The 230,863-nt window shown below is 44.5% G+C and overlaps 2 protein-coding genes across 4 annotated transcripts; one reads left to right on the top strand and one right to left on the bottom strand.

Annotated features, from left to right (window-relative positions):
• Positions 1-31,258: 31,258 nt before the first annotated feature.
• PAAF1 (proteasomal ATPase associated factor 1) lies at positions 31,259-184,586 on the bottom strand. Its single transcript, XM_085623322.1, has 12 exons — positions 184,259-184,586; positions 184,124-184,164; positions 172,130-172,233; positions 151,972-152,061; positions 142,162-142,260; positions 134,584-134,734; positions 118,319-118,513; positions 93,008-93,099; positions 84,546-84,661; positions 42,870-42,952; positions 39,158-39,240; positions 31,259-31,657 (listed from the first exon to the last, which is right to left on the bottom strand). Exons 1-12 carry the CDS (start codon positions 184,303-184,305, stop codon positions 31,580-31,582), a joined length of 1,179 nt encoding a protein of 392 aa, XP_085479448.1. The 5' UTR covers positions 184,306-184,586; the 3' UTR covers positions 31,259-31,579.
• COA4 (cytochrome c oxidase assembly factor 4 homolog) lies at positions 184,316-228,633 on the top strand. Of its 3 annotated transcripts, XM_085623324.1 has the most exons (3): positions 184,392-184,434; positions 189,713-189,804; positions 227,929-228,633. In XM_085623324.1, exon 3 carries the CDS (start codon positions 227,939-227,941, stop codon positions 228,194-228,196), a length of 258 nt encoding a protein of 85 aa, XP_085479450.1. In that variant the 5' UTR covers positions 184,392-184,434; positions 189,713-189,804; positions 227,929-227,938; the 3' UTR covers positions 228,197-228,633. The 3 variants fall into 3 exon arrangements, with proteins under 3 accessions (XP_085479449.1, XP_085479450.1, XP_085479451.1); XM_085623323.1 differs by lacking the exon at positions 189,713-189,804 and having other exon boundaries at positions 184,316-184,434; XM_085623325.1 differs by lacking the exons at positions 184,392-184,434; positions 189,713-189,804 and adding an exon at positions 184,458-184,578.
• Positions 228,634-230,863: the final 2,230 nt, after the last annotated feature.

Genomic DNA, 230,863 nt, shown 5'->3' with positions numbered 1-230,863 from the left:
AAGGAGGGCAGGACCATCTGGTCCAAAGTAATCCCATGCCAGCCGCGCAGGGAAAAACACATTTTGCACCCAACTTTTGACAGTCCCAGAGGAACGGTGGAGAGCAATGAAGAAAAGGAACACTGATGCGTCTTCCAGTGGCCACACCTTCTGCCCCTACCTTGGCTTTGGAGCCAAGAAAAGGACGAACTGGTTACTGGGCAGACTGCGAGAGCTGCTTCCGACAGCAGGAAACTCTCACCGGAACCAACTGCCTCCGACTGAAGAGGCCCCAAAAAGACGCAACTGGTCTTGTTTGGTATTTTATTTTTTTTTGCTTGTGTTTTGGTTTAAGAGAGAATCTGGCTCAGCATTTCGGGCTGGACTGCGTCTATTGGAGCAGGACCAAGGCAAATTTGCATATAGCTGGGGATACTCTGAAGTAGCATGGTGGGCAAAAAAATGATGGACTGGAATGCGGCCTAGAGCAAATACAAGTGGCTTGAATGGATTCAAGCATTCCATCCATCAGTTTCTTTGTATTGTGGCAGTAGGAAAGGCCCCCGAGTAATCTCAAACTTCCAGTACAGCTTATATAAAAGGGGGGGGGGAAGAGGTTGGGGGAGGGGGAGACATCACCAATCTCAGGCACGGTTCTAAAAATGAATGCGAGACACGGAACAAGCTCTTGCCAAAGTCGGCTCCAGATCTACCGGAATCAACACAGATTCTGGAATCAGTGCCTCGTGAGCTGAGGCAGGTGCTGAACCAGGAGCAACCTGTGGGGCCGGTGGCAAATATGTCAAGGCATGGTCGGAATGGGTCAAGTCGTCAAGGAAGGAGTAGTTTCTTACCTGTAACTCCAGTTCTGTAGTAGGGGTATCTCTGTTATAGTCATAATCTATGAATAGTCCCGCCCATGTGCGGGGACCCCGGAGCAATCAAAAATATCTCTTAAGCTGTCCCGCATTTGCAAACCTGCAAAGACACTTAAGAGACAGACAAAATAATACAGCCTAATTACAACAAGGCTGCACTGGCCAGCACTTCCTCTGAAGTGAACACAAAAAGCCAAAATAAAGTTTAAATGTCATTTTTTATTCACATCTGACATCCTCCTTTATTATCACACACTCCCTTCACCAAAATCCCTTTAAACAATAGAGAGGAAGGGGTGGACAGACAAGCCCTATAGGCTGTCATTATGTGTCTGCTAAAGGGATACCGTGCCTTTAAGAAACTCTCCAGAGACCCCCGGTATCCCAGGATGCACAGCCAACACAAGTTACTTTCAGTTCTTTTTGAAGGTGTATAACAACAGGCCTGATACTATCAGTTTACTCCACCGGGGAGGAGGGAGGGTCGCTTATGACTATAACAGAGATACCCCTACTACAGAACTGGAGTTACAGGTAAGAAACTACTCCTTCTGTAGTAGGGGATCTCTGTGTATAGTCATAATCTATGAATAGAATGGCAAGCCCATCCCAACCAACAAGCAGCGGTGGAGTAAGCCCAAACACCAACAAATCACTGTGCAAACAAATTCCTCAGCGAAGCCTGTCCAACCTGCGCATCTGCCCTAGCATCAGACTCCAGGCAGTAATGCTTCGTAAACGTATGGACCGACTTCCAGGTGGCAGCCTTACAAATGTCAGCAATGGGAACATTCCTAAGCAAAGCTGTAGTAGCAGCCTTGCCTCTAGTCGAATGTGCCGTAGGCTTACCCCCCAATGTTTTATTAGCTTTTTGGTAACAAAGCTGAATACAGGAAACAATCCACCTGGAAATGGACTGTTTTGAGGTAGCTAAACCAGTTCTTACCGAACCATAATTCACAAACAGTTGATCCGACCTGCGGATATCTTTTGTCTTATCCAGATAGAATTTCAGTACCCTACGCACATCAAGTGAATGCAGAGACCTCTCCGCCGGAGAGGAGGGATATTGAAAAAACGTAGGCAAAGTTATCATTTGATTTACATGGAAATCTGATATCACCTTAGGCAAAAATTTAGGATGGGTACGCATCACTACTTTAGAAGCATGGAAAACAGTATACGGCTCTTGACAACACAGAGCCTGAATCTCACTCACCCTCCTGGCCGATGTAATGGCCACAAGGAAGGCAGCCTTCCAAGACAGATGCTGTAACGAAGCCTTATGGATAGGCTCAAAAGGCTCCCTCATCAATCTAGATAACACCACATTCAATTCCCATGGTGGAGAAGGTCTTCTAACAGGGGGAAACACCTTACGCAACCCCTCCAAAAAATCCTTAATGACAGGGATTTGAAAAAATGAGGTTTGAGAAGGGCCTTTCCTATAACTAGTCAAAGCTGCGAGATGAACCTTAAGAGATTGAAAATTAAGCCCAGACTGAGCCAACTGCAGCAGATAAGGCAAAATAACATCTTCTTTACAGGATGTAGGGTCAATGTCCTTTGCCTTGCACCATAAGCAGAATCTCTTCCACTTATAGGCATAAGAAGTCCTTGTAGACGGTCTCTTCGCCTCTCTCAAAATCTCCATACAGTCCTGAGGCAGGTTCAAATGTCCATATTGCACTAGCTCAGGAGCCATGCTGCCAAACTCAAGGACGAGAGATTGGGGTGAACCATCTGCCCTCCGAACTTCGTGAGAAGGTCCGGCCGACACGGCAGGCGCTTGTGTGGGAGAACAGACCGATGAAGAAGGTCGGTGAACCACCATTGCCTCGGCCACTCCGGAGCAATCAAGATCATCCTGGACCTGGATTGCGACAGCTTGATCAGTACCGCCGGGATAAGGGAAATGGGTGGAAAGGCATAGAGAAAGCTGTTGGACCAGCTGATCCATAGGGCATTCCCCAGCGTCCCTGGTTGGTAGTACCTGGACGCGAAGTCGCGGCATTTGTTGTTTTCTGCCGTAGCGAACAGATCTATATCCGGAGTGCCCCACTCTGCGAAGACGTCTTTTAGCACGTCGTCGTTTAGCACCCACTCGTGGTTCTCTTGGACGAGCCTGCTGAGCGCGTCTGCTTGGGCATTCTGCACCCCCGGCAGATGGGTCGCCGTGATCGTCAGGTTCCTGGCCACCAGCCAGTTCCAGATCGCCTGCGCCTCCCGAGACAGGGTGCGGGAACGTGAGCCCCCCTGCTTGTTGAGGTAATACATGGTCGTAGTATTGTCCGTCTGAACCAGCAGGGAGTTCGTCCTGAAGGAGGGATGGAACGCCTTCAAGGCCAAGTGTACTGCTCTGAGTTCCAAAAAGTTGATATGGTAAGTCGTCTCCATCTGCGACCATATCCCCTGAATCTGAAGAGGGCCCGAATGCGCTCCCCAGCCCTGGAGAGACGCATCGGTCACTATGGTCTGGACCGGAATACCCTTGTGAAAAGGAGTCCCCCTGCAGACATTCTCCGGGGCACACCACCATTTCAGAGACTGCCGAGCGTGGTGAGACAGCTGGATCCTGTCCTCCCAACGCCCCCGCCTCTGGTCCCATTGATCCTCCAGACATTCCTGTAGGGGCCTCATATGCAGACGTGCATTGGGGGTGAGAAAGATGCAAGAAGCCATCGACCCCAGTAAGGAAGACACCGTCCTCACTGTAGGAGAGCGGGCTGAGATGAGATGCCGAGCCTTCCCACGGATCGATAAGCGTCTCTCCTCCGAAGGACACACGCTTGCGGTCAAAGTATTGACTGAAGCCCCCAAGTACTGGAGACACTGCACAGGGACCGGCACTGACTTCGTCATGTTGATGTGCAGCCCCAGACGATGAAGCAAGGCCGCCGTCCTGTTGAAATGGCACTGGGCTTCCTGGTACGTGGACGCTTTGATCAACCAATCGTCCAGGTATTGATACACAAACACCTTGTTCTTCCGCAGGTGTGCCGCGACCACTGCCATGCACTTGGAGAACGTCCGTGGTGCAGACTTCAGGCCAAACGGGAGTACTGAATACTGGTAATGGTTGTTGTCTACCAGAAACCTCAGGAACTTGCGATGCTTTGGTGCGATCGGCACATGAAAGTAAGCGTCCTGCAGATCTATGGCGCACAGCCAGTCTCCTCGATGCAACTGAGGGTAAATCTGATGCAGGGACAACATACGGATCTTTTCTCTGCGGATCCACCTGTTTGCCTGGCGCAGATCCAGAATAGGCCTGAACTCGTTCTTGTCCTTTTTTCTTACGAGAAAGAACCGTGAGTAGAGACCTTTTCCTTTTTGCTTCAAAGGAACCGCTTCTATCGCCCTCTTTTTTACAGAACGTCCGCCTCCCGCTGGAGCTCCCGCACCATGTAGGGGGAGCGCACTGGTGGAATCTGTGGAGGCGGACTGGTGAAACGAAGACAGTAACCATTGCAAACAATATTCAGCACCCACTTGTCCTGAGTTATTGTCCTCCACTCTGCCAGGTAGTGTTGAATACTTCCCCCCACCGGAGCGGGTAACGGATGAGGGGGAAGTAACTTTTCAGGGCTTCGACCCGGCCGGGCCTTTGTTCCCCGACGAGGACTGATGCTGTCCTCTGCCCCTCTGAAAGGACTGCCTCGGGAACTGTTGTTGTTGCTGGGGCTGTTGTTGGTGACCCGACTGACGCCCTTGACCCCTTTGCTTGGCATAGCGCCTGCCAGAGGATCGGAAGGACCTCCTCTGCTCCCTGGGCCTCTCCAGCCCCACTGCCTTCAGGGTTTCCGCCTCGGCCTTCATGCGGGCCATCTCGTCATCCGCATGAGACCCGAACAGCGTCGTGCCGGAGAACGGCAAATTGGCGATCTTCTGCTGCGCTTCAGGCTTAAGCGGTGTCAGCCGCAGCCAGGAATGCCTCCTCATGTGGATGCCGTGGCAGTACCCATGGGCCGCCAGCAACAATATATCCCCCGCCGCACTGATGATCTGGTTAGAGACCATCATGCCCTCGTTCAGCACCTCCTGAAAGTCCTCCCTCTTATCTCTAGGCAGGGAGGCAGCGAACTGTTGCAGGGAGTCCCAAAGAGACCTGTCATAGCGACCCAACAGAGCGGAGGCGCTAGCGGCCTTCATCGTAGTAGCCGACGTGGAGCACATCCTCCTCCCCAAGGAGTCCATCTTGCGACTCTCCTTATCCGGAGGAGCCGTGGACGAAGGTGTCGTAGAGTGTTGTTTACGAGCCGCCGACACAATGACAGAGACCGGGGGAGGATCCACCCTGAGGAACGCCGGGTCCGAGTCCGGGGCCCTGTACTTTTTCAGCAGTCTCGAGGGCGCCGGTTTCACCACGGCCGGCGTCAAGAACACCTCCATTGCAGGTTCTTCCAACCCCGGAACCAATGGGAGGAGGGGGCGCGACAGATGAGCCTTATGCAAAGTCTCAAATATCACAGAGGTGGTGGGAATAGGGGTTCTTACTGATATTCCCAACTTTGCCGCCCCCCTCATCAGCACCTCCTGGAAAGCGGCAATGTCATCCACTGGCGAGACGCGGGTAGGAGGCGTCTCCGACAGTGAGGGAAAACCGTCCAGCCCCAGAAGAGTCCGTGCCCCTCGAGCCTCTGGAACGAGACCGATATCTCCGTCGTCCATGTCCAGAGCGAGTGGACGATCGGCGCCTACTCCGTGATCGCCTGCGAGGACGAGAGCGAGATCTCTGCCTGTGGGGAGCCCTCGGGGGCGGAGGCAGTGGCTGCGGTGGAGATGCAGGCCGCTGAGGCGCGGGCAGAGGCAGCGGAGGAGGGGGAGGAGGAGGAGGAAGAACAGGCGCCGGTAGAGGAGCCGGCGGAAGAGCAGGCGCAGGAGGCAGCGGCGGCTGCTGAGGACGCAGCGGGGACAGATGTTCCGAAGCCCCATCACTCCTTGCAGGAGAGCCCGCACCAGCCCTGTCCGGGCTCTCGGCCACTCTTCTCTTCTTGGCGGGCCTGTCCCGTGTTGAAGCAAACGACGGGGAACGTCCTCGTCTCCCCGATCCCCGACTGGAGATCGTAATCACTGAGGACGTGTTCCCCGATGTCCTTGACGTCGAACTGTACGTCGACCTCGTCCGGCGTCTCTTTGCCGGTCGTCGCCCCCTCGACGTCGAACGCCGTCTCGTAGTCGAGCGCCCTCTCGACGTCGAACCATGCCTCCTTGACGTCGAACCATGCCTCCTCGACGTCGAACCATGCCTCGACCTCCGTCGCCGCGGCGTCGACCTCTGCCTCGACGTCGACTTCTGGTGCTTCGACGTCGACCGCTGGTGCCTCGACGTCGACTTCCGGTGCCTCGACGGTGACCTGTGGTGCCTCGACGTCGACCTCCGGTGCCTCGACGGCGACCTGTGCCTCGACGGCGACCTGTGCCTCGACGGCGACCTGTGCCTCGACGGCGATCTTCTCCGCCTGGACGGCGGGCGCCGGGGTCTCAGCGTCGACTCCGTCAGCGTCGAGCCATGGGTCGATGGCGAAGGCGGCGAGTGAAGTCTGTCATGGGGCTCTGTACGACGTCGATGGGGTGTCGACGTCGACCGCGACACCTGCGATGGCGACCCGGTCCCGGGTCTCGCCGGCCCCTCTCTCGACGTCGAACGCCGAGGCTGCCGCGACCCAGAGCCCTGGATCGACGGCGAACATAGAACATAGGGAGGTGCCTTCTCCCTCGCCGTTGACGTCGTCGCCTTCGACGCTGAACACGACCTACCAGCCGGTAGGCGCCGTTTCTGCTCCCTGCTCTTCCCGGAGGTCCCTCCAGAGGCTGAAGCATGGGCGGAGGAGGGGGAATGAGACCCTCCATGCCCCGAAGTCCCACCGGTCCTCTGCTGCTCCTGTCCCTGAAGGCGAATCTTCTCCCTGTCCCTCAGGGTCCTTTTTGAAAAGGTTTTACAGATGGCACATGTAGCTGGGACATGTGAGGACGACAAGCAGAGGATACAAACATCATGAGGGTCCGTCTTGGCCTTTTTCCTCCCACACTCAGGGCATTTATCGAACAAAGCCATGCTAAGAGTGGGCCAAAACTGCTCCAGATTGCAGGCAGTAGTAGACAAAGGCTCTAGACGTCGAATGAAAACACTATTTAACCAAAAAATCCAATTTTAATCCAATAAACCACCCAAAAGGGTAGAGCTCAAGCTCCAGGGTCCTGCTAGCAGGAGCCGGAAAAAAGAACTGAAAGTAACTTGTGTTGGCTGTGCATCCTGGGATACCGGGGGTCTCTGGAGAGTTTCTTAAAGGCACGGTATCCCTTTAGCAGACACATAATGACAGCCTATAGGGCTTGTCTGTCCACCCCTTCCTCTCTATTGTTTAAAGGGATTTTGGTGAAGGGAGTGTGTGATAATAAAGGAGGATGTCAGATGTGAATAAAAAATGACATTTAAACTTTATTTTGGCTTTTTGTGTTCACTTCAGAGGAAGTGCTGGCCAGTGCAGCCTTGTTGTAATTAGGCTGTATTATTTTGTCTGTCTCTTAAGTGACTTTGCAGGTTTGCAAATGCGGGACAGCTTAAGAGATATTTTTGATTGCTCCGGGGTCCCCGCACATGGGCGGGACTATTCATAGATTATGACTATACACAGAGATCCCCTACTACAGAATCTGAGGTTCAAAATATATATCGAGAACTAGATTTAATGCTTTCAACACCATCCTGTCCCTTAAGCATGAGGGGTTGGTGGTGAGATATACTTGTGCCCCAAAATGAGCTGTCTTACATTGGTAGGCCCTTTATATTTGCCAGCATCTCGCTCCTGATTGGCTCTGTTCAATTCCATTGACCAATTTCCCCCTTTCAACTTTCGTACAATGTATACACACTCTTGTGAGCTTTGTCCTGTACTGCCTTCCTGCTTCTCACTCTCCCAAGCGCCCTCTTCCCTTCATACTTCAGCAATGGACAAAGCAAGACAACTGGGAGTTTAAACATCTGGGATCCGAGTGCCCACTATTGAGGACAGGGCCTTTATTCTTGTGTTTACCATTTTATATACTAAGCAATATGTTTCCCATTTCGCTATATCCCCTCTCTCTCTCTATATCAAATCAAAGATTTCCCATTGGTAAAAATTGTTCTAATTTTTTTGGGATCTTAAAATATCTACCCTTTTATGGCTATAGCACATATAGTAGAAGGCCATGGCTGATTATTTATTATCTGTTTTGTAAAGCAATGTTTCCAGTCCAGCACTGTAACCTTTTTACATATTGAAATTCCTCTAGAAGGTGTTTTGCAAAGACACAATGTGAGGTGGTCTTGCAGTGGCAGCCGCCACAAACAAAGATTGGTGGGCGGGGGAAGAAACGCGGGAGAGGAGCCCGCGTGGAGGGGGGAGGGGTGTTAGTAATAATATATATTTTTAAAAGAACTTACCTGAAGCCGCCGGCCACCTCCCGCTTCGTGTCCTCTTCCTGGTCCCAGCAGCCCCTGGGACAGACTCCCATCCAGTCCCGGTGCTACGAGAGCAGCACAGGCATTGGGCTGAGCGGGCTGAAAAGACGCTTCGCTCAGGACAGGGAGTCTGTGGGGGCTTCTCCAGGTGAGCAGGGGTAAGATAGTGTCTCCTTGGAGAGCTTTGAAGAAGGACAAGGTTAAGACATCATCTGCATATGTAAGTGGCTTTGGGGGAGTTGACTATGGTGGTAAGTTTTGTGAGAAATAGAGCTTTGCAGGCTGATCATTGTGGGATTCTACGGGAATGGAAGGGTATAAAAACAGTGTTATTAATGTGCTTTTAGATCATTTATATTTTTTCACTGAAGAAGAGTTTGATGAAATTGCACATTTCGGTGCAGTGAGGAATAGATGGTTCTGGCAGGTGGTTGAGGCAGTGCTTGAAAGTCTTTGGCTGACGTGATGATTGGAAAGGACTTCAGTATCATGGGGTCAGCAGGATATTTATTTTCTTCCTCCATTTTGTTCCTGTCTGCAGATGGATTCTTTATTTTTTGCAAGCCATTTAGAGTACCAGGATTCTGAAGTATTTGGCTTGCACATGCAAGTTTTAAATGGGGCGTGGATAGTCAGAGGTTTCTAAAAAGGTGCTGAAGTTGTTTCAAAGGGGATTGGCGTCAGACGTAGATTGATAGAGAGGGAGATGAGTTCATGCATTAGGTTTTCTGTGGAGAAGCCCACAAAGGAGCTGGAGGTGTGGACTTATTTTACTTTTGAACTGACCTTGATTTGTTGTAGGATGCTGAGGAAAGAGTCGGGGATGGCAAAGTAGTCAGTCCAGTTCAGGTGTATGAGTGTTTGGCATTGGACTGTTGGTGATGTTGATAAGACAGGGTCAAGGATGTCTACCTTGGAGTGTGTTGGTTGTGTGACATGCTGTACCACATTGAGTGAGTCACTGAGGTTGAAGAGGGTGTCTCTTGTTTTTCTCAAGCTTCTGTCTTCTGGGAGGTAGAAATCACCCAAGAGAGTTGTGTGGGCATGCCAGATGGATGAAGTGGTAAGGAAATCTGGGAATTCCTCAATGCACTCCTTGTTCTGCCCTGTAGATCCGTAGATCAGATGAAAGGTGGTGATCTGAGCTGTAGAGCGGAAAATGGATGGGTAGAAGCTCCATGAAGTTGTGTGTTGCTTGCCTAGTGTGCAGGATCAGTACTAGGAGAACTTATGGAAGACAGCAAGGTCTTCTCCCTTCTTATGTGCACAGTACGCATGATGGCTGCTGTAAGCTGCGGGAAGGACAATGTCTACGATGTGGGGTCAATAATGTTTCTGTGCTGAAGAGTGTCAAGCTTGTGGTAGGTGATGAGGTCTATGAGCATTAATGAGCATGAGTTGAAATGTGCATTCTGTAGTTTGAGAGTGTGGTGGTTATTGGAATGTGTACTAGGTTCGGTTTATGTGTTGTGCAAATGTTATGTTAGTGTCTGGGTGTGATTGTAGGGATTGGCAGTACGGGGTGCTGGGTGAGGCACATCATTTTATCTTACAATGTAAGTTTCAGGACCAACACCCGATACCTTTATCTGTGTACTCCCTTAAGCCGGGTCTGGTAGCTCAGTGGACTAATGTGTCTGCTGCAGGGGCCTGTGTTTAACCTCATGGTCACAGGTTCAAATTCCGGTGGGTCCACTCAGCCTTTCATCCACCTTAGGTCAATAAAATGAGTACCATTGGGTAACAACAAACATCTGTTATTCAGCAGCAAGATGCCTACAGGTGAACGTGTGCTTTACAAATACACATGTAATGAAGTCCGGGCAATTGGGCGCCCTGATTTGATTGGAGTAGACTAGTAGACAGAAGGTAGGACATTTTATTACTTCCTGTGCAAATGAATTCTGAGAAATGAAGTCCTCGTGCCTGGCTTCTTCTTTCAAAGGTGATTTAGGTGGTAAACCAGTGATGTTACTTCCTGTGTAGATGGATGTAAAGAAATGCAGTGATGTCACTTTCTGTGCAGATAGATAACAGCAAATCCAATGTTATTTCTTCTTGAGCAGATGATGATGGGATTAAAAGAAATGTTGCTTGTGTTTCTTCAGTGACTGATTTCTACCACATCTTCCTGCTTTGCTGTCCAATAAGAGCTTCCTATGATAGGGCCTAAGCAGTGGTCGTAGCCTTCAATTAGAGATGAATGCCTGTAACGGTGTATGCACGGTCTGTATGCCTGTGTCTGTAGACCCACATTTAAGCTCAACATGTTTTCAGTGATGCTTCTGTTCAAATGTGCATAATCAACCATATCCGCTTATTTTCTCAAACAATTGCCTGGAAGGCAAACTGTACCCCCCACACTCTAAAGTTGTATTTCAGTAATATTTGAACAATGTCAATTACCAAATATACTGTAAAACATAAGTCAGACAGCCTTCAGCACATGCAGGAACTTCAAATGATAGTACAATATAGAATCATCAACATCAGTCTTTCTTTGGTGTTTTTATTTTCAGCCTTCAGGCCACTCTCTTTAATCCTTTAGCCAACATGTGTTTCATCGTATTTGGGTGTGCAACCCTACAACTTTATCAGGGCTAAAAAAAAAACAGAAAACATCACCAGAGTAAAAACAAATACACTAAATGGCTGTTGTCACACTACCCATATTTTGTTGACACGTGAACATTCACTTCACATTAGAACTCATATTGTGGCATATAAGTGGAAATACATGCATATTGGTCTCTAAATAATTAAACCACATTCAATCGTACAATGCCAAGACCACAGATTGGTTAATTTTGTATCGTCCCATATCAAGCAATACTATACAACATACAAATGAGACTTTCATACAAAGCATAAACATTCATGAATAAAGTCACACTATCACACACAATTCAGCTACACATCACAGCTACAGGGCCAGTGAAAACATACCCAATTACCAAACAATCAACTCATTGTCAAGTGTGGCAATTTAAAAGCCAATCAGAGCATTCCCAATAAAACACATGCAACTCACACCACCAGTGTGATTCACGATTATAGCATAGCACCAAATTATCAGTACCTGTCAATGTTCAAGTGTGTATCATACACCTCTCCTGAAAAGGAAAATACAATCACTCCACATGCCCATCCGATAGTGTCCAAACTAGTTACATCAGTGCTGTAATTCAACTAGCCTACCTCAACTCCAGGTTGCAATTCTGACCCGGAGTAACCGTATCCTGTGTTAAAACCAATCCATCCAAATCTCAATAAATAAATGCGTACACAAATTAGGTCCCATACAGTGTACCCCTTCTTGTTGTACCCCACTCTACACCATCATTAATCCATGTACTACTCACCAATCAATCATATAATTTCAATGATGCAGATTCGATCAACTTTCTTGTTCACCTTATTTGTGTGGTGCCAATGCAATATTCATTTGCATGGGTTTCCACGTATATGTCACAATATGAGTTCTAATGTGATTTTAATACACGTGCCACCAAAATATGGGTTGTGTGACAACAGTCACGTACTGTATTTGTTATTACAATGGTGATGTTTTCTGTTTTCTTAGCCTTGATGAAGTTGTAGAGTTGCACACACAAATACAATGAAACACGTGTTGGCTAAAGGCTAAAAGAGAGTGGCAAGAAGGCCGAAAATAAAAACTGATGTACATGATCATATATTGTACTATCATTTGAATTTCTTGCGTGTGCTGAAGGCTATGTGACTTCTGTTCCAATCCTGAGATTGAATTTGGGGAAGTTGAAAGAAACCTTCCCCCTTTGAGAGCAATGCGGTTTATATATCAAATGTGATTAGATATTGTGTGCCCATCCAGTGAGCGCCAAGGTCCTATCAAGTCACCCATTCTTGATATACTTTAAAACATTCCACTTCACATTCCTTTTGATAAATATTCTCTTGGGGTGTATCCCGATCCGCTTTGAAAAATGTATATCCATTCTCTTCAGTTTACTCCAATGTTACTTGCCTAATGGGTGCTAAAACATAAGATTTGCTGCTAATTTGTCACATATAAATTCCTTATTGGAGATCCTTTTCCTCCCTGGCTCACCTCCTCCCCTGAAACCGCCTCAAAAGTAAAAATACATAAATTGTGATGGGGTGACCCAGTATGCCTCAGAACCAGAGCGTCTTGAAAATAAACTACAACTGGTTCTGTCGGGTGAACCATTTCTTAGCATTCCATCATTAGTGTACAGAAATAAAAAGAAGACTAAAAAGAAACACTCAAAGATTAGATTAATCAAAATTATTATATTGTACTGTATTACTTTTCTTGTTTTTTTGTTTTTTGTATATGCGAGACCGTCACCAAAACAAGTTCATAATTGAAAAGACGAAAGAGTGACTTTTAAGTGAATAAGTGAACTTAAAGTGACGAGGTGTTTCAGTGAAGGCAACATATACAGTGCAATTGTTTAAAAACAACATATAGAATGTTTGAATCAATCGACATCCATCCCTAAGAACGCGAATCTCCAGCAACACTCCTCTTAGTTCTGTTATTTTTGGGGGGTAGAGAAGGTAGGATATGGATTGTCAGGATACGTTGACAGAGTCACAGCGGGTCTTCTTCAGGACAAAGGTATGGACAGCCAGAATTGGTGGTGTTGAATACCACTTGTAGTCCTTAGGAGGATTGATGATAAGAAAGCCACAGTGTGGTTGGATTCTTTGGGTCAGCATGCGCTGGAGTAAATGAGGTACCAGTCTGCTGAGGGCGAAATCTGATTCCGTTGGTCAGAACTTCAGCCAAGCCTTCCATTCATTAATCACATGATTAATGAACGGAAGGCTTGGCTGAAGTTCTGACCAACGGAATCAGATTCCACCCTCATCATCAATTCTTCTAAGGACTACAAGTGGTATTCAACACCACCAATGCTGGCTGTCCATACCTTTGTCGTGAAGAAGACCCGCGGTGACTGTCGCATTCACAGATATTCTTCAGAAGTAGTTCTACAAGTTTTTTTTTTTTTAATCGTCTTTATTGGTTTTTCAAAATGTGTTCATAATACAACTTGCCAGCATTATCATACTAGTAGTTCTACAAGTTAAAGAAAAAAAAGGATAACATTTTCTTCATAGTGCTGTATTATTTTTGAGAAAAAGCTTGGCAGCCTGTTTCTGGATTCAGACTAGCCGATTTACTTAGTTCATGTAAAAACATTTCCGTTCATTGTAAGTAATATGCAGTGTCAGTTCTCCTTCACTCTTTTTACCAATTCCTGGAACCCCAAGTGTGGGTTTGAGACAGTGGTTTAGAAGTTTTGAAATGTATCTTATTGCAATTGGTTGATAGAAGCTTTCCATACTGTACAGTTGTCTTGAAGCAGAGGGACAACATATTTTGACCATCTTCTTGATATTGAAACTGCTGGTTCTCCTTTTGGTACTTTGGATGACTATTCTCAAGTAATTTAAAGAATTGGCAATCCATTTAATTCAAGTGTCCAGTATTGTTGTTTAAAGGCATAGGTTTTTCCACAAGCAAATAACATACTAAGCAATTCATCAATAGCTATGTTGTAGAGTTACACATTTTGTCATCTTTGCATGAATTTGAAGGGTCTGCAGTTGATCCTAAGGAACGGAACAAGAGTGAAGGAGACAATGCATCAAGTTTTGTAGGACTAGTTATAAATTCTTCAAAGTTACATCAAAACAGTAATAATAGTGTTTGGCGTGAAAATCAATTGTCTGAACATAATCTTTGTTTCAGGTGTGGTTCTCACAGTTATCCTACCATTCACATGTTTGTCCTGCTAAGAGTAAGGGTTGTAACAAATGCAAAGAAATATGACTATTTGCAAGAATAAATAAGGGGGGGTAATGAGAATGTTCAAAGAATAGCTTGCAAGCATGTATACCAGAAGACAGGGATAATTGAGCAGTGTCTTGACAGTGCAGAATGGAAGTATTAAGAAGAGTGATCCTGTTAGTGATATTGTTGTTGGAGAAGCATCGATTAGATCACAGCTGATTCTAGTTCCCCTCTCACTATTATTGAAAACATTTTATTTTTGGAAAAATGGCCAGATGTATTGTTAATTGAATCCGGTACTAAAATTTACATTGTTGGATATTTTGATAACATTTTGCATACAAGAATAGATGCATCTACACATAGGTTTATGTTGCCAAAGGATACAACATTTTGGGATGGAAATACCAAAACTGTTTTGGAATGATGTGAAGGCCTGACCCTTCATGCTCTATATCATTGGTGTCTTTGGAAAACAGAGTTGCAGGATATTTTAGACACTCATTAGTACGTATTTGAAGCGAGGCTTGGGTGAGTAAAAGGTTTTTTGCACAAGATTATTTTAAAGCATACCGCCATCCCTGTTAAACAAAGTTTGAAACATACAATGGAGTATTATGTCACAGGTATTTCGGCATTAGAAACAACTAGAAACTGGTGTGATTGAATCTGTTGTTTCATTGGAGTGGATTTCTCCAATCATTGTTGCTAAAAAAAAAAAAGAAATCTAGTGAGATCTGTCTGTGTACAGATCTTAGCTCATTGAATAAGAACCTTCTTATTGATGGTTATCCTCTTCCTAAGATTTAGGAAATTTTTCCCAGATGAGGAATGCAACAATTTTTTTCTACAATTGATTTAAGTTTGGCCATATAATCAAATCAAGTTGATGGAAGACTGCAGATCTCTTACCATGTTTATTACACCGTTTGGTGCCTATAGGATTATAAGAATATTTTTTGGCTTAGCATCAGCAACCTCAGTTTTCCAAAAGCCAATGTTTCATGGAATGCAGGATGCTCATGCATTCTAAAACAATATTCTAATTCAAGCAAGCACAAAAGAACATCATAATAGAATTAGTGATCACGTTTTGAGTTTTAAATCAGCATGGTATGACTAAAATTGCATGCAGAAGTGCAAGTTTCTTAATGAGCAAGTGAAATATTTAGGACTTTATCTTATTTCCAATGGTTTTAGAAGCAAGGGTAATCTTACATTAGCTATTAGTGAGGTGCATGTAGCAGAGATTGTTGAACATATGAAGTCTTTCTTAGGACTATGCAAATATTATTCACGATTTGTGGAAGGGTTAGCAGTAGTAACTTAGCCTCTTAGGAAATTACTTCAAAAATGGGTCAAGTTTGATTGGGGTGAGAAACAGAACGTTTCTTTAGAGAAAACTAAAAGAATGATTATAGATGCATTAGCACATAAAGTTTTCCAAGAAGTTCAGCCATGCATTATTGATGTGGATGCCAGTTCAGTTAGCATAGGTGCTGTTTTAAGTCAATTTGTTGGTGCAATGGCAAACATCATTGCTTTCGGTTCTGGGTATTTGAGAGGTGCTGAATTAAAGTACAGTACAATTGAGCGTGAGGCTTTAGCCCAAGTGTGGGTTAGTGAACAGTTTCTCACTTGTTTGGGATTGTAAGTTTGTTCTTTGTACAGACTACAAACCTCTACAGGACTTGCTTGATGAGAAAGTAATGGCTGGTGCCTCTCTTAGACTTGTACGCCTTTTTTCAAGATTGCAGGAATTGAATCTTTAGATAATCCACATTTCTGACAAGGAGAATGCCCAGGCAGATGTCTTATCTAGATTTCCACGAAACTATGATGATTCTGAGTTAGTTAAAGATGTTGTGGAATGTGTTGTAGGGATAATTGATGCTGTATTTGTGGTAAATGGGGTAGTACCCAAGGAGGATTGGTTACAGCATTCTGAATAGGTTAAGGAATTAATTGATGTAAGAAGGTACGCTGTGAATAGGTGGCCAAAGGAAAGGGTTTTATATAGGGAACTACAACTTTTTTTGCAAGATTCAAGATGAGTTAACCACTGAAGGTGTTTTATTAATGAAAGGTGATAAAATTGAACATCCTAGTGCTTTACACACAAAGCGAATAGCTTTGGCTCATGAGGGTCATAAAATCTACTAAAAAAGATTGAGAACATTATTTGGGGCCATCCATGGACTCCTCAGTTTAAATATGTGTTGGTTTTTGTTGTTTATACAGACAAAAATGTTTAATTCCTGATTGACAGCTCATTTTCACAGAAAATCCATTGAAAGCATGGGATAAATTATCGATCGATTTTGTCGGCCCGATCACTGGTATACCAGAAGGTAAGAATTACATAATTGTTTTGGCGGATTACCAGTCAAAATTGATGCATCACTCCTGGATCAGGATACCTAATATCAAGTCTGTTATTGATTGTTTATAAAATGTGTTTTCTATTGAGGGACACCTCGAATTTCTGGTCTCAGACAATGGGGTCCAGTTTATTTCTAATCAAAAGGAATAGTACCGTACCGTTCCATGCATCCAACATCTGACAGCGACTTTGTATAGTATACAAAGTAATAGAATGGTAGAGAGGGTGAACAGATTTTTTTTAAGTAGGCCACTACTGCAAAGTTGGATGTGGAAACTGCTTAGAACAATTGTTTTTGGAATTATCATATTACACCTCATTCCACTATTGGTGTAACTACCTACGAACTTCTTTGACTTAAGGATCCTATCTCTAAGCTTTCTACATTATATAGTTGAGATTCGTTTACCAAGGAGAGCGACATTAGGATTCGTGTTGTATGTAATAATGTCAAAAACAAAATCAAGAAAAAAGTGAGTATAGCTATAATCTCACACATCACGTTAAAGTTCAAGTCTTCCAAATTGGCGATTTTTTTTTTTAAACAGATTTTATTTGTCAAAATGGCACATATGATGCAGACCTCTGAATCCCAGAGACAGCTGCCGCATGTAAGATACAAAATTTGACTGACTATTTTGCATATTTAATGACAGGAGAATATGAAAAGCAACAAATAAAATCAATCCCTGCAAACCAAATTGGAGATTTGGTCAAAGTGCGTACACCTGGTATTATTAGAAAAACTCAAGCCACATTCTTTCAGGGCACTTGTAGTAAAAAAGGAGCTGTTCAAGTTAAAAATGGTACATAGTGGAGTAAGAGATGAACTGCAAAGTCAAAAGGAAATGCTGTAAAATACATGAGTGATACTGGATATAATGATTCTGTTATGGGATGCTGGGGGAAAACATATTTGTCTGTAGACTCCAACTTGAGCACGAATCTAGCCCATAGTTCAGAAAGCAAGTTTTAATCAAACTCATGGCGTGATTGGCAATGATGATAGAGAATTCTCCAATGCGAATATTTTTTAAATGAGAATTCTGGTTTCGATGCATTTACACCTCAGAAAACCCCCAATCCCTGCAATGTTTGCTAATGCAAATGTAAGAACTTTGTATTTGTTGTGACCTTTCCCAATATTAAATCTCACAAAAAGTCTGTGCTGGAATGTGAAAGTAAGCCCTGAAGATCAATGGCAAACACCCAGTCTCATTGGGAGAGACATGGACACCTGAATAAGAGCTAGTATTCTCAGCTAAACTTTTTTGATCTATATTTTACTTCTTTGTGATCCAATATTGAAAGCAAATCTTACTCTGATTTTTTCCGCACTAAGAAATAGCAAGTGCAGATGCTGTTTTTCGTGTCGTGTGCGTCTTCTTTTTAGTCCTTGTTTGAACGTTGGGTGTTGAGCAGCGGAACCTTATCATGTAGCTGTTGCGCAACATATTAAGTACTAAACTATATTTTATTATCCATTGCCATGCTGAGACTTAGTTGGAAATCCTTCCTTCCACCGAGGTGCTGGTGTAAGATTATGGAGTTGTAACTTTGGAAGAGAAATCATTGCTAAAGCCAGACTGCTGGTTTTCTCTGTACCGTAAAGGTCTCTGGCAATGTAAAATAGTTTTCAAGTGAAATCTTAGCACGGTAGCTGTAGTGTATTCCACTAAAGCATGGCTCTCTCTATCGGCCAGGTCTACACCCTTTGATCTGAACTTTTGAGAATTCCTTCCTATAAACCGTACAATCAGCAGGGATAACCTTTTTCGTATAGCCATCTTCTAGTCAGCCCCTTGTAATACCTTGTAAAATCATGAAATTTCGGTTTCTACTGCAAACTTCATCCTTTATATTTCCTCATCAACTTGGGACCCACAGACAGAAGACCCAGTAATTGAGAGAGCCAAGATGTTTAAATGTACTTGCAGACTAAAAGATGTCAAACAAAAACAAAATGACCTTCCCATAGCAGAAACCATGAACTGAAACTTCAGCAGTATTCTCTGCCATAACCCTCCCCCTTCCTGTATTTGTTGGATATCCTCTCATTGCTTTGCACTTCTCCATTTTCCTCTCCAGGTCACGCTACAAATGGAGTGAGAAACATATACTTAATCAATTCCAGTACATAACCACTGGTCTTGCTTGACATTTTGGTAAAGGAGGTTCAAAAACCTCCCATTTTCAGGTAATTGCCTCAATGTCGAGAGGCCTAGATGCACGGTTGGTAACATTAAGGTAAGCAATACAGTCATACATTAGAGAAATACATGAAGATGGCATATCCAGTGTCTGTGGGGAGAGCTCTCTCCTATTAGAAGATGAAGAATCTGTATGATGTAATTGAGGAGAGGAAGTATATTCATTTTCTGTCTATCCTGGGACAACAATGTGCATCCTTTGTTAAGCCGTGGCCTGTTCTATCTGCATCCACAAAACAAAAGGTTTAGCTGACCTCCAGTCAGTGCACAGCAGTGATGTCTTTCCTCAGGGTGATACTTCCTGCACCACTTTTTTACCTTTACCTGTTTCACTGCAGATCCTACTTAGATCTTTTACACCTGTGACTGGACCGATCATTCCTTGGAGTGGTAAGTGGAGAAGTTCTATGGTGACAGACACAAGAAGTTTAAGCACTCCTCGAGGAAGATAAGACACTTTGTTATACTTAGGAATGTTCTTGGGTGGTGTACAGGCACTGCTTCTTGCTCTGCAGCAGAAATGGGAGGAAGTTTTTTTCTGCCAGATGGTGTTAGATCTGATTGATGTGAGAGGATTTTTCTACTTTTCTAGGGAAAGCATCCTCACTAAAGTTGGGGCCCTCGCTGTGTGGGGTACTGATGGTGAGACCCCGATTGACCTCAAAGACTTCCTTGTAGCAAAAGTCTGTGACAGAGAGAGGTGCCTCGATGTTGGACAAAATGCCAGAGTCTGCAGAAGCATCTAATCTCATCTGCGGCACCGGTGATGGTGCTGACCAGGTCACAACATTGATTAAAGAGTGGAATTCGTGTTCCCTCTTAGAAAGACGCAAACTCAGAAATAGTTTTTCTCATCTCACCCAGTTCCGCTCAGTGGTAAACACACTATGACTTAGTCGCTCACATAGCAGCTCACAAATATTTTGCACTTTTTAATGGAGAAGAATCTGAAAGAAGACAAATGTTACGCTCATCCTTCCATCACTTTTTCTCCACATAAAAAGGGTAATTAATAAAAAGCCTGTAGAGTTCACCGGCGAATCATAGCAAAAGTGAAATAGCTCAACCAATGCAGGAGGGGAAAAAAAAGACTCCCAACTTCAAGAAAAGTATTGAAAAATCCTGAAAAAAAGACGTTAGTTCTCACTCTTGGACAGCCTTAGTATAGAAGCATCATTTTCTCATTTTTCTCATTTTGAAATGCTATTTTAGGCTGGTGCTTTCACTCAAATGTACCTTGCCATAAGAAGTTGGAACTAGAACAGACTTAAAATAGGCTTCCTATAAGCATGGTTTCATCAAGACTTTATTTTGCCAGCAAAAAGTTTGCTTACGCATCTAACATCAGGTGGTTAACACCCCAGACAAATTCGCCCATCTGCGGGCAGTGTGGTCATCAGGGCTGGGCACACTCGATGATGACTGGAGAGAGGCTCTGGCCTCACCTGAGGAGGCAGCAATAGCCTTTCAATTCCGGGCTGTACAATTAAGGTATCTACATCGATCTTACTATATCCAAAAGAGGGTGTGGCAGATGAAGACAATCCATCATAGGCATTCTTGTGATGCTCTGCACCATTTGGGGTCTTTTAACATACTGTATGGGACTGCACTGTCCTGGAGCCCACCTGGGAGGGGTGCTGTCGACCTTGGAGAGGCTACAAAGGAACACCAAAATGGCCCCACTCCACGTCTCAGACTTAATCGATGGGATTAGATACAAACGGGTCCTGCAGTGGTTCATTCTGGTGCCAAACACTGAGCAGAACCGATGGCACTGCCCCCTGGAGCTGTGAGAGAAAGAGTTGGACCACTGTCTTGAAATTGAGCTGCCAATCTTCCAGGCTAAGGGCTTCTCCCAAAAACATTGGAAAGTTTGGGATGACTGGGCCAGGTATAGAGGGATACGCCTTGAGACCTGTGAATGGAGACTGTGGTCCTCAGAGTGGAATACAAGAGTAATCGAGCCTCGGGAGGTTGGGGTAGGACACATCTAGCAAGCAGAGACCTGGGTGGGAGGGGGAATTGGATACTCCTGTCCATAAGGCACCGACAGGCATCACAATTGTGAAGACATGTGACTACAGGCTAATGTTGTTGTGTACAAAAAACTCACAAAAAAAGTACATATATTTTCAAAAGTTGGGTTCTGCAGTCCCACACTTGCACAGAGGTATTCTACAGTTCACGAGTACCAAAGAGAATACCATGATGGAGAACACCACCTTTCAGCCTATGTACTGTTCTTGGTTGTATCAGCCTCCACAAGGATAACATGGATGCTAAAAGGTTGATTTTCTGATCACTGTGCTCTTCGGGGTTTGATTGCAAAGATAAGATGATCCTGCATTCACAACTGGACGTTATGCCTTATGTGTTATGTTTTTGTGTTGGACAGGAAGCTTTTTATTTTTTTACTGACTTTCAATTTACAGCCCTTTATTGTTAGACAATGTGTTGTGGCATTAGGCCAAAGAAATGAAAACAAGTTTGAAAAATCAATTGTTTGAAGGCAGAAATTTGCAAATGTTATTTGAAAAGTAGAGTAGGGATCAGGATTAGGGATAAAGGCAGTGCTTTAAAGGGGCCATATTCTGCGCGCATGTCATGGAAGGAAAATGCTACTTACCAGTATGCATCTGTTCTTGGCATGTAGAGCTGCAGATCCACACACTGTGCATAGATCACCATCTGGTGTTGGGCCCGGATGTTTGCACTTTGTTATTGTCTTGGAAGAAGTCTTTGGAAGTCACAAGATAGGTAACCCCCCTTTGGACAATAGTGCGCATGGGCATCAACTCCATCGTCAGATAGTTTATTCGCCAAGAAGGGAAATGATGGAGTTTTGTGAGAAACAGAAATAGATGTCCATGTATGTTGTATCTAATTAAGAAAATACTGGAACAGGTAAAGGTAGCCGGGGAGGTGGGTGGGCGTGTGTTGATCTGCAGCTCTACATGCCAAGAACAGATGCATACTGGTAAGTAGCATTTTCCGTTCGAGGCATATGAGCTGCAGATCACACACTTTGCATAGATTGCATAGCAGTACTCCTCCTTAGCAGGGACGACCAGTATCTGTTGCAGTAGTTTATAATAGAGTTTTGAGTACAGCGTGGCCCACACTAGCTTGTTGTTTTGCCAGCACATCTACACAATAGTGTTTTGTGAATGTGTGCGGTGTAGACCATGTAGCTGCTTTGCAGATGTCATCTAAGGGAATGTTTCCTAAAAATGCCATTGAAGCCCCTACTTTTCGTGTAGAGTGGGCTTTAGGGGGAATAGACAGTGTACATTTTGCTTTGTGATAGCAAATTTGTATGCATTTGAAAATCCACCTTGCAATCCCAGACTTTGAAATGGGATTGCCCTTATGTGGTGGTGAGAAGGATACAAAAAGTTGCTTTGTTTTACAAAAAGGTTTTGTTCTGTCAATATAGTAAAGGAGTGCTCTTTTTACGTCTAGAGTATGAAGAGCTCTTTATGCTACTGTTTGTGGTTGCGAGAACACTGGCAACTCAACAGATTGGTTAAGATGGAAGGGAGAGATAACTTTAGGAAGGAATTTGGGATTTGTCCTGAGAACCACCTTGTTATGATGGAGTTGTAAAAATAATCTTGAATAGTTAGTGCCTGTAGCTTACTGACTCTTCTAAGAGAGGGAATGGCCACAAGGAAAGCGACTTTCCATGTAAGGAATTGTAGCTCGCATTTATGCAGAGGTTCGAATGGAGGACCCATTAATCTTGTGAGAACGATGTTTAGATTCCACACTAGGGAGGGTGGTACCCTGGGAGGAATTATTCTTTTGAGGCCTTCCATAAATGCTTTAATGGCAGGCACCTTGAACAATGACAGATGTTGTCTATTTTGTAGGTAAGCTGCTATGGCAGCGAGATGTAATCGAATTGATGTGTACGCTAGATTACATCTTTGAAGATGCAGCAGGTAACATATGAGGTGCTGAGTGGAGGCATCTAGAGGATTGATGTTGTTATTGTTACAGTATATAACAAATCTTTTCCACTTGGCTGCATAGCAGGCTCTAGTGGTGGGGCGCCTAGCTTCTTTGATAACGTTCATACAATCAGGTGGAAGATTGAGATAACCAAACTCTAGGACTTCAGGAGCAGGATCGCCAGGTTGAGCTGTGCTGGATCTGGGTGTCTGATCTCTCCATGGTTCTGTGTTAAGAGCTGTGGGGAGAGGTGTAGTTTTTGGTGCGGGACTACTGATAGTTCCAGCAATGTTGTGTACCACGATTGTCTGGCCCATGTTGTGGCAACCAGGATCAGTGTTAGTGACTGTTGTTGCAGCTTGCGCATCACTAATGGAATGAGTGGGAGAGGTGGAAAAACGTACGCAAATCTGCCTGACCAATTCATCCATATTGCATTGCCTTTGGACAATGGGTATGGATATCTGGCGGCGAAGCTTGGGCATTTTGCGTTGTGATGTGTGGCGAAGAGAGCTATCTCTGGCTGCCCCCACATTTGGAAAAACGGTTGAAGAACTTGTGGATGAAGTTCCCACTCGTGAATCTGTTGTGTCTGCCGATTTAACAGATCTGCCATGTGATTTTGAATTCCTGGGAGATGTTGGGCTAAAAGAAATATCATTTGAGGAATAGCCCACCTCCATATGCTATGTGCTAGTTAAGAGAGCTGCAGAGAGTGCGTCGCCCCCTGTTTTTGTAAATAGTACATTGCTGGCATATTGTCCGTGCGGACTAAGACAGCTTTGCCGGATATCTGTTTTTGGAATGATTTTAACGCCAGAAAGATTGCTAGTAACTCCAAATGGTTGACGTGGCGTAGCCTTTGCTGAGGTGTCCATGTGCCCTGTATGGTGTGATGAAGTAGATGAGCTCCCCAGCCGGTGAGCGATGAGTCTGCTGTTAGTACAATCTGTGGAACCGGCTCCAGGAACGGTCGCCCTTTGGAAAGGTTTTGGGTGTTCCACCACTGCGGAGAGCGATGCGTGCGGCCGACCACCAACACCAGATCTGTTAGCTGACCTTGAGCTTGGTTCCACTGACGTGCTAAGCATTTCTGCAAGGGGCACATTTGGAGTCTTGCATGAGGTACTATGAATATGCAAGAGGCCATCATCCCTATGAGTTGCATGAACACTCGAGCTGGAAGTGAGTGTTGTGGTTGGAATTTTGTTATAAGGGCTTGCATGCTTGCTATCCTGGCCGGACTGGGATATGCAAGGCTTTTTGAGGTGTTTATTGTGGCACCCAGATATAGTTGGATGTGGGAGGGCTGGAAGTGAGACTTTGTGAGGTTTATGGTAAACCCCAAGTCGTGAAGTAGCTGGATTGAGGTGTGTGTGTGATTTACACACTGGGTATGTGACTTGGCTTTTATGAGCCAGTCGTTCAGATATGGGAAGACGTGAATTTGTTGTCTTCTTAAGTGGGCTGCTACCACTGCCAGACATTTTGTGAAGACTCTGGGTGCTGTGGTGACTCCGAATGGGAGAACCTTGAACTGGTAATGCTGACCGTCCACCACAAACCGAAGATATTTCCTGTGAGCAAGGTGAATGGGAATGTGGAAGTAGGCGTCCTTTTTTTTTTTTATTTATAACAATTTTTATTAAGTGAAAGAAGCGCAGAGTCATCAATACAATATCACAGTGACACTCAAGGAGTACATAATACAAAACAATTGGTGCTAGCATGTAATAGGCGTTAACCAGTCAAGGGGTCAGCGAGCCGGGTTCTTTCCATCGCCATTTCCTCTATTGGAGAACTACAAAGTTCGCCTAAGGAAGTAGGCGTCCTTGAGATCTAAGGTGGCAAGGAAGTATCCCTGTTTGAGTAGAGGGAGGACCTGTTGAAGAGTGATCATATGAAAATGGTCTGATTGTATGTAGAGGTTTAATGGTCTGAGGTCCAAGATGGGTCTCAGGGTTCCGTCCTTCTTTGGAATGAGAAAGTACAGGGAGTAAACCCCTGTATTTTGGTGATGAGGGGGAACTGGTTCTATTGCATGTTTTTCCCGGAGGGAAAGGACCTCTTGTTTTAGAAGCGTTAAGTGCTCTGCTGACATTGGACGCTGTTTGGGTGGTATGTTTGGGGGAGTCAAAGTGAGCTCCAGGCAATAACTTGATTGGATGATTTGTCTTACCCACCTGTCCGTGGTAATGCTGTTCCAGACAGGTAGGAACTGCAGCAATCTTCCCCCGACCGGAGTAGAGTGGTCCAGGGGGAGTGGAGGGAAGTCATTGTTTAGGGGTGGAGTCGGTGCGAGTATTGGTAGTTTTGCCTCTATCTTTGTTGTTATTGCCCCTATAGCCTCCTCTGTAATAGCCTCTGTTAGAGGAGGTCTGGGTGGGACTCTTGTAGGAAGTGGAGGGGTTATCAGTGGTAAAACCTCTAGAGGCGCCCCTATAAGAGAAGCGACGAAAGGAACTTCTGGGAGCTTGCGATTGCAAAGCTCCCATTGATTTGGCAATGTCAGTATCCTTTATCATCTTCTCCAGAGATGAATCTACAGTGGGCCCAAATAAGTGTTCCTGGTCAAACGGTTGATTTAATATGGTAGTTTGAACTTCGGGTTTCAAGCCCGAAATGCGTAGCCAGGCAGGTCTGCGAAAAAGGACACTGGTATTAATAGCCCGGGATGCTGTGTCTGCAGCGTCCAGGGTGCAACAAATGGAGGTATTAGTTATCAGCGTGCCTTCCTGGATGAGGTCATTGGCTCGTGTTTTATATTTGTCTGGAAGGTGTTGTAGTAGGGTCTCTAGCTCGTCGTAGTGCGCCCTATCATATCTAGCGAGCAAAGCCTGTGTGTTGGCAATCCTCCATATGTTGGCTGCTTGGGACGCCGTTCTTTTACCAGATGCGTCCAGCAGTTTTGACTCCTTATCAGGCGGTGGAGTATCTCCTGTGGTTTGGGAGTTAGCCCATTTCTTGGCGTTGGAGACCACTAAGGAATCAAAGGGTACCTGCCCTTTAATATAAACAGGGTCAGCTGGGGCAGACTTTTATTTCTTTTCTACCCTGGGGTTAATGACTGGCCCTTACAGGATCCTTAAACACTTCAGGAGCGTGTCTGATTAGCCCTTTTAACATTGGGAGAATTGAAGTGGACCTTTGGGTTGGTGCAAAAGTGTCCATGAGGAAATCCTCCTCTACAGGGTCTGTGTGTAAGTTCACCCCGTGGTATTGTGCTGCTCTGTGTATGAGCTGAGTGAATCCTATAGTGTCCTCCGGAGGGGATGGTCTAGAGGGGTAGATGTCATCCTGTGGTGTGTCTGGGACATCTGGTGTGTCATAATCCTCCCATGGGTCTTTTGGGGTACCAGGAGGACTAGGTTCCCCTAAAGGTTGATTATCCCCTTCATCTTCAGAGGTGTCATCATCATCCTGAGGTGGAGGAGATGGTGAGTATGGGATAGGAGAGTGGTGTGGAGGAGGAGCTGGAGAAGGAATCCTTAAAGGAGAAGTTGCAATGTCTCTCTTTTTTTAAAGGAAGTGGAGCTGGTACAGGTTTGTCCATTTTCCTTTTCTTTGAAGGACTGGGTATGGGTTGACCTGTTTTGGGGTCTTTTTGAAGAGTTTTTTGGGTTGGATCAGGTCAAAAAAGCTCCTCCTCTGGCGTGTGTTTCGGTGCAGATTTTTTCAGGTCCGATTGTTTGTGTGGCACAAGTTTTGGAGTCGTTTTGTGTGCACCTTAGGCCTAGAATCGTGAGTTTTCCAGGGTTCCGGTGGAGTTTTTGGCACCAGTTGTTTCTTCGGTTCGATGTTTTTTTCGGATCCGTAGGTAGTCACAGGTGAAGGGAAAGAGGACAACCCCTTTTTGATAGCGACTCCGTCCCAGACCCTAAGCAATGAGTGCGTGATGCGGGAGCCCCTGAGATTGGGCGGGGGGGGGGGGGTCGATCTTCTCTTTTAAGGAATGGGACCTTCCAAAGCGATAGTTTGGCCAGCGCTCTATCTTGGAACAGCCATCTCTTTTCTGATTCAGATCTTCTCCACTCCACTAGATATCGGAGCTGTGCTGCTCTGAAATATTCGAGGACGTTCGGGATCCCCAATCCCCCCTCATTGGGTCGTGAGTAGCTTAGTTCTTTCCGCAGCTGAGGCCGAACTCCCGCCCATACAAAGTGTTGGATTACTTGCTGCAGTTTGTGGATAGTACCGGGTGGTGGCCAAATCGGAATTGTCTGGAAAAGATATAGTGCTTTAGGAAAGATGGACATCTTGATTACTGCCACCCTTCCCAGGAGGGATAGCTGGTGATGCTTCCACTGGTTTAGGTTCTGAGCAATTTGAGAGGATAGCTTGGTATAGTTGAGCATGACCGTTTGGGACACCGACGGGGCCAATTCAATGCCTAAGTAGGGGATAGATTTCATTACCTGTATACCCGCATATTTTTTCCCACCCGAGGCGAGCAAATGTTCTGCTTGGTTCAGCCATAGGATCATTGACTTCCCGATGTTAACTCGGAAACCCGAGACCTGGCCAAAGGTCTCTAGTTCCCGTAAAAATGCTGGGACAGAGCGTGTTGATGTTTCAAAGGGGGGGGGGGGGGGGAGATAATGTTGTCCGCATAAAGACTCATTGTGTGCCTTTTCCCCCCCGACCAGGATGCCCAATATGTCTGGATTCTCTCTAATCCTCCGGGCAAGCGGCTCAACATAAAGGGCAAAAAGAATGGGTGACAGCGGGCACCCCTGACTGGTTTCTCTTTGTATCTCGAATGGTCTGGATCTTACCCCATTTACCCTAATAGTCGCCGCGGGCTTGCTATAGCAACTCGCCACCTATGCCCGGAACCTCTCCCCTAGGCCAAAATGGAACACGGTTGTGTCTAAAAAATCCCAGTCTACACAGTCGAATGCCTTCTCGGTATCCACTGATAATAGGAGGGCATCCATATCCACGCGGTGAGCCTTGTCTCAGGTGGATTAGGCGTTTGGTATTGTCGCTGCTTTGCCGATTTTGAATAAAGCTGGACTGGTCGGGTTCTATAATGCCCGGTGTGAGCAGACCCAATCTGGCTGTCAGTATGCCCGTAAACAGCTTCAGATCCACATTAAGCAGCGACACCGGTTGGTACGATCCGCAAAGGGATTCATCTTTTCCCGGTATCGGCAGTACGACTATAGAAGCCGCTAGCATGTCTGAGGGAATTGTCCCCGGCCCCGTGAAGGAGTTAAAAAGTTTTGTAAGTAACAGGGCAAGCACCGCGCAAAATGTTTTACAAAACCCGGCCGAAAAACCATCTGGTCCCGGTGACTTCAGAGGTTTGAGACACGAGATAGCTCCTATTACCTCCTCTATGCATATGGGCGCATCTAACGTATAACCGTGGGTTGGACCTAGGGCGGTTGTGTAGGTACCCTTGAGGTAGGTATCAATATGGGAAGGTGAAGGGTTCTCCCTGCGGCAAAGCTGGGCATAAAATGTTTGAAAGACCCTTGCCATCTCCTCATCGCTTTCGGCCATGGTCCCCGAAGTCGACTTGAGAGATTGTACTTTGGAGTGTAAGGTGCGGGCCCACAGCTTGCTTGCGAGCATACGCCCTGTCCGGTCGCCTCCTATGTAGTAGGAGTGCTTAAGTCTGAGCGCTGCATACTTGGCCCTGTCGAGGTAGAGTCCCACTAGCTGGGCTCGCGCCGCTTTCAATTGGCGCCAAACCCTGGGCGCCCCAGTCCTGCTGTGTACCCTCTCCAGTTCCAGAACTTGGGCTGTGAGCTGTTCGCATTTAGACCTACGCTCTCTGTTCTAGGCTGAGGAAATTGCAATCAGTTCCACCCTCACCACCGCTTTAAGAGCCCCCCATAAGGTGGACATGGAGACATCGGGGGGAGTCGTTTGTGGCGAGGTAGTCTGTGATGCATTTGAGGATCTGTTCCTGCACGGCTGGTTTGTGTAACATGCCCTCTCTCAGTCTCCAACCCCCAAAAGTCCTACGTGGTTGCGGCACCCACAGGGTCGCTTGTACCGCATTGTGATCAGATAAGGCCGCCGGCGTTGTGGCAACATCCCTCACCAATGTTTTCACTTCTGCCGTACCCAGCAAATGATCTAGATGGGTATATGTGTGATGCGCGTGGGAGTAGTAGGAGAATTTCGAGGCGTGGGGGTGAGCTGCTCACCATATATCTATGAGCCCTTGGATCTGCAGCCACTGTCGTCCCTCCACGGAGATTGCTACTGACTGGGCATACCTGTGGCTAGACCTGTACGCTGACGTATCCATAACTAAGTTCAGGTTGCCTCCTACAATTCACCATCGCTTCTGTGCCCCTAGTACATCGTACAGGGCCGCTTTGAGGTACTTCTCTTGTCCAGTGTTGGGCGCATAAATAGACCCCACTACCAGGGGCAAGCCCCTCACCCACAGCTTGTAGGCTAAAAGCCGTCCTTCAACTTCCACTACCTTGTCGCCCACCTTCCCAGAAAAGCATTTAGCCACCAATATGGCACCCCTGCCTTTTTGTCCTGTGTGGAAGAGAAAAACTGTTGGGGTAATGCTCTGGACCTCAGCCGAGGCCAGTCCTTGGACAAGAGGCGAGTCTCCTGTATGAGAGACACATCTGCCCCAGAGTGTTCGAGATATGACAATAGGAATTTCCGTTTGTTAGGGGTATTCAGGCTGCGCACATTAAGAGTGAGAATGTGTAGCTCTGAGTGTGTCATGGAATATAGGTGGAAGCAATCAGCTGTTTCCACTAGTGGGCCTTCACTTGCTGCAAAACTGTGCCACCATCCATTTGGCCCTGAGCCAGCCCTCTATGCCGCCTACACTTGTGTGGTCCCCCGGTTAGCACACAAGTTCCCCTCCTCCCCAACCCCGACTGAAATTCCCCAGCCCCCACTCCCCCCCAAGTGTCCAGAGCCCGCAGGGCTTGATCGCGTGCATCTGGAAGAAAAGGTAAACGGGGAAATTTCGTGGCTTGAAAGATGAAACAACCCCCCCTGCCCCTTACTGCACTCTGATTGGCATTTGTCCCCGCTTCGATCAGGAGCTATCATGAGACGCTGTATCTTTGAGCACTGAATCCAGCGCTGCCTGTCGTTCCTGCATCATAGCTGCGGGGTCAGGCGCTGGGAAGTTCCCAAGAGATGTCTCGCTCCAGCTCTCTGCTAACGCTCTTGGGGCGGCCGCTGACTGGGGTTGAGCTTTTCCTCGGGGCTGTGGAATGGCAGGCCCAGTAGCTTACGGGCCTCTTGCAGTGATCTAATATGGTGTAACCTGCTTTCAAATTTAAATATTATTCGGAATGGGTGACCTCAGGAAAATGCCACTCCTTTGTCATGCAGGTGGGAGGTCACTTTGCGAAAGTCTCGCCTTTTCTGGAGGGCGATTGCTGCCAAGTACTGATATGGCGCTATGGAGTGGCCCTGGTATTGGATTGGCTGTTTCGCTCTGGCCTCCCGGAGAATGCATCCCTTCAGGGGGTAGTCTGGCAAGAAGGCGAGGATATCTGGTGGTGGCGCCGGGGCCCTCCGTCGCAGACCAACTCTGTGGGCCCTATCAATGCGGATCTCCAGGTCTGCGGAGTCCCCGAGTATCTCTCGAAACAGGGCCTGCATGTATTGGACCATATCTGTCCCTTCTGCATCCGATGGGACCCCCCGCACCCTGATGTTGTTCCTCCGAGAGCGGTTTTCAAGGGTTCTCTGTATGGGCCTTGAGGTCGATTTGTTGTTCCCTCAAGCGGATCACCTCCTGTTGGAGGTGCGTTATCTCCTCCTCCCTGGCTTGATCTTGATCTTTGATCGCGGCCACTCAGTCTCCTAAAGTATCCACGACCCGTCGGATCTCTCTCACTTCCCCCGCAACTTCGCTTTTCAGGGTATGAAAGTCGTCCCGGAGGGTATTGAACAATGTCTCTAGAAAAGCACGAGTAATCGGGGCCTCTGCCCCCTCTGCATCGGGGCTCGTCGGCGTGGGTTTAGTGAGCATGTCTTTTAATGATCGGTCCTTCTTAGCTCGCTACGTGGTCATGTCAGCAACGGTCAAGGCGGGTCTCTGTGTGAGGGCCCACTCCAACCGCGACGAACGCCTGCTTATGTCTTCTTGTACTCCTGTGCCTGGCACGCAGCAGTAGTGTCTTCGGTCTCCTAGGTTTCGCTGCGCCATTCCTGAAGGTTTCTCAAGTGGGGGCCCGCCGCACCTTTCCACGTCTTCGGAGGGTCAGCGTTGGGTGGTTGTACCTCTGATTAGACCCGTGCCATGTCGTCGGTGTCGCTACTCTAGACTGTTCGCCCCATAGAGCGGTTCTTCTAGTTTGGGTAGAGTCTCTTAATTTTCCCAGGCTTGTGAACGACTGAGGGGGCTGCTCCCCTATGTTTAGATTTAAAGTAAGAGTTTATGGTAAGCTTCGGGTTATGACCGAATGAGAGTCAGCATATTTTCTGAGTTACGGTTCAGATATAGAACCAGGAAGAGGGCCAGAGGTATTGTTAGGGTGAAGGCCAGGGTCAGTTGCTATTAGTGTAAGGGTAAGGATTATTGTTAACATAATTGATAAGGTAACGTTTATAAAATCAAATCTACATTATCAAAAGTTTACAAGAAGGCAATGTGAATTATTGTTGTCAACTGAATCAATTTATTTTGATACAAAAAAAACTGTATTGTTTAATTTTCATTTACAAAATGCAGCTAACTCATATAAGAAACAAATACTTTTAATATGGAAAGATTAACATCGGATCTTCTAGTTTGAAGGTGGTTAATACCTATTATAGGTACATTGCACACACTGTTCAGGCTTTTCTGATGAAGCTTAGACACATTTGCGAGTGCATAGGGCAAAGACTACACACACGCATTTGAGTAATTCCCACCCTAACTTTTACATCTGGTGCTATTCCTTCCATTTCATTTGGGTTGTTGAAGGAGGCTGGTTACAAGTCTAAAAGGTGATATTTTCTGATGATTCCATCTCTGCAGCAAGTATAGACCAGCTTCTCAGACACTGCCACCTAGTAAAAAAAAACAAAGAAATACAATCACATATTTAGCAACCTGCATTGTATTTCTTTAACAGGTATACTCCTTTTCATCAAACTTTTAATGCAAATCATGCACATAAACAATGAAAACGGTAAAGAAAAGACATTCAAAATAGTTTTCGTGGTTTACGTCCACTACTAAGTGTTAAAAAACATCATTTGGCCTTGCCACACTGGCTTTACAGCTTGGCGTGTCATAGAGATGTACATGTTCTAGGATAACTGTTTGGAATCTCAATAGTGTTAAAGGTACAATCAGCAAACTTTGCTAGTCACATTATATCTATAAATCTGACTAAGCCGCACAAGACCCTCATTTATAGGTAACGGCTTGATTCTGCACACATAGGAACAAGCAGTCTAGAAATTTGAGTGGGGCTAATAAAAGTGTCAATGTAAATGTTACTCAAATGCAGAGCCATTTCTCCATCATGGGTATCTTCAGAAAGAAAATGTAACATAGCCTGTAAATATTAGTTTGCGGCTTCTGGTGCTGTAGGTTCACATGCTGTACACTCCTGCCATTTGCAAGCTGTTTTTCTTCAAAAAGTATACGTTTCGATTTAATTCAAGATGCCTTCCTGAAACCCAAAATGCATCAGGCCAAGACTCCACCTCAGATTTTGCTCCTCCCCAGGCAGGTGAGTAAGATATGTAGAGAAATCCAATGCTAGTAGAAATGTAAAGTGTATTGTGAATGAAATTATATCATATGCAGTGCATAATTTGAGCCAGTGAGTGTCAGCAGCACTCATTTTTTGGGAATGGCACTTATTTTTAACTCATAGCAAGAGAGGGAAACATACAAACTGGAAAGAAGGAGGAAGAGAAAGACAAAACAAATGGCCACAATGGATAAAACATGGACTGGTAAGAGTGAGATAAAGGGGCAGCAGCGTCTGGTGGTGGATTAAAGAGGCCTACAGTCAATTCAACACTACGCAACCTTGGTATTTGGGCGCCAATTTTTAATAGCACCTCCAGAGCAGAGATTTTGGGCAGCGACAAACACTCTTTTGCAAATTAAGCACTGAATTCATGTGATGTAAACATCTGAAGCACAAGCTCTCATTTAGGAAAATGAGAAAGTACATGTGGATTCACAGCACGACAAAATTCAAATTGAAATTCAAAATACCTTATTTCCAAGAAAATAATTCTTACAGAAATATTGCACATTACCCAATTAATTAATAACTATCACAAGTGTCACATAATCAGTAGTGCACAGCACACATTTGAATCAATTTAACCAACACATACCTTCGGTTAGTAACAGTATGACATTTAACATTTCCCAACTCTAAATCTCAATAAAAGGTCAACAGCCCAAAATCCCACATATATTAAAAGCACATTGAAAAGAAAGAAAGTGCCAAATTCACCAGCAGAATGCAACTCGTTTTGCTGAAGTTAAACATTTTAAGTGCAGCATGCACAGCTGCTTAACACAGACACATGGGGCTCTCTTATTCAACCTTATTAGCAGGGTGAATTTGCCTTCTCCTGCACAACCATATCAGTGCACCCTCTTAATGCATCTGTTTACCAATTGAAAACACCATATTACCAACCTTAGGGGAGTGCCAACCTAACTCCTAAAACATTAAGAGGGGGGGGGGTGTCTAACATGGGATATTGTGATTTTACACAGGTATTGATCAGTGGCAAAGGCTATATCGGAGAACAAATATCAAGTTTAAACCCGATTCTCTCGACATTATCCCATACTTTTTAAAAACGGGCTGAAGAATCTTCTTCCTTTCCTCCAGGAAGAATTCACAATCCAACAATAAGTGGCTTACTGAGGTACATAATCCAACAATAAGTGGCTCACTGAGCACTACAAGCTACAAACCAATAGTTCCAGGATAAGTAATATTTTCCATTTGTAGCATGCCCTGCATAGACAGAACAGCAGTGCGCTCTTCCTAAGGCAGTGCCTAGTGAACAAATGAGGCAGATTTTTGGAATAAAGTTCTAAGTACAGTTTCCCTATCTTGTGCTTATTGCCAGGCTAGAGTCTCAGCACAGTAATGCCTAGTGAAAGTGAAACGTGTTAACCATGTAGCAGATTCACAAAGGTTTCCTAGTGGTATGTTGCGCCCTGGGCACAGAATGCAGAGTTAGTTTTGCTTTGACATAACAAGGCCAGGTTTTCAAATTGGATTTCCCAAGTGGGGTTTTTTAAACGCAACAAAAAGTTGCTTCGTTTTGTGAATGGATTTAGTCTGATCAATGTAATACATTAGTGCCCTCTAGGCATCTAATGTGTGTAAGGCTCTGTTGGCCCCTGCCTCAGGGTGTGGAAAGAACACCTATAAATAAGTGGTTTCACTGGCATTAAAAAGGGAGACTACCTTTTGCAGGAAGTGAGGATTTGTCATTAGAAGAACTCAATCATTGTGAACTTGGATGAAACTACTATTAAAGCTTACACCACACTCACTCTGCACACGGAAGAGATTGTCACTAAGAATGCTACCACCCAAGAAAGATATTGTATTTCAGAAGAATATAATGGCAGAATAGGTGGTCTCAAGAGTCTAACACAGACTAGAATGAGTTCCTATTTAGGGAACAGTGTTGTCCTCGGAGGAATGACTCCCCCCCCCAAAACCTTCCACAAAAGCTTTAATGACTGGTAGTTTGAAAAAGGATGTATATTGTCAGTTCTGCATTTAAGCGCTGCTGCCAAATTAAGGCAATGGATGTGCATGCCAATCCCAGCCTTTGAAGGTGCAACAAATAGCATATTATGTCCTAACCCGATTGCTTTAATGGGGGTCTACTTGTTTGTTATGCAAACATGGACAAAACACTTCCATTTTGCTGCGCAACTTGCTTGGGTGGTTAGTTTTTTTGGGAACCTCACACAGAACATGCATAACCTCTTCCGGTAACTGTAAGTAGTCAAACTCTAAGACCTCTGATGCCAAATAGCAAGGTACATTTATTTCCCCAGATTTTTTTGCTGCAGTCGGCCCTTTAGCCCTGTTGTGCCGTTAGGCAAAGTCTTGTGTGGATGGACAGATCTTTCCAATAGCACTGAGTACCAAGGTTGCCTTTCCCACATTAGAGCAACAACAATGAGCCTTAAAGAAGTCTAGCTCAGCTTCCTTACTATATACGGGATCCAAGGTAGTGGAGGAAAAGTGTAAGCAAATATCCCTGCTCATGTGCAAACATCAATTCTGACCACTCCCCATTTTTTAAAGTACTGTTGAAGTACTAGGGGATTCATCTCCCACCACAGTACTCGTTGATGCATTCTGCTAAACAGCTGTGGGAAGTCATTGGCCACCCCAAGTAGGAGCTCCACCAGGAGCAGGACGGTGTCAGAAGGCCCAACGCCAAATCGACTGTGCTAATGCGGATCACTGTGGCGAGTGGGGCCCCTTTGATTTTGGATGTTATACTTGGTAGTCATGTAGTCTATCCTCACATGTCACGATTATCATGACTTTTTACTTCTAGCTATCCCCTTTCTGAGTTACATGTGCTAATCAGACAAAAGTGAATGTATGTGATTAACACAGAATGCGCATTCAATTTATGTAATTTCTCTATATAAAGTGATAAAAAGTCCTTGCATGCATTTGCAGCATTTTATCTAAAAGCCGAATTTTCTGTTTTACATCAATTGGTCTTGATTTTTGAAGAGTTTATAGAAGGCTGATAATCACATGTCTTGTTTATTGCTTTTGTTCTGAACAGTCCAAAAGAATGAAAATAACTGAAAGGGCATCAGGCTACTTTCTGATAATTGTTTACTGTGGGAGTTTTAACAATAACAAAATAAGGTTATAAAAGCTGAGCACAAGAAGTGAGGGGTTGGAGAGGAACTTTCATGCCAGGCAACAACAGGATAGGCCGTGCAGAATCATATTACCCATTTTAACTGAAGTCGACTGGGGAGGGAGGCATTCAGCCATCGCTTGCTAAGCCTATCAGCGCTGCTGGTCTCTCACAATGAGAACAGAGGCTCAGCTATTATACTGAACACAAGTCTTATTGTTTAGACAGTTATGCGGGTTTGAACCATCTTTGAAACTCAAGTTAGGCTTACTACTCTCAGCTATGCTAGAGTTAGCTCAGTGCCTAGAAGCAGATGAATGGGGGTAGGATTTCTGTAAAAAGTACACAGCAAACATGGGTTTTTCTCGTTATTAACACTTTTAGCAAACCATGCTGCTGCCTCTCTATTTGTTTTCATTGTAGTTCCAATTCATATTGTGTTCACTAAAATAGAGGTCGGACTTAAAAAAAAAAAATCTTTAAAAAGTATCCTTCATTTCCTGGTATTTTTTAGTGTATTCTTCCTGAACGAAAGAGGGTTTGGGGTTCCCTAATTATAGCTGCAATGTCTCATGGGATTATTTATTACCTGAAATATATCACACTCAACTATTATTAAGTGGATTGTGAGGTGGTTGCAGTCCAACTGATTTTCAATCACAGGTTGGCACATTGACCAAGTCTTTAGTACCAGAGGGTCTAGAAAACTGAACTCTGCGTTATAGGGCAATCTAGAGAACGTACCACACTAGGACCATCTTGTTTCAAACGAGCACTTAAAATGCTTTCAGTGCCAATTCATCTCTATAAGCTCTAGAAAGTTGATATGACCCTTGTTGATGTTGCTGCGTTTAAATGCTCTGAACAGTCATGTTGTTCAGATATGCTTCCCACCTGTAAGTGATGCATCTGTGGTAATGGTCACCTCAAGCTAGGGGTCTAGAAATGGTCTGCCCAGTAACATGATTTTGTTCTTCCACCATTTAAGACTGCTGAATTCCGGGCTCTACCAGCACTAGATCTTTTCATTTGCCTGTCGCTTGTCACCATTACCTGGACAGACACTCCTGTAGAGGATGAATGTGTAGCCACATATGTAGAACTATGGCAGATGCAGAAAGCTATCAAACCCCAACAGTTTCTTGATCATACTCACTGTGAGGATGTGATATCTGAAAAAGATGAAGAAACATTTGAAATGCCATTATCATCTTTTGGTTTAGGATAGGCTATGCTGTCTCACAGTTTAGAACATCTCCTAAAAAGGGCTGTATTTGCTATGGCAGAGATGGGACTTTTTGGTGTTGATCGTAAATCTCAGCCTCTGGAGAAGCAACAAGGCTGCCTAAGTGTGTACTAGGCATTGATGACGGCTGCTGCTCTGAACCAGCAAATCACCCAGATAAGGAAAGACCTGAATGGAGCTGCAGCACAGATGTGCTGTGACCACTGCTAAGCAAAACCAAAGGGGATGATGGACAGAGGGTTGAACATTGCAAGCACTCACCCCCAGTCAACTGATCTGGGTTTAATCCATCATCATTCTTTAGCTCACTCCGCCACCCCAGTTCAGACATGGCCATATGCAAATCAGCCTGACCCTGTGCCTCATGGGAACAGTCCAGCCCGAACTGCCAAGCCATGCCTTTCCTGGACCGGAAACAAGCTTCCTGGGACTGGTTTTTGGCTAATCAGCCGTCATCAGCCAGGCTAGCTTGAATCCAGTGGCAAAGTGAGCAAGGGACCCACGTCTGGGCATACCCTGCCAACTTAGGGCAAACAAAGCAAAACCACTGCTAGGCACCTGATAGAGTCTTGGACTGTTATGAACCTCAAGTGTAGAATTTGAACTTTTAGTGCTGTACATTCCACAAACCTGAAGTAGCAATGGTATGCCGGATAAATGAAGATAGTAAGCGTCCTTGAGACGGAGGGTTGCCATTCGTTCTTCTGTGCAGAGCACAGGAATAACGTTATGCAGGTTGCCATCCTGAATGCTCCAAGAGGATGTAGCAGTTTAGTGGCCTGAGATAAAGGACCATCCACAGGATACCATAATTTCTGCCCTCTGGGGAAGAAACAACTTGATTTACTCCCCCTACCCCCAAAACAAGTGCTGATTAGGGGGATGGCATGGGTCACTGCTTAGCAGAGGAGGCTTTTCTACCCCTTCCTTGGCCATTCTCCTGAATCCTCCTTCAAACTTCTGGGCCAATTCTTCCTGAAATGTGTTCTTGCCTGTGTTTTGTGAATATGGTTTAACTTTGGAGCTCCTCTGAAATAGCCTCCACAAAGATAAATCTTCACTTTTTGAGGGGCGTGCTGTCTGTCTTCTGATGTGGAGGTTGAGGCAGAATCTTCACATGGGTCTAGCAGACGTAAAATTTCCGCTGGCTGACATCCGCCACCTCGATGTGAAGGCTGGAGTTGAGAGCGGTCTAGGAGCGAACTTCGAAGCGACGTTGGAGCCAAAGATGCTGGGTCTGTGCTTTGAAGTCTAGGCTCTGAGACCTTGGTTCGAGGTAACTCCAGATTCAAGGTAGGCTCTAGGCACAATGCTGTCACTGGGGCAGAGGCTGAAGCCAACTGTCAAGGACTCTTGCTCCCAGTCACGGGGCTTAATGCATGGCTCCACAAGAGTGATGCCGAGCATCCTTTTTAGACTCTTTTCGATGTTGAACCCCAGGGTTTGATCCTCGGATGTTTGGCGAGATCTAAAAGTCTTTGGTGTAGTCTTTGTTTAGAGTTCAGGTTTCCCTGGTGCCCCTGAAGCAATATGGAAACACTCGGAGGAGAGGGTTTTGGGAGTCCTTTCAGGCTGACCCACTGGGAATCTGGACTCGGAATGTACCTTCCCTTTCAGAGTGATTCCCTTTTAGGTCTTAGGGACAGAAGACTAGGGTGTACTCTGTAGGGCTGTAGCACTGCATTTTATAACGCACCAACTGACGCTCTCTCTTACAGTGCACTGATATTGTTTTTTTTTTTAATAGGACTCACAGGCCAAAAAAGTTTGATTCTTCATGACCCGAGGTAAACAGAGATTGCAAACTTGGTGATGGTCCAGCCATGGGAATTTTTAGCACACCTTCCCCTTCCCACTAATCATTGTTATACAACTTGGCGCCCAGAGAAACCCTCCGATCCCAGCCAAATTTTAAGTGTCTTTGTTAAAAAAGGGTCTTTTGATACCGTTACTGGTGATTAGGGTCAGTGGATTCAAACAGATGCTGATTGTAGCTCAACAGTCTGGAACTCAAGAAATACGCCTGAAGCCGATCGTGGGAAAAAGCAATCTAAAGGTGGAGTCTTTGTTCTGTTGCATTGGGGGTTTCAGGGAAGGATCAAGAGTCATCTCAAAACCAAAACCTATACTTTCAAGAAAAATAACTTGAAAACGCCTGTGGAAGGGGTGTGCACAGCATGTGAACTAGAGCAGCATATGCTACAAACAGAAACACATACGGATTATCTCTGCCAAAATCTCACACATGGACAAAGGCATTCACAGTTTCTGAATATTAATGAAGCTCCCATGGCAGAAGAAATTCTCTTACATTCAATGGCTGGCACATACATGAAATGGCTCCATAGACCTGTGATACATTAGGGTGCCTCAGGGCACCAACATTCACAGGGCAAAGATGGAGTGAATGAGAGTTAACACATTACCTTGTATACTGGATCACAGTCCGCTCCCACAAGCTCAATTATATGATCCATGTCTTGCTGGATAATGGAACAGCTCCCATCACCTGGAACCCATGAAAAACTTTCATCAAAACATTGTCAACACAAATGATCTAAATGTGAAGCAAAACATTTTACCCCATTATGTAGTATTCAGGGAGGGTTTACAGAACCTTCCCATAATGGGTAAAGCCCCAGAAAGGTTCAATAACTTGGGTAAATATACAACAGACAAACTGTATGGGAATTGCCAGCTTCCAGCTATGCAGTCCCTAAGACCTGCTGTCTCTAAAATGAATGCTTTTGCTAATCTAGTCATTTGAGAGACATGAAAGACCTTTCTTCTCTGCTAACAAGTTAGGCCTAAAAGATTTTTTCCCTGATAAATTGTCATGGACATTCTTTTTTGGCTGGGTGTTGTTTTTATTGTTTGCGCCATGTGACCATGTAGCAAAAGGGTTGTGTTGTACTTTATAAATAAAAAATGTAATCAAATCCCTCTTTCACCACTGCTAAGGTGAGCTAGTATGTCCCAGATCTCCTTTTCATGCTCTTTCAACCATTCTCTCAATGAAAGAATAGGGGTTTTATAAAGCACACTATTTGCCTTCAGTTTTCTTTGTGCTATGGGTGGGATAACTATCTAGATTTGTGAAATTTTACATTGTTCTTTTCCAAGTGCAACAGGAGTGCATTCCACAAATTCAGTAGAAGTACACAAAAGAATCTTCCTCCCATTCCATGCTGGCAAAAACAAGGTATTGAAAATAGTCTGTTTCCCAGACACTCAATCTACTGGTTCACTGACAACGTTATAACTCATTCATTAGAAGCAAGGAACAAGTGCCAACCACCAAACGATGAATTTCACAAAAGATCTTGTACTGGATCCTTCTAACAATCGGGAACTAACACAGAACCCGCAAATGGTGAATGATATGGTCATATTTATGCACTTTTACTATCAGCTGGGTTGCTGCATTATAAACCAACTACAACACAGTCAAAATGTCACCCAGGAGGCCAATGTTTCCATAAACAAGACTAGATTTCACAAGAGCCCTGCTGTCTGCCATATTAGCATCCTTGGGGAGTGCAGGTAAAAGGACTCTCAGTATACACAGGTGATAACAACAACCTGTAGAAGAAGCTTTCAAAAGTAGGAAAAAATAATGTAAATATCAGGTCCCCTAATTGGTGCTCATCAAAAAGAAAACTCCCAACTCTTCTGACCAATAAGTCAAAGATTATTGTCACACCTCAACTGCAACAATCATAGCTTCAGGTCTGCAGTGAACATCAGCCTATGGGTCTCCATCAATTCATGAATGACTAACAACAAGCCATAAAACAAGTAGAATCCAACTTCAGACTGTTTGGAAACTCAGAGATTACTTGTACACCATCCGCATACACATAAAACAAACACTGGCAAAGCCAATAGGTCTCGCCTATGAAAGAGCTACTGGCTTTGACTATGTGTTTTAGCCATGTTGTACACCACAGTGGCTAAAAGGAAGAGGGTTGGGGTGGATTGAGGTAGACTAGAGTGGGGTAGGTTGGGGTACAGTGGAGTGGGTTAGAGTGTGGTAGATTGGGATAGAGTGTGGTAGATTGTACTGGAGTGAATGTGATTTGAGTGGGGTGGATTGTAGTGGAATGGGGTAGATTAGGGAAAAGTGGAGGGAGTAAATTGGGGTAAGGTGGAGTAGGGGATAGTACACAGTTCACGGCTTGAATATTTGTGTTTCAAAAAAACGCTATGGAGGGAGCAGCAGTGAAGGCGAGTGGGAAGAAATAATACCATCAAATAGGGAGCAGAGGGCGAGCACGGATTACTTTCGATTAATCTGCGTTTGGTCCCTGCTCCACAGAAAGGATCGGAAATAATGTTTGGCCAGCACTGGCCAATGAAGAGGGGCACTGCAGCCAACAAATGGTAAGCAATGAGAGGGTTCTAAGCCCCTTTTGTAAACAATTGTGTATCGCAAGAGAGAAAAATTGCGCTGGTGAATGGTCAGTTAGGCTCAACCCATACCAGGTCAGCCAGAGACCAGAGAAATGTTAAACAACACCAGGTTTATTCTCAGAGGCACTCAATGCGTTACAGGCCTCTGAATTAGAGTAGAAGAGGCCTTTTATCAAACATGAGACCATTGAGTTCAAGCCTATGTCTATCACTACAAACTCCCTGGATGCCCCTGGAGGAAGGGAAGGTCGATAGTGGTAAACATGGCTGACAGAGCCATGACACTTCTGCCATTTTCCTCCAACTGAGGTTGTTCAGGACCAATCAAGGTATGGTCTTCATACCACAGTGGGCCGGGAAGCCTATCTGTACATCACCCAGTTTATTTTCATCAAGGAGTATTTGAAGTTCACCAGTAACTATATCCTCTGCTACGGAGGGTATAGTTACACACAGAAAGCGCAAAAATGCTGGATCTATTGAATCTTATCAAGAGTGGTTAAGCAAGTGTTAACATTGCTTATTTATCATTATTGTTAACTAATCTGGATTTTAAAGATATGTTAATACTATATTTTGCAACAAGAGAGGTCTGAAGTACAAGGTGAGCCTGATTTAATTGGTTCAATTATAGTCTTCAACTGGTCTAGAGAGTTGGATGAGAAGGTTGACAGCTCACTGTCAGTCAAGACAACATGTTTCATGCATAGACTAAAATGGAAAATCAATGTTTCAAGTCTACTCTACCGCTATACCATTTATCGTATTTGCCCTCCTAATGGAATAATATTCAGGCATAGTCAAGAAGAGGGTAGGGCCCAAGACTTCATTAAAAAATGCAGATTCAACTCTGTCTTAACAACCAAACCATATATTCCTGAACTATGAACATCAATAGACATGGTGTGGATAGGAGCTATTACAATAACTTTGTTTTTTACAAGTTGGCTGGCTTCTAGGCCATTTTCTCCATTGCATCTTTGTGGCCCACTGACAAGTCTCTCCTGAGCTGAATGACCAATACACCAGTCAGGGTTACAGAGCACCAGGTCATCTCCACAATTTGATCACCTCACTTGCATCCGAGTACTCTTCTAGTGTACCTACTATATTACTGCTCCTCCATTAAAAAGGGGACAATATCTCATTTATTAAAGATCGGGCTAGAACATTACTACATGGTGTCTCACATTCAATCAGATCGGTATCATACAATGGTAGATATTTGCCTAGGACTTGAGATACTATGGCATGAGTTATGATTATAAACAACCTGGGGCTACCTGTGGAGGTTGATGCCAATCCTATAGCGTTCCACAAGTGTGAACACCACCCAGCTGAAACATGTGTATTTCAAGGAAAAAGCACAGATCCAAAGCACCAAAAGTGATGGTCTAATGTAGTATTTGCATCAGAAGAGTCATTCTGCCAGCCATGTGCCACATACATTAAAGAGACCCGTGCACTAAAAGGCTGAAAAACACACTTCAAGTGCTTGGGCAGCACCAACGTTATGAAAAATAGAGGCGGGCTTGTCGACTGACTAGACAGTAACATCCAGTGAGGTTTTCAAGACTCCACAATTAACATGTGTGAGGCTAAGTTACATGTAAAGAACAGTTTGATCACTCTGAAAACATGAATAGATGTTATTGTTTGGTAGTTCAACTAGCTCAGTCCTAAAAATAATAAAACATTTCCCAACGAAGAAAGAACGAATGATACCTTGGCTGACTATGTAGCCTTCTTTGAAAGGCATCAAAGAGAGAACTGGTGCTCCTGAACGCTGAATCCTCTGGACTGGAGTGCTGAAAGAAAGAAGTAAAAATAAAGACACCCGTTATCTTCAACAACTATTTTGGAAAACGGCATGGCTCTCTGGTCCCTCTATTGGCCCCATGAGACTAAGGCTGAAACAGTTTTTTGTTAAGAGTTTGGTGGGAACTGAAAATCCTTCCATTTCTAGAGCATTTTCCTCCACTTTCTACCACAATAATATCCCTTGGGGGAAGGAAATTCAGCCGGTGTATTGTACTTCCTATTTTGAGTTCTCTCCAGGAATTTCAGTTTCCTCCAAGCTCTAAATGGTGCAGTGGTCTCTAAAGACAACTCCAAAGCATGATGCCACATCCAAGTAAGCCCATTTGTGTTTGGTGATTACTGACTGAATGTGTCATGTTAGATTACCTAGTAAACAGTTTTGCTGTGCCTATGACTCAAATCTGGTGTCCAGTGATATGAATGTACATTATATCAAATGTAGTACCTCTGAAATTGTGTAGAGTTAGCAAGCATAGATCTTGATATTTATGGATTTCTGGAGATTTAGCAATAGAGTAAAGGAATTGTTAGGCATATAGCAAGATTGGATATGTCGGGACATAGAAGGCACGAGTTCTGGCTACCTATGCTCAGGTGGTGTGAGCAACAAGATAGGGAAGCGAATCAGGGGTCCAATGATTAAGCCTACTCCGCCGGCACTTTTCTAAAGAAGCAGGATTGCTTCTAGAGAAAGTGAGAATTTGAAGAAAGGGGCGTTTATAACCGAGGGTGGCAGAGTGTGAAACCCCCTACCTTCTGTTTTTTCTTTCCCAGCAAAAAGGGTAGGACACCCCAGTTAAGGTGCAAGTGGAATGGTGTTAAGAGGCAAATGAGGACTAAAAACAAAAAAAAAAATAGAGTAAAGGAAAGAGTTGACCAGTTGTTGTGAAATTAATGGACAGCCTGACCAGGTTTAAAAAAATAATAATAATATGCAATATGACTTTTAGAGAATGCAAACCCGCTAAGGGCATCTACGTGTTATAAAATCACTAAATCGGACAGAAAACTGTTTTAATTGTTCCCTTGTAAGAAATTGGTTTGTTGGCTGACTGGGGTGTGAGTCTTTATCAAGCAACAGCCACAATCCCTGGCAAGGTGAACCAAATTTTTTTTAACATGTACTTAACTCTGGGTAGCTTGGCACAAAAAGCAGTCAGGCTTATCTAAGAGCCAAGGTGTAAAGTATTTATGCAGCAAACAAACGGTAATTAAGTGAAAACAACAGTACATTTTAATACAAATTTGACACCAAAATGATCAAAATCCAATCAGTAGGACTGGAATTATGAATTTGTAAAGTTTCAGGAAAAAATGAGCACCTAAAAGATCAAAGCGTCTACTGCGGACATCTAGTCAAGCGAGACAGGGTAAAATTTAAAAAACGTGGCCAACCACAATGGAGTGCGAGTAGAATACAAAAAGTGAATTGGGCCCAGTCAGATCTTACCTTTGGACTGAGAAAGCTTTTCAATAAAATGTGCTGAGAAGTGAAGTTCAACAGATAATAGTTAAAGACAGTTTTTAAAAAAAATAAGCACAACAGTTGCAAGAAGTACGAGACAGGGAGGCATGAAACGCTTTTGCAATATATGCAAAGAGCAGTTTTTATTCAAACACAGTGGGGAAGAGGCACTATATTACACTGAATGTCCGTGTAAGCTATACAAACTTGTGCACGTGTGCTCGTGACAAAGCTAAGAGGGCGCAAAGTGACAAGTGAAACAGCGAAAAAACGGCATAAAAGGAAACAATAGTGTCAATATATACAGAAAAACTTGTTGTCGTTCAGATTCGTTAACAAAGATTTGGAGAAGGTAAATAATTTGATGAACCACAGAGCGTGCACCAAGGAATTGCGCTGGGAGGTCCTGGACAGACCATCAGCATTGGAGTGGTCTGATGCAGAATGGAATTCCACTGCAAACTACATTCCCTGTAGGAAGATGGTCCACTTCAACAATTTTGGATTCTCACCCCAATTGCATGAGCAACCTGAGGGGTCTGAACCTGGAAGTAAGTCCCAAACAAGTATGGTCTCAGATTCTTCAGTGCCCAGTCCAGAGCAAAGACTTCCCTCTCAAAGCACCCTACCACTGTTCCCTGGGAAGTAACCTTCTAGAGATAAGGTTGCCATCTTGCCAATTTTCTACCAGCACCCCTGGTTTTTGAATGTCCTGGTCGGCACAAAAATAAGCAAAATCACCTAAATCTGGTATTTCTTTCCCATATCTATGCATACTTAAAACAAAAAATCTAAATAGAAAGCACTTTTAAATGTGTTCTATAGCTTGGTTAACGATCCTTGGCTAATAATTAAAGTAAACAAAGGGTGGAAATTCAAGCTACAAATGAATACATACAACTTTCCTTAAAGTCATATTTAGTATCATATCTTGACCATTGCAGAATCTTGAAACAACAAATGGCCGGTATTTTTCCATAGGAAAGGTGGCTGGAGATGGAAGATACAGGTGGGTAAGCAGTGGTAAAGTGGTAGCAGTGGTACAGTGCAGAGTCCTAATGTCAACAAGAACAAACTTCAGCAAAAAATGGAGGGAAAAAGGCAAAAACGTTGGAGGAAAGACCACACTAAGGCTGGCAGTTCTAAAAACTCTGAAGTTCACTTTTGCCTTTTCTGTTAGTTCTTTGAGCATTATATTTGTCTGATTACAGTTTTCCCACTACATCCACGGTAGTCTGATATCTGATTTCTGCATGCTACGGAGCATGCAGTATGCAGACTGCCTGTTTGTCCAACGGAGCAAAGATTTTGAATAAATCATACATAGTTATGAGGTTGTAGTCATCAGATTATGGGTCAACAGGGCACTCAACCTTAAACTACCAATATAAAACACATTGCAGGTGATATCTCTGCAAAGATTAGTGGCCGGAAGTTGGGTCCAATGCCCATCAATCAAGAAATATAGCCCAAGACCATGGTAACACACATTGTCTTAACGAAAAGTCCCAGGGTGGACTTCAAGGCCAGAGTGCTTGGATGAACAAAGCGAGCAAAATGCTTGTCTATCCATGAGGAAATGAGAGCTGTTGTGCCACCAAAACTAAGACACTAGCCATGCTAGTACGTTCCTAACCAAAGTAATATGTTTTTAAAGTTCTTCCTCGAAAGGGATGGACAAGACCTTCAACCTTAAAATGCAGAATTATGTGCATTGAAAAACAACCATATTAGTCTGGCAGAGTTATTGAAGTCTAAAAAAAGGTCTGCTTTACCAGGAAGGAGTAAGCTGCAGTTTCAGGAGGAATCAAACGCAGGCTGAAGGCTGCATTCAGAAAGGGTGATCCAAGAGTTTCTGGAACAAGAAATTACACCCGAGCCACCAGTAAATGGCAACTATTGCCAAAATCAAAGGCCTTTTGTAATGGAGAGTTGGTTGAGGTTGTGGGGGGGAATCAAGGGACTAGAGGAATGAGCAAGTTCGTGAGAGGGGAAACCGGATCGAAAGTGCACTGATAATCCTGAAAACATAAAAGTGGTTTCTTGCAAGATTTACAGATTACACGTTTCACAGATGAGCTGAACTAACAGTGAAAAAGTACCCCTGCCAAATGTATGCGTCCTAGCAGAACTAACTGAAGGTGAACTTTCTTTCACAACAGTTCAGGTTTTTGTCCGTCATGCTTTTTTTTATTACACTGAAATATTATTTCCTATTTCATATGAACAAAAAAAATGCCTTGCAGGAAATTTTATGAGAGTGCCTCCTCATGTAAACTGGAAACATCAAGAATCTCTGAGGTCTAACAGAAAGCAATGAGCTAGCATGGAGGAATGAGGACAGGAAGGCAATATGGACCTAATTTGAGCAGTCTCGTTATGTAGGGACAACAACCTATTAAACGGAGAGTCATGTCTTACATTAGCTAGTGCTAAGTGACAGCATGACTAGGATGTGAGAGATCCAACCTGGGTTCATGTGAATTGAGATTGTACACCTTTGAAACCTTCTGGGACATATGTTTCTTGGGTTTTAGTCCCTGCTCAGAATTTCCATGGCACATGGTGACATTTCATTGATAAGAAGGGTGGACTCAATTCTTTTGGTAGTGGGTCCATTGGCATGGACATCTTTGAGTTTTGTAGCTAGTGCACAGGGCACATTCCAGAGCACATTCGTCAGTAGCATCAAAACTAAATGGGTGCATACTGAAACACAAAGAAAAACAAATTAAATCTTCGAAGGAACTCAAGTTGAGACTTAAATTTTACAGACCTTAGTTTTGGCCCAAAACGTAATGCAAGGTCCTTGGGAAACTCCAACAATTCCACCCAGGTTACCATGGGCCACAGGGCACCATGTTAAACAAAAATATAGTGTCTAGTGCTTAGGGACTGTAAAGGTTTTGGGCTCGCAGCAATGACTACTAAGGTGCTAGGCACGCCTAGTTTTGCTACATGGCTTTAACTGTCGAACAACTTGCCTATGTGTAATTAAAGTCATTTTCTTTATAAAGATACAAACTCTGGCCATTTGTATATGCTGAGCCAACTGTTTCTGAGAATGTCGATTCTCCAATTGATATACAGAGAGAATCTTGATTTCATTAAAGACAACGGAGGCTAACAGTATGCAATAATGCTTTTATTGCCGCTTCCAGCAGCAGACCTTATTAATACATCATAAAGATAAGAATGTTTGTGAGAGAGTACAAGTATCTGGTGCAAAATGTCATCATCCTCTTTTAGCTGCTAACACAAGAAGACGGTCAATCTGGAAGAGTCTTGTATGATCCTACAAGGTTATTATCTAAAAGAAAAAGAAAAAAAAAAAGAGTCCCAAAGTAAATGTAGTCAACATGACTTGAATTTCTACACGTTTCATTAAGACATTTTATTCACATTTTGGAATACGTGCTTTAAGGTAAATCTTGTTAGACATAGGAATAAATACTCTCTTTAGAAAACAACATATATATGTATACCACTCCTCAAGGGAGAGGAGGGTGGGATAATGTTAGCCTCCATTGTCTTTAATGAAATCAAGATTCTCGCTGCATACCAACTGGAGAATCAACATTTCATTACAAGACCGGAGGCTACAATTATGCATGTTTACAGCCCCTTAAGGCTACATTACTAACATGTTCTATTGGTTTTAAATCAAATTTAACAAACGTGTTAGCGTTTGACCAATCAGCTTTTTAACGAATTTTTGGTAAAGATCCACCTGACCAAAAGACCTTACTAGACATGGCTCCTCTTGAAGAAGGAGCTCCAAACCTTGAAAGGTCAACAACCACCCCACTGATAATCATACTTATTCATCTGGCCAGTGTTGCTGTGATAAAGGGTTTATCAGGTTTCACATAAGACCAAAGAAGTTGATCAACTCCATGCGCTCTGAATTCTAAAATCGTACTTTCGTATTCTTTCATGCATCTTACTACGCATAATTTCTCGCAATCATTAAAGAAAGGGTAAAAACAGAATCAGACATAATCTTGGTTCTTTTCCAGACATCAAAGTGTACACCCTCACTCTAATAGAATCTGTTTGATATCTCTAGAGCTTTGATATCAGATACTCTTTTAAAAGAGATCAAACAAGGGAAGGTAGTACGTTTCATAGAAATTTGTTTAAGTGAGAAAGAGGTATTGTTTGGCGAAGAACTAAATAGTTTAAAAATCAAGTTGACATCCCACATGGTTTCGTAGTGTGTCTTTGGTGGTCTTTTTAATCTCACACCTTTCATTACCTTTTTAAATAATGCATTACTACGAACCGCCAAATATTAACTAAAGCATGTCCAGAGGAAATAGCAAATTTATAGCAGTTGATCGTTGTATAGGAAACTCCGGATCCAATAAGAGTCGCTAAGTAGTTGGCTATGTATTCTACAGGGGCATCCACGGGATCCATATTCCTTTCCATGCACAAACTGCATCACTTACTCCACACCCCTTTATATCTTTTTCTTGTTCCTAGGGCCCACAATTCATCAAAAGGCTTTTAGATTCTGATGAAAGATTTGAATAGCTATATGATCTCCTGAAATCTTCCAAACAAGAAGGTTCATTTTCCCCTCGAATACCAAAGGGTGTTCCTCTCCATCTGGGCCTTGTAAAAGGCCCAAGGATACCAGGACTAGGCGTGGGATATCTATGGCCAGTTCCATCACCCTGGGAAACCAGACTTGAGACTTCCAGAAGGGGGTCACTAGAATAATACTGCTGCACTGTAGTCTCACTTTCCACAGAACCCTTTGAATCATGGATAAAGGGTGAAAGGCATAACCTTTGTTCGCGCACCATGATTGAAGAAAGGCATCTACAGCTGTTGCTTTTCGGTCTGGTCTCCAACTAAAGGATGTTGGAAGTTGGAAGGTTAGTCTGCTCCCAAATAAATCTATTAGGATTGGTCCCCAAAGATCTTGTATCCAGGCGAAAACATCCGGATGTTACATCCAATCGCTTGAATCTTTGAGGAATATGGAGTTCCAGTCTGCACTTATGTTCTGAAGCCCTGGAATTAATTCTGCTCTTAGCACTATCTTGTGTTCCCAGCAGAAATACCAAATTTGTTTAGCTAAAGTCGAAAGCATTTGTGATTTTGTACCCACCAGTCGACTTATATATGATACAGCTCAGAAACTGTCTACCAGAATCAGTGTGTTGGAATTTTGCAGTAAATTTTTGAAACTCATATGGGCATTCAGACCAGCCAACATTTCCAAACGGTTTATGTGGAGGGAATGTTCCTCTAGGGACCACCTTCCCCCTGTTTCCTGATTGCCTATCCAGGCTCCCCAACCCCGGTTGCTCACGTCTGACTCTAGGACAAAATCGGTGTCTTTCCGGAAAATGGCCTTGCCATTCCATGCCTCGAGACTCTTTAGCCACCAGTTTAAGTTTTCCTGAGCATCTTGAGATAGGGTAATAGAATTTCCGTACCACAGGCCTTTCCTTAGTCCTAATGCTTTCAGTCACTGTAGCCCTTGAATGGAAGGTGATAGGAGCCCCAAGACTCTTGAGAGGTCTCTCAGTAGTACTGAATCTTTGGTTAAGACTGTTCTCACCTCTTTTTCAATCTTTAACACTTTCTTGTGTGGTAAGACTAACTGGAATAGAATGGAATTCAATTAAAAGCCCAAAAACTCTATCTTTTATGTTTGAACCATGACGGACTTCTCCGTATTTAGTATAAAACCTAGGTTCTCCAAGAGTTCTGTTGCCCATGACAGATGTTTTAAAAGTTCTAATCTGTCCTGTGACATAATGAGAATGTCGTCTAGCTATGTAACTAGGCGACCCCCCCTTTCTCTGAGATAACTGACTACTGGGCGATGTACTTTGGTGAAGAACCATGGAGCCGAGGAAAGTCCGAAGGGTAGGCAGAGAAATTGGTTAAGTACGCCCCTCCATGCAAACCGTAAGTACTTCTGGCTGCCCTCGTCCATGGGAATTGTGAAATAGGCATCTTTGAGGTCGAGTTTTACCAACCAGTCTTTGGCTTGTAAAATGTCTCTCGAGAGGTGGATCCCCTCCATTTTGAAATGTCTGTAGACTAAGAACTTGTTTAGGTCGCCATTCCTTTTCTTTCTTTTTCACCAAGAAAACAGTACTTACAAATCCCCTTATTTTTTCCTGTCCTATTTTCACTTTAATGAAAGCATCTTTTTATCATTTGGGTTACCTCCTCAACTATTAGACTCATCTTTTCTTCGTCTAAAGTCAATTACCTGGAATTTGTCGATTGTACAGGGTATTTCGAAAGTCTATTTTGAAACCTGCAACTGTTTGCAACACCCAGGGATCTTTTGTTATTCTTTTCCAATTCTGAATAAATGACCTCAGTCTTCCCCCTACTTTTCTGGTAGAAGAAGTAATATTGCTCACCTTGATTTAAGGATCTCGGTCTTCCAGCCCGGATTCTCTGGCTCCTCTTTGGGGGTAATCATTCGAGGTTTGTCGGTTGACCCTTCCATAACTGGCGAGGCCTCAGTGTTCCTGAGGGTAAAACTGGTACCGGTCTTAGGATGATAAGTCTGCAAGTCTAGGATTTATCCTCATTAAGATGGTCTTCCGTCTTTCTATAATTAGGTTTGCAATAGCATTACCTAGGATGCATACGGCCCGTAGAATCCAGATTCTTAGGAGTTCGGCATTAATAGGGGTCTTGTTACCTCTGGCGTCCTCAGCCATGCCAAGGATACGAGTAAGAGGATCAAATATGTCCTGGAGTTTGTCCTGGTATTGTTTTAGACATTTCTCTATTCCTTTCCTTGGATCCTTCCTAATTTAAACAAAAAGGTTATTAATTTCAGATCAAAATTAGGTGTGTTGCACACCTTGTCTCCCGTAGAGGGTCTTGGACATTCGTTCCTAAGGAGGTTGCGAATTTCCCTGTCCAGGGGTTTTCTTACCCAGTGAGATAGATGTGAGAAGTTGACCTGGTATATGCTGTCCACTAGTTATAGTGGGCACCTTGCACCAGTCCAAACAACCCTTATTGATGATTAGGTTAAAGACAACCTTTATTGAAAGCTATCCCAGTGGTAGCTATGGAGAGCAGCCTTCAGGGTAAGTCTTGAATGAATGTAAAGCAGCTTGTTTTACCAGATTATAACCTCCTGAATGACCAAATGAAAGGAGAACCACACAAGGTATATAAAATATATGTATTTATTTCTAAACACTCTCTACTAACCTCTTTATGAGATTAGAGTACAAGATACACAATATTAAAGCACAAGAACGACAGTAAATAGCACAATATACAATGGGCCCCAGGTGGAGACCAAACCATATATTGAGAAAGTGGTATAAGAACCACGACTTGACTAGACACAGTGCCTAGAACAAGTAGAATCGCTGGGACCCCAAGGAACCACCCAAGGTAGTGACACAGGGTACCCACGGGGGACGCGTGCAGTGTGAGAACACAGCCGCAAGCTCAGTACAATCCTATGGGAAAGTCGCGGTTGGAATTTTAAAGATTAAGGACACTTAGGAGAGGACTTGGAGCAAACCCTTGGAGACTTAGAAGGTTCCAAGGCCAGCACCCATGTGAGCACTGTAGTACTTGTGTTACCTAACCCAGGGAAGCCAGGTGCATAGGTGTCAAATGGTGTTGGGAATCTTCGTCGTTTTCAATGGACAGTTGCTGCAAAGTGCTGCTGCCGTGAAGAGGAAAAGTGTCCGGTGTGATCCACGCCTGGATCGGAGATGTGAAGAACGTGAAAGCAGAGGGGACAGAGTCTGGGTCACTTCAGGGTGACCAGGGGCACGGTAGACCAATGCCCACCAATGTCGGGTGTTTCAGGTGCAAAGAGGTGAAGCTTGACTCCACTGCTGCAGGGACCAGGAGACGGCGACCACAGTCGGCAGGTGAGCTGTCCCACGAAGGATGTCGAGTGCTGGGGGGTCGGTGTCCGGAGTGGAGCCCAACACGCCTTGGCAACGTCAACCCACGGGGTGAGAGTAAAACTGCTTCGGTGTGGACCAGCAAGGTCCTGTGGACTCCCCAAGGGATGGAGAGTCCGGGCACGTCTGGAGCAAGCAGGTAAGCCAGTTGAAAGTTAAAGTACCCTTTTCAGGGACCCACAAGTCGACGGAGAAGGGATCGCGAAGGGACCGCAAGAGGAATCACTAAATACCAGCCCACGGGACACTCGAGGAGTGTAGGCCAGTAATCTTCGGTGGAATCACTGCTCCGGGTCTGTACTACAAGTAGCCCAAAACACAGCCTCGGGGATTGCCAAAAAGCATATGCTGCTGCAAATGTGCACGGTGTCCAGGGGTTCGGGTTGCACGGCCCCCACAAGGGCTTTGGATCTCAGGATTGCTGAGAGCACAGATCGGCCTCGGGGAAGCTTGGAAACCCACCTCCTGTGTTGCAAAGTCTTCGGAGTCCTTCAGGAGCTGCGTAGTTGCAAACCGTACAGATGCGTCTTTGGTGCCTGCCTTGAAGGGGAGTAACTCCTTCACTCGAAGGGAGATTCTTCGGTCATCCAACGTCGTGTAGATAGTTGAAGTTCTGGGATTCTGTAGACGAGTTTCGTCCAGGTAAATCTAAAGTCCTGTAGCCAGGGGTTCCTACTTTATACCCAAGGAAGGGGTGGGACAAACTCTGGGGACCCACCTATGGGAGGGTCAGGACAGAGGGGCGGCTACACCCATGTCCTTTGTCCAGTTTCGCGCCAGAGCACGGGCTGGTAGCCCCTGCAACCGGTTTGAGCTGGACTATGCACAGGGACACCAAATGTGCCCCCAGTGCAGACATCAAAGCACTCTTGGAGTGCACCCACCCAGCCCCAATACACTAAAGCCTGTCTGGGAGGTGGTAACACCTCCCTGTGACAGGAAACCTATTGTCCTGCCTCTCCTGCCGGAGTTACGTCCAGCAGCAGGAGGGCCGACTCGTGTCTGTGGCTGGTAACATCCATTTTGTGATGCCAGGGTCTGTGAAGCTGGTACTGGGTGTACCGGTGCTGTCATGTTTCTCCCTCTAGTAGGGTGGAATATTATCTCCCACACCAGTTACTGGTGTGGAGGTATAATTCCAAGGTGTTTGACACCAAACACGACATGTTTCCATGCAGCCATTCCAAAATTAGCATTTACAGCGAGGTTAAAATGCACTTAAGAGTAGATGGTTTGGCTTCATCACAAACAACCCCGGAATAGAGGTTCCAAAGGCTGCAGAGGGGCTCTGCTCAGGCATGGGCACCCTCCCTTCAGGATTGATAAGGCCTGCCATAGGGGTGACTGATAGGTTAATATGTGCAGTGATATGGATAGATATAGGGAACCTATATCTAAGTAAGGGGTGCATACACCACCTTACACAGGCTGCTGTAGCAGACCTGTTGTGTCATTTTAAATGGTCTCCCAGGGGTGGCATAATACATGCTGCAGCCCCTGAGAGGCCTCTGGGGTACCTATGCCCTAGGTACATAGTATAACATATACTAGGGACTTATAAGGGTACCCCAGAATCCAATCTGTGGTGCACCTAAAGTACATGCAATCAATTTAAAGAGGAAGCAGCTAGGCTGGGGTCCTGGATAGCAGGATCCCAGCCAGACTAAAGTCGAAAAACAGTGAAGCATCAGCAAAAAGTGGTGGTAACTATAAGAAGCAGATCCTACTCTACTACACAACCCCCCCCCCCATCCCCCCGGAACGTAAGGACTTTAAACTAACCTTGACCAGTTGAGTCTTCATGTTCTAAGTGGAAATATCTGGAGAGTCCATCTACATTGGCATGGTTACTCGAAGGTCTATGTTCCACTGTATAGTCCATCCCCTGTAGGGAAATGGACCACCTCAAAAGTTTGGGGTTTTCACCCTTCATCTGTTTAGCCATAAGGGGCTTATGGTCTGTCTGAACTATGAAGTGAGTGCCAAACAAGTATGGCCTCAGCTTCTTAAGAGCCAAAACCACAGCAAAGGCCTCCCTCTCAATAGCTGACCATTGTTTCTCTCTGGGGGTCAGCCTTCTGCTAATAAAAGCTACTGGCTGATCCTGAACCTTATCATTCAATTGCGATAACACAGCCCCTATCCCCAACTCGGACGCATCTGTTTGAACAATTAATTCTTTGGTGTAGTTAGGGCTTTGCAGAATGGGAGTAGTGCCTGTTTCAGGTCATCAAATGCCTTTTAAAAGCGGACTGTCCACTGAACATTCTTTGGCATTTTCTTAGAAGTTAAGTCATTCAAAGGGGTCACTATGGATCCATAAACTTTGACAAATCTTCTATAGTACCCAGTCAGGCCCAAGAAAGCTCTGACCTGAGTCTGGGTGGTTGGAGCAACCCAGTCCATGATGGGTCTGGATTTTGCTCTGCAATGGTTGAACCTGGCCTCCACCCACAAGGTGGCCCAGGTACACAACCTGACTCTGCCCTATCTGGCACTTAGTGGCCTTGATAGTTAGGCCTGCTTTTTGCAGGGCCTCCAAAACATTTCTTAGGTGGACCAGGTGATCCTCCCAGGTGAAGCTAAAGACAGCAAAATCATCTAGATATGCTGCACTATAGGCTTTCAGGCCTGTAAGGACTTTGTTCACCAACCTTTGAAAAGTGGCAGGTTCATTTTTTAAACCAAAGGGCATCACCACAAATTGGTAGTGCCCACTAGGGGTAGAAAATGCTGTCTTTGGCTTTGCATCATCAGCTAGTCTGATCTGCCAGTAGCTAGGTCAAATGTGCTCAGAAACTTGGCTGAGGCCAAAGTGTCTATAGGCTCATCTGCCCTAGGGATTGGATGGGCATCAGTCCTAGTAACTGCATTGAGACCTCTGTAGTCTACACAAAACCTCATCTCTCTCTTGCCATCTTTGGTGTGAGGTTTAGGCACTAAAACTACTGCTCTAGCCCAAGGGCTATCTGAGGGTTCAATAACTCCCAATTCCAACATTTTTGGGACTTGCCCAATACAGCCCCTGACATGGTCAAGTTGCCTGTAAATCTTATTTTTTAACAGGCAGACTATCCCCAGTGTTCACTTCATGAGTGCACCAGGTAGTCTGACTTGGAGTCAGTGAAAACATATGTCTAAACTGATTGAGAACTTTTCTACAAACAGTTTGTTTCTGGAAAGTGAGGCTGCCTGCCAAGCATACACCATCTACTGAACCATCATCAGGGTTCTGTGAGAGCAGGTCAGGGAGTGGATCACTCTCATCCTCCTGTCCTTCATCAGTAGCCATGAGCAAGCCCATGTCAGCGCTGTCAACATATGGTTTGAGCCTATTGACATGGAGCACCCTGTGGGGGCTCCTGGGAGTTCCAAGGTCCACTAGGTAGGTAACCTCTCCCTTTTGCTCAATTATGGTATGGGGGCCACTCCACTTATCTTGGAGGGCTGCTGGGGCCACAGGCTCCAACACCCATACTTTCTGCCCTGGCTGATAAACAGTCAGCACAGCCTTTTGGTCATGCCAAGCCTTTTGGTCATGCCAGGGCTTTTGTAATTCCTGGCTAGCCTCAAGGTTTTTATTTGCCTTCTTCATGTATTCAGCCATCCTGGAGCGGAGACCAAGTACATAGTCCACAATATCCTGTTTAGGGGGTTTGAGAGGTAACTTCCATCCCTCCTTCACTAGACACAATGGACCCCTAACTGGATGTCCAAACAGAAGCTCAAATGGGCTGTAACCAACCCCCTTCTGTGAAACCTCTATGTAGGCAAAGAGAATGCAGGGCAAAAGTATGTCCCATCTGCACCTGAGCTTTTCTGGGAGACCTTTGATCATGCCCTTGAGGGTTTTGTTGAACCTCTCAACTAACCCATTGCATTGTGGGTGATAAGGGGTGGTGAGTTTGTAATTCACTCCACACTCCTTCCACATAGCAGTCAAGTAGCTAGACATGAAGTTTTCACCTCTGTCTGATACTACCTCCTTAGGGAAACCCACTCTGGAAAAGATTCCTAGTAGGGCCCTTGCCACCACAGGTGCTGTGATGGTCCTAAGGGGAATAGCTTCTGGATACCTAGTGGCATGGTCCACCACCACCAGTATAAATCTGTGCCCAGATGCTGTTTGAGGATTCATGGGACCAACTACGTCAATCCCAACCCTCTCAAAGGGAACCCCCACCACAGGTAGTGGTATCAGGGGGGACCTTTGTGGTACCACCTGCCTTACCACTGGCTTGACAGGTGACACAGGGGCGACAAAACTCCTTGGTGTCTAAAGACATGTGAGGCCAATGAAAGTGAGGGACAATTCTGTCCCAAGTCTTGTATTGGCCTTGGTGACCTGCTAAGGGAATATCATGGGCTAGTGTTAATAGGAAGCCCCTAGACTTCAGAGGTATAACCAACCTCCTGGTAGCTCCAGGTTTGGGGTCTCTACACTGAGTAAAGGAGTCCATCGTCCCAATAGATCCTATGGATTCCACTAGCATTCCCAGCAGCCTCATTAGCCGCTTGCTTTCTGAGGGGTTCAAGAGAAGGGCAGCTCAGCTGCTCCTGGCTCAGATCTGCCCTGGAAGGACCCCCTAACCCCAAGAACTCAACCTGATCAGGTTCAAGCTCATCTGGGACAGTTCCTTCTTCAGGACCGAGCTCATCTCCCTCAAGAGACTGATTTGCTTTCTGAGTCATGGGGGAAGACACTGCCTTACCCCTACTGCTCCTTTTCTTGGAAGGCGCCTGGTACATTTTTCCAGGATCCAGGGCTTGTTCAGTGTTAGACATTTTTGCCTGTGACCTGGTCATAGCAAACACATCTGTAGGGATTCCCAACATTTCTGCATGAGTCCTGAGCTCCACTTCAGCCCAAGCTGAAGTTTCTAAATCATCAGTTCTAAGCTGGTTTACTTCATTCCTCCAAGATAGATCACAACGATTCAAGGTCAATCACTCCCTGTCCAAACCCGTCCCAGTCACTTTAGGAGTCCCACAAGGATCGGCATTATCTCCGACACTGTTCAATCTTTTCATGGAACCCCTCACTGAAATTCTCTACTCGTCTAACGTGCAATATCACATGTACGCTGACGACACACAACTATATCTCAAGATCCACACCCTTGAAGACATCAAATCGCTCAACACCACTCTCAGGAATACTCAAACATGGATGGCAGAAAATCATCTAGAACTGAATGCCCTTAAAACCGAATTCCTCCTCATCGCTCCCCCCACCCAAGTACCCATATTGCAAGACTGGATCAAACACCTTACTGCACTCAATTGTCAACCTCTTGTCGTTGATTCAGCAAAATCGTTGGGAATATCACTGGGCAGACACCTCAATATGCAAAAAAACACATCAGCAACACAACAAAGGGAGAAAACTTTCAGATAAATACTTTGAGAAAATTGAAACCTTTCCTGCCGGAAAAGAACTTCAAGCTGGCAGTACAAGCTCTAGTCATCCCAAGAGTGGATTACGGAAGTGTTGCTCTCTGTGGCCTACCCAGACCTGCAACTGCCCTGCTGAGAGCCTCAATCAACACCGCAGCGAGACTTATCAATGGCTCCAAAAGAAACTCCCATATATCCCCTGACCTAAAATCCCTTAATTGGCTACCATTTGAAGCCAGAATTCATCTGAAAATAGCTTGTATGGCAAATAAAGCCATTCATCACAATACACCCAGCTATCTGGCACAGAAACTGGTGCCCTCTTGTGGTGTCAGATCCTCAAGAAGTTCTATCAACCTTCTACTGAAACCGCAAAGATTCAACAAGAAGAAAACATACAACCGAACCTTTTCAGGGATGGCGCCCAGAATTTGGAATGCTCTACCCCCAGAAACCAGACTTAATCCCTCTACTGCATCTTTCAAAAAAGAAGTGAGGGCGCTTCTCATAGCTAAACTCACTTGAACAGGGACTACTATTATTCTGCGACCCAATGTATCCTCTACTCGGAACTTTACAATGTCCTCTGCCCAGCCAGAGACCCTAGATATTTATCTATATTATGCTTGAATCTCATTGAATATTTTTGTTATGTATCATATACCGTGTGCCAACGATAGAATGATTATACTAGCACTGTTTATCAGTGATCTCTATGCTATTTACCTTGTGTCTATGTAACCGAGAGTCTACCCTGTAAAGCGCTCCGATACCCACAAGGGTCTGGTTCGCGCTGTATAAAAATCTCAAAATAAAAGAAATAAATTGCCAAGCAAGCATTCAACAGGGAGGTCTGCACTTACCACAACCTTCTTAGGGCCAGTTACCCCTCCCCAGATAAAATTAACAACTGCCATGGAATGGTCTGTCCTGACGTTGCTAGCATTGGTCACTTGGTACATCTCACCAAGTATGATTTGCTCAGGAGCCACAAGATCTTTTGTCACCATTGTGACACTTGCTCCTGTGTCCCTGAATGCCAAGGCCTCTTTTCCATTTATCAAAGGCTGCTGTCTGTATTTGCCCAGATTACTGGGACTGACAAATAAGGAGGCCATATACATGCCTCCATCACAGATCAGTACAGCCTGAATAGGAACTCTGACTAGGCCAGAGTCCATCTCAGATCCCAGGGTTAACCCTACTACACCCTTATTCTGAGTACCACCACTTGGAGCAGAACTAGGGGGAACAGTTGCCTTAGGGGCAATGGTGGCTGGAGTGGAGTCCTTGGACTTGGTACAATCACTTGTCCAATGGGTTTTCTGTTTACAGATTTTACACCATGGTTTATTTCGGCCTTTTCCTTTGTTGGATTGGGACTTCCCACCAGATGCAGATTTTTGGGGCCCTTGAGAAGTCTCAAGAGTTCTTAGAATCCTGCTTCTTGGAATCACCACCTTGGTTCTGAACCTTCTGCCTCACCCTGGTTCTGACCTACTTGTCTGCCTTCTGGCCCAATTCTTGGGGAGAGATCAGAGTCCACCAGGTACTGATGCAACAACTGATTTTGACAATTATTAAGGATCTGCTCCCTCATAATTAAATTGTACAATCCTTTAAAATCACACACTTTACTGCCAAGTAACCAGACTTCCAGAGCCTTAGTAGCACAATCTACAAAGTCAACCCAGTCTAGAGTCTGTGCCGTTTGGGTGTTTCTGAACTTAATCCTGTATTGTTCAGAGGTTAAGCCAAACCCAGAGCACTCTTCAAGACTTTGTAAATATCAGCATCCTCTTCTCTAACAGTGAGGAGCTTGTCTCTACCTATGTCTGCAAAGGAGAGCCACAAGATTGCTGCCCACTGCTCCTGAGGGCCCCTCTGTACTTTACATGCCCTCTCCAGTGCAGTTATCCATTTGTGGAAGTCATCCCCACTCTGGAAGGGAGGGACAATCTTGTTCAGGTTCCTATGGTCATGAGTATTTCTCAACCTCTAGGAACACTGTTGCTGCCACCATGGGGCTCTAGCCCCAATCTTTGAGAAGCTTTCTGAAGCTCCAGGGATTCCCTACCTAGGGCCACTTGCTCTCTTTTGAGTCTGAGCTTAGCTCTCTAAAAGTCAAGCAGTTGGCACTTCCTCTCATAAGAGGACTCCCTTTTAGGAGAGGTATTAGTTCGATGAGAAACAGAGGTCCCTACAGAAGTACCAGAATGATTAGATTCCTGAGAAGGAGATCTGGACCTTCTTAGTACACTGTTAACCCTTCCAGGTAGGGTAAAGACAGGGCCACTGAGGCCTTCTCCCTCACCTTCAGGAAGAATTGGATTGTCCAGGTTAGAATCATCTTGATCCTCCTGGTCAGCATCAGAGTCTAGGTCCTGGATGTTTTCACTTCCTGGCCTTTCCTTTTCTGCTGCCCCTCCCCCCGCCCCCCAACTGCCTGCCTCATCAGACCCTGGGGTCTTTCTGAGGTCATCTAAAAGCAGGGCCTCTATGAGGCGTTGAGTTATAGGGTTTTTCCCTGTCTTCAATTTTCTTGATATATACATTTATCAATTCCTGAAATGAGAGGTGGTCATATTTATTCAGCAAGGAACGACTGGCTTCTGCTCTTGAAGAGATACGAGTGTTGTGAGGTGTTGCACCTACCTAACCTAGTGGGAACTACTAAGCTCTCTTGAGTTGGAGAAAGGGTGTGCTAAACCCTTGGCTTACCCAACTCTAAGTTCAGTAGAACTTACTTTATTCTAGTCTTGGTTATATGTACCTATGAACGTATAGTGGTTTTCAGTTAGTCACTCAATGAGATTACCTGGTAAGCAATAGCAAACTTGAATCCCAACCGCTGCACACCAATGTGAGAAGTTGGCCTGGTACATGCTGTCCACTAGTTATAGTGGCCACCTTGCACCAGTCCAAACAACCCTTATTGATGATTAGGTTAAAGACAACCGCTATCCTAGTGGTAGCTATGGAGAGCAGCCTTCAGGCTAAGTCTCGAAGGAATGGAAAGCAGCTTGATTTACCAGATTACAACCTCCTGAATGACCAAATGAAAGGAGAACCACACAAGGTATATATAAAATATATGTATTTATTTCTAAACACTCTCTACTAACCTCCTTATGAGATTAGAGAAAAAGATACGCAATATTAAAGCACTAGAATGACAGTAAATAGCACAATATACAATGGTCCCTAGGGGGAGACCAAACTACATATTAAGAAAGTGGTATAAGAACCAAGACTTGAAATAGTACCTAGAGCACGTAGAATCGCTGGGACCCCAAGGAACCACCAAAGGAACCACCCAAGGTAGTGACACAGGGGACCCACGGGGGACGCGTGCAGTGGGAAAACACAGCCGCGTGCAGTGGGAAAACACAGCCGCAAGCTCCGTACAATCCTATGGGAAAGTCGTGGTTGGCATTTTAAAGATTAAGGACACTTAGGAGAGGACTTAGAGCAAACCCTTGGAGACTTAGAAGGTTCTAAGGCCAGCACGCATGTGAGCACCGGAGTACTCGTGTTACCTAACCCAGGGAAGCCGTGTGCATAGGTGTCAAATGGTGTCGGGAATCGTCGTTTTCAAATGGAGAGTTGCTACAAAGAGCTGCTGCCGTGAAGAGGAAAAGTATCCGGTGTGATCCAAGCCTGGATCGGAGATGTGAAGAACCTGAAAGAAGAGGGGACAGAGTCTGGGTCTCTTCAGGGTGACGAGGGGCACGGTAGACCAATGCCCACCAATGTCGGGTGTTTCAGGTGCAAAGAGGTAAAGCTTGACTCCACTGCCACGGGGACCAGGAGATGTCGACAATGACCACAGTCTGCAGGTGAGCTGTCCCATGAAGGATGTCGAGTGCTGGGGGTGGTCGGTGCCCGGATTGGAGACCAACAAACCTTGGCAACGCAACCCATGCGGTGAGAGTAAAACGGCTTCGGTGTGGACCAGCAAGGTCCTGTGACTCCCCAAGCGATGGAGAGTCGGGGCACGGCTGGAGCAACCAGGTAGGCCCGTTGGAAGTTAAAGTACCCTTCTCAGGGACCCACAAGTCGACAGACAAGGGATCGCGAAGGGACCTCGAGAGGAATCACTAAATACCAGTCCACGGGACACTCGAGGAGTGTAGGCCAGTAATCTTCTGTGGAATCACTGCTCTGGGTCTGGACTACAAGTAGCCCAAAGCACAGCCTCAGGGATCGCCAAAAAGCATATGCTGCTGCAAATGTGCACGGTATTCAGGGATTCGGGTTGCACGATCCCCACGAGGGCTTTGGATCTCAGGATTGCCGAGAGCATGGATCGGCCTCAGGGAAGCTTGGAAACCCGCCTCCTGTGTTGCAAAGTCTTCGGAGTCCTTCAGGAGCTGCGTAGTTGCAAACCGGACAAATGCGTCTTTGGTGCCTGCCTTGCAGGGGAGTAACTCCTTTACTCCAAGGGAGATTTTTCGGTCATCCGTCATGTAGATAGTTGAAGTTCTGGGATTCTGTAGCAGAGTTTCGTCCAGGTAAATCTAAAGTCCTGTAGCCAGGGGTTCCTACTTTATACCCAAGTAAGGGGTGGGACAAACTCTGGGGACCCACCTACGAGAGGGTCAGGACAGAGGGGCAGCTACACCCATGTACTTTGTCCAGTTTTGCACCAGAGCATGGGCTGGTAACCCCTGCAACCGGTTTGAGCTGGACTATGCACAGGGACACCAAATGTACCCCCAGTACAGACATCAAAGCACTCTTGGAGTGCACCCACCCAGCCCCAAAACAATAAAGCCTGTCTGGGAGGTGGTAACACCTCCCTGTGACAGGAAACCTATTGTCCAGCCTCCCCTGCCGGAGTTTCGTCCAGAAGCAAGAGGACAGACTCGAGTCTGTGGCTGGCAGCATCCATTTTGTGATGCCATGGTCTGTGAAGCTGGTACCGGGTGTACCAGTGCTGTCATGTTTCTCCCTCTAGTAGGGTGGAATCATACCTCCCACACCAGTTACTGGTGTGGAGGTATGATTCCAAGGTGTTTGACACCAAACACAACATGTTTCCATGCAGCCATTCCAAAGTTAGCATTTACCGCGATGTTATAAATGCAATTAAGAGTATATGGTTTGGCTTCATCACAAACAACCCGGGAATAGAGGTTCCGAAGGCTGCAGAGGGGCTCTGCTCATGCATGGGCACCCTTTCACATAAGACCCAGCACCTTGCCTTCTGGATTGATAAGGCCTGCCATAGGGGTGACTGATAGGTTTATTTGTGCAGTGATATGGATAGATATAGGGAACCTATATTTAAGTAAGGGGTGCATACACCACCTTACACAGGCTGCTGTAGAAGACCTGTTGTGTCATTTTGAATGGTCTCCCAGGGGTGGCATAATACATGCTGCATCCCCTGAGAGGCCTCTGGGGTACCTATGCCCTAGGTACATAGTATACCATATACTAGGGACTTATAAGGGTACCCCAGAATCCAATCTGTGGTGTATCTAAAGTACATGCAATCAATTTAGAGAGGAAGCAGCTAGGCTGGGGTCCTGGATACCAGGATCCCAGCCAGACTAAAGGCAAAAAACAGTGAAGCATCAGCAAAAAGTGGGGGTAACTATAAGAAGCAGATCCTACTCTCCTACAATAGATACCTGGAATCGTGGGCCATTGGCCACCATTCCGCACTTTGCGGATGTCTTATAGTAGTAGGGTGAAACATTTTGCCCCTGAATAAGTCTTTGATCTCCTGAGACGTAGAGGGTTGTTCTATATCCTCAAGACTTTCTAGGGTATCATATTTATCCTGGGGGTCGAAAATTAATTCATCCATTTCATCATAGAATATATTGTCTGCCGATGTGAGGCGGTCTCGAGATTCTTTTGTGCCAAGAAGGTCACTCTTTCTTGTAACGGCGCTGTGAGCAACTCTTCCATGTGCCTCGTCCAGGTGGCTAATTTCTTTTGTGCTGCTACGAGCACAAATTACTATTGTAGTGCAAGGGACACCATTGCCGTAGGCGTCGTTGGATGCCTTTTCAATGTGTTTTCCTCTTTTGATAAACCTTTCCCCCTCTCTGGGGCTCAGAGGTAGTAGGGGACTCTCCATCTGAAAGGGAGAAATAGTTCTCCTCTACAGGGGATTCCCTCTTCCTCATAGGGGACTCTCCATCTGAAAGGGAGAAATAGTTCTCCTCTGCAGGGGATTCCCTCTTCCTCATAAGATAGAGCACAGTTCACTGCCTCTCTAAGAGGACCCAAGTTCCTCTTCAAACTATTATATATATATATATATATATATATATATATATATATATATATATATATATATATATATATATATATACACACATATATATATATATATATATATATATACACACATACATACATACATATATTACCTACTGGCGGTCGCCAGTAGGTAGTTATAGTTAGGACCCTGTTTCCATAGAAAACCGCAACATTCTATTTTGAATAACTTTGGCGCCGGTCGACGAATCCTCGCCAAATTTTCAAAATAGGTGGGGCGCTGTGCTCCGCTCCTACCCTGAAAGTCTCGGGGGGGATTCGTCAAGCGGGGGCTGAGATAAAAGGGGGGTCCCAAAACACGTTTTTCCCATGCATTTTTCCATAGGACCTTTAGACACAGCTACAGCCCAAACGGCTGAACAGAGTTAAATGAAATTTGGCAGAGAGGTAGTCCTCAGGTCAAGGAAGTGCCTTTTGTAGGTTTGGTGTAAATCTGTTCAGTAGATTCTGAGAAAATAGCCTTTAAATCAATATATATATCTGAGCCAGCTTACGGTGCGCTTACGGTGCGCTTACCGTACGCGTACGGTGACGTGCGCGAGCGCAATTCTGATTGGCCGTTAGATCTTAGTAAACATTCGAATCGGTCGAAACCAGGAAGCGGCGGCCGCCATTTTCTCTCTCGCACTCTGACAGGGGGTTGAAAAACAAAGGGCAAAAACATGTAAAGGGGCTGTTAAGACAGCTCCCAAGCACCTAGCCATGTTGAGGGAGTCCCCAACGATCCCCCAAGTGAAAAAAGGCAATTTTAATTTTTTCGAAAATTTCGCCGATTACGCTTACCGTACGCGTACGGCAATAAATAATAAAAAAAATAAAAAAATATCCACACTCTCCCCACCCCATGTGCAAATGGAGCCCGAAGGACACCATTTGTGCATGGCATATCAACGCAAAGCAAAACATATACTTTACCTGTCACAACGATGCTCATCATATGTCCTCCATGTGCGCACGGTGCGCGAAGCGCATCGTGCGTTCATGGCCCATCTAGCGTAACGTGGGCACGCGGTGCGCGAAGCGCACCGCGTGCTCACTGTGCGTGCACGGTGCGCGAAGCGCACCGTGCGCGCACGAAACGAACTGCGTTAAGTGGGCGCGCACGCCACGAATAGCGTAAAGTAACTTAGCATTTAAAAAACTGTACAAATTCACTGAAAAAACCATAGGTTTCACACACGTTATAGTTAGGAATTAGCATTTAAAAAACCTTGCAAATTCACTGAAAAAACCATAGGTTTCACACATGTTATAGTTAGCTGGACATTTTACTGATAAAAAACCAATGAAATTCCCCCGTTATAGTTACTGTAGGCAACTATAACTCACGCGACCGTAATCCTCTGCTGATGACATATGTGTCTTTATGAAAAAAAAATATTTGTAATATATGTATAGCTAAAATTTAATGGAAGAAGACATGGGCAAATAAGTGTCTAAATACAGTATTAGCATCAGCAGAGGATTGCGGTCGCGTGAGTTATAGTTGCCTACAGTAACTATAACGGGGGAATTTCATTGGTTTTTTATCAGTAAAATGTCCAGCTAACTATAACATGTGTGAAACCTATGGTTTTTTCAGTGAATCTATATATATATATATATATATATATATATATATATATATATATATATATATATATACACACACACACACATATATCACGCTCTGTGGGGTGACCAAAAAGTAAGCAGCACTCGAGTCACAGACTGCTTTCCCCCCAGTAAAAGCCTTTAATGGTGAGAGAGTACAATCCAGTATTATACAAGCAGCTGACCGCCGCCTGACGCGTTTCGAGAATAACTCTTTATCAAAGGCAGCTGCGGTCAAAGGCGGGCATTGCGGGCTGCAGAGTCCTTTTCTGCGATATCGTGGGTCCTGATTGGACCGCTCTGAATGAGCCATCACGTTGCATGCTTACTTTTTGGACACCCCACAGAGCGTGATTTATAGACGGTCGTCCTGCCGTCGAGCTAGCACCACCCCAGAAGCAGGGGGCCACGAAGCCCCGATGACACGGGACTCGCTGTGGAGCGCGGACTTTGGATCGATGCAGCAGTACAGTCCGGGGCTAAACCTGAGCTTGAAATGTTGCAGTGAGCATACGGGGGACATCCATCTGTGGACATATCTTGGACTGCAGATTCCAGCATTCCGTGTAATTTAAAGGTCTCACTGGTTCCTTTGTCAGGCACACTGTGATGCCTCCTCTCTCCCCAATACAGTCCATGAGGCCAAATGGCGGTGTAACTGTTCAGGGGGGCGCCTTGTTTTGCCAAAAAACAAAAATACCAAAATGCTGGTTTCTCCAAGGTGCTCCAAATCGAGAGGGTGTGCCGTTTGTCCGCCTCCAGCCTGCGGACTAAACACAAAAACCAACGCTTGTTCCTTTAAAGAAAAGCACGGCACACTCCGGAATCTTGTGAGGCTTTATTAAGATCAAAATTCGCATTGCTGGCAGTCCATGAGATACAGACATGTAGATGTGCTGGCAGTTCATGAAACGATGGCATACGCGTTTCAGCGATGAGTCGCCTTCGTCAGTGCCGGTTCCATAGAGTCGTCAGCAAACAGTACAGCTGTTGTTGCTCCTGTTCCTGTTTAAAAATTACACATGCCCCTCCTCCGCATCATGTGCTAATGCAAAGCGATGACACTCCCACAGGCAGAGGGATGCTGGGACTTGAAGTCCGAGTGAGCGGGTGAAAAGTTCCCAAACCGCTGCAAACATCAAGTGGTGCTCACATATCAATGAGCATGGACCGCAAACCAGCTCGAGTGCCCGCGGGGGTGTAATTTAAAGGTCTCACTGGTTCCTTTGTCAGGCACACTGTGATGCCTCCTCTCTCCCCAATACAGTCCATGAGGCCAAATGGCGGTGTAACTGTTCGGGGGGGGCGCCTTGTTTTGCCAAAAAACAAAAATACCAAAATGCTGGTTTCTCCAAGGTGCTCCAAATCGAGAGGGTGTGCCGTTTCTCCGCCTCCAGCCTGCTGACTAAACACAAAAACCAACGCTTGTTCCTTTAAAGAAAAGCACGGCACACTCCGGAATCTTGTGAGGCTTTATTAAGATCAAAATTCGCATTGCTGGCAGTCCATGAGATACAGACATGTAGAGGTGCTGGCAGTTCATGAAACGATGGCATACGCGTTTCAGCGATGAGTCGCCTTCGTCAGTGCCGGTTCCATAGAGTCGTCAGCAAACAGTACAGCTGTTGTTGCTCCTGTTCCTGTTTAAAAATTACACAGCCCCTCCTCCGCATCATGTGCTAATGCAAAGCGATGACACTCCCACAGGCAGGTATATATATATATATATATACACACACACACACACACACACCAACCCCACCGCCCCCACCCACCCACCTTAGTTTACACAAGGTTTGTTTGTGTTTTTTGGGAAGGTGAAAGAGTTAAACTGGCCTTGTTTAGTTGTTATAAGTTAATTTTTTTAAACGAATCTCTGATGGCTTTTAACGTTTCTGACCACATGAGGGCAACAGCGTATTGTTAATTGGGTTTTTCTTATTTAAATATAGACAACTCATGTCTCCGTACGCTTTTCTCCGCTCAAGTCAGCTGTTGCAGCACGAAGAAAGGAGCGGTTTCTATGGTTAAAGGATGGGCGTCAACAAGAAGGAAGGATTGTCACCGTCCTTCCCTTGTTGACGATCAAAGCAGAACCGGAGTCCAGCAGCGTGTGAGGGTGACGCGCTGCTGTTCACCTCGTCTCGCTTGTAAGGCAGTGAGGCTCTTTATCTTTATTTAGCGGGGCGTTTCGAAGCACGCAAAAGGGAAGTTGGTCGTCCTCACTCTTTCATGCCCCTAAGCCTAATGAAATGCAATATCGGCAGTATAAGCTCGAAGTAGACCCAGCGCTATGCTGGCGCTCGTTCTCTCTTTTTTTTTATAATAGAAATTCAAGGACAAGGCGGACCTAGGATACCGCAAGAACTTACCTAAACCAGCCGTAAATTGGCTGGAGAGTGAGGTTACAAAGGTTATAAGCAGTATATAAACACAGCAGAAATAAAGATAAACGTTACTAAGATATCAGCTAGGCATTCACAAAATTCAATATCACATAAAAACCACGCAGCTCCTTCCCAAGAGACAAAGGTTAAGTAAATAAGAGAGAGTATACTTATCTTGTTAAAAGCATTAATAAAAGATGATGACATCGTGCACCAGATACTTGTACTCTCTCACGAACATTCTTATCTTTATGATGTATTATTATTCTTTAAAGGGCTGCAGTTGGAAGTGGCAATAAAAGAATTATTGCATAATGGTAGCCTCCGGTCTTGTAATGAAATCTAACTTCGCAGCACTCCATGGAGTAAGTCTTACAATTATAATGGGTAATTTTAAACTGTTAATGGTTCACAATATATCTCACATTCATAAAAAACTTTCTAATATAGTTAAGAAAAATGTAATGGAAAAATGGATAAACTTGATAAGGAAAATGTTACTTACCAGTATGCATCTGTTCTGTTCTTGGCAAGTAGAGCTGTAGATTTGTATACTTGTGCATAGATCGGCATCTGGTGTTGGGCTCGGATGTTTGCACTTTGTTTTTCTCTTGGGAGAAGTCTTTGTAATCACGAGGTAGGTGACTCCTCCTTAGGACGATAGTGTGCATGGGCATCTACTCCTTCTCCAGATTGTTTTGCCATGGAGGGTTATGATGGAGTTAGTAAGAAATATAAAAGATGTCCATGTGTAATGTATCTAAGTAAGATAGTACTGGAACGGATAGAGGTATCCAGGGAGGCGGGTGAGCGTATACGAATCTACAGCTCTACATGCCAAGTAAGTAGCATTTTCCATTTGAGGCATATGAGCTGTAGATCGTATACTTGTGCATAGACTATACAGCAGTTACCTCCTTAGCGGTGGCTAACTGTATCTGCTGCAGTGGTTTGAAAAAGTGTTCTTAATACAGCCTGGCCCACGCTAGCTTGTTTTGTTCGCACATCTACACAATAGTGTTTTGTGAAAGTGTGTGGTGTAGACCAAGTTGCTGCTTTGCAGATATAATCTACGGGAATGTTCCCTAAGAATGCCATAGAAGCCCCTAGTTTGTGTGTGGAATGAGCTCTAGGGGGAATGGTTAGTGTGCGTTTGACTTTAAGATAGCATATTTGGATGCATTTAACAATCCACCTTGCAATACCCGCTTTGGAAATGGGATTGCCCTTATGAGGTGGGGAGAAAGCAACAAAGAGTTGTTTAGTTTTCCTAAAGGATTTTGTCCTTTCAATGTAGAAAAGTATTGCTCTTTTAACGTCTAATGTGTGAAGAGCCCGTTCTCCCACAGAGTCTGGTTGTGGGAAAAAACTGGGAGTTCAAAAGACTGGTTAAGATGGAAGGAAAAAACAACTTTAGGTAAAAAATTTAGGTTAGGCCTAAGAACCACTTTGTTATGATGGATTTGTAAAAACGGTTCTTGTATGGTTAATGCCTGGAGGTCACTAACTCTTCTGAGAGATGTGATAGCGACTAGGAAGGCTACTTTCCAAGTGAGGTACCGTAGTTCGCATGTGTGCAGAGGTTCAAAAGGGGGACCCATTAGTCTAGTAAGAACAATATTTAAATTCCATACTGGAGAGGGTGGAGCTCTAGGCGGAATTCTTCTTTTAAGTCCTTCCATAAATGCTTTAATAGCGGGTACTCTAAACATAGACAAGTGTTGTCTGTTTTGGAGATAACCTGATATTGCAGCAAGATGTAGTCTTATGGATGTATAAGCTAAGTTACATTGTTGTAGGTGTAGGAGATAACATATGATGTTTTGAATAGAAGCATCTAGTGGATTGATTTTGTTATTTGTACAGTAAATTACAAATCGTTTCCACTTTGCGGCGTAACATGCTCTGGTGGTAGGACGTCTAGCTTCTTTAATGATGTTCATGCAGTCTGGTGGGAGATTGAGGTAACCGAACTCTAAGACTTCAAGAGCCAGATCGTAAGATTGAGTTGATTGGGATCTGGATGCCTTATCTTTCCATGGTTCTGAGTGAGAAGCTTGGGTGAGAGGCGCAGTTTTTGATGAGGAACTACTGATAGTTCCAAGAGTGTTGTGAACCATGGTTGTCGGGCCCATGTTGGAGCAACCAGGATCATTGTGAGGGAATGCTGTTTGAGCTTTCGAACCACTAACGGAATTAGTGGGAGAGGCGGAAAAGTGTAAGCAAATTTGTTTGACCAGTTCATCCATAGCGCATTGCCTTTGGACAATGGGTGTGGATACCTGGACACGAACCTTGGGCATTTTGTGTTTTGATGTGTGGCGAACAGATCTATTTCTGGGTGGTCCTACATGTAAGAAAACGGAAGAAGAACTTGAGGATGAAGTTCCCATTTGTGGATCTGCTGTGTTTGAAGACTGAGCAGGTCTGCAACCCGATTGTGTACCCCTGGGAGGTGTTCTGCAAGAAGATATATGTTTTGCACAATGGCCCATCTCCATATGCTTTGAGCTAGGTGTGAAAGCTGTAGAGAGTGTGTTCCCCCTGGTTTCTGCATGAAGTACATTGCTGTCATGTTGTCTGTACAGACTAGGACAGCTTTGCCTACGAGATGGAGTTGAAGGAGTTTTAGTGCTAGGAAAATTTCCAGGAGTTCCAGGTCATTTATGTGGTGCTGTTTTTGCCGAGGGTTCCATATACCCTGGATGGTGTGGTTTTGAAGAGGAGATCCCCAGCCGGTGAGCGATGAGCCTGCTGTTAGCACTATCTATGGAACCTGGTCGAGGAACGGTCGCCCTTTGGAAAGGTTCTGTGTGTTCCACCACTGCAGAGAGCGATGTGTGCGGCTGTCTACCAACACCAGATCTGTTAGCTGACCTTGAGCCTGGTTCCACTGAAGTGCCAAACACTCTTGTAAGGGACGCATTTGGAGTCTTGCATAAGGGACAATGAGATTGCAAGAGGCCATCATCCCGATCAACTGCATGAACACTCGAGATGGTAATGAGTGTTGAGGCTGAAATTTGGATATTAGAGCTTGCATACGGTTTATCCTGAGAGGGTTGGGGTATGCTAAAGCTTTTGAAGTGTCTATTGTAGCACCTAGGTATTATTGTGTGTTGGATGGTTGGAGGTGGGATTTGGTGAGATTCACAGAGAATCCCAAGTTGTGAAGCAGCTGGATTGTTTTGCGTGTGTGTGTTGTACACAGCTGCTGTGTGACTTGGCCTTTATGAGCCAGTCGTCCAGATAAGGGAACACGTGAATGTGTTGTCTTCGTAAGTGAGCTGCTACTATTGCAAGGCACTTGGTGAAGACTCTGGGTGCTATAGTCACTCCGAACAAAAGGACTTTGATTTGATAGTGTTGACCGTCTACCATGAACTTGAGATATTTCCTGTGAGCGGGGTGAATGGAAATATGAAAGTAGGCGTCCTTTAGATCTAGAGTGGAGAGAAAGTCGCCTTGTTGAAGCAGTGGGAGCACCTGTTGGCGAGTGCATAAGTGGAAGTGGTCTGACTGAATGTTGAGGTTTAACGGTCTGAGGTCCAGTATTGGCCTGAGAGAGCTGTCATTTTTTGGGATTAGAAAGTAGAGGGGGTAAACCCCTGTGCCTCGATGAGGCAATGGGACTGGTTCTATTGCATGTTTTTGTAATAGAGAGAGAGAACCTGTTGCTTTAGAACAGTCAGATGCTCTGAAAACATTTGATGTTGTCTGGGAGGGATATTTGGGGGTGTAGGGGTGAGTTCCAGGCAATAACCATACTGGATAATTTGTCTTACCCACTTGTCTGTTGTGAAAGAATTCCAGACAGGTAGGAACTGTGATAGACGTCCCCCGACAGGAGTGGAATGATCGGGGGGAAGTGGAGGAAAGTCACGGTTTGGAGGTAGGGGAAGTGCGGGTGGAGTTTCCCCTGCCTCTTCCTCTATTGTTATTCCCTCTGTAGCCTCCCAAAAAATATCCTTTGGATGAGGAGGATTGATTGGGGCTTTTATAAGACGAGGAGGTGTTTTCTGATGCAGCCGTCTTTGAGCCACGCCTATAAAAGGAGCAACGAAAACAGCCTCTATTAGAGGGTAGATGTAAAGCCCCCATGGATTTAGCAGTCTTGGTGTCTTTCTTAATTTTTTCCAATGAAGAATCGACTGTGGGGCCAAAAAGGTGTTCTTGATCAAATGGTTGATTAAGAAGTGCTGATTGTACTTCTTGTTTGAATCCTGAGATTTGAAGCCAAGCATGTCGGCGTAGCAAAACGCTGGTGTTAATGGCACCAAAGTCTGTATCAGCTACATCAAGGGCACATTTGATGGAAGTGTTTGTGATAAGTTTACCCTCTTGAATGAGGTTGTGAGCTTTAGCCTTGTATTGGTCTGGTAAGTGTTGCATTAGTTTTTCTAGGTCGTCATAGTGAGCTCTATCATACCGCGCTAGGAGAGCTTGTGCATTGGCAATGCGCCAATGATTGATAGCTTGAGATGCGATTCTCTTGCCTGATGCATCTATAAGTTTTGACTCCTTGTCAGGAGGTGGGGTCCGTGCTTTGTTCGCCCTAAGTTGACAGGGTATGCCCAGACGTGGGTCCCTTGCTCACTTTGCCCCTGGATTCAAGCTAGCCTAATGCAGGATGCTTTTTTCCGGTTCAGGGAAGACCTTGCTTGGCAGTTCGGGCTGGACTGTTCCCATGAGGCACAGGGTCAAGAATGATTTGCATATGGCCATGTCTGAACTGAGGTGGCGAAGTGAGCTAAAGAATGATGATGGATTCAACCCAGATCTGTGACTGGGGGCGAGTGTTTGAAAAGTTTCAGCGCTCCGTCCATTATCTCCTTGTGTTTGCATAGGAACAACAGAGTCATTGCTTTGATCACTTAAGAAGGCAAGATTTTTGCTGAACTGCTCTAGAAGAGGCTTGAAAGTTGGGTAATGGAGATTAAACCGTTAATGGGAACTACTCTGATAAGTTGCAAAGGCATACCACACATTTGCAGGAATACAATTAAACAAATTGTTTGCTGGTCAATTTATCAAAAACTATATAAGGCACTCTATACATAGGATTGGTTTATTAATAATCTCAAAACAAATTAGGTTGATAAATCCCATTATTCATGCATGGTTATCCATTAAACATTTTTTATTACATCTTAAATCATTAACCACTTGGTCTTTGGGAATGATAATAGAAAGTATACACTATATGAATGACTAGAGAGCAATAGTCATTGGAGAAGCACTTGGGTAAACAACTAAAATTGATCCACGGGCTATATGCAGTGTTTGCTTTTTGCAGCTGTCTAAAAGATCAATCAGGGAGGTTGGCAATTAAAGTTGTGCTCATAAATTATTAAATTTACGTCAATCTACTGAAACAAAATCTGCTAAAAACACAGTCTGATTGCCTTTTCACCTCAGACTGAGAAGAGTTGTCTTGCTTACATTATGTCCTGTGCTAACGCTGGACAAAATGGGTATCATCTGACACCACTGTAAATTACATAGATATTGTGCATCATATTGAAATCTATTACTAAAGAAGCATCGATTTGAAAACTGAGAGGCTTTATGTGGGAAGACACAAACTGAGTGGCCTGCATATTGAATGAAAGTATCAGAGAGGGCTTTTGATGCAGATTTACAAGCATGTGTAAGGCATCATCAATTGCATTATTTGATTGACAGAGAAGGCAAAGGTAGGCGCCTGAAACTATTTAACCTTGAAGTTAAAGTAAAACTCACCTTTTTTCATTTATTATTTATCCCAACACCTCAATATGAGGGTTCTTGGCATGTAACTCAAAAACACAACTGTACTTGCCCTTTTGTGGCCAATAACTGGAAAGTACTCATCACATTACAAATATTTGCTCAGCATTGGATTGTTTTAAGGAAAAGATACCTATATTTAATTTTTGAAGAGGTGAACTGCTGAACATTGGAATCTATTCTTGCCCTCTGCAACGAACACACCAATAAAATGATTAGTTGTGCCAAAGGTTTGGCCGCTGATAGCTAATCATTGATGCATTCAAAAGTAATAATATTAAAACTTGGATCACATGAACCACTCCATAGTCTGAATACAATGGAGTGGTTATGTTGTTATATACTATGAATGTGTATTAAGGAAGCTGTGATTAACTTATTTTTCAGTTCTTGTATTTAGGTACACTATCTGATTTTTTTAGAATATTGATTTTAATTTTGCCTATTAAATAAAATCTCAACAGTAACGTTATGTATGTTAATGTTAAATTAGATTAAATCATACACACAATGTTCATACTACTGCAATCAATGGTTAGTCCACTAAACCAAACCTGTCAATGACCCTTAACATGTATACAAACACATTAATGTTGATAGGTTAACCTTTTGATTATTCAAAGTCCGAAGGAAGTGATAATGAAGGTTATGGTGACAGTAAATAAATGTCCATATTGGTTCAGAGTGCAGGAAACCTGAGAAGTGCCGTACAATAGAGGTTTTGGAACTATCAAGTAAAAAAAAGACTTCTCATAAGCAATGGCCAAGCTACACTCACCTTTTGCTCACCCCTCAATGTCATACGACTTTGGTTCCTTCATTCGTCCGGTGCACAGCAAACGTCATACCTTGTTGCTGTCCCTACTGGACTAAGAAAACAAAGTTCCCCATATTTTTTCGCAGTAGGCAGCATTAACATTTTTGGATCTGTATTTGGAATCCGAATATATTCCATCCAGATTGTTTTACTCTAAAAGATATTCTACATTTCAAAGAATCAAAAACTCTGTGTTCCTTCTCAGGAATCTGCACACAAAAGGTAAATGTCAGTGTATTAGTAGAGGCGGGGCGAAAGATCCTTTGGAGGGGAGATGCTGTTGTGTTTAGTAACTCCAAGGGTAGGTTAATGGTTTCTTCTTCAAATCAGATTCCTAACAATGGATTGAAGCTACACTTTGGTTCTGAAATGCTCAAGGACTTCTAGAATTTTCATCCAGTCTACAGCTCTGTTTTATAACTGTTACTAATTTGTTTATTTACAAAGTGTGCTAATATCCGAGTTCCCTGGCACTAGGTCAGCAGAAAAAAATTACAATATGAACTAATAAATACAACAGAACTCGAAATTGAGCTATCACGCAAACCTCTTGGTTTTATGTTCCTTTTCTTTTAACATAATATGGTATTATGTGTCTTGCCTAGGCTTACAATAAAAAAAGGGGTTGGGTCCTTAAAGAATAAGAAAAGTACCTCCATAGTATCACTTTTTACATTTTAAATAAGGGAACAAGAGAACATTTTCAATTGCTACATTATTGTGATAGTAGTGGTTCTAGATGCTCACTATTTTTGCATGGCTTATGTTTGGTTACAGATATCCAAGTTCTGAATTGGTCACGAAGGTCACATACTAGCAAAGAGCACACTCAAGAAGTAAAGCAGTAGGAGTAGATAAGTTCATTGGAGAGAAGATGGCATGAGAAGGAGACTGAAGAGAGCTTCAAAGAGCAGTATGAATTGCAGAGCTACTTCTCAGCACAGCATTACTGAGGTTCTTTGTAGTGGACCAGACTCTAAGGTGTAGAGGTTCGGAGACAGAGGCTCCCTCTTCCTGCTTCATTGTTCCTTAGAATTACTACTTCCCAACAGGTTAGATGGTAGTTAAGTGTGACAACCTCTTCTTCTTCTGTGGCTTAGTTTGGAGTATACACTGACAGGAGATTCCAACCTCCACCTCGCGATCCTGCTAACACTGAGACAAGGATGACAGCGGCACCAGACTGAGAAATACGCAAAAAGCAAGAACAACATGAAACAGGTCCAGTGCAAGACTGCAAACAAAAAAAACAACTTGTTTTGCAAAGTCAGTGCAATTATGGGCAGAAACTAGCAGCCACATCTCTCTACCCAAATCTAGTGTCCCACTGCAGCTAAGACCGAGAAATCCTTTTGTGTGCCAAGGTTAGGGTAACTGAATGCCAGCTCCCTCCCCTTCATTAGGTTCGTGATGACAAACCCGGAAAAAGTTCTGCAATCTGCCAGGAGAAGCTCCACCCTAATACTGCATAGAGGGAAGGAGCTGAATGACTGCTGAAGAGAGTGCTGAAGGGACCCTTGCATGAGTAAGATGTTGCCAACAAAAAGAGGACAAAAGAGGATCTGAGTACTACGAAGAGAAAGCTGCCTACTGGAGCCCAAGAAAGGATCGGCGACGCCAGCCAGGAGACAAGGCCATGACCCTTATAAGACAGAGTGCCTGTGATCGCGGAGCGCTCTCGAAACCCACAAATGCATCTTGCGGTCTTCTCTACAAAACACCTAGATCCTGTGATGGTTTGGAACTAAAAAATTCAATACCAATGGTGGCAGTCAGAGAACCTAACGAAAGAACCTCCAAATGTTTGGCACTAGAACCAAGTTCATCCACCTTGATCAGCAAAGACATCAGCCTTTGTGAGGAAGAAGACTGAACCGGGGTAGACTCTTCACTATTTAGGTAGAAGGTTGCTGTATGGGCAGAGGAAAATTCCCCATCAAGGATTTGCCTAACCACAACCAGATCCACCGAGGTGCAGTCCCTCTCTCCTGCTCACCCTTGAGTTGTGTTAAGTTAACACAGGATTTATAGAGCACACGTACATCAGGTATGTTTCTTAGCACTAGAGTAATAGGTAGGCGGCACGTAGTCAGGGGGATTAGCCATAAACTTGTTAAAAAAGCAATATTTTTTGGAGATTCCTGAACCTCACATAGTTGGGTGGAGATATGATGTCAGGCATAAGAGAGTTCCATGTCCAGGGGGCTATCACCGAGAATATTGCACCATCCAACTACTTCATTTTGAATCTTGGTATAGTTCAGGTTAGGCCAACATTGGGTTGATAGAGGTGTAGCTCTGAGTTCTGGAAAATACAAACGCCGGGCTTTTGTCACAAAGGAGTTTAAAAGTAATGCAGTTTTGAAGATGGTCCTCTGGGCTACTGGGAGCCAATGTAGCTTTTCCATCAATGGCTTGATGTGGCAGTGTCTGGGTTGTCGAAAGCCAGCCTAGCTGCATTTTTTGAGCTATTTGTAAATGTAAATGTATGTAAATGTATGTATGTAAATGTAGAGGTACTTGTATAGCGCAGGACTACCCGGAGGCATCTCGGCCTTGTACGAATACCGCTGAGGAACCCTTCCTGGCCTTTCCCTGTGAAGTGTCCACTCCTGGGCACCCCCAAGGTGAGGCCAGGCATCCTAGTGTTGTTGGGGCCGTTGTGGAGATTAAGCAAGCTATTGCCCAGAGTTGCAGAGTGGGACCCATGATTAGGATAGGCACAGAGGCGAGAATTATCAGGTCCGAGGAAATTGAGCCCAAGACCCGCCGAGGCGGGAATTGAACCCTGGTCCCGGGCCAGACTTCCGCATCAGGAGATAGAGAGAACTCCTGAGGCGGAAAGCCGGGAGCAACGAGCATTTTTTTAAAAATTTGTTTTTGTGTCTTTTAACTTACCTTTTGGCAATACCCTCGCTACCACCATCCCCGCACAGCCGATCGAAACGCTGTCGCGGGCCGCTACACTTCGCCACGTCATTCTGGGGGAAGCCTGGTCAGGCCACGCCCCCTTTACAACAGGCCACGCCCCTTCCTGTTTTTCTTCTATTTAAACCATGTGCCTTCCACGTCCGCGCAGCGGACGGGCACAGCGGGCGCGCCAGCGGTGCGCCAAAGGCAAGCCCGTCTGCGCCCGTCCGCGCCAGGACGGGCTTGAGGGCACGCCACGCTGTCCATTCCATCAGTTACTCACCTCAGGCACTCAGAGATCTCGAGAACACTGCCATTGTACCATCTCCTTCAGCTCTGTACTGCATCTCCTCTGCTGGCCTCATGCGCCCTGACCTATCCCCCATTGACGGCCGTTTACCCCCAGTTATGCCGACTAGAAACACCACGTCCATCCGGGTATCATATTTGAATACCCGCTCGCTAGTAAAACATTCTGAGGACATTTTTATCTTGCTATCTACTTCTAGTCCCGATATGCTTCTCCTCACAGAGACGTGGCTCACCTCAGAATCCCTGCCAGATATTCTGGCGGCACTTCCCCCCGATTACTACATCCTCCACGCCGACCGCCCTGGCGACTGGCCTGGAGGTGGGGTAGCGGCCATCATCTCCAAACGTCTTAAATCCATCTCCTCCTACTCTCTCCCCATTTCTGAGGTGGAGAATCTACTCATTAATGTACAAACGGACACCGGTCCCCTCACTCTTTTTCTGCTATATCGTCCCCCACACCCCATGCCGTTTTTCTCTACCATCATGAGTGAACAACTGTCCTCCCTTCTTACACTGCACTCCCACCTCGCTATTTTTGGGGACCTAAACTACTGGTTCGGCGATATCAACGCCGGCCCCCATGCTACTGAGTTCTTCGAGACCCTTAAAAATCTGAATCTCGTCCAACACGTCTCTCAACCCACTCATATTGGGGGACATGTTCTGGACCAGATCTGGTCCTGCAACCTGAAGTTATCTCTACCAGACATATTCCCGTGTGCCTGGTCTGACCACCATCTGGTGGATACCACCATCACGGTCGCCGGTCAGACCCCTCTCCCCCTGATGGCCGGCGGCCTCTCCCATAAATGGAGCTCTTACGATCCCCAGGGCTTCATCAATACCCTGGCCGACTCCCGCCCAGTCATTCTCGACCCCACCAACATCGATGGGTTAGAACGAGATATGACCTCTTGGCTTGAGTCGGCTAGCGATCGGTTTGCTCCCCTAGCTAAATTTCCCTGTACCAAACACCGGAACTCTCACAGGTGGTTCTCCAACGACCTTAAAGCCCGGAAACTAAAAACACGTCAGCTAGAACGCACCTGGAGACAGGACTACTCTGACTCAGCCAAACAATCCTATTTGGCCGCTCGCAAAGAGTTCAAAATAGCCATCCGTTCAGCCAAAATTGAACACTTTTCCAATAGGATCTCCTCGGCAGTTGATAAATCTAAGGAGGTGTTCAGAGTTCTGAACGAACTAACTATCGACGAGAGAACCCTCCCAGCCCAGACCCCCACCCAGGAAGCCTGCGATACCCTGAACACTTTCTTCTTAGAAAAAATTTCTACAATCAAAAAATCTATCCCTCCACTCCCCCAATCGCCATCCCCGGACATTTCCCCTAACAATCTCTCGACCTTCACCTCTTTTCCTATTCTAGATCCCATCTCCTTGGCGGAACTAGCCACTCGTGTAAAATCTGGCTCCCCGAACGACTGCTGCCCGCCGTTCATCCTGCGGAGCTTATGTCTTAAATTACCCGATAGCATCTTGTATCTACTCAATAGCTCTCTCAGCAGCGGCATCTGCCCCACCTCCTTTAAGGAGGCCATCCTGGTACCCCTTTTAAAAAAACCTGGTGCTGATGTGGCGGAGCCATCGAACTATCGCCCCATTTCCCTCCTTCCCTATTTCTCTAAACTTATGGAGGCCCATGTCACCCGCTGCCTGTCAAGCTTCATTGAATCTTCCTGCTATCTTGAGCCGACCCAGGCTGGCTTCAGACCTGCCCACTCCACTGAAGCCGTCATCTTGGCAGTCCTTGACACACTCAGGAGTAACGCAGACGTGGGTATTCCCCAAGCCCTCGTCTTACTGGATTTGTCTGCCGCGTTCGACACGGTGGATCATAACATCCTTGTCCACCGTGTCGAGCAGGCGGGCATCCAGGGCGTTGCCCTTGAGTGGGTCAAATCCTTTCTCACGGGAAGAACACAGGCAGTCCGCCTAGGTCCTTACACTGCAAATAAGATCTACACTTCTTGTGGTGTCCCCCAAGGCTATTCTCTTTCCCTGCTCCTCTTTAATCTTTATCTCCGGCCCCTTATCAACTCTCTTCTGAAATGGGATATCGTCACCTATAACTATGCGGACGACTTACAAATCATCTTCTCTCTCAACTCACCACACGCTATTACAACCTTTCACGGAGCCATGACTCACATCCAACTCTGGATGAACCAGAACCAATTGAAGTTGAATCCCGGCAAAACCGAGCTCCTTCTCCCCGGACTCAGTCACATCTACTGGGGTCCTCAGTTCTGGCCTCCAGAGTTTGGCTCCCCCCCTACCCCAGCAAAAACAGTAAAGAGTCTGGGTGTCATCATTGACACCGAGCTCTCACTCAGGGCTCAAGTTGGAGCGGTGGTCTCCTCCTGCATGTATCAACTCTGAAGGATCCGCAAAGTCCGTCACTTTTTGCCCCCAGCAGCACTCACTCAAACTATCACCTCGCTGGTACTCTCCCGTCTGGATTTTTCCAACGCCATTTACCACGGTTTGTCACAATTTTTGATTCAACGCCTTCAGGTTGTCCAGAATCAGGCTGCCCGCCTGATTCATGGAACTCCCAGATGGCAATCAGCTAAGCCTCTGCTCACGAGCCTCCATTGGCTCCCAATCGATCGAAGGGCCGCCTTTAAGGTGGCATGCCTCACTTTCAAAGCACTTCATTGTCTTAGCCCTATCTTTTTAAAATCCCTCATTCGCCCTCACTGTCCCACACGCAATCTCCGTTCTGCTCACCGCGATTTACTGACTACCCCAAGGAGTAAAACCAAGAGATTCGGCGCTCGTCGTTTCTCTCATCTAGCTCCTGTGCTCTGGAACCTCCTCCCTCTCCCAATCAAATCCTGTTCTTCCCTTCTGAATTTCAGGAAAATGCTAAAAACCCATCTCTTCCCCATTCCTACTTAGAATCTGTCATTTACGTTCTCCCCTCATCTGTTCTGTTTATCAGCGCCAGGAAGCTTCGGTGTCAGTGAGCTTTATAAATCACATTTAACATAACATAACAGGCTCTGCCGCTCTAACCATTGAGCCACACTTCTCCACTTTGTAGCCTGTGGTTGAGGCCTATTGGAAGTCCAAAATAGAGGTTGTTTCACATAATCAATCCAGGAAATAACTAAGGCAATGATGATTTGAATGACGTGCAAATGTAAAGTATTTCCTAATTTTTTTGATTCTCTTAAGTTGGCGAAAACATGAGGAAATCACTGCTCCTATCTATTGTTTCATAGAGATATCCTAGTCACAGAGGATCCAGATGCTTTTTACAACTTTTTTGGGCATGGTCCCATCTTAGGGGGCTACAAGGAGTGATTCAGTTGGGGGGGGGGGGGGGGGGTTTGATTTTTGTGATAATGATTTCAGTTTTGCCAGACTTAGTTGTTTTAACTGGTGGCTGTTCATCCAGTCACAAATGTATAAAGCAGCTGCATATCGTCATTAGAGTTAGGTTTTTTTACCTTCCACTTCTGTAGGAAATCTACTAGCGGGTGAAAGTGAAGATTAAAAAGATGGGTGGGCGGTGGGGTGGGGGGAAGGGAGGATTCCTGTGGTCCTCCACAGTATAGTCGAACAAATAGCTGAACTGAAGGGGAAGAGATGGACCGACTGAGAGCTGTTTTTGAAGAAGGATTTCTTCTAGTCCAGGGAAAGGCCTTGCAAACCCAGGGCCTCAACACGGTCAATCAAAACAGCATGGTCGACCCTGTCAAAGGTCGCTGATAGATCTAAAAGAACAAGAGCCTGGGTAAAGCCTTTATCTGCTTCTGCTGTCATATCATCTACAACAGAAAGAATTACTGTTTCAGTTGAGTGGGAAGGTCGAAAGCCTGCCTGGTGAGGGTTGAGGAATTTAGAATCCTTTAAGAAGGTGCAGAGGTGCTCAGCAACATGGGTCTCCAAAAGCTTTGCTACATAATGTAGTAAGGAAATAGGTCGATAGTTTTTCAAGATCGTGGGGTCCTCTCTAGTTTTGTTTTTTGGAGTGGGATTACCACAGCCTCCTTAAATAAATGTAGGACACTACCCTGACTTAGGGGTAGGTTAAGGAGGGAGCTGGCTGGGTCAGGAAGGATAGAGAATATGGCTTTTAGGATCCAAGGGGGGCACATGTCTTTCGGGTATCCTGATTTAGCTATGGCTAGTAAATCCATGAGGCGATCGTCACTTACGATGGGAACAGCCAAACATTTGGTAGAATTCCTATCTAGAGATGGAATCACATTGGCTAGTGAGCTGGAGGGGATGCTATCATTTATCACCTTTATTTTGTCAATAAAAAATTAGACCAGAGCATCACATACATTTTGGGTGGGGACGGTGGTTCAAGTTTTAGCTAGTTCTGTGACAATTTCAAAGATGTCCTTTGTTTTAGTTTCAGAATTAAACATTTTGTTTAAAAAGGTTGATTTACCTTGCAAGATCGATTTTTTTGTAAGCTTTTAGGCGTCGGACGAAGATTTCCTTGTTTTCAGGCAAGTAGGAGTTTCGCCATTTCCGTTCTGCCTGGCGGATTTTGAGTTTGGCTGTCTTTAGCTCATCTGAAAATCATTTGGACGCTTGTTTGTGTTGAGTATGGTTGGTTTTATGAAGGGGAGCAAATGTATCGCTGACTACTGTCAACCAGTAAGATACTGCCTCCTTGAATTCATCCAGGCTCTCTATAGGGGTGGGTAAGGAGAGTGCCAGCGAGTTACAGAAGGGCGTCAAGATTTAAGAGATTCCAGTTCCTGTGTAAAATACCCAGACATGTGGAGGGTTTCAGAAAGGTCAGATCAGTTAGAGTGAATTTGATTAGATGGGGGTTTGACCATACACAAAGAGAAACCGTAAGATTGAATATAGTTAGGTTAGTGGACCAGACCTGATCTAGGGTATGACCTTTGGTATGTGAGGGTTCAAACACATGTTGGTTGAAGTTAAGACTGCTTGGTATGTCAGTCAGATCTGTAGAGGTTTGCCTGCCGGTATCCTCATTTGCCCAATAATTGAAGTGTCCAATGAGTAAGCTTTTTCCATGGTAGATGGCTAATGAGGAGATGAAGTGGAGATAAAGTCAGCTAAAAGTTAGGGAAATTGTTGCAAATTGCTCAGAAGTCTGTACATGAGGGCATATATCAAAAGGGAAGTCAAATTTAATCAAAATGTCATCAACCGTAGGAATCAGTATAGAAATACGTTTTCGTGAAAATAAGATATTTTTTGACCGCTGCTGCAACCCCTCTGCCTTTTTTACCTATCTGTCTATTAATGTTGAGTAGATAACAGTTTTCAGGAGAGCTGCTAAGATAGCTGGCATGGGTCATCCGTTAACTAAGTTTCAGTCATGAATACAATATCTGGGGATTCTGCATTAAGTAGATGAAATATCTCAAGGTAGTGCTTGGCCAATGAATGAGTGTTAAGTAATTGTGAGGAGGTTCGTATTTTTTTCTATGGGGGAGGTGGTGGAATAGCTGTCAGCTGGGTATTTGTCACCCAAGTTCGTTTCTGCAGTACAGAGACAGCCAAATTCGGATTTAAAGTGCCTAATTTACTACGCTTTGGAAAGAGAGATGGGTCTAGTTGGTGACTTCCTGAGAAAAGGTGCCCGAGGAGTAGACCCGTTTCCGGGCGTAATGGCTGGCCCCTGGCCCCGGAAGGGCTTGTCGGTGGCGCAACGGCGCTGCAGCCAGAATTTCAAGGGTTTGGAGCTCTAACCGACTTCACCCCCTGCCTCCCAATTGGTTCCCCCAAACCAATGGGAGTCTAGTATAGCGGGTCCAAAGCTGAAGTGACAAACAGATGGCGAAATCTTAAAGAAGGTGAATCTAAAACAGCAAGTATTTCAATTTGAGCAGTTTTAAAATAATGCGCTGGTCTTAAGTTAAAATGGCGAATGCTGTCCTATTGCGATCACGTCCGTGCTGCAGCCAGCATTTTAAGGGCTTAGAACTCTAATTGACTCCACCCCCTGCCTCCCAATTGGCTACCCCCAACCAATGGGAGTCGAGTATGTGTGCACCAGAGGCCACCAAAGACCATGGAGGAGTCAAAACAAGGCGCGAACAGCAGTGGCACCGCCCCTGCAGCTTGCAACGTCTGCAGACAGAAAAGTCAAACATAAGAAAGATACAATGGAAAAGAGAAAAACACTGCAGGGAGAACTATCATGAGAGTCAAGGCTAACAGAGTGTATTTGGTGCTCAGTTTTGGGCTCAATAGTAAAGTTGCAGGACACAAGCGGTAAAAGGCTCTGATAGTTACAATACAGTAACACAGAGCCTGCCCTCGGACTCAAAAACACTTCAACAATAGCACAAGCTTTTGTGGCTGGAGTTAAATCAGATCAGTTGTAAATTGGCATTCAATTAGTAAAATACCAGATCTACTGATGCTCGTCTGATATCTTTAGTGATTCTATAATATCAGACCTTCTTTTATATACTGCGTTCACTAAACTGGCACTAAAAGAGTAAGTCCCAAAAGAAAGAACATAAGTCAATTTCCCAGCATGACAAGGATGGAACTAAGATATAGCTGATATTTGCAGCTCAAATGAAGCAGTTACACAGGACAATTGCTTTCCTCACATGGGCAGGTTCAACATTTCAGACGATCTGTGCACCCAAAGCAGCCTCCACAATAAAGAATGGAAGCAGCATCCAAAAACACGGAGTTCATGCACCACACAAACAGAATTTTACTCACCTTGGATTTCTCACATCCAGCTGATATACATTTCCATCCTGGGATCCTGCTAAAACGTACGCACTAGAGAGGAACATGCAGCAGTTGAAGGCATCAGACCCACTGTACAGAAATACCTGGGGAAAAAGCATGTAAACAAAAATGTTCAGCATCCAATTAATTCACTAATTTATAGAAGGTTTTGGGAGTAAAGGATGCCTTAGAAATAATTGATGCAACCTGAGAATTACAGTACAAAAATAGCATTACAGGACTACTAGATATGAAACAATGCCCCTTGCTGACCCCATGTTACCCAATAAGAAACACCTTGTAGTGTAATTACCCACTTTTGGGACCAATTGTGAGAATGTCCTTAGCCCTACTGCTGCAGCTGCCCATCACCTCTATCCTGGCCTGGTGCAACCCCTTACATTTGCACACTCTGATCTTCCGCTGTCATTCATGCAGCACCCTAATCCCTGTGAGCCACACTCGTATGCTGATCTCCTGCCTCCGGTGTTGGCTCCACCACTACATCCTCTGTGGATGCTGTGTATCCCCCGTAAGTGTTGTACAGCAGTCTTCTGCTTTTATCTACGGTTGAGCTACTTATGTTCAGCAGTACACATGGCTGCTATTATTGTTAACTGGCACCCCTGACATAGCGGATGATTTATATTTTGGTGTACGGAGGTTTGGCGGTCAGGGCAACAGAGTCACCTTGACTGCACCACTGCCAGTCAAATTTAGAAATGACCGCCAAGCTGGCGGTCATTTCTTAAAGCTTTGCTAGGAACTGCCGTCATGGCAGTTCCCGTCAATACTTTTTGCAGTTTGGTGCAGGGCTTTGTTAACATGACGGAACCTTGCACCAAACTGTTTATTTTTTATTTTCAAACAGAAAATCCTGCTTTCAGGATTTTCTTTTTGAAAATAAAAAAAGATAATGCCCTCTCACCATGGGAGTCATGGCCCATGGGGGCATTTTGTTATTTTACTGCATCTTACTGCCAGGGTCTGCCTGGTGGCGACGGACAAAAACAGCTATATGTTTGCGTATCCTAATGGCTGGAAATATAGTCAAATCTCCGACAGCCCTTAGTACGTTGGAGACGTTTGGCCACAGCGGAGATGAAGTAGTCTCCGTCACAGACAAACAATGGTCTGTCCGCCCAACTGAAAGTCCGGCAGACTGACCACTATGTTGGTGGGGAGGGAACATCATTGCCCTTGTCCTCTCCACTGACATCTAAATCAGGCCCATAGTCTTTAATCTCACCAAGGGGGAATACACCATTGAGAACACAGTTTATAAATATTTTCCTAAATTTGCATACAAATGAAGGATCAGATCCAATATCAAAAACATAATGTCATTCAACTTATTTCTTCTGAGAGTGTGGGTTAGGTGCTAGAAAACAGAATCTACAGATATAGTCAATCTTGATCAGACATAACATGATAATTGAATCTGTTTTTGGTTGTAAGCAATACAATGCGATTTCCACCAAAAGCATACTTAAGCAAAGCAGTCTTTTGAAACCTAAAAATCCCTACTCTGTTTTTCTAATCAGTTGTTGGCAAGCTGCCATCCATACATCGATTTTGCCATATGCAAATACTATGTGCAAGCACAATGACAGCTTTATGCATGCCACTGGTTGAGCCCGTAACACCACCAGCATTACTATTGACCCAGAAAACAATGACTGGCAAAGCCAATGGTGCTGACTTTTAGACTTTGCCAATGCAGACCTACAGGCTTTGCCAATGTTTTTTGAAGATGGTGTGCAGAATTTACAAAAAAAATATGACGATGCATAAGCAAACAACAACAGCAGCCCAGTGTTACCACACAGGCATCATGACATGTTTCAATTTACTGTTCCTAGAAGGTAGATGCCAATTTTGGAGGAGTAAGTTAAAAAATATAAAAAGTCTGCTATTGCAGCCAGAAATTGCAACCAATGGGCCCTTGAAAGAAGAATTTGAAAACAAAGAAAGTTCTGCAATACAAAGTTAACTACAGCTTTTTCACTGCTCAGCTGAACATGTTTTATTGCTAAAACCTTGCTTGATAAATTTGCCTGATGGCTCTGCCTGGATGAGGTAGAAACATAAAATCTTAGACAGAACACACCAAGGGAGAGTGCAGGGTCCATTTGGACTAGCAGAGAGGCTTCCAGTCGTAGTGACAGAGTTCTAACTGATGTGCACAGGGCAACACCTTTCACAAGTTATTATGGGCACCACAACTTGGCCTCCTCCTCCGTGAAGCATGTAGCTACTTCTGAAGGTACATCTCCAAACCTCCATGTCCCAGTATCCAAGTCAGCACCATGGCCAAATGATTACCATAGAAAAGAAAGGGACCCCTAGGCCTGCACTGTGTCCTCTTGCTTAGTTGGAGGCTGGAACTTTTATAAAGCACATACTGTTCTCTGGGTTGACTTCACCCCTTAACTGTTGAGGTTTTTCCACCCTAGTGCTGATCCCTTTTTTGGCAGTTTCGGGTACTTTGCACTTTAGCCTCCATACATTGTCTTCCACATAAGGTATCCTTGCCAAATTAGCATCTTTTTCCCCCACATCATGGGGCTTCTAAGGGTTTGCGGTTTATCCTGAAGGGGACAGAAAAAATAGCCAAAATATAGCTACTTTTTTGGAGGAAAAATTCTCAACAAAAAGGTGTCTGTTTTTTCCCCTAAAAATTATATCAATGAAATGCTTGCTCTGCCAAAATCATCATCTTTCCAGGTTTCACGAAAATGCACAGCTGTATCAACAATACATTTCTTTAACACAGTTTTGTACTTTTTCTAAGAGATTGCCTAATTTTCAACTTCCAGTTTGTGGTGGGAACATGTGTGAAGCCCATGGGCGATGCGGGACAGCTATAAGTTTCCGAAGGGTAGATAAAATTCGGAATTGAGCAAGGGGTCATTTGCGTAGACCGCTTTGAAGTTTTCCCAAAGAAAAGAACTGTTGAAATAACTTCTTGTCACAATGGCTGATTTACAAAAGCAACATACTATTACGTCCACCAGACTCTTCTGCTCGTGGAAATATATAGGGCTTGTAAGTTCTCCAAGAACTCGAGTTACACAGAGCCAACAACTGAGCTGCACTTTGCAACGGTTTTCCATTATGTACTAAGTATAGAACAATTTATATAGTAAAATATAGAGAGTGAAAAATTGATATGAAGGAAACCTATGTATTTCTGTAATATACATCAGATACCGAGTTTAGGAGCAGTGGTTATCTGTACACCTCTGAATTTATGGGAAGCCATACTAGCATGTGATTCAGAGGGCATTTTGCTAAAAATGTTCTTTCTAGCATAGTGGCTTACATTGGGAAGGCACACATTCAGAGAAATGTAATTGGTAATAACAAATGTTTTACTATTCTGTGTTCCCACATGCCTCCTGATAATTTTCAATGCAATAGGTCTTACAATTACGAGATTTTAAGATACTGGCATTGTAAATGATAATGCCTTTTATTTATGTGTTTCTCAAAGCAATACATATCTAAAAGGCATTGTCATTTCTAATGCTAATAGCTCAAACTCCTGCAAATGCGAGACCACTTTAATGGTGGCCGCACCCCTGCTCGCCGTATTCAGGTTACAGTGAGCAGCGTCTGAATAAAGGGGCGTGACCTACATTAAAGTGAAAGAGCGTTTGGGGCGCTTTACACAAAGTGTAAACATAAAGAAAAAGAAAGCTTTTGCAGTGCAGCTGCTAAAGCGAAAGCGGTCACGCTGTAAATTAAATAAATAAATAAGCTTGGCAGCTATAGTTAAAGCAGACCACGCTAGAAATGAAAACAATACATGACTAATAACAATATAAAAGGTGGCGGCGGCGTGCTGTGACATCGTGGGTGGAATAGGGAAGATCATTAAAAAAAAATAATGCTCACCGACTAGATAAAGCAAACCGTGTAACACCACAAGTAAAAAGTCCAGTCGTTATGGGAGGTTACAGATACAGACAAGGCGGTACCAAGGAGGGGCTACTAATCCTATTCACGAATGAAAAGCAATGATTTCTAAAGGACAGTGACAGGAGACAATTGAAAGGATGGGCGGGAAATGGGTGGAGCTCCTATGCCATACCTCAATACAGCATGCCTCGCAGAGCAGCGCATGCGCTTCCCAGGGTCGACCTAAAAATGATACCTCATTTGTGTGACTGGGCCAAGAACCTGCAAGAAATTAGACTCCAAAAGTCAAACTGGAGACATCAGTGCGTTGTTTACACTGAGTAGCTACAGATTTTGAGCCCTAGATCAGCTGCCACCCAGCTAAACCTACGATACCAAAACATTTCTGAAAACTAGATACTGGAGGGTGTCCAGGGTGGTGCCATGTGTGGGACTAATTAGGGTGTTTTTTACCCAGAAGCCCAAGCAATCCTGAAACTGTGCCTAAAAACACATTTTCCTCACATTTCTGTGATATCAAGTTCTGGAATCTGTGGGAGCCATAAATTCCCTATGAGCCAGCGTTGCCTTAAGTCTTCAGATAAAAATGGTCCTTGACTTGTGTGTGGGGGCCTAGTGCCCGAGACAGGAAAAAGCACAAAACCCAGCAGGAACAGAATACATTTTTCCACCCAAAAACCGACCTTTTTTTGTTGTTGCAATAATCGTGCCTGCAGAATTTTGGCCCTAGCTCAGCTGAGAGCTAGACACCCGGAGGAATCTAAGGTGGTGAGACTTGTGTAGCTCTCACCAGGCTTTTTTTTTTTTACTCAGAAGCCCTTGCAAAGCTCGAACTTTGTATAAAAAAGCAGGTTTCCTCACATTTCTGTGTTGAAAAGCTCTGGAATCTGTAGAAAACCACACAGGCCTCATGCCTGCAACAGGAATAGGTCCAAAACTCAAATGCAAAAACGTCCGGCGGAATGTATTGGGCCTTCTACTTGCTGGCTGAGTCAGAGGTTGGTCAAGTCCTCGAGGAGGTTAGTTCATGTTGGGTTGTGTGTCGCAGAGTAGGGTGAAGGTGTTGAAGTCAGGGATTTTCTTTTGAGGGGAGAGATGAAGTCCGCTATGGTGCTGCTGAAGTTGACTCATGGTCCAAGAGCGCTGTAGATGAGGGTGTCCCTCAGGGTGTAGTTGGTGGCGATGAGGAGTTTGGAGATCATGTGTTCCATGTTGCTGGTGGTGTTTTCTAAGGTTCCAGTATTAAGTATATCGTTTGGACAACCACAAGGGGAACAGCTCACAGTAACCCACTTCCAGCAACAAAACATCTACTCTGCTGCAGTTCTCCTCCTAATGCTGGGGACAAGCCTGGACTCCTGGATGAACTCCTGAAGCTTTCACATGTGGAGACATTATCAGCTGAGCAGTTGGGTTGCTATTGCAAGAAGAGAAGTAGTCCAGAGCCTCGACTGCCTACACAATGCATAGTTTTTTTAAACCTTTATTTTTGCATTTTTTATATATATATTGCTACACAACATAGAGTGCATGATGATTGGTGCTATTGCCACAACCAAAGAATGCAGGCACACAACTATCCAACCAGCATATCAAAATAATCTTTCTTGCTGTCAGGTCATAATGTAAATCATAACAATATGGATCCAAACAGATGCACATAACAGGAGCAGTTCACACACACAGGGTGAGGTTCAATGTCCCTCAATGGTTAGTTTAGTACAGAAACATTGTTTAAGATGTCTCAAAGAACTGTGATTGCCCAGAAAGCATGAAGTCTGTAGCCCAGCTGGCCTACAGAGTAAAGACTAGGGTCAATTAACTATAAAGAGGACTTTTCTTCAAGGGAATTTAGTCACAACCTTCTCAATACCTTTAGAGACTCACTTATCATCCTTATGTCCAGCCCCATAGAGAAGTGAATGTCCACGTCCACACTCTGGGTTCCATTGCAGCGGATCCCTACCGTAAGGTTTAGTGCAACCTACCCGTAGAATAGTACTTGCTTTCTCTGCCAGCCTGCTTCACATTCCAAATCTCTTGCACGGTCTACAATGAAGTCACCTCAAGGACCCCATTTTACATGGCTTCCAAGATTACGATCTCCAATGGGTCATGCAACTCCATCACCCAGCTTGAAACCAGTGCAGGCAGTAGAAGACTAGCGACATGGCCTTCTCCTGCAATGTACGAGGGTTTGAAACTCCATCCTGGTCCATATCCTGTAGGCTCTATCCCTACTCTACTTCTGAAAAGTGAAGATCCATCTCTTTAAACAACACTGCATCATTTTATGACAGCACTTCCCCTGGGGAAATCTGCCCTCCACCCGTGTCCTCCTCTAAGCTGTTGTTGTTGCTCCTCACTTTCATCTTTTCATGTGTCGAAAAATGTATTCATGCAAGACTTGTACTTTCCATCTCTGCCTTGTGCCCACCCTTTTTCTTTTGAACTCCCTCTTTCCTGTGCTGCAATTATCTGATGTAAACACCTCCTCTTGTACAAAGCATTGTGACTTTCTAGCTATTACTGTACAATGCAAATCCACCTATACAGCCTTTTCTGATGAGAGCTGTAATATTTTAGATGTTTTCTGCAAAAAATCAATACAATTCCCTTTTTAACCCAACCAGAGAACTCCCAAATACAGGCTGCCCTCCTTCATACATTCTCTGACATGTTTTGATTTGGCTTTCCAACCTGAGCCAACCAAACTTCTGCCTTTTAAGTTTGTCTCCAATCCTGGAATATATCTTTCCTTTGTCCCTCACCTTTGGTGGGCTTAAAGAGGAGAAAGTTCAGATCAGATCAGTTTGGATTTTTGTTTACCTCTATACAAGGTCCTACTACACAAATCATGAAGCACCAATAATGTTTCTTTTTATCAGCAGAAGTTCTAGATTGGGACTTCTAGCAACACACACTTGTCTGCACTCTGTGTCCTTTGAGACCGGCTCCTATTCTAGGCCTTGGAAGTGTTGCTGGTTCATACTCCCAATCGGGGCGTCGTCCTTTTCCCTTAGAAAGGTTGTTTATTATCAGCTCGCTTTATTGGACCAATCCTTGCCCAGAATTACACTGAGGTTTTTAACTTTGATGTATATGTAATATGGGTTCATGCAAACTATTAGTTGCCCTGATGATGATCCCACATTGACAGAGGATCGAAATGTAGTCGACTGAATCATTCTGTCCCGCTTGTCTAGGTTTAATTGGTTCCTTAGCTGCAGAAGTGATGTTGGAATATTAAGTATGACACTGTTATGTTATGTAATTTCTTTTGGCACAAATTTGTTGCACGTCTTAAAAAAGCCCGCTGATGCCATACCCACACAAATAAGGGGAGTTGTTACCCTTCAAACTTGTTTTTATCTTCTGTTTGAATATATTACTGATTGAGTACTACTTTTACTGGACATTAATTGTATACCCAGAGTATGACTTATTTTGTATAGCACTTAGGGACCGCTGTTCTGTATAACCTCTGACTACCCTTGGTCCTTAGGCATCTGAGGGTTTCCCTTGTTGTGTTTGAACTACTCCGTCATTGAAGCAACACAAATGTAACAAGATAAACACGGATTTTTAAGGCCTCTATTGATTGCTCAGGCTTTTCCAACCCAGCAAAAATCAGATTGCGACCCAACAGCTGCTCGCGTCCCACAGTTTGGGAAACAGTAGCCTAGAGGAACAGTATCTTTTGCTCCTATGTGCACAGTGTCACAGGTGGACACTGACAATCACCATGTTACTATGAAATTTACACACCACACATCTTTAAAACAGAGGTTCCACTGTTCCAAAGATGAGAATATGCAAGTGACTCCAGAAATGGAAGACCGTGGGAGGCTTTTCCCCCTCACGGGTACAGGAACAGGCTGTGCTCTTGGAGTGCATTTGCACTGCCACCTCCACCAATTATGTCTTTGCTTGAGAGGAAGAGGATGCACCCCTCTTGCTACGATTGGGCTTTGCTGATGAACAGAACAAAGAAAGGTGGAGCACAACTTAAGAACTCACAGAGGTTCTCTGGTGTGATAAACTCCACCTCGCAATAGCATGGTTCATTTAATTAGTTTAAAGAGTTCCAACCTGCTAGAAATCTTTCTGCGGTATTACAATGTTGTGCCCCCTGCTGTCACCCGATAACCTGGCAAGCATCAAACACAATATGGCAACAGTGGAACAAGCAGATACATAATGGCTAAAGCTCAAACTAAAGTTTGGAACGAGACAGAAAAGCACATGCAACAGCAGAGAGCCGGTAACTGCATGTATGGACCTACATGTATAGATTATACAAGAGATTAGTACAGAGTTGCAATGCATTGACAAGTCACTTTTAGGTGCTCAGTAAGATGCATTAAACGGAACAACAGTGAAAAGGGAGTGTATCACAGACAGAGTATGTACATTTCCCAGATCTAGTGATAAGAAACTATGTTAAATTTGAAAAACAAAAATTTCAGAACCCAAAGTAAATTTATTAAAGGATAAGTAAGACCAGAGAATAGTAGACTACTTACTGGTTGTCTGCTCTGAAGACTCACACCTTGGAGTTTCCCATCTTCCCGGGCCAACAGCAGTAACTTTCCTTCTGTTCCTATCTCTCGTTCACCTGTGGAAATAGGTGTTACACATCTTATTTTGTTTAATTCAAGAGGCCTTAACCACACACTGTTTTTCTGCCATCTTTAATACCTTATGGTAAATGTGAGGAGTGTTTTGATGAAATCACAAACCTCTCTGAATGACCTTTTAAAAGTTAGCAATGTACTTATCCTTGGATGGGGTGAGAGAAGTTTGCAAACTGACACCCCCGTCCCCCATCTCTAAAGCCACATCGCAATTTCTCAAATTCCAGTTGAAGGCCACTTTATCACGCTACCCATTTGTAAAGAGCAGCACTGTGACTGCCAGCTGCTGCCTCCAGTAGGCTTGGGCCTTGTGCAGTGTATAAATACATACCAGGAATTAGACAAGAAATAATCAATGCTACCCGTTACATGTAGGTCTTGCTTTTTTTTAAATCAAGTATATAACATTTCTGTAAACCTTTCAGGGCTTAATTATTTATTTATTTGAGGGTTTTATATAACACAGACAAGCTCTATACTGTAAAACTTAACAATTTACTAGTGACAAGTGTGTGAGCCCATGGTAGATATTGCTCTCCAGGACTCACAGCGCTCAATCACTTCAAGATCACCAACTATGACACCCTGTCTGAATAAATAATAATAAGCAAGTTTGTAAAGCGCCTGGTTACACTAACTAGTGTGTCCCCGCACTGTGGCACAGCCTCGTCACAAGAGCAATTGTTGGAATCAGTGTCCTGAAGTGCCTATACGCGGACGAGCCAAGTTTTCAGCCTCTTCCGAAAGAGTAGCTCCGATGGTTCATTTTGCAGAAAAAGAGGGAGTGGGTTCCAATGTTTAGAGGCCAAATAGCTAAAAGAGCTAGCTCCCATTCTCGCTCTTTTGGCCCTAGGAATTGTCACCCGACCCCTTCCAGATGATCTCAGATGTCGGGTCGGAATATAAGGCGTAAGAAGATTGTGTAGGTATTTAGGCCCCTTCCCCTGCAGGATATGGTGACTAATACATAGGGCTTTGAAAAGAATTCTCTCCCTGAGTGGTAGCCAATGAAGAGTGGAGAGGGCATTCCTCGAGGAGGATCTCCTGGGCAGCATCAGAACAAGGTGAGCCGCTGCGTTCTGAATGCACTGAAGTCTGTGTAGACATATGTTGCTAAACTCCCAGGTATAAAGCATTACCATAGTCTAGGTGTGAAGTTACCAACGCGTGGACTATGGTTTTCCTAGCTGCTACAGGAAGCACGACTAAGGTCTTCCGCAGCCCTTTCAAGATTCAGAAGCATTTCCCAGCCACCATTCTAGCATGACCCTCAAAGGAGAGCTTCGAGTCAAGCCACATCCCCAAGTTCTTGACCTGTTTGCTAGGGGCGGGCGTAGGGCCCAGTGTCTGTGGCCACCATGCCGAGGACCAGATGGATGGAGCTTTTCCCACCACTAGGTCCTCGGTTTTACTGCCGTTTAATTTTAGACAGTTACTTATCATCCAAGTTAGACAAGTAGAGAAATTGGTGGCTGCATCGTCCGAGGATTGTGACAGTGAGACAACCAGTTGCGTGTCATCAGCGTATGACACGACACTGATACCATACTTTTTGATAACCTCCGCCAATGAGGCGATATTAAGATTAAAGAGAGTGTGACTTAGTATAGAGCCCTGTGGGACCCCTTGGGCCAGTGCAATGCTTTTGGAATAGTGCGGACGTTGAGACACCTGAAAGCTCCGGTCTTGTAAAAAAGACCCCACCCATTCTAGGGCCAATTTATCCAACCCACCTTCCCTAAGACATGGTAGGAGCAGTGGATGGGACACAGTGTCAAAGGCGGCACTGAGGTCTAGGAGGACCAGAGCTGTCTGGCCCTCATCTACCTGTCTACGAATAGTTTCCGTTGACAGGAGCAGTGCCGACTCTGTAGAATACATGGCCCTAAAGAACAAGTTACTTACCTTCGGTAACGATGTATCTGTAAGAAACATTAGTTAGTTAGATTCCTCACCTTAGAAAATCCCCAGGCGTCAGACTGGATTCGGAAGATTTTTCGTCAGTAATACCCCTTGCGCGTCGCTAGGCGTCGTCTGCGGCTCCGCGTCCGTCGTTGGCGTCGTGCGCCGGAATGACGTCGGAGTACTTAGACGCCGCCCTCGCGCGCGGACGTCAGTTCTTGTACATAGCTTTCCGCGCCAGGAACGCAGAGCCATGCAAGAGACCGACACTGGTGCCAAAAAGAAATCTAGGGGCCTGAAAAGGACAACCTTAACCCTAGATGTCAGTTCGCAGAACGGGGAGGATGGGTGGGTCGGTGAGGAATCTAACTAACTAATGTTTCTTACAGATACATCGTTACCGAAGGTAAGTAACTTGTTCATCTGAAAGAAACACGTTAGTTAGATTCCTCACCTTAGAATAGATACCCAAGCAATACCATACCCGGTGGTGGGTCTGCGAACCAAGATCACACCAGAAAGTCCTGGAGGACAGAACGGCCAAAGAAGCCATCCCTCCGGACTTGGCTGTCAAGACAATAATGTCTGGCAAACGTGTGTAGCGAAGCCCACGTCGCCGCCTGACAGATGTCCTGCAAAGGGACACCCCGTCCCAAAGCAGTAGTAGCCGCTGTGGCCCGAGTAGAATGGGCGCGCAGCCCAACAGGAGGGTCCTTTTTTGCCAAGGAGTAACAAATTTTGATGCACAAAACGACCCACCGAGAGATGGTCCGTTTGTGCACAGCTTTCCCCTTCTTAGCACCCACGTATCCAACGAAAAGTTGGTCGTCCACCCGGAACTGCTTTGTGCGGTCCAAATAAAAGGAGAGCGCACGTTTTGGGTCCAGACGGTGGAGCCTCTCTTCCTCTTTGGAAGGATGCGGAGGCGGAAAGAAGGTGGGCAAGGTGACAGACTGCCCAAGATGAAATGGAGTCACCACTTTCGGAAGAAAGGAGGGACGAGGCCGAAGGACAACCTTGTCCGGATGAACAGAGAGAAAAGGAGGCTTCGAAGATAAAGCCTGGAGCTCACTCACCCGTCTAGGCGAGGTGATGGCTACCAGAAAAGCAGTCTTAAGCGTCAGCAGACGAAGAGGACAATGATGAAGAGGCTCAAAGGGAGCACACATTAGAAATGTGAGAACAAGATTCAAGTCCCACTGAGGCATTACAAAAGGGACAGGAGGGAACGTGTGAGTAATGCCTTTTAGAAAGCGCGTAACTACAGGGGACTTGAAAAGAGAAGGCTGATCAGGAAGCCGCAAGAAGGCAGAGATGGCAGCAAGATAACCTTTCAGGGTGCCCAGGGCAGAGCCCTGCCGGGCCAAAGAAAGAAGAAACAGTGGAACCTCAGAAAGAGGGGCGGAAACGGGATCCACAGCCTTTGCTGTGCACCATGCCACAAATTTGTTCCACCGGCAGGCGTATACCGTCTTTGTGGAGGGACGCCTGGCTGCCAGAATGATATCACAGACTTCAGGAGGCAAGTCAAATGGCATCAACTGCCGCCGCTCAATCTCCACGCATGGAGGTGGAGGCTGGACAAGTTCGGGTGGAGGACCGTCCCCTGCTGCTGCGACAGAAGATCCTCCCGAAGGGGCAGACGTATCGGAGGATCGGTCAACATACTGAGTAGCTCGGGATACCAGTACCTTCGTGCCCAATCCGGAGCCACCAAGATGACTTGGGCCCGGTCGTGCCTGATCTTCTTCAGCACTCTGTGCAGAAGTGGTATAGGCGGAAAGGCGTACAACAGACCGCAACTCCACTCGTGACGAAAAGCGTCGCCGAGCGAGTGCCGCCTTGGCAATTCCAACGCGCAGAACTGCTGACATTGCGCGTTCTCTTCAGTGGCGAATAGATCTAACCAAGGCTCTCCCCACTGCTGAAAGAGACCTTGCGCCACTTCGGAGTTCAGACGCCATTCGTGATCCATCATGCACCGGCGGCTGAGTTCGTCTGCTCTGGCGTTCAGAGAGCCCGCCAGATGTTGAACCACTAGGGTGACGCCCTGGTGTTCCAGCCACGTCCAGAGGCGCAGAGCCTCCTGACAAAGGGTCCACGACCCCACCCGCCCTGTTTGTTGCAATACCACATGGCGGTGGTGTTGTCCGTGAACACCTGCACGACACTTCCCCTGACAGAGGGAAGGAAGGCTTTCAGTGCAAGTCGGATCGCTCTCAACTCCAACAGGTTGATGTGGAGACTAGACTCCGCCGGAGACCAGAGGCCTCTGATCTCCGCCTCTCCCATATGGCCACCCCATCCCAGGAGGGACGCATCCGTCACTACGACATGCTCCGGTTGGGGAAGGGAGAGGCTCTTGCCCTTGACCCAATCGCGGTCCGTGAGCCACCACTGCAACTGCTGTGCAGTGCCCTCCGAGATCAAGACATGGTCGGACAGGTTGCCATGATGCTGGGCCCACTGAAACTTCAGGTCCCACTGCAGAGCCCACATGCGCCGCCTGGCGTGATGCACTAGTAGGATGCAGGAGGCCATCAGCCCCAGAAGCCGCAACACTAGCCTGACCGAAACCCAGGATAGAGGCCGAAAGATGGGAATCCGGGCCTGTATATCCCGGACCCGCTGTTCCGGCGGATAGACCCGGAACTGCGCCGAATCGAGAACCGCTCCGATGAAGAGGAGCTTCTGAGAGGGACTCAAGTGTGACTTCGGCACGTTGATGGAAAATCCCAGCAAATGCAGGAGATCTGCCGTAGTCTGGAGGTGGGAGACGACTGTCTGGGGCGAGCCCGCCTTCAACAACCAGTCGTCGAGATAGGGGAAGACTGGAACCCCTGATCTGCGACCACCGCCATCACTTTCGTGAACACCCGAGGGGCACTGGTGAGGCCGAAGGGGAGCACAGTAAACTGAAAGTGCTCTTGGTCCACCGTGAACCGCAGGTAACGCCGGTGGGCCGGCAGGACGGGGATGTGGAAATATGCGTCCTGCAAGTCCAACGCTACCATCCAGTCTCCAGGGTCTAGGGCAGCTAGAACCTGAGCCAAAGTTAACATCTTGAACCTTTCCTTCCGGAGGAAGGCATTGACGTTCCGGACGTCCAAGATAGGGCGTAGGCCTCCTTTGCCCTTCTTGGGAACCAGAAAGTAGTGGGAATAACAACCACGACCTACTTCTGGGCTCGGAACGCGCTCGACGGCCCCCTTGGCCAAGAGGGCCGAAACTTCCTCGTGGAGAAGATTCAAATGATCCCCCCGAGATACGGTGGTGCTGCGGTGGCATGGCTGGAGGGGTCGTCTCGAAGGGGAGGGAGTAGCCCCTTCGGACGATTTGCAGCACCCACCTGTCCGATGTGATGGACCGCCAGTGGAGCAGGTGATGGCGAACTCTGCCGCCCACTGGCGTGGAATGGGCCTGAAAGCTCGGACTAGGAAGGCTTTGAGGCGGATGCTGCCGGGGTGGATGTGGGCTGACCTCGTCGTCCTCCAGAACCGCCTCGGCGGAAACCACGTCCGCGAGCAAGTTGGTTCTGCGGCTGGTGGCTAGGCGTACGTGAGGAGGCACCCCTTCCTTGGCCACGAAAGGGGCGGAAGTTTGCGATCGCGGGGCCGAGAGGCCCAAGGACTTGGCCGTAGCCCGGGAGTCCTTAAAGCGATTCAGCGCACTGTCCGCTTTCTCGCCAAAAAGGCGAGTGCCATCGAAGGGCATGTCCATGAGAGTGCTCTGGACATCGCCCGAAAATGACGTGGACCGCAGCCAGGCGTGACGTCTAAGCGCCACTGTGGTAGAAATTGCCCTACCCAGCGAGTCCGTAGTGTCAAGCCCACATCGGATAGCATGTCGCGCTGCATCCCTCCCATCGAGCCTGGGTAAGTCGTGTCCGGACCTCCTCCGGACACAGGGGCAGCACGTCCTCCACCGCATCCCACTGAGAGTGGGAATAACGGTCCAAGAGACAGGCGGTGTTCAAAGACCGCAGGCCCAAACTAAGGGAGGAGAACAGCTTCTTGCCAAACTGTTCCAGTCTCTTGGAATCCCGGTCCGGCGGAGCGGTCGGGAAGGAGGATTGGGAGGTAGAGGTCTGGAAAACCAGGCTCTCGGGGGTAGGGTGTTGGGACAGAAAACTGGGGTCGCCCGGAGCAGGGCGGTGGCGCCTGGCGATGTTCCTGTCCACAGGAGGAACTGTGGAGGGCTTGGACCAGGTGCCCTGCAGAACGTAAATGAGGGCCTCATTGAATTGCAGCAGAGGCTCAGTGGAGCTTGCTGCAGACTGAAGCACCTCAGGGAGGACGTTAGTCCTCACAGCCACGGCAGGTAGCTCGAGCCCAAGGGCTGCGGCCGCCTTGCGCAGCACCACAGAGAAAGCAGCACCCTCCTCCGATGCCACAGTCGGAGGAGAGATGAATCCAGTGTCCGGAGAGGTATCCAGACCACTGGCCTCCCCCAGTTCATCTGCCCAGTCCTGTGACATTTGAGCCTGAGCGGCCATAGGATCCTCGGATCCCTCCCAGTTGTCCCCATCATCCGATTCCTGGTATACAGGAGGAAGGATCGGAGCCGGGCGATAGACAAAATGCGTCTCCAGCGGCGCCGAACGCGGCGTCCATCGACGCCGTATCGGCGCCGGGCCCGGAGCGGGGCTGAACTGGGGCTCGACGTCGAGCGGAGTCGGCGTCGGAGGTGGTACCGGTGTCGACGCCGGCAGAGGAGGCGTGACGAGGTCGACCGGCGTCGGCGGGGACTCGGGAACGGGTCCCTCGGGCGCTTGCGGCGTCGAGGCCGGAGCAGTCAACGGCGCCGGAGCCGCCGGCAGGCAAGGTAGCCCAGTCGGGTCCGCGGGGCGCGAAGGCGCGCCAGCGGGCGTCGACGGCGGAGCCAGGTTCCTCATGGCCGAGAGGAAGGCACTGACCTCCGCCGGCGTCGCGTCAGTCCCAGGGACCGGAGGGTATGGGGACTTGCGCGGCGCCTGCGGCTCCGACCGGCGAGGGGAGTCCGAAGAGCGATGCCGTCTCTTGGACTTCTTAGAGTGTTTGGACTTACCCGACGACTCGGAGCCCGACGACCGATGATGGCGTCGGCTGCGGCTCCGAGACCGATCCTTGGACCTCCTCCTGGACCGGGTTCGCGCAGGGCGCGGAGCAGAGTGGCGAAGCTCAAGAAGCTCCCGCCTAGCCTTCGAAGTCAACGCCTGGCAATCGGGACACGACTCCGCGTCGTGGTCGGGGCCTAGGCAGTAGAGGCACCGGCGGTGGTGATCGGTCACCGACATCAGTCGATGGCAATCATCGCAAGCCTTGAATCCAGGCATCCTACTGGCACCAGATGTCGATTGACAAGGATCAAAAAGGTTTAGTCAAAAAAGACTAACAGGAGTAGCTCTCCCGGATCGGCGCTTACTGGCGCGGAAAAAAGAAGAACTGACGTCAGCGCGCGAGGGCGGCGTCTAAGTACTCCGACGACGTCATTCCGGCGCATGACGCCAACGACGGACGCGGAGCCGCAGACGACGCCTAGCGACGCGCAAGGGGTATTGCTGACGAAAAATCTTCCGGATCCAGTCTGACGCCTGGGGATATTCGAAGGTGAGGAATCTAACTAACGTGTTTCTTTCAGATACCAGATTGCGTAGGGTGCAGCCAGCTGTGTCGGTTTATGTGGGCAGTTAGTTGCATAATGACCACTTTTTCCGCTATTTGAGGAAAATAGGGCAGGATTGAGACCGGTCTGAAATTCTCCAACTGACTCGAACTCACCCCCGGTTTCTACTTTTAAAACCCCCAAACTCCCACTCCAAAGTCTTCCTATGTCCTAAATTCCAGCTGCGGCCCCGTGCATGTAAGAGCGGTGGGGCTGGATCAGGGGGATTTCCACAGAAGACAGCAAGGTAAAATTAATTATTTAATTTTCACTTGTAAAATCCCCCTCCCTCCCCAAACTCCCCCCCGCTCTTGCCTGCACGGGCCGCAGCTGCTAAATTTATGACAATGCATTTAATGACAGTTGTGGTCTTTGAGCCCATGCTACCAGCTAATTTAAAGGCACACATGAGCTTATGTTATGCTCTTCTGAAGTGGAAATGGAAGAGTACAGGCCCTCAATCTCAAGGTTAATTGAGAACAAACTGTCTCTTCTGTTCTACTCAATCTTCCCACCCATAACGGGTGTAAATTAAGAATGTGAGTTATGGGTTTGGGAGTGCACTCCTGTGTAAACAATTTTATCCTGCTTGTCAAATGACTTCTTTTATAATGCTGGTGCAGCAGCGAGACACACGCTGTCAGTTTGTGTGTAAGCGTCATTATGGATAAATGGTACTCCATTCTAAACACATGTTCTCTGGACCTCATATTACTGATTATTGAGGAGTTATCAAAAACTATAAATGACATTGAGGAAGAAATCAACAGCCTTAAGAGTGAAATTGAAACAAGAATGGACACTCAACAGTGGCAAAACATTTTGGAAGATCTAAATCAAAAATTGGATAAGTATGGCAAAGAACTTCAGGAGGGAAAACTACGAACATATAAAAAAAACAACAGACTATAAACTAAACGAAGTATACACATGGGCAGAGATATACTCCCGTAGAAGTTTTGACCACAAAAAGACCACAACATCGTCAGAAGAAAGTGTTGCTTCAGATAAGGATACATCAGCAAACAGAGTACTGGTTCAGCCCAATGCTATGCAACTATCAAAGACAGGACCTTCCACGGAGCCTGGCACATCTGAATCGATTTCAACAGCGGTATCCTTTTTGTCACAGGTCCCAGACCAGGGACAACCACCTGCCACACTGAGTCAAGGAGTAACGGACCACTCAGGAAAACCCGGCGAGGACAAGGAAAGAGGCGGCAAAGCACTCCGCAGTGGGAGGAACGTCAAGTCAGGTCAAGTCAAAGAAGGTTTTATTCGATTGATTGGACAAACAATCATAAAAGCACAAAATTACAATATACATACAAACAATTCTTACATTAAGAAAGAAATTCACATGAGTGATACATTAATAATTTCATTGATTATGTTAAAAACTGTATTAAACTTACAAAAAGCCCTCATCTCATTAAAAACAATTAAGTGTGCATGTATTTTCAAGAAAATTGTTATCCTAAAAACACTATGCTCATTATCTAAACATTGTAAAGCCAAAAGGGCAGGACGACATTGGCGTAGCCTAACTGTTTCAAGATAGGTACTAAGAGCAGGCTCTTTGCAGCAGAATAAAACCTACAAAAAAAGAATGACATGAAAATGGATTGTGGGGAGGTATTATCACAGGGGCATCGCTGGAGGTCTTGAGACCAATCATTCATTATGGGAAAAGTAACTAGTCTATGGAAGACCCCCAGTCTGAAACGAGTTAATACAAATGTATCATAGACACCAGGTACAAAAATTAAATAGGTTTGAATATTAAAAGTAGTTAAGACCAACTGATTACGCAGGACTGTGGGTTTTAAAATCTTAGATGACATTCTAATGGTATCCAGGAACAGGATTTCTTAATTCCTTCCTTGTTGTTGCCCTAATGGTAGTAGGATTTGTAAAATACTCTAAATGGCCAAGATCTTTTAAAAAGTTATAAACCTATCTTAGCCATAGTATCCTCATGAAACCTTCCAGATTCAAAATATCTGAAAGGATATCTCTGTTCAGTTTGGCCTCTTCTTTAGTCCAGAGCCTGTGCCATAATAGCACAGGCTCAAGCTTAATTACATCAGAGATAAAGGAGAGTCCTAACTCTGCGTGACAAATGCATGCTGAGATACCACTCGGGACAGAAAGAATGCATCTTAGGAAGGAGTTCTCTACTCTCTGAATTGGAAGCAGATCAGCAAACCCCCAGACCCCACTCCCGTAAACTGCCGCTGAAATGCACTTAGCCTTGTAAATTTTGATGAGCTCCTCTGGGGTTTTTTTGCCTAGTTTTCTGGCAAAAACGGTAAGAGCAGATGTAGGGTGTAGGAGTACCAGTTTCTTTGCTGAAACTGCTTGTATCCAAGTATCGTTGTGGGCAAAAAGAATGCCCAAGTATGAGAATTTCTTTGTAACCCTAGTCTTTTGTCTAGCCACATACATATCCTTTTGTTTCTTTATGCCATTACCAAAACGCATGATAAAAGTTTTGGATGAGTTTACCCTTAAACTTAGGTCTTTCATAAAAAGGGAAAAACTGTCCAAAACTCTCTGTAGGCCTACTTGTGTGCGAGAAATCAACACCGCGTTGTCTGCATACAAGTATGCAGGGACAGGGCGACCAGCTACTAGGGGGAAGTCTTGGTTGTCTTTAAGGAGAACCTCCCCCAGTCCATTTATATACAAGCTAAAAAGGAACGGGGCCAGGACACAACCCTGCCCAACTCCGCTCCTAATCGGAAAAGCAGCTGAGCGCTCACCCTTCAGACCACGGCGCACGTGTGCCTTGGCATCACTATAAAAAACATTTAAGAAAATAAATAATATTTACATCAACCCCCATATCTTCTAATATTGACCATAGTTTAATGTGGATCACACAGTCAAATGCATCTGTGAGGTCCACAAATGCTAAAAACAGGTTCCCTTTCTTAGCCCTAGTGTACTTCCCCACCAAGAGTGACAAATTTAGGCCCTGCTCTACGATCCCCACGCTTGTCCGGAAGCCATATTGTAGATCGGACAGGACAGAGTTCTCATCAGCCCAATCCTGAAGGCGGTCCAATACAATTCTACCCACTACCTTCGTTATGGCGTCCAGCAGGAAAATTGGCCTATAGCATCCTGGGTCTCGTCTGTCCCCCTTCTTAAAAATGGGCACGATAGTAGACTTTACCCAAGTGGGTAAAAAAATCAGTGCTACAACTGGCGTTAAGCATCTGTACCAGTAGGAGCCCCCATAAAGGAATATTTGATTTGAACAGGTCTACAGGGACCCCGTCCGGTCCAGGCGCCTTGCCACCTTGACTTGCATGTAGGGCCCGCTCCACTTCCTCTAAGGTGAACACTAGTTCTTTATAGTTTAAAAGATAATTTAAGCCATGAGCCCCCTGAACTTGGATATCCATTGTATCGGAATTTCCCTCGCCCTTGTATACTTGAGCAAAGTATTTGATCCACTGTTCCTCAGTTATGGCTATCTTGATAGACGGGCCAACCTCCTTAGTTAAAAATGGTGCCCTAATTGCCTTCCAGAATGCCACACTGTCTCTAGCTACTGAGGCCGAATGTAATGCCTCCCATGCCTCCTTCTTCAATGTGACTTTTCTATACCTTATTGCTTGTTTATATGCCCCTCTAGCCAAACTTACTTCCAGCATATTCCTCTGGATTTTATGCAGCTCTTTTTTTAACTGAGAATATGCTTGGGTACACCTCGAGTCAAAACACCCATTCTGGGATCCGTTGTTCTTTTTATGCCTAATAAGAGACTCTCTTATTACGGTGGTTATTACCATAAAGGAAGCTAAAATGTTATCAGGGGCAGCTGTTTCATTTAGGCATATCTCTATGTGTGTTTTACATCTATCCACCACGATTTTAATCAGCGCAGCCTGATCTACCATAGCCCAACGGAGGGAGTACCCGTTAATACTCCCTTTTTTTAAAAAAAAGATTTTTTTTTATTTCAGCTTGGAAACAAAAACATAACACATAACTTTTTTTTTTTGTTTGACATTAACTTTGACATCTGTTACATCTATTACAGCCATCATTTCCTATATGTCATCTAGACATACCTAACCACACTCAGAATAAAACGAGCCCATGGATCTCACTGCCACACGAAAAAACCATACAATTACTACAAATAATACAGATAATAACAGTAGTAGACATAAGAACTGGCTTACCACAGCCCAATTGTTATAGCATTTAGCTTTCCATCCATTGTGTAAATGGGGCCCATATTTGTGTGCCCCTTTCCCGTCTTCTCCTGCCCCCCCTCATAAACACAGCTAACTCCAAATTATGGAGGGCTAAGATCCTTGCTCTCCAGTTCGCGAAAGTTGGGGCGGCAGGGCTTATCCATTCCGATGTAATACATAGTCTTATTTGCGACATTGCGATGAATATTAAAGCAGTAATGTGACTCGCTCTATCCATTGATTTATCAGTCTCACACCCCAATATCACCAATTCTGCTGACAAAACCAAGGGAATTTTAAGACTTGTATTAATTAATGTTTGTACATCTTGGAGAAACCGGGCCAGTTTGGGGCAAGTGAAGAACATGTGGACATCATTAGCTGCTATTAAACCACATCTAGGGCAGATGTGGCCCGCCCTGCCTCCCCATTTACATATTTTGGCTGGGGTATAATAAAGATCGTATAGGGCCATATAACTTTGTGAGCGAAAGCTCCCCGAAATTAAAACTTTGCTAGAAAGTTCTAAAGCTTGGACAATATCAATATCAGGCTTACAGAGCTTGGCTTCCCATTTAGTTTTGTATATCAATATATCGTCAGGTAGAGCTGACATTAGATTTCTATAAATTGGCCCAATTCGTGAATTTTTCAAAATTAAATCCATAAGTGTAATCCTACAAAATAAAGTTGGGGTGTTGTGCAGAAGTTTACCAAGATAGCTTCGAACCTGTAGATATTTAAAGAATTCGTGAGATCTAATGTAAACTTGTCTTTTAAAAAAGAAAAGGTAGCCATACTTCCCTCATAAGCCAGATCCCCTACTGTCTTGATACCTTGTGCCCGCCACCGTATTGTAACGTTGTCTTGGAAAATACAGGGAAGCAATCTGGCTGCTGACAAGGAGGTATAGAAATTAATACTAGAAATTAACCATCTGCGCCGAACCTTCCTCCATACTGAATACATAGAGATAATAACTTTGAATTTGTTTTTTTTGTAGTAACTAGGTTCAAGGACTGACATTAATATCCCCTTGGCAGCCTGTCCACGACTTATCTCAAAGATAGATGGTGCACGGCATGGTGGAAGATTTGCTCTGTCCCCAAACAGTGGAACAGCAAAGTGTTGAATCAGCGCTGTCCAACTATATAGCAGCAGGTTGGGAACCGACCGCCCGCCCCTTTCCAATGGTAGCTGCATCCATTTTGCTGCCCTGCGCGGCTAACGATAGCCCCATAAAAACCTACTGCAGCATCTCTCTGCACGGGCAAGGCTTGACTGGGCAAATTCCAATGGGATAGTCCTAAATACATATAAAAATGTTGGGAGTATCATCATCTTTAAGACATTACGTCTTCCAAACAAAGATAAATGTAAGTTATCTAATCTGCGTAATGTAAAACTGGCTTTATCTATAATGGGCAGAATGTTCATATCGGGCAGTCTATCAATCGCAGCTGTTATTTCTATCCCTAAGTAGCGTGCACTTTGAACCACCGGCGCATTAGAAGGGCCCATCGCAGCTGTTTGGACCACCTGGGTTTTCTGAGCATTAAGTTTATAGCCAGAGTACTGGCCATAGTGTTTAGCAACCTATTTAATTGCTCAAAATGAAGCGGAGACATCCCTAGTTAACACTATAATATCATCCGCATATGCTAGGACTTTGAATTCGAATGTATTAATCCTAACAGGGGCTATATTCGGGCAAAGTTCAAGTTTGCTCAAAAATGGATCTATATACAGGGCAAACAGCAGGGGCGAGCAGGGGCAACCTTGTCTAGTACCCCTGCTGATTGCAAAAGAGCTTGAAACCTTTCCAGATATAGATAGGGTTGCCCGAGGTGTTATATATAGTGATTGCAAAGCATGAAAAAAGTTAGCACAAACCCCCTTCCAATGCAGAACCCGCCAGAGAAACCGCCAGGCAACCCTGTCAAACGCCTTTTCGGCGTCCAGCAGGATTGCACCGAGGGGGGATCCCGTGGCCTGGGCCCAGTCTAATAGTGCTATAACACGACGGACATGGTCTGCCGTGTCCCTACCTGGGATGAATCCATGTTGGCGAATGGAAACTAATGGTGATATCACTAACGCTAACCTTGTTGCCAAGATTTTTGCAAATACTTTATTGTCAGTGTTAATTAGTGATATCGGGCGAAATGATGCAGGATCAAGCTCTGGCTTATCCTTCTTCTTAAAAAGAATGATGGTTGTGTACCGCCAGGATTCTGGAATCTGGACTAATTGTGCCTCTCTGAGTATCTTCAAAAAATCCAGATGGATCTCGGACCGGAATACTTTATAAAATTCCAAAGGAATTCCGTCCGGGCCTGCAGCCTTACCATTAGCCAATGAATTCAGTGCAATTTCCACCTCATCCCATTCTATGGGTGCCGCCAAAATCATATTCTGTTGGTCTGTTACTCTGAGAGTGTTAAGTTCTGTTAAAAAGGTACTGATATCATAGTCTGCATTTGGGTCCTCATTTTCTTCCGTATAAAGGGATGTGTAGAACTCAGAAAAAACAGATAGGACAGATTCTGGAGTATCTTGGATATTACCATGAGTATCCTGAATCTTGGTAATGCGGTTAGCCATAGCTCGTTGCTGGAGTCGTTTAGCCAGCACCTTGCCCGATTGTTCACCAAACTCGAACACTAATACTCCCAATGGCTATATTTTCTAGCAACTGATCATTATTAGTATTACGTCTAAGAGTTTTGCTAGAGGGTAGTGTAATAACCAGACAAAGGGGAAATGGTCACTAAGTGAGTTCTCTGAGACATGGAAGGAGTGTAAACTATTTGCGCGGTTACTTGATATTAAGACATAATTAATGGTGGAACAAAGTCCCCTACCGTTGAATGTCCAAGGCAAAGGGGCTGGAATTGGGCATAATTCATTTACAAATCCAAAATCAAAACTAAAAATAAGTTAATTTAGATGCTCTCCCAAGGCAGTATGCCTAAAGTGAGATGAGCATGCTCCTTCTCTTAAAGCTCCGCATAAATTGTCCCCAGCATTCTCACATAACATGCAGTTGAAATTCCCTGCCAGTATTAACATTATGTCTTTTGTTTTGCTTTTACCCATTAATCTCAGCGATTGTGACATGTTTTTAAACAACAGTTCCCACTTTTCCAGGGGGAATATTGTTGTAAAAGTTAACCAAAACTATGGAACATGTTGTATCTAGATCCAATCTAACTAGTTGGGAATAATCATCACTGGCAAGCATCATTATATCCTTTATGCTCATGCTACTCGATATATACGTGCATAGACCACCCTTAGCCCTTCCTCTCCGACCATCAACTGCTGGGGTATGGTAGGTCCTATACCCATTCAGATGGATCGCTTCCTTGGACCAAGTCTCCTGGAAACACAGGACCTCAAATTGAAGAATAAAATCCCACCACAGGAGCGTAGTTTGGTGAATAACATATTGTTGTAATAAAGCTCACACGCCAGATGAAGTAAAGAGTCTTTATTCGTGACCATCCGCTCTCAAACTGCCTGGAGCTCACCTGAACATTCTAAGGTGAGCTCCCTCGGATCATACCACTTACTGGTTGGGGAAGGGGTGTTGGGACATACCAACTATACAATGACAATGAGATTATAACACATCTCCCCTTGCAGGGATTACAAACATTGGGAAACACGTGGGTTCACTCAGTGTTTACAACTCTGTCTTTGCTCCATGTCTGTCCGTTGTCCAGACGAACCACACTCTTGCTTGTGCTTTCCACTCTTTGAGGTGCTCCGAATTTGCTCGTTCCCGGTTGCACCCTACCCGGTTTCTTAACACACACTTGGGAGTTGGGTTTTATCTCCACCTCTTTAGCTCCATGTTTCCCATCGTACCAAGCTTTGTACTTCTGTTGATGAGACTCTAGACGTCTCTCCACTCGACCTAGGTCTGGTACAACTCTTTTTCCTCCCCCCAACCACTTTGGGTTCATCTTGGTGCTGGGTTCCCTTCCTCAGAAAAACACAAACGGGGATATTCCTGTTACCCCATTGGGCGTGGTGTGATATGCCCATAAGGCTTCTCTCAACTCTTCCTCCACATTCAACCCATTGGTGGTGGCCAGTTGTATCTGCTCCTTGATCATCCGATTCACCCTCTCCACCAATCCATTGGCTTTTGGACAATAGAGAGCAGTCCTCTCATGTTTTATATTATGTTCTTCCAAAAACTCTCTCATGTTATCAGAGACGAACTGCACTCCATTGTCCGTTACCAAGGTAGCCGGGATGCCTTCATACACAAAGATGTTTTTAGAAACGCAATGAGATTTGAAGTTGTGGTGGACGCTGTGAATTTAAAATTAACCCAATGGGAAGTGTAATCCACAATACAAACATAAACCTTTTCTGTGTCCCCAGTATGTCCATGGGAACCACTATGTCCATAGCAAGTTTAGTCCACGGAGACATGGGTACATTGATAGGGGCCAAGGGAGCACAGTGGATAACTTTGCTCTTGTCACTTCTCGCACAACTGATACACTCCTTTACTGCTCTCTCCACCTCTGAATCCATTCTGGGGAACCAAAATCAACTCCTCACTTTGTTCTTTGTGAGGCTCCTGCCAAATGCCCTTCATGGGCCAGATCTATAACCCTTTTTCTCAGTCCTTCCGGTGGGACAATTTTTTCCCCCCTTTGCAAGCGACCAGCTATGATAGACAGTTCGAATCTGACTTCCCAGAAATCTTTAATTATGTCAGGGACCTCCGATAATTTGTCCGGCCAACCCTTGACAATGAGTTCTTTTAACATACCCATGGCCTTGTCTTCCTCCATGGCCTTGTTCCATTCTGCATCAGTCAGTGAAGGGAGATGCACCACACAGATGGGTACGTCTAACACTTCCTCACTGTGATTGCCTTTGATTGGTAACCTTGACAAGCAATCTGCAATCACATTTTCTGGCCCCGGTAAGTACTCCATTTTGAAACTAAAGTTTTCCAGCCCTAGCACCCACTTGCTTATCCTAGGGGACATACTTTGTGCTTGTTTGGGCGAAAACATGAATGTAAGTGGTTTGTGGTCTGTGTGAATGGTAAATTTGTTACCCCACAAAAAGAATTTGAAGTGATGTACCGCCCAAAAACATGCTAATGCCTCCCTCTCGATGACCGAGTAATTGCGTTCTGCCTCACACAAGGTACGGGAGGCAAACGCTATCACTCTTTCTTCCCCGTCACCTTTTTGGGACAACATGGCACCCAACCCTTTGTTAGAGGCATCGGTGGTCAAAATGGTTCTCTTTTTGGGCTCAAAAGATCCCAATGCTGGAGATTCCAATATGCACCTTTTTATCACTTCAACCATCCTTCTGTGTTCTTCTTCCCACACAAATGCTGTATTCTTCTTCAGCAGCTCACGTAGGCCCACACATAAATCAGCAAAGTTCCTGACAAATTTGGACATGTACTCCACTAAGCCCAAAAAGGATTTGAGCTCCTCCTTGTTGGTTGGGTGTGGGGCCTCACTGACAGCTTGGATTAAACTATGCTTGGGCCTGAACCCCTCTTTGGTGATGGTGTGCCCCAGGCAGTCAACAGATGTTACCTTTATTCTGCACTTGTCCAGTTGTACTGTTAATCCTGCCTCAGTTAATCTGTGACACACTGCATGAAGGGTGGCATCATGTGCTTCCTCTGTGTCCCCATACATCAGGATGTCATCTTGGAAACCGAGTGTGTTCTTTACCCCACTCAGTACCTGCTGCATTATTTTCTGAAACACTGAGGCTGCTGAGGCGAGACCGAAAGGCATTCTCACAAACATAAACGCCCCAAACGGTGACGTGAATGCCGTCAATGGTCTCGACTCGGGATGCAGCTCTACTTGGTGATAAGCCCTAGACAGATCGATAACTGAAAAATAAGATGCCTTGCCCATGGTGCTTATCATCTCATTTATATTGGGGAGAGGGAATCTCTCCACCCAAATATTTTCATTTAAGGAGCGTAGATCCACACATAGGCGAATACCTTTCCCATTACCCTTGGATGCTAAAACTAAGGGCGCAAGCCATTCAGTGGCCTCAACGGGTTGTATGACCCCTATTTCACAGAGTTTATCTAACTCTTCCTTGAGTGTCTCTCTCAAATGAAAAGGTACTGAACGTGTCTTGTGTACCACGGGTTTGGCTCCAAGTCTGATTTTTATTTTGTGCTGAAACTCAGGTAGTTTACCCAATTTCTCATTGAAAAGTTTGGGAAACCTCATCTGTAGACTCCTTTCATTGCTACCTCTGTCAACCATAATCACTTGATTCTCACCATTTGGATCTAACCTGATCCCTAATTCTCTTTGGTGCTGCCACCCCCGAAGATTGGCACCATGCTCAACAATGTACACACTCCCCTTTGTGGTCCTCCCATTGAAGTCAATGTTGCTGTACAGCATGCCCACCAGGGGTATGGGATCTCTCGTGTACCCTTCAGGTTTGATATCAGGAGTCTCTAACATCTCTCTGGACCCCTCCCAATGACTCTTCAAAATCATGTACATTCACTAACGTGAAGGGGGAACATGAATCCGCATACACTTCTAGAGGTTTGTTATTGAACATCACAATACATTTAGGGTAATTGTGTCTTTCCCCCACCGCCTTGCTCCTCACTTGGAAAACATATTTTGCATGAGATTCCTCACCACCACTAACCACGCTCACCGTGTTATTAAACCCTTCTCTGCACACTCTAGCTAGGTGTCCTCTCCTGTTGCATTTCTTACACAAGACACTTCTGGCAGTGCACATAGGGTTATTGGCAAGATGGTTACTGCTACCACATCTATAACATTTTGCAATATGCCCATCTCTACTAGCTTTTGTGGCTTGAACTTCCTTCGTGTTCCACTTATCAGACATTTTAAAAACTCCTTCACTCTGCTCTTCTACCTGTACTTGTGCCACTACATCTTCTTTAACTTTCATTTTTTTACGCATTTCGCCGTGTGTTCCACAGATTGCGCAATGGCCACAGCATCTTTCAAAGTGGGATTTTTTGCTAACAGTTTTTCCTGAATCCTGCTATTGTTTGTGCACCTAACCAGTTGGTCGCGTATGAGAGAATCATTCAAATCCCCAAACTCACACAACTGCGTTAGTCCCCTTAGCGCTGCAATGTAGTTACTGATCGACTCGCACTTCCCTTGAACTCTGGTGAAAAACTTGTGTCTTTCCAACACAACATTGACCTTATCCCCAAAGTGTGACTCAAGCTTCATCAGTGTCACATCAAAAACATCAATGCCCTCATCATCCTCCAGCTCAGGTTCCGGAAGAGTTTCGTAAACTTTGCGACCATGAACACCCAAATTGTGCAGTAAAATATGCTGTTTCCTCAGGGCTGAAAACCTTTCACCTCCCATGGCAATAAGATATGACTCGAACAGTTTGGCCCAGTCCTTCCAGTGAATATCTGGGTCCCCACAGTCGTTCAAAAAGGATGGGGGTTGACTCATGCCCGGTGTTCCCATGGTGGCTGAGATGACAGAGCCCCAAATACAGATAACGATTGAGCCGGAGGAAATGCGGGGTAAGTGTCCTCCTTCTCACAGGATGCCTGAGGGACCCACACCTGCGCCTGACAGACACTCTCCTACAACTCTGGGTACCAGATCACCTTTACACATTTGCAGGATACAAAGCGTTTTGCCACAGATACTTTGCGCACTCACCCCAGTCTCAATGAAGAACAGGTCGATACTTGGCCTTGGCACTGTCTTCCGCCTGCCTCTAGCACCATTAATCAAAGAAACCGCTGGAAAACGGAATGAACAGCTGACGCGGCTGAAACACCGGCAGCGCTGACAGGAACTGAAGAGGACCGGCCCTCAGCGGCTGGCGCGCCGGCTCCTGAGGGAGGATATTGCTTCACAGGACGTCCGCCCGCTGAGAGACTGAGGACGAGGCTGTCTGCATAGCGCGCTGCTCCTCACGTCGTCACACGAAGAGCTGACTGACGCCCGTCCCTCCACGACCTTTGCCAACGAAGCGATGAAACACAGGTGTCCACCTCAGCACCGCCACCCGCAGCTGCTCTGCAGCGCGCCGCTCCAACCGCCGTCACCTCCAGATCCGTCAGAATAGGGAATCTCCTCAGCGACCCACAGCCTCATACGATTACCAATCCGCTGTAGCCGCTGGACCCGCAGCAAGCCTATCTGACGAAGTGCTCCAGAACAAAAGTGTCTGCCTCCTCACTGACACCAGGAACTGACTGGATCTGCGTAGATCAGGTAAGTGCACTCACTGTAACTAGTCCGTTGTACACCGGGGATTCACAGGACACTGAGAACAGTAACATACACGCCACGTAATCCACAGAGCGGCAAGCACCAGACTTCCTTCACAAAAGTCACACCACAGGGCAGCTGTAACTCCAACTCCACCAAACTTGCCCATGTACTGCACGTTGAAAGATGGCACGATGTCCTTCACAGTGCTTGCCCTCCTAGCGCCGTGCTTCCTGCTAGTGCACTCTTCATTAAATTATTAGTCCTTCTTGAAAGAATGAAACAGAGGGGAGATGGCCACCTGCCCCCTTCGCAGTTCGTCGCCAGTGTTGTAATAAAGCTCACACGCCAGATGAAGTAAAGAGTCTTTATTCGTGACCATCCGCTCTCAAACTGCCTGGAGCTCACCTGAACATTCTAAGGTGAGCTCCCTCGGATCATACCACTTACTGGTTGGGGAAGGGGTGTTGGGACATACCAACTATACAATGACAATGAGATTATAACACATATCCTCAACAGTACTAACCCAACAGCAATTGATGGTTCTCAACAAAGGTATGCATGTCCTTCGTACCCTCAAATCACACTAATACTATGGAAATGGAAGCATCTTTGTTCAGATTCATAAGAACGTTGAGACTCAGGCATTTTTTCACCAATATTGTCAAAGGGGGCAACGAGGTTGACAATCCCACACCAGTACCATTCAAACCTAAGAGCACCTTTATAAGCTGTACATGATTCCAAAAATACACAAGGATCTCACAAACCCACCGTTCTGCCCGATAGCATCCGACAGTGATTCACTATTTGACCCTGTGGGTAACTTTCTGGATTTTTACCTACAAAAGTTTGTTCAAGGTTGGAGATCCTATTTAAGACACCACACAGTTTTTGCTTAAACTACAGCAGTCGGAATTTGAGGAAGGCAACAGTTACATTTTATGTACCATCGACGTAACTTCTCTGTATACGTCCATAGCACATCAAGCCGGTTTGGAAGCAGTTGAGTGGGCGCTATTGCAAATGGAGGATATTGGTATGAACAAGATATTCTTACTACAATTCAGCCTCCACCACAGTTACTTCTTATGGCAAGACACGTTCTACGCCCAACTGACAGGGACTTCAATGGGATTTTCAGGAGCCCCAGCATACGCCAATACCTTTAAGGCACAATTTGAACACCAACATATCATGTCAAATCCATCATGGTGGAACCACATTAAAATGTACTGCAAATACATTGATGATATTTTCATCATTTGTAATGACTCCAAACAAACTCTAGAAGACATGATCCACGAGTTGAACACATTCAACCCATGAATTCAATTCACTCATACGATTGGGATAAATAGCATTCACTTTCTGGATGTATTAGTTACTAAATCACCTGGAAGAACTGGATTGGAAACTCATAAATATTTCAAGCCTACGGATTGCAACAATGTTCTGGCGTTCTCTAGCTTTCATCCCAGAAGCTTAATTAACAATCTACCATACTCTCAATTCACTCGTATTAAATGCATGTGTTCAAATTCCCAAACACGCACAGCAAATATTGAAACATACAAACAGTAATATATTGACAGAGGATATCCAGAGGCTATCTTGAATGACTGTATAGACAGGATAAATCAAAAAGACAGAAGAGATGTACTTCTTCCACAAAGCACACTGATTCAAGACAGAATGGTCTTTGTGTCCAAGTATACGACAAGCTCACAGGCCATCAAGAAGATCATTAACAAGAGGTGGGGACTATTGACTAGCGAACCTGACTTCCACGGGTTATTTCAGCAGGTACCTTTACATGCCTATACCAGCTGAAGAAATCTATGCTTGTTACTGTCGCCTACTAAAATGGACGTTGATCATGTGCATCAGGGTACTAAACCCTGTCATAATTGCATTCACTGTCATAATGTGATTAAAGGGAGTGTGTTAACACACCCCTCTACAGGTTGCAAAATACCACTGAAACACACTAGTGATTGCAATAACTGCAACGTAATTTATTTGATAAAATGTCCGAGTGGAAAGGCCTATGTTGGCAAAACGCAGCATAAAATCAAGACCAGGATAACAGAGCATAAAAGCAAAATACGGACCAACTACACTACCTCGAGCTTGGTGACACATTGGAATGAAACTAGACATACCATGTCTCAATTGAGATTTTTGATAATTGAAAGGGTGCCTATCAGACATGGATGCGACAACAATAAATCATTGCTACAGCAAGAGATTTATTGGATAAAGAAATTAAATACCACGATTCCCAAAGGGCTTAATGATCGTCTGGACATAAGCGGCTTCCTATTATCTATTTTTATCTTACTCAATAGAAGCAAATTAGATAGCATGTGCAATGTTTAAACACAGTTTGATTTATTAGTTTTTTAATTACTTTTTCATCACTTTTCTACTCTTTAAGTTGAAGCACAGTGGTTCGGGTGTACATCACTATAAGCTGCATGTGTTTTATCATCACAGCGACTCTTGTCCATGTTGTTTGTGTTCGTTATTTGGTGCCAGGTAGGATATGTGACAACCTTCTGTACGATTGATTTATACTTGTGGCATGGTACGGAAGATTATCTACCCTTTGAGGTGCATATATCGGATCCCTAAGCGTTTTATTCACGGAGGAGTTTTATCCATGAATAGGAGGGCGTGTAAGAGCTGCAGGTATGCGGCATGGTGCAGCTTACGCATAGTATTGTGGGTATTTAGGTGACGTACGACTTAGTGCGGTTTTTGTACCACTATTTCAGTGGTCTAATCTGTTTGATTCCGCTGGGTTGAAGGTCACAGTTGATCATGCAGCAGTTCGACATGGTGGGGGCAGCAGCCTCCTTTTAGAGTGTGGTCTAGTATTAACCGACATTTGTGATAAGTCCGTCTTTTACCTTCACGTTAGATTGGAATTTAAATCTTCTAATAGGCTGTGAAAGGAATGAGCAGCCGTACAGCCTTGGTGCACCTGTTGATTAGAGGCAGAACAGGAGCCACATATGGAATTGGTTACGCCTTCAAGGGGTTTTTGAACAGTTTGTCACCGAGGGGTTGGATTGTCTTGCATTAACTTTATTGTTGGAAGAATGTTTAATCCTCCAAGATGGCGGCCTTGTTTCTACCAATTTTTCGATTCGTTCAGCAGCAGCCCGTCTTTCATTTTCAGGACTGATTGGTATTTAGAATCCTCGAGGGGACGGAGAAGTACTGTGGCGTTTAAGCAGAATGGAGCAGTTGAGTGATTACGGTGAAGTTATCTGGTAAGAGGCAGGATAGGAGGCATGGATTCGCGAGCGAGTTGTTAAAGTGTGAGTAGGATCAGTTTTTCTTACAGCCTGCGTGGTTATTTTACAGAAAGGTGGATCTACGATTGTGAGAGACCACATCAATAGATTACGGAGAAACACGGCAGTGTGAAGCCTTGCGGCACAGTTCAGGTGAGCATGGCTATATTAGAACAGATCGGTTTGACTCTGTCACACATCTTTCAGTGGGATTATATAGGTTCTTGTATGTTTCTCATTAGGTTTCCAGAGTTTTGCATCATCCTAGGACTCAATACAAGGTACTGTTGAGTTGACTACGCATTTGCATTGACGTGTGGGCCACATGTTAAACACAAGACATTTGGTTCGAGTAGTTGTTTTCTAAACTTGGGTGAGGTGGTGGTTTTTTGTTTTTATCTTTGGAACTATCAAATTGAGTGCACAGCCCAATATCCTGGGAGTAAAGGTACTCACATGGTATTATAGACAGACATTGAACTTTCGGAGAAGTATCCGCACACTGAAATGCATATTTCTTTTATTGTTTTAGATTGGCCCCTGACGAATGGACTGGCAAGTCCCGAAATGCATTGGGCACCATCACAAACAAGCTGTTGATATCTTGAATATTTGTAAACCTTATACGTTCAATGCCATGATGAATTGCTTTATATGATTGCAAAAATGTATTTGCCTCTTGTATAATTTAGATAACTATAACAATGTATAGAACATGTTCATCTTTGTGTTCTCGATTGTGAAGTACATTGAAAACTAAAATTTATGTTTCTATAAAAGATTGTTTCAAACAAGGAAGGTTGCCTTCAGTGAATTGTGTGCAGCGCACCCGGGTACTAGTAATTGGTCTAACACATTGTAAATTAACAACACCAGGATCAAAGAGTTAGTGGCATCGTTCACACATGCATAGCATGGAAGACAGTTTAGGAATTTGGTGGTCATTTGCAATGCTATGGGTACATAAAGTAATGGTTGACCCAGGAATAGTGGTAGATTAAGCAGCCTAGGGGTTTCATGCAGCGGTAGTAGTAGAGTAAGGACCAGGGGGAATGGAGGCGAAGGAAGGTCACAGAGGCACATACACATAGATGTCACAAACAGAGGCAGCGACAGACTAAGGAGTTAGTGGGAACAAAAGGATAGTGACAGACAAAGAAACCTGGATTGGTCATGCAGTTAGTATTACAAAGGGAGCCTGTGTTATACACAGAATTAGCAGTGGATTAAACAGCCTAATGTTTTTTATACACACATATAAAAAACAGATTTAGTTGTACTGTACAGAGACTTTGGGGGAGGGGGGGAGTCCAACACTCAGTGGAAGGCAAAAGGGACTGGGCAGTAATGCATACAGTTAGTGGTAGACCAAAGAGCATGAGGGTTCAAACAGGAGCTAGTAGCAGAGCAAGGAGCCTGCACACATTTAGGCCTAAAGTCAACGGTAATATATCAATCGCAGAAACGCATGTAACTAAGGGCATCAGAGCTCAGAGTGACACATGCACACACAGATAAAGATTCCATAGCCAAGAATAACAAGTAACCAGCTATAAACTTTGCAAAGTGCAAATGGGTCACACTACGTTGTTTCATTCCGAGAGGGGGGAGGGGCAGGTGGGCAAAGACATAAGGATTGAGTGACAGACAGAGACCGAGAGAGAAAGGGAGTGTGTTGAGTGTTCTTGCAAGAGTATAAATAACACAAATTTTAGAGTATGTCTGGGAGTTCAACATAGCACAGAATATTCTGAGAAAACCTAGTATCAATTCTGATTCACCATCAACTTTAACCGCGGATCCTTCAATTATTACAATATCAGTATTTCAACTGAAATTATTTCCCCAAAACTGATGATAACTCACTGGGGACTTCTGATGGGGTTCCCAGGTTAATTGCATTATCTGCAGCACCCACGGCAATACCATTGACTGGAGAACCACAATTGACTATCTCTGCCAAACACTGTGCCTTTCCACAGTCCCAGAGCCGAGCAGTGCCATCTCTAGAGCTTGAAACCACATTTCTTCCTCGATCCACAATGGCAACATCCAGGATTCCTATGAATGGAAGAACAATAGACATCATTTTGTTTTCTTCAAATTGGTTTTATTAGCATGTTATGTAAGATACACATAACTAAAACACATCTTACACATTATTAAAGAACAGGTCACAGTGTCAGACACCAAATATTATTTCATATAAAGGACCATAAACAAGTAATTGACAGTAAAGAATTTCTTCCATGACGGCCCATAAATCAGTCATCTACCCGCTCATCCCGGACTATGTTTGTAGGGTCTGCCGGCATTTTCATTAGTTTATATTTGCGAAATCCCTAGAAATCGGATGAATTCCACCCATATGTTCCCATGTTACTGAAGACAATCTCTGAATTCCTATACAGATCTTCGAGCATTGGGTATTTAGCCATGCTATTATCCCAACCCTGGCTCAGCGGGGCCTCCAGCGCTCTCCAGTGTTGCTCTATGTCTCTTTTACAAATAGTTAGACCAATGTGAAGCAGTGTCTTATGGGCATCATCTTTTGCCTTAAGGGAGTTAGGTTTATGGAGAGGAGTAGCACAAAAATACGTTAACCATACATTTTGGCCAACCCCATTCGCTAAGGACATACTTTTTATTTCATTCTTACATAGCACTGGACATTGTTTTCAGTATGTGGTTTCAGCTGCTAGAGTTAAACATTTCACTAAATATTAAAAGAATCACAGTCTACACAAGAAGTTATTGAACACCTGCCATTCACTTGCTCTGTAGCTCAGGATTGCACTATGTAAGTCACATACATACACAGGTTATTCAAAGAACAGTTTGATGTAGGAGATTTAGTAAAAAATAAATCAGGGACATGTAGTCATTTAAACCAAGAGCCAATATTGAGTTCAGGGCAAATAACTCCTTGTTGCCTAGGTTTCGCTCTCATTTTACCACCAACTTCCAAAAAGCTGTGTAACAGCAATTCAAACATGTAAAAATGTGCACAACATGAGGACAAAAAACATTTGCTCTTATTATTATATGAAAAACTAATAGTGCACGATGAACCTAAGCACAAACTGCATATCTATCATGGGGCTTTATGTTACATTTAGCCTCTAACCTTATATGATGATCATATACAAAATTAAAGATTCCAATTTACATCACATTTTGAGTACAGCCGCTCGCGGGTTACATACCTCGAACTTTAGATTCCTGAACTTTGTGGTTTAGCTACCATTCTAAACCAACTACCTGTTTAGGTGGCCTACAGTGAAATACAGTACTACCTGGAAAAATGTATTTATTTCAAAGTGTTTGTAAAGGTTGGTAAACAGCGTCACAGTTGTATCAACGGCCTCTTGTGCTAGATTTTGGCGGTTGGAGCACAACACTGAAGGTTGCAAAGCTGAACCGCTAGTTCTCAAATGATATCTGTCAGTATTCAATTTAGGTGTTCTACTCAGAGGTGAAATCTTCATTTGTTTAAAGGGAGTTGAGTGGCAACTAAGGTAAGAAGTGTGGGAAAGGGCCTTGTCACTTTTACTGGTGGGTGATGATACATCACTGTCAAGAGCTGGGCCTTTTGGAAATGCGTGTAGGGTCATCTTAGTGAGTAGGAACAGCCTACCATCTCCAGAAACAAAAACAAACACCACAAGCCAACTAGAGCAAATAATTTTCAGCAGGCAGAAAAACACACTGGAGACCAGAAAAGCCTCTCAATTGTCTAAGCCAAGTAGCAAGAAGAGAAAGAACAAGGAGAAAAGAAGCAGGAACTGGAAAAGGTGGAGATTCTACAAATCCGGGCGAATGAGCAATCAAGCAAGAACAACTGAGACGAATCTGGACTCTTCCTTACATAGTGAAAAACAGTAAGTGATAATTCTACGAAGTAGTTCAGCCATCTTGGTTTGGGAAATAAGATTCTAGAAGAAATATTCAAAATACAAAATATATTCCAGCTTTCAGATTATGAGGACACATAAGCAAAATATCTCCAATTGACTGGATACTGTGTTAAACAAGCATTTGCAATGCAATAGGTCTCGCATTTACGCAAGTTTAAGCTATTGGCATTGTAACTGACAATGCCTTTTATTTACGTTATAATAATTTGGATATTCATCCTCTGCTCAGGGGCTGCCCCCATTTTTACTGGGTTCAGGTGACACGCAGGAGTAAACAATGGCCAGCGAGACATACCATACATGTGTAGTTAGTTACACTACAGAGGTTTACGGGGCAGACTATTTTTCACATATTTAAAATTCATTTATGCTGCTAGGGCATTACCAGCGCTTTTCAAGTTTTGCTGACAACTTTTAAAAGGCGGCCTTAGGACAGCCCCATCAGACAGCACTCTGCCCAGTGAGCTTGCAGCCCCAGAACCGCTCACTGAGTCCTTAGGGCCTTGAGTGCAGAAGTCATTACCAGAGCTACCGTTGCTCGGTGAACCCTCCTAGGTGGACAGAAGAGAACTGGCATGTGTGCATGCTACACGGAAAACTCAAGACATGTCTCCAATGGATGCCTCTGCAGGGCCAGGAAACACCTGCTAATGTAATCACGTTTACGGAAGCGAAGATTTATTTTTTATTGTTGCAATGTCAAAGTAAGAAAACTGCTTCTTTCTCCGTTATTGTCATCTCTCTTTAGCCTATAGAAAGACTGACCCTATTATTTACATTTTTAGAAATCTGCCCTTCATTCATAATTCTAGAGGAAGTTGAATGTTGAGCGTAACTCGCTCTTGTCAAGTACCTAAAATGGCTGAATAATTAAGGGGTCGTGCACTCGCTGATCTGTTAAACACATTAAGTCCCTCCTCGTTGGATTTTTTCCTAACAAGGAAGCTGCCCCCACAAGGCTGGAATCCTTGGAGTAGGTGGTATCGTCACAAAACACTAACATTTCCTTGTCAGGATTTACACTGGAACGGCAGTTTATACACAGAAGCCACAAGTCTGCGATGGAAACATCCATCTTCCTAAAAGAATAAACAGTACACGAGGCGAACGTGTTTTTGGCCGAACTAGAGGCCATCATAGGAGACTGGAAGCGGATGGCGTGAAGGGAGAAAAAAAAAGAAATCACATTTGCCTTCTTCCTTGCCATCCCACCCACTGCAGAAGAAAACTTAGTCAAGGAAATGCACCATTTTCACAGCAATTAGGACTAAATGCCGTTATTAGGCAGGAGGTCTTGCGGCAGAGAGGATGGTGAAGAGGGACTAAGGAAGTGGTGGAGGTGGTGAGGAAGGGGACGAGTGAAAACCTGTTTCCCCCTGCAAAAATAAAATCACACTGAGATATTCTAAGTTGTTAGTGTACATTTCATTTACAGAAGCGGTAATTTAATTGCATGCGTTGGTATTGTAAACTACAATAAATATATTGGACTTTTTATCCTGAAAACAATGTGCACTACCTAATGGTTTGCCAATTTTCTTTCTACTCTCCTATGGTTATCTAAGTCAGGTCTCACAGCTCAGATAACTAACTCAGTGTCAGTTTGATTACCACTCAGTGTCTAATTCCAGTTTATCCAAAGCAGGACCAAACAGTGGAACCAGGGAATTACAGATAGACCCTAATCTACCCGTAGATTTCTCCCAGAAAAGTGCTTCGATGATGCCTATAGTAGATCTATGGAGCCTGTTACTAGCGGATAGCTACGACACAAAACAAAAACAGATTGCTCTTGAAGATACAACTATAGGCGAATGTCGGCCCTGGCATCGAACAAGGAAGACTACAGAAAACATAGGATATTGCTCCAAATGATAGTTTACCAGGAAAGGCAGCACGGAGTCAGAAAAGGCCACCATCCCTGTAGCTCTGATCAGAGAGAGCAGGCACCCTAGCACGGCTGCCAGTTCACCATAAAGGTATCTTAATGCAACATTTATATTCCTAGATTAGTATATGCTTTGTTGTTTTTATTGTTTATGGTAAATAAATATACCATTCCGTTATTTTATTACCATTTGTTGAATGTGACTTCATGAATGTATTAAGCACACAAATCAAGTAGTCAAGATTTAGGGCGTGCCCCTAATTGTGTTGCCCACGCCACTTTCACAGGTTTTCCACGCCCCTTTTAGAGACCCTCCAGTTTTTTCATCCCACTTAAAGCCCTGACTCTCACATTGAAGGTATAGCAGCTATTCTGAGAAGTGCTGGTACTATCTAATTGAAAGCGTGGTCTGCTCGCTGCATGCTAAGTGTTTGCCTTGCCACTTTAAAAGTGCAGCCTCTACTCAAAGAATTGCTCGCGCTGCCTCATATCAATAACGTAAAAGAAAAGTGAAATGGCCTAATAAATGGGTTTTAAAAATTTGGAGGTGGTCCAGCTGGACTGTTAGTAAGAAAAACAGAAAAGTTTCACTTGAGACCACCGGAAGAACTGTTGCTTTAACTCCTGATGTGAAGGGGCTCACAGCAGGACAGGGGGTAAAATGGGTGCACTAAGGGTTACCGCCATAACGTTCACCCTCCACACAAGACACAGTCAAAGAGACTAGATGAGTTTGTGGTATTTCAAAAATAATCGACCTGATATCATTCTTCATCGTAAACTTCAAGTAATGAATAATGTAACATCAGATCTCTCTGAGAACAATTAACCCCGCCCCCCCACCAAACTGCAGAAATCATCTAAAAGCGAAAGTCAACTAACTGCCCTTGAACTTGAAATTGCAACATTACTACACTTGTCCCTCAATTGCCGTGCTGCACTACATATGTTCTGGAAGCCAACATAAATATTGAATAAAACAGAAAAACAGTTCGGCCTGGGATGAATGATGTAGTAACTTTCCCTCAAACTAGGAGTCTCTACCTGCCTGTCCATTCTGGGCGCTACACCCTGTCCCCAGAGTCCTCCCAGATGACGAAATTTTGTACCTTGGCGAGAGAGACCATAGGACGACGCTCTTCGGTCCGGAGTCTATACTGAGCGGGATTACTCAGAGAAGGAGAGGTTGGATTATAATCCCGTCCCACCAGGTCTCAGTCATCGGGAGATCCTACCCCCCCCCCGCCCCCCCCCCCACCCCTTCCGGTTCACCGCTTATCTGCGGCTTGCCCCGTGACGTGCGCGGCCTCCCTCAGGAGAGCATGGCCGGACAATGAAAAGAAACTCGTTGGGACAGCAGGTTACGTGCCGGAAACTGGGGCCATGTAAAGATGCCAGCAAACAGCCACTGGATCAAATAATAAAGGTTTATAGACACCCATAACCTATTTACAGGAGGAAGGAGAACACGGACAACGGGAGGGGGGTGAGAACAAAGAGGAAGGTGCACCAGATAAAAAGAGTCCAGATCCAAACAGGTATCCTTAGTGTTTCCTTTTATTTTCTTCTAGTATAAAGAGATAAAACTCAGCCAACGTGTTTCGTTCCACACAAGAACTTCTTCAAGGCACAATTCGGTTCTTTATGTCACTCAAAGATGAAATGCAATGGGACACAATCCCACATGTATGAAAGATTCCCAAAGTCGATGATCCACTATTTGAGTGACAAATACATTAAAATATAAACTCGTAGACTTTGATGCTTGATGCATATTCTTCTTAAAGACGATTGTCACTCAAATAGTGGATCATCGACTTTGGGATTCTTTCATACATGTGGGATTGTGTCACATTGCATTTCATCTTTGAGTGACATAAAGAACCGAATTGTGCCTTGAAGAAGTTCTTGTGTGGAACGAAACGCGTTGGCTGAGTTTTATCTCTTTATACTAGAAGAAAATAAAAGGAAACACTAAGGATACAGGTTTGGATATGGACTCTTTATCTGGTGCACCTTCCTCTTTGTTCTCTCCTTCTTCAACTGACCATCAGTGGAGTTGTTCTACGGCGCACTCCGGAAGATTTGTGCACAGGAATGGAACATTAATCTTGAGACTTTGGGATTTTAAGTGCTAAACCAGTAGTCAGTCGTAGTTCTTTTGTCTTAATAATGGGAGAGGGGTGGTAACAAAGTAAAACACAACACGGAACCCGCGCGAACAATGGGAGGGGGCGGGAGGAAGGAGAACACGAGCGGGAAAGTGAAATTGAGCCATGCGCGCGTTGTGCTCCGCATGCCGAACACGTGTACATCTCCTGTCCCCCTTCGCAAGTTAAATCGCACGCGGGTGCACATCTCCTGTCCTTGTGCCAACGCTGCCAGCCGTGCACGTGCCATGTCCTGTCCCCCTTCGCCCATTAAACCGACAACAATAGGTTTCGCAAAGTTGAGTAGCGCATGCGCTGCGTCGCTAGGCGAGACCTAAAAAGGATGCCATGTTTTTTAAACTGTCCTGCATGTGGAGTTATTGAGATGCCAGCATGCAGGAGAGAAATCGCCCCAGAATGCCTTTTGTGTCAACCAAGCCAATGCATGTACAGAACAAAGGTGGCCCCCACAGATGCTGTAGCATCCCAAGACTAAGATGCGCTGGCAAGCGAGCAGCTGCTCTCATGGGAGCAGAGCCGCAGCCGAGCCGGCACCCGTTGGCAGAAAAGGTAGGGGGAAACCCTTACAATCACACAAATATTACTGAGAAACAAACAAGCCTGTAAGTACTTCCTGAGCAGCTGGAATGAAGGCTGAAACCTTTGGAATAACCAAGACCTACCACAGAGACCATACTGAGGGATATTCTTCAATTCTTTTTTTTTTTAAACCTTAAAGGGCAGATTAAGTAGGCTTGGCTAGGAAAGGGATTCTGGGCTGAGGTGACCAAATTTGGAAGCTCTTTAGGACCCTCATCTCACAGTGTTCTGTACAGAGTAAAGCACGAGTGTCATTTTCGGAATAAGATCTTTCTGCCTGCCTTCCTTACAGTCTTTTCTTCATCTAACTTTTGAGATTTTACAAGTCTGAAATGCAAACCGTTGAATTAAATCCCCAGGTAGCCGTTTACAATTCAATCAATCAAAATAATCTTTATTTCGGTCGTAGACCATAAAAGATAAGCAATCCATAACAACATACAATTATACAGAAAAAAGAAATGAGAATTGCAATTCATAAATAGTAAGTACAATAAAGATTAGATTAATTGACAGTAATTCATTAAAACAGTAAAAAAGAGATTAAAAGATTAAAATGTCATAAAAACAGTAAGAAAATAGCATCAATGAGTGTTAATTTGTTCCAGGGGATTAGACAATAAAAGGGAACTTCTCCTGCGCCACACAGCATACCAGAAACGTGATACCGAAAAAACTATAGGTAATGCAGTGTTTGTCTTCAGGATTCTGTAGGCAACTTTACAATGTGTAGTCCCCAAATTCCTACAGAGTTGAAGAAGCCAACGTTTTCTGATAAGTTTATAAGTGGGGCAAAAAAAGAGGACATGTAGGTCACTTTCACTAGAAGCTCCACAGGTTGGGCAGTCAGAAGGATTATTTATCAACCATTTTCCTGTGAATGCTCTCAGGGGCAATGTTCCATACCTGAATTGCATATATAATTTCCTAGAGGCGTTAGGCTCCATCAGATCTAAAACTGACTCTATTTTGAAGTCTTCTTTAATATTAAAGAAGTCCATGGTCAGTGAGCCTAGCTTGTTATTGGTTAGCATCATGTTTTTGTTATTTAACCAAAAGGCGTTTGCCAATTCAGCTCTAGAGAGTATAGGGGCGTTTGCTTCAGGATGGTGCCATAGAGCAGGAAAGCCTAATCTAAAAAGCTCTCTCTTTATATAAAGTAACCACGGTATATTATCTATACCACGGGGGGTCAATAGCGATTTTAAGTCATTTTGATAGTCCTCTAACTCTGGAGTTGCCCACAGCCTGCGCCAATACAATAGTGGCCTTAAAGCAATTTCGTCTTCAATATACCTCACTCCCAAGTCCATTCTGAGTGGTATAAGGGGAGTGCTGGATGGTAAGGACAATAGCGACCTTAAGAACTGGTTCTCAGATCTGCCAATGTCTCTGGTTAGACAGTGCCCCCATAGTTCAACCCCATACAGAGATGCAGCCCGTGCTTGTACTTTATATATCTCAATGATGGGGGCTATCGGTTTTGAGATGGAAGCTCTGTATAGTTTAAGGATCCCACCGCAAGTCTGCGTGAGTCGTAATTTAGCTTTTGATAGCTGGGGACCCCATTCCATCCTATCCGAAAGGGTGACACCGAGATATTCAAAGACTGAAACCCTATCCAGAGTAACACCATTTAGAGTAGGGTTAGGACCATTTTTTTTGGGCGGGTTGCATATCATGAATTTTGTTTTTGAGGAGTTAACCTCAAGGCCTCTCTGGGAACAAAATTCAGAGAAACTATCGAGGGCACGTTGAATCCCCATAGGGGATTTAGACACCAGAAGGGTATCATCAGCAAACATTAGTGCGACCACCTGCTCGTTGTTAAGTTTGGGGGCATCGATGTCCTTGACTCCCCTCAGGTGGGACACTAATGCATTGGTGTAAAGAGAAAATAGGGTTGGGGCCAGGACACATCCCTGTCTAACTCCACGGTTAACAGGGAACTTTGGGGTCAGATTGCCCCACTTACCGCACCTAACTTGGGCAATTTAATTACCTTATTTAGCATGCATAACAGGTGCAGTGATTTGAAGTATAATGGAAAGACCAGGGTTTCTGGCCTTTGCCAGCAGTTAGGGTCAAGCATATGAGACTTGCATTCATTATCAGAATGTCAGTTTTAGTTCCGCTAAGATAAAAGAGCAGATAACAACAATAACTGCAAAAGCAATTCATCTCACAAAATGAACTTTAAACTGGAGTTGCTCACATTCAAAACACTGTTAGTGATCAAGATTTGTGTGTTTGATTTATGGACCAAAACACCTGGTACAGATTCATACTTGTTTAAACTAGAAGATCTGAACTTTTCTCTAAGAAGAATAAGGTATTGGACAAGAGAATGGCAGGCCCACATTCTTAAGAGTGTTCAAAATAAGTGAATGGTCTCTCCAGAGTAGTGCCTTACTTTGGTTAAAAAAACATGTAAACAAATTAACAAAACATTGAAGATCATTGACTGGGCAAATGCTTAAGTTGAATGAAGACAGGTTTCCAGGAGAATGCCACAAAGTCACAAAAAGTCATGGGTTTGAAAGGTACACATCTAGAATGAAACAAAACAGTTACGTCAGAAATCTAGCCCTCATTGTAAAGAATACCCGGGTGGACCAGGGGGGAAGATTTGCTGTCTTAGAGGCCCAGTGGGAGGGGAGAGCGCTTAATATAATTTCAGTGTACTTGCCTCCTGCGTTGGGCAAAGAAGCCTTGATAGCTCTTGGGAGAATATTGACTGACCTCCCGGTGGGCACATTGATAATGGGAGGGGACTACAACATGGTCATGGAGGAAGAAAAAGACAGATATCCCCGACGGGCGGGTGCACGTCCCAATGTACAAATGAAAGACTTCACCACAGCCATGGGTCTGGTGGATGTGGGGAGGGCCCTGAAGCCCGACAATATCCACTTTACGTACTACTCCAATGCGCACGGAAGCTCATCTCGAATAGACTATTTTCTGACGTATGCAGCCTCCATTGGGGATTTTCGAAAACCTGTGGTTCTGCCAAGAGGCATATCAGATCATTCGCCAGTTACAGTTGAGCTTACACACTGGGAGAGACAGCCGCGATCCACAATAGATCTCAATCCGTGGTTGTTGAAGATACCTGATATCAGAGCAGAACTCTGTCAGCAAACCTGTAATTACTTTAATGAAAATGTAGGCTCAGTGAGGTCAGCGCAAACCTTGTGGGAGGCAAGTAAAGTGGTGCTAAAGGGACATGCTCTGTCCCTGAAGGTGGGATACATAAAGAAAAAGCATAGCCAGTTAGCCAAATTGGAAGATGAGCTTCGTGAACTGGAAGGCGATAGCGTAGATGAACCCTCAGAGGAAGCAATGCACCACCTAGAGATAAAACAGGAAGAGTATAGGATCAAAGCTAGGGAACACATGGTGGCCAAACATCGTAACATACAACACCGTATATACGAATTCGGAGACAGGACTGGGAGGACGCTGGCCTGGCTGGAAAAAAGAGAGCAAGGGGAGAGGTGGGTGTCGAGCCTGACTATGTCGGATGGCAGCACAGTAACGCATCCTAAAGATATAGCACAAGCCTTTGCGGATCACTTTGAACAGATCTACTCTCCATCCACTGTATACGGGGCGGAGGAATCTCGCCAACTTCTTTCTGATAGCAATATATCAACTCTTTCGGACTCAGCTAGAGCCGCACTGGAGGGTGACCTGACGGATGAGGAAATCCGCAAGGCGATAAGCCAAATCCATCGAATTCTTGAAGGCAACTGCCTCATACGTTACCCCTCACTTGCGTGCCATGTATAACGAATGCTATGAGCAAGGGAGGCTGCCCAAAGACCAGCGGGTTGCCTCTATAGTTGTAATCCGTAAACCAGGGAAGCCTGGGGATCAATGTGGCTCTTACCGGCCGATTTCACTGATTAATGCTGAAGCTAAGATCCTAGCTAAAGTTCTGGCCATCAGACTGATCCCAGTCATTTCATCGCTGGTGCATCCCGATCAGTCAGGGTTTATGCCGGGGCGCAACACAGCACTGAACATCCGCCGACTTCACAACGTGCTGGCACGGGGGGGAAGTTCTGGAGGAGGATGCTGTGCTGTTGTCGTTGGATGCCTCTATGGCGTTTGATTCCAATGAGTGGCCTTATTTATTTGAAGTCTTGGCCAGGATGGGATTTGGCCCGAAATTCCTAGGTTGGATTAAATTACTCTACGCAGATATAAAGGGCCAAGTGAGAGTAAATAATTATACCTCACGAGTATTCACGTTGCAGAGAGGAACCCGACAGGGCTGTCCTCTGTCCCCATTGATATTTTCCTTAATGTTGGAACCATTGGGAGCCTGGATCCGGCGGGACGTGATGGTGCGGGGCTTGATGTGGGCAGAGGGCCAGGAAGATCGAATATCCCTTTACGCAGATGATATCCTGCTGTATTTGGCCTCCCCGTATCAATCCATTCGTGGGGTGTTGGACATCTTCACAAATTTTGGAAACTACTCTGGTTATCGAATAAACTGGAGTAAATCTGTGCTGTTTATGCTCCGGGGGCGGGTTCCCAGACTTCCCCCAAATTGCGAAATTAAGGTGGCAGAGGCTGGCTTTCGGTACTTGGGAATTTATGCAACATCCGACCCTTCCCTTTTTTATGTTCGTAACCTGATCTCCCAACTGGCCCGGCTCAAAACAGATGTCCAACACTGGAGATCCCTGCCCTTGTCACTACTTGGCCGTGCGGCCCTGTTTAAGATGTTGGCACTCCCCCGGTTTTTATATATCCTCCAAAATTGCCCATATCAAGTTCCAGACACATATTTCACAGAGGTGGAGAGTGCAATTCGTACCTTGCTCTGGGATGGAAGGGCCCCCCGCATTGCCACCAATAAATTGACGAAAGGTTGGTACGACGGAGGTATAGCCCTCCCGGACCTTAGACTCTACTACTGGGCCTCGCAATTAGTGGTGATAAACCACTGGATTTACCGATCTCCTAACGATCCAGCATATATGCTAGACAGATATCAAACTGGACGGTCAGGTTACCTGGGAGCGCTGTACTCCAAAGCAAAACGAGGGCGATACCTCGGGCCTCTTTCTCATACATTGGCTATCTGGCATCGGGCTAACTCCCGATTGGGTTGGGCAAACGTCCTCACAAAGGCAACGCCACTATGGTATGCCCAACGGTTGGGTTCTCTCTGCCATCAACCCGGCTTCGATAGGTGGGATACTATCGGGATCTCCGTCGTCGGTGACTTGGTCAAAAAGGGGTCGATCCTCAGTTTCAAGGAGCTTTAGGATCAGTATGAAATGGCACAGGGGGAGCAGTTTCGATATATGCAGATTCGACACGTCCTCACCACAGCGCTGCCGAACCCCGCAGAGCTACCAGAGTCGTCACCAATTGAAGATCGGCTGCTTGATGGACCACTATATTCCAAAGCCATCTTGCTGACTTATAAGAAACTGTGCAACAACATACCTGACACATTGCATAAGCTCAGAGAAAAATGGGAGGGGGACCTTGGATCACTTGAAGATGACGATTGGCAAGCTGCTCTGATGTCCCCTAAAGAGGCAGCCATCACCCTCCGCTTCAGATTAATACAATTCAAGATTCTACATAGATCATATTTAGCGGGAGTGACACTAGCAAAGATAGGTGCCAGGACTGACTCACTCTGTCTCAGGGGGTGTAACTCTACGGCTACCTTTTTCCACACGATATGGGAATGCCCTCAGCTTCTCCAGCTATGGGAGGGGGCCACGACGCATATCCAAGCGGCCTCAGGGAAAGAAATGACTCTCACGCCGGGGTTGGGGCTACTCAATATCTGGGCGGAAACGGATCTTACAGAGGTGGAACAACAGCTAGCCACGCTTGGATACACCCTGGTCAAAAGAGAAATAGCTAAGGGGTGGCGAGTTCTCCAGCCATACGAGCATGGCTACGGGAAGTGGATAAATGCATGATTGCAGAAAAGGAAGTTTTTATAATTAGGGGATGCCCTAAGAAGTGGGACAAGAAATGGGGCAAATGTTATGTGTACCGTGGGAATCTTTGTATCTCCCCAACGAGAGAACTGGAAATGAGGCGGAATGGGGATCGAGCAATGGATGATATCTAAATGTGACCATTTTTTCTTGTTAATGTACGAATGTATCTTTTGATTGTAATGTAATGTATGCATAACTGCAACCGAAACTAATAAAATTTATAAACAAAAAAAAAAAACGGTTACGTCAGACTGTGGAGGATGACCTCTTATGGAGGTGTAGGAAGCTGGCTCTGTATATGGTATACCACTAGGTGGTTATACCGTGCACAGAGTCTAGAGATTTCCCCAGAAGTGTACAGGGCTCAATGTAAACCCAAGTGCTCTACTAGTGGTAGTGTGGGCGAGAAGCCTTTGACCTAACACAGAGGAGTTTAAGACATTTATTGCACACACATAGACCGATAACTGACACACGACTCAAATAGGAGATCCACACCAATCTTATAAAAATAAGTTTGTTTTGAGGTTGTTTTTTTTAAAGACCAAGATCTTCGCAATAAGGTAAGTACGTTTTTAAGGAAAAATATTTTTCACTTTCAAAAGTCACCAGTGCAATTTTCACACAGTTCAATGTTATCCTATGAAGGAAAACAACAATGCGGTTTTAAGGGTAAGTACTCCACTTACAGTTCCAGTCTTCGGGGTTAAAGATCTACAGAGGGCAAGGTTCAGGTAAGCACCAAGTCTGTACCATCAATAGCACATGGGTGGCCGGTTGCAGAGGTCAAATTCAGTGTTAGGCCCAATGTGTTTCAATGAAGCCTTGGGGTGCTTGGTGCCACACTGCGTGCAGGTAGTTAAATCAGTTGCAGGGGCCAAGCTTTGGGGGTTAGAGAAAGCAGAGGGGGCAGGAGGGAGGCACAAAGCAGCACCTAACATACACCACCAGCGGCAAAGTTGCAAGGTGCAAATACAGCATCGGGCACCCAATGCTTTTCAATGAGGAATCTTGGTTTGACAAACAGGCTGCAGGCGTTCAACCGGAGGCTGCAAAGAGGACACCAGTGACAGAAGAGGTAAGTTGAGGTGTAGAGGGTCATAGGGACACAGCTGGTTCAGCTCACCAAAGCCCAGAGGCTTCAGGTGCCGGGTTCTTCTTACAGGAGCCGTTAGCGTTCGGGGGGGAGCCTCTGGATTCAGTCTGCATGTGTCGTCGTGGAGGCCAGGAGGGGGTCAGCCAACGCTGGACTGGAGGTCAGGATCGCTGGGGAATCTGTTCTGGTTTGGTGTGCCATCTAGAAACGGGCCGGAGGCGTCGTGTGTAGAGTGGGCACCAGAGTCTTGTGTGTTGGTTTCTTTGTGAACAGAGCGGATGTCCTCGGGAGTTCTGGTCTTCTTCAGAGGTAGGCAGACATCCCAGGATTTGTGGAGGTCACCGACTGCTGGACAGGCATTGTTTCTTTGCAGGATGTTCCACTGCTGCAGACAGGCCGGTAGGGCTGGGGGCATTTTTAGTCTTCTTCTGCATGACGCCTTCTCAGTCCTTTTTCTTCTTTAGTCAGCAGGAACTAGTTTCCAGGTCTGGAGGAGCTACCTAAATACTACATTTAGGGGAGTATCAGGTAGGGCCAATGGGCATGTTACCTTGGGTGACTTCACCCTCAATCATGCCACCCTCCTGTGGGAGGGGTCATAGTCCTAGACCAGATTGGAGGGGTCTCCCTAGCTTCAAGATGACGGGGACTTAAAGATGTTCTTCACCTTGCCTCTCCCACCTAAGGGGTGGAGTTGGCAGACGTGGGCACACCTCCGATTCTTCCTAGGTTTTCCCGCCGGTTTTCCGGCAGTGTGGGGCTGCCATCTGCTGCTAGCAGTAGAGTTTGGGGGTCGCATTACAAAGGCGGCAGGCCTTTGAAATTTCCCTCTCGAGCACTGCGCCCATCCAGGGGGAGGAGGTGCGTCACCTCCGCCCAGGGTATGCATTGTTTCTGGTCCCAGAGAGCAGAGGCTCTCAACCCAGGGGTCCAGAAACATGTCTGGTGATGGCAGGCTGCCTACAGCCGGTCTATGATCACACCAAGGTTAGTAGGGTTTCAGGGGACAACTCTGAGGTGCCCTCTGAGTACATGGTTCAATGAATCCCACACTGGCACCAGTGTGGGTTAATTGAGAAGGGTATTAGCCATCATGGTGCTGGGGAAATCGAGTTCTGGGTTTTCCAGCCCATGTACTCTTTTTGGCTTCTCTGGCACTTACAATATCTAAGAATGGACTTAAATATTGTAGGGGCATTTCTGTTCATGCAGATATGCCCCCACTAATGGTATATTGCACCCTGCCTTAGGGCTGAAAGGCCTGCTAGAGGGTTCACTTACCTATAACTTAGGCTTTGTTGTTTTGTCTGCACCAAGCCGTGCATGTTGCAGTGGCAGTCTGCAGGACCTAGGTGAGAAGTCCCTAGGGGACCCTTTTCAGTCCCCATGCCCTAGGTACTCAGATACCATTTACTAGGGATTTACAGGGGTCCTGAAGGGCCAATTGTGGAATAGTTTATGGGAAGAAGCACTGGCACAGTGGACCTGGTTTACAGGTACCCTGTGCACTACAACTGAAACCACATCAAATACCAGGCAAAAAGTGGGGGTTAATCATGTCAAAGAAGCAATTTCTCACAGGAGGTCTCAGATGGTGCAGGCCATCATGACTCAATTTGAAAGGAAAACGGTTTAGCCAAGTCAGTCTAGAGTGCAAAATGATAATGATGACTGAGAATCTGAGACACCACGTATCAGCATTTGGCGATGTTTGATATAATCTCTTGCACAGGAGTCTTGTAGACTACCCACATAGGCCAGAGATGATGTATGCCTTCATCTTGATAGATTCATGAGGTAAAAGCCAGCTTGGTAGGAAGTAGGCAATCAAGTTGAGAGAAGCACTGAACAGTAAAAAAACCTGATCATGTTCTTAGACAAAAGACAAGCAAAAGATTCAGAATGTTTGGAAGAGTCAAACAAAAATCCCCACAGAGCAAAACAAACTATGAGAACACAAAATGGAGAGGCCACAAATTAGCTATAAGGAAGAGGGAGAGATCTGGTCTGCTAAACATTCTCTAAAGGACTTTCAGAGCAGCACACAGGGAATGAAATTTCTAAGGGTTGAAATAACTGGGAACCAATCAGATATCAGTCCAGAGTCAAATGCTTGTGAGCGGTCTAAAGTGTAATGTCTTAATGAAATGTGGGTCATACGATATGAACAGAATTTTTTTTTTTTTAAAGAAAATAAGCGAGACGGTCTAGAATTTCTACCCTTTATAATCCGAAATCATACTTCACGCCATGAAATTTCAAGAGCATTTCAAAGATAACACCCAAAGTCGCAAGACCCTCCATATCTTTGAAAATGTTTAAACCATTTATAGGAATGTCTGGATTTTTTTTAAGTTTCAAAATAAAGGTGATATTAAGAGTGTATTATTTCTTGAAGAATTAGTTTGGAGTACAACAGGTAATAATAGCTCATTAAAACATACAAAGAAGTATGAACTAAACTATCACATTGCAGTTGCTTCATCACATTACCTCCTTTGTGACCTTTCAATGTTACAGGGCAACTGGCATCTTCTGCTGACCAGATCTTTAACTGAGCATCCATCCCTCCGCTCAGAACGACGAGGCCAGACGGGAAAAACCTGCAGCAGTTCACGTCAAACACATGCCCTTCCAACATCCTCTAAAGCAAAGAGAAGAGTATGAAAACACAACAGGATTTGCAAAGCAAAACTTCAACACGTTATACCTCAAATGAAGCTAATCACTTCAGAACAATCTGTGGCAACGGGATTACATCATAAAGGATCATCACAGTAAAATATGAATCTGTATTCTTCAAATTATTGGTCTAGGGTACCCTTCAGGATCGCTAAGTCAAATTAACATGCTACCAAATGTTAGTGTCAGGCTCATTACACCCAGAAACATGGCGTTCTTTCCCGCAAATGAGAAATGAAATATGATGGGAAATCGTGTATATTGCCCTTGTGAAAAAGCCCCATTATACAGGTCTCTATGGAAAGGCATGGATAACTTAGGCAAGATTATTTTCATTGGCATGTGATGTCCTCAGTTCTGGGGGTAGGTAGTTAATTCCTGGGAGCCTTCCTTAATTCTATCCAGAGAGATTCATTAGTAAAGAATAACCTCTTGGTTTACTAAACAAGATGAATGATATAGGTTTTGTACTGCTCCCAAGTTTACAATCAGTACCTATAACAAGCCCAGCTAACAATTTTCAGTCTTTACGGGCCCCAAGTGAGAAAATGTGAAGATCGGGAGAATATATAACAAAAGTCACATTTCGAGGCAGAATGAACCATAATGCTACTGCTGTGAAGTTCTAGCAAAAGGCAGATATGCAAAGGCACAAACTGCTCCTAAACCATGGAACGGCCTCCTACGCCATATCAGTCTCCTTCTCGTACTCTTTTTTTAATTCCACAAGAAGCTGAAGACCTGGCTTTTCAATGAACCAACCTACACTAGGCAGGGCTAGGCACCCATACCTGTTCGGAGCTAGGATACCCTCACGAGTGATCGATTGCTTTACAAATACACATTACATAAAATGAATATATGTTTTCATAGGCAGTGATAGCACCTGTGCAGTTAAGGTTAGGTCAGAATTTCCATTGAAAAGTCATTTTTTGTTTTCTTTATAACTCTGCAATTCACAAAAAATCTGTTCAAAACTTTCCAATAAAAAGTGGATCCAATTTGGGTTTGGCATGGCAAGTTTCATGCATAAAGCAAAACCAAAGGGGATGATGGACGGAGTGTTGAACATTGCAAGCCCTCACCCCCAGTCAACTGATATGGGTTTAATCCATCATCACTCTTTAGCTCACTCCGCCACACAGTTCAGACATGGCCATATGCAAATCTGTCTGACCCTGTGCCTCATGGGAATAGTCCAGCCCGAACGCCAAGCCATGTCTTCCCTGGACCGGAAACAAGCATCCTGGGACCGGTTTCTGGCTAATCAGCCGTCATCAGCCAGGCTAGCTTGGATCCAGTGGCAAAGTGAGCAAGGGACCCAAGTCTGGGCATACCCTGCCAATTTAGGGCAAACAAAGCAAAACCAAAGGGGATGATGGACGGAGTGTAAGTTTCATGCATATCCTTCAAGCTGAGAGGCTCAATAAAGGGAGGGGTTGGTAAAAAAAACAACAAAAAAGTGACATTCCGCATCCCCCATTTTAATTTCCATAGGATCCTTTGCTCTCCAATACAGAAATAAATGGCTTACTCAATTTACACCAAACTTGGCATGAAGAAATGCCTTTGCTTGGTCTGCCCGAAAATCTGATCACAAATTCCTGATAAATTAGGGTTTACATTTTTTCTGGTGTGTTTGAAAAGGTTCAATTATAGAGATGTCTGGACCGTTAATGTAAAATTGTTAGGCCATAAGCATTGGATTTCGTGTGCGGGTTATGATTTGCATGTCTGTTGTGTGAGAGTTATGGATTGCAATCCTATCTATAATGTGTGAATTTCTGTATTTTTTTTGCTTTAATTTGCAATCCTAACTGCACTTTAACTGCATTTTTTCAATAAAAATATTAACACACACACACATATATACACACACACAGACATATATATATATATTCTATAAATAAATAAATATAGATGTGTATGCGCACTGACAACACACAAGTATGATCTGCAGCATACACCACATGCCATAGCTTAAGTCACTCACCATGTTTTGCTCTTGGCAGACCTTTGATTTCTGGTCCATTGGCAAAGTGGTGTACTGATGATGGCGTGCGGCATTGTTTGCGTTATGCATTACATTGCATATGTGAATTTCAGAGATTTTTGTGTTCGGTGAACCACAGATAACCTTCAACGATGTCGTTTTCAGCTAATATCTTGTTTTTTGTGTAGGATCTACTGCATCTACCAGCTACGTAACCATTCGGCGCTACGTACATTGTGATGTCCAGAAGAGGCTGAACCTAACCCACCCTAACAAAGGGTCTGCACTGCAGCTAGACCCTGCAGCCACTCTTCCATGCAATCTACCAGGGCTTTCACCTGGCCACAGCATCAATTGTTTTCTTTTTTTATTAAAAAACACGATTTTTATATGAATGGAGATTTTTGGTGCCTGTATTCTGAATACAAAATGCAGGGACGGAAGGATTGTGATTTTACTTTGTCAAAAATGTTGTTTAATCTTGTGTCTTTTAACTGGTAAAGCCTCTGGTGTTGGGGACCTCCTACATTGCTTCTCCTCAGCTGTAGAATTATTTTTGTCCACAGAGCTAGAATCACAATTCTGATCAAAATTCCAATATTCAAGAAGGTGGAAAAAATATTTTGATCCCCTTCATAAGTCAATCACATTCTTTGACACATTTAAACTTGATTGACAGGAATCACAAGTTTAAGAAAACAATTTTACATGGTTAAGATGTACATAATTGTTACCCTTTTACAAGCTCACCCTGAAACGTTTTTAAAATATATATATATTTTTTATACTAAAATCTTAACTACTTAGGGAACTAAAAACACATTTTCTGAACTTTTATGCCAAGTTTGGAGTAAACCCATTCTGAGTTTTATCTGTAGCTGCGGGCACATTTACATATGGGAACTTCATTGGGAAAACACATCTTTTTTTTTAGACCCCTCTACTCAATATTTTTTTTTCTTCACAGATCTGCACGAACACTGGAATGCACACTCTAGTGAGTGCCAAATTTGGTGCACATCCTCCAATTGAGTCAAAACGTCTTTGAAAAATAAAAATAAAATAATTTCAATGCAGTGGCATTGAATGGGTGGTCATGGGGCCTAGCGCAAGCAATAAAACTAAGCCCCCATCCTGTATTAAAATTGATCTATATATTAGGTGTACTGCGCCCATCACAGCCTAGGACCCCAGGTGTCACAGCACCAGCTTCACTCATGTAATTTGTAAGTCTCCAAGCTCCTCATTCTACTGGTCTTTCCTTCTCGCCTCTCTATCTCCATCCCTCTCTCCTCTCATCTACTTTGTCCATTTAATGCTCTCCTCTCTAACCCAATCGTCAGTCTCTCTCTTCCGCCTTGTCTCTCACGCATCCTCATCACCTTCCTCCCTTGTATCCTAATTGTGGCTCTTTTTTGTTCCTTTTCCCTTGCCCACTTTGCTCAATGTTATCTTTCTCACTCAAACCTTATTTCCTTGTCCATTATGTCACCTTTTCCTGCCTTCCTCCTAGTTTTTACCCTTCTTTTTTCCATCCCTTTCCTCTCTTCTTTATTGTTCCCTCCATTCTCTACTCCCTCTGGATCCCTCCTCTGAGAAGTAAAAAAGAGCCAGGCCCCTGGTATGCACGGTCTCTAAATAAATACACAAATAAATAAAATAAATTAGAACAGTCAGCTTTTAAAATAACTTCAGCTGGTGCAGGGTGGACTGTGCCCCCCTCAGACCTCTGGCCCTGGTCATTGCACCAGCTTCACCACTGGTAGCTACGCTCCTCTTTCAATTGGAAGATGTGCTTGACCCATAACTACACAGTGGCAAATGCCACTATAATATAGTTTCACTGAAAACACTACAGTTACTTGTTAAGCATTTACTTTTTACTTCTGCATACAGAATAGCACGTAAGGGGATGATGGCTTCAACTCTTACCAAAGAGATGTGGTCTGCGATCAGTTAGAGAAGAAGCCATTCCAGTACTTGAAACTTCCAAACCCAACTGCCATTCAGGCAATGTCTCAATTTAAATCTACAGCTTGGGCCCTGACAGAACGCTATACAAATTGTGTGCAGGGCAATGATCTCTTTTGCCTCCTATTTACACAGGACGAACAGAGACTGTAAATTCAGATTTTTATTTTTTTAATATAAAGAATTATCATTGATTGTACCTATACAAAGCAATGTAAATATTTTCTTTTGCATACATATAATCTTGTGACATTTGTTTTTATCGAATCCAAATAATTTAATAAACAAATTTCCTACTCCTCTTCTTGATATTACAGTGGTACTTCGTATGATTTCTCAAAATGTTTCTCTCCTAAAATGCATGCATTGTTTGAGAATACAAAGTGTTCACTGATTGCTCCTCAGGAAGCTCAAGTAACACGAAATCTCATTTTCTGAGAATATATAAAGTTTGAAAAATAATTTCATGCTTTCCATCATGCAGAGGCACAGATAGCAGTGCATCCCAAACAATGAGTTCAAGTACCTCTGCACAACTTTTTGTAATCATTGTAGAGGGACACATTTCATAAACAGAAGACCCTCCTCCCAGGACGTAAGTAACAAGCAAGGAAAAGTTAGAGTAGACACAATCAGCACTGGTCGAAATCTAGGGTAAGGGAATGACCACCATCTAGATTCAACATAAAATTGTAGATGATAGGAATGCATAAAACTACAGCACACAACAGCATTGTAAATACTGGCACAACAGCACAATATGGTTGTGCATTTGTTGATGCTATACTTCTCCTCTTCTAGCTCTACCTACCTTGAGATACAGCTCTTATTCAGACGGGGTTCTCCTGGATGTAAGCAAATGAAGAATTCAAGCCACCTTTTCTCAAGTCAGCAGCCAGAAACAAAGTCCAAACATCACAGCAGAAGGCAATAATAGGAATAAAACAATTACATGGTAAACCAAATTAATTATCTGCGGCTTGCACCAACAACAATTCTCCCAAAAAGACGTTTAGTTTGGCTCCTACAATCGCAAGCACATACACAGTCCAGATTCCTTATTTGAAACTTCAAGAAGACCAAGAACGACCACTTTTTTAATGCTGACGTGTTTTTAAATGTCACTTCAAAGGGGTAGCTTCGCCTACTTTCTGCTCTTTTCTTTGGGGGAATATTCATTGATTTGTTGTGATGTCAATGGACGTATATTGTTTATGTGCTACAACTGATATAGGGACAGTGGTCCTGGTCAAACTGTGCATCATAAAGAAGGGACTACAAATAAACATCAGACGTCGTCTGTCCTACCATAAAACACTCTTATTTTGCAAAAAGCTTTTAATGGAGCACTTCCAAATCAGTTTCCGTGACATAATCCATTCCAAAGTTACTTTTAGACGAGAGTTTGCATCAGAGTATAATCAACACCGCTACGGAACAGCCACTACAAGTAACAGCCTTGCCATGCTCCAGTTGATCTTAATGGCAAACTTACAAGGGAAAACCACTGTACATCAGTGTTCCTCAGCACTATCTGGCATTACATACAACACCTTAGATTTCCAACTTCCTTAATCCACAGTACTCATATTCGAACTTCGATGCCGAATTGTGCAGACCCAACAATTATTACTATAAACCCATTGAAAAGACCTGGAACCACCACTCCAATGTATATACATTCTTCCTCCCACCAAGGCCCAAGTCCCACTCTGCCCTACATTAGGACTACATTAAAATCCCCAGACTACCTACAGGTCCTCGATACGAGTATTCCTCAAAACATTTAATTCAGTCCATGTCTCCACACTTCCACACAACTCTTGCATTCAAGCATTTTTAAATCACTGAAAGGTCTGGCGGTCTCTGTGTGAAAGGTGCTATTGGAACTCCAGGCCACCAAAAAAGGCTTGACAATGGCCAATCAGGGAAGGAAAAAACACCTAACTAGCTGGTCCAAGCTCAGCAACAATATCAAGGTAAATACTAAGGAACAGTGAGACAGTGATAGCACTGTACCACACAGAAAGATGACAAAGCAATTAAAGAACATTAAAGGCTTTCACAAAATCACTGAGGAGAGATTTCCATGCATTATCAATGGAGTGTGAAGCCTCATTTAACATCTCTGAATGATGAACAATATATTCTCTAACAATCCTGACCATTGCCCCTTTCCCTTACTATTTGCACTTCTTTCATATGTATTTGGCATACTGAACTTTTCAACCATTCTGCAAGGGACAAGCACTGAAGTTTAGAGAAACCCCAAAGCCTCAAACCACTAATACCACACACTACTCAGCCACTTAGCTAACAAGCATTTGAAAACCATTGAACTGAGCGTCACCAACCTACTCTTTGGGCATGGATAGGTACAGAATCCATCTAAATATCCCGCAGTCCCCATTCTTGAAGAAATAAAATTTAGATTCCAATAGTCCAGCCAACTCCCACTCCATTTCTAAAATGTCATCTTCTTAAAAGTCTAGAAAGCAAGGTTACCAAATTGTCTGAGGGAGTCTGGAACATTCCTCTCCAACCAAAGCTAAGAATGAATTCAACTGATTCTACATAAAGGATCTCTTGCACGTGCTCTAGATTCTCTTGGTCCCAGTCGTTCTTCTGAAGGACTACATGTAGATCTTTGGACAAGTACTAGCAATGAACTTCCTGTAGTTGTAGGTGCATACAGAGACATTATCCAAATCCTGGACTTCTGGGTAACATACTAGTCCCAAAATGAATAAAGAGGTAATATTGCCTGAAGGCCAAAAATCAAAGTTCTGGTGGTAGGCAGTAATATCACTTCAGACGAGCCGATCACCTCAACTCCAATCATAAAAAGCTAAAAACGTGCATCCTGTTTCTACTCTCCACCCAAGCTCGCTCTGTGGCTAGGAAAGCAGACCACCAACTTGAGTTGTGATGGTCCAACTTCGTCTTCTCAGTCTGAGTTAACCAGCAAAGACCTGCAGGCATAACTCTCAAATTTCTGGGTTGACAACTCAGAAACCCCATGCTTCATCACTGCTGGCCCAAGTAAAACACCGGTGTTTCTGTAAAGAGCTGGTAACATTTATCTTCACACAAGCTTTCAGAAACGGAAACAGCTTTGCATCACCACCAACCTCCAGCTCCTATCTTCACACACACAGTCAAAGACTCATGTTCTGCAACAAATGGTGCTCCAGAGCACACATGATCCAAAGTGCCTCAATTAAAAAGATAAATGATTAGTACATGTTCTGCTGCACATCATCCCAGCCCTTCCAAATGAGGTTAAAAGATCAGATGGCTAAAAGACTGCACTTCCACATCTTTTACCCTACCCTGAAAAGCCCTTCCTATATAGTTTCTGATGCACATATAGAATTTATAGGTTTGTCAATGTGTATTTACAAAGTTTCTGCGAGTATGCATACCCTAGGATCTCCATTGTTAGTCTGCCAGATTTTCATGGTCCCATCAGTGCTTGTGGACACCCCAAGACCTCCTCCACTGGAAATATCCAGACATGTGATCTGCATGTATAAAAATAAATTGTAGATGTTTAAAAAACACCTCAAAGTACAACCATTAATTGAAATAAATATTTTAACAAATATGATAAAGCTATAATTTCCTTCGAAGGAAGTGAAGAGACCAGACGTCTTACATCCATGTAAACAGCAACACACATACTCTGTGCTACATTTATGTAACCGTCTTGCCATTAAACAACCAACCTACCATGCAACAAAGTGGAATGACAGCAAGACCCCTTGCTTGTTGGGGATGTAGTTAGCTTTCTGTAAGAGCAGAGGAGATCTTGTAGATACCAAAAGACAAGCAAACAAAACAAGCATGCTCAATCACAAAACACAACCCACCTGAAAACAAACTGCTACAAACAGATTAAGAACAGTTCTTTAACCAGGATCCCACTGACACAAATGTATCATAGGCGATCTGCTTTGTTGCACTTACGAAACCAATAGGTATTAAACTGCAAAAGGTTTTATGATCTGTTACAATGGCTGTCACTTAGACGGAGGGACTAGTAGAGATCCTAGTTAATACCTATGGGCTTAATCATGATGATCCGCAGTTCTACTCCAAGATGGGTACTCGCTTACTGCAATGGGAGAATATGCCACAAATTTGAGGTGGGGATTTTAATTGCGTGTTGAACCCCAAGCTGGACCGCTCCAGGGGACCCACACGTCGCACTTCTGCAGCTGTGGGGATATGATTGGTATAGCTGATCAGCTGGATCTGCTCGATGTCTGGAGGTACCGCTCCTCAGGCGATATGGGCTTCACGCATTATTCTGTGGCTAACAATATCTATACCCGGATAGACTGATTGATATCTAAAAGTTTAGCCACACAAGTCCTCATTGTGACCCACTACCCAGGACTTACTCAGGCCACTCCCCAGTCCTACTAGACATTGAGTTACCGCCCCAGAAATTCGCACCATTTCTCTGGACATTACCCCCATACTCCTTATTGGATCCGGTCTTTAAGGGTGAATTAGTTGCCTCAATAGAGGGCTTCTTCTCAGATAACATTGGTACGGTAAGGAATATGCTACTTACCAGTAGGCATCTGTTCTTGGCATGTAGAGCTGCAGATCTACACACTTTTGCATAGATCGCCATCTGGTGTTGGGCCCGGATGTTTGCAGTTTGTTTTTCCTCTTGGAAAGTCTTTGGAAGTCACGAGGTCGGTGACTCCTCCTTTGGATCGTATTGCGCATGGGCTTCGGCTCCATCCTCAGATTGTTTTTCGCCAGCAGGGAAAGATGGAGCGTAGTAACAACAGTGAAGAAACCCATGTGTGTTGTATCTAAATAAGATAGACTGGAACAGATACAGGTAGCCGGGGAGGCAGGTGGGCGTGTGTAGATCTGCAGCTCTACATTCCAAGAACAGATGCATACTGGTAAGTAGCATATTCCATTCGAGGCATATGAGCTGCAGATTACACACTTTTGCATAGACTATATAGTAGTTCCCCACCTTAGCGGCGACCACCGGTATCTGTTGCAGTGGTTTGAAATAATGTTTTTAGTACAGCCTGGCCCACACTAGCTTGTTGCTCGGTTTGCACATCTACACAATAGTGTTTAGTGAAAGTGTGCGGTATGGACCATGTAGCTGCTTTGCAGATATCATCTAATGGGATGTTCCCTAGAAAAGCCATGGAAGCCCCTATCTTCCGTGTAGAATGGGCTTTAGGGGGGAACGGATAGCGTTCGTTTTGCCTTGTGGTAGCAAATCTGGATGCATTTTACAATCCACCTAGCTATCCCTGATTTTGAGATGGGGTTGCCCTTGTGTGGTGGAGAGAAAGAGACAAACAGTTGTTTGGTCTTTCTGAAAGGTTGTGTTCTTTGGATATAGTAAAGTAAGGCTCGTTTAACATCTAGCTTGTGTAGATCTCTTTCTGCAACAGTCGGAGGTTGCGAGAAAAATACTGGTAATTCTACAGATTGGTTTAGGTGAAAAGGGGAAATGACTTTAGGTAGGAATTTTGGGTTGGTACGGAGAACAACCTTGTTCTGGTGCATTTGAAGAAAAGGTTCTTGTATGGTAAGTGCTTGTATCTCACTGACCCTTCTAAGGGAAGTGATGGCTACAAGGAAAGCTGTTTTCCATGTGAGGAATTGCAGTTCGCATTTATGCAAAGGTTCGAAGGGAGGCACCATCAGCCTTGTGAGAACGATATTTAAGTTCCACACAGGTGAGGGTGGTACTCTGGGGGGGAATTATTCTTTTGAGGCCTTCCATGAAGGCTTTAATGGCAGGTACTCTGAAAAGTGATAGGTGCTGCCTGTTTTGTAGGTAAGCTGCAATTGCTGCGAGGTGTAGCCGAATGGCGGTATAGGCTAGATTACACCTTTGTAGGTGGAGTAAGTAGCATATGATGTGTTGTAAAGACACGTCTAGAGGATTGATTGTGTTATGGCAATAAACAACAAATCTTTTCCACTTGGCAGCGTAGCAGGCTCTAGTGGTAGGGCGTCTAGCTTCTCTGATGACGTTCATACAGTCAGGGGGAAGGTTTAGGTATCCGAATTCTAGGATTTCAGGAGCCAGATCGCAAGGTTGAGCTGAGCTGGGTCCGGGTGTCTGATCTCCCCATGGTTCTGGGTTAGGAGGCATGGTGAGAGGTGTAGCTTTTGGTGTGGTACTACCGAGAGTTCCAGCAGCGTGGTGTACCACGGTTGTCTGGCCCATGTTGGAGCTACTAGGATTAGTGTGAGGGAATGCTGTTGTAGCTTTCGCACCACTAATGGAATTAGTGGGAGAGGTGGAAAAGCGTACGCAAATTTGCCTGACCAGTTCATCCATATCGCATTTCCTTTGGACAATGGGTGTGGGTATCTGGCGGCGAAGCTTGGGCATTTTTTGTTTTCGTGGGTGGCGAAGAGGTCTATCTGTGGATGCCCCCACATTTGAAAGAACGGGTGAAGAACCTGTGGGTGACGTTCCCACTCGTGGATCTGTTGCGTCTGTCTGCTGAGCAGATCTGCCATGATGTTTTGGACTCCTGGGACATGTTGGGCTAGGAGAAAGATTTTGTGTGGAATTGCCCATCTCCATATGCTCTGTGCTAATTGAGAGAGCTGTGGAGAGTGTGTGCCGCCTTGTTTTTGAATATAATACATGGCCGTCATGTTGTATGTGCGAAGGAGGACTGCCTTGCCTGAAATCCGTGGTTGAAAGGATTTTAGGGCTAGAAAGATTGCTAGTAACTCCAGATGGTTGATATGGAGTAACTTTTGTTGAGGTGTCCATGTGCCCTGCACTGTGAGGTGTAATAGGTGAGCTCCCCAGCCGGAGAGCGATTCGTCCGTTGTTAGTATTATCTGGGGAACCGGGTCCAGGAACGGTCGACCTTTGGAAAGGTTTGTGGTGTTCCACCACTGCAGAGAGCGATGGGTACGACCGTCTACCAACACCAGATCTGTCAGTTGCCCCTGGGCCTGGTTCCATTGGCGCGCTAAGCACTCTTGGAGTGGACGCATCTGGAGTCTTGCGTGAGGCACTATGAAAATGCAAGAGGCCATCATCCCTATCAGTTGCATAAACACTCTTGCTGGAAGGGAGTGTTGAAGTACGAATTTTTGTCGCAAAGCCTGAATGCTAGCAATCCTGGCCGGATTGGGGTAGGCTATTGCTTTTGAGGTGTCTATGGTGGCACCGAGGTATTGTTTTATGTGGGATGGTGTTAGCTGGGACTTTTGGTGGTTCACCGTGAAGCCTAGTTGGTGAAGTAGTTGGATTGTAGTGGCGGTGTGGTGTACACATTGGTTGTATGAAGTGGCTTTTATCAGCCAGTCGTCCAAGTATGGGAAGACGTGAATGTGCTGTCTTCTGAGGTGTGACGCCACTACCGCTAGGCACGTGCTGTTGTGACTCCGAATGGTAGCACCTTGAACTGGTAGTGTTGTCCGTCCACTACAAATCTGAGGTACTTTCTGTGAGCATGGTGTACTGGAATGTGGAAGTATGCATCTTTTAAGTCCAGTGTGGTGAGAAAGTCGTTCTGGGAGAGGAGCGGAAGCACCTGCTGAAGCGTTACCATGTGAAAATGGTCTGAGTGTATGTATGTGTTTAGGGGCCGGAGATCTAGAATAGGTCGTAGAGTCTCGTCCCTTTTTGGTATTAGAAAATATAGGGAGTAGACCCCTAAATTTTGCTGACATTGGGCGTTGCCTGGGTGGAATGTTTGGGGGTGTAGATGTTAATTCCAGGCAGTATCCTGACCGAATAAATTGGGTCACCCATTTGTCTGAGGTGATGGTCTCCCAGACATGAAGGAAATTTTGAAGTCTGCCCCCGACCAGAGTGGGATGGTCTGGAGGGAGCGGAGGGGAAGTCATTGGGTAGGCGGTGTGGCAGAGCGGGCGGTATTTGTTTTGCCTCTGCCTTTATTATTGTTGCCCCTATAGCCGCCTCTTTGATAAGCCCTTGTGAAGGTGGACTGAGTGGGGGATTTGTAGGAAGTGGACGCGTTATCTGAGGAGTAGCCTCTAGATGTACTCCGAAAGGAAGAGCGGCAAAAACAGTGCCTAGGAGGGTGTGACTGTAGGGCTCCCATGGACTTCGCCGTATCCGTGCCCTTCATTTTTTCGAGGGCCTCATCTACCTTTGGGCCGAATAGGTGTTCCTGGTCAAAGGGATGATTAAGGATGGAGGCTTGTACCTCTGGTTTAAATCCTGATATTCTTAGCCATGCATGGTGACGGAGGAGGGCACTAGTATTAATGGCCCTGGAGGCTGTGTCTGCTGCATCTAAGGCACAGCGTATAGAGGTGTTAGTAATTGTCTTACCCTCTTGAATTAATTAATTGGCCCTAGTTTTATATTTTTCAGGGAGGTGGTGCATTATGTTTTCCAATTCATCATAATGTGCCCTATCATATCTGGCCAATAGTGCTTGGGTGTTGGCGATACGCCATATATTGGCTGCCTGTGACGCAGTGCGCTTTCCTGATGCATCCAGTAGCTTTGACTCTTTGTCAGGTGGTGGTGCTTCACCTGACGCCTGGGAATTTGTTCTTTTTCGTGCAGTGGAAACCACTAGGGAATCTAGTGGCGCTGGCCCTTTGATATAGGCGGGATCTGTGGGGGCAGCTTTGTATTTATTATTTTTTTTTCTATGCGTGGGTTAATGACCCTGGCCCTAACTGGGTCTTTAAAAACCTCTGACGCATGCTTTACCACTCCCTTAAGCATAGGTAGTATGGAGGTAGACCTAAGTGTGGTATCAAATGTGTCGAGGAGGAAATCCTCCTCCACTGGGTCAGTGTGCAACTCTACCCCGTGATAGTGGGCCGGCCTTTGAAGTAGATGGTGGAACCCTAATGAGTCTTCCGGTGGAGATGGCCTGGAAGGGTAAAGGTCATCTTGTGGGACGTCGGGGATATCTGGATTATTGTAGTCGTCCCATGGGTCTGGGGATCCTGTAGGGGTGGGGTCTTGGGGGCACATCCCCTATATCGTGATATGGGTCCCCCTGATCATCATCGTCTGGAGACGGGGTCGGAGAGCGATGAGGTGGGGGTGGAGAGGGCGGAGGAGGTGGGGAAGGTATTCTGAAAGGAGAGGTAGCAGAGTCCTTCCTCTTTGGAGGTGGAGGCGGAGCTGGTTTGTCCAAATGTCTCATTTTGGAAGAGAGTGCCAAATGTCCAGTTTTTGGATCCTTGGTGAGAGTCTTTTGCAAGGGATCCGGTGTAAATAGTTCCTGTGAAAGTGTTTGGTCCGTCGGCGTCGAAGCACCGGATTTGGGAACCTCCGATTTCTTGGTCGGCGCCGAGATGGACTTCGGCTTGGAAGTGTCAGTGCCGAGGGCCTTATGGGGTTTGGTCGGTACCGAAGATGGCGTCGGTACTGAAGAGCTGGGTTTTGACCCCGAAGGCTTCGGTGCGGAGCTCGGTGTCGAGGTAGAGGTCGGTTTCTTTTTCGGTGCCGAAGTGTGTTTCTCTGCACCGCTGGTAGGCTGGCTCGAGCCCGAGCCGCCGGAAGGCTTACTTGGCTTCTTCACCGGGCCCGAAGGTGGGGTGTGTGAAGCAGTATCTCTGGTCTTGCTTAGGCCCGGAGGCGAAGGCGTGACCGAAGCCTCTTTGGGTGTTGGCGCGGGTGTGTGTGGGGGGGGGGTAATAGTACTCACGACCCTCTGCGCCGGAGTGAGGTCTTCCACATCGGATTCGTTGGCCTCGGAAGCACTGACTAGGTCTTCGGTGCGCTGCTGCCCCGGATCTTCGATGTCGTCTCCGAAGATATCGACTGGAACGGAGGTCGAGGAGTGTACCATGTTCCTTCTGGCTCTTCGGTCTCGAATAGCCTTTTTCGACCTCGAGCCTCGTGTTCAGGGGAGAGGCAGAGGTTGCATACCTCATGAAGATCGGTGTGGGGGAATTTGGACCCACATCGAGGGCACTTCTTGAATGGAGTTCTTTCCATCAGCCCGGACCGGAGCTTGGGTAGGCCGAAAGGCCGCCGTCGATGACTGGAACCGAAGATTTGTCGATGAGAAGGTGCGTTGATTGAGGAGATCACGAACGAAACAATACCGCAATTTGAGGTGAGGATTCCGCTTCGATCGTCGAACTGGAAAATGTTCAGAACCAGAGCGCGAAGATTACAACCGAGCCCGATGGCGGAAAAAAACAATCTGAGGATGGAGCCGAAGCCCATGCGCAATACAATCCAAAGGAGGAGTCACCGACCTCGTGACTTCCAAAGACTTTCCAAGAGGAAAAACAAACTGTAAACACAGCTTTTCTCACTGCCTGGGAAGCATTCAAAGCATATATTAGAAGCATAACTATTTCCAAACACATAGGAGTGCTCAGATCTCTCAGGGATAGATTAACTAGGCTTGAAAAGCAATAAGCACAATTGGAAAGCAACTACCACCATACAAGTGACCCTAAAGTATTAGAGGATATTAAGAGGGCCCTTGGAGAGTATCACGATACAGCGGATAGCGAGGTTAAACATCTCAGCAAATACACCACTGCTAGAGTGTACAAGGAAAGTGAGCACCCAGGGGCCACTCTTGAAGCATTACTGCGTCCTAGGAGGGAAGCGGGGTCATTGTGCATATTCAGGACGAGGATAGGAATCCATTTAATGATGCAGACTTCATTGCAGAAAGGGTTGGTAGGTACTATGCAAACCTTTATAGGTCACGTATTCTCCTGGTGGACGAAGCCATCACAGAATATCTCAAGCACATTAAAATGCCAAGGCTCACTAATCAGCATAGAGAACACCTTATGGCGCCCCAGGAACCTGGGGAGATTCGAGCTGCCCTTAAAACAATGCATGTGGGTGGCGCCCCTGGCATAGATGGCCTTACGGTAGCCTTCTATAAGGCGTAACAAGATATAATTATACCTCACTTGATCACCCTTTTTGAGGCAATGGCCAAGACTGAGATGATGCCCACTCCGATGAGTGAAGCACTGATTGTTACCATCTTGAAATCCAGTAAGCTACCCGACAGCTGCTCTTCTTATAGACCGCTATCGCTACTTAACGTGGACACTAAGCTTTTCGCTAAGGTACTTACGAACTGACGGGCCACTATAGTACCATTGGTGGTCTGCCCAGAACAGGCAGGAGTGGTTTCTGGTAGGAGCATAACCTACAACCTTTGAACAGTATTTGGTGTCATTCAAAGGATAGACCCGAACGTTAGGGCTGCAGCAATCTTTCTGGACGCTGAAAAAGCGCTTGACTTTGTGGAATGGGCTTTTATGGAGGCAGTGCTCCAACGGGTTGGGGTTGGCGTAGTCACGATACTGTACACGATCCCCTACTGCCAGGATACGAATCGATGACACGGTTACCTCCCTCATCAGGATTATTAGGGGAACTCAATAGGGGTGCCTGCTGTCTCCCCTTCTATACGCCTTAGTGACAGAGCCCCTAACATGTGCCTTGAGGGAATACCAGGGACACTGGGGATTGCGCTTCCCAGGCTACCGCCTCATTGTGGCGGCATACGCGGATCATACATTGCATTACGCCCGGGACCCGGAGAGACATTTAACGCCAGTGCTCCGGGACGTTGTTTGGCGGAGTTGTCTGGCCTCAAGGTAAACTGGGATAAATTAATCATATTCCCTTTGAACCCAACAATGACTCCCGTGCAGCTTGACTTTCCTTTACAGTGATCAACAGACTCTGTGTGTATTTAGGCATACAAACTCACACAGATCCAAGTAAAGTGCTACTGGATAATTATGGGAAGGCTATTCACAAACTAGAGAATTACATAATTTGCTGGAATAGGTTGCTCCTATCGTTAATAGGGCGCATCTCTATCATGAAGATGATCGTGCTCCCCAGATCACTGTTTTTATTTCAATGCTCCTTCCGCGCTCCATATTTGTTATTCTCCGCTCCTTGATGATTAAGCTAGCCTGGACAGAGAAGCAACCAAAAGTAAAGTGGGACACTCTTACCTTGCCCTATAACATGGGGGGTGGAAGGGGGGGGGGGGGGACTTGATGCACCCGACTTGGAGGTTTATTATGGAGTAGTGCAGAGCTCAGCGGCATCCTGATCACCAAAAGAAAAAAGTTTATGAATAAGGGGTGAAACAAGGCAAAAGGTCTATACATACCAATGCCATCAAAAGTCACCAAGAATTCTGTGCATAATACAGTGCAAGTATGCCTTAGGTGTGCTTTCCGTGCTATCTGCCCAGGTGGTTTATGTGAAGTTCTCAGTATGAATTAGCTGAGCCCAGAGACAAAGATGTGAATTCTTAGGATGTGAAAGGGTATGCACTTGCAACAATAAGAGAACTAGTTTGTCATACCATGTCCTATTGTAATGCCCAACATACAATGAATTACGTGAAGGACAGCTGAAGAATATTCCACAACTCACTACATTTGCTCATTTTGTTAACATTATCTATTATTTAATGGCTTAAATAGTTTAGATGTTCTACACTTGACTTTAGAGACCAGACTGTTTACCAGGAAAAGATTATCAAGTGTGTGTAGTATTACCTAATCTATAAACCCTGGAACATAATAGATGCAACAGAAGTACAACAGATCATTCATAACAATTATATAAAATATTAATGCCATTGGTTCTAACGGAATATCAGACCAACAAGATGTCATCATTAATGTAACAAAGGAAATATAAAATCATCTGGATTCTGCAGACCAATTTGATTTCAGACTTCAATATATTCTTCAAAATATTTGCAGAGAAACTAGGAGTGAGCGAGAGGGGGAGGGCTGTCAATCACATTGGACTAAAACAATGGGGTTTCTTAAAGGGAAATGGCTTATTTCAACAAAGCCAAACTTTTTTCTTTTGAAGATGGCAGTCCATGAAAAGTCCCAAAGAAGCACAGAACATGATTGAGTGGAACTTTTTTTTATAATAATTGTATCACACATCAAATAAGAAAGTCACATTTCTAAAACAAGACTTTCCTAACACTTTTAGAGTTCCATAATTTACCCATCAGATAGCATTGTTAGTTTCACACTTAAAACAAAATGCATTTACGGATACACGTGCGCACACACAATTTCCATATACAAAACAATTTGATTGAAGACAAAAGTAGTGTGGATTCTGATACACTTCAAGCACTTGGATTGATAAAACAAACATTTAAATGCTTTCTCTATATGTTTTCAAACCATCGACATCCACATGTCCTCCCTTGAGCATATCTTAAAACAGCAAAATAACTCACACTTTTTTGGTGGATTCTGGAGAATGTGGTGTATGGGTCCACAAACTTCGAAGAAGCATTTTCCTCCGGACAAGATACAAGAATACTTTTCTAAAGAGGGGAGGGGAGGGGGGGGGGGGGGAGGAGACAAGACAATATAAATGTTCATCTTGCAATCTGCATAACAGTCATAGGAGCAACATTATTTGTGGCACATCAAGAGTAGTAGTATTTCAGTTCATTATAAAATAAGTAATACCAACAGAAACACTGCTTGCTTAGAAAGCTTAGTATATTTTCCTTTTACCTGGAAAAAGGAAAATAATTACAATGGCTTTGGTCATTACAAAGATAGAAGCAAGGCTTTGTCCTGTGCTAGGTTCCTTTATAGCCAGAGCCAAAATAAAAACTAAAACAAGCATTGGCATAGCCTATAGTTTTCACCTTTGAGACCTTGTAAGTGTTTAGCCATGCAGCACATTATCCATGGTGCTTTGCCGCCAGGGATTGAAGAGCTATAGGATTACTACACACTGGGTCATGATGTCTGATTGAGGAATACACGATGCAGGGGTGTGGAATTCCTCTAGCCGGACACTCAGGACATAGTGGTTGGGGTCAAGGGCAACAAGTTTTCTTGTTTATTTTGTCCTTCGCGGCTAGGACTTTGCCCCCCCCCCCGTGTTAAGCCTTGTTTTTAGCTATTAGGGGTAGTTCGCGCTTAGGCGCCTGTAACTTTTTGACCACATTAAAGTAACCATGCCAAATTTCCGTCCTTCTCTTCCAAAATCATGGGGATTTTAAAAGGTACCTAGGGTTTGTTGAATCCCCTGGAGACCCAGAAATTAGCCAAAATACAGGGTTTGTGGTATTGAAATCACCACCTTCCCAACTTTCAGGGACTGACAGACTTTTGTCAGAAACCAAAATATTTTACACAGTTTTGGCATTTTACTGGGACAGCACCTATTTTTGCTATTTTTTGTGCATTCAAACTCCTTCCAGTTAATGGTAGAAACGGGTATGAAAGCAATAATGGATCCTGGAAAGCTATACATTTCAGAAAAGTAGACAAAATACTGAATTCTACAAGGGATCATTTGTGTAGATCCTTCAAGGTTTTTAGGTCTCGGCTGGCGAAAGCAGCACGCATGCGCTGCTCTAGGCATCCGAGAGCTTCTTGGAATCGATACGGTCGAGGGAGGGGACTTGAAGCCCCGCCCCCTCTTCCCATTGGCTCACGTCATAGCTTAGGCTAAATGCAGGCTTCTCATTGTAAAGGAGGCTTCTTAGTCCCTCCTTGTTGCCACTTTGTCTCCTTTTGGCCCCACCCACCAGGATCGAATCTTTCACATGCGGCGTGATACTGTCTCCTTTAACTGGTCCCTACGTGCTCTTTTCCACCACACTTGACGCCGGGCTCGGCTGTGCTGGCCGCTTTCACGTTTGCATAGGTTTATTTATTTAAATATTTTGTAGGGCGATCCGCTAACATTAGCGGCCGTGCTTTTCACATTTGCATATGCGGTTTATTTAAATATTTTGTAGCGCGGTCCGGCCGCGCTTGGTTATTTACTGTATTAGCCAACCCGTGCTTGTCCTCCGAAGAGGCGCTGCAACACTCCGAACCTAAGTCACACACCTGCTTCAACCCACTACTGCCAGCAATTCCCCGAAGCAATGACTGGTTAATACTTTCTTACAGCATTTCTCAGGGAAGTCGCAGGGACGACAGTGTGATTTAAGCTGCCGGAAACCCGATCTCAAAGTGTCAGTAGGAGCAGAAGCTTTTTAAACAAAACATTGCTAAATCGTGTGCTCACTGCTGCTGCAGCAGGCCAATTAGACGAGCTGGGAGCTCGAGCAGGCTGTCGCCAGGCCTAGCTGCAAGAACAGCAAACATGCTCGAAAGCAAACAAACGGCTGGACAGAGTGTGGCCGTCGGAGGGCTCAGCGGAGCCGCTGACCCCTGCGTCCCGGGCCAGAGCTTGAAAGAGTCTGTGGGGTAATTCACTCTGACATTAGTTAGCAGCGCGAATTACCAGAAACCGATTAATCAGAGAAAGTCTCCACACAGAAGGAGGGTAAATAACCCAAGGCTAACATTCGGAGCCACTTTAAGTTGCGGTTAAGCAGCCGGGCCAGGTGTCAGGCAGGGGTGGTGGGCATCCGTCTTCGTGGACTCTCCTGAGGTCACTGGTGGCTCTTTGGTGTCCTCAGCCATTTATCTGCCCTCGAGCAGGAACATTATTTATTTATCCAGGCGAGACAAAATACTCAAGTATTTCGTAAACAAAGCGCGACTCTTCTCCTAGAGTAGACACTTTTAATTTCCTGTATGCAGCAGACAAAAACACGACCCAGTCCATACACGCCCGCCCTTTTATTTTACTAAGCTCGATACAAACGCAAGAGGCCATTAAAAATAAGAACCTGTGTGAAATAATGACATGGGGTGAAACAAAACCATATTTCAGTGTGATTACAAAGATAGTGGTGGTAGCGTGAGGTTTTCTGCTTCATGGCGCCCTTACCCATGTACGTGTCATTGCTTTAAAGTGTAGCAATACACGTAACAGTGTGTGCTTTACTAAAATGCTAATCCATTTTTTTCTATACAGCACTTTACATTGGGGATTGGCAGGTTTCGAAGAACACCCAATTTTGGATAAACTAAATGGGACCTCTTAAGACAAAGTCATTTGCCCAGGCCCACACTATTTGTCAACTGCGTGAGCTGGGATTACCAAGATCAACGTTTCTTAACTAAATAAACTGTGAAGACCATGAAAAGCATATAATTTCCTGGTGAAACGTGTGCCTGTGATGTAACTTGAAAAGTTGGGAGTCCCAGGTATGGTGATGACTTAAGAACAATAGCTATAACTGGAAGTGCAGTGGACCCCTCAGTCAGCTGTGCTCCGGTGTCGCTGCACCTGCTGCACTATTGATAGCTACGCCACTGATGCTACCTACTCTACCTGCCTCAATAGGACCACAAGTTGTAATAACACTGCCCTGTAGGGCTACTGGGGGGCTGCCAAGCCTCCACCCTGTTCAGTGTAGCGCCTCGCAGCGCTGAGGCTGCAGGGACATATGCTATGCCCGCGGTGATGCCTGTATGAATTCCAACAAACATGGTCGTCACGATGGTCAGAACTGGACCTGTCCTATTACCACTGACCCTTCTGCGCTTCTGTGCAAGCAAAGGATTTTTAGAAGATATGGACAGAAAATACAGCACCTCCTCTGGACACTACTGGCCTTCGTATTAACATTTCAGACACTCACACGAAGTTTCTGAGCTGCCAAAACATGAAAACTCCAGTAAAAAAAAAAAAAAAAAAAAAAATAAAGCGCAGGCACGCACTAGCATGTGCAGTGAAACCGCATGCGGCTTCAATTACAGCATAAACAGCATTACACGCAGCTGAGGAGCAGCAGGTCCCTTGTGCATGGAGTCCACTGAAATAAGTGGGCAGAACGACCTCTTAACTTTAACCAGGGAAAACGCTGCTAACTATTGCCAATGCTTTACTTGGTTCCACACGTTTTAATGACCAACGAAATAAACCGAACAACGAGTGCATTAAGATTTTCACATTTAATTATGAAACATAAATGGAGATCTTCTAAAATCCTGACTAATGTCTATTTGAAAATCATGGAGAGAGTATATAAACAGATTTTGTCTTCATAAGTGCATTTACACAGTATTTCTGTATGTGTAAAGAAAAACACAGCAAGGTGATAAGAAAGCCCTGGGTGCGAACGGTACTAAAGGGTTCCGTTTCCCCCGGTGCAGTTTTAACTCGTCGTTATGCCTTCCATTGGTCAAAAGAGAGGATGTGGCCTAACGGCTACAGTGTCGAACTCGAAGCTGGACCAGGTTCGAGTCTTGGCAGGAACGCTCAACATCCTGTAATTCTGGGCAAATCATTTCATCTCCCTGTGCCTACTAAAATGAATGTGTTGTCTGTAACGTATTGGTACTTATGTAAAGCGCTCCGAAACCATGGGTTCGAGTTCGCACTATATACAACTCAAAAATGGACGAAAGTGCAACAATACTGCAGATTTCCATTCTACAGAACGCTGATTTTTTAATCTTTTTGCGTGCACAAATGCGGTCAGGTAGTAGATCCCAGGTTAAATTTGTGCATGGAGATAAAACCTCAAGTCAGTACGAGAGATAAAACAGCAAGTCAGTGCAAATTTTGTCTAGATTTGTATTGCCGACTAGAGAGCGCCGGGTCTGGTGGCTCAGTGGACTAATGCAGCCACTGCAGGAGACTGTGTTCAACCTCATTTTTTTTTTTATACAAATTTTATTAGTTCATTGAACAAAATGCAATCAATCCCCGTCCCCCATAGTCCGCCCCCCCAGCCAAATCAGGACATCTTGCAATAACCATCCCAGCACATAAGCTACATCTGTACAGCATTCGCCCCAATAATGTCCGTTCTACTAGGTAGTGCATCCACAGGAGTAATCCACCATGAGAGTGCGAGATAGCCAAAATACCCCCCACCCCATCCCCCAACATCCCCCCCAACGAGCCCCTCCTCCCTACCCACCCACCCAAGCATGTCGCCAGTACCTATCAGAAGTACATGTACATCAAAATCGCAGTCATCACCCGTCGAGTCCGCCTCTCGGGAATCCCAACAGAGAGTACCTCAAGAGCAGAGGGGGGAAGCCCTGCAGAGGGCGCTCAAGGAACCGGGGCCCCGTCATCCCCCACCGGATCTCCCCCATCTCCCACAACCGAACATTTGAACAAGTCCAGGAGAGCCATCCATGCCCGGGCCCAGTCATGCGATCTTTCATAGACTGTGTTCAACCTCATGGTCACAGGTTCGAGTCCCGGCAGGTCACTCAGCTTTTCATCCATCTGAGGTCGATAAAATGAGTACCATTGAGTTGGGTAACAAACATCTGTTATTGAGCGCCAAGAGACCTATGGGTGAACGTGCGGTTTACAAATACTTATGTTATAGAGCTCCAAACTTGGTTAATATTTTCTAAAGAGTGAATAAATATTAATGTCCTCAGTAGGAGTTGTTTTGGAACGTTCAATTCAGCAATACTGCTCCCAGAATTCCTGACACTGGAGCGTGTGGTACCTCCGAGCTGTGGTAATACCACACCATAACAGGCTTGCCCTTGCGGAATGCAGGCTAAGCGAGGCAAGGAATTTGCTACTTACCAGTATCCATCTGTTCTTGGCATCTAGAGCTGCAGAGCCACACACTTAGGATAAGATCGCCATCTGGTGTTGGGCTTGGATGATTGCAGGTTGTTGTTGTCTTCGGGAGAAGCCTTTTGGTCACGAGATAGGTGACTCCTCCTCTGGACAACAGTGCGCATGGGCATCCACTCCATCCTCAGATTGTTTTTCGCCATGATGGGAAATGATGGAGTGTAGAAGAATAAAGAGAACGGATGTCCATGTGTAATGTCTAATTAAGACAATGCTGGAACAGATGCAGGTCCCGGGGAGGTGGGTGGGCGTGTGTGGCTCTGCAGCTCTACATGCCAAGAACAGATGCATACTGGTAAGTAGCATATTCCGTTTGAGGCATAGGAGCTGCAGATCACACACTTAGGATAGACTATATAGCAGTGTCTCCCCTAGCGGTGGTCACCTGTATCTGTTGCAGCAGTTTGGAATAGAGTTTTTAGGACAGCTTGGCCTACGGAAGCTTGTTGCTTGGATTGCACATCAACACAGTAATGTTTAGTGAAGGTGTGTGTGGTAGACCATGTGGCTGCTTTGCAAATATCTTCTAAGGGAATGTTCCCTAAGAATGCCATGGAAGCCCCTATTTTACGTGTGGAGTGCGCTCTAGGGAGAACTGTAAGAGTGCGTCTAGCTTTTTGGTAACATATTTGGATACATTTAACTATCCACCTGGCTATACCTGCCTTTGAAATGGGGTTGCCTTTATGTGGTGGAGAGAAAGCAACAAACAGTTGTTTGGTTTTGCGAAAAGGTTTGGTTCTGTCGATGTAATAAAGCAAGGCTCTTTTAACATCGAAGGTATGAAGGGCTCTCTCAGCTACTGAGTCTGGATTAGGGAAGAAGACTGGCAGCTCGACTGATTGGTTAAGATGGAACGGGGAAATGACTTTTGGTAGGAATTTTGGGTTTGTCTTAAGAACCACTTTGTTACGATGTAGTTGTAGGAATGGTTCTAGAATAGTTAAGGCCTGTATCTCACTTACCCTTCGCAGGGATGTGATTGCGATAAGGAAAGCCACTTTCCATATAAGGAATTGCAGTTCGCATTTATGCATAGGTTCAAATGGAGGGCCCATGAGCCTTGTTAGAACAATATTTAGATTCCACACTGGAGAAGGTGGTAATCTGGGAGGAATAATTCTTTTGAGACCTTACATGAAGGCTTTGATGGCTGGTACCTTAAATAGTGACAAGTGTTGTCGATTTTGTAAGTAGGCTGCTAACGCTGCTAGGTGTAGACGTATGGAGGAATACGCTAGATTGCATCTTTGCAAGTGTAGTAAATAGCAAATAATGTTTTGGATGGAAGCATCCAGTGGACGTACATTATTGTTAGTGCAGTAAATGGCAAATCTTTTCCATTTTGCAGCGTAACATGCCCTAGTAGTAGGTCTTCTAGCTTCTTTTATGATATTCATACAGTCTGGTGGGAGATTGAGGTAACCGAACTCTAAGACTTCAGGAGCCAGATCGCCAAGTTCAGTTGCTGTGGATCTGGGTGTCTGATTTCTCCATGGTTCTGGGTTAATAAGGCCGGGGAAAGGCGCAGTTTTTGATGTGGAACTAGCGAGAGTTCCAGGAGTGTTGTGAACCATGGTTGACGTGCCCAAGTGGGAGCTACTAGAATCAGTTTTAGAGACTGTTGTTTGAGCTTGTGTACCACAAATGGAAAGAGTGGGAGAGGCGGAAAAGCGTACGCAAATCTGCCTGACCAGTTCATCCATATTGCATTACCCTTCGACTGTGGGTGTGGAAACCTGGCGGCGAAGGTTGGGCATTTTGCGTTTTCGTGTGTGGTGAACAGGTCTATGTCTGGTTGGCCCCATTTTTGGAAGAATGGAAGTAGGACTTTGGGGTGTAATTCCCATTTGTGGATTTGTTGTGTCTGTCGACTTAGGAGATCGACAATCTGGTTGTGAAACCCTGGAAGGTGTTCCGCTAGCAGGTAGATGTTTTGGGGAATTGCCCATCTCCAAATGTTCTGTGCGAGTTGGGACAGTTGGAGAGAATGTGTCCCCCCCTGTTTTTGTATGTAATACATGGTCGTCATGTTGACTGTGCGGATGAGGACAGTTTTGTTCCTTAGATGTACTTGAAAAGATTTCAGTGCTAGGAACACCGCTAGAAGTTCTAGGTGATTGATATGGAGCAGTTTTTGTTGAGTGCTCCATTTGCCCTGAGTGGTGTGTTGTAGGAGATGGGCTCCCCACCCTGTGAGAGATGCGGCGGTTGTCAGCACTACTTGTGGAAGAGCCTCTAAGAACGGTCGCCCTTTGGACAGGTTGATGGTGTTCCACCATTTCAGCGAGCGAAGTGAGCGACTGCCACCAACACCAGATCGGTAAGTTGTCCGTGAGCCTGGTTCCACTGTTGTGCTAGACATTCTTGCAAGGGGCGCATTTGCAGTCGTGCGTGAGGCACAATGGAGATGCATGACGCCATCATGCCTAACAGTTGCATAAACACTCTTGCTGGAAGAGAGTGTTGAATTTGAAATTTTAAGATGAGGTTTTGTATATTGGCTATCCTGGCTGTGCTGTGATAAGCTATGGCCTTGGAAGTATTTATGGTGGCTCCCAGATATTGATGTATGTGGGAGGGTTGCAGTTGAGATTTGGGATAGTTGATGGTAAATCCCAAGTTGTGTAAGGTTTGAATAGTGCGGTGAGTGTGGAGAACGCATTTGTCGAAAGTATTGGCTTTTATGAGCCAATCGTCGAGATACGGCAAGACATGGATTTGTTGTCTCCTGAGGTGCGCTGCCACTACTGCTAGGCACTTGGTGAATACCCTGGGTGCAGTTGTTACTCCAAATGGGAGGACCGTAAACTGATAGTGCTGTCCGTCTACCACAAATCTTAGGTACTTCCTGTGAGCAGGATGCATGGGGATGTGAAAGTATGCGTCCTTGAGGTCTAATGTGGCAAGGAAATAGTCTTGTTGAATTAGTGGGAGCACTTGTTGGAGAGTGATCATATGGAAGTGATCTGAGTGTATGTACTGATTCAGTAGTCTGAGGTCGAGTATGGGTCTTAACGTCTCGTCCTTTTTGGGGATTAGGAAGTATAGAGAATATACTCCTGTACCTTGATGTTGGAGTGGAACTGGTTCTATTGTGTGTTTTTGAAGCAAGGACTGAATTTCCTGTTTGAGGAGTGTAAGATGGTGTGGTGACATTGGACGGTGTTTGGGTGGTATGTGTGGGAGGGTGTTTGTGAGTTCGAGGCAGTAACCAAACTGGATAATTTGTCTTACCCACTTGTCTGTTGTAATAGAATTCCAGACAGGTAGGAACTGTTGGAGTCTTCCCCCGACCGGAGTGGAATGGTCTGGGGGAGTGGAGGCAAGTCACTGTTTAGTGGCTGGAGAGGTGCGGGTGTTGGTATTGCCCGACCTCGGCCCTTGGTGTTGTTTCCCCTATATCCTCCTCTAAAATATCCTCTGTTAGGGAATGTTTGCGCGGAGGTTTTGAAAGTCGAAGAGGTGTCTGTCCCCACATTTTTGGAGGCTCCCCTATAGAAGGAGCATCGAAAGGAGCCTCGTGGTTGTGGAGACTGTAATGCTCCTATTGATTTAGCAGTCTCGTTATCTTTTTTCATCTTCTCAAGTGCAGTATCTACTGCGGGCCCAAATAGTTGCGCTTGGTTGAATGGTTGACCAAGTATTGTTGTTTGTACTTCCGGCTTAAAGCCTGAAATACGTAGCCATGCATGGCGTCTAAGTAGAATGCTTGTGTTGACCGCCCTAGAAGCAGTGTCCGCGGCGTCTAGTGCACATTTGATTGATGCGCTAGATATGAGTTTCCCCTCTTGGATGAGGTCATTGGCCTGGGATTTGTACTGATCTGGTAGGTGTTGTAAAAGATCTTCTAGCTGATCATAATGAGCCCTGTCATATCGGGCTAATAGGGCTTGTGTGTGCAATACGCCAATGGTTCGCAGCTTGTGCTGCAACTCTTTTGCCCGAGGCCTCTAATAGCTTGGACTCTTTGTCTGGGGGTGGTGTGTCTCCTGTTGTTTGGGAGTTAGCCCGCTTTCTTGCGTTTGAAACTACTAAAGAGTCTAGAGGGAGCTGTGCTTTAAAGTAAGCGGGATCTTGTGGGGCAGGTCTATATTTTTTTTCAATTTGGGGGTTAAGAACCCTAGCTCTGACAGGGTCTTTAAAAACCTCTGTGGCGTGTTTTATGACTCCCTTAATCATGGGCAAGATTTGAACTGATTTTTGAGACTGTTCGAATGTGTCTAGAAGAAAGTCTTCTTCGGGTGTATCTGAATGCATGGTGACGCCATGAAAAAGTGCCGCCCTGTTTATCAGCTGGCCAAACCCTAGGTGGTCATCTGGAGGGGAGGGTTTGGAGGGGTATGTAGTGGGATCAGGAATATCAGGTAAAGGGTAAGCCCAGTCATCTAAGGGTGCCGTATCCGGGAGTGTGAAAGGATCATTAAGGTCATCCAGATCACCCCCTCCCCCTAAGCCATCATCATCATCCTGTGGAGGTGGTGTATGTGAAGGAGATGGCAGAGGAGAAGGAGGTGGGGGCAGGGGGGTGGGGTGAGAGGTGATATAGGAGAGGAAGGACGAATGGGTGAGGTGGCGGAGTCCTTCTTCTTTATGGGAGCTGGAGAAGGTGTTGTGTCCAGCTTCCTTTTCTTGTATGGCACAGCGGTGACATGTCCAGTTTTTGGATTGATATAAATCCTTTTTTGCGTGGGATCAGGGCGAAAAAGTTCTTCATTCTCCGAAAGTGGCTTTGGTGCCGATTTTTTCGGTTCCGATCTATGTTTGGGATGATCGGTAGAGTCTTTTTGGACTTTAGACAGTTGTTTCGGTACCGATGATGGTTTCGTTGCCGGCGGGGATTTCGGTGCCGAAGAACGTTTCGGTGCCGGTGGAGATTTCGGTCTCGATGGTTTCGGGAGCCTGCTTCGGTGCCGAGAGGTTTTGAGTCTTCGGTGCCGAAGGTATTGTGGGCACTATAACATGTGGTTTGCTCGAGCCCGGGCCACCTGTAGGCTTATATTTCTTCGGAGCCGAGCCCGAGGGCGGGGCTTCTGAAGACGATTTTCGGTCGCGACTGGGGCCAGCTGGCGGAGTCTTGACCAATGCCTTTTTTGGGGAGGTTGGGGTAGGGGCACTGGTACTCACTCGTTGCCCCGGAGTGATGAGGTCATCGGAATCGTCCGCTTCGGATATGATTTGGAGGTCTTCGGAATCTTCTTCCGGGACGTCCTGGGCAAAGATGTCCTCTGGTTCTGGAGCTGGTCTGGCCATGATATGGCGTCGAGCTCTTCCGTCCCGGATGGGTTTCTTGGATCGGAATGCGGCGCAGGCTGGACAGCTGGATTCATTATGTTCCGGCGAGAGGCACAGGTTGCAGACCTCGTGGTGGTCACTGTGGGGGAACTTTGCTCCACATTGGGGGCATTTTTTAAAAGGTGTCCTTTCCATGAGCCGTGTCCGGAACCGGTCCGATTGAATTTCGACGTCGAGTTATAGAGGTTTTTCGCTTCGAAAGCTGGATTTTCAGAAGTTTTCAGCCGGAGTGGAAAAGTTCATCCGAACCCAATGGCGGAAAAAAACAATCTGAGGATGGAGTGAATGCCCATGCGCACTGTTGTCCAGAAGAGGAGTCACCTATCTCTTGACCAAAAGGCTTCTCCCGAAGACAACAACAACCTGCAATCATCCGAGCCCAACACCAGATGGCGATCTTATCCTAAGTGTGTGATCTGCAGCTCATATGCCTCGAACACCATGTTTGTGCATGGATTGCAACACGGTTCTTCCACATTTCAGGCACATTCCCCATGCCCATTTTGCCACATTTTTTCTGGTAATATGTGTGCAAGGAAAACAACCCAGCAATGTGATGTTCCTTGGCAGCTCCAAGCTCGGATTCTGTCATAACCATATCTTTACCGCTAAATCAGTAGTTGCCATAGTCAAGTCAGGAGGAAGACACAACTATGCACAGAAAAACCTGGTGATTCAGGCCGTTAGCTTTGTGCATCCCTTCTTGCAAGGTCTTACAACAGTGGACACCATATCTGACATGAACTATATGCTCAAGACCTCCAAGTGTTTTGATTAAAAAAATTGCGAGGACTGTATAAAAATGTGTTCAGCTCTTCACTAGTGACAGTCTTCTAATCCACAAAAAAGGGGCCAAGCATCATCCTGCAAACAGCCCTCCGATTTCACCACTTGATGGGATGGGGAATTTACTTGCCAACATTCAAACATTTCTGATTTTCTCTTCATGTCAGGCAGAAGAGAAACAAGTAATCCCAAACAAAGAGACTGGATTTAAATACATTTTTTGACTTCTAACAATTAAATCCTTTTAAACACTCTCCTTCAAAATTATGACAGTAGGTAGAATACATTTAACATTTACAAAGCTATTCTAACAGAAAATAGATTGAAGCAAGTCTGGCTTTTAGCCACTCTTCCGTTTACAGTATATTTGGTTGATGGTCTCTTGCGCATGGACAGGGACTCCTTATTCTCCCAACAAACTTGAAATTAAATGTTACTGTGTGCTTATGGTCTCATTCTTTTACATCGAATGGCCATTGGTCACCACTGAAGTGTAAAGGAGCTCTTGGAATTTTCAAAAGCTAACCACTTAATAGTATACACCAAAAACAAAAATAATGGTTTTTACTAAAAAGCAAACAAGCTTTAAAAATGCAATAGGTCTCGCCTTTGATTAAGTTAAAGCCATTTGCTTTGCTATACAATACCATTAGCAAAGCAAATGGCTTTAACTTAATCAAAGGCGAGACCTATTGCATTTTTAAAGCTTGTTTTTAATAGAAACAAACAGCTGAAAATAGGAAAAATTGAAAATGAGTTGGAAAAAACCAGCCATGTGTGTCAACGTTTTCACCTACAACTTCTTTTAAGTATGACAGATATTTGAAAGCAATATACTGTTACATCCGCAGGACCCTTCTGGCTGTGGAGATATATAGGATTTGTAGGTTCACCAAGAACGCGCGGAACCCAGAGCCAATAACCAAGCACTGTCTTGCAATGGTTTTATTGTTGTATACCGGGTATATAGCAAATCATTTGCGAAAATAAAAACAGTGCAAAATCGGTATGAGAGACGTCTATGTATTTCCGAAATGGGAACAAAATATAGAGTTTAGAAACAGTAGCTATTTGCACATCTCCGAAATTGTGGGTACCCACACTAGCATGTGAATTATAAGACATTTATCAAAGTGACTACTTTTTTACACGTTGTCTTACATTTGGAAGGCAGAACTGCATCGAAAGTCAATAGGTAATAACAGTTGCTCTACAATTCCGTATTCCCTTAAGTCTCCCGATAAAAATGGAACCTCACTTGTGTGCGTAGGCCTAGTGCCCGCAACAGGAAACAGTACAAAAGACACTCCACATTTTTGCAGTGAAAACAGAACATTTTTTTGCAAAGTGCCTAGCTGTGGATGTTGAACCCTTGTTCAGCCGGGACCTATAGAAACCTAGCAAACCTATACATTTTTGAAAATTAGACACCCAAGTGAATCCAGTATGGGGTGACTTGTGTGGCTCTCACCAGGTTCTGTTACCCAGAATCCTTTGCAAACCTCACACTTTGTAAAACTAACAAAGAAATAAACATTTTCCTCACATTTCTGTGATGGTATGTTCTGGAATCTAGATAGATTCACAAAATTCCACCAAAGTCTTCCGATAAAAATGGTACCTCACTTGTGTGAGTAGGCCTAGTGCCCGCGACAGGAAACGGCCCAAAAAGGAACATGGACACACCACATTTTTTAAGTGAAAACTGACCCTGTCTTGGCGAAGTGCCTAGCTGTAGATTTTGAACCCTAGCTCTGCCGGCACCTAGGAAAACCTAGCAAACCTATACATTTTTGAAAACTAGAGACCCAGGGGAATCCAGGATGGGGTGACTTGTGTGGCTCCCACCAGGTTCTGTTACAGAGAATAATTTGCAAACCTCAAACTTTGTAAAAAAAAAAAAAAAGAAACACATTTTCCCCCACATTTCTGTGATGGAAAGTTCTGGAATCTGCGTTGATCCATAAACTTCCACCCACCCCGCATTCTCCAAAGTCTCATGATAAAAATTGTACCTCACTCGTGTGGGTGGGTCAAGTACCCGCAGCAGGCAAGGGTACTGAGCTAGCCCCACGAGCACCAAAACATTGAAACAAACTAAGTTTCAGTTTCGTTTTCAATGTAATGACAAGAGCGCACCATGTGCGCAATCGTCATTACATTGAAAATCAAAAACAGGCCTCAAGAAGGTGGGGAAGCTCTTCCCCAACCTCCCAGGCCTCAAAAACAAAACAAAACATAGTGAAGTCCCTCTGCTGCTTGCAGCAGAGGTATTTAGTACCCCTGTGCACATGACGGAATGGTTCCGTCATGAGCACAGGAGCACTGGTGCTCATGACAGAACCATTCCGTCATGAGCACTGAAAGGGTTAATACACAGCCTTTATTATTAGGATGAGCGCTCCAAGTAAATGTTATAAGTTCAGACTGCACTACTGAGAGTGGTTCAACTATAAAAATGTGTACACACGTTTGCAAAGTTGAACAATATGGAGCTACGAAAATAATGCTTCAAGGATTCTGTCTGATTAGATGCAAATATATGCAAAAGCTTGAAAGTAAGTTTGAGGATTCTTCATCATTTAGTAAAGTGTGTAATACATGCTAGTATTTACAAAACATACTCATGAAGGAAAATCAGTGTAACCAGTTTCAATAAAATAATAGGAAACATGAAAATAAACAAGTATTGGCAATATGACATTGGTGGTCAGCCTTTTGGCTTTGTCAATGCGTGTCTTGTTTTGACATGGTTTTGGTACAACTTTATTGTTGTGTAAGATGCCGGGCACTCATCATCATAATAAACATTGACAGAGGCAAAAATATTTTTGGTCAAAAAACACATTGCCACAGTAGTTCCTGGCACTGAACAAAACTACTTTGCATGCTGAAATGTTCCTTGTGAAAGAGCAGAATGCTGTCACTCACATTGGAGCCAGTCAGTAGATAGAGAGAGATCGAATTTTAGTAAAAACAAAAAGGCACAATTCTTAAAAGAAAGTCACAAAAGTGCACCCATGGTATATGTTCCTGCATTAGTGCAGATTTACGGCTTTCATGAATTCACAAGAATATACAGAAGTAGGTCAGTAAATCGTACTACTAAAAAATATTTGTCAACTGCATTTTAGCACCAGTGTAGATTTGCTCATGCGAAAATCTGTTGAGAAGTAACAAGTCCACTTTCCCACCAACCACTTCTTCCCCCAACCCAGGAAAAAGTTTTACTTCTGCCCATGTCAAGAGTACATTTCTTTTTTTTTTTTTGAAAAACCTTTATTGACATTTCAATCAATAACAAGTATGGGCCTACAACCCCCCGGGGCCGGCCGCTAAGCAATCAGAGCAACAGAGATCAAATGTTAACACAGGTAGCACCTCGGGGAGCAGAATCTTCATGCTAATATAGTCTGGCCAGTGAACAGCGCAGGTAGGACACCAGGATAAAAAGGGTTTTCATTGTATAATGGAAAAAAACAGAAGGATCAGGTGCCGAACAATTTCCCAACAACGATAAGAGGCAGGCAGAATGATAAACGTAAGCAATAAACAGCAATCTATTGGATCAATGGCGCAGACACAGGAAATTCAGGATGAAGAAGAATATCATGCCCAGCTGCGCCTGCAGTCCCCTGCCCTAAAGCCCAGAGAACACCCCGGAAATTGTGGCACACATGAAAAGGCAACGATTCACAACAAAGGAGGTGTACCACGCTGATCCCAGAAAAGAGAAAACAAGAAGAATCAGAGAAGAAAAAGGAGGCCATGGAAAAAAGAGATTAAAGACTAAAGAATCCCCTCCCCCAACCCCCCACCCTGCACCTCTGCAGATGAGTACGGCCCCCCCCCCCCCAGCAGTGTGCCTGTCGCCCCGGAACCAGACCCGAAATATAGAAGAAACAGGGAAAAAGGAGTAAGAAAAGAACCCCACCAGAAGGGGGGGTAGAGAGAGTATTAATAAACTGGAGGAGGGCCTTCAAAACATGCCCCCGGCGTCTCCCTCCCGCACATTATGTTTCCCCCAAAGCAAACAGTAAGCAACACAAAATCGACCATGTCAAAGAAAGGAGGGGAGCATTTTGCACCTACTATACCGACAGTTATACCATGAGAGCACGCAACCCCGAGCCCGCCCGCCTATTAGCCGACCACCTCTGAAAGATCATTCTTATCCTTGGCCACTCTTGGCAAATCCGCCCATGCATACCCCTCGACCCGGCGCCATGTCCAATGCTACACGGTAAAGGAGCGTCCAAAAACGACAAGGAAGCGATGCACCCCGGTGGGGTGGAAGTCTCCGAGTACCAACCCAGTCAGCATTATGGAGGAACGTCTTTCCCAGTGCTGCCCCAGGATCTGCACTGCACACAAGGTCCAGGAAGGCGGAATCAGCCAGAGTAGACAACCGTTGCTTGAGTTTTCCCCGGGTCGCCGGAGGCCGCGCACCGGACAAGGCCACCCCCCCCCACTCAGGTCCAATACCTCCGGGACAGATCAGACCCACAGCCAGCCGATCACACAATAGTAGACTGTCCGGAGTTTCCAGCTGGTCACTAGTCACAGGGGTGGCCCCGACATTGTCGTCCTGAGTGCAGTGCAGGAAGTCCCTGTGTATCTGAGGACAGGCAGGCCACAACTGTCCCAACGCTGATGCCACACCATCAAGCCTACTCCCCAATACCCAAACGCCATGAAGCAAGGTGGAATGAAGGGCACCGAGAGCCTCGAGAAGGTCACAGTACCCCAGCACAGCTCTCTGCGATCGCTCCGCTACGCTCCCCAGAGTCGCACACTCCCGCTCCTGCTGTGACCTGGTGGACAGGATGGTAGACTTCATCGTGACAAGATGGCCGCCGGGTAGGTCCAACCCGTATTGGGACCGGGACCCAGGGCAAGCGCATCAAGGTCCATGTCGCTGGCAAACAGGGTTCCGGAGGCAGACCAAAAATGTATCCGTTATGTAGTCACAGGCAACCGTCGTCCCCACCACGGACCAGCGCCCGCGAAAATCCGGGAGCAGCCCGCAGGAATCAGGGCGAGTTACGGGCGGCGTTCGGGCAGCTCACCGTCGAAGGCAGAGGCAATCACCGGAGAGTCGTGGAACTGCCACCCCGGGCATGCACTTGTTCCGCTCCGCTTAGTGGTAGGAAGCGACCACGGCGAAATGTAGGCCGATAGTCGCACCGATCCGGCAGTCCGACTCCACCCAGTCACCAAAGGCCGCTGTTGTTAAACTGCCACCCGGCCAAGGTGTCCACTCGAGGTCCCGGCTCCAGGGCCGCACAGGCCGCAAATTGCAAATACCCGTTTCTCCGGCGGTACAGCCGCCAGAAACTTCGGAGTCACTCGATCGGTTGCCGCTCTCATTCACAAACACGGGCGCATAGCGCAGGCTGAGGATCTAATGCAGGATATCCGTGCGGGATACGGAGGTTCACGGAGCCGGGAGTCTACGCTGCCGTCCCGGTCGCCATCTTGGCTCCTCCCCAAGAGTACATTTCTAGCCTCTCTCTGTATTGGAACAGATTAGAGCCGAGCTGATGAAAACCCATAAAACATACAAGTTAGTAGGTTTGCACAGACTCAAAAGGGAATTCCAACCCTGGGCAACTATTGCTTACCGCTACTGCCAGCCCCAATATGTAGATCTGCAGAAAGGTGGCAAAAATAAGGGAATTACTAGCATTCAAACCCTACTATGGTATGAGCCTTGACATAATCAAAGAGGTTATTATCAGAGATCTTATATAATGAGATTGCTGCCAACAATTTTGTCGGCGCACTACACGGCAACAAAAGGACAAGTGGATTTTGGTACAGGACTAGTAGATTTATGAAGCAAACTGTCCAAGGGAAAAGTAGATATTTTATTAAATTTCGCACCCCTGACCACACTGGCTTCACTAAGCCACTCTGCTTGTGTGAGTCCCAGAAAATCACAGTGTTTATTATGAAGGTTATTCACTTTAACAACGTTTAGACTGTTAGAAAATGTTTACATGTATATAGCGCTTACTACCTCTGACGAGGTGTTGATATGGAGTGCCTTATAACTCCATGTCACTAGGGATGCAATGCTCCAGTAACTTTTTTTTCTGGTGTCCAAGTTCAGCAGTAATAAGGGAAGTGCAGCTAGACTTCAAGGTCCAGAATACATTAGGGTGTTAGGCAAAAGCCCTGAAGTGGAGCACTGCCTCCTTGATGACACAATATCCATTGATTAACTAAGAGAACTAGAATGAAATACAGACTATGGAGTGGGTGAACTGTGCTCAACTACCTGGGGGCAGTGTAAGATTTCTGAGTTAGCAGAGGGTACTGTGTAAGAACAGCTTGCAAATGAGTGTACCGCACAAGGTCACAACAGAGCAGACCATTCAATGCTCACAAGCAGATAAAGCAAAGTATATGGGAGACACAAAAAGCATACAGCATGCAATGCTCTCAGACATGAGAATCAAGCTGACCAGCCCGCCCTCTTTGCTGTGTAGATTGTCTGTTTCTTACACAGACGCCGAAGGCATGTGCGGCACAAGAATTGCAAAGTTCACCTACAGGACTGAGCTCTTTGGGAGAAAATAACCCCTTTGTGGACTGTAACTGCGAGTAAGACCGCAGAGATGCACTAAGTAATGCCCGTTAATAGCGAATTGCCGAAATGAAGCACCTCTGGTCTATATAGGCGAGTAACCCAATGCAATAACCTCTCGATAAAAGCATGCACCACCCCTCACCTGTCCGGTGCGCTACCCCTGCTCAAATCATGAATTTTTGTTTTCCTACTGACTCTCAATCCATACAACAAGCCTGAAGTCTCTTGTTTGCAACAGACTGTCGTAAAAGAGAGCCCTACAGGTCGCAAACAAGCCTAACGAAGGAGAGGTATGGTTCGCGAAATAGAACTAGAAGACTGCACCATTTGCTTTCATGTGTTTGTTGACAGAGTCCTTGCCTCCAAAGAACTGTATAAAAGGGTCACATCGTATGTACGTGTGCACTTATTTACGTGTATGCATAATTGCATTTTTTTTAAAAGGTGAAAATAAAAGGCGCAGAAGATCGCCCACCTTAACTGTGCTGCAAGGTTGGGCTGCTGAATGTCCGGTGACCGAAGCTCCTCAAAGCAATAAGCAGTGATGGGAACTCCTCATCCTTTGAAGTCAGAGAAAATCAAAAATGACCAATAAAATAAAAGCAGCGAGGGCTTCTAAAGTAATTAAACAAAGTTTGTTTACACATGCTACCTTGTGGTTGAAAAATGCCAAATGCCCTCAGCTGACCGCAAAAACACAACATTCCGAAAACAAGAGCAGAGACACACAAAAAATAATTGTCGGCTGAGACGAACATAAATACACCAGAGTAAATGAGAACGTGCAATCATGTACTAGGGCCTGTCTCCATGGTAGGGAACCAAACACCAAAAGGAGGTACAAATGAAGGCAATGCACCACTGAAAAGCAAGGATTTTGAACGGCACACAGCAGAACAAATGAAAAATAATGGGTGTGCTTGAAGCCCACAGTGTAGATACAGCAGGTCTCGAAAGATACAGCAGGTCTCGAAAGATACAGCGCATGCGCTGCCTAGGCTCAACCTAATAAATGAAGATGAAGTTAAACCTCTTCCCCCATGGGAGGGAAGCTGAATTCTTGTGCCAATGGAGTCATCTACAGCTCTACACTATACTGGAGTGTTCCCCAAAGGACGGGAGCAGTTGGTCTCTCAAGCATTGGAGTGAAGTGGTTCAGTGCTGGAGGCTATAAGTTCACATAACAGGGCGGTGCCATTATCTTTTATTCTGTATTGTAAGCCTGAGAGCGATCAAGAAGAATCGGAGCAGCTTTGATGTCAAATATCACTCTGATGTCAGTTAATGTGGATGTGGAGTCCACTATTTGCTGAAATATTATTTCACGAGTATTAACTTTGCTTTTAACTACTGATATTTTATTGTCTGTTATTATATTCCTGTTAATAAAACTATTAGGACCTGTGTGGTCTCGGTCATTGACACCATCAGTATTTATTGGGACTTAGTGGCAGTTTAACCGGAATAGAGGAAACACCGACCATCTACAACTTTTTTCTGGGTGGTCGTTTTCAGCACAGACAGAAGACTTTCTTTATTAGTAGAAAAGATTACTATATTTTATTTTGAGAATGTGCAAAGTGCACAAATAATCATTAAGGTGTCTTGGCACTAGGATAAGCTGAAAGAGTAGAATAAAATTGAAACAATTATTCGACAACTCATATACAACATAACAGGAGCCACAGATACTTTAGGAGCTATTTCTATACTCACTGCAATAGAGGTCTTTCCTTTCCAGACACAGAAATAAAGCTCAGCTATTCAGCCCATTAGTGTTTGTACTAACCTTAGCATTCTGATGATGAAAACAGATTCCCTCTCTTCCGCCTGCAGTACCTCTACAGATCCTTGGGTTTGGTTTTTACCCATAAAGATGCCAGAAGCGAGCTACTGGTTGACCTAAGACATTACATCTCTCTGAGGCGCTCAGCCTGCAGATGCTGATCAGTCTTTCAGACACTGATCAACTGCACATACTTCTTACTCTTGCAAAGGTATTTAACTGAAGCTCAGGCATAGTTAGTTGAGCTTATCTCTGGTGCCCGTTTTTCTCTCTCCTGCATAGCTTATCATGCAAAGGTGAAAGGAATGTGTAAGTGCTGCACAGTCTGACCTTCAAGCGGCAGGGTATGAGTGCTTCAGGGAACTTAATGGCTGCACCAGTTGAGGACATAGCTGTTGAAACGCAGGCTCATAATAACAAAACAACAAAAAGAAAAATAGAAAATGAAAGTACCTTTGATACTTTATTTACAACGAATCCTTCAGATGCTGTGATCTCTGGCACACCATCAGCTCCCACGCTTACACACTTCAGGCTGCCGTACAACGTGGGCTTCCCTATGGCACAAGAAAAGGTTTTAAGTTCCAATAGGTACTGGAAGTGAAAAGCTTGTGGAAGGGGTTCACCCTACACATACAAATACATACCGATTTCACAAACAGGAAGTGTACATATAGAGAGGCAAGCTAAATGAATTATAGAAGTGATGACTGGCACCACCCGCACAACCTGGGAACATCACTAATCAGCACCACCCCGACCCACATCATCACACCTCCATCACGTTCGCCTCCTTCCTGGATGAATGGAAACTTGAAGAAATCAACGCTCTCCTCAAGAAGCCCACAGCTGACCTGAATCAACTAAGCAACTTCCAACCCATCTCCCGGTTCCCTATCCAGCCAAAGTGATTGAGAAGGCCATCAACAAGCAACACACAACCCACCTTGAACTTCACCATCTACTAGACAACACTCAATCAGGATTCAGAAAGAACCACAGCACCAAAATAGCACTCATCACGGCCACCAATGACATTCGAATCATCCTGGACAAAGGAGAAACAGCAGCACACATCCTGCTTGACGCCTCTGCGGCCTTCAACATGATCTCCCATAACACCCTCATCAGGAAACACCACGAGATTGGCAAAGAAGCATCCGCTCCCAAATGAATCAGTTCCTTCCTCACAGGAGGAACCCAAAGGGTCAGGCTGCCACCCTTCATATCAGAAACCATGAAATTGATCTGAAGAGTCCCACAGGGCTTCCGCTCCAACCTTTTCAACATATACATGACACCACTGGCCATCATCATCCGATCACCGTCATCTCCAACGCTGATGACACCCAACTCATCCTTTCCCTGACGGACAAAACAACCACTGCCAGAACAAACTTCAACAACTGCATGACCATGGTAGCAGATTGGAAGCGAACTATCTGCCTGCAGTTCAACTCCAACAAGATGGATTTTTGGCCTTCAGCAACAAAACCTACCAATGGGACTCCACCTGGTGTCTGTTAGAGCTAGGGCCAACACCCACAGACCACGCAAGAAATCTTGGGATCATCCTAGACGATAAGCTGAACATGATGGCTCGAGTCAACGTAGTGTGCACCTCCTGCTTCCACATCCTATGCATGCAGTGAAAAAATCTTCAAATGGTTGCTTCAGAACACCAGACGAACCATCACACAAGCACGCAGGCAACACTCTCTTTGCCAGAATCTCAAAACAACTCCTACACAGACGCCAGACCATCCAGAAGACCACTGCAAGACTCATACTTGACATCCCATGCTGCTCCCACATCATACCGGACCTCAGGAAGCTTCACTGGCTCTCCATTCAGCCAAATCAAACGTCTCACGCACACATACAAAGCCCTACACAACACAGGACCAGAATACCTGAACAGCCACATACACTTTCATCAACACACCTACATTGTGCCTCACTCGCACATATTCCCTGCATCCACAAAAGCAAAACTGGAAGTCACTCATCGCACCAAAGACATGGAACAACCTTCTTCAACATATCAGAGCCTCCTCCTCACTTCTTGACTTCCATAAGAAGCTGAAGACCTGGCTCTTCATATAAGCACCTTGAGGACCACAAACCTAGACAACTGCTCAAGCACCTGGATACCCTTTTGGGTGATTAGTGCGCTATACAAATCCTAGTGAGTAGGACACCCTACTCACTAGGATTCTCCAGTTGCAATTAAAATCGGTCCCAGGCCCCGACCACTTATTATTATACCAATTTCTTTACCTTGCAGATTAATTCCTTGCACTGCTCATAGGCTAAAATCCACAAGAAGTCCTGCCTCCCAGACAGCAGCATCTGCCCTGCGAAATACTCGTAGTTGCCAGCCTCACACCACATCCTCCACACTGTGGTAAGGAACTGCTCAAGGATCCGTAGATAAAGTGGCCACTGTGCACAGTAGTATATTGTTTCTTCCTCTCTAACTGCAATCTTCTTTTCTTCTCTCACTCTTATAGTACCCGGCTGAGTCCAGTGTGAGTAGATCTTTACCTCTTCTTCTCACTTGACCGGTGTCTTCACTCTTTTTCATGTAGCTGCGCGACTCATAAATTTGAGGTACAACATGGCCTTGTTCGTTCCTTTCAAAGACTGTAGTGATTTCCAAACATCCTTGGTGACACTGTTTTTCTTTGACTCTTAGATGTCCCTATATCGATAGGTCCTGAAGAGAACCTATATCTTATGAAGGGTCGAAACGCAGTCGATAAATGTACAAAGCGAACCATTGGATCAGCACTGATTATTGTATACAGTGGCTGTAAATATTGTGAATTCATAGATGGTAGTTTTTTTTAAATGATGGAAACCAAGCTCCATATGTCACAAACTCACTAGTCTGTCTTTTTGGTTCCATTCACACTGGGGACACTGACAACTGCTTTATTATATGTTTTTGCTTTTTGTATATACTCATTAAATCAAATATAAAATATTGAATGTGAATACAAAACTGTTGTGTACTCGGTCTCCTTTCCTTCTGACATTTGTATGACCCACAACTATTGTGAATGTGCATTGTAGTATTAATGTAGACAAGTACTTTATTTCCCACAAGAACCATTGTTTTTGTCACACATTATTTACCCTGGTTCCTAGTGAGTAGGGTGTCCCTTGTGTTTTGTTTGCTTACAAATCGTTATAACATAACAAATAACATAACATAGCACCCGTGAAGAAGACCCAATTGGTTCAATAACTTTTTTCCCCAGCATACCCTTTAGTTTGTCTTAGTATGTAAGAGGGGCATTTCTTACTCTGTGTCTAACCATAATGGCAATTCCTTTCAAATTATTTTGTGTTTAAATTTCTTTAATTTCTCAAGCTTATTGTTCATTATTGTGCTAACTTTTTCCTGAGTTCTTTAACATACTAATCTCATCAATCCCCAGGGCTATTCCCATCTGTTACTCCAGTCGCAGCTGCATCAGCCCTAGAGTCCAATCTTATTCCCATCTCCTTCTAATGGGCAAAACTGAATCTTTCATGGTTTTTCTCTGCCACATTAATCACAGTGTTTTTTTGGCCCCAGAATTCCACCTCTGCCTAGAAGTCACTAGAGACATCCAAGTTGTGGCCGGTGTACCCCATTGGGTGAACAGTGGGGAATAATTAGCTATTTTTCCCAATGACTTGTCAATAAGTGCTGTCTCCAAAATAGTGAACAATGCACATGAATCATAACTAGGGCTCCCTGTTTTCCGTTTTTACTGATTTTTACAGTTAAATACAGACAGAAAACGATTTATTTTCCTGCCTGTATTTATTTTTAAATGTGTGTAAAATGGGAATTGTGTTGTTTTTGAGTGATTCTAAATGATATCAGTCATGACTGCCAGGCCAATAGCTGTGCAGAGTGACAGACAAGGAGATTACAAAAAATAAAGGAAATTTAATAACGAGCCTTAAACAAGAGTAGATATGCACAACCTTGATACAAAAATGTGCATGATTTCTTATAAGTGCATATTTTATCATCTGAGTGTGTATATATCATTGAAGCCTTTCAGGCACGAGTGTACATTAGTTAACTGGTTAAATAAATGCAGAAATATACACATTTCAGCTTCATTTTTTCACAAAACCTAAAATAAATATGGATAAATACTGGTAAAAGTAGCAAAAAATAAATATGGATAAATACCGACGGAAATGACTAAAATATAAATACCATAAAACCGGGAGCCCTAATCATAACGTCCAAAGCTCTCTCCCATCTATATGAATTATGCATTTTGAGAAACCTTTGTTTTTTCTTCAGTGACCCCCCAGCCCCAACACACTGAGCACTTTGCTGTGATTATAAGTCTAAATCCTCTTATTCATCTCCACTCATCACTAAGTTTATTTAATTGCTACTTGCATTCTTGCAAATTTGTCCTAAACTACCCCTTTTCCATAATCTATTACATATCTAATCCAATACTAGACACTCTTTATGATAACCTAGATGTTTATGACTTCCACACTTGTTGTAGGGAGTCAACTTCTTCTCTGCGTTTTTGATATCTCCTTGTTTCTCACGCTTCTCCCTTTCAATTCCCTTGGAGACAGCACTGACATCCAGAGATGGATGGCCACTAATTTCTTGGACAAAATGTTCTGACTGCTATACCTCCTTTGCAATATTATATGCTACATTCAAAAACATATCAGAACCAACCCATAACCTCTCTTCTACCTTTTTGCTTTTGGTCTTCACTACTATTTAGTCCCTCAACACTTAACATATGTTCTCAAAATCGCACGTCGCATAGAGTGCACTTTATAATACCACATACTCCTCAATGGATTCAAACATGTCTTGCTTTATGGAATAAAACATGTACCTTTTCGACAACCCATTTACTTTCCTTCCATAATATGGATGTATAAATATGATCTTGGGGTTTGTTGTGGAATAAAAAGTTAAAGTTACTGCAGCCCTAAATATAAAATAAATATACTGCATTCTACAATATTCAACATATATACCACAGCACAACCACATGCTCTGCAACATAGTCTAAAACATTCAAGTCAACTCGGGCCATATTACGGAGTGCCCAAGGGGCGCAACAGGCATTTGTGCCCACTTTGCTCACCTCAGAGCACTTTGGTATTACAGAAGGGGCCGCAGACGCTTGTGTGCCCCCTTCTGTAATACCGATAGTACACATAAAGTACCAGGGCTATCTTCATAGGGAGTTCCCTCATTTGCATGGGGGAATGGCCCAATGCTAATGAGGTAACCGCTTTGCTTCTGCGCATGTGCTATATTATGGACTCGGGCGCAGAGGCGAAGGTGGTGTCAGGAGGCCCACTGTTAGTGCGCCCCCTTTTCACATGAATGTGCTGTCCCAAGGGCAGCGCGAGTTCGTGGCTGCCCTGGAGGTTGCGCATTCATCCTAATACAGCAAATTTTCCTTGTTTGCGCAGGGCGCACCTTTCAAAAGGTGTGCCTGGCACAAACAAGGACAATGCGCTGTATCTGTGATTCGGCCCCTGGTGTTTAAAATACTGGTTACATTTTTAACATATATTTTAGCCATATACCTTCTATGCATGTTTACGATTTGCTCTAAGGTGTACACTGCTGTCCGTCCAACACAAACCCCAGAGCAATTTAATGTTCACAATTCCATGCATGTGTGAGTGACTCATCCTGTCAAAGTCCTTCGTTTGCATTCTCATATTTATAGTTCTAATCTTCCCATTATGAATCAAGGTTGAAAGTCAAAGAATACTAAGCTATTCATGCATGGACTTGGGAAACTTGAAAGTTCTGAGACTGCGTGTCAAACTAAACTCAGAAGTAGCAAGGTGGGGTCTTGCGGACATTAAGTAATGTTATATTTTTTTTAATTTGGCAATGGCGAAAATGAATCTGTTTGTGTACTAGGTACATGGTGATTAAATGTTGCTGCATGACCAAGTTGACAGTTGTTCGACCTACCACAATGCTTCTTTCTAGGTCTCGCCCAGGCAGCGCTTGCACTGCCTCTTCAAGACATGTTGTATTCCAGGTGGGGCATGAGGCTCTGCCCACTTTGCGCCCATCTTTTTAATCGACTACTGTCCCTGTCCTTTGTAAATGGTGGCTTTTTATTTGTCAATAGGCTTATTAGTCCCTCCTTAGTACCGCCTTTCCTCTTGTAACCTCCCATGAGGACACTCCCGGTTAAATGTGTTGTTACTCGGCAGGCTTTAATTACAGCCTTCTAACACTAGTTTCTTAAATAGCTTTGTCCTGCCTGCTGTTGCGGGGTAGACATGCTCTCCTGCAAGGCATTTTTTTTTTCTTCATGTTCCCAGCGGGGCTCACCTCAGCTGGTATAATGGCGGACCGTCTTTGTTTTCTTATTTGTGCATTGAATGCGGCGGCATGTTTTTTCCTTTATTTTCTAACTGTTATAATGGCAGCAAACACGCTTTAGCTTTTGACATCTTAAACATTTAACGCTAAAGCATGTGGCCGCCATTGTAGCAAAAGTAAATAAATAGTAAAAATAAAAGAGCATGGCCACCATTTTTTCCCCCATTGGTTTACTTTTGTTCCAATTGCGGCACCCGCGCTTAAGCTTCAAACATCTTTAGCACGGGTGCCGCGATCCATCTGCAATGCAATAGCTCTCACATTGCAAATGATTGTGTCTAGTATGTGGTTTGTGCACGTTACACCCCCCCGCTCCCGCTTCTAAACATTACACTTCTATCACAAGCTGTGTTACTCCTGCAACATTCCAACCACGCATGTCTAAAACATTAATAGGGCAGGCCAGCCATAACATGTACATGGCTATTCGCTGAACCAAATTTTTTGTACATTTTTCTTTTTACTTTATTTCGTGGTTGCATAGAAACACAGCAATTTGTAAAGTCTCTCTGAGCAGGTGTTGGTCTTTTATCACTCTGGCAAAATGGGACACAGAAAAAAATGCATTTTGTCTGCCCCCACGCAGGAGAGGCCGGTGAGTCAACAGCAGAGGTAAAGCACGTAGTCTATATTCAAAGCGCTTTACAATTTACACAAATGCCCACCTAGTAACACAGCAAATTCCCAGTCTGTGCTTTCATTTTGAGTAGTAATCTTTTCAAGTTCCTTCGTCCAAGAGATTAATTTCAAGCACAGTCTGTCTTCAAATCCCAGAAGGCACTGATTTGTGCAGTGAAAGTAATAGATTGAAATCATGGCCGGGTTTTTCGAATTGTTGATTCATATGAAGACATACAATCTGAACTAAAATTCAGTTACGTTATCATTAGTTATCAGACCCTGTGAGTATGAAACAAAACGCAAACACATTATTATTTTTTATTTTACCTAAAGTTCATTTTTGATTCATAATCCTCGATTGGTTGGAATGCTTTATGTGAACTAATCACGCATTACTTTCTGACTGAATTAATTACCACACGTTTCGTTATTTGTCCATCTCATGGTCTTTAGCAGATGCTATACGTAATTGAACTGCAATTCTCTTTTGTCCTAGCGGTGAAGGGGACCACTATTTTTCACTACTTCAGTACTTTTCATAAATCCAGCACCGTCTTAACTCTATTCCTGCCACTTTTCTCGTTCTCTAGCTTAGTTTTGTGGTAAATTTCCTATGCAGTCTATCTTTCTTTCGTTCTCTGCCGTTCCCAGGTCTTCCTTGTGTGTCTTCAGCGTATGTTTATCCCTTTTATCTGCTTGTCATCCCAGCTTTATGCAAGACTGTAGATAACACGCACTCTTACAGACCCCTTTTTCCCACGATGAGACAGAAAGGAACAAACACTTATTTCTATATTGGCAAAAGTGGGTATGTGATAAACAGTGGTACCACGAGCTCTGGTATTTACTGGATGCAGATTTTATGGCACCACTTGGGAAGCTTTTTTTTTTTTTTTTTTTTAAATTTCTTTATTGATTTTTATATCATCAGACAGCCGAGACACAAACAGTACATTGAATACAAACAAGTTAACTATATCATCAACTAAATAAACACATGGCCTATAAAACATAGCATAAAATTCAATTCATAGCCAATTAGAAAGTGGGGACCATAGTTTTAACCCATTTGCCCTTCTTTTCTTGCCTTCTGTTTTATAAACAGCAGTTTCCAAATGATAAACAGACAATAATTTAGCTTGCCAATTGCTAAAAACGGGTGGTTCAATATCAAGCCACTGTGTTGTAATGCAACACCGAAAGATTGACATGCATATAAATAAAAATCTATCCTCCAAATCTGTTCTTAAACTGCTGCTACTAGTTTGTACACCCAAAATAACAAGTTCTGCAGTAATTTGTGTTTGAACACCTAAATGATTCGACAAAAAATTCTCTATATCTCTAATAAATTGGCTTAATTTTGGGCACAGAAAAAACATATGTATAGTATCTGCAGCAGTAAGATCACATCGGTTACATTTATTCACTCTACCATGTGCCCATCTCGCGAGTTTAGCAGGTGTATAATATAAATCATAAATGGACATAAAATGTTGGCTTATTAATGATCCATCAGATAACGTTTTAATAGATATTTCTATGACTCTATGCATATCAAGTCCTTGCACATCAAGCTTCTTTTGCCATTTATCTTCCAACGTCGATAGGTCATCCTGATAATTAGCCAACATTAATTGATAAATATGGCCGATTCTCGGTCGTTTCCGAAGTGCTTCGATAATTTTAACCTTTTGAAACAAAATTTGGTTATCAGAGCACTTTCTATCTAAAAAACTGCGAACCTGTAGGAACTTAAAAAATTCTATCCGAGAATGACCATATTTTTGTTGTAAAGATAGAAAAGAAGCTATGTGTTGACCGTCCATTAGATCACCCAGTTGACTTATACCAGCCCGATACCATCTATGCATAATTGAGTCTTTAAAAATATCCGGTAACAAAGGGCAATTAATTAAAGGTGTATAGTAGTTTAAATTAGAGCTAAATCCAATTCTTTTTTTTATTTTCTTCCAAATCTCGAAAGCAGTTATAATAATTTTAAATTTGTTTTTTTTGTAGTAGCTCGGCTCAATAATGCGAACTAAACATTGGCGTGCCTCCTGTCCTAATACCATCTCATATATTGAAGGTCTTACTGACTCATCCAAACATATTTCATTAACCAGTAAAACACCCATATTCTGTGAAAAGATAGACCAAAAATATAATTGAAAATTAGGAATTGCCCAGCCCCCTCTATCTCTTGGTAAAGTACATTTTTTTAAAGCTCTTCTAGATCTATGATAGCTCCAGAGAAACCTGGAAGACATTCTCTCAATCTGGTTGAATATAGAAATGGAAAATAAAAGAGGAATAGTTCTAAATAAATACAAAAATTTAGGAAAAATAAGCATTTTCAAAACATTGCTACGGCCATATAGCAATAAATGAAGATTATCAAGTTTCTCCAAAGTTTTATTGGCAGAGGCAATTACAGTATCAGTATTTAAGAGAACAATTTTATCTATATCGGCAGATATTTTTATTCCCAGATATGTAGACTCCGCCTCAAAGTACATATCTTGTGGGCGTCCAAACTCTGAATGGAGAAGTTGGGTCTTAGCAACATTGAGCTTATATCCAGAATGCCTACCAAAATCTTCCGACGCTTCTATTAGCTTAGGAAGGGCGGACTTAATATCTGGTGTGACTATAGCTATATCATCTGCATATGCGAACACCTTATAGGCTATATCGTGTATCCAAACTGGTTTGATTCCAGCATTATTATCCAAACTGCTTAAAAATGACTCGATATACAAAGCAAATAACAAAGGCGAGGTAGGACAGCCCTGCCTTGTCCCCCTAGTAATTGTTATATTGCCGGAAAGCCGACCTGCTATACGAAGAACTGCTTTTGGATTTTTATATAAGGCCTGAATAGCATTAATAAATTCAACAGGAAAGCCCTTCCAAACTAAAGTTGACCACAGAAACAGAACAGGGGAAGCTTTCAAAATAATTGTGAGTCTTCCCCTGTTCGGAGATGCAGGAACTCGGGATTTATCTGCACGGTTTGCACCAAGTTTTACAGGCAAAAAATATTTGGGTAAAAACGAAAAACAGAGGGGAGCGCTGTTTGCACAACAGATGTAATCGGATTCAGACAAAATTGGGAGTTTACATTGCAATCAGGATTTTAGCGGTGGGAGGAAGTACCCCCATAGCTCCCAAATCTTCCCAGAGTGATTGTTAGTCTATCCACACGAGCAGAATGAAACTCCTGAACTGACACAAGATTCCAGTCACTGTCCTGTAGGTTGCCACCAGTTTACCTCAGAAGGAACCATGTGATTACACTGGGTAGGAAGCAGTTTTTGTTGTGCTGTAACTGATGAGCACCGTATTTGCCAGCAGTGGATGTGGTCATTTTACTTTTCCCCAAATAGAGACATTGTTCTAAATAACAGACAACCACTTTCTGGTTTGGCACATTTTTCTACCCCCCGGACCATGCTAAATGCAGGCCTTGTTCTAGAAGCCCGACAATATAGCTCTGTTCTTTAATCATATACCTGTGTGCAATCTGTCGGTCACAGGATTGTATAATCATAAAAGATCGTAACAGGTTAAATGGCCTGCTGCAGGACACAGCGCGTAAACTGCCGCTTACATGTTAGTGTCCTAGTAAAATAGCACAGGGGGTTCCAGAATTTTTGTAGAGAAAGTAGCGTAGTTTGCTGCTTCCAAGTTCTTTTCCTCATAATTAGATGAGTAGGTTGTGTGCCTGCTGCAAACATATTCACGTAGCTAGAAGGGCATACGTTTGAATTCATGCAGGGCTAACGCAAGACCTTTTCTTCTTCTGTCTATGAAAACAGTAGCTTTGAAGAGTAAAGACATTAAGACTCAATACTGCATGCCAAAGGTAATCCAGTTTGAATTGTGTACCCTATAAATAAAATTATTGAATTAAACACAAATCCCTGCCCAAGGAATGCATGAGGAAAGCATGGAACGCTCCTACTGACAGGCAGCACCCCCTTCTCTCCCCAGCACTCTTTGCCCCAACCCTTGCAGACATTTACTACCTGCTTAACCTCCCCCTCTTGACCCCTGCTCACACATCTATCAGTTAAAACTACGGCATGAGGGGAATGAATAGTGTAGTCTCACAGAATCTTACCTGTGACTTATCCCAGTACAGCTTCTGAGCACGTGTGTAATATAATTTGTTTCTGGTCAAAACAGTCCCTGGTATGTATAAATCAAGGATATCGAGCAATAACAACAATCCACTCACTGTTACTGTCTTAGCAGAAAAGGTCACTTTATTAAGACAGGTAAAACAATATTTTCCTTATGCAAAACTATAAACATTCCTGGTCATATCGAAAACCCCATTTTGCATTATCCTTCAACCAAACCCAAAACATCTTATCATAATAAAGCCAAATAGTTCCAACAAAAATTTGCATAAAAACCCCATGTAATGCAAACAATCCCATCATTTCCTTTCCCTTCCTTTGCTTCTTGACCTCCCCCCCCCACTCACCCCCACCCCAGAGGGATGGATAAGCTCGCTCCAGACTATCCAAACCCCCCCTAAAAAACTCCTATTAGGAAAGAAAAAATTATAACAAGGACAAACTGTTACCTGTCCTAACGTGACTTAGAACTTTTTTTTTTTTTTTTAAAAGGGTGGGTCACAGCAACAAACTGCTACCTAGCATCCAAGAGTGCCCTCCCGCCAAAAGCGCACCTATTTATAACCTACCTGTAAGTCCCACCCCCAAACCTACCAGTGCCTATAGCGCCACGTGGATTGTTCCACCGCGCGAAAAACCCCATGGGGACACCAGCTTGCGCCGTGTTCCCCCTGGGTCCCCATAGGAATAAAATTGAATAATTGAGGTACCACATAACCAATCAATATATGTGTGTATGTTTAATTTACAAAGTCAGAAATCATACCATACTACAGGTATTCTTGAATAAAGATACTTACGTTGTTCATGTGTATCTTTACAATTAATATTAGCAACACCAACATTAAACTTTCAGTAATGTGAGACCTATAGCATTGTACATGCTTGTTGAGACCTACAACCAAGTGGGTTTATCATCTTTCCCAGAGAAAAATACCAGCCCTTTGTTCACATTTAAAGATTCTGCAAAGTCCCGAACATGAAACTTAAATTTAACGTTATATGAAATGTTCTGAATTCATTTTTCCCACGGGTTTTCTGCCTTTGTTTACTTCAATTACCAGTCAGGGACATTAAGGCAGCCATGGAACACATTTAAAAGTGGTTCCTTCTTATGTTTATAGTTTAAAGTAGCTTCTGAGAAAGGGAAAAATACCATCTTTAGGTGATTATTCTAATCTTTGTACCTGCCAGAACAGAAAAAAAACGGCTAGGGGACAACAATACAAGCAAGTGAAGCAGAAGGCATGCAGCTAGAAACTTTACCTGGGATCTTACAGGACAGCCAGGCTTCGCCTTCAGCCTTCCTACAGGAAAGCAGAAAATACGCGTTAGAATAACTCCGTGGACTGGGCAACAAATGACATCACTCTGGGCAGCCGTGACGTCATACACGCTCACCTCAGCACCTGGAAGCAGTCGCTTTGCACGAACAGTCGTGCACTCATCTTCGTTTACTTCCCGGGGCGGGGCGCAGTGACTCCAAAGGCGTGGCCTAAGGTCTGCCCAGACGTGTCTGAGACGCGACAGCGGCTACGTGCACGTGAGCGTGGGAGGAGCAGCCGGCCTGCAGAACGGTAGGTGCGGAGTGGGGGCTTCCATGTTACGTCACATTCAGACCCTCGCCGGGTGAGAGTGGACCAATACGTTTGAGGCCTGGGTAGGCAGACGGCAGTTAGCCGTACCGGAGCTGCGGCACCCGGACCTAGAATAAAGTGAAGGTGAAAGTGGCGACGTGCTCATGACGTAGTATAAGCCGGATGGCTCTCGGGCTACGCCACAAAACTACTCTAAGGATAACATCAACGGTATAGAAGAAGGACTACAAAGTCCAGGCAGGCTAGATGAGCTCGTTAGGAAAGGCGTGTTTTAGAGGTAGGATGCAGCTTTTATCTAGGAAGAGAGGTGGGTGAGCGAACAGATTAACAAGGAGCGCAGACTTGAGGGTGGCTCTGGCTCTAAGAGCCCATGCACGAGCTTAGCCTTGAAAACATTTGACATGTAAATCATGCTACAAAGATCATATAACATAAGGTATCTCACAAATTCCCAAAAAGTTCACAATTTAAGACATTCAATTACATTACCTCATTTGTAGACAGGTATTATAAGGGATAGTTATTAAATATACACTGAGAAACATTCCTGTTCCAGCCCTGATGACAATGCTATTAGTAAACGAAAAGGCAAGTCATTTGTCAGGTGTACCCTGTATGTGGTCGAAATTCTTATTATATATAGAGTAGCATTATGCTTAGGGTGACCAGAATTTTAAAACAAAAAAAAAGTGACATTTCAGAAAAATAGAAGAACGACTATAATTTTACGTCAAGCGAGCACCCAGAATGACAGCGCACCTCAGCAGAGAATTACAAAACAGGCAGTAAGAACGTACATAAGATGCAATTTTTAGGTCTCGCCTGAGCTAGCACATGCGCTAGCTCAAGCGAGACCTTTAGTAAGGGCTCCAGAAAATGCTTCCACTGTGGCCTACAGCTTGCGTGCATGTGCACGGGCGCTTCTGTCATGGCTCATTAAGTGCATCGCGCGCGGGCACCCTTCCAGCCCGCGGTCACTTTCACTTTGATGGCCGAGACACGCGCGCATGCACACAACTCCCGGGCTTGTTGCAAAGAGTTAGCATTACAATTTTGGAGCCAATCTCAAGAGTTCTTCTGGGACCCTACAACTTTTTGGAGAACTCCAGTTATGAAAATTATTCGAGCAGAACGTCCACTAGGCTGGTATTCTGCATTTATCACACGTCACATTTTCCTTTATTTTTTACAGAGAAAAATATTTTTCTCTTAGACAAACATTTTCTCCTACATCCTCCTTAAATATGGGAATGTTTCCTCCACTTTCCCACCACTAAAATCACTTATTCCTGCTTTTAACGCCCTCAAACGCTCGTCATGGATAATTAAGTGCATCGCGATCACTTTCACTTTTGTTACTTTCTCGAGCTTGCCCCGTTGGGTGCCAGCGTGCGGGAACACGCAAATTCTCTCCCCCTGCCTAGTCCCTCATTAGCAGCAGAGCCGCCACCTTCTTTACTGAATCCAAATAGCCCTCAGTGCCTGCGATGCTTGCGAGCTTGCCTTTCACTGTCCTTGCCTGATGCCATGTGCGTCTGTTGAAAGAGGGTTCTTGTGTAGAAATGATGGTTCTTGAACGAAGGTTAGGTTTGATGACCTTTATTGGTTACATGCGTGATAGGTAGCACAACCCACAACCGCTCATCCTGGTGTTCCCGCTGCAACTGTCAAACTAGCAGAAGCACAAGAACTCCAGAATGAATGGCGTATCAAATAACAATAGCGCACGAGGGCAGGCGCGCGGAACTGACAAGTTGTCCTTAAAGAAATAAGGACAACTTGTGACTATAACAGCGTCCCTGCGTGCCTTGAACGGCCCCTCTACTCTGGCTTTTCCCTCCCACAGAAGCAAAACATCACGTTCTCACAACCCCTGTCTTGAGCGGCCCTCTTCTTGCAGTTTTTATTCCCTCCTCCCTCTATGCCCCCTCTCTCGTTGCGGCTCCTGCAGCTTTTTAGCTCTCTATAGGCAAACCCATGCTGCCCTGCCATTTAGCTGCCAGCCCCTCTTGAGCAGGTACTTTCCGCTGCTTTTTCTGACAGGTCACTCCACCCCTCCTCCACGCTTGTGCCCTCTCCCTGCTCCTGGTCATAGCGTCCTTCCCGTACTCTCGCCCTCCCATCACTGTTGCACTCTTTGCTCCCTCCTCTCCGGTCCCGGGAGATGGCCGAGGGCTGCTCCTGCGCGCGCTGTTCATCCCCCTCCCACTCTACTCCATGAGCTGGGAAGCTGCCGCCCTCCTCCCCCCGGCACAGGAACAGGACCCCTCCGGCGCCACGCATCTTCTGTGCTGATATGTGGGTTACGCTACCCCAGCAACAGCTAGCTGTGGCTGCTTTCACCGAGTACAGATCACAGCCAGATCGCTGAAAATGTTATCTATCATGTTTTTCGCTTTGCTATGATAACGCCGATCTCAAAGCACGCCAGTTGCAGCGGCGTGCGTGTGAGTTGTATTGCATTATTTATATATGATTTGTTTGTGTTTGGCTTGCGTTTATGACGTCCCTGCATCCATCAGGCTATACGATTTTGTAGCAATGGGGACATGTTGGGGGGGCTTAGTCTTGGATGCGGCTCGAGCCTCAGATGTTTTCCGCTCATCTTTTCTGAGTGTTTGCTGCATGTACTACACTTTGCACATTTTGTGTGGGCTGATTCAGACACTGTGTGATTGATGTTTGTCTTTGCCACTCCGAGGCTGCGGGGCAGTGAACAGCGAACGCCTCCATCAGAATCAACAAAACAGCGTGTGTTGGTCTTAACACCCCTTTGGCGCACTCTGGCAGTCCTGTGCGTGAGGGAGACTGGAGCCAATCAGGAGCGCTCTCTGAAGTTCAGCACTAGTTTTAGCATAAGCAGCCTCAGCTGGGTGGTCCTCCCCTGTTATTAGTATAATTGATTCGGAAGAGAAGTGTTGCCGCTTGAATTGCCTCTCAATCCAAAATGACTCATTTCAGAACATCGATGGCATGATGTGACAGAGAACTTCAAATGCCAACAGCTTGCATGCTGCTTCACTTTGTTTCAAATGTACACATCATTTAACTGCTTATAGATGTAGGGTGGCCGGATGGCTCCATGTCACAGGAACGCCCTTTTCCATTCTTGTACTTTGATTTCACATATCGGAGCATTCTGGGAGTTGTAGTCTTAATTTTGTTTGAGTCCATTGGACCAGTCAATACATATGGCAATCATTTTATGTAAAAGCGCATTTCAGGATTGGTGTAAAGTGGTACTCCGGTGATGTGGAGCCACCTCGAGATCCTAACTATTTGTGTAGCAAGGATCGCTTTCCACGCTCCAATGTTTGCCATGTGACAACTTTATCCAGTCATGAATTGTAGCTAATAGCTCACTATATTCTGGGACTTGTAGTTTTCTTTAAAACTGTACACATGAGTTCAGGCCCCCCAGCATGCAGAGTGCTGTTTACTTTTACAATTAGCATTGGCTCATAAAAGGGTGCCCTGTTTATTACACCCGATATTCCGACAGTGTACGAATGTTAATTTATTAGGTGCCATAAACAGCACACAATTACTTTAACTGGCCCAAAAATTGGGCAAATGTGTGGATTTTAGTGCTCAACGCACCACAACGTCCTATTATTTACGGGCTTTTCTGTGCCCTTCTAAATTTTGACAGGTTTTATCTGCTGACATTGACTAGAATAAATGCTTGAGGTGTGATGCTTATCACACAAATTGTAATTGGGATATATGTGGTAATAGAATTGACCGTTTGCAGTAAATGAGACCCAGTTACAAATGGGGCATAACATACAGATTTTGGCGTTACCATATCCTGTTATGTACGAGGCATTTTTCTCCAGGTAAATTGTGGCAGTTTTAACTTAGGAAAATAAACCTGGGCAGAAGAGCGGCGGCTGTAGTGCTTGTCTCACAACTTGTCTATGCCACGTGTGCTAAAATTAAGTAAACATCCGTACAAAAATAGTTCGGCACACACAAAACTGGTTTTACAAACAATGTATGCTGCTATTTAGCAAAGACCAGAGGTCACGGGCAGACAAACAGAGCTAGGCCTGGTGAGGGGCGGAAGTATTTTCCCTGGGTGCTAGAGAGGCCAAGAAGACAAGTGTAACTTTAGGATTCTGTTTCCATAAAAGCCTCTTTCTTTTTCCTGCACCCCAGGCAAGGAAGAGCCTTACTGTAGTATGTCACTGCTCAGAAGCGGGCATTTTGAAGAAATGATCAGTATTTGCTTATTTTCCTTAAATGAGGCGCTGACTTCTATGTGGTAACAAATTAACTCAAAATGACTGCAAAAGACAATTTTGTTTGCTGTGCATGCTCTGGAGATGTTGTTAGCCACAAAACAAATCTAAAATGCCTGGAAAAACTTTGTGCCTAAAACAAGTTCTTAATCCTGGAACCCCCTGTTTGGTATTCCCAATAGTCCATTTGAAATGGTACCCAAAATATAAGCATGCAACGGAACATTAAATGTGATATGTGGGCTGCAGTGTATTTACATCACCCCCATACATGACACAAATATATCTGCCAGGAACACCACTGTGCTCTGGACGGGCTGCAGTTTACATGCCTGCAATAACACTTTGCAAATGAAAATGTCTTTGCCATTTAGAGGAGCCTATTTTCATATATTCGTAGATCAGCCCTAATGTGTGCCTTGTAAGCTCACGGTGCCTCCTGTGCACCAATTACTCACTGTATAAATTAAAAACCTACAAAATGTATACTTCATGCACTCTTGGCTAACTTCTTCCCTAAATTAAGCCACTCTGTCAACACCAGCTCTCACAGAAGAGTCTGCTTACAAGCCCAATATGATTTCTAAAACATGGCTTCTCACCAACCCATGCAGCCACTTGTACACAAAGTGAGAGACTGATACAGATATTTACATATTTAAACATTACTCACTAACGTGCATGCGCGCAGCCGCCAATCACTGCTGCGCGCGCACCACTCGCGTGCTTACCACACAGCACGTCCCGTCCTCGCGATCGCGATTACTTTCGCTTTCACGACCGCGCAGCCAATGCTTGTTTCACAATTCGCTTACCAATACTAGAGTACTCGCTATTTAATCACATCAAGATAGACATTCTAGTCTTTTTCACTTGTTTTAGACACTCGCGCTCACATTACATGCCTTCTTCTGTTTTGATTGGCATATTTACCTACGTTACGCGGTGCCGTCATCGTAAGGAGACTTAACACCCCATCTTCCCTCTTGTCGTTTTTTTTTAAACCCGCTTAGTTGTGCATCATATCGCTTCTGTCGTATCGGCATCAGGACGTGTTTATCTACCCCCTGAGCGTCTTGACATATATCGAAAACTTTTCAGAAAGGTAAGAAACTCATTTTAAGCTCCGCTAATTGTACATGCTGTTTGCTCGCAACCAAGTACCCGGTGCTTTCTGGGGCTTCTCATATATAGCCGGTAGCCACCTAGATCACCATGTAGCTTCCCCTTTTTATCCCGTCTCCTTAGTAATTACATCTATTTTATTAAGGGCTCCATAGGAGACTTTTTCAGAATCAAAGTTTGCTTAATAGGAGCATTCATTTCTGTCTCTGCCTCACAACTCACTGCCTCATCTCTCTCTTCCCCACCTCTCATACACTATCTAGACTCTCAATTTACATCACCTATTGGCCTTCTATGTCTCTTTTTATTGATGTCCTCTTTCCCTTGCCTTTCCCATTATTTTATTCCTTTCTCTACAATGCTCTCCCTCTTCCACTCCATCTATCACTCCCTTTGCTTTCATCTCTCTTTCTATCTCCTTCACTGTTTCCGTTCACTCTCTCTGCTTCCAATGTCTCACTCGTTTAATACATCTGTCTTACCTCTGTCTCTCTCTCTCTCTGTCTCCCTATTTCACCATTCTATACTTCTCCCTCGCACTTCCTCTGTATTAGCCTCATCCCTCTACCTCATCTGCACCTCTTTTTCTCTACTTCTCATATCTTTCTATTTTTCATCCCACCGGCTCTACCTGCCTCGCTACTTTGTTTACCTGACCTGTCATTCTGTGCTTCACCTTTCTATTTGTGCTATCTCATTATAACTCACCTCTCTTCCTATCTTATTTCTCTCTAGACCTTGCCCCTCGGGTTGGCACCTTTCTTACCAGCCTACATTTAAAACTGCATGCCAGGCCTCTAAAAACAAGCATTGTCATAGCCAATAGGTCTCGCCTTTGGGACCTTATACGTTCTTAGCCATGCAACAATTGATGTTATTGCACCAAGGATATTGTGCTTAATAACTAAATACTTATAAGGTCCCAAAAGCGAGACCTATTGGCTATGCCAATGCTTGTTAAACCCAGTAGCTTGCCTGTGAATTAAATTACTTTCTTGTAACAACTGCTAACTATCCCTGCTTTGTAAAACATAAAAAAACACCTCTCCCTGTTTTTAGTCGACCCTCTCCAAAAACAGGGACATGGGCTAAATTTCTCGAAATCTGTCCGGACAGCTGGTGAAAAACGGGGACCGTCCTGGCAAATCAGGGACACCTGGTCACCCTAATTATGCTCCATTAAATCAAACAAGAGGTTTTTGCACAGTGCCCATCGTGAACTCACATATTTGAAAGTGTTCTAATCTGCTATTAAAAAATAGGCTTGCACAGTAAAATAAAGTATTTACCTAGACTCACACAATTTTTTCAATCAGGGAGGCCAGGATTGATCCCAGATTTCCCAGTTTTCCAGTATGCAATTCAGTCAATAGATATCTCTTTCTGACATCATAAGTTAATGCTTTGTCCTAAATTCTTGAAGGAAGAGATTAGAGTGTGGGTGACTGCAGGGCTTTAAGTGTGCCGGGTCTTACCACTGCTGAGCAGTGGCATTTTTTAAAGGGGGCCTCGAAATCGGTCTCTGTTTTGTGCCCGGTCACAAGCGGTCCGTTTTTTTTTTTTTTTTTGTGCGTGTGCTCATGCTGGTCACTTCTCACTAGTGGGGAAGTCATGACGTCATGGCAGGTAAGCGTTGTAAGGGAAGGGAAATCCTTTAAAGAGAGTCATTTTCTCTCTGGATTTCCCTTCTCTTTTTGAAACTCAGGAGCAGCAACATTGCCGTGGTATCACCAGGGCTTTAGTCAAAAGCTTTTTCAATATTATTTACAAGTCATATTTGCTGCTTATTTATCTTATGCAACTAACAACCATTGACAAAGCCAAAAGTCGTGACTTGTTGTAGGTAAGAATGATGTTACTTTTTGTATCATTATCTGGATGCAATTACAGAAACTGCAAAATACAAGTCAGGCGGTACACTATGCTAAGCAAAGAATTTTAGCTTGCGTGTTTTAAGCCACGCCCTTAATTACATTGGACACGCCTCTTTTAGAGACCCCCTCCCCCCCCAGTTTTTTCATCCTACTTATGACAGGCAGAATACAGATTTTATGTTTGTCATTTCTATATTGCGAAGACTTTGTCTAAGAGCATAAGAGCGCTTCACACTAGACACATGAGTGTTACGTCTTTTTTTTGTAACCCAGGGAGATTTGATGGGATTCACAGGATGCTCACTCAAGGTAGGGATTTAAACCTTGTCCCCCATGCTGTACGGTCGGCAGCTGTAGCTGCTATCCACATCGCCTCCTGTGAAAGCTCAGCCAGTTTTGGGCTCTGGGCTCCAAGAGGACCTTCAAGCTGAACTAGATCCAGGCTTCTGAGTTGAGCTTTCGGTGGCTCACTCGCCTCTAGTGAGAATATTCATATTCAATGTGATCCTAAAAGTGCCAGGAGCTGGTATTTCAATACAAACTTGTATAATTCCTTAGGGTTGGTTTTTAACATGTCATTTCTGCTTCTGCTTTTATTGTCATCAACATCTAGAATAGCTAGAAAATACTCCTGATGTTTCGAAGCGTTTTCCTTTTGTATGTGCTGTTTTCAGTGTCTCCGTGGTAAGGAGAAGGTAGTGTCTTTTGCAAATGTGTTTTTTTTATACTAGCCATACTCGGAAATGTGCTTGTTAATCTGTAAAGTGAAATCTGTGCATTCCCTGTTGAAAATAAATATTCCTGACCCCTCCTTTAACCCTGTTATTGGTGAGACGATTGTGCAAACCATCACTGAGAAAGTCAAACAGAACACATCTGGAAGTACAGGAGTAATTATTTGACTATAAACTGGTTTGTGTAAGTAAACATTCTTTTTAAGTATAGAGCGCTGAGCGTCAAAAAAACATTGCTCTCGATAGACTTTTGCACGGTGTGAATCATGGCCTCATAGAGCTGCAGCTGTATCTTTTAAGCAGTTTCCATCTCCATAATATAATGTAGCAAAACAGGACTGGTGGAAGTGTGAGTATACATACCCTTTCTACTCTATTGTACATGTTTGCCCAAAGTTCTCTTCAAAACTAGCACATGTATATCCGTCAAAAAACTGGAAATGTCTTTGTAAATCCAGACCATCTCCTCACCCTAATCTCCAAAGCCATCTTCCATCAAGGTGCGGATGTACACTTTCCGGGACATCAAGCCAATAAAGAACTGGCAAATGTTTCTCAATCATTCCAAGCCATGGATCATTCTTAGAGACTCAACTACTAAAGAATGACAACAGCTTCAGTAGTAAATCCCATGACAAGCGCCCTCCTACCCAGACTAATCCTGGGTAATCACACTTTGTTACTTGTGGTAGAATGGCTTACCGCCTACATCACAGCTTTCCAAACTTTTAATCTTGGTGACACACCTTTTTAACAATCTTCTTTTAGCGACATGGTAACGCGAGCGAGCGCAGCGTGCGAGCTCGAGCCACCTAAGGCCCCCACCCCCCCTCCGAGAAATGTTTGAAAAAATAGTGGGCAAATGGTGCATTTCCAAGCAAATTTGAGAAAGCAGGAAGGTTAATAAAGCAATTGTGAATCTGTTCTAACAAAGACAGTGACTGGCAAAACTGAGCGTAAGCAAGGTTAGGTTTGTGCATGAAACAAGAATATAATCGTGCACACATTGACACATGCCCAGTGATTTACGGCACAAAAAGGGCGGGTGTACGCACTGCCAACCCTTTCAACCATGCACTAAGTCCGCCTGCTGCCTTGCTGAATATGAGTTATACAAAAATCTGTTCAGGAAGAGGGGGAATTGTGAGTGGTAAAACAATCATGCAACTTATCAGCCGGTCTCTGCGCATTGAACTCAGGTGGGACCGCTTTCCTCAGCGCAGCGCGCCAAAAGGCAACAGAAAATAAGACGAGTCATATGTTTTTCCATTCAGCACTTTGAAGTAAAATTAACTGCTTATAAGAGATAAGGACAAATACATAAATGTCATAGAAATTGTAAATATCAAAATGTATGGGGAGACAACATATCTCGTTCATTGATTTTTAAAAAAAATATATGATTTGTAATATAACACACATACATTTCCAAAACATGTCCTTTATGAGTAACAATATGTAAATATGTGCAAGAATGATGAAGTTCCCAGTTGCAGTTGAAAGAAATGGATTTCTGATGCAATCATAGTCTTGGATTTCAACATTTGGGAAGTAATGATGAAGGTTGTCTCCGAGCAATGTTAAATGGTCAACAATCAGCGGGCTGATATCACATTTCAGCTGGCACTCAGCAGTTTTGGAAAACATTTAAAAATTTCATTCGTTCACTTTGTTTTTCCAAATTGCTCTTTTGTCTCTCGTAGCCCAAGAATTACAAAATGTGAATAAAAACAACAGCACTTGTCTTACTATTTTAATGAAATATATGAGGCTGATAGGATGAACACAGCTGGTCAATATTTGGTTGAATATTATATAAAGACACTCGCATTTCATCATCAAGCATTTTCAAGCACCCACGTTTCAGTGTCTTTAGGTTTGTCGTCGTTGAAAAGGATACTTCACAAATGTATGTAGTAGAAAACTGCAAGAGAATTTTTAATGCTTTTTTACCTATGTTTGGATGCATTTTAGTAACATGAATCCAAAAGCTGCATAATTTTTATTTATTTAATTTATTTTGAAGGTTTTATATAGCGCGAACAAGACTCTTGCGAGTAACTGAGCGCTTTACAAGTCATAAAAGCAAAGCCAGAGCTAAACATAACAAGATCTGAGTGAAAGAGTTATACAAATCTCAAAGTCATAAAGATTAAGCTAATAGAAGGACAACTGAGGAGCGTAAAAACAGCATACGAAAAAAACAAAATACAGTAAACAGTTAAAGAGTTCACGTGAATTTAGCCATGAGGATCGCTTTCACTTCTTTTTTTAATGCGGCAGAGGAAGGGTTCATTCTTGTTTCACTGGGCAAGGCATTCCAGATCTTAGGAGCCATACCAGAGAAGGATCGGTTATAGTTTTTTTTTTTGGGCAAATCTTTGTGGTTTCAGAAGAGTCTTGGCACTCCTGGAGGCTCTGATGCCCGAAGAGAGCACCAATTTCTGAGCTAGGTAGTGGGGGGCATTGTGGTAGAGGGCCTTGTGTGTCATACAAGCGATTTTCAGATGGATTCTGGCCGCAAACGGAAGCCAGTTGAGGGTTCTCAAGTCTGGGGAAATGTGGGAGTTTCTTTTTGAACCCGTGATGAGTCTCGCAGCAGAGTTGATCGTGGCTCTTAGCGGGACTGTCGCTGCCCTTGAGAGGCCGCATAGGGTTACCGCCCCATATTCCACGCGAGGGATTACTAGGGCTTGAACCGCTAGTTTGAAATCGTGGGCAGGCAGAAAGGGTTTCAGGTTTCGTAGAGTCTTCAGATGGAAGTTAGCTCCTTTTGTGGAGGCGCTGATATGTTTCTGCATCTTTAGGTTACTGTCAAGCGTAACCCCTAGCGATTTCGCTGAGTCCACGACAAGAGGTTGTCCATTAAGAGCTGTTAAGTGTTTCATCCAGTCCAGTATAATTGGAGTTTTGTTGGGGGGAGCGATTAAGAGGAATTCAGTTTTGAGGGAGTTTAGTTTCAGGTGGTTTTCGGCCAGCCAAGTTTGGGTTTTTTGTAGCGTGGTGTTGAGTGATTTGATGTCATCAAGTGAGTGGATCTTGATGTAGATTTGGGTGTCGTCAGCGCACATGTGGAAGTGAATTTTGGCAAGGCTGAGAAGATCGGTAAGTGGTTCCATAAAGAGGTTGAAAAGGGTGGGAGAGAGGGAGGAGCCTTGTGGAACTCCTAACGTGACTGGCATGGGGTTGGACAGGGTTTGATTGACCTTGAATCTTTGGGATCTATTTTGGAGGAAAGAAGTGAACCAGTTAAATACAGTTCCAGAAATTCCCATTCTGTGTTTCAGGAGTTTGAGCAGGTTGCCGTGTTTGACAGTGTCAAAGGCTGAAGACCGGTCGAGTAGAATTAGTAGACAGGCTTCGTTTTGGTCTAGGATTTTTAGCGCGTCGTCCAGTATATGTGTCATGGCAGATTCAGTGCTATGATCTGCTCTGAAGCCTGATTGAAACTGGTTAAGTAGGTTGAATTGAACAATGTGACTGTTCAGCTGTGAGTTAACGCATTTTTCCAGGAGTTTGGCTAGCATTGGAATGTTAGAAATCGGGCGATAGTTGTTTGGGTCCGAGGGGTCAGCTGTAGGTTTCTTTAGGATAGGTGAGACCTGACCTGATTTCAGGCTGTCTGGGTTGAATCCTTGAAGAAGGGACGTATTAATGATCTTGGTCCTGAGGGGTAGAACTAGAGGAATGAAGTCTTTTAGGTAATTAGCTGGGAGCGGGTCTATGAAATGATTGGAGGGTTTCAGAGAGGTTAACGTCTTTAATATGTGATCTTCACTGTATGTGTTCAAGTGGGACCAAGTTGCGTTGTTTTTTAGTTTAAATTTTGGGAGGTCATTATCTTGAGCATCAGCCAGGGGCAGTGATGGGTTCTTTTTCAAGTCTGAGACGGCTAAGAGGTCTTTCAGTAGGTCTGATTTAATGGATTCCGTTTTAGAAGCGAAGAAGGAGGCAAATTCATCACAATTGGGAAGAGAAGGTGGGATAGTGTTAGGGAGACTAGGTAGGTTTTTGGTCTGAGCTTTGATAAGATCGAATAGCTTTTTGGGGCGGTTCTTGGCGAGGTCTAGTTGAGACCTGAAGAAGACGGTTTTCGTTTTTCTGATCTTCCTAAAGTTAGCGTTTCTGGTGATTCTGAGAAGCTTGAGGTGGTCAATTGAGGGGGCAGCTCTCCAGCAACGTTCCATTACTCTAAGAGAGCGTCTGTCTTCATTTAGTCTCCCATTATACCAAGGTTTTGATTCTTTTGTAGAAGTTCTTTTCAGTTGAAGCGGGGCAATTTTGTCAAGTAGGTTATTCATGGAGTGAAAGTAGTGATTTGTCAGCTCCTGTACATCCGTGAGGTCTTCGGGGGGCAGAGATGGTTTGAATTAGCTGATGCTATAAGGTCAGAGCCGACGTTTTTCAGGTTTCTCTTCCAGGTCTTAGTTCTCAGGGGTTGTGTTGGGAGTCGTTTAATCGTTTCCAAGACTTGGAATGAAATAACATGATGGTCAGACCACTCACAGGGGAGAATCGAGTCGAGCTGAGTGGCGTCAACTTTGGAGATTATTAGGTCGAGAGTAGCACCTTTGTCATGTGTAGGGCTGTTACATATTTGGTTAAGATTAAGGTCAGCAAGGAAAGCTTTGAGGCTGTTTACCCCTGGGTCGTTCTGGTCATCCCAATGCAGATTGATGTCCCCCAAGAAAATGTGCTTATTTTGTTGGTTGTCATTTGACGCCAGAATGTCCATGAAGTGTTCTATGAATGTGAGGTTGTCTCCGGGAGGGTGGTAGAAAGTGTGTAGAGAGCATATTTGTTTGTTGTTGTTGGCGATGTTTAAGCATAGATATTCGCAAGAGGGTAAAGCGGGGGCATTGGAGTTGGAAACTGTTAGGCTGATCTGGTGTATGCAGGCTATCCCACCGCCTGGCCTGTCCGTTCTGTCTAGTCTGGTGATGTCATAGTTAGGGGGTAGCAGGGGGGGCAGAGATGGTTTGAATTAGCTGATGCTATAATGTCAGAGCAGTCAGAGTCATTAACTTACTTCGATAATTTTTTATTTCTGTTAATTCTTCTTCTTCAGTAAGTGAAAAGTTCCCAGTTGCAGTTGAAAGAAATGGATTTTTGACCCAATCATAGACTTGGATTTCAACATTTGGAAAGTAGTGATAAATTTTCTCTCCGAGCAATGTTAAATGGTCAACAATCAGCAGGCTGATATCAGATTTCAGCTGGCACTCATCAGTTTTGGAAAACATTTCAAAACTGCCTTCTTTCACTTTCCTTTCCCACATTTTTATTTAATCTCTCAAAGCACAAATTTTATCCACTGCTGTTAAGATATTTTCTCCTTTTCCTTGCATACTGGTGTTAATTGTATTCAAATGTTCAAATATGTCAGCTAGATATGCCAATTTTGTGCACCAATGTTTGTTTTGAATTAGATCGCAAAATTCTTGTTGCTGATTTTCCTCAAAAAGTTTAAGCATCATTTCCCGCAGTTCGTATACACGACAAAGCACGCGACCTCTTGAGAGCCGACGAACGTCTGTGTGCAGTAGGAGCTTTTTAAACCTTGCCCCCATTTGTTCACAAATATGAGCAAATATTCTTGATTTAAGAGGCCTGCTTTTAATGTAATTGACCGTTTGAATCACTTTCTCCATAACTTCCCTTAATTCATTTCCAATGGTTTGTGCGACTAGTGCCTCGTGATGTAAAAAGCAATGAGTATATATGATATTTTAATTTTCTTTCTTTACTAAAGCTATAAAACCTTTTGTTGAGCCAACCATTGAGGGTGCACCATCCGTGCATATCCTGACACAATTTAACTAGCGCAAATTATTTTCCTTCATGAAGCTATCTAAAGTTTTAAATATATCCTCACCTCTAGTTCTCAATGGAAGTTCTAGGCAACACAGGAATTGCTCAATAATTCTGTCCGTATGAATGAAACGTATAAAAACCAGTAATTGAGCTAACCCACTGACATCTGTTGATTCGTCTAATTGCAATGTAAAGATCATGTTATCATCTTGGATAATATCCTTCATTTGCAGCTTAACGTTAGCAGACATGTCTTGAATACGTCTTCCAATTGTGTTATCTGCCAAAGGGATTTTATTAACTTCTATCTCAAATTCTGGCCCAAACATCATTCGAACAATAGCACAGCAAGATTGCTTTATGGTGGTTTCGGCAACAGTGTGTGGATCCTTGTTTTTGGCAATTATTTGAGCAAAGTAACTTGCCCTTTGAGCTTTTCTGATGTCTTCATTCTCTTTGTGAATGATGCATACTGCTTCCTTATAGATTTTGAAAGCTCAATAAAGTATTCTACTGGTTTTTCTGACAAATGGCTGTATTTTGTAGTAAAATGTTGTTTTAATTTATTTGGTACCATAGTTTCATTTGCAAGTATTTCCTCACAAACTAAACACTGGGGACAAGGATGGTTTTCATTGCCAGAAAATGTGAACCCCATTTTCATATAAGCTTTACTATATAAACGAGGATTGGATATTTTCCCTTTACACTCCTTACGTACTGAGACAGACCGTTCAGTTGATTCTTGGGTACTTTGCCAATAGCTGCTACATTTTGTTCTTCGCAAACACCATCTTCACCAGCTTTTCGCTTCTTAATTATAAACTTATCCATTTTGAGTTTCTGTTTGCCTTCCGGGAAAATGAAGAAATGTAGAAATCTAGAGATAGGAAGAACATGAGATACGAAGTTTAACATTCTTATGCCTTGCTTACAGTCCTCATTCGCTCTAGTAACATTTCAGGATTTGAGTAGTAGAAAATCCTGTGAAATCAGAGCTCTCAGCATAAGGTGGGACAGAAGTATTAACTGCATTGACGCTGCCTCGGACAGACCCAGGATGCCAAGTGAGCTGTCCAGAACCTGCAATTATATTCCATCCTTTATCAGAAGGCCCTTACATTTCCATGGAATGGTCTTCCCCGCCAAACTAGATTGCTTACTTTCCGAAAAAACACATTTAGGTCTCATTTTTAATCTACTTATTTGAACAGGAAGCAATCAAGAGATAATCACATAAACAACCACATATTGCTCTGCTCTGACTGAAGCCTTTATGACTGGATCAGAGACAGCCAAACTAAATGAGGTAGCAGTGCGGCACGCGGAAAACATGACATTAAAGGTGGAAGAGCCACGCCAACATTGCCCATGGGAAATTCTAATTAAGTTGGAGGACCACGTTTCTGAAACCTCTAAAATGGTTGGGAAATCAAACTGTTGCCCAAGCTGTGTTGAAAATAATGGCTACCATCTTTCAATAATCTAGTTCTAATCCAGTCAATCATATCACAGGATTTAAGATTAGTCTATAAAACAATGAAGCAAACACAAGGAGATGATGGACGGAGTGCTGAAACTTTACAGACTCTGACCCCCAGTCACAGATCTGGGTTGAATCCATCATCATTCTTTAGTTCACTTCGCCACCACACTGAAGACCCAGCTATATGGCAATGAATTTACACTGGAAGAGTAAGCAGTAAACACAGAGCAGGAATCTCAACCAATTTTGAAAGTCAGAAATATATACAAAGCATTTACTTAACAGCAAAAAAAAAACCAGCTTGCTTGAAACTTGACTTTCAGAATTTACAAACAACCAGAGTGCAACACTATCTTGATGGCTAATTGAACAACTCTAGTTTTACAGTTATATTCACAGACATCTCAATCCAGCATACAGTAAGGCTCACTTTAGTGCACAAGTAACTGAGCAGTCATAGGATGGTAACACAGGTTATTTGAACATGGTGTTTCAAGTGCGCAGTTTTAAAAATGAATGTCTAGATTAGAATTAGAGAAGCCGAACTGAGGCAGCTTGCTTCTGTGACTACACTCACAGACCACAAACAATGCCTGCATTCCGCGAAGGTAAATTTGACCCCAGCTGTTAGTCGAGCCCTCAGTAATTAGAAGGCGTGTATCTCATGTACGGAGAATGTTTATGAGCTCGTATGGGGGTCGAATACGCTTGAAATGTGAGGAATATGGATAGGCCTGCCCATAAAAATTAGCTCCATCTATGACAAATAGCAAAGATTGTCTTGCTGCACAGGCAACTTGAAATGAAGAACCAAACATCAGTCCTGTAAATTCAAATTATGTCTTCTCTGGCCAAAGAAAAAAGGTGGCTGTGTGTTTAAGGCACATGGTCTAGAAAACAGCTAAAGTCGCGACTCCCTCACCTAATGTATGTTTAACAGAAAAGAAGCGTGCTCTTTTTAAAAGGTGTAAGGTTCGGCGAGCAGCAGAGACCCAGTGGAAGAGTGCAGGGACCACGGTTGGTAAACAAACCTTTCAAAAGTGTGACATATACGACCAACGTAACCCCTCTGTGCTGGAAGTATTTTGACTAATAACATGACAATATAACTGAGAAGAGACGGGTCCTCAGAAAGGAAATAAATGATGATGAATGGCAGCAGATTGAACACAAGTATAAGAGTAAGACCCCGCACCACACCCTTGCCAGGCGCAGCTGGGCAGCAGGATAACATTATCCAGTGATGACAAGAATCGAATTGAAGCATGTCATTAGTGAGAGTAGCACAAATGCTGATATTGTACATGCCAGCCTCGAATATACGTCCCTTCCAGACCCACCCCAAGCAATGTGGTGAGTAGTGGCACGTCTCTTTTTCCATTTAAAGCACTGCGTAGGGTTCATGGCTCACAGCTGCAGTGGTAAATAATGTGACCATACAAAGGAGGATAATGGCATAGAAAGGAGGCTGGCAAGAGAGAGTGGAGGTGAAGAACAGGGCATTCTTCAACACAACCCAAGAGAAAAGAGGAGAAAATGCTTTGATGAGGCGTGCCATCATCGGAAGGGAGCCGGAGAATGTCACCAGTCCTGTTTGACAACCAGTGGCGGATCACCATGGGGGCGTCGCCCACTGCTTTCTCGCAGTGCGAGAAGGCAGAAACATAAAATGGTAAAACTACCATTTTATGTTTCTGCTTCTCGCATTGCGAGAAAGCAGAAGTGCCTGGTTGTGGTAGGGAGGGTGGCCGGTCCCGCTCGAGGGCAGGGGGGTACTGACTGTTTGGTCGGCCCCAGGGCTGAACAAAGCAGTCATGCACACTCCCCCTTTTTCTCTATGAAGGCTGCTGCATGAATTCGAGCGAAGGTTCCATGCAGCCGGCGGGCGGGTGTTACATCAGGCCTGCATCTTTGCTTAATGACAGCTTTTTCAAAGAAGGAGGTCTAGTCCGTATTTTTTGCAGTCATCTCTTCTTGCTTGGCCTTGAAGTTGGTGACAGTCAGCCTACAGTGCCCAAACCAACCGAACACACGTCGACTGCGCAGCCTGTGCACACTATTTAATTTGCATACAGACAGAATAGCTTTGAAGTGCACTGATAAAATCTCGTTTTGCAGAGGTGTTTCTTTTGCTTGCCAATAATTATTTTCTTTTTTCTATACATACATATGAAAACAGAATATTGAAATGATCTGTGTATTTTAAATGGTAAAAATATATGTAATGCTGCAACCCATGCCAATGGTAGCCTATCTGCTGGGCATCAAAACTTCAATTATACCTGTCCTTATTAGGGCCCTGCCTTCTTCCTTCGTGTGCAGATTCCGTTTCAGAGATGAGAATACTGTTGATAACTAACTGCATCAGGTCTATCGATCTGGTCTCCCATTGAGGCTGTAGAGGCGCTGGAATAATTAAAATGCACCATTTGCCCAAACTTTTTTCTTTTTGTTTTAAATTCTCTGGGGAAGAACTCCCTTCCACAAATCCATTTTATGTCAGTTAGGTTTGCTCTCGACATAACTTCCACCTTTAAAACTTTTACGCCCTACCACTTTTAAATATCAGCAGCCACCACTGTCGACAACACATGAACTGTCATTAAATGGAGGGAGTGAGCAACAAGGTGACACAAGTCCACACCCAGTACATCTGATCACACCAGTCAAGCCACAATGAATCCTGTTCAGGGGCAGACATGCCACACCCACTGCACAGTTTGAGGTGGCACAGACCTTTTAAAATCGTAATCTTATCTATCTAAAAGGGAAAATATGCTTTAAGCCTGCCTGTGACCTAAATGAGTGCCTCCCACTCGCAGCTTTCCAATGCAGCCATGCTTACTGCTCATGTAGCCAGCAACAATCGAGGGAATCTGCGAGGCACTCAGCTGATTATAATTATACACGTCTTCCAGACCGCTTTATCTATTTTCTGCAATTTTGGCTAGTCAGATGAATGAAAGCCATCTAACAAATAATCTTAAGCTTTGCAGCAGTTAACTTAGAGTTTGGCCTTGTTCAAAGGGGTGTAATTTCTGATATTTGTGTTACCCATGTCTTCATTGCTTGATTTTTGCTCACTATACAGTGTCACGCTTAGTCATTGAAATGGCACTCAAATTTACACTGAAATTATGAGAATGTCACACATGGCAATCTAAAACCTTGGCAGCTATGCACTCTTCTCCCTCCACAAGCTCTAGGGCCCCTTCGGCAATTTATATAATAAAAACTGGACCCTTTCGCACTGTGTCTGAATTCTGATCCGGCTGTCAATGTTGATTCTACCAATTCAGAGCTTTCTACAAACAGACGATAATATGCAAGGGCAGTTTGCTTAGTGTACTTGGTCCTAGGACAAAATGTACATGGTATGGTGTGCGTACAAATAAATGCATTTCTAAGCCAAACACTTTCTGAGTACACTATCTCGTGCAAGCATGCAAGGAAGATGTGCCAAAAGTAATAGTCTTAAAAGATGTCAACTTCAAACGTTAATATGTAAAAATGGGAGCGTTTGTGCCACTCTGCTCTTCGACACTCTACACCACTCTACTGCCCTTTGACGCTCTATCCTACTCCACCCTACATCACTGTACTGCAGTCCAGTCTACACCACTCTGCACTTCTCCACTCTGCGCTTCTCCACTCTGTGCTACTCCACTCTACGCCACTCCACTCTACACCGCTCCACTCTACAACACTCAAGTCCACTGAACTCCACTCTACGCCACTGTACTCCACCCTACAACACTTCACTCTGTGCTACTCTCCTCTGCGCCACTAACCTTTAGCCACGTTGAGCGGCAACCACGGTGATGTACAACATGGCTAAAGCACATTGACAAAGCCAAAAGCTCGTCCATATGCGAGACCTATTGGCTTTACCAATGCTTGTTTATTGTTGGCTATATCGCCATTGTCACCTTGCAGTCGCTCTAATATGAGAAGGGATAAGGGAGGTTCAGCTATTTTGATTTAATTCAAATTTTCTGATTTATTCATCAAGCTCCCTGATGGCTCACCTTATTATCAGGTGGTTTGTTTAAAGGGTATTGGTTCTAACGAAACCTGAGTGGTAAATGACTATAATAATAATTTTAACCACAGAAACTGCGAAGTCTTAAAAGCACTGGGTCACCAACTATATACATTTTTTGCTCAGAATGCAGATTAATAGCTCTTAATGTGGCTTTGTCACTTCATTACTTGTTTATGTAAACTCCCCTCCATTGATGCTTGTGGGCTGCTTAACTCGTATGGTAGTTAACAAACCTATTGGGAGACACCCTACATGATATTTTTATGAATTGTAATCTCTTTCTTACTTCTGACATGTGTAATGTCAATTTTATTGGGGTTGTGGGCATGGCCAAGCGTGCATGGAGTCTGCTGCTAGTTAGCACGGTTCCTGCGCCTATATGGTGGTGAGCCTGGGACCTCCCGACCGGATATAGGTTGTGCTGTGGGACTGAAGAGCAGAAGGGAGCCTAGATGACTGCGGCTCTGCTATAGCACCGGGACTGGTAAGTAACGGAGAGCTCTAGCGAACTACGAGGGACGGCCGCACCCAAGATGGCGGTGTGGCCATAACGTCTCCAGAGGCCGTGGAGGAGCCGGGCTGGCCCCGGGGAAATTGCTCATTGCCCTGGCACCGAGTAGTGCAGGAGCAGCCGAAGAGATCCCCACGATAGGCGTGAGTGGTGTGGTGAGGACTGGGAGGGCATCGCCTGCGCACTGGAGGAAAAGCTGCGCTGGATCGTGATCCATATACTGCGGTGAGCCTATGGCCCCCGAGGGAGCCAACAGTGTTTGGGAGCAGCTGAATGCTGGGCAGAGAGCGGGCGGCGCCGCAGGACCCGCTGTGATACATTGGCCTGATTGGGGGACGGAAGTGGCGGTGCCTTCCTCTCTTTCCCTCCGCCATTAGCTGTTGCCTGTACATGTCTATACCTTTAACCTTTGGACTAAATCGAAGGGCTCGGCTCTGTGCCCTGAAATAAATTTCTTTGCAGAAATTGCTGGGCCTACGTGGACTTGGAGGACAAGCAGGCTCTTTTAGAATTGTGCTGACGGGGCTGTCAATAAAAACTTCAAGGGGACTTTAAGCAGACCCCCATCCATGATCCCTTGGCAGTGAGGGGCCCCTGGAGCTGACGGGCTGAGCTTGGCCTACTGAGGCAACTTGCCCAGAGGGAGGCGGAGCTTGTCCAGAGGTGGGAAAATATGTCCACTGCTGATGTCTACGAGGCCATGCGGAACTGACCAGTGGTGGCTGTTGGGGCACACGATAGTTGCGCCTTCAGAGAAACTATCTGGAGATGAGGTACTATATTTAGTTTTTCATACTGGACTGTAATCAATATCATGTCTTTTTTTGTTTCAGTTGCCATGGCCACTGGCCTTAATTTGTAAGTTACAATTCCTTTTTTTCACTGAAGCACATAGCAAACTCTATTGTGCACTATAATATTAAGTGTTTTAATACTTATTGTAATCCAGATCTCATTCAAATATATCTTTGCCCTGATAATGGTTATTGATTTATTCTGCTGGGCTGAAACGTCCACCATGCCCCAGTAGCTCATAAAATCGTTATTCTGGACCAAACATTAATGTAGTGTCGGCCTCATCTCTCCCTTGCAAGAAATATTGTATACAACAAGGGGCTTGGAGCCCACCCATTGCTTATCATTCGTTGGCTTCATTGTCTCTTATTTTCTGCCTCTTAATTGGGCAGCGTGTACCAGGTTCATCTGCTTTTTTTCCCTAAAGAGCATGAACAAAGCACTTAACCTTGCTTTATCTTGGTTAAGGGGCTTGGTGCCCACCCATTGCCTATCATTCGTTGGCTTCATTGTCACTCTTATTTTCTGCCTCTTAATTGGGCAGCGTGTACCAGGTTCAACTGCTTTTGTTTCCTCAAGAGCATGAACAAAGCACTTAACCTTGCTTTATCTTGGTTGGTGTCTTCTTCTTTATTTTTATTAATTGTTTTTATCATCATTTAAGCAACAGACATAGAGGGAGTGTGCAGGGAAACTGGAAGGGGGAAAACGTTCCTTACAATCATAAAAGCACCACACTGCAACAATCGATAAAGAGTTAATGAGTAGGTGCGAAGTTCAGTAACATCAAGTACGATATCGAAAACAGCAAGCATCAGAAGGGTAGTAGTATGCGAGTCAAACAGGCGGGGCCAGTCTCCAATCCTGAGGCAGTCTTATCTGGCAGTACACACGATCGGGGAGCATCGCCCCGGGTCTTCGTGGCGTTTTTATGACGATAGAGGTTATATGGTGAAATTGGATACATGAGGATCTCCAAAGGGAAGATGTATTTTTAATTTGTGAGTTACTGGGTGCTTGGTCCCTTTGGATTAGTTGAGCCCCTCTCCTTGATTTTCAAGGTAATTCAGGGGATAGCCAGAAAATTGCTTACTGAAAAGAAAAACGTCTTTGCAGGCCAAACGAATAAGTAGGTCAACGGAATGTCACGAAAAACTTTGTGAAGTAGGAAGGATGCCTTGAATTCTGCTGTTGGAACCAGTGAAGTGAACGTCAAGTCATCTTTTCATGACCCCTGTTTATTCAGGATATCAGGATATACCACATCCAAGCAGCTACATTCTGGATACACTTAATCTGTAAAATATATTGTTGCAGGCCAGCCTACTAGGAATTAGCATAGCCTAACCAAAGAGTTTACCAGTTTACTTACTGCTAATGGATGCAAGCTAGAAGGGTCAGCAAAACAATGGATTTCAGAAGAGACAGTTCAACGAAAGAACAGACTTGATTTAAAAAAGAAGTTTCGGGTTGCGGCAGAAAAGGAAACTAAGATGCCGGATGCAATAGCATACTAAGGTGAAATAAGACCAGCAAGGGGGAAATATCAAGACTTTCTGCATTAGGGCCAAGCAACAACAGTTCAAACTTGCTTTGTTTTTTTTTTTTTCTCAGATGGCACCCTGCCGTCCAAGTTTAGTGGCTTAGAGGCATAATTCAAGTGCAGTTTGTTTGTTCTTAGAGCCAGATAAACTGATCATTAGCTGATTAGACTGAGAAGAAGGCCTGATGATGGAGAGTAAAAAGGATCAGGGAGAAGGATGACCCATGAAGGAAACTATGGACAACAAGCATTCATTACAGCCCTGAGGAAGTCTATATGGAAATTGTAACCATAGACGAAACACGTGTTGGCTGTATGATCCAAGAACTGAATTTATGTTCTAACAAGTCCCCCATGAGAGACTAAAGAAGTTGAAAATAAAAGACTTGGAATGAATATTGGACACTTTTTTACCTTCTATGAATTTTTGTCTGAAATATTGTTGTTATAGAGACCTATACTGATTGTTATTGCTCAGGGAAATAACTTTTGATTCAACAAGCATTCAGGCTGGATATGATGGTTGTAACCCGCCAGGAAATAATAAAACCAGCATGTCTCTGTGTATGTGAATCCATTTACATCTGCAAGCCTAGACAGTCGAGGTTAAAGTCCATCTTATCTAAGATAGTGGACATTTTGAGTAAGCAAAGAAGCCATAGCATTTCATTGACATCAACGTCCAAGGCGTTACTGTAAAAACATTAATGAACGTCTCTGATATCTGGTTTTAAACCCTTATTTGACCGTGTTCAATGCACCATTGTTTCCAACGGTTCCTTTCATTAGGATGTAACTACCTTTCTAAAAAGAATTTTGCCTTTAGTAGTAGTTCGGAAATGTGACAATAATTTACTGGTATCTGTGGGTGAGTGTTTACGTTTTTTTTACCTGTGGGATATGTTTTAATAGTACAACTCATAATGTAAGGCATGTTTATCTTGGAATCATCAGTGATGGTTGCCGATCACAATTCAGGTATTAACATGCTCCATACAAATGTGCTCTAGTGGTGTGAAGTAGAGATAGTTGATGCAGTTCAGCACTGACTATGGCGGGGAGATGAGTTTTTTTCCTACCAACCTGGTTAGTTACAAAAATCCAATTGTTCACTTAGTTAAGAGAATGCTACTTCATGAGTTTCAACTACATGATGGTTCCTGCTTCTCCAAAGAAGGCAGTGCTTCTAAAAAGTAAAGGAGATTTCTCAGGTACACAGTGGAATTCATCTATGGTGTCCTAGGCTTCTCATGCTTGGTATATTTCTTCTACCTGAGTGGCTGCCCTTTTAGGATGGGTGCTTGTGCTTGCTGAGTTAATCTTTCTTTTTTCATTTGTGGTTCTCTGAAAAGAGTGTAGGCCAACTGTGCTACCCCTATTTGTAAAACTGACCTTGTGTTCAATGTGGGAAGCTGCAATCAAAATGTGTGTCGCCTCCATTTTATGTGTGAAACTTCCAATATCCTATTAAAATATCTGGCTTACGCCATAAACATTTTCTTGGGGTATAAACTAGCACGTATTAACGACTTGATAATAGTATAACGTGTAAATCTTTGAGATGTTCATGTCGACAGATCTTACTCTATATACACTGACGGATTTTCATTGGGACCAGAGGATTCAGAGAAGTTGTCATTGGTGTCTACAACTTTGGTTATTATTTGTTCATCCTACAAATCATTCATACAGCACTGGTTAAGTGTACTTAAAACCTGATTGTAGGCACGATTGCACAACTAATTGAATGAAGACACCGTAAACATGGTGAAAACATTCCCACGTAGTTATTTCTCAACATTGGCAGGTTAAAACCAGTTCTTGAGTCCTGGGATTTATCAGTGGGTGGTGGGTGACTGCCATTTTTGCATTGGGATAACACATTTTGTGTACTAGGGTAAGGTTATGCCCACTATATGTTCACTTTTATTAAAAAAACAGAATGCCCACTGTGGGTGCTTGTTAATCAGTGAGGAAAGGGTTTGACATTCCAGTAAAAACTGATAGTTTCGTACCATCATATAGACACTGGGATGAGTTGCGTCCTGCTCTTTATATGCTTGCTAAATTGTGATTTTAAAAAAATGGGTTTACTCGGATAGAAATGCATATGGATATATCCGTATCTTACCTGTGTCACCTGTGTATATGTCGGAGAGGTTAGGCTGAGAGCCGACACAGACGAGTTATAAATACCACGAACCAGTCGGAGAAAATGGCATATAAGCCACTTAAAGCATAAAGACACCCCAGGTATATGCCTAGCCCTGGCATAATGGCAGTCATATGCAATATACTGTGTCCACCTCATGGCTTCCCTTACACTAGGTCCAGACACCTGCCTGGGGTGTTCCCCATCATTCTAAAGATTGCCTCTAGTGCCCATAGGGCCAAGATGCTAGGGGTCAGAACCTCACTCAGGTTCTCTGCCTCAGACCTCCAAATTCACATACAAGTAAGCACATGCAATATGCACACAGACACATATGCCAAATCACCTCACGTGCTAACCCTTCCTCGTCTTTTTGCCTTCAGGAGTGCTCTCACTCCCCCACTTTTCTATTGCATCCAGCCCGCTCTGTGTGCCTCTGCTCCACCCTCGTCTGCATTCTTCAGTGGCATCTTTAATATTGTGGAGCCTTCCAAAGTCTAACGCCGTCAAGAGATAATGTTGACGGTTCTTGGCATATTGTGGGTATCCTTGATATCAAGGAGCACACCCCTGGAATTACACTTGCCCTGGTGTAATGGTGGTCATTCGTGGCATATTGTTGGCTTCATTTGGCATGGTGATGTCTACTCCTGCATAATGTCCACCATGCTTAGCACTGATAGATCTAAGTACTTGATCAAAATGGAAAACTGATATTTTTAGGCCAAATGTATATTTATAAAAAATGAAAAGTCGGTATTTTGGGACAAAATAACATTTAAAAAAATTATTTAATGATTTTGTTTGGGAGAAATGTACTTTATCTTACAGGAATAGATTGCATTTTGTAGATAACTGCATTTTTTCAGAAGCAGACAAGCTAACGGTTGGGGACAAAATAATTGCATTTTGAAATACATTTAAAGTTTATCTGTAAGTGATCTTGCGTGCTGAGATCATGATATTTTTTTGTTGCTGATGTTGTTTGACTAACATGTTATGACTCACATGGAGGCATTTCACCTTCTGTTTTGATCAATCTTTTTTGACATCATTACTGCTGTCTGAGACGTGAACCAAGTAAGAAGAGTGATGTTACCTTGTGGCACCTAGGTCATTGTAATTAGAGGCACCACTGCTGTAGTAAAGTTTTTAGAGCTATCTAAGTTTACTGTTTTTTGGGGGGTAAGATTTGATATGTAACTTTAAAAAATTTCCCCTCTATCCCTTTCTAAGTAGTTTCAGAGATATATATGACCTGGAATAATATTGACTGTATTTAATAAAAACTTTATTGCGTGATTTAAAAGTAAACCATTGCAAATACAAACATTTAAAATTCAAGGTTAATTTAAGACGATGATTTCATTAAAAAGTTGATGTGTATGGATAATAACAATAAAACTTCAGTTTAAAAGTCATATTCAAGGGAGCCGGAAGCAGCAAGTAAGGATTTGGCAGCATTATTCCAATGGGGGGTCGCAGACTCTGGACAGCTCAGTATGTTTTTTTGCAGCGCGCTCCATAAATCTTACTAGGGCACAATTTAGTTTAGTGTTCCTAGGATCGAAACACGCCAAGACTGCTGCTCTACAGCTTCTAATCATGTTTCTATTCCAGTGATGCTTGAGTAAAGCCCGTCTCTCTGTCAGTAGTAGAGGACACAGGCATATGATGTGTGTAATGTCTTCTTTGGGGGACCCACAAAGTCGGCACTGTACTTTTCCATGTTCTCTTTTCCATTTTGGCCGGTGTATCAACAGATTAATGACTCCCAGTCTCAGTTTTAAAAAGCTTAGTTTCGTCCAAGCACTAAACAATGTAGTAAGGTACGGCTGTGGGGTTAGCAAGGCATAGGTTTGAAGAGTCATCCACCCATGACTTCTTTTGGCAAGGCTGGCTTTGTCTTCCACTCTTGATAGTCGTTTGGTGCAGATTTTTGCTAGCCTTTTGAATTCCTTCTGACTGGCATGCAGGATCCAGAGGTCATTTAGGCACAGAGTTTTTAAGCCTTTTGACCAATATTCATGTCCTGCTTGCCATAAGTTGTTATCAATGCAGGCCCACAAATGGTAACCTAAACTTCCCTCCTTTGATAACCTCAACTTGTGACAGCACACGAGGAAGGACATGGCTCTGGCCAGTCGTTGTTTGCAGATGCCAAATTCCAGCCTGATTTGTGCAGGTGATGTGGGGTTTGGTAATTTGAACACGGACCTGTAGATATTAGTGATTATTTTATCCAGATGGTCACTGTCCAGTCCTTTTAGAGCTTCACTGCCATAAGTTAGAGTGGGAATGATTTTTGCCTGAGCCACCTGAAGTGTGGGTGCAAGAGTAGGGCCTTGAAATTTCTTTTGAATTAGTCCGATTGCAAAGGCAAGTGCCGTACCCTTCCTTTTTTGCTCTTCTAGTTGGGATTTGTATTTTCCGTTGTTGTTAAAAGTGACTCCAAGGTACTTTTGGCAGTTGGATTCGACAATGCTTTCGTTATTCAAAGCCCAAGACAGCTTCTTTGCTTTCCTTGAATGCACCGCTAAAATTTTCGTCTTCCTGTTATTAATGCGAAGCTCATTATTGTTTGAGTAGTCGGAGATAGCATCCAGAAGTCTTTGCATTCCGATCTTTGTTTTGCTTAACAGTACCACGTCATCAGCATATAATAGGTTTGTCAGCGGCAAACCAGATAATTTAGGAGCGTGGGAATTGACCTTATTAAGAACTTCGGGAAGGTCGGCTAGGAATAGATTGAAAAGTATTGGGGCCAAGACACATCCCTGTTTGAGGCCTTTTTCCGTCGAAATCTGGCGAGACAGTCTTGAGCCATCCCCGATCTTAATTCTAACCCATGTGTCCTGGTGCAGGAGTTGTATGGCTCTTAGAAGGGCCGCTGGAATGTTGAAACTGGACAGCTTCTGCCATAATTTGCTTCTGTTGACATTGTCAAAGGCCGCTTGGTAGTCGATAAACCCCATATAAAGTGAACAAGAGCAGGATTTAGCTTGGTCGATTAGGCATGAGAGGGACATGAGATTGACTGAGGTTCCGGTGTTTATTGTAAAACCAGTTTGATTCGGAGGAATTATGGAGTTTTCCTCAGCCCATGACCTAAGTGAGTTTAGCAGCACTCCCGCAAAATACTTTGCTTCGTTGTCAATGAGTGCAATGAGGCGGTAATTCCCAGGAGATTTTTTGTCCCCGCCTTTAAAGATTAGTGCAAGGATAGATCCACGCCAGGAGGGCGGTATGATGTTGTTTTGGAGACATGTATTGACAAGCATTTACAATGCAATGGTCTCGGCATTGGTAAAGTTAGAGCTATTGGCATTGCTTATGGCATTATTTTTGTTTATGTTTTCAAAACATTTAAATAAACGGCATTGTTAAAAACAAAAACAAACAAAAATAATGTCATGAGCAATACCAATAGCTCTAACTTTAACAATGCCGAGACCGTTGCATTGTAAATGCTTGTTTTAAGGGGGCCTCGAATGGGTCTCCATCGGGCTCTGTTTTGTGCCCTGGCATAGGCGGTCCGTTTTTTTTCCGGACTGCAGTGACAGCAGGCACATCGATGTGCACGTGGTGAGGGTTGTAGGGGAAGGAAAATCATTTCAAGAGAGTCCTTTTCTCTCTGGATTTCCCTTCTGTTTTTGAATCTCAGGAGCAGCAACATTTTCGTGGTGTCACCTGGGCTGTAAGTGGAAGCGTTTTCAAAACTATACACAAGCCATAGTTGATGCTTATTTATCTTATGCAACTAACAACTATTGACAAAGCCAATAGTCCTGACTTGTTGTAGGTATGATGTGGCTTGTATGATATATCTGGACGCAATGAGAGGAACAGCAAAATAAAAGTCGGGCGGTACACTGTGCTACACACAGATTTTCAGCTTACGTATTTTTAAGCCACCCCCTTAATTACACTGACCACGCCCCCTTGAGAGACCCCCTCGCCCCCCGTTTTTTCATCTCACTTAAAGCCCTGCCAACGAGTATGTGATGGTACCTCGGAAAACGATAGAACTGTATGACTCGTATATTAGTCCTCGTTTAGGACACTGCCTTTAAGAGGGCGGTTTTAAAGAAACACGGATATCAGCATGGCCAGCCACTAGCTACAGTCGCTTGCTTCCAGGGCAGGGCCACCTTCTGTGCCTTTCCTACGCGGCATCTAAAGTGCAATTTTCGGGAGGCTTAAGAGATCTCCTCTTGAAAATTGCGACATTTATACAAATCTTTACACAATGTATTCCCGGTTTGGCAGCTCCCATGTGCAATCAATTCGCTAAACAGTCATTTAAAGTGCAAACATTACCCTAGACATTGAACAGCTACATATAAAATATATGAATACAATTCGTGTAGAACACATGGGTTTACTTTTTATCGGAAAGGAATCCGTAATGTTAAGGTTGTGTAAATGTGTGTAGTTAATCTGTTGATTATTGGATTGATTGGCACGCGTTGTTTCAAAAACGTGTATAGAAAACAATTGATTCCATGATTATCTCTGGGACTGAGCTCATCTCCTCTCGAGTGAGAGAGGGGAACTGGAAATAACCCACTGTGGAACATAACACAACATAGGATGCATGTCAGTGCAATGCAGTACGTTAGCATGTAATGTACATACCACGATAAAATATAACCTCCCTTAATACACATAACGACCAAAACATACTATGACTTAACATGCTATAGCATGTTATAAACAGGCCATAACATAGCCTACTACTGCATACCTTAAGATAAGACCAATAGCATATGTAACATTAATAATTTGAAAAAAATACCACAACATGATATGATAACACAGCATAACATACAACAGGATGCCGTTTAATGCAGTGCAGTATGCTGGCATAACTATAATAGCACACAATACATACCTAAGAATGCATTCCATAAAATAATATACCATAGCCAAACACAATAATCTTAATATATTATAACATAAGATAGCCAACCATGATAAACATAACCAGATGTAAAATATGTAACATAGAGCCCTTAACATAACATATACGCAGTAGTATTTTTAGAAACCCTATACTCTAACACCTACTATACGTGCTCCAGTCCATCTTATCAACTATCTGCAGTGCACTTCGCTCTTTAAACATTTTGTTTTGAGGACTTTTCGTTCACCCCATGTTGTCAACACAAATATCTTTAATGATGCGGAGAGTCAAAAGTGAGAGAAAATTCACCCACAGTAGAGTGCACTAGGAACGTAAGCCTGTCTGAAATCTTCCACTCACTGCACAGCACATCTGCAAACAGCCAAGTTTCTCTGTATTTTTCCCTAAAATCCAAGCAGAATCAGAAAATGTGGGTGTATACAGGTTGACTTCCTGTTCCCTGGATTTATTTGCCTTAATCCTAACGAGATCTGAGAAAAGGTAAGATTCAATGTGTCTGTGATTGTTGTTCAACTTTGAGAGATGAGAGCCGGTGCCTGTCAAAGTCGCTATTAGAAAGAAAGGATATCTCAGACAAACTATAATGTGTCGCTTGGACTGTATATTCCCGAGGCAGGCTGAAAGTACCCAATAACCGTATTTAAGGGCCAGAAACCAGTCGTCAAACACCTCTGTCCGGCGAGTGTCCTGTGTGTTCACGTGCTCAATAAAATCGTCTATTTTGTTCTCACGCCTGAGAGAGAGAAGGCCGGGTCTCTTTTGAGAGGGAGATGTCATCAGCGGAAGTCCCGGGCAGCGCCTCACAATGAAGGCATGGAAGGGGTTGTGTGTGTTCTAGCAGAATACGAGCTTCACCTTGAAGCATCCACCGAAGCTCCAGGGGACGAGCGTACCGTAATTACGAAATAATTGCGCACCTATTGCGACCTGCCGCCGTAGGCTCGCTTCTCTTTTCTTTTGTGCCTTTAGATTTAAAACAATGTCTTTTGAAGAATGAATCTTATTGTCATTCAGGGGAAAACAGTGTAAATACTGGGCAGAAGCTTCCCAAGAGCTAATAATCCACTACAAAGGGATTGAGTAATATTTAAATTGTGAACATGATCCCCGGGATATCCGAGGATTTAAGCAACGCACGGTGCAATCTAATGCAAGTGATGTGTACACACAACTGCTGAACACAAACAGACACTGATTAACAGTACACACAAAATAGCTCATATTTTCGTCAGCGTAAAATCGTTTTGTAGTTCGGACTAACAAACACGTCTTGTTTATATAGCGCCTCACAGTCGCGCTGTAAGTAACAGGAATGAAAACGTATTTTGCAACTTTTTGTGCGAAATCAACTATTTTATAGCAGAAGTTAATAAGTAATTTATCGCGGTTAGTATTTGTTTTAAATGCCATCTTGAACCAGAGAGTCTAAAAGGCAATCGTTTGAAATAACTTTATAAAAAGTCACCACTTACCAAGAATCCCAGCAGTTTTAGGCCGTGTAGCGCCATGCTGGGTGGTGTTATTTCTCACAGGAGCGCTAAGAGCAAAGCGGTGTTCGCATGTGGGCGCTGACGGGCTCCTGGGTGCAGAAGAAACGGCAGCCTGGCTGCTCCTCTCCAACCCCTCCAGCCCCAGCCTCTCCCCAGCTCCGCCGTTCACTGATTGACACAGGACACCTCGCGCTCCCGTCACTACAGGGCGCGGGGAGGGGACAGGTATGTAGATGGGAGGTCAGGAACTGCTGGGTGAGAGAGAGCCTTCAGAGGCAGAGGTGTGCTCGCGTCTTGTCCAGAGCTCTGAACGGGAGCCCACAGGGCGGACAGCCTGTCACTGTGTTTCACTGAAGGTGTTCGGGGGGTCTGGTGTAAGGGTGCAGGGGTTATCGACACTTCATCAGAGAGTTAGTTCCACGCCATAGCAATTACTTGTATAAAGATAAAAGAGTAAGAGAGGGAAATTGTAGAGGTGGTGAAAGAAAGAGGCGTGAGGCGGAATCAACACTAGGGCCCTGATTATAGGGCGACCAGAATTTTAAAGCCCCAAAACGGGTCATTTGACAGAAATAGAAGAAGGACGACAATTGTATTTAAACCAAGCGCATAGAATGAAAGCGCTCTTCAGCAAAGAATTTCAGAAGAGGCAAATAAATACAATTAACATTTTAAAGCCAGTATCATGCCTACTGATTACATTGCTTACTTATAACAAGTTAACTCTTCCTGCATATGAAGGCACGAGCGAAAAGCAAAACAAGCCGAGGGCACCAGAAGACACCACCGCCTTTCTCCGAGGCAGAGCAAAAATGCCTCGGAGAAAGGGAGCCTCATTTTCGGATTTGGGGGCGTGTTTTGCTGTTGTCTCCTCCCTGAGACTTCTCGCAAAAAACACGCCCCCCGATCCGAAAAAGACGGGGCTTCAACGGAGTGACTGGACCTCTTCTCCAGTGGCTGGCCAGCATTTAAGAGGCCAGCCAATGGAGAACAGGATAGAAGAGGGGCGGGTGCAAGCCCCTCTTCTCAAAGTCACTCCAACTCATTAAATCTCGGAGCGAGACTGCGCAAGCGCAGCCTTTCGCAGCCGAGACCTAAAAAGGGGGCTTAGTTTCGCAGCCCAAAAAATTGGATCTTCCTTGAACAAAGCTTGAGGAATTCCCCCTGGGCCAGGCGCGCCATCCTGACGTCCCTTTTTTATTATTTTTTCAACTTCGCCCTTCTGGACTGTCACAAAATTGGCGCAGCTTTGGATCGAATGAATTACTTTTGTTGGTGTCATTTTGTGACCGAGCTTTTTTGAGGAGTTTGAAGTGTTCAAATGAGATTCTGAGGCAATCTCTAATTGTGATAGTGTGTCCCTGAGAGGTGGATATTGATAATTACTGAGCAATTCCTGGTCGTTAAAGTGGGAAGAAAGATATTCAACCCACTCTATTTCAAGAATGCTCGAAGAAGCGACTTTGGAAGAGCGCCCAGATGCGCTATTAATTGTGCGCCAAAACCTGGCAGAGTTGTTTGTTTTAATGTCATACTGTAATTTGGCCTAAAACAGGTTCCATTGGTTTTTGCGTAGTTCACGTTTTGCTTTCTTAAGATGATTACGTGCCTCTCTTAGTTTTTTTATTTTGCTGGGATCCGATGGATTGGTTTTTAATGCCCGCCATGAGCGATTCATTGCTCTTTTTGCAGATCGTATCTCACCGTTCGAGCGCGGCATATTCTTTTGATCAGTTTGGCTTACGTATTTTGTTGGTTTCGCAAATCTATCCGTAAGTTCGGTAGCAAATATTGACCAGTTGGCACATATATTGTCCGGGCAAGTTTGGCGCTCAATTATTTGTTTAGCCTCGGCTGATATGGGTTGAAGATTCTTAAGGGAACATTTGATGCGTTTAAGGTTGATTGTGAGGCTCTCAGATGGCAAGTCCCTTACCTTTTTATGTTGTGTTAAGCCAGTACTCAAAATAATTTCTTGCGGGCAATGATCACTTTCTATTCTGTTTCCAAGACAGTATCCTGCTACTTGATGGAGCAAAGAGATGCTGACGAAGGTATAATCGATTAATGAAGTGCCTTTTTTCGATAGGTAGGAAAATCGAGGTGGCTTGTCAGCAGGATAACGTCCGTTTAAGGCTCTTAGACCCAGATTTTCAAGGTTACCTTGTAGAGAACTTCCATGAGAATCCTCCTTATGCCAACCAGGCTTGGCTTGCGGTGGGATCACCCAGATGCTATCGTGTGATTTGGTGACCTCATTTTTATGAAGGACTGACATTAGCCACATGTTAAAGTCACCAGTGAGTAAAATTTCTGAGTTTGGAAAGCCTGTTTGCGCTCTTACTACTGATGCCGATACTTCATCTGCAAAGGATTTCCTGGATGCTGTATTTGGGCGAACGTAGACGTTCATGAGTGTTAACCTCCATTTTTGGCCATTGTTCAAGATAAGAGAGATTCCCACACATTGGAGGCGATTTGATGAGTCCGGCAAGTCCCAGGAAGTGACTGCGTTTTTTGTTGATGTATAGACTGATAGACCGCCACTCCCCCCTTCCCGGACGATTCAGTTTGTGCGCTGGGATGTGGTGGATTTTGAAGCCTTCTAGGTGATGCGGTGCCGTAAGCCATGTCTCTTGTAATAAGAGTATGTCAAAACCCCGAAGGTAGGGAATGGTAGTGTTGTCCTCGAGTTTGTTCGTGAGGCCATTTATGTTCCATGAACAGATTTTTAAAGGAATCTTGTCCTTACAGACCACCCTGCTAGGATGTCAGCGTAAAAGACGAGTTGTATTCAGGGCGCCGGCCAGCCATGACCATGAACCCACCTCGTCCAGATTCCTGTTTGTTAGGCACCCATCTTCTTTTGCTTTCCTCATTGGGTGGGCAGAAGTGGGAGTTTTATTACATGCTCCCCTGAGGACGGAGTAAACTGTACCCCTCCCTATACTTCTATTTACAGCACCGCAGCTTCCCTGTAAAACGTGTGGATAACCCTCTTCCCTTCCCGGTTGTATCAGTATTCCCATTGTTTGAAGGTGTCAATTGACCCTAGAATTTTGTTCATTGCTTCGGCAGTTCTCCAGGTGATTTTTGTAGAATCATTTGATTGACCTTGACATGGTGCGATGAATTCTACCGAGACTATGTCTTGAGAGGTAATTTCATCAGACAGACCTAACGCTTGTGTCAGCTTTAAAATGTTACCCCGATTTAGGATATCGTGGCTGCCTTTAGACTTGTATTCTGGATAGAAAATGGTAGAGTAGTTGTTCCCACTCCGAACTATGCTGTTTGGCCTGGGCATTGCCTCTGTTTTATCCATGATTGGTAATTGCGCTATTTTTATCAAAGGACCCGTGAAGGGGATCTCATTGCGCGTAATGTCAAGCCTTTCATTATTTACATGACCAGAGTTCCAGTTTTTATTTACTGGGAATAAGCCCTGTTGATTGTTGGCACAGATTGCTGCATCTTCCAGCTTGGAGATGGGGCCTCCAAGCGGCCTTGTCGCAAGACTCGGAGCATGATTCACATCTATTTCATTCTGCTTGATGTGTATGTTGGGGGGAGCCAAGTTGGTGGTGGTTTTTTGTTCTTTTGCATCAATGGGCAAGTATTTACCCGAAGGGACCGTTGGTGGTTCCTTTGTTGTTGGCAGGCTGGAAGTGAGACTCTTCCTTTTGTCACAAACTTGATTGATTGGTTGTGCTTCCGTTGTTGTTCCTGGGACAGAGGGAGTTGCTTGCTCGACATCTCCGGAGACACCAGGTGGTCCAAGGCTGTTAAACATCGGGTAAAGGTTTAGAACTTGTTTGCCCCTTCTCATTTTATTGCGTCCTTTCCGCTTTCTCTGTCTCTTAACTTTCCCCGCAGGGTTTTCCTCTTCTTGTTCAATTGGGGAGAGAGGGGTGGAACTGGCTCTGCTGGTAAGCTGCTTCCCTCTCGTGCCACCACTTTGCGCCGTGTTCTCTTCGGGTCGTAGGGAGTTATCAACTTCTTCCTCGCTTGGTCTTAAGTTAAAGACTGTTTTAGATTGACGAGCTTCACTTGGATTTCCTGGGTCTGTATCGCTGCCATTCCCAGAGGTAGGTGTAGCTTTTGCTATTTCTTTTAAGTCTGCTACCAGCTTTTCCATTATGCCTGGAAGCGAACTGAGTTTCTCCACAATAGGTAAGCAGTCGCATCCTTGCTGCGGGCGATCTGCAGTTTCCTGGGCCCGTCTGATCAGGCTGTTTAGATTTGAGATCCTTTCATCGATTTTGGCAACATATACGGCAAGTGTGTTTAAGAGGCTGATTTGTATATCCATTTTATCAGCCTGATAGAGCATAGTGTCCGCTGACTTTTGAAGGATATCAAGGGCGGTGGCCCATGCGTTTTCTTGCGAGGGAACCTCACTTTTATCCTGCCTTGGATTTGCTGGTGGCTTGGGAGAGCCAGGATTTGAATTCCCATATGAATTCAACATTTTTGCCCATTCCGTCGATTCGAGGTAGGAAAGCTCCTTCATGACACCCTCAGCGTCTTCTGTGTTCGTTACAGTTTCATTGTGCACTGATTCAGATTTACATACACGGTCAAAAGCCTGTTGGTTGCAACCACCCCCCCAGAGGAGGTGCATAGATTTTCCGTCATAAGGGAGGTGTTAATACCCTTAATAAAGTGAAGCGCAGATTCTCTGTTTTGACTGCACGGGATGCTTAAGCTAACTTCAGGAAGCGTACGATTTCCCAAGATCCTGTTTTTTTCCGCCGCTGGTTCAGTGTCAGTTTCCTTTGTGTTGAGGTCAACACTCCTTGAGCCCCCGTTCGCTTAGCAGTCCTTGGAAATAATCACCAGTGGGCTTAGGGGGGTTGGGAGCCCGGTGATGTTCTTGTTGCTAGAAAAAACCGCTGACCCAGCGTCCTTTAAGTAGTTAAATTTTGTTGTTATCTTCGGTTGGTTTCCAATAGATTTACAGGCCCTTGTATCAGAATGCTTCTTTAAGGCCTGGTACTCGATATCAGTTGTGGTGTCGGTGTCGCTCAGCAACAGAATAGGTGACCGTTCTGGGTCAGAGACTGTCCTCTCATTTCTCCTTTTGCTTTTCTTTTTCCTTTGGGGAGCCGTCGTCCTCACCCTGCCAGATCTCATCTCAAGGCAACAAAGTAGATGGGGAACTTGACTGAAGAAAAGCTCACAGGACCAAAGCCGGACTTCTGCAGCGGCAGGGCTTTGATCAGATACTACCGGCCACCAGATGCTGGACACAGGACACAGGACCCTTTTCACGAGGCCCAAGATCACTGGTCTCTTTCGCCTCCACGGCTCAGGTCTCAGGAGTTTCACTAGCGTTCGGACATAAAATTAAGTTTTTTTTTTTTTGTTTTTGTTTTTGGTCAGACGACCGGATTCCCCCAGCAAGTACACTCCGCAAACCTGGGTTGGCTCGACACAGCGACTCAACGCCACTTGCACTGACTCTCTAGCACTGTCTCTAGCGTTGTCTCTCCCCCCGCCGTGATACTGGAGGCACAGGGCAGCAACAGCGGCAGCTTCGAAGGGTAAGACCCAGTCGGGGAGGGCCAAGGAGGGCCAAATATGACCCAGCCAACCCGCTCCAGGTGATACTCGGAACTTAAATGCCCAAAGATGCCCAAAGGTGCCGGAGACATCGGGCTCCCACCAAGACTGCCTTTTGCTACTTACAGCCAGTCCGCTCTTTCGCTCCAGCTCCTTGCGGCGGCAGGACACCTCCCGGTCCGAAGGGCCTCGGACCTGCTCCGGCTCCGGCTCCTTGCGGCGGCAGGACACCTCCCGGTCCGAAGGGCCGAAGGGCCTCGGGCCTGCTCCGGCACCGGCTCCTTGCACAACGCGGCGGTACATCGCAGCGGCTGGCAGGACCTCCCGGTCCAAAGGGCTTTGGGCTCGCTCACGCTTTTCCTCAGCTTTTCCTCCGGCCCCCACCAAAGCTGCACCCCTGCTGCTCCGATTGCTCTGTTACTGTTACTCCGCTGCTCTGAGGCTGCTCTGGGAACCGCGCACGCGATCACCACCTGGCGGACACAGGAACAGAATTCACTCTGATTCAACACACACAGTAAAGAGCACTGCGCCATCCAGCAAGTATTTAAAACTAATGTAGAAGTGAAGAATGCTACATTTTCTGAAATGACAGGCACACAAAATTGCAGTGCTCTGATGTTTCAATTACTTGTGATGTATGTTACCTTGTTAGTCCATATTTAAGAAAGTTGTGGTGAAATTGCCACCATGTTTCCGATACTTTCAGGAAGAGGCTAAATCCTTGTTGCCTGTCGGGTAAATCGGACATAACCCCAGATTATTCAGATTTCTTAAAAAGACCTCCTCTGCACAGTGGCAGTTTGTACTATGCATGTAACTAATGCCTCTATTTGTTAAAATTAAACCTTGGTAGGAAGCTTTATATTCATCATAATAGCACAGCATCATTATTATTTTCATGCTGTATAGAAAAAAAACTGTACACTTGCATATATCAACATTGTGGAGTTAACTTTGGTTCTTGCTGACTCACCCACCAGCCCCCTCCCTCCTAAAAACTCTCCGCAGTAACCTTGATGAGTTCTGGCAGCCATAATTTCATGACCATCAAAATATTTGAAAACTGCTTACTGATTATGGTGCTACCTAAAAGTGAGAGGAGTGTTTGGGCTTGTCGTGCAAAGTGAGTGTAAATGAACCACTTGGAATGTTTCCTCCCTGTAAGCTGACGATGGAGGATGCTGCAGCGATGGCCTCTCGCGTCACAGCTCCCGGTTGCTTGGTTACAGTTAGATCATGGCACCTGTCCTCTATTTTTAGCTGGAGCTGGTGCATGTGGGCAGCTCCCGTGGGATATAGTCAGATATTTTATGTACTGCGTGTGTTTAGTGCTCAGAACAAAAGTATTCTGTTTTGAGGACCAGAGGCTGAGACTTTGGAACCGATGTTCAGAATGCATGCACTGTACTAGTTCTGTAGCAGTGTCATTCAGCAGAAGCAGTTAACCTATCAGGTGCTACCGCCTGGGCTTCCATCCACTGACTTGGGTATGTGTCTCCGCCACTCCTCGCACAGCTCTTTTCACCTCTTTCTTGTATCTTTTCCTCCCCCTCTTTACTGTGTTTCTTTTCTCCATAACCTCACCTTGTCTCTCCTCCCTTGGCTCGTGGACACTCTGACCACCTCCCCTCTCTGACTCGTACTGTGTCACTCTCATGACATTAGGTAAACTCATCTCACCTGAACTCTCACCTCTTATAGGATATTCGGACCTTTGATGCGGTTGAAAAGGGAGGGGGCAGTGTTCACAGGGAACGCTGCCCCCTTGTTTTCAGGGGTGTGCTCTTGCAACAGTGAGTTCTGCTGTTGATTGACAGGCCTGTGTAGAATTCAGCAAAATGCCGCATAAAAAAAGGAATGGGTGGATGCAGTGGTGGCTCCTCCGCTGAGACCGGGGAGCGTCGTCCCACTCATTTTCAGCAGTATAAAAAAAAGGAAAAATAAAATATTAACTTAACGTTATTATAATTTTAATTGTTGCTGCTGCGCAGCTTAGCGGGGTGGGGCTGCTCTGCTCACAGAGCAGGGGGAGGAGTGGCGGCACTCTGTAAGTGCGCATGAATGTTTGGCCGGCCGTCTTGGGCCGGCCAAACCGTCATGCGCTCTTTGCATGTTCTTCACCCAAGCTGCATTGCAGCCTGGGTGGAGAACATGCTCAGGCTCCCATTTCCCATCTGAGCGCCAAACCACGGCACTCGTACCAATCACAACGTTGCATTGCAGTTTTGTGATTGGCTTAGGGGAGCCCGGGTGCTTCCTGTTTTCAGCCCGACGGGAGGGACGGCGGAGAAAAAACGCGGCGATAAGGTAAGCGTTTTTGGGGTGTTTTTTTATTTTTACATCCCCACCTCGCCACCCCCGAGCCATGCCGGCAGCCACTGGTGGACGAATTGGATGACTCGATAGATAAATGACAAGACAGATCTGTACATTCCACATGCACAGCATAGTTGTGTTCAACACAGCTTTTACACTTAACCATGAGCTCATCCAACATTGAAGGCTATATTGAGCAAGTGAGAGATTGTTCATCAACAATTATTGTGTGAACTAATAGGTTACAGTAAGCAATTAGCTGGTCTAGTAGAGAGAGAAAGGGATATTGTGCTATGACCAATCTCCCACTACAATTAGATGCACTTTATTTTCTAAGTTAGTTTGCTGCTACCTGCCTTTTATGTTGTTTCCTTACCTTGCCTAGAAAGATGTACTTGGAATGTACTTGGAGCCTCCAGGACTTCTCTCCTGTCAACAATGTTTTATCATGTTCCCTGACACCATTCCATGTATTCATAGGCCATATTATGTAATGGGTGCGCTGTCCCTGTTTGCACCACGGCTCACCTTTCAACAAGTGCACCATTTGCAAACAGGGACACTGCAGGCATCCTGTTACAATCAGTGTGCTGCCCCAGAGTAGTCCCAAACTCACTGCTGCACTGGGGTAGCGCATTCAGTGGCATACAGAGCAACTGCTTAAAAGCTGCTCCATGGTTCATAGTGCAGGCTGTCGCTACATGCACTTTAAAGCAGGGACAGAGATCCCCCTGCAGGTGGGTGCAGTGAGGCTACTCCCGCCTTGAGGGGGGATATCTGACCGCCCATAGGACCCTCTTTGCCCCTTCCATAGGGCTGCCTTCAGAGGACACCCAGGCAATATGCCACCTTTTGGTCTGTTTCCTCTGTGTCCACAATAGGGTGTGGGTGCAGAAGCAAAGTGATATACTCATTTGTACATCCTCCCATGCAAATAAGGGAACACCCTATCAGAATGAATGAATGATGAATTAATTTGTATTGTATAACTACATTAAAAAATGCATCACAATTGAAAATAAAAACACATTAAAATCATGAACATATCTGCAAATATTCTTTAAGAGTAGCGTTTTGATCACACTTCCTTAAGAAGACAATAAGCACAATATAAAATGTTATTAAGTTTCCCAATAAATTGAAAATCTGTTGTGGAAAAGCAGTATGCAACAGCCTCTTTGATATATCTTCAATGAATTACATTAAATGCCTTTTTTCAGAAATGTATTTTGTAGTTCTAGTAAGTTGGAACATAAGCAAATTACGTGCTCAATCTACTCCTCTTTGTAGTTGCACAAGCAGCAGGCCTTTGAGGGTAAACCGTTAGTGTACCAAGATCCTCAATGTGAGCTATTGGTATTAACAAGAAGCAAACCCCACATTTTTGTTTGCATCCTGGATTCAAATTCGAGACTAAATATTCTTGTTTTAATCTAGAATATGAATCTGTCGTATAATGAGCATTTCGATATATCTGCAATGTCAATAAATCCGCAGCTCTTGCGTTCTTCAGAAGAGACTGTCTGATTAACCTCTTCCGTTCCACATTGGGCACTTTCATGAGATCTGCAGATGCTGGTAAAAAATTTTCCACAATAGTTTTATTAACGGAAGCCAAGTTCAGCCCCTGACCCATAGCTTGGTCATTGGGTACCTCATTGTAGAGCAGGGATCTCAGTGAGTCTTTCTTCGCTCTTGACAGAATATTTCAACAACGCTGCTGAGCATCGAACAGTTCATGAAACCAGGGATAACTCCAACCGCAGTTTACATTGGGGAATTGATGAACGAAGACTCAATAAAGATTTGAGCTCTTTCATATAGATTTTATCCAGATCACTTGTGGATTTTTCCGGCAGAACTGATGCTAGTACTAGCGTCATCTCCAGATCCTTTAAGGACTGACAGACCGCATGTCCTCCATGTGCTCTCATAATTATTTTTAACTGAAAGTAAGACAATCCTTAGTTTTTAAGTTGGAAAGATGACCTAGCCAGCTTAGTCTGTTATCAACTGTTAGGCCTAAGTAATGGTTAGTTGGTACTTCTTCCAGAGTGTTGGCCCCGATTGGTAATTTAATGTGTTTCTGGGCCTTCCCAAAGATTGTAATCTTTGTTTTTACTAAAGTTAACTTTAAGGTCACTTTCGTCAGTACATTTTTGTAAATTCTGTAACTGTGATTGAAGTCCCGACGGGTCAGTCGAAATGCCCTATCCGAATAATGCTGGTACTACATTTGTGCCAACACTATCAGTATTACAGAAGGGGCAGCGCAAGCGTTTGCAGCCTCTTCTATAGTGTCCGGTGGTGTACAAAGCGGGCATACATGCTGTTGCACGTCCAGGCCACAATGCATATTATGGCTCCTGGTGGTCGTACTGCCATCCCAATTTTTATGTTATCACAGTACAACATTCAGGCATGTTTGCTTCCCTTTAGTGGGGCTGCCTCAGGATTATTATTATCTGACTCCCTTTGCATATGATATTCTCAGACTGCCTCATTAATATAGATCTGTCGCCCTTTAATCGTGTTGCATCATGCTTAGTGTTGCTTATTGACATTCTTCTCTAAGTGAATCACATGACTCCTCCCAGACTATTTTTTATTATATCCTATTGTTATGTAAAGTGATCTGGCACCTCTTTCAGGAGTCAAGACCACACTATATGAAGACTTAACCCCTTGAGTGCTGAAGCGTCTGTGCACATTCTGGGTTCAGTTTTAATGATATATATTTGCCCCAGGAGGGCACTGATGAGGTAAAAGACCGATGCTCAGGCAGATCCCCGCTACTTTCTATTTTCACCATTTCATTGTTCTTCCACTATGCCATGGTAGGTTGCACATTACAACTTGCTTCCCCATGGTCATCATATAAAACAGTCTTCGGCAGCGCCAACATGTTTGATTTTAGTATAAGGAACGTTTTTTTCGTTTTGTGCTAGAGATGCTTTAGTCTAGGCTCTTTTAGACGTATACAGTCAACTCGAAGATCATTGGGACCATTAACTTTCTACCAGAAATGCTAGTCATCTTGAACTTTCCTTCAAATTGCATTGCCCTGCCTTAGAACCACAAGCTCATATTTAGACTAGCAAGCAAATAACTCTACTCAACACCAGTCATTTCTACAACACTACCCCAACATGTACTACAACACTCTACTCCCCTCTACGCTATGCCATTCCACTCTACGCCAATCCACTTTACGCTTTGCCACTCCACTCTGCAAAACTCTACTCCACGCCACTCCTCTGTATGCCACTTCACTCTACGCCACTCAGCTCCACTCTATGCCATGTCACTCTGCGTCACTCTACTCTATGCCCCTTCGCTCTATGCCACCCCGCTCTACAATACTCCACTTTGCGACATTCTACTCCACTCCAAGACACTCTACTCCACTCTGTGCCACTCCACTCCCTCCCGCTCTATTCCACTTCAGCCCACTCTATGCCACTTCACTCTAGATCACTCTACTCCACTCTGACATGCTACTCCATTCCATTCCAATCTATGATACTGTACTCCACTCCACTTTACAACACTCTGACACTCGTTGTCACTTCACTTCAGGCCATTTCACTCTAGGACACTCCACGACACTCTATGCCACTCATTTTATGATACTCTGCGCCACTATACTCCATGCTAAGCCACTCCATGCTATGCCAATTCACTCTGACACTTTACTCCACTCTACGCCATGCCACTCCACGACACTTTACTCCACTCTACATCCCTCCACACCACTTTACTCTACAACACAACAATCCACTTTCTCTACGACACTCTACACCACTGTACTCTACAGCACAACACTCCACTTTGCACCACGCCACTCTTCTCTACTCCACTCCACTCCACTGCACTTCACGACACTCTATGATACTCCACTCTGACACTTTGCTCCACTCTACCACACTCTACACAATGCAACTGTACTCTACTCTACTCCACTCTAGGCCACTCTACTCTACGACACTCCACTCCACTCTGACACTACGCAACTCTGTTCCACTCTACACCACTCTAGGCCACTCCACTGTGTCAATGCAATTCATTATGGTCCATGAAGTGTGATTCTATAAAAATGATTCTATGTAAGTATGCCATAATAGCTGATGAATTTGGAACAGCTTCACACTCTTCCTGCATTGTCTTGCTTCTGTCGTTCTTTGGAAAAACCTTCAATAGCAAATTGTGCCGTAGGCTTTGTTTGTACATGGATGTTAAAATAGAATTTTTAACAAATATAAGCTCAGCTTGACTGTTGGTCATGAAAGCCTTATTCCATTCTCTGCAATATGGACATAGATATATTTGATGCTGGAAAATACTTTTGTCTTTTTTGTAACTTCTATTGATTGGCATTTAGTACTGAAACTCAACATATAACACCCATCCTATACAGCGAGAATGACTTTATTCCCGCAGTCCCCTGTGTGGGCCCCATGTGTGCTACTCATGGGCCCGTGGTCTCAGTGGGTGTAGTACGTACGGGGTGTGGGACCCTTGGGTCTTTCCAGTCCCTTCTGTCAGCATGGAATCTCGCCAGTGCAGTGGTCTGTCCCGCCCTTGTCCAATAAGTATGTGGAATTCGTCCATCTGATCTCACCAAGCTGCCCCAACTAAATATTTAACTGTGAACTATGTTCCAGGGGAGGGCACTTCAAACACAGCAGCTAGGACGCTATGACCAGGCCGCAATATCGCTGGGGTGGGAGTGTAGGAAGTACAATAGGATGGAGGGATGCCTGAAAATTCTACTTTGCTTTTTGAGTGGGGCTGTGCCCCAAGGCACAATGACTTCCTAAAATGTCCATATTTTTGTATCTGTGCTTAGATTGAGCAAGATGTCCGCACCTGCCCCACGAGGTCATGACAGGACCAAAGTAGCAGCCGACAATGAGGAGGACCCCCTTGACAAAATGATCGCACGCACAGGTTGTGCAGATGCCCACTACGCCGTTCTGGAGTGCATGGCAGAACACCAGGACTGGAGGAAATGTCAGCAGCAAGTGGAGCGCTTTAAAGGTTGTATGGCCACCTACCAGAAGCAGAAAGCGGAGGAGCTGCAGAGGAGGCACAAGCTGGCGCAGGAAGCCAGCTGATGGAAAGGGGCAACAGAGAACTAAATGCAGAAGAACTGTGAGCCACAGGCTCAGCAGTGCTTTCTGACCACCAAGAAGAACATCTTGTGGCCAAGAAACATCATAGGATGCTAGTGACTTTGCGCGCTATGATACCATCGAATTCCCTATTACAGTCACACAGACACCTGATTGAGCACCACTGCAAAATTTGCATTTATCATTTCATCTGTGAACCATCAAGGATTGATAGCCATTTAAAACCATTAAAGTTTCAGTACTAATGTGTAGAGTGAATTTGCAGGTGCCTTGGAATCGGGAAGAAAGCATGTGTTCAAGAAATATGCCTTAGCATTACTTACCTATCTGCAGAATTACTAAAGAGATTTTTTTTACAAAGTACAGATAATTTGATGTTCAAGTCAATAGCAAATAAAGGAAATGGAGGTGGACAAGGATTGATTGCATCTTGTAATACTGTTTCATGAGCAACCCCCTCCCCCCACCCTCCACCCAAAACCAACATCTTTGTTATAGTACTGTGCGTGCAATTGTGTTATCGTAGGACAACCTCTGCCAGTTCATGTCTGAGAATAGGTTACTCTGGAACTCGTTTCAGCCATAAACTCTCCCTGAGATTGTCAGTCCTGCAGTATTCCCCTATTATCCAGAGGATAAATATGTTAATAGATTTGGGCACCTTTGTATTATTCTTACCTGGGGAAACTGTTCATTTTGGGAGTGCTTTTATATGTTCTGGCATCTCATGGTGGAGGCAGTGAAAGCCTGGTGTTCTAATTGAGCTGGGGTCGCAGAAGAGACAATACAGATGGATCACTGTATCCTTCTCCTGCCCTTCACGCCCTCCAAACCAGCATCATGCTTTGGCAAAGAAATGCTTCCATTGCCCAGCTTGGATATCAGACCATCTATTCAGAGGAATGGTAATGAATTGTTGAGCTTTAAACAAAATAGCTGCTTGCCTTATTGCAGTGAGAGCCTGGTTGTTCTCCAACATGGATTCTTCCTACGTTCTTTTCTGCCCTCAAGGTGCCTACTACCTACCTGCCCACTTCTCATCTGCACGTGCTCCAGTGCCCCCCACCTCATGTCCAGGTCTGAGCTCTTTTGGTGCAATGCACCAATCCTCTGCACCCCAGCGTATTGGTCTGTGTCTTCTTCTACCCATCCTCCTCTCTTTGTGGAGGCGCCCTTAGTGCCTGGTCCCACGCTTGCATGTGTTCCATGGCCCAGTCCAGCGCAACACCCCTACTGCTCTGTCTGTGCACAGTCAACGATCCATTTCACCACTTTTCCTATGCATGACAGTATGGTTGTGCTGTCTTTCTACTCCTACCTTCTTAGCTAAGAGTGTAAACTTATGAGAGCTCTGTCCGCACACTTTCCTGTTTCTTAATTCATTTTCTTCCCCAGTTGAGCCCCCCCTTTATTCTCCTTTGGTGTCATTAGTTCATATGTTGTGCCATCTGGTACTCCCTCTTTTTCCTTCACTTCCCCAAGCTCATATTTGTGCCATCCTAATACTCCTGGTGCCATCTTCACACTCATTTTAGTTTTGTATTTTGGGCGTTCATCTCTCTCCTTTACTCTTTAAAGCTACCAAGTAATTGCATCCCTTAGGTGTCAGCAGTCCTGGCCTTTAGCCAACCACAGGGTTGATGCTGCGAGAAGGCTTGCAATGTTGGACACAAAACTATAATTTCCAGATGCAAAATGCTTTTGCCTAAATGACTAGAACTACTTGAAGGTATCAAACATGACTTGGACTTATCTCTGGTTGTGCCATTCGGGCATACCTGCAAGCTTACTCTTGTCTGCTGTGCGTTGCACCATCATACCCCTTCATGGGTACCCTTTTCTGCTGTTGAGCTGTCCGAACACACCTCTTCAGGGCTACAGGATGTACTGTAGGATATGGCCCTGACTCCCTGGTGCTTCTTAAAGGCTGGTGGCGCCTCACTGGGGACCCAAAGAGAAGGCATGTATCATTGAGAGGTTATTTATTTCTATTTTTTGAGAGTTTTATAAAGCGCGAACTAGACCCGAGAAATCGGGTATCAGAGCACTTTACATGAGCACCAGTTTAGATACAGGACACATTCATTTTTAGGTCTCGGCTCGAAGGCTGTGCTTGCGCAGTCTCGCTCCGAGATTTAATGTTAGGAGTGGGGCTTTAACCCGCCCCTTTTTTGTACCTCTTCTCCATTGGCTGGCCTCTGAAATACTTGTCAGCCAGTGTAGAAGAGCATTGTCCCTCCAAACAAGCCCTGTCTTTTTCGGGCGTGTTTTTTACTTTCTCTCCTCTGGAATGTAAACATTCCAGCCAATGGCAAGAGGCGAGAAAGAAAAACACGCCCCCGAATCCGAAAACGCCGCTGCGTTTCTCCGAGGCATTTCTGCTTGACCTCGGAGAAAGGCAGTGGTGTTAATGGCGTCTTCTCCCCCTGCTCTCGGCTCCCGTGTTCGGCACATATCTTGTTAAGGATTGACATACCAATATCATCCTGAATCCGGGCAAGTGCCCTACAACTTTTAGTTGCCTGCCTACATACAGTGGGATTTTAGGAGTCAACCTGTTATCCTGTTCTGCTGAAGTTTGTTCCACAGCGTGGTTACTATTTTGGTGGCTGGATCGGTGTGTGGTGGCGACTTGCTCTTAGAGTGCAT

The sequence above is a fragment of the Triturus cristatus genome, chromosome 8, assembly GCF_964204655.1.
Source record: "Triturus cristatus chromosome 8, aTriCri1.1, whole genome shotgun sequence".
In the NCBI taxonomy this organism is placed as follows: domain Eukaryota; kingdom Metazoa; phylum Chordata; class Amphibia; order Caudata; family Salamandridae; genus Triturus; species Triturus cristatus.
The sequence above is the reverse complement of the archived record's forward strand: the minus strand, read 5'-3'. Positions and strand labels throughout refer to the sequence as shown.

Bases quoted from the DNA above. Each gene is read 5' to 3' on its own strand.
- PAAF1 (XM_085623322.1), bottom strand. From the start codon at position 184,305: ATGAGTGCACGACTGTTCGTGCAAAGCGACTGCTTCCAGGTGCTGAG. The intron at 152,062-172,129 runs GTACTTTCATTT...TCCCCTCTTTAG, and splicing joins TTGTAAATAAAGTATCAAAG to AAAAGTATTCTTGTATCTTG. The intron at 42,953-84,545 runs GTGAGTAAAATT...TCTTTCTTTCAG, and splicing joins CTGGATGTGAGAAATCCAAG to CACTCCAGTCCAGAGGATTC.
- COA4 (XM_085623323.1), top strand. From the start codon at position 227,939: ATGTCCGCACCTGCCCCACGAGGTCATGACAGGACCAAAGTAGCAGCC.